General features: G+C 46.6%; 7 protein-coding genes and 3 long non-coding RNA genes across 14 annotated transcripts in view; 7 read left to right on the forward strand and 3 right to left on the reverse strand.

Moving 5' to 3' along the window:
- Nucleotides 1-39,334: 39,334 nt before the first annotated feature.
- Nucleotides 39,335-46,540, reverse strand: sing (MARVEL domain-containing protein sing). The gene is made up of 4 exons (XM_070529525.1): nt 46,135-46,540; nt 43,053-43,235; nt 40,463-40,603; nt 39,335-39,461 (listed from the first exon to the last, which is right to left on the reverse strand). Exons 1-4 carry the CDS (start codon nt 46,291-46,293, stop codon nt 39,390-39,392), a joined length of 555 nt encoding a protein of 184 aa, XP_070385626.1. The 5' UTR covers nt 46,294-46,540; the 3' UTR covers nt 39,335-39,389.
- Nucleotides 46,541-65,979: 19,439 nt separating this feature from the next.
- LOC139052438 (uncharacterized) lies at nt 65,980-114,484 on the forward strand. Of its 2 annotated transcripts, none has more exons than XR_011509902.1 (3): nt 65,980-66,091; nt 83,902-83,988; nt 114,351-114,484. It is a non-coding gene; the product is annotated as an uncharacterized lncRNA (long non-coding RNA). The 2 variants fall into 2 exon arrangements; XR_011509903.1 differs by having other exon boundaries at nt 83,902-83,992; nt 114,351-114,455.
- LOC139052436 (uncharacterized) lies at nt 73,178-90,793 on the reverse strand. The gene is made up of 4 exons (XM_070529529.1): nt 90,356-90,793; nt 86,899-87,099; nt 86,143-86,274; nt 73,178-79,760 (listed from the first exon to the last, which is right to left on the reverse strand). Exons 1-4 carry the CDS (start codon nt 90,479-90,481, stop codon nt 79,680-79,682), a joined length of 540 nt encoding a protein of 179 aa, XP_070385630.1. The 5' UTR covers nt 90,482-90,793; the 3' UTR covers nt 73,178-79,679.
- On the forward strand, nt 97,658-99,092 carry LOC139056093 (uncharacterized). The gene is made up of 2 exons (XR_011512149.1): nt 97,658-97,729; nt 97,794-99,092. It is a non-coding gene; the product is annotated as an uncharacterized lncRNA (long non-coding RNA).
- Nucleotides 101,494-103,034, forward strand: LOC139056094 (uncharacterized). Its single transcript, XR_011512151.1, has 2 exons — nt 101,494-102,293; nt 102,912-103,034. It is a non-coding gene; the product is annotated as an uncharacterized lncRNA (long non-coding RNA).
- A 9,500-nt stretch (nt 114,485-123,984) lies between the features above and the next one.
- On the forward strand, nt 123,985-177,313 carry LOC139052442 (protein singles bar-like). Of its 2 annotated transcripts, none has more exons than XM_070529545.1 (4): nt 123,985-124,352; nt 171,316-171,507; nt 173,273-173,398; nt 174,077-177,313. In XM_070529545.1, exons 1-4 carry the CDS (start codon nt 124,242-124,244, stop codon nt 174,149-174,151), a joined length of 504 nt encoding a protein of 167 aa, XP_070385646.1. In that variant the 5' UTR covers nt 123,985-124,241; the 3' UTR covers nt 174,152-177,313. The 2 variants fall into 2 exon arrangements, with proteins under 2 accessions (XP_070385646.1, XP_070385650.1); XM_070529549.1 differs by lacking the exon at nt 123,985-124,352 and adding an exon at nt 151,503-151,828.
- Nucleotides 139,758-144,638, forward strand: LOC135919352 (uncharacterized). The gene has a single exon (XM_065453115.2). The coding sequence runs from the start codon at nt 139,784-139,786 to the stop codon at nt 141,098-141,100; it is 1,317 nt and encodes a 438-aa protein (XP_065309187.2). The 5' UTR covers nt 139,758-139,783; the 3' UTR covers nt 141,101-144,638.
- An 8,749-nt stretch (nt 177,314-186,062) lies between the features above and the next one.
- Nucleotides 186,063-215,207, forward strand: LOC139060114 (uncharacterized). The gene is made up of 6 exons (XM_070538971.1): nt 186,063-186,208; nt 189,093-189,190; nt 190,255-190,865; nt 209,867-209,933; nt 211,183-211,223; nt 211,860-215,207. The coding sequence occupies exons 1-6, from the start codon at nt 186,063-186,065 to the stop codon at nt 212,286-212,288; spliced, it is 1,392 nt and encodes a 463-aa protein (XP_070395072.1). The 3' UTR covers nt 212,289-215,207.
- Nucleotides 215,208-221,372: 6,165 nt separating this feature from the next.
- BBS4 (Bardet-Biedl syndrome 4) lies at nt 221,373-276,331 on the reverse strand. 2 transcript variants are annotated; one of them, XM_070533964.1, is made up of 12 exons: nt 251,681-251,810; nt 248,583-248,726; nt 247,404-247,512; nt 244,414-244,486; nt 240,951-241,004; nt 240,696-240,823; nt 236,205-236,259; nt 230,848-231,069; nt 225,959-226,130; nt 224,365-224,434; nt 223,522-223,660; nt 221,373-221,882 (listed from the first exon to the last, which is right to left on the reverse strand). In XM_070533964.1, exons 2-12 carry the CDS (start codon nt 248,680-248,682, stop codon nt 221,757-221,759), a joined length of 1,248 nt encoding a protein of 415 aa, XP_070390065.1. In that variant the 5' UTR covers nt 248,683-248,726; nt 251,681-251,810; the 3' UTR covers nt 221,373-221,756. The 2 variants fall into 2 exon arrangements, with proteins under 2 accessions (XP_070390065.1, XP_070390066.1); XM_070533965.1 differs by lacking the exon at nt 251,681-251,810 and adding an exon at nt 276,229-276,331 and having other exon boundaries at nt 221,376-221,882.
- A 2,083-nt stretch (nt 276,332-278,414) lies between these two features.
- csul (protein arginine N-methyltransferase 5) overlaps nt 278,415-288,358 on the forward strand; it is a 116,507-nt gene continuing 106,563 nt past the window's right edge. For both annotated transcript variants that reach the window (XM_070529551.1, XM_070529554.1), the window contains exons 1-3: nt 278,415-278,564; nt 282,176-282,294; nt 285,476-285,561. In XM_070529551.1, the coding sequence (XP_070385652.1) occupies nt 278,476-278,564; nt 282,176-282,294; nt 285,476-285,561 (294 nt within the window). In that variant the 5' untranslated portion in view covers nt 278,415-278,475. The remainder of the gene's footprint in view (nt 278,565-282,175; nt 282,295-285,475; nt 285,562-288,358) is intronic.

The following is a 288,358-nucleotide window of genomic DNA, read 5'->3' on the forward strand; positions in this document are numbered from 1 at the left end:
CACTGTACTGGAAACAATTATGCAAAAAGTTTTCTTCGAGTAAAGCGCCCGCTCTTTCTTTAAGTCTTGGTGGAAGATAGTAGGGGAATACTGTACAACTCACTCAGTAACCGAAATGAGGCCAAACCGGATTCACTGAAAATAAGAATCGACAGGAGTAATGCGCAGCAGCGCTTATACTCGGACTCACAGAAAAAGAAAACAAGAGAGAGAGAGAGAGGCTGCAGTTTCGTCGGAAAGGCGAAGCGATATTAGTGATAGCCATGTATGCGACAATTACACGAAAAAAAGATTACACCATCGAGAGAACTCAGGCTGTGAAAGCGAACTGTCTCCTGCTATGAGGCCTTGTATAAACTCATATAAAACCGTCACTTCAGCGCTCAATTCTTCGAGGCCACACGAAGTTTCTTCAAGTGCAATATATATATATATATATATGAGGAACGCCGGTCGCCCCCCCCCCCCCCCCCCCCTAACCTGGATATGTGAATGAAAGCTCGCCGCCTATGTCAGGCCACACAGAAAATATGGTGGAAGACGTTACGTGCCCTCTAAGGAGCGTTCTGCCGCAAAAAGATTTCAAATCGGGTCATTAATAGGCGAGAAAGATATATTTCAGTGCCGCAAACCCGTGATTTCAGATGGCGAGCTCCACTGCCGAGCGAGACACTATCTCCCCTATCTCCACAAGCGAAATTCCTTCCCTGCGTTCTCCCATAGCTTCAAATTGCCCATTGAGCTAAAAAGCCGGCGTTTATAGAAGCGAAACGGCACCTAAATTCCCATTTGCTGCGACGCCAATTCACCAGGGGCGTAGCCAAGGGGGGGGCTTATGGGGCTTGAGCCCCCCCCCGAAATTTTTTCGTGCTGTCCTTGCACCGCCGACCAAAGCGGCCCCCGGCGCCGGAAATCACTATGGACTTTGTCTAGAATGTCTTTTTGATGCTCGAAAAGACATTTAACCGCGAAGATTGCGAACTCGGGCTGGATTTCATGGCAACGCCCATACACCGGCAGTCACATAACGCCAAGTAGTGCCATCCGAGTACAAAGTTTCAAGGGCGCTTTGATGGTGAGCGGGCTCGCCGCGGCATCTCACTGATGCCACGGAATCTATGGAGCGCATGGATATCAATTGCGAAACTTTATGGGTATAAATCTCATAAGCTCTTAATGTGAAACGTGCATTGACATTTCCAAAGTTGTGCTTTAAATTTTCATTTGCGGAACTTTGTGGGTTTGATGTTGTTATAAACATTTGACGCCAAAGGCCCATTGACTTTTCTGAAGTCTTATATCGGAACATACAACGAGACAAGCCAAATCAACACACTAGCAGACGAGTTGACAAAGCACGCAGCGAGGTCCAATGAGACGATGCGTTGGGGTGGTTAATTTGTGCCATCATGTCACATAAAAAAATTTCAACATTTTTTTAACCTACGCCAGAACATCCATGTCAAGACACTAAAGCCAGCCAAAGTAACTACGTTCTTATTTATTTTTTCTACTTTGACTTTTATTCGCCGAGGACACATTGAGCCTCTTCAATTTTTCTTTTTTTTTTTTGTTCTCGCTACCCTACCCGTGGGATGCCAGAGCGAGCCAGAGCGCATATGTTTTTCTCGTATGGCCCCGACCACCGCGCGGTGCATTTCGGTGGGCATTCGGTTTGCTTTGGCCGAGTGGATTTTCACCTGACAGAGTTTTGGAAGCTTTCTGGCTAGCAGACGAGAAAAAAAAAAGGTCGCTGGCCGCCATCACTGTGGGGACTCGAATGATTGCACCGCGTTCCTTGAGCGGAACCTTTCCGGAAAGTCTTGTTTCGCCGGTGTAGGATACTGAGCAGTATGCGTATGGTTCTCAGTGGGCCAAGCGTCTCATGTTTTCTTCGGTATTAATTCCGTAGCCCCATTAGGGGCCCGATGTAGGCATTTGATTCTGGCCAACATACTTTCCTATGCATTTTTTTTTCATCATTTCGGTGCCTCCGCCCCACAGAAAAAAAAATACATTGTTGCGGCGCAGCGACTTGTCGCATGGTGAAAGTTCGATTTTGATACTTCTTTTGCGAAAAGTAATGGGCGACGGGACGCTTCAGTTGCTGGATACGTTTACTATATTATTGCGAAAACAATTATATGGACACTCCAGGCGCATTCCTGCCGTCGCCGTCACCCTCATGTTTTGTATAAAGTCCAAGGGTGATGCTGTATGTGCGAGTGAAAGCGTAGGAGGGGAGGTGGAATGGGTGAGCCTACGATGGTGGCTCAGTCTTGTGTGCGCAAAGGTTAAAAGCGGGGAGGAAGCGCGCCGCCTTCCGTAGCGCGCAATACATCGGGGGGAGTGGATGGAATGGGGGCGGAGTCTAGGATTCTGTGAATCTATGATTGTGCAACATGTTTATTTGCCTTGTTTGACGCATTATATACAGTTACTTTTTCTTACATACATAGGCTCATTGGAGACTTATACGTATACTTAAATATCTTGTTGCGAGGTTTTGTGTACACATGCAGTGAACTTTGTTTCCAGTGACACTTTTTGGCCTTTATCAAGCCGTATTTTCGCATTTGTATATCCCATTGTATCTTTGCATTTCTAATGTACGAGGGCGAGTCAAATGAAAGTGAGCCTACCCTAACAGCGCAATAATGGTTCGGTTCATTATCTGCGAGGCATGCGCGTAGGAGAACGGCATGTCTCATTTACAAAAGTGACACGCAGGTGTGAAGATAAATGTTCTTTACTGCTCTCATACACTGGGTTGAATATGTTTGACGTAGTAGTTCTGCGGAAACCCGCAAGGTGGAGAGAAGTAATGAATAAAGGGAAAATCAGCCATCCACCCGTTCGTAGCAATTGCTACAAAGGAAACCCATACGGGTTCCTCGAAGTCCCGGACTAGGACGAATTTTTCTTCAACTATGAGGCTCCTCTTTCGAGGAACCCGTATGCGTTTCTTTTGTACAATTGCTACGCACTGGTGGATGTCTGATTTTCCCTTTATTCATGGGTTGAATATGGTTGCGTCACATAATGGACACTTCAAAAGTTGAACAGCTCGGTGTCGCGAAGTTTTTGACAGCTAAAGGTGTTTCCAAAACAGAAATTATTCGCCGTATGGCTGGCGTTTACGTTGAACACCGCATTTCATTGACCACTGTGAAGCATTGGAGCAAACGGTTTAAAGGACGTTGTAAAGACGTTCCAAGACCGGGCCAAAACCATCGTGCAATCACCCCCCACACAATTTCAAAGGTTCATGAGCTGATGAAACAAGAACGGAGGATAAGCATGGATGAACTGGCAGACGGTCTAAACATCAGTCACGGTTCGGTTCACGCCATAATTCATGAGCTTCTCGGTTATCGGCTCTTTGGTGCACAATGGATCCCCACGATTTTGATCCATCGCGAGAAGACGGAGAAGTTTCGCGCTGCCTTGACTCATCTGATCGGGTATCACAATGAGGATGACGACTTCTTGTTTGCAATTGTGATCGGGGACGAACCTTGGTGCCACTACTACGAGCCTGAAACACGACGGCAAAGCTTACAGAGGAAACATTCGAATTTACCACGCCCAAAGAACGCAAAGGCCATCATTTCCACTGGAAAGGTGTTGTTGACTTCTTTTTCGGTCGTCAGGGTCCATTACTGATAGAATATGCTAAATCTTGAGAGGCTATCAATTGTTTCCGATATTGTGTAACGCCAGAACGGCAGCGTGTCGCAATCAAGAACGAGCAACGTGGAAAATTGAAGAATGGGGTCATCTTGTTCCACGACAATGCCTGTCCCCACGTCGCTTATGTGGTTAATACAAATGTGGCAAAGTTCAAGTGGGAAACGCTGCAGCATCCGCCATACAGCTCAGACCTGTCACCTTGCGACTTCTACATTTTGGGGCAACCGAAAAAAAACAGCTCAAGGGAACCAGATACAGACTTTTTGAAGGAGCAACCCAAGGAGTTTTATAAGACGGGAATCACGCGACTCGTGAGTCAATGGTACAATTGTCTAAATTCTAATGAAGACTACTTTTAAATAAAGTACCCCGTTGTTGGCTCATATTCATTTGACTTACTCTCGTATATCTTGCAGAATTCCTGCTTTTTATACGTGCCCTCTGCTGCGACTATAATTTCGGTGCAATTACTCACGATACACGACCGGTGACAGCTGCTACTGCGTAATACATTAAAACAAATTACAGCGTAATTGAGATTTTTCACTGGCCATTGCATATATACAAGAATGTAAGCACGGTTCTTGAATGACAAAGTTTCATTAACATATTTGTCCTCAACTTGTTCAGTTCATTGCCTTTTAATTTTTCATATCAGCGGCATGCACTGCTTTCCTGGTTTCGAACTGATATAGTTCTAAAGTTCGTGTGATATTTTCTTTACTTAATAAATAGACAAAAATATGGAAGCATTGATATCAGTTATTTTGGGCAAAATTTTTGGCACATACGAGTATATTCTTTTATGAAAAAATACATATTTTATTGTTTTGACTGTGCGTAGGGTTCAAGAATTCGTTTGCAGCATCTTTGGCAATGACAATGAAGTTATTATTCATGGATTTGATCCCTTGAGAAATTGTTTAAGAAGAAGCTTTAGCTCGGGCCCAATCCGACGTGGCCTATTCAAATACTTGTAAAACGCAGAAACGCTTTTCTTAGACAACCCTGCTAATCGCTTTTATTGAAATTGGTTGCATTTGAGAGAGAAAGTTTAATCCTAGTTCTGTTGGAAACACAACTTCGATTTAGGGCCTGAATTTTGTTTAAAATATTTTGAAAAATTCGAAAGCTTGAAAAAATAGAAGCACGACATTTACGAACTAATAGCTATGCATGAAGAACAGACATTGTGGTTCTGTAAACGGCATCTATTATAACAGTCAAAGAGGACAAGTTTGCTATGCCAATTTGTATCTTACGTGAATTGGTTACGTTGTGTGCAAGGGTTCTGCACAAGCTGTATTTCAACAATACTACATTTTTTTGAGATTGATGTGGAACATATCAATTTTGTCCGCTGTAGATGTACTATTAGGTGCAATTCACAGAATTGTGATATCATTTTTCATTGTTGAGTCACGGAGTTTTAAGCTTTTTAATTTTCGATTTGGCCAATTTTTAATAAATAATTGACCACCTAAATGAAAAATTCGAAACCAGTAGTCACTAGAATTAAGCTTTTTCTTTTTAATGCAACAAACCTCCTCAAATTTGGTGAAGTGTTTGCAGGGAAAAACGAATTCCCCTTCTACATGTATTTCAATAGGAGCACCCGAGCTAAAGCTTCCTCCAACAAAATTTCTGGCTACGCCACTGGCCCCATATATATATATATATATATATATATATATATATATATATATATATATATATATATATATATATATATATATATATATATATATATATATATATATATATATATATATATGGGGCCAGTGGCGTAGCCCCCCCCGAACAAAATTTCTGGCTACGCCACTGCAATTCACGAGTGCGCTTCGACGGAACAGAGCGGGTGAAAGGGAACACGTGCTGCCTCGATAGCGCGCCAGGTGCTCTGTGAGGGGAGAGGGCATCGCCGCGACGCCACGTCACCAGCGTGCCTCGATGAAGCAGACGCGGCGACGCGACGCCGAGGAGCGAGGCGGGTTGTCGTTAGCGAGGCAGTCGCGTGACGCGCGCTGCGGGTGCCGGCGTCGCGCTCTCAGAAGCCGGCACGCATTCTTTCTCTCTCTCTCTCTTTCCCCCTCTCTGTCTCTCTCTTTCACCCGCCACTGGGCTTAGCTGCTGCGCGCGCTTGCCGGCCTTGGTGGCTGCAGCTGCTTCCTCTACCTCTCGTCGCGCAGGACGTCGATGGCATGCGGCGTCTTTGATTTCTCAGCAATATCGTCCAAATGATTCCGGTCTACAGCCAACATGCTAACGTAGAAACTATACAATAAAAATAACCCGCACCAATTTAAGCGCAAAATTCGAAGGACCACTCAGCGGCGTTCAGAGAGAGAGAGACACACACAGAGAAAGAGATAAATGTATTTACAGAAAGGCAGAGAGGTCGGCCTGAGCTATAACTTGCTCTGGCCTGCTACTTAACACGGGGGAAAATGGAGTGAAGAAGAGGGCTGAATAATGATGATGATATGAGGAGGAGGTGCGCATAAATACAAGTTCACAGCGTTGTGGCATCTCTAAAGCCCTACGTCCAGTCCAGTCCATGACTTGTAGAAAGGCTATAGCGGCACATGTTATCAGGGCTGCGCTATTTGCATTAGGCCAAGGATCTAAAAGAAACTCGTCTGATATAGCGGCCTCTTATTGACGTTTGCAATGGAAGGGACCAGCGGCGCTCAATTGGTTTTAATGCTATCGCATTTGCAACTCGCAAGTGCTTAGGTGTCCTCGGATTTTTTTTTTTATCTATGGAATGAAGAAATAGAAGCATGGCAAGTGTGAACTCGCACCTCTCACCAAATTCACGCCACAGGTAACAAATATTGATTTTAATTGATGAGATTTTACGTCACAGCGCCGGGCATCCTGCTACTCAACACGAAAGTTGCGGGCTCTCGTCCGCCGCGTACGTATTGCAACGGGGCCGACTGAAAACACGCCCGGGTACGAGGGTGTGAAGTCGGCCTATTTAAAGCGAGGTCATCAGGCAGCGGCACAAGCGCCAACGTTCATATTATGAAGGCGGGCCATGTAACGCTGCACATTTAAGAAACCCAGGCGGTCTTTATCAATACGGAACACTCCACTCCCTTAGGTGACGTGGTGTGGGTTTCTAATGTAAAGCCCGGATCAATTATTATTATTATAGCTAAAACACCGCTACAATTCCCGAACGCTGTGTTTGCCAAATGAGCCGTCACAATATTTCACGAAGCATAAGGCGCGCACAAAGTTTATTGTTTGGGCACGAGATTGCGAGAAATTGTTGTAAGATAGCACATATATATGGTATATACTGTTATAATCCTTGCGGTATATTCATCGAGCGCTGTTATCAAGATGGGCGCAAACAAAAGCAATGCCATAAAAATGTGGGCAGTTTGCACTATATAGTGGTGCAAGGCTGGGTCACAGCGGAGCTATAGTTCCGGCTTTTGCTAAGTATAGCTAGGTTTTGCTAAGTTTTGCGATGTTATGCAAGGCTTGGCTAGGCTCATACCAAGTGTTGCTAGGTTTTGCTAAGTCTTAGGAGGTTACGCAGGGCTCAACTATGCTCATACTATGTGTCGCCAAGATTTGCTAAGTTTCGCCAAGCTTTTTCGAAGTCATACATGGCCAAGCTGGTAAGCCACAAAAGCCCCAGCAAGTCACACGCATATAATTCACAGTACGTGCATCACAATTTATTATGTTCAGTGCTTCAGTACCAGTCGTCATCATCGTCAATCTAGTCCTCGTCCTCGACGTCCGACCGTCGTCGTGGTCGGTGGTGTCGGGGAAGGCTTCGCGAAGCGCTTGCTAGGCGGAGCTCTTCTGTTTGAAGTTCCGCACGGAGCTCGCCGTGAAGATTCACGTGGAACCAGAGCCGGTCACAGAGGCGGCAGCTGTGCCCGAACTCTATGCCGAGGAATTCGCGCTGGAAGCGGCCGTTCGCACCTGCCATGGATATTCGGGCTTGTAGTTGGAAGTTCTCGGTGACGCGCAGGCTCGGAACCGATTTCCATCGGCGCCGAGCATTCGGTCGGCAGCGTTCGTTGTCTCTGGCCCGAAACTCGGGATCCTCGGCTCGGCGACGGCGTTTGTCAGCGGCGGCCTCGGCACGAGCCGCGAGCGCCACTGGCCGCCATATCCTCGCCTCCCTTCGCATCAACATACCCGCTAATCAGTCAACCCTTATGGCCATACCTCGACACATTCATACACCCCTTGTAGTGAAACCCCTTCCTCGAAACGTCCATCCCCAATATCACATCTCTCGCCGCGTAGCTCGCGCAAATGCCCTCCACAAGTATTGCGGACAGGTCGAGAAAGCCATCTGGGTGGACGCCGCATGTACAACGCATGAAGCTGTAGCAGTTGCTTACAACCCAACCTTACCCCGACCCCTAACTCACCATCTTCCCTCGGGCTCTACACCTGAGGAAGCAGAGGAGACCGCCATCGCCTTAGCCCTTGCCCTTTCGGATGCTGAATACATCTTTAGCGATTCAAAGGCTGCTTTGTCCAACTTTGCCAGAGGCAGAATTCACAACCCTGCCTGGAACTTGTTGAACATCCCCACCCAGAATTTACCACGTAGGGTTGAGCTCCGGTGGGTGCCGGCTCACTCTGGGAACCCCGGAAACGAGGCTGCCGATAAATTGGCCCGAGGTTTAATTTGCCGGGCTCAGGACAGCCTCGATCCGGGTTTCTCGAGGGAGCGGGTACACAGCTTTGCGGAGCTCACGCAAATACCCCGTTTGGACAGTCGGTCTTACCCTCCTCCCCACTCCTCCCTGACGCACTCCCAACAGATCCTCTGGAGACGCCTCCAGACCCGCTCTCTCACATCCCCTCAGCTGCTATCCCACTACTGTGGCACCTCCCCTACATGCTCCCTATGCGGAGACCCTCACGCCACACTCTCCCACATCCTTTTTGGCTGCCCTGCCGATCCTCCCCCGCAGGGACAGCCAGCCATCTCAAGCTGGGAGGACTGGGAGGTCCTGCTCTCGTCTACGGACCCGACATCGCAGGTTACTGCGGTGGCTCGGGCTGCCGACGTCATGAGCAAAAGGAGCATGAACGTTTCGACGTAGTGCGGGACCGTGCGGTGGTCCAGGGACCCAGAAGAGTCCAAACTCACATGCTATGAATAAAGTTTTTCTGTCTGTCTGTCGGCACGATGGGCAGTATCGGCTCTCCTTCGTCAATCGCAGTCCCGCTGAGCCGCGCTGCGAGCTTCCTAGTATGTCACAAACGCGACAGCTGTGCCCAAACTCTATATGCCCAAAAATTCGCGCTGGAATCGGCCGTTCGCACCCCCCGTGTCTCGGCGGGCTTGACGCTGGGAGTTTTCGAGCAGTCGTAGGCCGGGATCGCTTTCGTGGCGATGTCAAGCGTTCAGGCGCCGACTCTCGCGTTCCCTGGACTAAAACTCGGTATTCTCGACTCGGCCTTGCCTCTTCTCAACAGCACCTTCGGAGGCGACGCATCGCGCTTCTCGCTTCGCAGTATGGCGCTCTTCCTGGTAAGCCGCTTCTTCGTCGGGCGTCCGGACTTTCTTCGCTCTTCTCACGGCAGCAGCACGTACGCAAGGAGCAGAGGAGGCGAGAGGTGTGTCGCCCCGCCGGCTGTTCCGAGCTTTTACTCGCCTGTACGCCGCCACTCCGCCCTACGCACGTGGGGCGTGAGGAGGTTACGTGGCTCGGTACTCTCGCAGGTTGTTGCTAGGCAACGCGAGGCGGCGCACAGCTGGGCTGATTTTTCTGGTAACGCTCCACGGCGGAACGGAAGATTAACCAGCTCCGCTGTTAAAAGTGGCATTGCAAGTTTTTGTAATGTCATCGAAAAATGACTGCAGCCTGAAGTACCCATCGGCAAAATTAGTCGGGCGAGCATGGGTGCACGTGACGCGCCTGGTCGAAGCGAAAGACAGCTTTTTCCAACGGGTTCGTGGGAGCGATCGTTCAGCTTCTACAGCAGGCTTGAATTAAGCACGACTCTCAAATCAGACAGTACTAGGCGTCGGTCTGCAAGCTCAATGGAGGCTTAAGCATACATTTATTTAAAGTGGCATTTACTGGAAGCTGTCATTCTTTTGCTTAAAACTCTGGCTTGTTAGCTCTGAAATCTTGCTCAAGGGTTAAATTAACGGGTTGTGGCTTCGTCAAATGCCACCATTTGGAAACAACCAGTCTAATACTGAGTATCTGCAGTTTAAGCAAGAAAGAAAGCTTTTTTAGTGCAATTACAGAGGGTGCCGTCCCATAACATTTCATCGCGTCATCAACGTTATTGAGATCGTTTTTATACACGCGGAGTTCGGCGTTATTTATGGCGACAAGCTCTCGCGTAGCGGGTCGGAGAGGAAGAGTCTTAATGAAGAAATGCAGGCACGACAGCTGTCGTCGCTATCCATCGCGACGACAGCGCTCGTTTCCACACACGACAACGCGTGTGGAAACCGACGAAACATCTGACCCGTAAGAGGCTGCGCCCGCTTTAGATATGATATAGCATGGCCGACAGCACTCTTTACGCTTGAGCTGAAATTCAGTAAGCCGCGAGCAGTTAACGTCAGCGTAGACAGACAAGTTGATATGCCTGGTGTTTCTGTATAAATCATTTAGAAGGCTATAAAATGGAGATGGTTGACGTGTACACCGACAGAACTCAAGCTTACGATGTCCGCTTTTGCACATGCAGTTCAACTCGTTGCTTGGTATTATGGGTATGCCAATGCTGAGGTCGAACTTTAGGTGTCGCAGGATACTGTAGGGAGTTCTAGCTGAACCACGTATTGTCTGTTCCGCCCAGACCGCCGTATCCTCACAATTTGCACACAGCCGCTCAGCGGAGACGCTAGTGCATGGGAGCACAATGCTCGCGCTGGCTGCGGGAACGTACGTATAACGGTGCAGCCCTCGCTTCGCAACACGACCAAATTAGCGGAGTGTGAATGTTCCGCAGTTTTCAAAGCCAAGCTCGCTGAGTGTCGCTCGTGTCTCTGGAACACGCACTTATCAAAAAGGCGAAGTAGTTAGGGACTGTACCTCAGCGCGCGATATACCTTTACTAGAGACAGCTAAAGCTGCCTATATAGTAAGGGTATATCCGTATATTGCTTCCATGTGCTGTATATAGATGACGAAGCGCGACTTTCGCTTTAAGCTGTCGCGTGCAAGGGCGTGTGTATATGGAAAAGTACGGAACATTATTAAGTTTAGCGTTTCAATCCCCCTTACGAAAAGATGATCGGTACCACCACTAGCTCCGGATGCAGGTCAAAGTGTGTTAAGATTTCGGCTTTTCTCAAATAAATGTTCCTTTCCGTCCATCAAGTTAGCATGGCCCTGTGGCGCATAAAAAAGTTAATGCTCTCACAGCTCTCACTTTCCTATGAAACTTTCCTGCGTCGAATTCTGAAATGCAAGAAAGCACATCCAGCTGACGTCCACGTTATCTTGCTTTGAAACATTCATACATTTGTAGTGTCGCTTTGCGGGCTGCCATGAGTGAGGAGAAGTAAGGTTGTTCACTGATATCATTACTGCGTATTTCAAAGTGAGGACGAGACTGATCACATGGTGTGCCAATTCGCGCCGTACTACGACGTGTGTGTGTTAGCAATGGTGGCAGGACAAGTGTAAGACACACGTTGTCCATCTGTAGGAGTCTCATACGGTTGCTGTTTTGGTTAAAACCTGTACGCAAAAAGTTTTAATATAGTGTTCTTTAGGATATATTGCCGCGACATTTAAAGCAAGATTGTCTTTTAGATCCATAAGCTGTCAGCTTCCCTTGTTGACAAAGAACATGACGTACCTCGTGATGCTGTAATCCTTCTAGTTCAGTACGGCATATGGAGAAGCTGCATTGTGCATTGGAACGGCGATGTCGGCGCGCGATCTCGGCAGGCTTGCTTCTGCATGTCGACAGTGGGTTCACAAAACCCTAAATAAAGCCTTCTGAAATATTCCCCTGAGTTGCCAGCTTCGAGAAGCTAACAGGTTACATTTTCCAATGTTGTTTTCTGCGTTGTGTTACCGGTTTTCAGTGCAATAAATAAAGAAAAATGCGTCGGTGGCTTAATTGGATGTGCATCTCGCTGATTTATCTTTTTTTTTTCCTTTTAGTGAAGAGACCGCAAACGGGGCGTGCTTTCTGGCATAGCCTTTCCTCCTCTAGCCCGCTGCTCATATCTACATTCTCCACGCTCTCACAGCCATCCCCCAGAGGAAAGTCGAAGGAAGAGCAAAGGTAGCTTCGCTTAAATGAAGAAAAAAACAATAAGAGGTGGGGGGAATCGGTGTTCTACACTTGTGGTGACAGCGTGCTCTTACCTGAGAAAACAGCTCCAGGTTTTGTACGTTGAGCCACCTGTAATCCGCGAAGTTTGCAAGGAGGTGTCCAAAATAGTGCTGGATATGAGATAAAACTTTAGACACTACACTTGATAGCACAGAACTGTGGCGGTTAAGAAGACCTCAAGATCACACCGGCGGTTCGTGTAGGTGAGACGCCGCAGCGTCATGCACAGCGCTTCACGACCTGGAACTCGAACTCGTTGGTCTTTCTCTACCTCTTCGGGAATCGGCGTGCTTGCTTAGTGGCTATGGTGTTGAGCTGCCAAGCACGAGGACAGGGATCGAATCCCGGCCACGGCGGCCGCATTCCGATGGGGACGAAATGCGAAAATACCCGTGAACTTACATCTAGGTGCAAGTTAAAGGACCCCAGTTGGTCTAAATTTCCGGAGCCGCTCACTACGGCCTGCCTCATAATCAAAAAGTAGTTTTGGCACGTAAAACCCCATAATTTTTTTTGGGGGGGGGGAGGGGGGGAATCAGTAGGCCTTCCAGAAGGTCATCCAGGTCTGATTTCTGGAACCTGAATGACCGGTAGAACACGGTGCTGTCCATGCATTCCAAATTGTGCTTCCGAAGATCCCGCCGTGGTTCCATTGGGAGCGAGTGCGTACCTTTTATTTCGTCCCAGTGTAGAGATCGCATCGCAACAGGAGTTCGTGGTGAAGTACACTGTACGTCATCGCTCATGCACCAAGACACAGACTTAATAGGCAGTTAAATAAAATGAAATACGAATAAGCGTGATTCTTTGCTTTGCGCCTGGCCAGGTCATGAAGGTGTATTCAAACAGAAGAGTAGAGATCAGGCTTATCTTGGCAAGGCTTGATGTCGGCTGCTCCGGCGCATGGCAAACGCAAAACAAATGTTTGCTTATCGCTTCGTTCAAATAATATTGCAAACTATAACTAAAGCAAGCAAATCACTTACTTTATAGAAAAACAAAACATGTCTTGGTATGGTATACTGAGAGTCAGACTCAGTATACCGAGAGTCAGTCAGCTTACCGGGGACCCGGTAACGCGCGCAGGGCGACTTACCGGAGAGGCTAAATTTCTCTAATGACATGGTTTCGTTCCCTGCGGGCGTGGCTGCACGACGTGGGAACAAGCACACGAAACGAAACTACATCTCTTTTGCTACGCTAAGAAGTAAAACAAAAACAGGCAGGTATTAGGTTTCTGTGTTCTATTGTTTCTCGAAAGTTTAATTCGTTTATTGATGGAACAGATTACACAAATAACAGATGTTGCCTTGAATAGCTCCGGAAGCCACTTGTGGCTATGAGTGACTCCACAGCATACACATCTACGTAGGCTCACTTGCGCCTATACGTCACCTCTCCAACTGGGTTTGCCCTTCTTCTCCAGCGAGAAGAAGGGCAAACGGCGTTTGGTTGGGAATTTCAGCTCTTTCCGCGGCGCGTAGCGATGTAATACTTAGCAGGCAGGATCGTTAGCGCGCATTGTATTCACTGCGCTTGTCAGTTCAAAATGGTCACACCTGGCGAAGCGCCCTTTAATATACCTGGATAAAGAGAGGCCAAGCGAGGAGGAAAGCTGCTGCCGATGGTTCGTGCCTCAAAACTTGCATCAAGAACTTCTAGAGCCTCGGTAATACGGGAAATGTGTTTCCCGGGCGATTGAATGGGGACTCTAATTTTTCATAAAAACACAAAATTTTGTTACGCTTTGATTGTTATCATAAAAAGCCAAGATAAAAGACACGCGTAGTGGACAAATCAGTCACGCATATTTTCTTCGCTTTTGCAATTGTTGTTAGCGTTTATCAGATATATTGGTCAGAGCTACACAAATAGAAGAAAAACAACGAAGGTTGCGTGAGATGAGACCCTAGCGGCTGCAATCAACCGTTCGCCTCTCAATCACCGTCCCATGGTAATGAAAACTCCGTTGCTGATTGCACCATTTCGATACGATTACAAGTTCCTGTCCTAAACGCAGAAAATTCACCGAAATTGTTCCACGGTGTGCCAGAACGCCTTCGACATGTGTGTTCCGGCAGTGGCCGGTGAACAGCGAGTGGATCCCACGTATTGTGGGAATCGATTTTACCGAAACTTGATATGCTGTTTGCTTTCACTGACGATCATTAGCGGTGATGGCGGCCAATGTGTAATTTCTTTAGCGTTTAGTCCAATACGAGAGTGGTGGTTTTATGTTAAAGGTTACCTTGCGTGCACCACTGCTGTTTGTCTGCCTAGTATACACAGAACACGTGTTTGCTTCAGACGTCGTTGTGCGTCATTTTCTATAATCTAAGAGGGTTGAGCATTATCATTGCCTCAAATGGCACATCGCATCGTCGAAGAAGTGTTAAACTTTAATTGAATTATGGGACTGAACGTGATTCAAGTTATTACTATAATTGTATGTGTACGTTTATACATACATTTGCGGTCTGCACATCATCATCATAATCATGATCAGCAGCAGCATCATCCCCGTTACACGGCGTGGCCACGCAACGTTTTCGAACACTTTCGGCACGTTTACGACCTCGTTCTGCCAACGTTTCTTTGCTGAGGATCCGTTTTAGTGCCATTTTTAAGCTTCCGTTGCATGCCGCCGCGATTGTCAACAAGACACTTTAAGCCAAGTAAGGGAAAGCGGCCTAATCGCAGACGCCGGCACCACCCTCTTCATCCGGTTATCTATTTTCAGTGCAGTGGCTCGGCCCATGGAATCCCTCTCCACTTGATCGTGCTCCTCGCCTCTTGTGAGCCAATTAGATAAGACAAGCTGCTCAGTGTACGCAATGTTATTCGTTTTTAAGTAAAGAAAAGTGACCTCCTATGAACGAGGGGAGCGTTTGATTGGTCTGTTGAGACAAGCCTGTGACTGACCGCCTGATGGTTGCGTCGGCGGTTACGCGAATTTGACGTCAGGAGATTGGAATAAAAACATATTGGAATAGTTTTACGTTATAGGGGCCCCGGTGGGCCTTTTTGGTGAAGCAACCACGTTGAGGAATGTTTGAGAAAAAAAAAAGTCGCACTTTTGACCGAAAGGCGAAGCATCGATTGCGATAGCAAATGAGTAGATAGCTATATGAAGCACGAAAACTCGCTGTCAATATGCTGGAGTGAGGAATCGCGGAAGGAGCAGCGATCGAACTGACCGAAAGAAACGTCGAAAGCCCAGGGCACGAGGTCGATACAAATAGGGCGACCAATTTCTTCGGAACCAAAGAGGTTCAGAAGAAACTGTCACCGACATCAGCAAGGGTGGTTATGGGAGGACAAGATCAGCCGACTCGATCCCGGGGTGAGGTTCCACCGATACGTCAGCAGCTTCCTGAATGGGCGCGAGGCGACAGTCAAGATCGACGGGAATCCGCCACGAACGGTCCGAATGGGTGGTACGGGAACGCCGCAGGGCTCCGTACTCTGCCCCATGCTTTTCAACCTCGTCATGACCGGCCTGCCGGAGCGTCTTGACGCGATAGAGGGCATCAATCATACGATATACGCAGATGACGTGACGGTGTGGACCACGGAGAACACGAGCGTCGGCGAAATGCAAGTTCGACTGCAGCGGGCCGTCCGGGAGGTGGAGCGGCACCTCGAAGGCACGGGACTCGTCTGCTCACCCGACAAGTCGGAGATGCTGCTCCACAGGCCGCGCAAGAAAGGACCCCTTCCGCAGGGCATGGTAGACGCCCGTCGTTTGGGAGTCCGCGTCACGACTAGGGAGGGGACCCGAATACCGACGGTGTCCAAGTTGCGAGTGCTCGGCCTGTGGTTGGAAGAGAACGGTGCCAACCGCGATCTGGTTGCCCGACTGCAGAAGAAAGTGGCCGCCGCCACACACCTCGTGCGGCGGGTCGCGAACAGGAGGAAAGGAATGAAGGAACACAACGTTACGAGGCTGGTACAGGCGTACGCGCTGAGCCACATAGCGTACGTCGCAGCGTACGCCGACTGGAACAGGAGCGAAACCGACAAGCTGAACGTGGCGATCTGCAGGGCCTTCAAGACCACCCTGGGAGTACCCCAGTACACGCCAACCCACAGGCTCCTCGAGTTGGGCGTACACAACACGCTCGAGGAGATCGCCGAGGCGCAGAGAATCGCGCAGTTGGAGAGGCTGTCGAGCCCCGTAACGGGAAGACGAATCCTAGACACGCTCGGGATTCGATATCACGAGGCGCGTGGACTGAAGGAATCACTGCTACCGGAAGTCAGGAACGCCACACAGACGGAAAACATGCCGAAGAATATGCACCCGGTGCATGACGTGCAAAGACGTATACGCAGGGCGGTAGCAATCCTCGAGAAGCACAGAAGACGAGAAGGCGTCCTCTTCGTCGATGCAGCCAGGTACCCGCGGCCAGTCCGTGACTCTGATGGCGACGAGGGACGTCGACCACCACCGCCGCTACAAGGGAATGTGCGAGACGAACCACAGTTACCAGCACCACCATCACTACTACTATACTAAACCATCACTCACTACTAAACGGCAGCAGCAACAGCGGCAACATCGACACGGCCGGCCGACGGCGGCGGCGCCCGCCTTCTCCATGGCAGTCGTAGTTACAAAGGGAACGATCCAAGTCACGGCATCAGCGAGGCTGCCGTTGGCCGAAGCAGCGGAAGAGATGGCCATAGCCCTCGCGGTACTCCACGGAGGTGCAGATGATAACCTGATCATCAACGACTCCAAATCAGCGATTCGGAACTACACCAAAGGTTGGGTGTCCGCAGATGTGGCGCGCATGCTCAACGCCCGGGCCGGGGACTTCGGATCCGGCCCGATTACAAACAAGTCCCTCAAGTGGTTCCCCGCGCACGTCGGGGAGCTTGACAATAACAAAAATAACAGCCGCGACAATGATGACAACAACAATGCTAAAACGGCCGAAGACGCACCGAACTCCACCCAAGCACAACGAGCGCGCCCACCTCGTCGCGAGGCAGCTTACCCGCTGCGACGCGGTCCCCGAGAAAGCAGCTGCTGCCGTTGTTGTGCGGGACCCCAGCGGAGGAGTGACGGCGACGGCGGCGGCCACCCCGCCTGGTGTGGCCGCTGTCGTTACCAACACAACACAAATCGCGGCGGACGGTGCTGGGGATCACGCGGACGCCGATTGCGATGGCAATGAGTTTCTGGCAACGTACAGAGAGGTGCTTGACGAAGAAAATATCCACAACCCCACGGACGCCTAGAAACGCCCCAGGCGTTCGACCTGAGACGGTTGCAGACGGGAACTATCACCAACCCCTACCACCTGCACCGCCTGTGGCCCGCGCTGCACTCCTCGCCCGGCTGCCCGTGGTGCGAGCACGAACGGGCCGATATGGCCCATGTGCTTTGGGAATGCCAACGCCATGAGGAAGAAGGACAAGGTGGAAGAGGAAAGACAACAGCAGGACCCTCTCAAGCGGGGCGCCTCAGTGAGAGATGGCAAGCCACCCTCCTGAGCGAGGCACCCGAAGACCAGGAGTGGGCCGTCCAGCGGTCCAGGGCCGTCGCCGAGGATCTCGAAAGATATTACTCGGGCGATGGACCCCTGGCAGCCTAGCCCCGGGCACCAACATCAATAAACGTTGGACAAATAAAGTTTATTCCTATCCTATCCTTAGATACATTCAATGAAAATGAAATTCCTAATCAGTTTTATATATGCGGGACGATTAAAGAAAAGGCGAGTTTATTTTATTTTATTATTATTAATAAATGCATGTTTTCAGCGCCCGTTGAAGCCGATATCACTTGCAATGTAATGCAGTTCTTGAAGTGTGCAGAAAGGCGCGCTCGTGAAGTTCACCCGTTAATCGCTTACGTACGGTCCTCATTGGCTGTGGAAGACGTGCCCTTTGTCCATAAGGTTTACCACAAGGAAAACGCTGCGTAATGTCCCAAGTGAATAGCAAACTTTCAGACATCTGAAGCAACGTCTGCGTCGATAGAAGACATTGATGCCTGGCAAAATGATGCATACATCTTTGTCATTCAAACGAGGAATTATATAACCTAAAGCAGCTATTTTGCTTGTCATACACAACAATATGATCACCGTTATAAAAAAGCCCTTCATGGTTTGATGTGTCTACGCAGCTGTTTCTTCGCTTTCCGCCTTCTCTCGCCACTAAAAGCTTGCAGGTGCATTGGAACGGGTCCAGTGCAATGCATGCAACGTCCACTGCATCGAACCGCTGATATTCGTTCAGCACTTTCTTCCGACGCTTTTTTTCACCGAGCTGGCACATGTTCCGAAAGAAACCCGCCAATGCCGAAATGACGAAATTCTCCGTACTATATATTCGCGCACATGTGTACGCGAAAAATTACGCACCTGCAACGCATTGAATACATTCCAGCGATGCCGCATGCGATGCCTTCAATCATTCGCAATGTCAAACCGGCGACATTGCTTTGCCGACTACGCATGCCCCAGCCACGTTGCCGCACTAACACAGTTTTCTTGTCCCATGTGTACATTCCTTTTCAAGAGAAGTCCAATGGTAGGCGCCATGTTCACTGCAGCACTGTGTAGGGCACATGCTGGTAAGACAGAAAAGAGTAGAGGTGCCTTGGCTACTTCACGTGCCTGTCAAAATAAATAATAATAATAAAAAAGAATGGCCGAACGCTAAACACGCCATACTGTCTACTTCTTTCTTTTCTCAATTATATACACGACTCTAATGACCTTACTTGGACCTTGAATTACTTGGACCTTGGACCTTACTTGGATTGAATTACTTGAAGCTTGAATTTTGCTTTTCACTTCGCACGAGCAGCTATAGGACATGATATAGCACGACGACACACTGGCATAGAAACATCGATTAGAGATAGACGTGCTACTACAATGGCTTCAGCTCCGGGAAAAGCTGCAGTTTATATATCATCGCATATTGCTCACACAGTGATTGATGTGGAGTCATGGTGTAGTGGTAATCAAGAAGTTGTCGGGGTCCTGACACGACCAGGGAAGACTTCTGTCATTCTAGTGTCATTCTACGCCAGACCACAGCGCACACGTTTGAACTTGGGGTGGATAGCGCATCTCCGGTCTACGTACGCGGGAATTCCTATTCTCGTGGGTGGAGACTTCAATGCCCCACATACAGAATGGGGGTACAATTTCAACTCCCGAAGAGGACACCAAGTTTAAAACATCATGAGCGATGCTACTTTTACACTGTTGAACCATCACGCTGTGGCTACCTGTGCTGTACCCGCAGTATGTAGAACAAACGCTCCAGACCTCACGCGGTGATTGGATACTGGAATGCCGCAGTGGCGGGTGGAACCAGATACATGGGGCAGTGGTCATATGCCAATAATGATTGGTTTGCACAGAACGTGCATAAAGAAAATTTGACGACGTGTAACAGTATTGGGATAAGTTTCGGGAATCATCGATTGATAAAGTACCCTCAGAGCCCTCAAAAATTCTTCCCGCTTTGAAAGAGCTGCTACGGAGAAACACCACTGTAACCACAGTTGAAGAGGAACAACCTCAACCGGACGTTGCCCTTTTGCAACTTTGGGCAAAGCGACGTCAGGCAGAAGTGTATGCGTCGAGGAATCCCGACGCACCAGGTAGCCGTGCACGTGCTAACCAAATAGCGGCGAAGGCGCGTCGGCACGAAAAGCAACTTTGTCGACGGCGATGGTATGAGTGGTGCAGGAATCTTGGATCGGGCATCGGAAACAGAGCACTTTGGCCTACGTTACGGTCAATGGAACGCGGTCATAAGCAACCTGACCCTGCAGCGAGCGTTAGGTTAGCAATGCAGAGTTCGCCACATCAATTTGCAGAACACACTGCTAGAGCGTTCTTCCCGAAATACGATCAAGCGTCACCTATAAACTGCCCCGAAATTGATGAGTCTGACAGAACTTCCATATCCGAAATATCCAGCCCTTTCGGCATGGCCGAACTAATAGCCGCGATTGAAACTTCGAAGCAATGAACAACACCTGGTCTCGATGGTATTCCTTAAGAGGTTTTCAAGAACATGGAAGGAGCAGCTCTCGACGCACTTCTTCAGGCTATTAATAAAGTATGGGAGACTGGAAACGTTCCACCTGATTGGAAGCATTCAATTGTTGCGATTCCGAAACCAGGAAAGTCTCCAAATAGCCTGCAGTCTTTACGCCCAATTTCAATAACCTCAACTGTCCGCAAGCTCGCTGAAAAGATGCTCGCCACACGTGTTTCCTGGTGGCTTGAAGGCCACGATAAATATCATCCTGCTCAAATTGGATTCCGTTCTTAGTTGGGAACTGAAGACGGACTTTCTATCTTATCAGACGATGTTTTACAGGTTTCACTACAGAGTCACGCTGTGCGCACGGGAGTAGCAACAGACATAACGAAAGCTTATGACACTATAGAGACCATGCAATCATTATAGCCAACCTTATCGACCTGGGATTTCCACCGCGGGTGATAAGAATCATCTACTCATTCCTTCAGAATCGCACATTGGCGATTAGAGTAGATGGAAGGCAAGAAAGATGCTTCACATCGAACAGAGGAGTCCCACAAGGTTCGGTTCTGGCTTCTCTTCTCTTCAACGTTGCTCTAATACCTCTAGCCTGGCAACAACATCGGATTCCAGACGTGAGGTTCTTAATCTATGCGGATGACGTCACTTTGTGGTCCGTGCATGAAGACATATCTAGACAAACTCAACAGCTTCAAGAAGCCCTTGATGTTCTGAACAACTACGCTCAAAAAGCAGGGTTGGATTCGGGCCGGCGTGGCCCTTACAGCGGCTGTTATCTCAAGGTGGAACTGGTCGCATTTACCACTGGGTGCTACGTGTACATACTGATCCGTTCCTGTGATGGAAGCAGATCCATACCACCTAATATGGAGATGTACTGGTTTAAAATCGGAACGCTCGCGTCTCCTACTGCAAGCCGGCCTCCGCTACAGTGTGACAACTAGCTATGACCGCTGGATACATGACAACAGATTCCACAAAACACTGCTTCAATTAATATACAACACAGGCCTCCCAGCACACATATTATACACATATACGCACCAAGAATTATGCCTTAAGGGCAAGTCTTTATCGCAATAAAAAAAAAGGAAACACGTGACATGTTCACTTTTTTTTTAAGTTTGCGGTTGTGTTGTGTCGCTATACATGATGTGATTTAGCAAGTAAAAGTATATAAACTAGCCCAGCAACATGTCCTCCATGGACTATAACTCGTGAACTGCCCGTTCTGTCGCATAAGGTATGCATTCCTCAATGTGCCAAGTACAGCGACTACTCCACAGAACTCCTAGAGCCTCGGTAATACAGGAAACATGTTTCCCGGGCGATTGAATGGGGACTGTAATTTTTCATAAAAACACAATATTTTGTTTTTCTTTGAGTGCTATCATGAAAATGCAAGATAAAAGACACACGTAGTGCACGAATCGCTTACGGATAGTTTCTTTTTTTTTACAATTGTTTTTTGCGTTTATCAGATATCTTAGTGAAAGCTACGCACATACTAAGTACAGCGACGGAGGTTGAGTGAGATGAGATCTTAGTAGCTGCGCACACTCGTTCGTCTGCCATTCACCGTCATGCTGCGGTCAAGAACTCGGGCGCTGGATGCGCCATTTTGATAGGATCGCGAATTCCTGCACCAAAGGTAGCAAATTGACCGAAATCGCACCACGATGTGCCAGAACGGCTTCGGCATTGTATTCCGGCAGTGGCCAGTGAACAGCGAGCGGATCCCACGCATTGTGGGAGTCGATTTTACCGAAACTTGCTATGCTGTTTGCTTTCACTGACGATCATTAGCGGTGATGGCGGCCAATGTGTAATTTCTTTAGCGTTTAATTTAATACGAGAGTGGTGGTTTGATGTTAAAGGTTACCTTGTGTGCACCACTGCTGTTTGTCTGCCTAGTCTACACAGAACACGTGTTTGCTTCAGATGTTGTTGTGCGTCATCTTTTATAATCTAAGAGGGTTGAGCATTATCATTGCCTCAAATGGCACATCGCATCGTGGAAGAAATGTTAAACATTAATTGAATTATGGGACTGTACGTGATTCAAGTTATTACTATAATTGTATGTGTACGTTGTATACATACATTCGCGATCTGCACATCATCATCATCATCATCACCCCTTCTAATGCCTTTTGGCGCTTGTGGGTACTGAATAAATAAATAAATAAATAAATAAATAAATAAATGCTTTATTGTACAGATTAAGGAGTTTGGAGCTCGCAGACTCAGGGGCCCCGGCCGCACGACCTCGCTGCACTCAAGCGTTTACGTTGCTTCGGTCCATAACGCTGGCAGCCGGTCAGTAGCCATGGTGTGCACGACCCTGCTCCAGAGCGCCGCAGGGTCTCCTAGTCCTCCCAGGTCTTCAAGTGCTCTAGGCCCCGCCGGGGAGGATCCGCCGGGCAGTGAGAAAGGAGATGGAGAGCAGAAGCGCGATGTTCGGGACAGAGAGTACAGGCTGAAGTGAGGAAAAGTGGGTGATAGTGAGAAAGAGTGAGAGGAGAGGGCAGAGTGTGTATTCGTAATTGGGGGCAACGGGTTGCTTGTCGATTGCTAGGGGATTTGTGCGGTGGAGGGTACAGCTGACACGCCACCTTGGAGGCATGCGTCAGCGCATTGAAAGTGTACGCGCGCTCTTTCGTGAATCCCGGATAGGAGGCGGCAAGAGCACCGTTAAAAGAACCTCGGGCTAAGAGGTTGGCGGCCTCGTTTCCAGGTCTGCACCATGTTTCGCGGCGTAGGGAAGACGCTCCTGTCCCACGCGACGCTTCTCTCGGGCCTGGATCTCCTCTACGCTTAGTATACGCTTTGGAGCCATTTTGCTGGCGCATGTTTACGTGCTCCTTCTGCATACGTGAGGAGCACGCTGTTGAGACGCCAGCTCCAAGCGCTCTCTTCAGGCTACGGACGATTGTAATATTTACGGTATCGCAGCCCAGCATGCGACCACCACAGCCCAGCACCGGTATTTTTGTCGCATAGGGAAGCAACCACAGCGCCCGTCATACGCACAAACCAAGGTCAATTAACATGTAATCCAGAAGTACATGTTGTTGGGCTTGTCGGTTTATAGTGCTGAATCGACCGTAAATATGATCGCTTGGCGCAAACAAGGAAGGACGGGAGGAAACAAGGGGAGTGCCAGCTTTCGACAGTTTATTCTATATTGTATACCACCTAATATAGCTTCAACATAGCTTCAAGAACAGCTTAAATGGCGCAACACCCTAATCACAGCTGGCTATCAAAAAACCTTCTCTCTGCATGTAAAAGTCAAAGTGATGTGTCGCTAATGCAAGCTGAACGTCGCTCTTCAGTATGAAACGCCTCTAACAATTCACGCGCTGTGGTGCGCCTGCTTTTTCCAAGAATCCGTATCCAGTCGTGGCTCACACGGATCTGAATTGCAGTGCTTAGGCCAAATGTGCTCCGTCTTTACCTTTCACTGACAGTTCATGTTTTCGCTCATGCTCATTTACGCGACGCTCAGTGTGGTTGACATATATCTTACTGCAAGACAACGAAAACTCATTGACGACTCCGGTAGCACATTTTTTCTACGGCTTCGCATATACTTTACGACAACCACGTTTCATGCTCCCATCAGAAAGAATGCGAGGACAGAGCTGGGCGAGCTTGCGTGGCGCAGAGAATACGACGGGCACCCCATGTCTGTCTGCAACCTTCTTTGAGTTGTGAGCTACATTTATTTATTTATTTATTTATTTATTTATTTATTTATACATACTGCAGCGCAATTTGCGCTATAGCAGGAGTGGGTTAAGAAAATGTACAGAAAATGCATGGGAATATACAGCGGTAAACACAAGTGAACACTATTAAAGAGCACAGATGAAAAGGAAAATACACAAAAATACAAGTGAACACTTTTACAAAAGAGCACTGGTGAAAGAATACACAAGTTATACAAATGTTATACAAATGCTGCCAGGCATACCCATGCCTGATTATGCCCATACCCATACTCATAATTATGCATCTGGGATGGCGGTTGCAAAAATTTGGGATGAACATGAGCGAATGGATCCAGGTAATGAATTCCAGTCTTCGATTGAGCGGGGAAAGAAGCTGAATTTGAACATGTTAGTACGTGCGTAGTAGGGTATTAAGTTTAGGTCATGATGTCTTCTTGTTGATGATCCCGGCGTGAAGTTAATGTAATTATCATTTGAGAGCCTAACTGAAGAATTGACAATGGAGTGCAAGAATTTTAATGAGTCGACACGGCGACGCGAAGAGAGCGTGTTTAGGTTCAAGGAAGAAAGTGCTAAAGAGGGCGAAAAGTCTCGATCGTAACGATGACATATAAATCGCACAGCTTTTTTCTGTATAGCCTCTAGTTTATTAATTTCTAACTGCTTATGCGGGCTCCAAACTACAGATGCATAATCAAGAACAGGGCGGATTAGAGATTTATACATTAGTACCTTTGTGTCTTTAGGAGATCGGGTTAGCGTTCGTCTTAAGTAACCTAATTTTTTTAGTGCTTTACTGCATATGTAGTCAATGTGTTTGGACCATGACATGTTATCCGTAAAAATGACACCAAGATACTTATACTCAGAAACCTTATCTACTGTACGGCCATTGGACGAGTAACTGAAAAGGGAGGGGGAAGATTTGTTGCAGAAAGACATCAGAACGGTTTTATTGAAATTAATGTTCATTTGCCAAGTGTTACACCAATCGCAAAACCTAGAAAACGACTCTTGAAGGCGATAATGATCATTAGAAGATTTAATCACTTCATATAAAACGCAGTCATCAGCATAGAGACGGATGTTAGAAGAGCAGTGAAGTGGCAAATCGTTTATGTATAATAAAAAAAGAAGTGGCCCAAGGACGGAGCCTTGGGGCACACCTGATGTCACATCAACAGTAGCGGAGTCAGTCGAACTGTAAGAGACGAACTGGGAGCGAAATGAGAGAAAGCTTAAAATCCAGTTAACCAAATGAGGGTTATTCAGTACAGCATTAAGTTTAGCAATAAGTTTAGAATGTAAAACGGTGTCAAATGCCTTCGAGAAATCTATAAAAATTGCATCGACCTGGTTGCCTACGTCAAGGTTAAATGAAATGTCATGCGTGAACTCAACTAGCTGCGTTAGCGTACTAAAACCGCGCCTAAACCCATGTTGCTTGTTAGACAATAAATTATTTGATTCCAGAAAGAGCGTGATGTGCTTATGAATGATGTGTTCCAACATTTTGCATGACTGTGACGTCAGTGAAATTGGTCTGTAATTCGACAAGCACTGCTTATCTCCAGATTTATAAAGAGGGAGCACTTTGGCTAACTTCCATGAAGAAGGTACAGTAGAGGATGATAAGGACTTTCTGAATATGATGGACAGATATTTTGATGACCACAACGAATAACGAACAAGGAACGCATTGTGTATCCCGTCCGGACCGGTGCATTTCTTAACATCCAGGTTTAATATAAGGTTGAGGACGCCTTCGCAGTTTATCTCAACGTCACTGATTGCTTCAGAAGAAACTATAGTGGTAAGTGTCGGGATGAAGTTGTTATCGCAAACAAACACGGATTGGAAATACTTGTTGAATGCATCGGATATCACCGCCGGGTCGTTGGTGACGTCATTATCTATTCTGAAAGAAGTGGATGAAGAATCGCGAGGTAAAATAGAAGACCAAAATTTTCGTGGGTTAGTTCTTAACAAATTGTGCAGGCGAACGCGAAAAAAGAAATCCTTTGCATTTCGCAACATAAGATTCAGTTCTTGCTTTGCCTTAACATATCTATCCAATGCCATGGGATCAGTGCCTCTTCTGGAACGCTTTAACCTTCGAACGCGACGGGACAAATGCAAGATATCGCGAGTCATCCAAGGAATGTTAGAATTTCTTTTCTTAGTCTTAATGGGCACAAAACGTTCGACACATGATTTGACGAGACGCTCAAAGTAATTAGCAAGGCAGTTGACGTCCTGGTTGTCTGCAAGTGCACTAAACGTATCGAAATGATGAGATAAGGCATCAGTAATGGAGTTGTCATCCGCACGAGTGAAATCAGGGAAACTAGTAAACGTGTAGGGGGATTTAGAAATTAGACAGGAGAGTGACACTAAGACGCCTTTATGGTCTGAAATACCATCAATTACGTCGCAAGAAAAGTCACGTTCGGCTAGGTTAGCGCTTAAAAAAACTAAGTCAAGGACGGAATTTAATCTGGTTGCACTAGGAACAACCTGGGTGAGACCAAAGGACAAGGAGATGTTGATTAGTTCTTTACAAATAGCTGTGTCGCGACCGACTGCAGACAATGACGGCCAGTGGATGCCAGGGGCGTTGAAGTCGCCCATACAGATAAAACTCGATGACGCAATGTTGATCTCGCTCATGAAGTTTGAAACAGCATGAAGAACATCAAGAGTAGAGCCGGGGGGACGATATATAACAGTAATCACAATACACCGATTATGAAGGTAAATTTTACACCACACGGATTCTGTTTCTGGAGGAGAAGGCAAGACTGAGAATCGTATATCCGACCGGATAAGCAGTGCCACGCCACCACCAGTACCGCTAACTCTGTCTAAGCGCACGGCAACAAAACCGGGTGGAGTGAACTCAGATTCATAGATACCATTGTGCAGCCAAGTCTCTGTGATGCCGATAACATGGGGGGAATGAATAGATATAAGGGACAATAAATCAGGAAATTTTTTAACAATACTACGAGCGTTTATATTCAAGACAACAAGGTTCTCAAAACGACCAGGATGAATTCAAGAAGTGGATGGCACAGAAGTCAAATGGACAGACTCAGAAGAAACACGTTGAGCGGGTGCCATTACTAATGAGTTTGAACTGTCATCCCAGTTATAACGAACCCTGTTAATGAAAGCATGATCGTATCTCAACTTCACAACCGAACCGCTGTCCCGAAAAGAGGCTGATGCATCCCAGATTTTTTTCCGAATTGACCGAACCCTAGAAGAAAAGTCTTCTTTAATCACGAAGTTTGAGCCCTTGAGTTTTGAAACGTTCCTAAGAACCTCGGTTTTGTCGCTGAAGTTAGAAGGTTTAAGAATGACGGGACGAATGTAACCAGTGCGTGCTCTACCGAGCCTGTGGCAGCGCTCAATACGAGGGCAGCTAGTATGCAGGTGCTGAGTAAACACAGATGAAACTGTAGTCATCAGGGTGGTAGCGTTTTCATCCATTACTTCAGAAATACCGTGTATTATCAGATTGTTTCTACGAGAATGGTTTTCAAGGCTATCATTTTTTAAGACCAAGTCCGTTACCTTAGTAGTCAAGGCATTTATTTCAGCACGTAAATCACGCAGTAAACTAGAGTCTTTGGACATAGGAGTGGATTCTAGTGCATGAACACGTGACTCTAAAACATCAAAGCGACGCGCGACTGACTGCTGAAATGACTTAATTTCCGCAACATCTCGTGCCAACTGAGTCTGCCCCTCCAATAATTTAGAGAACGTCCGGTTGGCTACCCTACACCAGGCGAATGGGAAAGGGGGAATACAAAGGTAAAAGGGAGAGAGAGGAGGGAAGAAAAGAAGGAAATTGCGGTGAGTTCGCTGACGTGTGTGGTCTCACAGAAATTTCATTAATAGTCACAGATGGTCGCACAAGCCCGTCGGCCTTAAGAAGCACAAAAGCGCCTTCACCGCTTAGTGGGCCGACGGGCGATGGGGGCGGTGTTCCAGCAGCACCTGCACAGAAAGCGGCCGATTGTCCAGTTTTTGGAAAGCTTTGGCAAGTTCTTGTCTCTCTGGGGTGTATCGTGGACAGTGGCACAACAGGTGGTCGATGTTTTCTTTGGTGCCACATACCTCGCATGCTGCACTGTCAGTCACTCCAATTAATGTAGAGTTTGCCTTTGTTAAGGCAACTCCTAACCAAAGGCGACAGAGAAGCGTAGCTTCACGTCGAGGAAGTCCGAATGGAGGTCGGAGTTGCAGGGAGGGGTTTAGTCGATGCAGTCGTCTAAGTCGTCTCGGTATGTGTGAGACTAGGTGCCAGGTGTCGAAGCTGCCTTGCGGGGTCTGTCCTCGAAAGCGGAACTGGAACGCTGTGCTCTTCTTGATGTGCTGTGCGAGCAGCGTTATCGGCGGAATCATTACCACTGATTCCACAATGGCCAGATACCCATTGAAAAACGACCTCATGACCTTTTTGTTGGACGTGATGGTAAAATATCGCGATTTCGTATGTCAATTGGTCATAGCATCCGTGTCGGAGAACTGACTGCGTGCACTGTAATGCTGGTTTTGAATCACAGAACACAGCCCATTGTCTAGGTCTTTCAGAATCAAGGAATTCCAGTGCTCGACGCAGTGCCGTTAGTTCTGCCGCCGTTGAGGTCGTGACATGCGATGTCTTGAAACGCAGTGTCATTCCTCGCGTTGGTATAACCACGGCACCACCAGAACTGCATGACGTAGTCGATTCATCGGTATAGATGTGCACGTGGTTGCTGTACATTTCATGCAAAAGAAGTAAGCTCAGCTGTTTTAGAGCAGGGGCCGGTAGATCTGTCTTCTTGTGTAGTCCTGGAATCATTATATGTACTTGTGGAGGGCTCAAACACCACGGAGGAAACGCTGGCTTGGCCGCAGGTGTGTACCCTGAAGTAAACGACGCACGATGTGCCCTGACAATACCGCTAAATGTCGAGCAGGGTCTTGCAGCAGTGAGGCTCGCCAAGTGGTGGGAAGGGGTCCTAGCATAATGCCTGAGATGCATACGCATTGTCTCAACGGTAATGTGCGTCGTGATTGGGTAATCCTGCGCAAGAGCAATGGTTTCAGCCGTTGATGCTCTGCGTGGTAAGTCAAGACATATCTTAAGGGCTTGGGCTTGAATACCCTGAATCGTACGCAGGTTAGTCTTGCAGGTGTTGGATATTGCAGGCAGGCTGTATCGCAGGAATACAACGAACAACGCCATGTACAGCTGTGACATAGCGTGTATAGATACCCCCCAACTTTTTCCTGCAAGGAACCTGAACAGGTGACAGATAGCAGTCAGCCGCTTTTTCACGTAATTCAAGTGCGGAGTCCAAGATAGGTTTTTGTCAATTACGACTCCCAAGAACCTATGACTTCTGCTGTAGGGTATAAGTTGCCCGTTGTTACGTTTCGCCTACGACGCGCGATATGGCCGGCGCGGATGGAACGGACGTCGGGGCTTCGTTCAAAGCGGCGGACATTTTGGCCCGTTCGGAGCGGCCGCGACGCATCCCCGCCGAGCGCGTCCCGGCATGTTCAGTGCCACGTGTCTTTGTGTGTGCGTGTGTGTGTGTGTGCCCACGCTTGTCAAAGCGCGGCAGCCGGGGAGAGGAGCTCCCCCAGTGTGAAGCGAGGAGGTCTGACCGGCGCCGGCCCGGCTGATGCGTCACCTCCTTGTCCCAACGTGTCTCTCAGTCCGTCCGTCGCCTCTGTCACGTGGTGTCGTCCCGTGACCTTCCTTCTTGCCCGCGACGCCAAGAGTATAAGAGCAGCTGCCCCCGGACGCCAGGAGAGAGGCTCCGATTTCTTCTGTTGAGTAACGTGCTCTCCCGTCTCTCTACTTCGGTCGACTTGACCGCCCGCTCTTTGCGATGCTAGAATAAACAAGTTGTTCTGTTAGCAGTCGCCTCATGTTTTGCTGGGACCTTCGGATGCTTCCAGTGTGCCCCAGGCCGCCAGGCCAACGCTACCCTTGGGGCTTGCGACCCATTTGCAACAACGGGCGCCAACGGTCCGGTTGCAACAACGGGTGTCAGCACTGAGGTTCCAATACCGTTAATAGATACGCCGTAAGCAGACATTCGCTTCCTCGTGAATGCCACCATTGCGCACTTCCCGCATGAAATTTCAAGTCCTTGTTCACGAAGGTAGCAAGATGTCATTGTGGCTGCCTTCTGAAGCCGAGAGCGAAGCTGAAGTCGTGTCACACCTGATGCCCAAATGCAGATGTCGTCCGCATAGATGGAAAGTCGTACGGTGCTTGGCAGGTTGTCAACTAATCGACAGAGGGTGAGATTGAAAAGAGTCGGGCTAAGCACTCCACCTTGAGGGACTCCTCGGGTACCGTAATGCTCAGATGTAGGGCCATTTTCTGTGTGCACGTAGAATGGTCTGCTCTGTAAGTAGCTGCACACCCACATATATATCTTACCACCAAGTCCGACGGCTTCTAACGTGCTAAGGATGGCTTCATGGGTGACATTATCATATGCCCCTTTAATGTCTAGAATCAGAGCAGCAGAAAGTCGCTCACAGGCCTTTTGGTGTTGCACAAATGTTATCAAGTCAACAACGTTGTCTGTTGACGAACGGCCACGTCTGAATCCGGCCATAGCATGTGGATAGATTTCATAGTACTCTAAATACCATTCCAGACGTGTTAAAATAATTATTTCCATTGTTTTTCCAACACAGCTGGCAAGTGCGATCGGACGGTATGAGTAAATGTACAAAGGCGACTTGCCAGCTTTGAGAAGTGGAATGAGGCGAGTTGACTTCCATTCCTGCGGAACCATACCCGTCTGCCAGGAGTCGTTGTACAGGAGCAAGAGTGCCTTCCGAGCTTGGTCTCCTATAGGTTACACAGGGCACGGTATGTAATGCCGTCAGGTCCTGGCGCTGAAGAACGCCTAAACAAATCCAGCGCAGCTTCTAGTTCTTGCATAGAAAAAGGGCATTCCATGCGGGCATCGCATGAGAACAGTGGGTGGTCGAGCGTTCCCGTACCCGTTCCATCGGAATTTGCTTCGCCAGCAATCTTTCTGCAGAAAGATTCAACGACGTCAATATCTCTACATTGTAGATGCAGTGCCAGAGATTTAAATGGGTGGCGCTGAGCAAAGATTGTGCGAAGGCCACGAACAGTCCTCCATATAAGCGAGAAAGGTTTTCGCGGATCCAGGGACTCGCAAAAGGATACACATTGTCGCGAAGCCAGCTTGTTCATGTGACGCTGTATTTTCTTTTGTGTTCGTCTAGCCAATCTCAAATCATAATTGGACTTCGTGCGTCTATATCTTCGCTCCGCACGACGGCGAATTTCTCGAATTTTCACTAGTTCGATGTCGGAATCGGTGCGGGAAGAACTCTTCGAAAGCAAATGCGTGGTTGTTTGTACGGCATCCCTTATCGCGCCCTGTAGGTTATAGGAGGTGCCGCCACGACAACAGTCTTCTATTATTATGTTGTATTTAGGCCAATCGGTGCACTGGACGGTTCTGGAGGGCTTCGGTCCTCAAGTAGGTCGGGATGTGGTCGCTACCCCGCGTTTCTAAATCCGAAAACCAGTGCACTCTTCTCGAAAGCGAACGTGAAACGAAGGTAAGGTCCAAGCAGCTACTATACGCTGATCCACGTAGATAAGTAGGGCTTCCATCATTTGACAGGCAAAATTCGAGTTCATAGGCAAAGGACACCAACGTTCTGCCCCTAGAGTTCACTTCGGAGCTTCCCCATAGGTAATGGTGGGCGTTAGTCACCAGTGAGCACCCACGGCTGTGGAGTCGATGTCCAAATTCCCCGTAAGCCCTCACTATCTAGACGGCTTGTTGGTGATAAATAGGCTCCAAGAATTGTGAACGTGAGCTTTTTCTTCACTATTAAGCAAACGTATTGATTTGCTTCGTCAGGAGGCACTGGGTGATGTACGTAAGTCAAGTCACGGCGTATAAACACAACGACGTTGTTGCACTCTCCGTGGGTAGAGGACATAAAGCACTCATCCCCGGACAGTCTGACGGGTGCTGACAGGTTTGGCTCGCAAATCACGATAATGGGGAATTGGTGCGTAAAGACAAACAGTCTAAAGTCGGACATGCGTGACTTAAGCCCTTTGGCATTCCACTGAAAGACAGGTGCATTCTTGACCTCCTCTTGAAACGATGGCAATTGTCGGGCCTTGGTTTTACCCTAGAGCCGCAAGCACCGGATTCAAGGTGTCCAGCACCTGCAGTGCGCTGTGTGCCGACGAGGTTTTTATGGTGCTCAGTAGAATGCGCATGGCGTCCATAAGTGACTTCAGCACCACTATGACTTGGCGATCCTCAGTCGTCGTCGCATCCGCGGTTCGTGAGGTCATTGAGGGCGGCGCATTTTAATGTGACTACGAGGCAGGTTGTGCTCGTGGAAGTGTAGGCCACTCTTCAGGAGGTGCGAGTCTTGCCCCTTTCTTCGTTTTCGCAGTGTCTGTCTTTGTGGAAATCCGCGTTGATACGGTAGCCGCTTTGCCGGAAGATGGTGTATATCTTTCAGTAGATGTAACTCTTCGTGATGCTCTTCGGTGGCGATGTCGTCGTCAACTGAGAGTAGCGGCAGCCTCTCTGTGCGTTGAATGGTCCCGTACCATACGTTTGAGTACTGCTCGCTCGTTCCTCACCCGCGGGCAATCATTGGATGAGGCCTCATGAGTACCATGGCAGTTAGGGCACTTTAACACAGTTGCGCGGCAGGCATCTGCTCAATGAGATTCAGCGCACCGTGGGCACATGAGGTTGTTCCTACAGACACCTTTTACGTGTCCCATCTTGCAGCGTTTGTAGTATTACAGGGGCTTCGGTATGCATGGGCGGACTGGATGGCGGACGTGGCCAACTTTGACGTGCGAGGGAAGGCTGTCTCCCTCAAACCACAGCTTCGGGCAACGTGTGTTGCCAAGTCTTGTGATGTGCGTCATAGGAGTGATTTCTGTAGTTGGCTTTATTAATATCGGTAAGTCGTCGGTTGGTATAGAAATATCGACATCATAAATGACGCCGACAGTGCCATTGCAGCCTGTAGGTATCATGGATCGCACTTGTACTTTGTCGATCTTCGTTACGTGCCGCAGGCTTTGCAGTGCACTACGGTGCAGAACATCTACTGCAAGGACATTCTTCCGTGCGTTTATTCTCACATCCATTACATCGTTTGGCGCGATTCCCTCAAGAAACGCTGAAAGGACTTGCCTGTTTAGGAGTCGCAGATTGAACACTGGGTCCACAGGCATGAAGAACATAGTGTACGGCCAGCGCTGCCGTGTCGTCTTCACGGTAGAGACACTTGGCGACGATGACCTCCGTAGCAGTCTTCTTTTTGTGGTTCAGCTCATGAGAAGTGTGAAATGTCGTCCGGCGAGTCGACGCTGTTCGAGTACAACTCGGTTGCCTCGCTGTCCCTGTCACTATACGCATTTCCACGTTTCCTGGACGCGACCCTACGTGATGGCTTGGCTCCAGGAAGGTGTTCGAGGGCTTCTTCATCCATTGCCGCAACAAGGGAGCGGAAGCTCCCAGGAAGAAGAAGTATTTTAATTATTGTAAAATGTAGAGAGGTCGGCCGGATAACAGAGCATCTGGCCTGCTACTCTACGTAAGGGAAGGGGAAGAGGGGAAGAAAAAGGGTCACAATGGGGATGATAATGGGAGGAACTAGGTGAAGGACACATTACACAACTGGTATCACAGGCGTGAGTCCAGGCCCGTGTCACCTAGGTTACGTGAAAGTGCACGCATTGTCTCTGTCGTCTGCCAACTCTGTGGCCATGCGCCTAGCAAGAGGTCCTCCGACAGTGGTCCATTGTGTAAATGTCTCAATGTATCTGCCATTGTCAGTCTTTCGCGCGCATACTCAGGGCACACCACGAGCACTTGTTCTATAGTCTCTACAGCGCCACACACTGAACAGTCCGGGGAGTCTGTCCGTCCAATAATGCGCAAAAATTTGCGCGTGAAGGCGACGCCTAATCGCAGTCTGTGGTTTGGAAAGAAACAAAGCGAGACAAAGGTACAAGCGTTCTATGATAGAAAAACTTCGTCGTCCTTCCTACCATTACCATTATCAAGGTGATGCGTTGTCTCTACGGGTTTGCGACAGGCAATGCATTCGATTTCAATCAGCTTATTTGAGGCCGCTGCTTTATGATGCGGATGGGAGCGCAGTCATGTGGTATTTTTCATACTTGGTGAGGTTTCTTCGACAGTCGGAAAAAATTGTGCGCATTTAGTACGTCGCTGAAAACACCGCAGTTAGATGTCATTTTGGTCTGCCTACATATGCCTCATTGTCACTTTGAAAATTAGGACTGTACTCGAGTTAGATAATTAATTGCAAATACCGCATTAAATCTCAGTAACGAAATAATTACTGGCGACTACTCCACTGTACTGGAAACAATATGCACTAGGTTTTCTTCGAGTAAACCACCTGCTCTTTCTTTAAGTCTTGGTTGATGATAGTTGGGGAATACTGTGCAATTCACTCAGTAACCGAAATGTGGCCAAACCGGTTTCACTGAAAATAAGAATCGACAGGAGTCATGCGCAGCAGCGCTTATACTCGGACTCACAGAAAAAGAAAACAAGAGAGAGAGAGAGAGGCTGCAGTTTCGTCATAAAGGCGAAGCAATATTAGTGATAGCCATGTATGCGACAATTACACGAAGGAAGATTACACCATTGAGAGGACTCGGCTGTGAAAGTGAACTGTCTCCTGCTATGAGGCCTTGTATATACTAATATAACGACGTCACTTCAGCGCTCAGTTCTTCGAGGCCAGACGAAGTTTCTTCCAGTGCAATATATATATATATATATATATATATATATATATATATATATATATATATATATATATATATATATATATATATATATATATAAACGAGAAGAAAGGGGGTTAACCGAGGGACCCGATAATTATTAGTCATATAATGAGAAGCCAACAAACACTGACACCAAGTACAACATAGGGGAAATTGCATGTGCTTAATAAATGAAATAAAGTAATGTTAAAAAATAATGGAAATTAAAGTGGATGAAAAAACAACTTGCCGCAGGTGGGAGCCGAACCCACAACCTTCGCATGTCGCGTGCGATGCTCTACCAATTGAGCTACCGCGGCGGCGTTTCCCAATCCACTTTCTTGGGTATTTATGTGTACTAGTAGAACCCTGGGAGTGTTAGCCAGCGCCCCCACTCACAGACCTTGATGCAACATTGATGCCTTCAGGTAGCATATGTGGGTTTATTGACCAGTTGCCTTCACCCGAAAAGATCACGTTCTCGTGACGCCTGCGGCAAAAAAAGACGTTCCACGTCCGCCGCCAAGGTCTGTGAGTGGGGGCGCTGGCTAACACTCCCAGGGTTCTACTAGTACACATAAATACCCAAGAAAGTGGATGGGGAAACGCCGCCGCGGTAGCTCAATTGGTAGAGCATCGCACGCGACATGCGAAGGTTGTGGGTTCGGTTCCCACCTGCGGCAAGTTGTTTTTTCATCCACTTTAATTTCCATTAATTTATCATTACTTTATTTCATTTATTAAGCACATGCAATTTCCCCTATGTTGTACTTGGTGTCAGTGTTTGTTGGCTTCTCATTATATGACTATATATATATATATATATATATATATATATATATATATATATATATATATATATACATATATATCCCGAACGCCGGTCGCCGCCCCCTCGCCGCCTATGTCAAGCCACACAGAAAATATGGTGGAAGACGTTACGTGCCCTCTAAGGAGTGTTCTGCCGCAAAAAGATTTCAAATCGGGTCATTAATAGGCGAGAAAGATATATTTCAGTGCCGCAAACCCTTGATTTCAGGAGGCGAGCTCCACTGCCGAGCGAGACACTATCTCCACTTGCCCCGCCCAGCCTCCGCAAGCGAAATTCCTTCCCTGCGTTCTCCCATAGCGGAGCTCGAGGATCGCGTGACGCACATCTCACATGCCCGACCATCTTTCTTTTTTTTCCCCTTCGTCTTCTGCTTCGCGGCGCACTTCTGCTGACGGTGTCGCGCGCGAGCTGTTGAGTTTAGCACAGCGCACGATTACGGGCGCGGTGCACGAGAGCGCCTGACTATAGCGGTTGCTACACGAACACTGAGGCAGACAGAAGCGGATCACAGAGCATGAATGCGCGCTGGAACACGGTAGAAACGTAGAATTTTCGTCTTATCCGCGCTTTCCACATTCGTCATCTGTTTTTAGCTCCCACGTCCTTTCGAGCGCGTTCGTGCGCGTCCGTTTTTGCATGCGTTCCATTTTAAACATTGTATCAATTCATAATATTACTTCTGTCTACTCATATAACGCTCAAGTATTGTGAGAAAGCTGGCAGCTAAAGTTGCCATAATTTCTAATATCTTCAAGAAACGAGCTTAAAGAACGTATGCAGGTGTGCGCTTTTGGTGAAGCAACCACGTTGAGGAATGTTTGAGAAAAAAAAAAAAGTCGCACTTTTGACCGAAAGGCGAAGCATCGATTGCGATAGCAGATTGATAGATAGCTATATGAAGCGCGAAAACTCGCTGTCAAAATACTGCAGGGAGGAATCGCGGCCGCACCAGCGATCGAATTGACCGAACGAAACGTCGAAAGCCCAGGGCACAAGGTCGATCCAAATAGGTACGCGAAGCTTCGCGCGAAAACAGGTTCAGAACAGATTGTCATCGACATCAGCAGGGGTGATTATGGGAGTAGCAATTGAAGCACGACAATGTATGGAGGGAACAAACATTGGGAAAGAAAAAAAAAGCGTTTCCTTAATTAAAGCGAGACACAGTTAGATACATTCAACGAAAATGAAATTCCTAATCAATTTTATATATGCGGGACGATTAAAGAAAAGACGGGTTTATTTTATTTTATTATTTTCAATAAATACATGTTTCAATCGCCCATTGACGCCGATATCACTTGCAATGCAATGCAGTTCTTGAAGTGTGCTGAAAGGCGCGCTCGTAAAGTTCACCTGTTACTCGCTTACGGTCCTCATTGGCAGTGGAAGACGTGCCCTATGTCCACAAGGTTTACCGCAATGTGAAATAAGTTGCCACAAGGCACGGCATTCGGGTTGTGTTCTCGGCGCCATGCAAGATGTCAAGTCTATGTGCTAGGATTGAAAATTGTAAACGTAGGAGTGCCTGCGGTACCAGCCATAAGTCCAGAACTTGCATAAAAATGTTGTTTATCGCATACCGTTGAAGAGCAGTCGCGTGTATATAGGCCAGACGGGGCGTTGCATTAATGTTCGCTCAGGCAGGCATGTTGATCTCAGGCAGGGTATACACAACGTAGCTACACAGAGGTCAGATTAGCTTTGATAGATCCTTCTGGGTACACTTGGTAGTGATGCTAGTAAGTCGTGGTCAAGTGATCCAGAACGAGCCACTTTGCTCCTCCAGATTGAATATACTTGTTTGAGTACAGTCTTAGTTCGGGGGCTTAAGCTGCAGATAATACCTTCAAACAGCCAGGGCGGGTGTTGTCTCGCGCAGGGCGATCCTAAGACGCGAAGCATGGTTATTAGCGAAGCATAAAAATTTGAACGTGGGCTGGAACGTGGTTGGAATTTGGCCAGGCAAGAAGGGCCTTTCTGGACGAACACTCACAACTGAGTCAAGAGAGCCTAGGACGCCTGAAGCTGGAGGTGCTATCCACAGCTTTATACCACACCTTTTCGCTCGAAGCTGGCTGAGTGAATAACACTTGCATTGTCAGAGAGGTGCCAAAGTGGTACTCAGACGAAGATCTGATAGACTACCTTAGACTACAAGGCGTCCATCACGCATGTAAATTTACCCGCCGCGAGCAAACTTCCGAGTCCGAGTAGGAGTCCTGGCGCACGGATACGGTGGTTCGCACGTTCGCTCCAGCCTGTAGGCTCTTTGTCTCGACTCTGCCAAAAATACGGGGTCCTCCACGTTTCTTCACAAGCACCACTTAATTCATTCTATTTGTCATCAGGCGCCTTCTGTTCGTTGGAACTCTAGTTCCCGATGTCGACACGTACAGGAAAACGCTGCGTAACGTCCCAAGTGAATAGCAAACTTTCAGAGATCTGAATCAACGTCTGCGTCGATAGAAGACATTGATGCCTGGCACAATGATGCATACATCTTTGTCATTCAAACGAGGAATTACATAACCTAAAGCAGCTATTTCCCTTGTCATGCACAACAATACGGTCACCGTTATAAAACAGCCCTTCATGGTCTGATGTGTCTATGCATCTGTTTCTTCGCTTTCCACCTTCTCTCGCCGCTAAAAGCTTGCAGGTGTATTGGAACGGGTCCGCTGCAGTGCGTGCAACGTCCACTGCATCCAACCGCTCATATTCGTTCAGCACTTTCTTCCGACGCTTCTTTCGCCGAGGTGGCACATGTTCCGAAAGAAACCCGCCAATGCCAAAATGACGAAATTCTCTGTACTGTACATTCGCGCACATGTGTACGCGAAATATTACGCACCGGCAACGCATTGAATGCTAGAATAGCAGCTTGGGCTTGTTGGTTTTCCATCCTGCTAGTAGCAGCGCAAAATGTAGACAAGAGACGAGACAAAAAGACACCACAAGCGCAGCGCTTGCGGTGTCTTCTTGTCTCGTCTCTTGTCTACATTTTGCACCATTACTAGCAGCATTGAATGCATTCCAGTGATGCCGCATGCGATGCCTTTAATCATTCGCAATGTCAAACCGGCGACATTGCTTTGCCGACTAAGCATGCCCCAGCCACGTTGCCGCACTAACACTGTTTTCTTGTCCTATGTGTACATTCCTTTTCAAGAGAAGTCCAATGGTCGGCGCCATGTTCGCCGCAGTACTGTGTAGGGCACATGCTGGTAAGACAGAAAAGAGTAGAGGTGCCATGGCTACTTCATGTGCCTGTCACAATAAATAATAATAATAATAAAGAAGAATGGCCGAAGGCTAAACTCGCCATACTGTCTACTTCACTTCTTTCTTTTCTCAATTATAAACACGACGCTAATGGTCTTATATGGACCGCTAACTTTGCTTTTCACTGCGTACGAGCAGCTATAGGACATAATGTAGCACAACGACACACTGGCATTGACGCACGTGACATGTTAACTTTTTTTTTAAGTTTGCGGTTGTGTCGTGTCACTATACATGATGCGATTTAGCAAGTAAGAGTATATAAACTAGCCCAGCAACATGTCTTCCATGGAGTATAGCGCGTAAAGTGCCCGTTATGTCGCATAAGTTATGCATTCATCAATGTGCCAAGTATAGCGACTACCCCACAGTTTTTGTTGAATGCGTGAGTGAGAAGTTTAACTCAATGCTGACAAAATACATGTGCCACTCGACGAACGATTTTCAGAGGCCTCTTGCTGAGATATCTCGGGTATTTAGAGATTGTAACGTCTTCTATATTTTTATACGTCTCGCTGCATTTAAGTCCTTTTTTTTCGCGCTTGGGTTCTTGCTTGATGAAGTGTACGGCTGTATAGATGGTCACCACAATTTAATTACAAAGAAACGAGCGTTCGTTGCCACGGATTCACTGCCTTAGATTTCGGCACGCCAGCACGGAGTCCAAGAAGTGAACTGCAGCTGCTGTTGCTCCCAGTACCTGAAAAATAAGAAGAAACATTCAAGGACATTGGAGGAAGTCCTTGGTCGTACGTTAGAAGAAAACACGCATAGCAGCTGTGCTTTCGCGCGTCAGAACAGACGGTCTCATTGAGTAAGTGGAGCCCACCATATTGATTCACCTTGATGCACAGACTTTACCTCTTTGCGAGCCCCTACTGGTAAGGATGAACGTAGGAGCATACAGTTCACTGATGGTTAAAACAGTCACCTTCAGGGCCCGAATCCAAAATGATTATGTTCGTAAGTGTGTGCCATTCGCCGCCCAACTTCAGCAATCATATGTCCTGTATGAAAAGTGGCTGTCAGCTTCTCTTGCGAACAGTTTCAGCGTAACTTGTTTGTGAGTGCCGGCTCTGCTTGCCGCGCGACTGGCCGCTCGAGGCACTTTGAATGTATCCGCGGGCTTCTTTCATGCTCGGAAAAACACTTTTATGTAGCGCGCATTGAGCAGCAGAAAGCTGTATCGCGAGTTTTTCAAGTTGCTCTGCAATTACCTCCTTGACACTTCTCATCTAATTAGAATATTTGATAAACGAATGAATGAATTAATATTAATTATCTAATTAGGCGGAATGAAAAAGTATAATCTGAGTATCTCCAAGCGACGACAAACATTACCTTTGTTCTTCCAGCTACGTGGCATTTGCATATTTTTAAACTCTGGCTAAAATTAGCTGGACACCCTTTATACAGACATCGATGGCCGTGAAAGAACGCAAGCGGCCGCCACACTTGTTACAAGCTTCACCTCGGACGGGAGCCAGAGCTGTGGACAGCCCGATCAAGCGTCCCATGCGTTGTGAAAGGCTTTGTTCGGTACCTTATAAAAGCTCTTCCTGGTGCTTCGACGCCCGTCCTGAGACGCATAAGAGACGCAGAACAGACCACACCGTAGCCTCAAGAACAGCGCGCAGCGAGCCGCTCTCGGAGGGCATGGTAAGGGCATGGGAAGCGGAAAGGAGAGCAGCGTTCACCTACCCCAGCCGCCATCATGGCAGGGTAGGCCTGGAAGAAGGGAATCAGCAAGTACATCGGCCACAGGAAGAAGTACGTCTGCACCAGCAGGAACGCCGACGATCCGCCCAGGAGCAGGAAAGAGACGCCGTTCTGTATCGTCTCCTGAAAACGTAGCCGTTTAGCAGTGTGCCGGTCATCGGCGTGCGCTCAGGACGACGCCTTTCGGGATTAGTACGCTGTGGATCACAACGCTCCATCAAACACCAAATAATCTAGACACCTGTAACAGTAATTTCTTTCCCTCACTATGCCATGCACAGATCCTGCGAAGCATTTGTGTGCTGCATAAACTGTACATATAGCGCCACCCCACTTGAACTAAGAGTTGCGGGGCTATGCGAACCTCGCAGTTCGCAGAGTAACGGTGCTCGAAACGACACCCAGAGAGTGCACTGCATCCTGTTACTTGCGCACAAGCACGTGCGCTCAGTGGTATGGCACTCCACACCCGAAACCGATGGCTTCATGGCAGCGACTCTGCTCAGGTGATATATCACAAGAGCCTTTCGACCGCGAAGGAAGTGCAGAACAAGCGCCTATATGATGGCAATAAAAGCATAATGTCATAGCTGAAATAGCATAACTTTCCGTGATTACATGCGAATTCGCAGAGTCATTGTGCTGTAATTTGAGCCATGTCCCCGAAGCAGGTGGCTATATTAAATAGTTTTAGAAATAACGAACCCAAAATCATGGGATGCTGTTGTTCGGGAGTACAAAACAAGCGGAGCGGAGTTCTGGTTCTGCGCATTCGAGTTGTCCCCTGGCGTTATATTTTTGGGCACATCGCTTAAGTACGCTATTTCTAAAACACGCTATTCTCGTTTTTTTTTCTTCTTTCTTTCCTTTTTTGTTAGTCACAAACACGTGAACCCAGCAGACAATGAAGCCAGGGAAAGCACGGGGAAGTTAACTGTTCAGTTAAATTGAAATATAAAAAATAAGTAGGGTGGTTGCTTGGGCTAGATGGTAATTCATTATAAAAGATAACGTACAGCGCGAATCAGAAAACTGGGTAGTACGTGCGTTAGTGCCCCCTCTATCACGGTGACCCCAGTGAAGTCACGCATCTAAACAGATAGAAATCGTAACGTTCGTTTTTTTTTTTTTCAAGTGACCATGTTCTTAGTACAGTGACTTGCTGTTAGAACACCCCTTGTGACTGCCTTTCATTTCCTGCGCATGCCCCCCCCCCCCCCCCCCTTTGTATACATACGCACGATGTGGCAATGCAATAAAATATTGTTGGAAGTCAGCGCTGTGTATGTCGTCTTTCGCAGTCCTTGTCCTTCGCGCTGTACGTTATTTTTTTATCATAAAAATAAGGATAAAGGAAAGGGGGCGAAAATACAGCTTGCCGTCGGTGGGAGACGAACCCACGCCTTCGGCATTACGCGTGCGATGCTGTACCAATTGAGGTACCGCAGCAGCTGTCCCCACATCCAATTGCTTAGGGGTTTGCGTATACCTGTACTTGATCTAACTGTGGGAGTGTTAGCCAGCGCCACTCATGGCGATGGGTGTGCAACATCCTTTCAACCGCAGGCGTCACGTATATAGCATACGCGCCTTTGCGAGCTCTCCCCCGCCACTCCCTTTCCAGGCTACTGCCCAATAAACCAGCACATGTTACCTCATGGCATCAAAGCTGTTAACGTCGAGACCCTCGCTATGAAATGAATGAGAACAATAAGCGGGAGCGAGGGGCTAGATTTTTTAGTTAGTTACTACAAACACGTGGAGCCGTACTGACTTCACGTGCTTGTAACTAAAATAAAAAAAAATACGAGCCTCTCGGACCCCCTCGTTCTTCTCGCCGCTCTCAGTGCCTCCAGTACGCGCGCGAACGAGAGGTCTGGCAGGCATCAACATCACTTCTTTTACAGAAAGAAACTAAAAAGAATGAGAAAGAAGAATAAATACGGAAAAAGTGAGGTTTTTTATTTGCTTTATCATAATAGTTTTACATAATATCATTTACTTTGTCATAATAAAGTTGGTATTAAAAAGTTGAGTCACTTTAGCATACGCTAAAGAGGATGAAGGCGGAAGTCTGCCCGCTCACGAAGCATTCATTATATTAATTGACATTTTCTTTCTAATGCGCTGTTACTTCCTATTACTTGTTTTCTTTCCACCAAAGGTGATGGCTACGGTTCCCTATGAATTTTGGCTGCATAAATGAATTTTGGTGCTATAACGCCGGACGGCGTACGCCGGCATCGTATTTTCCGTTCCATGAGCCCCCAAGGCTTTCACCTCAATAAGGTACTGTATGTTAATCCAGCCTCCCAACGCCTCATGCGCCCACACGTCATTCTAAGAATGTTGCCGACTTCGTAACTATATTCAACTTACTTTTTTCCCCAGAACAGTCCGTGACTGAAATCGTAAATGGTGGAATGTTCGAAACTTAAACAATCTCTAATAGCGTCGAGGAATCAGCCGTAACCGCCCGTTTATTGCATTGTTTTACTGATTGTATATAATGCGGTGTTGCAGCATGATAGGGCGGGCAATGTGCGTGCAAAGGATGTGCCACGTGTCGTACCAGAACGGTGCTCCTGGCTACGAGGAATGTGTTCCTGGAGACAAGGTACGCCAGCAGGAAGGTGGAGGAGCCCATGAGCGAGCAGGTGACCGCGGTAAGGTAGAATGGGTAGGCGGGCCCTAGCAGAAGCCAGACGGGCGTCCCGTACCACAGGATTAGGCACAGCGAGATGCTTGACAGCGCCTGCAGCACAGCACATCCCCAGGAGATCAGATGACCAAAGGCTCATGAGGAGGTGTTTTGGATTATGGCGCTGCTTCCTTGGAGGAACAGGAAGGGCGCGTGTCTGCACAGCTATAGCTGTCAAGTGTTTGTTGTTATTCGCGAGCGTGGGTCAAATAAAGGGGAGAAGGAAAAAACATTAAGAAAACATCAAAAACGGGAGACGAGGAAGGGTACACAGAAAAGTACATGTAATGCGACAGTGATAACTGAATATCAGCGCTTTGATCCTCTCATTTACACGCTATACTTGTCCACTGCCACAGGAGCTGAGTTCCTATGTTCACCTGTGCAGTGCGCCAACTATAAATTGAAATGCCACTGAATGTGAACGCCCGCAACACAGGCCCCAATGAGCCCGCGCGCAGCAAAAGGCAGTGTACATAAGGCAGCGATACACCCAACGCCCGTCACTCAGCTCGTTCAAATACGTTACTTTCTCACAATTATTATGTTCGGGAAAAAAATTATGAAGCTCCAACGCGCATTTGGGAATCTATGTGAAGCGAAGCTTTCGTGAAGCGGTTAATTGAATGCTATAAAACTGTTCATCTTCTGCAACGCGTCTTCCTGCATAATGATTGTACGTGCCTGCCCAGCAAATCAACAAGACGCCGGAAACCTCCAACACTCGATCCACGTGATCCACGCGACTGCGGATCGGGGATTGGCTAACGTTTCATCAGGCCCATCTCCGGGATCAGCCCAATTTACTTTTGCACCATCTCCAGGGCCGGCTCACTCTACTCGGCGAGAGACGCGACAAAGCCTGGAAAAGAAGGCGAATGTACTTATTGCAGCGAGGATATCTAGATACCACTTGTTGTTTCACTGCGTAATTCCGCAGAGAGCACAGCCCGCTACCAGAGCATATGTAGCGGTGGCAAAGATGTGGCTACATACAGGGCGTTTTCTTTTATTTTTTTATATAGACCATACAGAATTTTAAAAAATCGCCCGTGGCAACAGCACAATTCTAGTCATTGAGCTGGATTACTCAAAGAGGTGGACAACACTTGCGCGAGAAATCGAAACGCATAATCGATTAATTAACAAACATTCATCAAGTAACTTATAAATTAATTACTGTATGACACATATAGCAATTTATGAATTATGGCCGGTGAGTTCCCAAGGGGTATCCACTTGGAATAAATTTTCAGGATGGCACCAGTTTCAAGATATTTATTCCCGAAGTATACGGCGAAATATATGTGCGCTCCAGTTACTTTTGTGCTTCAGTGCATAAAATGGGCGGTTTGTAAAAGAATAAGTGGATCAACTGTGCACTCTAACGGCAACTTTCACGGCGTATATCTCGAAACCCGTGCAATCCCTAGAAGTCATTGCAAGTGGACTTGTCTTGCCAGCTCACCAGTTACAATTCGCAAATTGCAATTTCCATGTGCCATGAATATTTTAGAAATCTAGTTAGCGATTTTTGTTAATTAGTCGATTCTGCATTTAGATTTCTTCTGCGAGTAATCAGCTCGGCGACTATAGCTGCGAGCGCTATCTGCCACAGGCGGTTTTCTTTTTTTTAAAGTTCTGTATGGTCTAGAATAAAAAAAGAAAAGAATGCCTCTTATAAGCGGACTTGTTATACGAATGTTGTCCTGTGTATGGGATATTTGGCAAGACAGCAGCAGCCACGGTCAGAAAAGTCGGTGACGGTCCACCGCCTTGAAAGCTTCGATTTAGAAGTGGCAATTTCTTCCGACGGGCGAAGCACACAAAGCGACACGTGGGGGCGGTATGTTGGCGCGACTAGCTCAGCGCGCAAGACAAGCAGAAACAGCGTCCTGGCAAATACCAAGCGTCTTACAACGCTGGTGTAAATGTAGGCTCCGTAAAGGGAGCCTATACAGTTGGCGTGACGAGGAGCGTCGCCAGCGGTTATGCGCGCTCCTAGCTGACGCGCTTGTTTTAAATTAAAATTAAAGTATGGTGTTCCACCTGCCAAAACCACGATCTGATTATGAGGCACGCCGTAGTGGGGGTCTCGGAAATGTTGAGTACCTCGGGTTCTTTAAAGTGCACCTAAATCTAAGTACGCGGGTGTTTTCGCGTTTCACCCCCATCGAAATGCGGCCGCCGTGGCGGGGATTCGAACCCGTGACCTGGTGCTTAGCAGCCCAACACCACAGACATTAAGCAACCACGGCGGTGCGCTTGCTTTCGATTTCGAGCTGAAACGGAGTTGGAACTCTTCGCGCCAGCTTGCTACAAAAGGGTGCTTTTGATCCGTTTAAAAAATTGATTTGTTGTGAGCTGGCCATTAGCTGCAAAACTTCAAATGGCAGTGCAAGGCGGGTCAACGTTGATAATAATAAAAAAGTAATAAGCGAATCTTACATATTTAGGCTGCTAAATGATCCCACAGGAAGTTTTCTTTTGCCCGTCCTTGTGAATATTGTCCGGCAAAAAGAAACTATTACGGTGTCTCGAACCTACTATTATTATTAATTAGAGAGAGGCGTACGTCGCTGAAACACATACCTACTGAAAATATAAGCACGAACCAAAGACGAAGACCGAAGTAGAAACAAGTAGACAGGACTATATATACGCACACGCACGCGCATACATCAGGCTATACCACATGGGACCGAATAAAGCACCGCGTGCTTTAGTAGCGTGCATGCGTTGCCTGTCACTTCGCTTTTGAGGCTAAAAGAAAACGCTACCAGCATGCAGCTAGCAAGCTTCTCTCTTATCTGGCCTTCCACGCAGGCCACGCAAAACATGGCATTTTGTGAGTCCCCCAAGCAGTCCCTCACTGTCCCGCGGTGCACACGTGCGCGAGCACATTATAGGTCGCCCAGGGCAGCATACGGACGCTCCCGCACGTACACCTTACCGTTTCAAGGATCTTGTAGACGCCTGTTCTCGTGTTGAAAACCGCCAAGTTCAGGCACCCGCAAAACAGCTCGCCACTATCACTGACGCCAATGGCTGTCGGAGTGCGATAGCTCGTTGAAGTCGTAGTCCTCGTTACCACGGGCCGGCCTTTGTCCATGTCTTTCCCTCTTCTCCCGCTGTGTCGGTAATATTCTAGCGCGAAAGACTATCGTCTTCAAATTGTCCTGTTAGGTGACACACAGCGAAGCGTACTGCCAATCTGAGAGAGGAGTCGGCCGCAGCAGATGCGAGGCACACGAACAGCCTCATGAGACCGGCGCCCGAGCGTGGACACCGCTGCGGCGGGTGCGTTGCACCGGGGAAGCCTGAGGAGCGCGGCTCGGCGACAGAAAGGGCTGCGCGGCGTCACAGCCGGAAGCGCCGGAGAAGAGAACGCCAGCCACGCACCGGGTCCTTTTAGCCAAGTTTAGAAATGGGCCCTTCGCAGAAGGCTCTCAAAATAAGCATCCACAGGGAGCCTTCCAGAAGCTCCCGGAAGTCGGGCCCCGAGCACGCGCACCTCCTCCTCCTTTTCTTGCGACCCGGGGAGCCGAAGTGCTTGCGCCCTGCGCTCCGCCACTTAACTGTTGTCCATCATCGAAAGAATGGAGGTAAGCAAGCAGAGAGCGGCGGAGCCATGTGACCAACAGGTCGTTTTCGTGCTCAAAAGCACGGCGCGCTCTCGGTGGAAGAGCCCGGCGATGGACGACAGGGGAAGAGGGGAATATGTTTACCTCTTTTTGATAGATTGATCGATCGAGTGATTGAGTTCGATCAATTGGTCGAGTGAGTTTTACGCCCCGAACTAGCACCTAAGTAGTGAGATGCCTTAGAGAAGGCGTAATATTCGAACGCCTATGTAGGTTATTTAACTTGCCACATATTCTCAGTACGATAAGCGATTTTGCGTCCCACTGTCATTAAAATGGTAACCTCATGCTCTGCCAGCAGGTTACTTAATAGTACATCTTCTCATTCGTTCTTACACGCGGTAAAAAAAAAAGTATGTTAAAAGAGTGATTCCTGTTGCAGAAGCATTTAGTGCTTCATAATGAGGCGTTTAATAACCTTGGTCAGGTCGATCAGGTTCTCAAAAATCTCATATCAGAGGTGGCGTAGGCGTACACAGGGATGTTTCATCATTCAACACCAATCACGCACATTTCAGAGCTCTCACTGAATCTCTATCGTACTGATCTGATATACCCACCCTTCATGTCTCTGATGTCGCTGAGCTCGAGTGTTTATGCGTTAAAATAACTCGTTGGAATCACTTCTTTGTGCTATACGCGTACTATAGACCAGCAGACGCTGCACCTGAATATTTGTTAAAATTGCAAAAACATATGATACAGTTCCAGAAAAAAAAATTCTTATAGGTGATTTCAACTTACCACATGTTGACTGGGAGCTCGTTCAGGCAAGCCGCAGATCGAACAAAAATGCTAATTCCGTCTTTAACATCATGCTTACTCAAGACCTAGTTCAAGTGGTAAAGCAGCGTACTCGTGTACAAGGTTTGTCTCGTGCAATATTGGACCTAGTATTTTTAAACCGTGATTTTTAAGAATATACGGTTTTAATTGAAAAGGGCCTGTCTGATCATTATCTTGTAAGTGTAGAGAGAGAGAGATGCAAATGAAAGGAAGGCAGGGAGGTTAACCAGACTTAAAACGTCCGGTTTGCTACCCTGCACTAGGGGAAGGGAAAGGGGAAATAAAGACGGAAAGAAGAGCGTGACAAAAATGAAAGCATGAGAAAAAAAAATATGAGAAGGGACGAAATGGGGTCATTAGAGTCTTTCTAATAGGCCACTGTCACGTAGAAAAGTCAACAGAGCCTTGACCGACTTTTGCTGCGACGACAGTTCACGTCGGCATTCCAAAACTGACTGTTCTGAAAGTGGCCTGTCGTCAAGGCGCGCCAACGCGGTCGCTAGTGACAGCCGGTGCGCGCTGTATCGAGGACAGTGGCAAAGCACGTGTTCGATAGTCTCTTCGCCGCCGCAGTGTCTGCAAGCCGCGCTGTCATCCATACCGACTCGGAAGGCGAAGGATCTTGTATAGGCGACACCAAGCCACAGTCGGTAAAGTACAGCTGTTTCGAGTCGAGAGAGTCTAGGCGGGGGTCGAAGTCGAAGGGATGGGTCCAGTCGGTGTAGACGTGTATGCTTTAGGCTGGGTGTGTTCCATAAAGTTTTGATGGCTTCATTTGCAAGCACACGAATTTTCGTTGCAGCGTCTGTTCTTGAGAATGGAATGGAGTCTTGTAAGCCCTCCTCGTGTGCAGATCGTGCTGCTGCGTCGGCAAGTTCATTGCCCATTATGCCACAGTGGCTTGGAATCCACTGCAACGTGATGTCGTGTCCTTGCTCGACGAGGTGGTGAAGCAGCAGTCTGATTTCCATAACTAGTTGTTCGTGGGGTCCTCGGCGTAGGGCAGAAACCAAACAATGAAGAGCAGCCTTGGAGTCAGTGAACACGCTCCATTTCCTGGGTAGTTCTTCAGAAATTACACGAAGTGCACAACGAATAGCAGCAAGCTCCGCGGCAGTCGATGTAGTCTGGTGAGATAGTCGAATCTTAATTGTGGAAGGTTTTGCAGGAAAGATCACCGATCCTGCAGACCCATTCACCGTGGTGGAAGCGTCAGTATAAAGATGATGATGCTCGTTGTAAGTCTCATACAGCAAGAGCAGTGAAAGCTGCTTGAGTGCTGGAGACGAGAGTTGGGCCTTTGTTCGTATTCCTGGTACCATTAGTCGAACATTTGCTCTAGCCAAGCACCATGGTGGAAACGGAACTTTCGCTGGAGCTGTATAACCTGATGGAAGGTATGCACGATAAGGCAGGACTGTTTCGCAAAAGGAAGCACGTGGTCGATTATCTGGCAATGAGGCTAGATGATGGGCAGGGGCTCGAGCAAGGTGTCTTACGTGTGCTCTGAGCGCTTCCATGACTATATGGGTCTTGGCTGGGAAATCGTGTGCAATGGCAATTGTTTCAGCCGTTGACGAACACCGCGGCAATCCAAGACACACTCTAAGTGCCTGGGCCTGGACGCTCTCGAGTGTGCGGATATTACTTCTGCAGGTGTTGGTCAGCACAGGCAAGCTGTATCGCAAGTACCCAAGAAAGAGCGTCCTGTACAGCTGCATCATTGCATGTACTGAAGTACCCCAGACATTTCCTCCAAGAAACTTAAACACATTAGAGATATCTGTCAGGCGCTTCTTTAGGTAGGCCACATGAGGACTCCAGCAGAGGTCACGATCAATTATTACGCCTAAGAATCGGTGCGTCCTGACATAAGGTATGCTTTGGCCGTCGATAGAGACATCGTATGATCTCATTGGCTTTCGGCTAAACGCGACCAATGCGCATTTTTCTGGCGAGATCTTGAGGCCTTGTTCATTTAAGTATACCGATGTTGACGTGGCAGCTTTTTGAAGCCTGGCGCGTACTTGCGGCCGTGTCACACCAGATGCCCAGACGCAGATGTCATCGGCATACATTGATATTTTAACTGTGCTCGGAAGTCGTTCCACGAGACCAATGAGTACAAGGTTGAAAAGTGTGGGACTCAAGACACCGCCTTGTGGAACTCCAAGGTGCGTATAGTATTGCGAGGTTGGGCCAGCTTCAGTGTTAAGAAAGAGAGACCGCCTATGTAAATAACTGCGGGTCCAACGATATAATGGACCGCCTAGGCCCACCGATTCCAATGCTTCAAGTATGGCGTCATGAAGAACGTTGGCGTAGGCTCCCTTTATGTCTAAGAACATTGCGACAGATAACCTCTTACACGTCTTTTGGTGTTGAACATAGGTTACCAGATCGATAACGTTGTCGATAGAACATCGGTGACGTCGAAAACCAGCCATGGCGTCCGGGTAGATTTCGTAGTGTTCAAGGTACCACTCAAGTCTGGCGAGGATCATTCGCTCCATTACCTTCCCAACGCAACTTGCCAGCGCAATTGGTCGGTATGAAGTAATCTCTAAGGGAGACTTGCCAGGCTTCAGAAGCGGTACCAGGCGGCTGATCTTCCAATCTTGGGGAACGTTGCCCGCCTGCCACGACTCGTTATAGATATTAAGGAGTGTTCTTCGTGCCCGTTCACCAAGGTGACATAGCATGCGGTAAGATATGCCATCCGGACCAGGCGACGACGACCGATTACATAGGGCGAGCGCCGCGTCAAGCTCTTGCGTCGTGAAAAGCAGATCCATGCGTGAATCTCGTGAATCTGGAATACGGTTCAATGTAAGCGAACCTGTACGAGTTGGCTGGCCCGCAACCATAGCACAGAAGTCTTCCGCCACATCAATGTCTTGTCGGCGCTGGAATAGTGCTAGGGCCTTAAACGGGAAACGCTGTTCTGGAACAGAACGTAGACCACGCACAGTTCTCCATATTTGAGATAGCGGTTTGCGGGGATCTAGCGACGCACAAAATTTCGACCACCGCTGAGCCTCTAGTTTGTCCATGCGGCGTTGTATCTTCTTTTGCATTCGCCTGGCTGTTCTTAGATCCTGAATTGACTTAGTGCGTCGATATCTTCTTTCTGCACGACGGCGAATCGCACGAAGCCGCTCCAATTCCAGGTCGAATTCAGAATACCTTGGAGAACACGTGAGTGTGCGCGTGGCTGTCTGTGCCGTTTCCTTGATGGCTTGTTGAAGTCCACAAGAGAGGCCTTTGTGACAAGCGTCCTCAATGTGGGATTTAAAGACAGTCCAATCTATTCTTCGTATCGTGGTGGACGTATACGTGTTAGACATTCCCGTGATCTTGAGGTAAGTGGGGATGTGGTCACTTCCGTGCGTTTCAATGTCCAAAAACCACTTAACATGTGTGGCGAGGCGGTGGGAGACGAAAGTCAAATCGAGGCAGCTGCTGTATGTTAGTCCCCGCAGAAATGTTGGACTCGCGTCATTCAGCAGGTAGAGACCATTGTTGGAAGCTAAGGAAGCTAGTCGTCTTCCCGTCGCGTTAACCTTAGAGCTTCCCCAAATGGTATGGTGTGCATTGAAGTCCCCGGTGATAACCCATGGACCAGGTTGTGTTTTTAAGATGTCTTCTAGCCTTTTGGTGTCAAATCGGCTTGATGGAGACAGATACACCCTCAAGAGTGCAAAGGTGACATTCCTATTTTTAACAGTCATGCACACATACTGATTGTCGTCATGAGGTTGCACCGGTTGGACGACGTAAGTAAGTTCACGGCGAATAAACACGACGACCTTGCTGCTTTTGATGTCGCTTGATGAGAATGTTGTCTCGTAGCCGGATAGTCTTATTGGATGGGATAATCTTGGTTCACAGATGACAATGATTGGAAATCGGTTAGTGAGAACAAATTGACGAAAATCGGCGATGCGAGATCTTAGACCTCTCGCGTTCCACTGAAGGATCGACGCTTCTCTGACCTCCTTACGAAATGACTGGTGATTGTCAGTCATGGCTTCACTCAAGGCTTGCTAGGACGGGGCGCAGCGCGTCGAGCACTTGTAGCCCACTTCGAGCAGATGGAGTGTCAATGCTTGTCAGCATGGCCCTTATGACATTCACAATAGATCGCAGCACCGGAATCATTTGGCAGTCGACTGTTGAAGCCTCACCAACAGAAGCGGGCTTCGATGGGAGCGTCAAGCGTGGAGGCTCCTTAGAAGACTGATAGCTTGCAAGCGTCGGCCACTCTTCCACGGCGGCAGCGTTTCCCGTCTGAGGTCTCCTTGTGCTCTCGGGCATTCTATTTGAGGATGATGGCGTTGGCACAAGCGGCGCACGAACTCCACCCTGTCTTGAGCGTTTTCGTCGATGACGACGTCGACGCCGGATCTTTTCTGAGGCTTCTCTATGGGTTGAGTTATCCCTGACCATTTGCTTCAGAACTTCGAACTCTTTTTTGAGTCTTGGGCATTCTTTAGACGTCGCTTCATGGGTGCCTTTACAGTTGCCACACCTAAAGTTTGTTGCACGGCAGACATCTACAGTGTGTGACTCCGCGCACCGGGGGCACATTGGGGAGTTTGCGCAGGCGCCCTTAACATGCCCGATCTTGAAGCACTTGTGGCATTGAAGCGGCTTTGGGACAAACCGCCGTACGACATGTCGGAAGTGACCGACCTTTACGTGTGAAGGGATGGAATCCCCCTTGAACACAATCTTCACACAACGGCTGTTGCCGAGTCGGCATACGTGCGTGATGACCACTCCTTCGTATGCCGGTTTGATTAGAATTGGCAGGTCCGAGTTCGAAATAGCCAAGTCAACGTCGTAGATCACACCTGCAGTGCAGGCCCCATCCATAGGTATGATCGGTCGTACTTTTATGTTCCCCAATTCTGTGATCTGTCGTAGCGTCTCCAGCGTGGTTCCACGGGTTGTGTCGACAGCTAGAACATTCTTTCGTGTGTTCAGCCGGACTTCCTTGATTTCGTTTGGCGCCTTTCCCTCAAGAAAAACAGAGAGAGCTTGCCTGTTCAATACTCGAAGGTTGACGGAAGAATCCACTGGCATGAAGAGGATGGTGTGCGGCCAGCGTTCACTGTCTGCCTGCATGGTTGACGTACTCGCTGGTGACGACGCCTTGATAAGCCTCCTTTTAGCCCTTCGGCTCCTCACCGACACGAAGCTGTCATCGGATGAGTCGTCACCTGTGATTGAGTAGACCTCGGTGTCTTCACTGGTGCTGGACCAGGTGCCTCGTTTCCTTGAGGAGCTTGTCAATGTAGTGATCTGGCCAGACGGGCCGGCAATAGGCTCTGCATCCATGGCCACAGGAGTAAGAGTCTCTCTGGGGCGTTCACTGGTGGTTGACCAGGTGCCTTGACTCATAGAAGAGCTTGCAGTTGCAGACTTCTGGCCGCACGAGCCTGCGGAACGTTCCGCGTCCATCACCTCAAGCCAGGACGCGGAAAGCGCTCCAGAGACTGATGAAAATTTGACGAAAAACTGGCTAGCTGGCACAGGTGCGTTCTAGCACTGAGTAACTTCGTCGTCGTCCTATTCATCTAATCAACTGTGTGACTCCCAAACGCACAACCGTACGAAGCTTCAAGGATTACTCAAGATCTAACGATGCCTCTACTGTAGAATACATGGAAAGTTGTTACACTGACTTTATTCAAAATGAGGGAGATGTTGATGCGCTATGGAACCGATTTACTGAAATGTGCGGTCAATGCATACGCTTCCGTACCGACCAAATGTAAAAAGATTTATAAAAGCACACCTTAGATTACACGTAAGATTATCCATTTGAAACGCAAATTAAAACAATTGAAGAAGAGTAATCCACAATCCGTTGTTGTTCATGAACTCAAAATAAATTTGGTACGCGCTTTACACGAATCAAAGGATTTTTACTTCAAAACAACCCTACCAAACTTTAGAAAAAATGATTCTATTAAGTTTTGGAACTTCCTAAGCGACTACAAGAGGCAGGTATCACAAATCTTAGTTAATTAAAAAACAGTTACAGATGTAAAAGTTATTGCGGAGCACTTTAACTATCTTTTTCATAGCGTCTTTGTTAAGGCAAGTCTTACTACACCTCATCAAAGAGTGTTTCAACCCACTGAAGATTGACTTCATATCATACTCTGGTGTAGTTTCAATGATTTTGACCTTGAACACAAAATTATCTTGCGGTCCAGACAACATACTTAATGTATATCTTCACCGATATGCAGAAATTATCGCTCATTTTGTCATTGTGCTGTTTCGATGTTCACTGTTAACTGCAAAACTACCTACTCACTGTTACCGAAACTACCTGCAAACTACCTAGTGATTGGAAGAAGGCTCAGGTTGTTCCCATCTTTAAGAAAGGCAACCATTTACTCTTAGAAAATTACTGTCCTCTCTCATTAACATCACCAATTTCTAAAATGCTTGAACATGTAATAGCTAAACGCATTGTGGAATTTCTTGAACAAAACTCTATACTAACTTTCAGCATGGCTTTAGAAAGGGTTATTTCTACCGCAACTCAGCTAGTCACAGTGGTTCATTCATTTGCAGAAACTCTGGATAAGAATGGTCAAATTGACGTCATATTCTTTGATTTTAGCAAGGCATTTGACAAAGTTATTCATCACGATCTAATTACAAAACTTAACGACATAAATCTGCCAGATATATTCATTGCATGAATTGAAGACTACTTCAGAGATCGTGCCCAATTTGTTTCAATTGAGGGGAACAATTTGAGCTTTCTTCCTGTAGAACCAGGCGCGCCCTAGGGCAGTGTTCTGGGGCCATTGTTGTTTTTACTTCATATAAATGACATTGTTAACGTCGTACTACCAGGAACTCAAATCAGACTGTTCGCCGATGATTGTGTGCTTTTTCGTCAAGTTACTTGTACTAATGATCAACAGAATTTGAATTTGTCTTAATAACACATTAAACTGGTGTGATGAACACGATATGGCTCTAAACGAACAAGAAACTGTTTATCTTTGCTTAACTCGTACAAAAACACCTCTTGATTTTACGTATAACCTTGGCTCAACATCAATACAACAGGTAACCAATTACAGATATCTCGGCGTCACAATAACTAATGACTTGTCTTGGAACCTACACATAGACAACATATGGTCTGCCGCCTTCCGTAAGTTGTGTTTTCTAAAACATAAGTTTAGAAATTCTCCTTCTAACATTAAACTACTCAGTTACTTTACGTACATCAGACCTAAACTAGAATACTATTGTGTTGTATGGCACCCCTTCACTAAGCGAACATAAAAAAACTTGAAGCTGTACAAAGGAAGGCTGTTAGGTTTTTTCATTCTAAATTTAAAAATACATACTCGCAGTCTGGACTCATGGCTGCTAACATTGAAAAACTTGAAATACGACGAAAAAAGAACCGCCTGAACTTTCTTTACCTACTTCTTAATCATAAGTTAGCCCTTGACCGGCATGAATATTTATCTCCTCTGTCCACTAGACATACACATCATCCCGCCCATTCTTTAACACCGTATTTTGCTAAAACTAATGCTTTTCAGTTTCCATATTTTCCACGTACTGTATTAGAATGGAACCGTCTAACTGATCTTAGCCAATTTTCTGTGACCTAGAGCCTTAATACGTACTGTTAATTGGTGTTATGTTTCAATTTCGCGTAATATCTTCCCATGGTACGTACTGTTTATAGGCAATACCTACTGTTAATTGGTGCTATGTTTCCATTTTGCGTAATGTTTTCCTATGTAATTTTTTTATGTTTGTGCTTTTATGTTGCCTACTGTACCTGTCCTGCTTGGACCGATTCTTGGTATGCAGTATGAAATAAATAAAATAAATAAATGTAAAGCCCCACTTAGTCGGGTGTTTGAGGTAGTGACAATAACTAACTTAATTCATTAATAACTAATTAATGTTGGATCTGAGACTCCAGCTTCTTTCCGCAAGGGAAAGAAGAGAGAAAGGTTCTCAGGCTGCGGTATATACTATACAGGTTTTTTTTTTCTTTTGCTAATGTCAAAGCTTAAAAAATCCACGTGTATGCTACGAGAACACAACGAACGTATTATTGTTCACTGTCCTCTTTAGGAACTCAATTAATTTTTTACTTTGAGTTTGTATCATTAATTAACAATAACATTTTTCAAGTAATATTTTAAACGCGAAATCTTTAGTGGAGAATTTCCAGAACCTAATGAGAAATTTCCAAATTTATATATTTTTTTCATAAAGACAGCTGCTGTGGTTTTAATTTTTGCTATTTGCAAAAAAAAAGAAAAATAACGCGAGATTTCAAAAAGTACCACGTGACTCGGCGATTGCGCATAGCGACATTAATGCCCTCAAACAGCGAATTATCGACGCTGCATGCAGACCAAACGCATTATGAATCGGTCGCAAGAAAAATGAGAGACGGTGACCACACACACGTCGTGTCCAATGCATTGCCCTACGCCGCCAAAACCTCATCGACGCTTGCGCTTATCGCTCAAAAGCAAAAACACTGACGCTCACCAGAATTGGCGTGCGCTACTTATCGTATATGCCGTGGCTTCATTTGCTTCGTTCTTCCAGGAAACGTCTCGGCAAAAGAGAAAGCCAAGACCATTGTCTTCGATCCATCTCCGTTGCTTAAGGCCTATTCATACGTTCATGCGTGCAGCATCGGTCATTCTTTGGTAACATATTTGAGGGCACTAATGTGCCCAAATACGCTACGCTACGAGCAAGAGTCACGTGCCACTTTTTCAGAGCACTCGCGCTTTGTTTGCAGCCCGAATACAGAGCAACGCCACAGAATTGAACGATAAAATATACTTTGATACAATTTCTTTTCTATCTGCAGCGTCAGATCCGGTCATGTTATGCGACCAACACGGATTGTCATGCGTCTCAAGTCAGCCGGTGTGGTTACACGTTTGAGGCAATGTTTCGCGACTATCACAGCCACATCTACGCCCTTAAATATGCCTAAATATATTTCTTTCCTTTCTTGCACCGCTGCAAGTTGCTTCTTAGTGGATTCGTCAAGTGGCAGCCATCACAAAAGATAACGCTGTCATGCCAGCACACTGTGCACGAGACGCAACAACTTTTGTTTCATTTTGAGGACCTCCGCAATTTCACGCCACTTCCTCATCAAGCTGTAAAGCTTCATTTTATTTACATCACGCTAAGGCATGCACGACGAAAGTATGACGCACTATTTTGCTAGAAGAATGTATCGATTTATTTAATGTTTATGGCTGATTGTTTGGTTCACCGAATGTTTTCATTGCCTCAGAGTAACAGCCGGCATATGAGAAATGCAGGCTGTGGATTAAGTTATATCACCTGTCCTAGTTTACGTTTACCTAAATCAAAAGTACTGGGGTGTCTTTGTGTTCGCTTCCACTGAAATATAGCCACCGCGGCAGGGAGTTGAGCCCGCGACATCGTGTTCAGCAGGAGAACGCCATATCCAAGGAGACGCCATGAGAGCTAGTACCGCGGCTTTGTATCTCCTACATAAAGCACCTGTGTTCCCTCTGTAGCATTTGGGCTGGCTTATTAGTTCGTGGAACAAATCGAAAACTTAACTGAACCTAACGCTTGCGTGGTGCGGCATTCTAGGAAAGGCGCGCCGTGGGGCACCCCGTACACCGCCACCTATTCATTGCGTTTTTTTGCGCTCAAAACAAAATAATGCAACGTGTCTTTGTATATAAAGCACAATCGATGAGATTAGATAATGCTGCGAAAATTTTACTGAAATCGGAGATTATTGTTTTCTGTTTAATTCGGCCGCGAAGTGTCAAATTTCTTATGTGTCATTCTTTTTCAATCTTGGCGCCAAAATTAAGAATACTGGTACGTAATACCGACTAAAGACATGCTACTGCGCGTTTAGCATGTAGCAAAGTACGCACATAAAAAATTTTGAAAGAAACTCGCCTTAACAAGACATTAAAAAACTGCGAAAAGAGGCCAATTTCTTTAGCTTCTTGTTCAAAAGGGAAGTTTTACATTTTTTTTCGTTTGTGTTGTGGGCTTCCGCAAACAATTCGGTGAATTTATTTTCATTCAAATGTATGTGTAAAGTAAGTATAAAAAGTACGAAACCACAGAAATGTTTATTTATATTTTTTAGATTCTTTCAAAATCGGAACCTCCTGCAACTGCGTAAGCCGCATTTCTCACCTTCTCTTAATCAACATTTTTTTATGTTGAAATAAAGGCGCCCGCTGAAAAATGAAGCTCAGTTCCGATGTGTGCATGGATTTTTTTATAACAAGTGAATATTTCGTTTGAATAAAGAGAAATAGTCGGGATTCCCTTCTGACTGTCCTTATCTGAACGCAGTCCCCTACAACTTCTCCATTTAAGATATATTGTGTATAATACAATGCACTTTAAAAGTTGTTCTATTAATTATAGTTAATTAATGATCTAAACTCACCATAAGAAATACTTTGATTTGGTCAAGAGGACACTAAACAATACTAAGCAAGTTGCATTTTCGTAGCGCACAATTTAATTGGCACAAGTAAACTGAAACACCCTGTATGTATCTGATGGACGCGGAGTACTGCAATAAAACAAAATCACCCGTGGCAGAGTGTAACTGTGCTTCATAAATTAAAAAGGTGGACATTACTTGCATAACAAATACAATGTTCAATTATTAAATTATTTTTATAGTCAATTCTCGTTTACTCGACCGTCTCTTAATTCGAACGCACTGGAACGTCCCAGCGAGACACCATACTAGCAAACGTTGTTTAACTGCGCTAACAAACAGATCACAGAGAGAGCATGGGACAAGGACGGGCGCAGTCTGTTTTAGCGCAGTCCGTTTGTTAGCGCAGTTAAACAATGTTCGCTAATATGTACCAAATCGCCCAACAACAAGTTCTGCTAAAGAGACACCATACACTGCTTATAGAAGAAAAACTCCTTTAGTTTGAACTCGCGAAAGCATGCCACTTCGGTTAATTTGATCCCTACCCGCCCGCGGTTACTTAGTGGCTATGGTGTTGGGCTGCTAAGCATGAGGCCGCGGGATCGAATCCCGGCCACGGCGGCCGCATTTTGATGGGGGCGAAAGCACCCATGTACTCAGATTTAGGTGCACGTTAAAGAACCCCAGGTGGTCGAAATCAATCCGGAGTCCCCCTCTACGGCGCGTCTCATAATCAGATCGTGGTTTCGGCACGTAAAACCCAATAACTGTTTATTAAATTCGATCCTCACCGGCGCCTCTTCCTGCACACAGCGCTAAAAGCTTGAAAACATAAGAAATTCAACGGACTGTGCTGCTTCCTTATAGGTTTGTTCTACTTAAATTAATTTTTGTCTTTTAATTACCGACGCTCCTTTTGCCCGCAAAGCCATCCATTGCCGCTAGTTCGCGTGGTGTTCAGTTCATTGTCCTTAAAAACCCCCGGAGGGGGTACTACATAAGGGGGGGAGGTTATGTAAGTTCCACGTTATGTACGCATCACTAGCTGTATGCAAAGTTATCAATCACACGCTGTTGGGACAAAGACGGGCAAGCGATGTCAACAATGTCAGCAGGAAGGCCGTTCCAGTCTTCAGCTGTTCGAGGAATTAACGAGGCGGAAAAATGAGCGGTTTGGGCACGTTGGCGGGCGACTTGCTGCGGATGACTGGCGCGGTGATTGATACGTGGTGCGGGTACGATGTATGGCGCATTATGAATGGTGCTGAACTTGTGATAGAGCTCAAGACTGGCAATGCGTCGGCGATTAGATAGTTGTGTTAATCCGGATTCTGCTTTAAGTGCAGAAATACTGACATCGCATGAATATTGTGAGTGAATGAACCTAGTAGCGCGGTTCTGAACATATTCAAGTGAGCTGGTAAGACATTCTTGATGTGTGCTCCAGATGGCAGATGCATATTCCAGTTTTACTCGAACAAGGGATGTGTATGCAAGCAGCTTTACGTTTTTGTGGAGTCTGACGAAGATTACGCTTCTTAAAGCCTAGTGTCTTATTATCAGATGATATAACGTTAGAAATATGTTTATGCCAGGAGAGATCATTGCACACAGTGACACCTAGGTGACTATACGACTCGACTAGTTCGAGAGACATGCTTCCAATTTGGTAAAGAAATACCAGGGGATCATTGCTACGCCTGACTGACATAACTTTACATTTGTTTGCATTAAGTGTCATTGACCAACCGTTAAACCATGTTAGCATGTTGGCGAGGTCTTTCTGCAGGGCTGTTTGATTGGAGGTGCTATGTATAGTGCCATAAATGACACAATCATCGGCGAATATTCGGGTCTTAGAGGACACTTGTGAAGGTGTCACTAATATATATTAAATATAATAGAGGGCCAAAAACCGATCCTTGAGGGGCGCCTGATGTTACTGGCACAGAGCTAGATAAGTGATTATCTATAATGACAGATTGGGAGCGGTTACTAAGAAATTCTATAATACAATTCAAAACAGCAGGAAGTAAATTAAGTCTTGTAAGTTTCAATATTATACGGTGATAAGATACTTTATCAAATGCCTTAGAGAAATCCAGAAACTTTATGTCAGTTTGTATGTTAGTGTCAAGGTTAGTGTGAACATCGTGCAGGAAGATACCCAGCTGTGTCTCCCACGAGAAACCTTTGCCGAATCCGTGCTGAGCGGGATGAAAAGTTATTCGAGTCAAGAAAATCCATGATAAGAGAGTAGATGACATGTTCCTTGATTTTTCAAGGCACACTTCTTAGGGAGATGAGGCGGTAATTTAGCGGCGAGTTTCTGTTACCTGATTTGTGGACTAGAACGACCGTTACAATTTTAGTCATCCGAAATGAAACCTGAAGAAAGAGACTGAGCAAATATCAAAGACAGATATGCTGCGGCAATACGCTTTGTGCGGTTTTTTTATTTTTGAATTACCTCGTCCATGCTGGAAGATCATGTACACTTGACTTTGTCGATGACCGCACAAACACCGTCTAGGTTGAAAACGACGGCTGGCATTGAAGAGTTTATACTAAGCGATGGCGAAATGGGAGGTGCATCAGATTCGTTAGTAAACACAGTAGCAAAGGCGTAATTAAGCACGTCAGCGCAATCGAAATCATCAATAATTTTGTTCGATTCGTTAGTTATCGTAATAGGGCGCGTTTCACTGTTGTTTATGACTGTCCAAAATTGCCTCGGATTATTAATGGGTTTGGTAGATTATTGTGCAAAAAATAGTGTTTAGCGTGACTCAACGTAGCTCTGTTCAGCTTCGTAATATTTATCCCATGCACATGGGAGTGCTCTTTGCTTGGCGGCGCCACAAAGACGCAAATTTTTTTCTATGCGTTTTAGGGTTTTTGTGAACCATGGTTTTTGGTGAGAGGAACGAAAGGTGACTTTAGGAATAAACTTGTTTGTGAGGTCATTTAGTTTGTTTTTGAAGCGCGTCCAGTTGTTGTTAATGGAACGGTATTGGAAAGTTGATTCAAATACAGGAAAGAATTTATTCATGGCTTCAGTTATTGCTTCGTAATTTTCTTTGTCGTATAGACATATTGTTTTCTTAAAGGTATCCCGTGCCAACAAACTGAGTGAAAAAGTGGCATGGATGACTTTATGATGACTGATCTCGGGTAAATAGAAAATGGATGAAAGGCTGTCAGGGTGGTCGGTTAGTACGAGATCGAGGACGTTGGCAGTTTGCTGCGAAATCCTGGTTGGTTCAGTTACCAGCTGGGAAAGGTTAAAGGCAGCAATCGACAAAATTCTTGGTCTCTGTGTGTCCAGACACCGATAATAATTCTATGTTACACCAGTCTATCTTGGGGAAGTTAAAATCACCGAAGAGCAGGATTTGCGCACTTGGGCGGGCTGTTACCAGTTCGCTTATGACGTTATTAAGTGTATGGCAGAAATCAGAAATGGTACTGGGGGGTCTGTAACAGACGCCAAGTAGCACTTTTTGGAGAGGTATGGATTATGAACCATAACACCTCAAGATCGGACGTCACGTTAATTAGCGAGCATGGCAACTGCTCGCGAACTGCGACTAGTATACACCACCACCACGGGTTCCTGCGCAGTCCATCCGTTCGAGTCAGAAACCGGGCAGGTCTGTTAAAACTTCGCCATCAGTAACGTCGCTGTTCAGCCACGTTTCCTATGGAAAATCGTTCATATGCCGGCGCTGGCGTTCGCAAATGCTGTGCTCTGCCTGTCGGCGCCCACGCGGGAGTGGCTGGAGCGACGCCAGCGCGAGGTTGGTCGGATAGCTCTCAGCTGCCATGGTGCAGTGACCAACGAGGCTATACAGGTTGACCTGGGCTGGTCGAGCTTTGAGGCTCGGGAGGCGGTCAGCAAAACCGCATACCGTGGCCGCCTGCTCGACATGCCTCGAGAGCAGTGGGCGCGGCGTGTATTCGATTACTTGTCAGCGACATGCATGCGCACACCGTGGGTGAGGCGCCTACACCACATAGAAAGTAAATATGGCTTGTTTCGCTCCCATATCAGTGCAAACTCACCGGCGGATGGGTTAAAACAGGCGCGGCAACGAGTACAAGATGAAGAAACACGTTGGATGCGAAATATGGCAGCGAAGTCGACGTTGGCTGTGTACCGATGTCATAAGAACTCTGTTGGCATGGTTCACCTATATGACAATTCCCTCGGGAGTAGGTTGCTCTTTGAAGCAAGAGCTGGTGCGCTCCGTACACTTGTGCGCCTTCGAAGCATAAACAGTGATGTGAGTGATGTGCGGTGTCGGGCGTGTGGAAAGGCGGACGAAAACATTGAACATGTGGTGCTACGGTGTGAGGGCATCGGGCCATCTGCCGCGCAGCGTTTTTCTCTGGAAGCTGCTCTTGGTTTCGATCAGACTAGTGGAGAGGACGGTGCATGCGGTGTAGCCAGAGCCGTAGTCGCGGAGACAAAGAGGCGCCTTGAATGCCGGCGAGCGGCACTTGTGGATGGTCCCCAACGACTGCTTATCAATGTAGCGTGTTCTCCCCTTTTCTCTTCTCTTTCTTTTTGGTGTTTTTTTCCTTTTCCTACCTGTGCCTGCTTTGCTCGATAGGTAGGCAGTAGAGCTATAGAGGCTAGAAGGTTAACCTTTCTAGCCTCTATAGTAGAGCGTCCTTCTGGCTTGGGCGTGGTTGCCACGTCCACCCGATACAAAGGGTTGGCCACAACATGATCATCATCATGCTAGCTATGCATAGAAAAAAAGGGTAAAAGGAAAGGGTAAATGAAGAAAACGGCGTAAACGCCACACTTTTCCCCGCTGTACCTAGCCCGACCGCGTTCTTTGGACGGCAGCGACAATAGTGACCCCTCCGCGTTCCCCCCTGCGTGCGACAGCAGCCAATACGACGCAGTCTGAGCGCTTGATTGATAGCACTGACCAGGCTCACGTGGGTGCGTGGGGGACAGGCAAGTGGGGGCTCAAGAACGGAAGGTTAGGCCGAAAAAAAAAAATCAGGAATGCGCCATGCCAAAGACAGGCAAAGACGACAAGGTGTTGACGCGGACAAGCACAAACTTTCAACTAATTTTTCTTCCTGTCAGGGGCATTCATACAAGGAGCTTACTACACATACACGAACAAAACAAGTCTATTGGAATAGGAGCATGATGATTATGCCACCGCAACATGCCATGCATGCTAAACAAACAAACAAAAGTTTTACTAGTACATATGCGCTTCATCTCGATGCAATATAACACGGTTCCATGAGCTCTGTGGCACTGCAATTCTCGATTCTCCTCAGAATCCTGATCCTCCAAAGCCGCGGAGGGTATATATACAATGCGCAGGCAAATGCGCAATACCGTTGTTTCTCATGCCGAACTCTTGTTCCCATGCCCGTTATGCGGCTTCCCCTGCTTGCTACGTCGTGCATTGGCTTTTCTCTTTAGGGGGCGCATTTCTGTGAAGGCGATGTGCAAAAACGGCCGTGTGCCATGCATGGACAGACAGACAGACAGACAACGAACTTTATTGAGTCCTGAGGAGCTACTTTCAGGACCTCCTAACGGGAGGCCATTGTAGCCGCTGGCCGCGCCCACGTAAAGGACAGAACGCCGTGACGCTCCGCTCTTTCCTGGGCCCTCTGGATAGCCTGGGCTTGCTTTCGGAGTACCGTGCTTCTGATGGCCTCCTCCCACTCGGCTTCGCTGGAGAGGAAGTCGTTAGGCAACGCGGGACATCGCCAGAGCATGTGAGCCATTGAGCAAAAGGTTTCAGTGCAGTCAGGACAACTAGGGTCCACATCCGAGTAGATCCTACTGAGGAATCCCCGCGACGGGAAAGATCCCGTCTGCAGCATTCTAAGTGTAGCTGACTGACCTCTACTGAGCTTCGGGTGAGGCAGAGGATAAATTCTCCGACCAAGTTGGTAATGTTTAGTGATTTCATTAAATGTGAGGAGTGGATCGTTCTGCTGAGGCCCTTCCTGCCCCTCCGGAGCCGCCAGACCGTCGCGGCGCGTTAGTTCTCGCGCACGGTCGTGGGCAAGCTCGTTGAGGTTTGGGAATCCCTCGAGAACGTTCGTCCCCATGTGTGCGGGGAACCACGTGATATAATGAAAACCGGAGCAAGCCCTTTTCTCTAAAATGGAGGCCGCTTCTCGTGCGAGGTTACCCGACTCGAAAGCTCTGATTGCGTCTCTCGAGTCGGTGTAAATGTAGGTACGCTCTGGATCACACAAGGCCAGTGCAACCGCAATTTGCTCTGCTATACTCGCGGTGGCCGCTCTGACCGAGGCCGAGGACCGAAGAACCCCCCGCCCGTCTACAACCGACAGCGCGAACACTCTCCTGTTCCCGTACTGCGCCGCATCGACAAAGACCGCGGAATCTCTGTCTTCCCTAACTTTCTTCAATATGGCCCGTGCACGGGCTTTACGTCTACCCTCGTTATGCTGTGGATGTACGTTCCGCGGGAAGGGCCTCACCAGGTATGTCGCCCGCGTTTCTCGTGTCAATCTTATACGCCGGTCCTCCATTATCCTAGGAGCCATGCCAACCTCGTCGAGAATTCGCCTGCCAGCTTGGGTCGACGATAGCCTAACCACCTGGGCAGTGACCTGTGCCTCTATGATCTCGTCTATGCTATTGTGCAGACCGAGTTGATCTAGCCTGTCGGAGCTCGTGGCAATAGGCAAGCCTAGCACTTTCTTGATGCTCTTGCGCATGAGTGTATTTAATTAGGTCTTTTCCGTTTTTGTCCACACTAGAGCTGACGCCACATAGTTAATATGGCTCATGAGGAACGCGTTGTACATCCGAAGGAGGTTGTCTTCACCTAACCCCTTCTTTCGGTTGGACACCCTAGAAATTAGCCGCAACATATTCTCTGTTTTAGCTGTAACGTGGGTAATTGTTCTGGCATTACAGCCCCTCGCGTCTATGAGCAGGCCTAGGATCTTAACTGAGTCGACTCTGGGAATTTTCTGCCCATTATTCGCGTATAATGCCACGGGTAGCTGGTTGAGGGGTGTCAGACCCCGAACCCCTTGCCTTGCGGGTCTGTAAAGCAACAGCTCCGATTTACTCGTAGACAGCTTGAGACCCGTGTCCGCGAGGTAAGCCTCCGTCTCGTCCAAGGCCGCTTGTAGAGCTTGCTCCATTTCAGCGAGGGAGCCCCCTGGGCACCAGATCGTGATGTCATCTGCGTAAAGTGCGTGACCTATGCCCTGGAGGCCGCCCAGCCTATCTGATAGACCCTTCATGACGATATTGAAGAGCAGTGGCGAGATGACTGATCCCTGAGGGGTACCCCTAGCTCCCAATTCGTACACGCTCGACCGAATCTGCCCCACCTGAATAGTAGCAGTTCTATTCATGAGAAAGGACGCATGGAGTTGACATGGAAGAACCACACGTGGTTAGTACAAATCCCCCCCCCCCTACGACGCGCCGCATAATCACGTTGTGGTTTAGGCACGCAAATCTCCAATATTAAGCTTAACACATTTGCTTACTTCAAGCCCTGTGTTGTTCCAAGAAAGCCAGCTTAGTAACCCATGTTGGCAAATCAACACGAATGTCGGTCCAATATTTCCTGCCTTTTTAATGGCAGTGCTAATATTGTTTGTTGCACGTGCAAACAGGGCCAGCCTTGGACTCTATCACAGTGGCACAGCCAATATTTGATTCACGCTATTCATCTTGGACCATCATTGGGCAAGCAATAAGAATGGCACAGCCAATATTGTAACCACGCTGTTAACCTTAGGCCATCGTTGGGCAAGCAATCCGAATGGCACAGCCAATATTGGAACCACGCTGTTAACCTTAGGCCATCACTGGGCCAGGAACTGCCAATACGTATCCAATATTGGCCCGAGCTGACGTGCCGCCTGGGCAACATCAAATTCTACCGTTTTCCTTCAAGGCCTCACGAAGCGGAGCGTCGGGCGCGCTGGATAACTGCAGTTCGTCGCGCTGGGTAAGCGAAACTTTGCGCCATGCTAACTGCTTCGCCTGTCTTGAAGCTTGCTTATCTGCGTTGCTAAAATTCGGTCTTTTGCACCTACAGTCCCGACGGCAAACCGTGGGAACCAGCGCCGAACACCAGGATAATTCATGCTTTCTACAACACAAATTGTCTAGTACGTCTTTACATAGGCAGCTGTGCCAAACCAAGCAGCAAAGCAGCGAAATTTTTTGTTTTGTTTTTCGGCGCCTATCTGAGCACGGCGTTGTCGTCAATGCGGCCAAGAGTGAACTCGGCGTGCCTGAGTTATCATTTCTGGGCCACATAATTTCGAGCTCAGGAGTACGGCCACACCCACCTAAAGTGCAGGCCATACAAGATTTTCCACTGCCAACCACGAAGCGTCAACTACGTGGATTTCTCGGATTGCTAAACTTCTACCGCCGCTTTGTGCCTATATGCGCCCATACCATACAACCGGTTTACGGACCTGCTCAAGGTAACGCAAGGATCTTCGAATGACCTGCCTTGGTGCGAAATAGCGAAAAGGGCTTTCAACCAAAGCAAGCAGGCCTTGGCAAATGCGGCTCTCCTGGCATACCCACGGTCAGGAATTCCCCAGTGTTTAATGGTCAATGCCTCAGACATAGCCATCGGCACCGTGTTGCAACAGCTGGGCGACGGCACATGGCACCCAATTGCATTCTTCTCGAAGAAGCTGACACCGACTGAGCGCCGCTACAGCACCTTCGAGTGCTAACTGCTGGACGCCTACTCGAGTATACGCAACTTCCGGCATTTCTTGGAAGGCGTCGAGTTCTTCATTTTAACCGACCATAAGCCGCTGACCTATGCTCTCCGCCCTATGCATTCGGGCGGTGGCACGCACACGGCCCGTGAACTTCGGCAACTGGCATATATCTCCGAGTTCACGGCAGACATCCGCCACGTAAAAGGGAGCGACAACGTCGTTGCCGACGCCCTGTCGCGGAGCGCTACAAACGTCGGCAACGCTCCAGAAGGAGTTAACTTCGACGCGCTGGCGGCAACCCAAAGAGAAGCCGAAGAGCTAAAAATCCTAACAAAAACGGCCCTCAAGCTACCGTGGACGCAGATTCCGGGATCAGGCGACCAGATTTGCTGCGACACCTCCACGGGCAACCCACGCCCCTTCGTGCCTGCCAATCTACGTCGCCGCATTTTCCTTTCTGTTCACAAGCTATCGCATCCTGGAATCAAAGCTACGCAAAAGTTGCTCACAGCAAGGTTCATCTGGCCAGGTATCAACCGAGACGTGCGTTGCTGGGCAAGAGGATGCATACCGTGTCAGCGTGCCAAAATTCATCGACATACTGTGACCTCGTTGGCAACGTGCGCGCCTCCAGACGCGCGTTTCTACCACGTACACCTCGACATTGTCGGACCTCTGCCGCCTTGCCAAGAGAATGCCTATTTACTGACGTCCATTGACATATTCACGCGCTGGGCGGAGGCCATACCTATGGCGGATATCACAGCTGACACGGTTGCCCGCGCCTTCTTGCACCACTGGTTGCTCGTTTCGGTGCACCATCTATAATAACAACGGACCGTGGAAGGCAGTTCGAATCATCACTTTTCGCCAGCATTACTCGTTTCATTGGTGCTTCTCGCATCAGAACAACCTACCACACGATTAGCAACGGCATGGTGGGGCGTTTCCACAGCCAGCTCAAGTCTGCGCTCGCCGCAACAGAAGAGCGCAGCTGGATAGAGGCACTACCACTGATCCTCTTGGGAATCCGGACAGCTGTCAAGACAGACATCGGCTGCAGCGCAGCCGAACTGGTCTACGGAACGACATTGCGCCTTCCAGGAGAATTCTTCACGGGCAGCCCGTAAGACGGTTGTTACATGCAGCCACCGCAGCCTACGCACTTAGGCTACGAGACATAATGGAAAACCTTCGCACTACGCCACCGCGACGGGCAGCCCCACGCGCGGTGTACTACGTACCATCAGAATTCGCTTCGTGCACACACGTGTTTGTGCACCACGACGCAGTTCATCGGCCACTCCAACCACCGTATAACGGGCCATTCCGAGTGCTGCGTCGAGGTGAGAAGCAGTTCACTATCGACATGCGCGGTCGCCACGAAGTGGTATCACTCGATCGGCTGAAGCCAGCGCGCATTGAAGAAGCAGACACCGTTTCACATGCGCCGTCATCTCTGATACCACCCTCCAAGGCTCTACTCGTGCAACCACGCCAAGTCTCGAGGACACGCAGTGGACGAGTCTCCAGGGCGCCCCGTCGTATGGACTTGTGAACAATTTAAATCGTCCTATGAACGTTCGCTAACTCACTAGGAGGGGAAGTGATGTAGCGGCCTCACGGTCGCGCAGCAGCAGCCAGACACCCTTTCTCCTTTTGACTCAAAATATTATCGTGGAGTGTGCGGGAAAGGGAAGTGGTGCGAGGGTGTGCAACCGAGCCGTAGAGGCTGAACGAACACAAAAATAAAGTCGGTTGTTGCTTGTTCTTCAGGGACGCATCACTCGCTTCTTTCTGCCGATTTCCAGCCGCGCTCGCCTCCCGCACTACAACTCCATCGCGGCGACCGCGCGCAGTGGCGTTCACTGTACGTATTCGGTAAAGAGATAGCGCCTCTAAACGATTCTGTGCTTTCAGTTGGCCCAAGGTTATTATTTTAACAATAAAAATGTTCTCTTGTTTTGCGAGTACTTACAGAAATGTCCATAAGTGCTGCCGCGTGGTTTTTATTGAGCGCCTGAAGCCAAACCTACGAGGAGCGCGTCGCGTACTACGCAAGGGCGGCGCTTCCGACAGATGACGACTCCGTAAGTCCTCGCCCCCAATAGTTCTAACAAGGTGCCTACATAAGCTTTTTGAGAAAATTACTAACCGGCGCCTGATCCATTTTTTTTAAAGCAACAAGACACTAGATCATTTGCAGTAGCTTCAGGGAACATAGATCCACAACAGATAATCTTGTCCGCATTGAGAAAATATCCGTGATGCCTTTATGCACAAACAGTTTTTCTTATCGGTATTTTTAGACAGAGAAGGCATATGACACTGCTTGGCATTTCGGAATCCTTCGTGATCTAGCTGGAATGGGCGTCCGAGGCAACTTGCTAAATGTGATTCAAAATGATCTGTCCAAGCGCACATTTCGTGTTCGGATTGACAACGTCCTGTCCTGTCTATTTACTCGGGAGACTGGTGTGCCACAAGGTGGAGTGCTGAGCTATACTCTATTTGTTGTAAAAATGAACTCGCTCCATACTATCATACCACATACAACGTTTTATTCTGTATAAGTGGATGATTTCCAAAACAGGTTACAAGTCATGTAATCTTAGTATCTGCAAGTGACAAGTGCAGCTTGGCCTGAATAAATTGTCTAAGTGGGCAGACGAGAACGCTTTTAAACTAAGCCCTCAAAAAAGTACGTGCATTCTCTTCTCGGAAAAGAGAGGTGTAATACTAGAGCCCGTTGTTGACCCTAATGGAGAATGGCTATCTGTGAGCCATGAACATAAATTTCTAGACCTCATTTTAGATTCTAAACCAACTTTTATCCCACACTTTAAATATTTGAAAACGAAGTGCTTGAAGACAATGAATCTATTGAAGCTCTTGTCCCGCACATCTTGGGGAAGTGACAGAATATGCCTCTTGAGCTTGTACAAAAGTCTTATACGGTCACGCCTTGACTGCAGAGCCATTGTCTATAACTCTGCCACGCCTAGTGCTTTGAAGATGCTGGATTCCATCCACCACTTGGGTATCGTATTGCTACTGGTGCGTTGAGGACTAGCCCCGTAGAAAGCCTGTTCGTTGAATCCAACGAATGGTCTCTACATCTCCAAAGGACATATATTTTTTACGCCCTAATGAAGAAATCAGATTTCCATCATCCATGCCATTCAGTTATTCGTGACTTGTCCACAGCCAGGCTGTTCCGTAACTGCCCAGGCACTAGACCTCCTCTATCCCTCCGGTTGGAAGCACTGTCCAAAGAAACAGGCGCCTCACTTTTACAGAATGTCCTAATGGCTCCTATGGAGCTTCCACCACCTTGGGAGTGGCAGACTATCGAGTGTGACGTCTCTTTCACAGAAATATCAAAACAAGCACCTGAGGCACATACATTCACATTTTCTTGAACTGCAGGAGAAGTATTCTTGTGCTGAATTTTACACACATGCTTCTAAGTCTCCTTCTGGTGTTCTAGGACCATTGTTTTTAATATACGGTACATTGAATCCCCATACATGTATTTTTACAGCGGAAGCATATGCAATACTCTCTGCAGTCAAGCACATCAAGTAAACGAATCTCACTAGCGTTATTGTGTTCACAGACTCATTAAGTGTAGTCCGAGCCCTAATGAGTCTACGAAAACATAAAAAAAAACATCTTTAATGAACTATATGTATTGCTATGCTCAGCTTATAGGGCTAAAAAAGTCATCATCCTAGGCTGGGTACCTGGCCACAGTGACATAAAAGACAATAAAGCTGCTGACGACAAAGCTACCTCAGTACCTTTTAGCGACACCGACACAAACACACCCATCCCAGCCACTGATCTTAAGCTATACTTACGTCGCAAGCTGAAAATCCACTGGCAGAAACAGTGGAATACTCGGATATCCACTAAACTGCACTTGATCAAACCCAAATTAGGGCACTGGATATCAGAGAAAACATCACGATACAACGAAGTGCTCCTTTGCCGATTAAGAATAGGACACACTTGCGACACTCATTCTTACCTTTTGATGGGGGGGTATCCTCCGACTTGTAGTAAGTACAGCAAAAAATCTCACAGTCCTGCATGTTCTTATTCAATGTCCTGCAATAGAAGCAGAGAGGAAAAGGTATTTCCCTTCTGCATGTCGCGAAAATATACCTCTTCACCCGGCATTTTTTCTTAGCAATGAACCACTTTTTAAATTGAAATTAGTCTTAGTTTTAGCTGAAGCAGACACTTTGAAAATCATTTGACCAGGTAATTTTTAGCACACAACTAACAGCCATTGTATTCAAGGGCTCTCTTGAAGCTCTAGTGTCACTGTTATGTTTTGTTGCATTAAGTTTTCAACAAAATCCAATTGCTTTTACCCACATCAGTGCCATTATTTTAGTACCTATATGCTTTATGTCATTTACAGCAAGTTTCTTAAGCCCTTTTACAGCCATGTCACATCTACCATGAGGAATTCCTTGTCCATACCATCCGTAGTACATCATTAATATTACCATGTGTCATGGCGCTCTTTGGCCGTAAGTGGCCCTTGTGCCATAAAACACCACACATCACCAAAAGTGATATTTGGTAGCATCTGTTGATTACTTAGCAGGCCACATGTAAATAATTATCGGCAAGGGGTAAAAAAGCTGGAAAATTAATGCTTTTGGATGGATTTTGAACATATATGGATGCCGTTTCCAGGAAAAAAGCTTAGTTGAAAGTTGGGGCTTGCGCTGTATATTTCATGTGCCTTCGTGTCCTCATCCTCTCGTATCTCTTTGGTCACTTTACGAGCAAATGTTAACCAATTAGACTGCGTGCTTGCCCCAGAATGTGCAAAGATATTTAAACAATGATAAAGCAGTAGCACAGAGAGCAGAAACTCAGCTGATGTGTCTCCACAGGCATGGCTACTCCTACAAGTGGACTGACAAGCACCGAGATAATGTAGCAACTCTATTCTGGCTCTATTGCTTTCCACGCTTTGTCAGTATCCCTAGCAGTGCTCTGCCTACATAACCACCATGATCGGCTTAATGTGAGCGGTAGATAAGAAGGGTACAGAATCGAGCGAAAGGAATCGTTACATTAGATCGGCCTAAATGTATGGTTGAGGCTTTGTGTACTTCTAGAGAGCCGTAGACAAAATGCCGCCTAAAGTGCGGTTAATGTCTGTAGTGCCTACTAAAGTGTGGTAAAGATGCAGTCAATTGTACCAGAATATGTGCACTCCATAACAAAGACTTGCAACTGATTAACAACCATCCTTCTTTAACTCTTTCCTTCCTGCTAGAAATGTGCCGATTTTCGGTGCTTTTATGTTTTAACATTTTATATCAAGGTTTAGTAGGCCTGATCACTGGTGTTTTGAATTAATGTAAAGCAGTATTAATTTCTCAGACACTTTTTGAGAATTCTTATGTAAAACTTTTGAGAAGCACCTTAAGGAACATGAGTCATAATTTGCTGTTTTCAGTATTACTGAAGCATAAAAAATCTGATATATATGAGATATGCACCTGGTTCCTGTTCCCAACTTTTGTAAGAAAATGAAAAAAAAAATTTATTATGCAGATTTGTTGCCCATGCTATGTGGAAAAGCAGTAGGGAGCATTTGTTTTTACACATTGCAGCAGGAACCTGGTTCGTTTCATGCTGCATTTTCTCGGCTTGTGAACCAATGGTTGTCAGGTCAGAGAGCATGCAGAAGCCTCCTCATACTTTATTATTGCACCCGATCAGCTTTTCTGTGCAAGCAAGCTGGTCTAGTGCATGCACAATTGGCAATGGAGCCTGCACATGCTTTGTTAATTTCCTGTAGAGTACTGTTAAGTAATGTGGAGTGCTGCACAATATTGTACAGTAATGAATAAGGGCACTTGTGCAGGCAGTGTTCACAATGTAAGAGATTAGACTGCTAGTCAAGCTTCAGCCGTAGGTCGGTCTAAAATTGACTATGTGCCCTCATGCAAGTGAAAACCCTACACAACAGGTGAAATAATCCAAAATGCAGAAAGTAAAAGTACTGGTTACACAGTCAGATAATTTGAGTCCAAAAGCTGTAAGTGGCAAAGCAGGAAGGCATCCAACCAATTTGGCTCCCATGATAGATGGGTAGCACAGAGGTCTTTTGTACCTTTACCTGCAGCAACACATTGATGAATTAGCTTTGCTGCATAGCATGCAAGAGTGCTTGCCACAGATAGCGAGAACTTGCAGGCAACGCCTGTTACTGTGTGTCAGAAATTTGTCACTCCACCCCCTTTATTTGTAAAGATCAGCAACACTCATGAGTGGGACTGACACAAATAATCATGGAGTCCAAGACTTGTAAGTAACATACAAAGACATTATCTTTATTGGAACACTAAAAAGTGCAATAAAAACCCCAGCCCAAAAGAGCTCAGTATTCACAAGATAAAGAATGTTTTTGTTTTTTTCATGGTCAGTGTAGCTATCATACTAAAAACCTCAAATACACCTAATTTCAGTATTAAAAACACGAAGTTATTATGGAAGTTCACAAAGTAATTCATAGAATATATGAGCATAATTTTTTCTAGTTGTTTTTAAGCACAACGATACAATCCTCTTTCTAGTATAGTCTAGCTTAAAGGTCACACCTTTGTAAATTGCTGATGTTAAAAGTAGTATCGCATGGGCTTGGTCACGCAATCAGGGTCAGAACAACTTTTCAATATGTTTGTATTCCAAATCTGCCATTAGCCCTCTGTGATAGGTTACAATGGCTTGGGCCCAGCCCCTGTGGGCACGGCACCCACCCATGCGGGCTGGACCCGAGCCATTTTAACATATCACGGATGGCTAATGGCAGATTTGGAATACAAAGAGATCGGAATAGTTTTACATTACTCCTGCCCAGATGGATGGATGAGCTACACCATTTGCCTAACAGGAGGAAATAATAAATACAACTTCATTATTAAAAACGTTTCTCCTCAAATTTGTATACAAATGTATGATGTGGCTAAATCTTGCTCTGCCTCAGAGATCAAAAATGGAAGCAGGTGCAGCACCAAAGTACATATGCTTTGAAAGCAAGCTTGATTAATATATGGCATCACACACACATGCGCCACACACAAAAAAGAAAATGACCAAGAATCGCACAGCTGATGAATTATTTCCAAAAATCACAGGGCAAGTTACTGAAAAATGACTGCAAAAAGGAAAACAAAAGTGTAAAAAAGCAAAACACATGAGGTATGTCACATTTTCAAGCAAACATTACATGAATATTCATAAATTAGGCATGTACTCACATGAATAAGCAATATCTGTAAATCTGCCTCAGCAATTTAAACCAAGTGAGCAGAACATTGGACAAGCTGGTAATGATATAAAGTGAAGCCCACTTATAACAATGTCACTTGCGAAATTCCTATTACCTACAAAACTAGGTAACTATAACTATGTGTGTGCATCTTATGGTGCTGTTCTCTTGCAAAAAACATACTAGCCCTTTCACTTTCTTAACACAGTAACATTCTTCTCTATGCACCCGATTCTGCATGTCAATGCTTCTTGTATTTTGTTCACCTGCTTGTTATCACACCTTGCATGACACAAGGGCAGCCTTGCTTCTAGCTGCATTTTCACAAAATTTATAAAAACTTATTATAAAACTTGTAGGCATGTGGTTAGCAACTTAAGGTGTACTTGCCTTTCATCTTTAGTGATCCTTTTGGCACTATTTCACTTTCAATGTCTTGCAATGCTAGACTAGTTTAACTGAAGTATACACTAAAGTGCTTGACTTTTAAATATCCTAAGTTCTACAGTGCACTTCGAGCAGAACTGATATGGCAGATTATATGCCAAGTCCTTCACAAATCACTGCAAGAAGGAATTAACAAGAATACGCTTCATACAGGCAACCATGGCTGGTCCAAAAAGTACCATTTGTTTAGATTTTTATTAGTGCCACTGGATTTGATGGGCCTAGTGTGATCACGTACATGACACCTGCTTTCTTTTTCTTCTTCTTCTCATTATTATTATCAGTGAGAAAACATAAATAATAGTTAGAGACAGGCTGCCCTGCCTCAAAGGGAAGGGCATAGGAATGTACATCCCTGAAGCAAATTGTCAGAAACACGGCCATCAAATATGAACTCTTGTCAGCCGCCTTACAAAATGAAAACTGCAGTTTTGGGCTCCTCATTTGAAAACACTAAAGGGCACTGTTCATCTGCACTTTCAAAACACTTTTGCTACATTTCTTAAATCATTTTAGAAGGTACACTCACTGCAAATATTCTGCTGAATCAAAGAATCCAATGCGATATTCAGGCTCATCATAAGTGGGCTCAACTGTCTAATGTTGAGCAGCATGAACAAAGACTTATAAAGGGACAGGACAAGTGCTGACTTATACTAAATTGATTTGTAGCAAGTGTGTGTGTTTACATGGTGGCAACTATGACTCTAGGTCACCTTTGCATGATGTGCCTGTGCTTTCCTGACATCATGCTTATTGCAATCATGAGATAGCCAAAATCACTTCATATAATGAAAGGCGGGACCATGTGCATTAGTTAATTCTCAGTTTGAAATAGCACTCCTCGAAAGGGGCGCAGGACTAGTCAGAATAAAGGGACAATAAAAGCAACAATTAAAGGGTTACACTGATAGATTACTATTAAAAGCAACAATTAAAAGGTTACACTGATAGATTACTATTTTAAAATGACAAATGTGCCACTATCACCAATGACAGAGCTTCCTTGAATGACAGAAACATGCAAGCATCAGAAAGGAATAATGTCACCACTTCAGTAATGCAGAACTAATTGCTGCTGATGTATACTATCCTGACAACAATTTGAAAAGAGTAGCCAAGCACTGATGACAAAAAGAAAATTATAGAGTACTTTGAACATTAAAGACAATCTGGGTTTGGTCAATTTTACATACTTTTTTTTTATAGAAGGACACACCAGTGCTACTTCTTCACACAGTCCTGCAAGTGCTATTTGCAGAAGCGCAGCGAACTCTTTATGCTACCATGTCACTTATCAACAGATAACAGAAGCGCCTGGCACCAAAGGTTGGCAGACAACCTCACAAGGCTCGATTTGAATTAAAACTCCAATCAGATTTGACAACCTTACTCAACCTCATTATCTGGGCTGAGGTCAGGCCTTCAAGCTCTATCTCATTTTTATAGTAAACACGTAGTTCCTTGTGTTTACTATACATAAATTTATGTACATACATTCTGATGCCTCAGATACAGGAAGTTTAAAATTCTTATACGGACAAATAAATTCAATGTTTTATGAAAAAGTTTGTTCAGTAGGATATTTTGCCGGCAAAACATGATATGTCAAGGCATCTTATAGCTTAATTCTTTCAGATGCCGCTTGCCATATGTAGAGAAAAAACAATTTTTTTTTTTACCATTAGCCACCTAAGTAGGGCTCAGTGAAGCTATATAGGTCAGTGGCAAACAAGAAACTACCATTGTTTATGTTTTACAGTTATGTACACAATGGCGTACAAAGCTTCATGGCGGTTACAAAATTCAGCAATGTATCTCAGGCATGGAAACTGTAGAAGTAATTCTGATCTTTTGTCAGACAGAGTGGCACACCTGAATAAACCTCTACAGCACTCCAGTCTTGCTCACATTCACACGTTTTGTTCGAACACGATAGGCATTTGTCACTTCAAAAGTAACTTTCAAGATGAAGTTAGGCATGTACGCAAAGAAGTGTGTGGCATTGGGGTAGGCTTTCGTGCTGTGCACCCAGCGCAGCGTTGGTGGTTGTGGTAAGCGGGTGGTGAAGAGAAGGCACTATCTTTCAATTATAGTTTTATTCACAATTTTCAGCAGTACTAAAGATGCCTGTAAATTTTACACCTTGCACATTCTCTTCATCCACGTCTTCAATGCAAGTGGAACTTATTAAATCAACTCCAGTAACATTACTCCCCTTGTCGTCACTTGAGTCGACTTATGATAAGTTCCTGGACCCATTTTTTCCCCAGAGCTTGTCAAGATTTTTCTCACAATATGAGGACGCAGGCAGCACAACAAATGCTGCAGAAATGTACGAGCGGTTCATTCACTAGCCGAGTGTTGCCCTGCTCTGTGCTGAATGCTGCTTTGCGTAGAACGTTCAGAGTCGTTCAGAGTCATCCACCATGACACTTTGTACACGTTTGTGACCATACTCAAATTCTGGCATGGAGAGGACACCCGGTGCACATGGGTGTTGTAATTTCGTCTTAAGACACTCTCATGATTGTTGTATCAGCGGATATTTTAGGAGCCTGATACTGTAGCTATAGACAATGCTGATTTTGTAAAAATTTTTAAGAGCTTATCTGGTGGCGCCATACCGCATACTGCCATGCAGAATACTTTATGTTTGTTTAATCCACATTCATTAAATGACGCAGTAAAGTGTTTCACGACGAACAGTGGAGAATACAGCTGGAACCGTGAAATTGGCTGAATCTGCAACACACTCGGAGGAAAAGGCTGCGAGCTCACAATGTACACAACTGTGTACATAGCATCTTAAAGGGATATCTAACCAACACCTAAATGTAGACATGTTTCTAAAGATGTAACATCAGAGGAACGTCTACAAGTTTCCGCTGATGAATGAAGCATAAATATGCACCTCAGCAGCTACAGAAATATTTTACCTCAAAACTCAATATTGTTCAATCTCAAACCTCACTCAATCTCAAGCTCATGTACGAGGTTGATATAAAAATTGTCAACCTCACAAAATTTCTAGCTGCCACCAACTGCACTTCAACTTTTCCTTTACTTTGTGAGGTTGAGGTCATAATAACATTGAGGTCAACCTCATGAAGTCCGGACTTTCCGAGGTTGCCTATGTTTTCCTGCTACACACTGATTGGTGTGCCAACCCAGGAATAATGTAAGTTAACTTGAGTCATAAACATCCTCATCTTCAAATGTGAACTTCTGGGCAACTAAGTCACTATCTGGCACAAGTCAAATGCTAGCTAAAGATTTTCAGTGACATAGCCTATCCCTCTAGCTAGACATATTTACCCTAGCAGCAAATTTCAATGGTGAATTGAATAACATTTAGAGCATCAGTTGATGCTCTTTTTAGAGAAGCCTGTTTCCTTGGCAGATTGAGATTGCCAGCTGTGGGTTACAATGGCAGATTGAGAACAGCCATCATGCGGAGAGCACTCTGCGAAGCCGTCAAGACTGCTAAGCCATAATAGGTGGAGCAGACGAGTACTAGCTCTGGTAGTGACACAATGGTGCAACTAAGCTTTCCTCTGTATTAAAGGCAGTTACTGTGCCTTATTTTAGAGTGCGGCTCTTAGGCACCCATTCCTGTGGAGAGCGTCGGTGTCACTTGTAGCAGAGTAAATGAGCACATTAAAAGATGAGAGAGAATGTAGCACGCAGCGTGGGGATGAAAAAAGCGGCGAGAGTGAAGAGGCGTGAGGAGAAAAGCGAAGGAGGGTATGGTGAAAGGGTGAGGGGAAAGCAGAGTGCTGGCGGTGACCAGGCATGCGGCAAGTGTGGAAACAAAGCACTAGCGTGGGCTTCGGACCCAATGCACATATGCTTCTTCTCTTCTGGTTCTGTTGCCGCTAGAGAATGCATTCCGCGTGAGCCACGCATTCCCGCATTCCTCCCTTTACGATTTCTTTCTGAACAATGACCAACACAACCGGTGGAAATGCTTCATCTGCCGCTGCTGCTAAATGAGCTGCCCGAGCAGAGGCTCAGCACCACTGCCGAGTGCAGCCTGTCGTTCAGAATCAAATTCTTTGCCACAATATTTCACGAATTCAAAACACCTAAACAGCTGCGGTCAAAATTCGCACTAGAGTATTGTAATCGTCGGTGAAATGTTTCTCATTTCAATTATAGAACCCCTTACTACTACTAGTAGTAGTAGCACTTACTACTACTATACTACTACTATACTACTACTACTGCTACTATACTACCACCAGTACTAGCAATTGTATCCTAATCATGAATTTGGAGCCATTACTCTACGCTCAAGAGAGGAGCTAACCTGCCAAGTTGGGCACCTGCTTTAAACAGGCTACTGGAACTTGACATTAGTGTCCCTTTAAGCATTGCCTTCCTCCTATGATTTGGCTTTTGCAGTAGTGCCATGGCTTGGTGCTTTTTTTTCTCCTCCTGCCTTTTTCTTGCTTTCATCTCAATCGTGGGCTTAATAATATGCTTTTTCAGAGTGCTTATTTTCTTCCATGTAATAAATTTACATTTTAGCCAGCATTCATCCTGTCTGCTTCTTTTTCAAAGTGTTTGTTGATGCTGCTTACCATCATGAGATGAGGTGCCTTGCATCTTGAGAAGATTGCTCTCAAATGGCTACCATAAGTACGGCTGAATTGCACTTAGAGTAGAAACATCAACAATTCCTGAATGTAGAAGTAAAACAGTAAATAATATAACAACAAAAATTAAGACTAGTTACTTGTGCTTTTAGTAGTCTGCCTTTCATGTATCAAAGATAAGTAGTCATCTGACAATACACCTGAGAGGCTGCTTTCATACACACCAACAAAATCTTTCTGTGCTAAAAATGGCACTAAATGTGTGCCAAGCATGCTCAACATCACAAAAACTGATGCATAGCGTCATCCTGAAGGTGCACTTGCTTGCTGGCACCTAAAGGTCAGCAGAGTTAAAAACCAGGAGTCCATCCAGTTTGCACAGCTTCTTTCTGCCTTTGGCACATTGGCAAGTTGGAGTCGTGGTCAGTTCTCTCACACATGACCATCAAAAAGCCATGCCAACTCCAGACGTGTTACTGCTGTGGGATTCAGTAGTTAGTATCTGCTGGCCTTGCAAGTCCAGTAGGCGGCTAACACACTGCACAGGTACAGCAGAGAGTTCACTATGCCCAGAACCTGGAAGACAGCAGCATTAAACATAAGTATCACACTATTATATTTCAAAGTCTCTAAAATCCCTGCTGAGCATATTAATGCAGCTTCCTCGCACAGCCCTGCCACATGAAATGTGTAGCACAACTCATGACTCCAACGAGGATTAATGGTCAAGCTAGTATGTGTAGCATAACCACTGATGCAATACTGCACTTCACTTTTATCATGATGTCCTCCACTGTTTTATTGTGATAAGAGAAAATTTGAACATATCTTAAAGGAATCAATTGTAGTCATGTTTTCAGTTGTTCACTTTCATGCATGATACTGAATGCTCTCACTATGAGGACTGGATTAAATGTTTTGCACCTAAACATACAGGAATCACTTCAGAATGGTGAATAATTGTCCTCAACAAGAGTTAGTCTCTTTGATTCTTCCTGCCAGGTTTCAACTGTCTGTGAGGTACTTCCCAATGACAGGGCGAGTAAATGTTAATCATTATAACTGGTCATCACTATGTCTGGAGCTTCAGGAGTGATGACTATGTCACAGATCACATGACTTGCTAGCTGTTTGTGAAAGGTTTGTGTGAGGTACATGTAAAATTACCTTGAAAGGGCTATGTGACATTTACGGAGACAAAAAGAGAGAGAGAGAGAAAAATACACAGCAGGACTCCACCCTGCAATGCACAATGGTGAAGAGCTGGGTTGCTAGGGTGCACCATTTTGACCCAGAAGCCAAACAACAGCTGAAACAATGAAAATGTAACTTTCCAATTCCATGAAGTTGTAATTGCAAGCATCTGAAGGAAAAGCCATGGGATCTAGAACCTTCTTGGATGCTCCTGATGGTAAAATACCCCCAGAGAGGCCTGACAAACAATGCCAAGTAATACTCAAGCATTTTGATCTTGAATGTGGAATTATCCTCCAGGACAAATGCACTCTGCTACACAACATGCTGTCTCATGCAGTCAATCAAAGCATGTAACTTTGAAGTATTACTGCACCTGGCTTAACCACGTGATCCCTCACCATCAGGCTAGCATGTTTACAGCAATGAATAAAAGCAGCCTTAAAGGAATGCATTTTCCAGCGGTTGATGAATGAATGAACATGAATGAAAAATTTCTTTGGAGTAACTGGCAAAACTGCGGCAGAGGTGGGAAAAGTGAACAGAAGGACAAGGTTGAAAGAATTATGAAGTTTTACCCCCAGTCTTGTACAACTGCATATAGTGTAAGTGCAAAACCTTTCATCCGACTGCCGAACAACGTTAGACCACACACTACAAGGATGAAAGCATACTTTCATCCCAGCAGCTGTATTACTGCAGAGCGTTTTACCTATGAAATAACAATTATACATAAAGTGGGTATGCAAGCCAACAAGAACTTAATGCAGTGGGTCAGACCTACAAACCGACAAGCTTGTAATTGGAAATGTTTCATGCTATCTAAGATGATAAAGCTACCAGTAGCTTTTTGGCACATGTAGCAGTACTTTATCAACTCATCCCCAGCCAGCCACAGACTTCCTCAAGATTGCTTTAAAAGACTGAAATGTCCTGGTTTCAGTCCTACATTTATGCAAAGCAACACACATATGTTATTATTACCAAAATCTGGGAGCCCAATTTGATTATTATAACTGGTCACCACTATATCTGGAGAGAAGTCTTAAAGGGCCCCTGAAACGGTTCGGACAAATTTTGTAGATGCATAGGGTGCAACTTAAGTGGAACATTCACACCACAATTTAAGTGAAGCGTTACGTATTAATGGAGCTACAAGCGATTACAAGTTACCCTCCTCCCTAGCCATGCTTTTCCTCCTCAACTTGTTCGCCGAGCCAATGAGGCTAAGCTCTGCTTTCACTGGTTCTGTGTCACGATGCAACGTCACATCGTGCACTTCCGGTTGGTTTGGGGCCCACCCCCGCCCGCACGAAACCTCTCCGCTAGCCGCTTGGCCGTCGACTGCAAGCGAGAGCTATCGAAGCAGCATGTGTTGCGAGCATTCTGTTGCAGCGCCGAACGTGTCTGGTATTCTGTTAGCCACGCACTAGCGGAACGTTTTGACTGAACGGTGGAAGCATAAACTCAAGCTGATGAAGGAACTTTAGCGTAGACGTACGTGAGCTGCCTGATCGGTCTCCACGGTCCAGCAACCCGTCGGCGCAGAGCTTAACCACCCAAAGAAAGAGCTAATATTGCTCTAACCAAGTGTAAAACATTATAAACATTTACAAAAACAATGTGTTAACGATTACACTCCTGCAAAACATTTACACCAGCAGCCAAGAAGAATACATTTTGTTACTGCTACTGTGTCCGGTTGAGCTCTATGCCGCCAGGTGGCTGCACCGTGCAGACCATTCACATTTGCGCTTCTGTTCATCCCCTGAAATGACACGCAAGGGGACACGGCCAGGCCCTGTCCCCTTTGCGCTTGTGTTTACCCTAATACAGGACTCGCGAAACGCTATTGTGTTAGTAATCTTCCGGTGTAAAGTGACGGCCACAATCGCGCAAATCCTGGCGCCGATCGGATGGCGGCAGTCCGATGCACTGCAGCCAGTCCGTTCGTCTACTGGCTTGCAGAGGAACACGATGTCGCAGCTTGACACATTGCCAGTCGCTACGTTTGCAGTCCACAACGTAACAAAGTCGAATCATAGCACTCACGAAAAGACAGACCGACACTGACGGCGGAGCTCTCGTCAAAGACGGAGCACGTTGTAACACAAGCAAACGACACTTGCTGTGCGCCGGAAGTGCTTAAGTGTACTGAAAAATTGTTCTTGTGCATTCCCTTTATGTTACTTTCTTCTTATAAAAACGAATTAACTAACATTTAAACTATTACGAACATCATTTGTCTACCATAAAGTTGGAAAAATTATCGATCACGCGCCCTGGTCAGCCAATCGGATAGCTCGCCCCGCTGACGTCATATGGGTGATTTCAGTCATATGGGTAGGGGCGGCTTAAAATTCCGCTGCACAGTGTGCTGCGATCAGCAGCGATGAGCATTTTTAAAACCTTATAATAAATTACACGCTTTACGCAGAGCACTTAGATGTGCCATATAATGATCAGAAGAACCTGCTCTAACGACTCAGTACATTTGTAGAAAATAATCAAAATCATTTCAGGGCCCCTTTAAGCGCCTTAAGGAACATGTATGCACTTGGGTAATGGTCGCACTTTTCTTTACTATCTTGGTGGGGCGCAGTCACAAAATGTGTACACCCTTTAATATCACTCAGCCATCATTCACTGCTTTAAGAAGAAGAATGAAAAGTTAGCGTGACATGAATAAACTTTTTTAAACAACATAATTACACATTGTTGTCATTAATTGAATGTTTCTACCAGCATATCACTTCCTTTTTCAATGGCAATAACTTGATCTTTTAGTTCATGTGTAGTGGTCCATAGGTAAAGCTTCGTCACAGTTTGACAGTCACGACTGGCTGCCAAAACCACGAGTTTGCACACTTATGTTTGGCTGCTACCAAAGAAGCACATAGATCAAACTTCTCATGTTTTGTTGCTTCAAATTGTGTACATGCAATTACAGGGACATGAATCATAACATGAAACCTGCCAACAATCATCAATTAAATAGCGAGCCTTTCCTTTACAATATGATCTCAGCTTCAGAAACTGTTACACACAATGCAGTTCATGGCAGCATGAAACCGCAGAGTGCCTGCACAGATGGTATCACACTGAAAAGGCTGCTGTGATGAGCAGACCAGATGATTACACATGCACTGGGCTTGGAAAGCAGATGTCAATTAGTAAAGCTGACAGTTTTCTCCTGCCATATAATTAACAGCAACAATTAACAGTAATTAACAGCAGTCTTAACCATGACAGCTTAAGACACTCAAACTGAAACCACTCAACTGAAAAATTTGTTAAAATAAAATCAAGTGTATGTTTAGAAATTATACGTTGTTCTCTATGACTGGCCCCTCCAAACTTGTGTCTGTGCATCAAATCCAGTCTATGGTTGGCAGCAGCCATCATGCAGGTGCCCAGCCTGCTTCCAGCTGGCATGGTGTGACCCCAATGTATAATAAGTGCTTGTAAGGAGTAAAGCTGTCATAAGAAAGTGATGGCATGGTTGTGTTCTCAATTACTGCAGTGGACTCCTGTAGGCCAACGGGGAGCTTCATCATGAGGGCGGTTAACGGCAGATGCAACAAGGAAAAGCCGCATCCAGCTTGTAACAGTAAGTGAGTGAAATATAGAAATTATAAGCAGCATCAGGTAAGACATGCTAGGGAGCAGGCTACTTACACTCAGTTATAGTAATAAGTTGGAACGAATTATAACAGTTATACAAAGTTATAACGAGAATGAGTGGGCTGCTCAATATTGCATCGAACTCACTGCATTAGTGTTCTGCTTCATGTTTCTCCTTAAATATCTCGATGTTCCTAAGCACCATGAGGTATATTGCAACAAGGGGTTTAAGTCTTAATTACTGCTTAATGAAAGCTGTTATAGTCAGCAAAGCCCAACAAATACAAAAATGTATAGCCTTGTCTCACACACATCTGTGTTTACCTAATGTTAATTCCCACAACTGCTGTACATTTAACTTTATTAATAAGCAATTCTAGTCCACGAGACTGCAGTAAGCTTCTCTGCCATTCTTGTGATGAGCCACAGATGGCACTTCACAGGGAACAGCACTGTTGCACCACGTGTGCTCCCTTATTTACTACAGATTCTTTGAATGACAGCCCTGCAGTGTGTTGCATTGCCAACACGGTTTTCATAATTGCATCTTGCAGTATATCCCTATTCTGTCACTTGGATACCATCGCATGTGGGTATTGCTGGCAATGAAAAGTCTCACTGACTGGCTTCTCAGACAAATGAGTACAGCAATCATCCAGAAGTTTCCTGCCATCTTCACAATGCTCATCTGTCAAACCATCGCAATATTCTCGGACAGCATTGTGATTAACAATATTAAGCAACAAGGTCATTTCCTCCGCATCCCAATGGCCGTGGTTTATCTCACTGCCTTTAGTGTTCATTGTTATAATGCTACTCCTTCTTATGAAATTATCACATGAGAATATTACGAACAGCAATTTGAGAAGATCATGTTGAGAAAACTTGCAAAAATGTGAGTCCCGTCTTTCATGTTGCATGCGCAGACCTTGTAACACTACCACTTGTCAACCTCAAGAATGTGGTCCCTAGGCCAAAAAGGTTCGAGAGTCTTGCTCCACATATATTATATTCTGGGGTTTTACGTGCCAAAACCACAATTTGATTATAAGGCACACTGTAGTGGGGGAACTCCGGATCAATTTTGACCACCAGGGGATCTTTTAAGTGCCCCTAATGCAAGGGACATGGCCGTTCTTGCATTTCGCCCCCATCGTAATGCGGCCGCCATGGCCAGGATTTGATCCCGTGACCTTGTGCTTAGCAGCGCAACACCATAGCCACTAAGCCACCACGGTGGGTAGTCTTGCTCCATGATTAGCAACAAAAGTTGTATTATTTGAATATTATTATTATTAAATTATGATTTGAATTATTACTTTAACAGTTCCATACTGTCATCATCATTGCCATCACATAAAATCATTACTTCACAGATTTAAATATTCCTCAGACTCTAGTGAGTATTTGCTTCCCTAAACTAATTACTGCTAACTGCTGTCTGAAACTCACAAGTACACAAAGCATGTGAGGTCATAGCCACTTGTACATACTCGAAAATCTCTCAAATCTCCAAGCTGCAAGGTACTCCTGCAAATCTTAAGAAAGTCCTCTAGGTAAAGACATCAATTTCCTAGCTGATAACTGCCACTTCTTATCGTGTTTCTGCTACTGCCTTTTTCTGCCTAGAGTTTTCGAAGAGCTTAGTCTGCTCCCAGGGTTCACAAAGTGATTCCTCACAACCAATATTCCAGAGCCCTGTTCTGACCTTCTTTATCTATTGTGCATTATTCGGCGCAGCTCAGGGAATCGCCCTCGGCTCTGAGCAACACACGTCTGATGTAATGACTTTCACCACATTGGCACAGCCAGTTATTACTGCAAACAGATGAACGAATGGGCACACTAAGCCCAGTTTTTAGGTCATAACTAGCGCTCACAGTAAATGTGACTGTATTGATGATATTAGCTGATTTCCATCAAGTATGCCATGTATATTCTTTCGAAGAACACAGCTGTAAATTCATAATAAGCAACGCAACAGCATATACGAAAAAAAACCAAAAAAGTGTAATCTGCCGTGAATACATCATTCTCTGCTCAGATTAACTAGAGTTACTATTCATTCCATAACAACAACAGCTACCTCACATTATAGTATAAAGATATTTGGTAGTAAAAGTTTGATACTTTCACCTACCGAGACAGTCACTTTTCCTTGAAATATGTACTCCTTGTACCTAGAGCTTGGTTGGTGGTTCACTCCCGATGACAGCAAAACTAAGCTGCTCCCAATGCAGATAAGGAAGTGTGCCAGGTTTCCCATCACATCCTAAAAGAGGGACACTTGTCACTAAGCATGCAGCAGCAAGCTTTTTGAAGACAGCACAGCTAGCTAGTAGCAGTGAAGTTCAGAAATGCTTGTTTAAACCACTATTTCAACTCACTTGCCATTGTGTAGAAGGTTATTACTCTGGGCAGAACCATAAATAGCCAGCAGAGAATTATCATCACCAAAATCAAGCCCTCTTACAGGGAGGTTGTGGCATTTTGCTTAAGTGTATATAACCTGACACACCATAGGAGGTGACTGCTTGTGCATGTTATTAAATTTTTATTTTCAAGGTTGAGAAGTTAATAAAGATGACATATCTTATTATGAACCTTCTTGAATGCTGTTAATGCCATGTAACATGTCACTACAATGCCAAAGAGTTGTTCAAATAAAAGTTATTTTAATTTGCATTTCAAGGCAATGCAAATGAGACTCCTCTGTTGGCTGTGCACACAAACTGTTCACCAAAAATGCATCACTTTGTTAGATTTGTAAGGCACACACAGCCAAGGCTAAAAATAATAGCACCGACCTGAAAGCCAAATTTATGAAAGTAACCATCACACATATACAGCATGACGATCGAAGAAGACAAAAGTAAATTTAAAATAGAACACTTACCAAAAGGGATTTTGACAGAGCCAGTGCGGTGGCACCTGAGAGAACGCAGCAGAGGAACAAGAGACCATTCATCATGAGTGCACTGAAATTGCCCAAGATGAACAGTGTCTCATCTGTTGTGCCCAAGAAGCCCCAGGAGACACCCCTGTAAGATGGGTTGCAGTACTCCAGCATTAGCTGTATGCACAACACGTTCAGTGCCTGCAATAGAAAGAGGACCAAGGCAATCAATAATATTTTATTTAGAACCATCACTTGGGCATGAACAATGTTCTCCCTCTTTTATTTTCTTTATGAAGGCCAAGTGACACTCAGAGGCAGGACACACATTTTTGGCTCGATTCTTTTACAGCAAATATTTGCATGCTTTGGCAAAATGAACAAAGCTCTTCGAAATAATTTTTTCTCTCACATCATTTTACTTCAATGTAGAGGAGTGAGAGAGCACAAGGCCCAATGCTTATTTGCAGTGACTCTCTACTGCAGTTTTTTGTCAGAAAGTATAATTTGTGCAGACATGCAGTTTAAAGAAAGAACTTCTTTTCTTGCTTAAGCTCCTAAAAGAACGGAAAATAGAGAGCAGTGGAAAAGTAAACGTCATTGAGATATCTGAACTATTACTTGCTAACATCCAAAGAAAAGCAACCTATGAGTAACCCGGTTGTTCTTTCCAGAAAAGTGTTCATTACCTCTAATCTTTATTTGCCAACCAAACATACAAGTGGCGAAGGTAAGCAGAACACAGCAAGAATAACAGGAGAATGTAACAAGCATCATGTCAATTGTAGCACTTTTGTGCTGGGAGCAAGTTCAGGGTTCTGCTAGTTGTGGCTTTGAAAGTAAAACTATACGTACACAAAATGGAGCCTTGTGCATAAGTATTAGATTCAGTTCCGGTGAAAAGCATTGCTTACGTGTTGGCATGCTCCGACAAAACCAGTAAAATCAGGTCAACACAGTAGAAGCACAATGCACCGACCCATGCATCTTCTAAACAAGCAGGTAGCACCAAAAATGCTCTTTTACACTTCACACATGTGCAGTAGTAGTTTTTTCACAAGCTACCCACTGCAACAGGTGTGTTCCTGAGAAGAAATGCACATTAGAGGAGCCAATGACACAGGAGTTAAAATACTTGCACAAGTGTGCAGCTACATTTGCTGGACGATAACAACATGAGTCATAATAGACTATTTACTGTACACTTCTATTTAAACAATATAATTCTATACCGAACTATTGCACTCTTTACAATATCACAGTCAATAGTTAGAGCTTCTGCACTCTGTACTGTACTCATCTGCACAAGAGAGATAAATGGAGGGCTGCAAAGAGCAGTTGCAGGTTAGATTATCATGGGTCATGGCTTCGTACTATGTAAATCGCATTGTATATAAGGTGCCACTAAAGCTCCTTTATCTTTTGCCAACATCTATCATACTTACTTATCAAATTAGGACTGTGAAAGTACACACTTATTTGTGTTAATAATACATTTGCACTATTCATGCACACATAAACCCCCAAAAAGAGTAGAAGTGAAAATTACCACTTGTGGCTTTCTTGGTAACCGGTCACCTGTAATTATAACTGCAATTCTATTCATATGCTACAATAATTAGTGAGCTTAGAAGAGTGAGCATGGCAGACATTTTAGCGGTATTTGGAAATGCAAGTCCTGTTATGTTCATCTGCCAACTTAGTATACAAGACTTTGTTTGAATAGACGGCAAAATAGAAGAGAGAGCCATGAAGTTACTGGCACAGGGGATCTCACTTGCAGGAGACGAGAGGGAGACACACAGCACAAGCAACTGCAAACCAAAGCAAACTAGAAAATGGCAACTTGTAAGTAGCATACCCAGCGACAACCTAATAAATTCAGCACAAACTTTGACCATAAAACTACACTGCAGCTGCCCTATGTACCACCATGCTCCAAAGCAATAGTTCCCGAGGGAAGCCAATATTCAAAGAAGTCCGCCTCTGCTGTGATATCAAGGAAAAGAGTGAACTGACTAGCACATCAATACAAGTTCTCTTAGAGTTGGACATCAATGCATCTATCACAGCATTATTACATTGTCGCCAACTACAGTGGCTTGCATAGGACAAGCTTCAGCTCACTGCCCATGTTCCAATGAGTGGATTTGCTGAGCAGCCAGGATCCCTTTCTTTGTTAGGGTAAGGCTCAGACCTTGCTTAACTACCACTTCTTATAAGCTCTTGCATGCACTTCCTATTGTTTTTGGATCAGGTTTTCAATTCTGTGCAAAACCAACAGTATTCATGAGATTTATTTGGTCTTGGTAGAATGGTGTCACAAACATGAGATGTGGAAGAGGAATCCATTAGATGGGAAAATTCTGAATGACTACAGCCACTTGTACAAACCGTAACAGCATGCCTAAAACCTAAAGTGAGAAGTGGCCGTACACAAGATATTGCTAGCATACCACCAGCACCAAGTAAGTATTGTGCACAAATTAAATGCATAATTAAAGCATATTGACCAAGCATCTTAATTCAGTAGTATGTAACTGTAATATATATATATATATATATATATGAACGAGAAGAAATGGGGTTAACCTAGGGGCTCAATTTTTATTAGTCATGTCATAAGAAGCCAACAAACACTGACACCAAGGACAACATAGGGGAAATTACTTTTGTGCTTAATAAATGAAATAAAGAAACGATAAATTAATGGAAATTAATGTGGATGAAAGAACAACTTGTTGCAGGTGGGAACCGAACCAAAAGCGAAGGTTGTGGGTTCGGTTCCCACCTGCGGCAACTTTTTTCATCCGCTTTCATTTCCATTAATTTATCGTTTATTTCATTGATTAAGCACAAGTAATTTCCCCTATGTTGTCCTTGGTGTCAGTGTTTGTTGGCTTCTTATGATATATATATATATATATATATATATATATATATATATATATATATATATATATATATATATATATATATATATATATATATATAAAGCAATAACATCATGACGAGCTTCGTATCGCGTCTTTCGCAATAGGTATACTCCGTGCGCTTTGAAACAGCGGTATACTGGTGTCACAAGGGCACTTTTGAAAGTATGCCGAGTGACCGGAATATAAAATTTACGAAATGTGTTCGCCATGTCAATAAAGCAATAAAATATTCTCGTTTTGCACCTCAACGTGATTTAATTAAACTGGGATAGGCAGGCTCTCTCATCCAATCACGATGAGTTGAAAAAGGGTTCCTAGGATCAGGTCCACCAGGAACACAGTTCAAGATTGTTAACATACAAGTCTCCACTCGTAACGGCGGTTAAACGAGGAAAGAAACGGCAGCGCGGTTATATGCTCAAGGCGGAAACAAGCGTGAAAATACTTTCCTTACGTTCATAACGCATTATCGACTGGATATACTTGAAAGTAAGGTGAGCGATAAGAGCAATAATTATTACCATTTCTATAAGTTTAAGCACTCCAATCAGGCTGAAGCAGTAGCGGTAGTTCAGCCCCAACATGGACTGCAATGTTGCATTCCCGTTCGATGAGACGGGAAGTAGTGGCTTGTTGCTGCTGTCCATAACGGTCACTACGCTCTACACTTTCTAACTTGTAAACGCAAGCATGATTCATGCCTGCTCCACACGACAGCCCACGCCGAACAAACACAGCGAAGCGTTTCGCCGCGAACACGCTTCGTATGCACAAGTGGAAGACATCAAGATCAGTCGCAGTTTCGGCTGAAGGAGCGTCAAATTTCTATTTATATTAATCACGGAACGACACATTATCAAATGATTATGTTGCGCAATCGGCATGTGATGCAACGAGGCCGTATACGACATACGACCATAGATAGGACGCTCAACCAAGCAAAAATAAATCGAAGACGTTAAAATAAGACAACGGCAACAAAACGTTATATTGAGAGGCGACGTGCCTATAGCTAAAGCTTTTACGGCGACGTACTTATCAGGAAACCACAATGTTGTAAAATCCGTACGATATTTACATAGGTATCAGTTTAAAGTAACAAAACGTAAAGTAGTTTTTAAAAAATTCTTTCAGCTTCCTCAGATTACGCAAACACACGACGCGCAAACAAAACCAAGTCTCGAAGGCCATAATTTTGCGTACTGCAGGCGCCGTAAGCGACGTGTGACCGCCTTGTTTTGAACATAAATGGTAACAAATGTGTGACTAGCTGTGCTGACAGGCTCAAGATAATTCACCACAGACGCGGTTTTATTGCTATCGCCATAGACAGTGTCCAAAACCCGACGTCTATGACGTGTTTGGCTCCCAAATTCGCATCCGCCGCATTCATCCACCAAAGACATAGCCTTTAAGATTCGCATTTTAAATCCAGAGGGCTCAACCCTACGGTGATGTGTATGGCGGACGGACCTGTTCTTCCGGGGCTCTGGGCTCTATTCTGGACACGCATGGCGGCTGCACGGCCGCCATTAACCGCCATGTTTACTCTCTGATTGGCTGTCGAAAGATCACGTGTTTTGAAATTTGTGCCGGGAAGCGGAAGTATTGCAAAATGCAATTTTGCGTTTTCATCAAGATGACGAAACGTGACGTGGAGCTGCAAATGTTATGGACTAATACATTTTTTTGGTCCTTGGCAGATATATTGTGATGTTAGCGCTTCAAAAAGAATGTGAGCGGTAGCGTGCAGAAGCCAGTGCAATGCATCTGCAATTGCGCGAATATGTGGTGGCGATTCAAGATATGCGCCATGCCAGCTTGCTGATTGGCTAAAGGAATATCTCATGAGGAGCGTCACAGGAAGGGCTGTTTCGTAAACGTCATTTTGACGATGCGTGACGTTGCGCAGGGCCGCCATTGCTGAGATTTTCCGCCATAATTTTTGCTGTGACGAGCCGCGCGAATTATGCTAATGGGCAGCCATATGCAATGGCAGCCGAGAGGAATGCGTATCGCCACATTTTCCCCGTCGTTTGGCGCCGCGAAAATCTTTTGTTCATAACGCATGCTCATAGTATTTGCATCGCTCTCGGGTGGTGTTGGCATTTGTGTTTTGGGCCATCGTTTTTTAAAAGAACGCCTAAATACGAAATAATATTGGTTGAATATAGCAAACTTTCAGCAATGTTGTCCACTTTTCACTGCTGCATTTGTATTGTAATCGAGATTAATGCCTTTTCGCACAATCAAAAGTTATGACAACGGCCTTTTTCTAACTTACAAAAAGAAATGTACGCAAGGCGGCGCCTTGAAGTTTCCTCCCGCGGTGCGAGTAACCAGCGAAATGAACAAGAGATGGCAGCGCCGGCGCTTGCGTCGCTCTAGTGGATATCTCTGGCGCGCGCAACGCTATCGGTGATATTCGGCCGTTTCTAAGCCAGCCGAGTCGGGCTGAGTCACTTGCGTTTCACGAAATAGCGATAACGTGGCCTAGAACGTGCGCGCATCACCACTGGTAGTTCGCGTATGTTGTCTCAAGAAAGAAAACAAGCGCGTTGGCACGAACATGCGATGACTCATTCCATTTTCCAGGGACACGCATCCGAGCTACTGAAGCAGACGACGGCTTGTACGCAGCAGACGACGGAAGCGAGAAGCGTTTTCGACAGAATAATCATACGCTTTGAGATAGCTGCTTTATTTTTACTGCGGAGGAAAACTGTTTTGCTTTACCGATAACGCTACATTCAGTGCCTTCATTTCAGTTTCTTAGCCGAAACGTCAAGTTGGCGTCACGTTACGTAAGCAAAACCGGGCCACCAGCGCCATTTTGTTTGCGTCGCGCCTACGTCACGCTCCGAAGAAAATGGCGGAATGTCCAGAATAGCGCCCTCTGTCGCGTCGACGAAAACAAGTTTTGTGCATGCTTTCAGCTTCCTTTCCTTTTTAATTTGCTGAATTTTTAGCCTTTAAATAACAAATGGCTAGTTTTCTTCTTTTTCTTTTTCTCTCTATTTTTTTTTTCGTGTGCGCGGGTGTGTTTCGTGTATATTTGGTTTTGCAGAGCGTCCTTTCGCGCCACTTGTTTTACCACGTGCAACTGTGTGGAACGTTAAACCCTTTAAATAGTAGTCTGGAAGTCGCAAGGCTATTAGCTATTATAGTGTTTTTTTTTCTTGTAGTGATTTTATTGTTTTAATGCTATTCACAGCGTGTTTACAGGAGGTATTCAGAGACCTGGATTGGGAAGAAATGGGGATAAAAGTTAATGGAGAATACCTTAGTAACTTGCGATTCGCTGATGATATTGCCTTGCTTAGTAACTCAGGGGACCAACTGCAATGCATGCTCACTGACCTGGAGAGGCAAAGCAGAAGAGTGGGTCTAAAAATTAATCTGCAGAAAACTAAAGTAATGTTTAACAGTCTCGGAAGAGAACAGCAGTTTACAATAGGCAGCGAGGCACTGGAAGTCGTAAGGGAATACATCTACTTAGGGCAGGTAGTGACTGCGGATCCGGATCATGAGACAGAAATAATCAGAAGAATAAGAATGGGCTGGGGTGCGTTTGGCAGGCATTCTCAGATCATGAACAGCAGGTTGCCATTATCCCTCAAGAGAAAAGTGTATAATAGCTGTGTCTTACCAGTACTCACCTACGGGGCAGAAACCTGGAGGCTTACGAAAAGGGTTCTACTCAAATTGAGGACGACGCAATGAGCTATGGAAAGAAGAATGATAGGTGTAACGTTAAGGGATAAGAAAAGAGCAGATTGGGTCAGGGAACAAACGCGAGTTAATGACATCTTAGTTGAAATCAAGAAAAAGAAATGGGCATGGGCAGGACATGTAATGAGGAGGGAAGATAACCGATGGTCATTAAGGGTTACGGACTGGATTCCAAGGGAAGGGAAGCGTAGCAGGGGACGGCAGAAAGTTAGGTGGGCGGATGAGATTAAGAAATTTGCAGGGACGGCATGGCCACAATTAGTACATGACCGGAGTTGTTGGAGAAATATGGGAGAGGCCTTTGCCCTGCAGTGGGCGTAACCAGGCTGATGATGATGGTGATGATTTTATTGTATGTGCAGTGGTATCGGGAATATTGCTTTGGTAGGACAGTGAGAGTGTGGCCGCGTGGTTGAACACATGCGAACACGTGTCATACCTTAAGTCTGTGCGGCATTTATTGCTTCTAAAACATTGGTGATAATTATTTTGTGGGATTTTAAGGATTTAGCCCTTTGCTAGAAGGCGCGTGCTCTGAAAACTTCGGTGTTTGCATTAGAAAAAGCTAAGACGCGTGGCAAGAAAGACGGTAAAGCGTGCAGTGTGCGGGGGGGGGGGGGGTTCCCTAAAGGTAGACGAGGGGAAGGATGAGAATGGAGAGGAAATTGAGTCAATCGGCAGACATTGTGATGTCGATGCTAGGCTAAAGAATACTGAGAATTTCCAGCATGAAGTTGTGAAACAGGTCGAAGAGGTCAAAAATGAGCTAAATATGGAGCGTGATGCACGGAAGGTAGTGGAAAAAAGACTTCAAGCAGCTGAGGAAACGCTGAACAGGGCAGGGCCGCCATTATGAACGAGAATGGTCGTGACAATGGAACGTAGTCTCCCGACGTGACAAGAGGGGGAGTGTTAGCAAAGCACGTGAAATGCGTGCAACGTGGGAATGGGGTAGCTGGAAAGAGCGGCACATACTTTGAGGCCGCCACATAAAAAAAAAAGCAGCAACGTACTGCGTGCTGCAGGCGCCGTAAGCGACGTGTGACCGCCTTGTTTTTAACATACATGGTAACAAATGTGTGACTAGCTATACTGACAGGCTCAAGGTAATTCACCACAGACGCTGTTTTATTGCGATGGCAATAGACAGTGTCCAAAACCCAACGTATATGACGTCGGACTTGACAAGGGGTCAATGCCCCATGTCAAGTCCGAATTACGTGGGAAAGGATGTAAAGGGAAGCAGGGAGAGGCCTCGGTAGTAGAAGAGAGTTAAAGGGTGATTATCGCCGGCTACTCGCACCTGGCTAGGTGCTCGCAAGCAATTGTGGAAAGGGTGAAAAGTGATATAAGAGTGGCGGTATGGACAACTCCAGGGCGGACACTGGGTTCTGTCATGGAGCGAGCAAAAGCAAAGCTCGTGGAAAATGCCCACGGACGTAACCTTTTCGTAGTAGCAGGTGGGCTAAATGACTTCTTAAACAGAAAAGGAACAGGACTAGTCCTGCGCTTGGCAAAGGGGGTAGATGAACGTTAGCAGTGTGTTCAAAGGGGCTGGTTGGTTCATCATTGCAACAGAACAGAAACAGCGCGATACAGGACGAGCGAGTAAAGAGCGCACGACAGAGCGCTGACTAGCAACCAAATGCTTTATTTGCAGAAGCAGCATATAAAGACATAATTGAAGGTGACATGAGAGAAAAAGAAGGATAAGCATTAGCCATGGAGATAATCATGTTCTTCTGTTGATAGCGTGAGGGACGCAGAACAGACGCATGCGTCGCCACTAGTGAATATGCAAAAGGCCTCAAAGATTTCCCGTGCGCGCTCTTCAGTATATCTTTCAGTTACTTCGCACTTCTTAAAGATCGGGGTGCAACCACACTTGTTACAGCGGGCAGCCAGATGACTGTACGTGTTCCCTTTTAGTGAAGCGGCATGCTCGTACAGGCGTGCATTAATGATAGATACAATTTAACGTCAAATCGGTAACATTTCACATCAAATCACCACTCTCGTATTGGACTAAACGGTAAACAAGTTACCCATTCGCCATCATCACTGCTAATTATCGTCAATGAAAGTAAACAGCATATTAAGCTTCACTAAAATCCATTCTGACAATGCGTGGGATCCGCATATTTTCCGTAGAACGGATCCGCTCGCTGTTCACCGGCCACTGCTGGAGCACACATGCTGAAGCCGTTCTGGCGAATCGCGGCGCAATTTCGGTCAAAAGCAGTAGAAAAAAATGTTTGAAAGATAGACGAATACCAGACAGTTGGCGACAAGGTAAAATGAATTTAATTTATAAAGGTAAGGGGGAGAAAGATAGGATTCACTCGTATAGACCGTTGGCCATTACATCGGTAATATACAGGTTAGCAATACAGGCAATCAAATTAAAGTTGCAAGCATGGGCAGAGAATGATGGCACTTTGGGAGAACTTCACGATGGCTTCAGAATAGGCAGGCGTCTGGATGATAACTTATTTGTTCTTACTCAGTGTACTGAAATATCAAAAGTAGAAAGGACACCGTTATGTGGAGACACCGATTACAGGAGCGTATGATTTCTAGCGCTCGTCCCGTGTTCCTGCTTCGTCCTTGTGTCATTATTGCGCTATGTATCCCAGTTTGTGCGTATGACAACGTAGACTGCAACATTCTGTGGGATATTCTGGAAGGGGAAGGCTTAGGCGACGACTGTCTACAGCTTTTTAGAGAGGTTTACCGAGAAAATGCCGTTTGCGTTGAATGAGAAGGGATAAGGAGCGATGAGCAAGTTGATATAAACAAGGGACAGAGGAGGGGTGCCCTTTATCCCCACTGCTGTTTGTGATGGTGAGGACGGAGAGGGCGCTAGAAGGAAGTAGTATAGGGCTTAATCTCTCATACAAACAGGTGGGTACAGTAGTAAAGCCGCACCCAAGTAACCACGGATATCCGTGGGACGTCCACCATAAGTCCCAACGTCCATCCATCCGGATATCCAACACGGACGTCCGTGGGACGTACAGGAGAAGTCCATATCCTGTTTGGATGTCCGAAGGACATCCCACCGGGATGTCCATGGGACATCCCATTTTGAACGTCCGCTGGCTGTCCATAAATAGGCATGCCCAGGATATACACTAGTGAGTTATATATAAACTAGCATAAATATATTGCCGGAAATTTTAGTTTGTTCATATTATATTTGTTTATTTTTGTTCTCTATCGGACACAGTTCATTCTTTTTTCAAAGCAATATAAATATATTTCCAACTTGATATCAATTCTGCCCACTTTAACATCGCAGTATTAAAATACGATTTTTTTTTTCTATCGGTGGGTCATACAAACAATTTGTAGTTTGCTTTAAAAAAAATGCTTGTGGATGACTAGCAGAATATATAACCGCCCATTTGAAGCCACTTATTCGACCTAGAGCCAAGCACTCAAGTTATCCCTCATTATGAAAAGTTCCTGATCATAGAGTTTTGGTCCTGACCTCCGAACATGTAGGTTCAGGTTTATCATTCAAACAGGAAGTAAAACACGTTGTTGGGCTAGTTGGTGCATTGTATTAAGAAAAAAAACAGCAAAAAAAAAGACGGACACAGGAAACATACACAAGACAGGACTCTTCCAGCCTCTTTCCTGTCTTCTCGTATGTTTCCTGTGTGCGCCTGTTTTTGGCTGGTTTCTTAAAACAGGAAGTTGTCTGCAGTGTTCAATTGTGCATACAATAATATCATTATAGGTAACAAAAACAAATCTCAAAGGCTACGCTTTTGGTGGCTGCGTGCGTTGAAAGCGATTACGAAAGCTATAATGCGTCAGAGCCGCCATGCATTGACAGTAATCTCAAAGGCTATGTTTTTCTGGCGCCGACAGCTTTAGCAGAAACTAAAAACTCGAAAATCAGATACCAAATATTCCCAGAATAAGTAAATATTTCACTGTGTAATAATAGAATATTTTAAAAACCTATTTATGTTTGCGTAGACGCACGTGGAAGTGTTACAACCTTGGCAAAGCAGAACGCTGCAGTCATCCAATCCAATCCAAGCTCTAGCCATCGTCGCCACGCCATTTTTCATTCTGCTATCGTTTTAAGGGCAGCGGAGCAGCGTTTGTCACCTTCCGTGCCTGCCGAAGTCTCCTACTCAGCTACCAAGGTATGACAGCTACATCGATTTCTTTTTTAATTCGTTTGGGTATTGAAATGTGTTTTCTTCACAGGTGCCAGGATGCCTAGACTGCGGGAGAAGCCGCACGCGCGAAAAAGAGCGTCGCTGGAAACAAAGACGATATTCGAGGACTTCGGATCTCGCACCGGCAGCCAGCAGTCAACAGCTCGAGAATTCGCAACTCTAGAACTGTGCAGTGGCGCGCATACCCCGCACGCATGCATTAACATGTGCGTTCGGGCTGTCCCTGCAAACATTTGCACGCCTTGTGATGCTGGTCGCTGCACCGAGGCGACATCGGAAGTTCAGGACGGTGGTTGTGACACTACGCGCACTAAGGACAATGTGCCTTGCTTCCCTGATGGATATACTCTACGTGACGCTTCGGATGGTTCACTTCGCTGTGAGAACGGAACAGGATCCCTTAGGAGAGGTGTACGCACAAGTCAATGCGGGTTTTCTGGTAAGCAGGACCCCGGAGTCTACGTTTGCTTTAGCTACCGCGGACTCTTCATCGGCGCCCTTTGATTCTCCTGGCAAACAGCTTCTCCTGGCTAATGCGCTCATGATCAGAGCTGTAGCCGTCAGTAGCGGCAAGATCGCCTGCTGATCTCTACGAAAATAAAAAGCTCCTTTTAAAAAAGTGAAGAATATATTAGTTGTTTTTATCTACGAGTTTGTTTAATATCGTGAGAATATGGTCACTACGGCCACGGCGGGGACATTGTAAACGAGAGTACGCATTCAATGGCCAAGTGAGTTTTAATAATTGTAAGAACGCACTACGCCACGAGAAAGAGCTATTGTTTAAAGAAAGTGAAGAATATATTGATTGTTCTTCAGTAATAGTTCGTTTAGCCACGTCAGAATGTGGAGACATTGGGAACGAGAGTACGCATTTGACGGCAAGTTGACTTACGAGAACGCACTACGTCGCGAATAACATTTAAGCTGCAATACCATTAAGCATGTCCGTGTGGCACCCCGCGAATGACAAGTTTAAGGCATTAGCCAGTTAATGTCATTTTTTGTGCCCGTGTCGCAGAGTGCTAGTGAAGTGATGTAGTCAAGATTAATTCCTTCATGTCATTTCTGTTGCTTTCGCTGCTTAATAATGCTAATTGATGTGTTTTTGCTCTTTCTTTTTATTCCATGCTGCAAACTCAAATGTCAAAGCAGGGTGGGCAATAAGTATTTTTGTTCTGCTGTTCTCTACCTTGTTGTTGGGCTATTGAAATTGCAAGTTTTCTTCTTTATCCGTGTATTTATTTGTTCTTTTAACAGTACGCATATATCTGCTTATTGGTCTTTTTATGTATATGTATAAGGTGACAATAAACGTTTAATTGTATTTGGAAGTTGGTGTAAGTTCATTTCTCGTTTATTTAAAACAAGAATGCATTCAAGCATTAGACCAATGTAATATATATAATGGTCCGGTGCTTGAATGTGTCCCGGCCACTATTGTCGCTTCAAGGCATGTGTATATCTGGAATATCCCCGGGAAGACACACACACACACACACACACGCACACACACACACACACACATATATATATATATATATGAATAAATATATATATATGAATATATATATTTATATATACATATATATATATATATCCTGAACGTCCCCTGAATGTCCATGCTGGATGTCCGCGTCGGACGTACTACGGATGCCAAAGCAATTACCTTTGGATTTCCCAGGGACGTCCCTCGGACGTACGTCGGACATTCATGGATATCCCACGGACATCCCGAATATCCAGAAAGGACGTCCGTCGGACGTCGCCCGGATATCCGTGGTTACTTGGGCAGCTTCCAGGTTTATTTTATGCGGACGACATTGTGTTGCTAGCTAACAAGCAAAGCGATTTGCAACGTCTGGCTAATATCTGTGGACAGGAGGGCAACAATTTAGGTTTGAAATGTAGTGTCAGAAAATCAGGTGTTATCGTATTCAATGAAAACAGTGAACAGACAGTGGCAATACAGGGCCAGGATATACCTCGGGTAACAGAATATAAATACCTTGGTATATGGATAAACGAAGGCAATGTATATATGGAAACACCGGAAAAAACAATAACAGTTAAGGGGAAAAGAAATGCAGCCATAATGAAGCACAGAGCTATGGGGATACGATAAGTACGAGGTGCTCCGGGGTATGTGGAAAAGTGTAATGGTTCCAAGACTCACTTCTTGAAATGCGGCTGTTTGCTTAAAATCAGGGGTACCACATGCAGACTCGATGGCAACCAAAGGCCAGTGGGACGCCTCGCATTGGGCGCTCACGGGAATACTACAAATGAAGCTGTGCAGGGTGATATGGGCTGGACAAGTTTTGAAGTGAGGGAAGCTCACAGTAAAATTGATTATGAAGAACGACTGAGGACTATGGCAGAAAGTAAATGGGCTGGGAGAGTGTTGAGGTATTTCTACAGGAAAAACATTGATTCACAGTGGAGGAAAATAACTAGGACGCTTACCAGCAAGTATGCGGCCTGTATGGTGAGCAACACAGCAACGAAGAACGACCAATGGAAAGTCAGAGAGGCTGTTCGAGATAATCTAATTTATGATAACTCAAAGGGAGCTCATTACTTTTCGAAGCGAGATCAGGATGCCTTAGAACGCGCGCTTATAAAGCGAGATATAAGAAGTAAGAAGAAGCATGTGCTTCCTGCAGTAAAGCTAGGGGAACGATTGAGCATGTTTTATTAGAATGTGAAGATATTTGCCTAGCGGTCGATTTAGGTACCACTGGCCACCTTGAAGCCCTTGGGTTCAGCGAGAGCAAGGAGAAAGTAAACATGTCCGCAATAGAGATTAGTAAGAGGCGATTGGAAGATGGGTGGAAGTAGGGAAACGACATACAACGGAGGCGTATAAAAACAAAGTTCACAATAGGGGTTCAGAAACGTTGGTTATGGGAATTCATCTTATTGTTTTTTAAACATAGGTAGGGCATTATGCAATATAGTAACAAAGCTTGTGGGCGCAACCCACCATCCCGTTCCAAAGGGGAAGCTCATAGCATTCATCCACCCATCCAACCATGGATTTGGACACTCGAAGTTGCTCGGGGACATGGAGGAAGGAAAACGATCCCAGGTGAAAATATTCAACTGGAATCCAACTGGTTCCAACTGGTATTAACTGGGAACAACTGGTTCCAGTAGGAAACCAACCGGTCCCAGTTACAGGTCAACTGGTCCCAGTTAGAAACCAACTGGGATGAAACTGGTTCCAGTTGGGATCCAACTGGAACCATCTCCAGTTGTACTGGGAGCAAATGGTCCCAGTTGGTATGCAACTGGAACGCAACTGGAACCATTACCAGTTGTACTGGAAGCAAACGGTCCCAGTTGGGATCCAACTGGAACCTGAACCAGCTGTACTGGAAGCAACTGGTTCCATTTGGATTCCAACTGGAACTTTGACCAGTTGTATAGTAGCAACTGGTTAGTAGTTGGGATCTGTACTCGTACAACTGTTAACATAAAAAAGTTGAGTTAAGCGATATGCTGCAACGAGTGCGACATTAGAGATGGGTTTTATCCGACACAAGATTTATTTATATGGATAACTGAATCATGCAGGATCCTCTTGCGTAAATGTGGAGCACATTGCCTTGACACGTACGCGTGCTTTAGTTTCAACGCACTAAATTTGTGAATGTTGGCCCTAGTCTTTAGTTGTCTAATGAGGCATTTTGGTTCGTCTCATGACGTTACCGTTGCGTGCCTGACCGACATCGCGGTGTTATGGTAATGTTGCACCAACTTTGTGCAGCTGACGTCGTTGCCTAGCTAAGCGCTAGTGAGCTGTATGGCATTTGGTGGAAACAACTGGTGTTTGCAGCACGGCGATATTACTTCCCTACGACAAAAAAAGAGAGAAAAAGGAAAAGAAAATGCTGAGCAGCGCATAGAGCTACACAACGCACGCTTACTACGCGTCCATGGCTAGTCTAGTACAGTCTTCCACACGGTGAAAGAATATTATGATGCTTACACCGACAGTGCTCTACCATGACTAGCCACTGTACCATGACCACAACAACCGCCATTTTGAAAAAAAAAGAAACATTAGTTGCGTATCTTCTCATGATCGGCTGAAACCTCTATGGCTCAAACAATAATAATGATATAGCAATAAATTTAAATTATGTCAAATAAAAGTGAAATAAAATTCTTACCTCACATAGATAGCGTAATATTTATTAATAGCGAGAAACTTCATCACAAATACGAAACTGTGTAAACGTGCGGCGTAGTTCGGCAGCCATATTAACAGCAAGCTATTCGAGCGAGACATGGAGCGAGGCGTGCGCAGCTGAAAAGATTTTTCTAGAGGAACCTGTGGTGTCATTGCCTGTGTAACCTCATTTAAGTAGTATTAGTGTTGGACATTTTCACCTTTGGAAGACGGCATGATTACAGGCCAACGGATGACACCTGTTTTAACACCGACTACGCGGTTTTGTGGACCCATCGTGTTTGGATTGACGTGCGCACTTTTCCCTGCTCTTGATTCTGCCATTTGGAGGTAATTATATATTGAACTTATTTATGTTTCGAGTGCAAGTGGTTCTTTATCACAAAGGTGTCAATACTGCAGCACATTGTCGTTGACTCGAGTGTTCTACTACGTGACGTTTGTACACATCAATGCTTGCGAGCTTGGTGCTTGTTTTTGAGCCCCATTATCTGCGAGTCAGACGCGTCGGTTTTTTTTTTTCACGTAACTTGCCGAAGGTTCCGGCGTAAACGATGGTGCCCGCATTACTTCCAGAAAGTACTACACAGTTCGTGTCGCGCATACAATCTGATTACTCTAGGTTCAGCGATAACATATATACACAACAAAATAGTCAACGATAGCATTCGAGTAAGCTACAGCCATGCAGGTGCGTCTTGTGCAGAGCGATAAACTTAAGTGGCCAGTGGGTGAGTGCAGTTACCGAGAAAAGTTCACGTGTCAATACGAACCAGTGTCGTGCAAGACTTGTGCTTTGAATAGCACACAGAAGTATCTGTAGCTCTGCCTATAACGTGTAGCAGAAGTGCATACACTACTGATACGTATGTCTGTATGATGTATAAGTAGAATTGCTTGTACGAAGTGGTTGCCTTTTTACTGAATGCATATAAATATTTCTTTCAGATGGTGATGTGCAAGAGTTACGAAATGTGTAAACGTGTGCAAGGTCATCAAGGGAGCATTCAAGATGTTTCATCGCTAAACACAAGCTCAAGTGTCCCAATAAATGTCCAATTTCAACACCAAGCTGCTTCGGCTGCATAAAGTTCACTGAATCGTCTGGTTCTTTGCGACACGCGATGGCAACCACAAAAAGCATACAAGCTATGGCCAGCTTGAATCCCACTTGTGTGTAAACGTTTACCAGTGGTTCCTGCTGGCCATGGCTCACTACCTCTATTGCACAATCGATGCCAGTTGCAATAGGAACTGGAACCTGTTCCGATGTGGACCAACTGGGACCAGTTGCAAAGGGGCCAACTGGGACCAGTTGCAATGCGAATCAACTGGGACCAGTTGCAATGGGGACCAACTGGGACCAGTTGCAATGGGGACCAACTGGGACCAGTTGCAATGGGGATCAACTGGGACCAGTTGCAATGGGGATCAACTGGGACCAGTTGCAATGGGGACCAACTGGGAATTGTTCCATAAACCAGTTGAACTGGAACCAGTTGCATTCCCAGTTGGAAATTTTCACCTGGGATGGGAGGTAGCGTACCGCAACGCGATTGAAACCAAATCTGGTGGCCCAACACGTGATCACACGTCAAAGTGCGCGGTTTGTTTTAGCGTTCCCGCTCTGCAGCCATGGCAGGGCAGCTGAACAAGCGCCACCGAATAAAAGCTACTGGCATAGTTACTGGGAACCAAACGTCTCACTCTCCTATCACGCCCTACACCAACTTCGTCTGCCTCTTTGACACCGCACGCCAACTAATATCGCATGCAGTCAGAAATAAGCACCCTGACAATCGTGTCACTGCCGGCCATGTGCTGCCGGCATTCCACCCCGACCGCTACCAAAACTAAGACTGTTACGAGCCGATAGGCCCCTATTGCTCCGTCTCCGCATTGGCTGTGTCAGAACTACAGAGCGGATCTCTCGCCATTCAGGCACTGTCACTTCCGTCTGCCAGAATTGCACTGCTGGAGTTGACAAAACACTCATTCACATCCTCCTCGACTGCGCTGCTTACAGCTGAGCTCGTGAAACACTAATCGCCTCGTACCGACGCCTAGGGCTCCCCACAGCCCGTCCTGAGGATTTTCTTTTCCCTAGGGGTTTTTCATGTTTACTCAAAAGAGTCTTTGCTGCTATAATTGGGTTCCTTGAATCCTCTAACCTTTACACGCGGCTATAAACCCCGTTTCATGCTTTGTTTTCTTGTTTTTCGTGGCCTTACGCTCGACCTCCTCCTTCCTTACTTCTCTTCACTCTTTTTATTCCCCTTCCCCGTGCAGTACTGTTGAGGTGACCTCCTAAGCGAGAGACAGTTACGTACTGCACTTATATTTTCTTTTTCCCAATTTCAAGGTCACTTAGTAGTAGTAACGTCTCATCAAATCTCTATTCTTCTCCGTGATCTTGACGCAAAAGGTCGCGTGTTGGGCCACTACTGTGGCTTCACGGATCGTTTGCTTGCCAAGGCTGGCTGCGTGACGTAATGTTCCCTCCTATTTTTTCCTTCCTTCATGCTCGGAGATCTCGACGCGCGCTCACGGCGCCGTCGCCGCCATACCCCCGCTGAATGGGCTTGTAGAGAAGAAGCTCCGATTCAGGGGGTCGCCCTCCCAAACACCAATATGATCACTGACCCTGTTACGCCATCACCCTACACCTTCAAGATGGCAGTCCTATCCCACACGTCCCTAGTATCCAGGTCCCCGGTCCCGCCATCCCTACCAACGGCTCCAACGCCCTTGGCTCTCAACAAGATCTGTGCCCAATCTCAAAACACCCTACGCCTTCTTAAACGTATCTCTAACCGACGAGGGGGGCTCAAAGAAGAAAGCCTTCTCCGCCTCGTGCAGTCCTTTGTCATATGTCAAATTAAGCTACGTTGCTGCGTACCTCAACTGGTACCGGGCTGAGAAAAAAAAGCTCGACACCCTCATACGAGGGGTCTTTAAGCAAGCACATGACCTCCCGCATTATAAGAGCACTTAACCCTTCAACCAACTGGGAGTTCACAACACTCTTGCCGAACTCATTGAAGCCCAACAACGCTCTCAGCTTAAACGGCTCACCCTTACTGAAACGGGACGCTTTACAACAACAACAGGGCCCCAAACAATCGATCCCGACTGACATCCGTAGTTGGATCTGCACAGACCCTATCCCTAGAAACATGCACCCTGAATACAACAGGGCCCGGCGCCAAGCTCGTGCCGGAGCTATCATAAAAGCCCTTGCTCGCGTACCTGGCGTCACATTTGTTGATGCAGCCCAATATTCCCATGGCACACGATTTGTGGTCGTCGCCACATGCGATGGAGTCCTGCACCACGCCTCCAGCGTCACTACCCCCACTGCCGAGACGGCTGAAGAAGTGGTCATCGCCCTGGCCACTCTAGATCCCACCTGTCGCACCATCGTGTGTGACTCTCGCTCAGCCGTCACTAACTTCAGCAAAGGCCGTATTTCTCCCCAAGCTCTTCGCATCCTCTGCCAGGCACCACACTCTAAAGACAGCATGATCTCCCTGACATGGATCCCGGCCCATGCGGGCCCTGTCCACTCACACCTCCCCAGTCTCAACGAGGTCACCCACTCCATTGCGCGAGTCCTAGTCAACCGCGCCGGAGTCATTGGAGACGAGTTGGACACCAGGAACAATCTGACCACTTATAACGACCTCGTTAAGGCCTTTTACCTCAGTCACTAACGCTCCGCTTCACCCCAAGTTCAGCTGGGCGCAGGCTACCACCCTGCGTCTGCTACAAACAAACACGTGCCCTTCACCTGCCCGCCTCCATCTTATATTCCCAGACGTTTACACTAGCCGCAACTGCCGGTGCTGTGGCATTCACCCAGCTACGCTTCCGCATATGCTGTGGGAGTGCCCAGCACAGTACACGCACATTAACACCACGACCCTTTCGTCGAGGCAGCACGAGGCTCTGCGGAGCTCCGCCCTCGACGATCAAACCTGGGCGACCCAGCACGCCCGTGAGGCAGCGGCGAGGCAAGCCCTCGACGTCCCCTCATGGGAGGTTTAGGCGCGGCCATCATAAAGTGCTGGTTCTACAATAAAAGTTTATTCCCCCCTCCTCTCCCCACCTGAAGAGAAAGCGCATCGAGCCTCGACCCGGTATTTCTCCATGCTGCATTCTCACTCCAGCATGGAGGAGTGAAGTGTTCTGCGTTGTTCAAAAAAAAAAAAAGAATATGCGAATTCCGCGCACTGTGGGAGTCGATGTAAGGGAAGCTTTGTGTGCTGTTTGCTTTGACGGTGATGTTGGCGGCGAATGTGTAATTTCTTCAGCGTTTATGTCCAATACGAGAGGGGTGAGTTGATTTAAAGGGCCCCTGAAACGGTTCGGACAAATTTTGTAGGCGCGTAGGGTACAGCTTAAGCAGAATATTCGCACCACAATTTAAGTGAAGCGTTACGTATTAATGGAGCTGCAAGCGATTAGAAGTTACCCTCCTCCCTAGCTATGCTTTTCCTCCTCAACTCGCTCGCCGAGCGAGCGGCGCTAAGCTCCGCCTTCACTGGTTCAGCGTCACGATGCGACGTCACATCGCTCACTTCCGGTTGTTTAGGAGCACGCCCCCTCCCGCGCGAGACCTCTCCGCTAGCCGCTTGGCCGTCGACCGAGAGCTATCGAAGCAGCGTGCGTTGCGAGCATTCTGTCGTAGCGCCGAACGTGTCCGGTACTCCGCTAAAAACAGGCAAGCTGGTCATTTCGGCAAATGACTGCAGGCATAAACTCAAGCTGATGAAAGAACTTTAGCGAAGACGTACGTGAGCAGCCTGATCGGTCTGCACGGTCCAGACACTTGCTGGCGCAGCGCTTAACCAGTCAAACAAAGCGCTAATATTGCTCTAACCAAGTGTAAAGCATTTTAAACATTTATAAATCAACGTGTTGATGATTACACTCCTGCGAAAAATACACACCAGCAGCAAAGAATACACTTCGTTGCTGCTACTGTGTATGGTTGAGCTCTGTGCCACCAGGTGGCTGCACCGTGCAGACCGTTCACATTTGCCCTTCTGCTCATCTCGTGGCTCATCCCGGCACAGTCAAGCGGCCAGACCCTGTCCCCTTGCGCTTGCGTTTGCCCTAATACTGGACTCGCGGTTTGCAGGTCGCTAGGTTTGCAGTCCACAAGGCAACAAAGTCGAATCATAGTGCTCGCGAAAAGACTGAGACCGACTCTGACCGCGGAGCTCTCGTCAAAATGGAGTACGTTGTAACACAAGCAGACGACACTTGCTGTGTGCCGGAAGTGCTGAAGTGTACTAAAAAACTATTCTTGTGTATTCTCTTTAAGTTATTTTCTTTTTACAAAAACAAAGTAACTAACATTCCAACTATTACGAGCATCATTTGTTCACCATAAAGTTGGAAAAATTATCGACCACGCGCCCTGGTCAGCCAATCAGATAGCTCGCCCATGTGACGTAATATGGGTTATTTGCATCATATGGGTAGGGTGTCTAGATAGGGAAGGTGTGATGACCGCGGCGCCCTTCCCATAGAGAGGGGTGATCCCCTTGCGCGTGACTGCCGCTAGGGCAATACAGAGCGCTGCGGCCCGGGGCGCCGTGTGCATTTCCGCGGAGACTGCGCAGAGAAGGCAGCGAGTCCGGCTAGACAGCGCCTGGGCGCCGGATGTTCACGGTGTGTTTTGCTGCAGATTGTTGCGTGTGCTGCTTATTTATAACTGCTGTGGGCTGACGAAGATGCCTTCAACTTCAAAGAAAAATACTCAGAGGTGGTGCTTCGTGCCAGGGTGCGATTCCGGTTATAAATCTTGTTCGGAAAAAGTGTCCCTTTTCCGTGCGCCGACTTGCCAAGAACTGTTTTTGAAGTGGGCGCATGCCATTCCAAGGGCCGACAAACCGCTACGTGTTTCAATACATTCCCCAAAGGCCCTCCTGAAGTACTTAACCAAAAAGGTCGGCTTCAGATACCTGATGACGTCGCACCTGAGCCAAGACTGCCTTGAGCGCTCGTTTGGGATAGTACGGCAGGCAAGTGGTGCACATGATCACCCCACCCCGGCTCAGTTCATCCTTGTCATCAGGTACTTGTATATCTTTGGCTGTAAAAATAATTTTGCTGAACAGCTTCCTGTAATTTCAACATTTGCAGGTGCTTGAGCTTTTACAGTCTTGCAAAGAGCCCTAGAGGTGGAAGAGTGTCGCCAGGACTTCTGGACTCCCTTCTTTCTGCGGAAGAGGCACTCCTGGAAAATCAGAAACAAGATGATGTATTACCCATGGAGGCTGTTGAAGTGGCCGTGGACCATGTGGACTATGTTGAAAAACGAAGCGATGCTCGCTTGGTATACTACATTGCAGGCTAAGTGGCCAGGAAGCGTGTGCTCTCAACTAGCTGTGCAGCATGCAGGGATGCCTGCCTTGTGCCGAGGGACTGTGTCCCAAAAGAACTCCCAGCTGATGCCTCCAAAGAGCGGGACTTGGGTGGGCTTCTCTACCCGTCGGAGTCATTGTATCGTCTGATTCAAGCTCTTGAAAGCAGGCTAACACATGAATTTAGCAGAAAGCGTCTGCATTCTAGAGCTGCCTTCAGCATACTCAAGAAAGCGAGTACAAATGTGCCACAAATTGGTTGTGTGGAGCATTGCCTGGCACTTACAGAATCGGTGGTCAGGTTTTTCTGCCTTACCAGAATCCACTTTCATTTGAAGAGCCTCAACCAGGAAATGGATGAGAAAAAAGGCAAAAGAACGAAGCCTTGCCTGATGTGAAACAAGCAGCAGAATTGGAAGTACATTCTGCTGTATGCAATAAAGTTTGCTCGTCCAGAAACATGTTGCTTTTGTTTATCTGGTTTTTGAATTGCAGTGAGAATGAAATGACTCCAGGACGTTGCACTACAAGGTATGTAATGGTTTAATGCTGATTTGGCAGGTGTAAACGAACTTAAACGCTTTCGTACGTAATAACGCCCACAACTAAAAAAAAAAAAACGGGTGGCGAAAATGAACATTCCGGGGGATCCTAGCAGTTATCGCGTTGACCTCGGAGAAGAATACGATTGCATATAAATCGCGCAAACAGCATTCTACGATAGATAAGCTCCCCGCTGATTTGGTGGCTTTAATAAGTAATTTCTAAAATGCGTGCTCGCTTTCTGCCAGCAGAAAACTCGGTTGTGTTACCCCGTATTCGAAAACCGCATGATAACCGTAGCGCAATACCATCTTTGCGATGTCTAAGGGACTGCAGTATCAGCTAAAATTTCTAAAACTCAGTCAAATGCGTTTCCACTACAGCATTCCCTCTAAATACGCAGCGGACGGCCGCGCGTGCTGACGGCGCCCCTGACAGCAGCGCCGCCCCGCGGCATTCACGCGAACGGGGGTCAGGTTTTCCTGGCCGGTCATCACACCTCCCCTATCTAGACACCATAATATGGGTAGGGGCGGCTTAAAATTCCGCCGAGCAGTGCGCTGCGATCGGCAGCGATGGGTATTTTTAAAACCTTATAATAAATTACACGCTTTACGCAGAGCACTTAGATGCATCAATTAATGATCAGAAGAACCTACTCTAACGACTCAGTACGTTTGTAGAAAATCGCCAAAATCGTTTCAGGGTCCCTTTATGCGTTACCTTGTGTGTACCAGTGCAGTATTTCTGCGTAGTCCACAGAACACACAGAGAGACGTGTTTGCTTTAGGCGCTATTGTGCGTCACTGTTTGTAATCTCTGAGAGAGTTGAGCATTATCATTGCCTCACATGGCACATCGCATCGTGGCAGCAGCGGTCTGCACTACGTTTCGCTGCGTAGCGAAGACACTTCCTGTTCCCCGCGACGCTTCTTTCGGGCCTTGGTGTCCTCGACGCTGAGCGCACGTTTTGGAACCATTTTGCTGGCGCGTGTGTATATGCTCCTTCTGCATACGTGGCCAGCACGCTGTTGAGACGCCAGCTCCAAGCGCGCTCTTCAGGTTATGGGCGATCGTAATGCTTGCACCATCGCAGCCCAGCACGTGATCTCCACAGCTCAGCACCTGCATTGTTGTCGCATAGGGAAGCAAGCACAACACGTGCCATACAAGCACCTCCTCTATGGGCACACGCGCGAACTGTGAAACAGTGTTTCTGCTTTTTTCTACTTTGCGGCAGCTGCACATTGATGCCGATAACAGTTTGGAGGGCGCTAAGCTTCGCCTTTAAGAGTGGAACGCGATAGCATTCAACGATCCCTGACTGCTTCTCACACTTCCCGGCAACTGGAGCGTATGTGTTTACCGGGAAACGCTGGCCGCGAACGCTATGCTCGAAGCCGGGCTTTTTTAGGCTTTTTGGTGGAAACGCGACCTCTTGCGTGGGCCGCGATGCGACGGAGGCGCGCCCGAGCTGGAGGTGTTGCAAGAAACTGGTCGCGCCGCTCCATGGCCCCCGAGACACCCGCGCGCCGGCGGTTGCAACTGGCGGACGACGCGTCTGCTTGCGAATGGCAGAAACGCTGGAAAAAGGGTAAAAGTACGTCATCACTTGCGGAAATAAGCGCACGCAAGGCGGCGTGCTTAAAAACGCGCGCCGCGAAAGGCGCTTTCGCGGCAAGAATTCTCTGCCGCGCGAGGATGGGCCCCGAACCCATTTTTTCAGTACCTGTACCGATCCTCGCGCTTTTCGATTAAGCGCTTTTCGCGGCGCGTGCTTATTTCCGCGAGGGAGGACGTACCTTAACAGAATTATATCTTCTCGTATAGTCAAATTACAATCCAAGAGCTATCATGTCTGTAGGTTGTGTGTAAGTCATAGTTTACGATTTTTCCAAGTATTTTAGCTTGAGAAATTCAATTAGTTCAGTAAATTCATTGTGTCACATGGAGGGCCTGGGTATGGATGGTTCGAAAATATCACCGAAACGACGTCCGGCGCCGACACCGGATTTTCTGCTACACGATCTGCTTAACTCTGTCGCGTTAAAATTCAAATATGTTCCAGTACTTAGATATATGCGATCCGGGGACCTCCAGTATGACTCGCTTCATAGCGCACAGTGTTGCATTAGAACTTGAAAATCCGTTAAGCAATTAAAAACCGCTGGAAAAGTCGGCGGACAGTGCTGCGAAGCTCTTAATGGCAGGCCACTTCTTGCCCCCCGCAAGATGGCCGCCACCGGCTTCACCCGAGCGCATAGGCCGCCGGCTTCCACTCCAGAAGCACCTTTCCCTTCATAAAGAACCACTTCTCGCCGCTCGCGCTTACCCTCATTGTTCGCCCTCGCAGTTTGCTCGCCCGGTCCAGTGCGCGCGGCTTCACCCATATAGTTAAGCGAGATATTAAAAATATTTGTTGGGTGTTTGGGCATGGAGTTTTACCGTATTTTAGGCTTATTTATTGTGTGCTGTGCTAGGAGTGCTGACTTAACGCTATGAAGCTGTCGGAAGCAGATGATTTTTGTGCTTTGTCGGCAGAGTAACTGCAAGCGCGATTCTGATCAGTCACGCGAGAGCGAGTGAATGGTTATAAGATTCCGAACTGTTATATAGATCGCACCAGAGCTAGAATGCATGACCACTTCAATGACACTGGGCACGTACCCTGGGCACGTGCCCCAGGTGTGCGAGTTTAGAGAGGCCCTTTCCTCGAATTGGACCTAGAGGAGAACTTCCACGAACCCGCAACGCGCAGAAGAGACGGACAGGCGTCTACAATTCCAGGAGGCGTGACAACCTCTCTGCAGCAAGCTCGGTATAGCTCCTCTCTGCAGCAGCTCTTTCGGTGCCGGTCACGTGACGTCGACGGAAGCAAGATCCCGCCCACGATTGTAGAGAGCCTATTTAAGGGGCTCCGAAATGTACTTTTACTCACTTCATGCTCTTCTCATTTTCTTTCATCTACCTTTGAATAAACCCTACAAGTTTAGCACTAGAAATCGTCTCGCCCTTGCTTGGTCGCCATGGTCTACCGGATGCCTGCAGCCTGCCGACAACGCCACGCTACCCAATAAGTAACGTCGGTCGAGCTTCGATAGGCAGGCGCCGCTACTTCTCGGACGAGTCAGTAAGACGAGCAACTATTTACAAGTTATATTTACAACAACGGTTGCAGCGCTCACCGGTTAGATTCCCAGCGCGAGCCCAGTTCGTTCTTCCTCTTCTTTTCTGGAGTCATGGCGCCCACGCGCCTCGTTCGAACAAACATATACCACACGCGTGTAGCAATATTTTACTTGTCTGGACAGTGCGTAGCGCTCAAGAATTCGTTGGCAGCATCTTTGGCAATGGCAACGCAGTCATTAATAATGTTTAATGTATTTGATCCCTCGAAAAATTCTATAAGGAGGAGGCAGAGCTGAAAAGTGAGCCCCCCCCTCTCCCCCCCCCCCCCACCCCAACGATATTTCTGGCTACGCCACTGCTCTCTTCCTACCTCTAAACGTTATCCCTAACTTTTTTCGTTCCATAGCTCTTTGCACGGTCCTTAACTTCTTTTCGAGCTTTTTTTTAACCTACAAGTTTGTGCCCTGTATGTCAGCACCGGTAGAATGCAATGATTGTACACATTTCTTTTCGACGACAATGTAAGCTCCCAGTCGGGATTTAGTAATGCCTGCCGTATACGCACTCCAACCCATTTTTCTTCTACTGTAATTTTCCTTCTGATGATCACGGTCCCTTGTGAGTAACTGACCTAGATAAACTTACTCCTGCACAGACTCTAGGTGCTGACTGGCGATAATAAATTTGTGTTCCCTTGCCAGACCATTGAGCATTACTTTTGTTTTATGCATATTAGTTGTCAACCCTACTCTTGCACTTTCTGTGTTAAGGTGCTCAATCATTTGTTGTAATTCGTCCCCAGTGTTGCTGAACAGGACAATGTCATCTGCAAACCGAATGGCGCTGAGATATTCGCCGTTAATCCTCACTATAGTAACATTCCCAGTTTAATATAGCTTGAATACTTCTTCCAAGCACGCAGTGAATGCATTGGAAAGATTGTGTCTCCTTGCCTGACCCCTTTCTTGATAGGTAATTCTCTACTTTTCTTGTGGAGAAACAAGGCAGCTGTAGAATCTTTGTAGATATTTCCCAAGGTATTCACGTATGCCTCCTGTACTCCTTGATTACGCAATGACTCCGTGACTGCTGGTATCTGTGTGTCACGATACATTTTGACACATCACGATACACAGCATTGTGTCGATTTCAGTTTCAACGACGGGTAAAGTGCTTACCGAAACTTAGGATTTTCGTTAACTCGCTGCGACTTTTATGCGATAGTCAAAGCTTTTCTAAAAGCGAAACAAACGATCGGCAAAGTGATTGACCAACTTTTTTTCCATCTGTGGGCACCGAGAAGCGGGCGGCGTTTTTGCATGTACGAGACACCTCATGCGATTCACACGATATCCGCTGCCGGACAACATTATTTTTAGCGCACGACCTATTCAGAAGCGCTGCGCCGAGCGTTGGTGTTTCTTGGCATCCGGATTGCAATCACCCGTTGACTCACTACACCGTGTGTCATTTCGGAATGTGAGCAAGGATGTCGTTATCAGGTAATAAATCACCTGATAGCTGCTATTGTTGGAAAAAAATAATAACGTCGTTTGAACGCTACTCGAGCTTGGTGCGCCCGCGTTTACGAAAGCGAATCAGTTTTTTTTTTTCAGCGTGTACATAGTGGTCGCAGCGTACAGTCACGCTCTTGTGTACTGCGGCCTAACTGTTGTAGGGAGCGTCGAGGTCGGCAGACTGACGTGCTACGCCAGATACACTTCGGTACTGCAGTTGAAGAAAACGCCCTCCTCCACACACACACACACACACACACACACACACACACACACATATATATATATATATATATATATATATATATATATATATATATATATATATATATATATATATACGTGTGAATGTGTGTGTGTCACGGCGTGTGTATTTGCCGTGTTCGTCTGAACTTTGCTAATTCAATATACTTGCTTAAAATTAAGCAGATAAGATCGCCGCTCTCCCCTTCGTGCAATGCAAGGAAGGGCATGTCCCATTTTTTCTGCTATTTCAACCTTTTCACATTTCAAACGCCGGCTCTAATATCCGCGCTTAATGTACTTCAGGGATCGCGTCTTGAGCTATGCAACGCATACATTAGACCATGGAATAGTGCCGCCTTATGCGTACCTGATGCCTGATGCGCACTGGTGTCAACTCCTAATTATGTGTGTTGTGTGCGAATTTTGTATATGTTGTGTGTCTGTGAAATGAGTTATAGGGGGCTGGGCGCATAATTTCATTTCTCCCCATGCCCATCTGGTGTAGCACGCTAGGGGCACTGCCCGCCATACATGTCCAGTTTTTATTAAAGCCACTCTTTGTCTCTTTCTTACTTCAGATTTAGCTTCGAGAAGATGACGAGAACCCAAGAGGAACTTGCGCATCGTTCCGCAAGCGAGCTTCGCCTGGCCCTTTAGTATAACCGATATGGTCATTCTCTCGCGTGGAAAAAAGCCGCGAACGCGTGGTCTAGTTCCACCAGGGGCCGAGCTATAACGCGCGATGCACCTCGACGTTAAATTAACTCTGACTCGATCCGCTGGCATCCTATTTCACTAATAGAATCTATATTTTAGCCGTGTCGGTTGATGTCTGTTGGAAAGGCTGCCTGCGAAATTCTGCTCATGGCCTACTGACATGAGCGGATCCAGGGGGGATGTCCGGACCCCCCTCTCCCCTTAGAATTTGTTTACGCAGCGCCAGCGTACGGCACGTGACAAACTCACAAACTCTTCCCAGCTGCTACTGTTCTTTTGCTCTGGAGAGACAAGAAATGTTTAATGATCATTGATGAGAGCCCGCCAGCGCGGAAAAAGACTCATCGTCAGCTATCATCTCACTGGGATTTGATCCCGTGCCCTCGGGCTTAGCAGCGCAGCACCAAAGCCACTACACCACCATGGCGGATGTCTCGTTTGTGGTAATGCTATATTTCCTTCGCGATGTAGTACTCATCGTAGTAGTGCGATGTATACTAGAGTCAAGGAGGCGAAAACACTCTCCACCTTTACTATAGAGCGCTTACGGATGAACTGCCGAATTCCACCGGCTGGTAGAGGCGCTCTTTTCCAAGAATGCGATATATGAGTCGTGATCCCCCTTATAGAGGCGTTTGCAGAGATTCCGGAAAAAGCGGCATTCTTCTCTCCACTCATTAGGCACAGGACTTCTAGATTTTTTGTGCGCGCGATCGTTATGCTTTGGGGCATAACGTTCACATAAGAACAAGTGGGGATATCTAGAGCGTTTAGGTCTGTACTGGGGAATGTATTTGCTCATACTGCTCAAAACAAGCACCGTAAACTGATCTACTTGGTCATGGATATTGGTTTTGTTTGCAATCAGTGACCAATTGGTTGTGGGCAAGAAATAATATAAACCAACATAATCACCGCTATTGAAAGCAAAGCGAGAGGTTTCATTTATGCCACTGCAAGAGTTCTACCTCAGGGCTGACACAGAGGCAGTTATCATTAGTGATGGATGAAACTAATCGGGAGGCACATGGGAAATGTCAGAGCGATCGACATCTATAACTTGAGCATTCGAGATGCAAAGCTCTAAAACGTTGCCACATGAATTGGCGATCAAGTTATGCTGCTGAAGGGAACAGAAGTCTCGACAGTCCAACAACTGGCTACATTTCTTCTCTGTGTAGTGACTGAAATAAGAATTTCTAGGCGTATTCCAATCAATTCCAGGTGTATTAAAATCACCAGGAAGGATTACTCTGTGTTTGCTGTGAGAAGATATTACACTTTCACTGGAAGAGATGACCTCATCGAATTTACTATAATAATAATAATAATTATTATTATTATTTTGTTGTTGTTGTTGTTCCATGATAGCTTGCAGTGATATAACCAAAATGCTTAATTTTTCCCTGCCTCCAGTTTTATTTTGGCAGATGCGTCTTCTCTCGGCGCATATCGCCATGTTTACTTCACTGTCGTGACGAATTGGTGTTTTGCGATAATTCTCAGCCTTGCATCGGCAGGTAACTAAGTATAATATGTAATATGTAACCTAAACTATTCCAAACTGTTTCTATTCCATTTCTGCAATTAGCCTTCCACGCTTGGTAAAAATAGTTCAGGCCACCCCCACTTCGCCTGTCGGTCATGCGACGTCACGAAAACCGCGAAATCTAAGAAAAGCTATCGGTCCCGGGGTGCCAGACGACCTAGCTACGCCACTGTGGATATCCGAAATAATTTTGCCTCGCGAGGGAATGTTGGCGCTTTGGTACTTTCATTATCTGCTACTAAACGGAAGCGGAAATACAGTGTTGCAATAGGATCATGTGCAACTAACATTGCATTCGCTAGACAGAAGACGTCGTAAAACTGAGTTAAACTGCTTGACGGAAGGTAGCAGCCATTATTTTCACAAATGAGTAAATGAATAAAGCCTTTATTATAACAAATATAGAATGCAACGCAATGTGGTTGGCTCCTGAAATAATTTCAAAGTTTTCGCACCATTCTCATGTACCTAATCATGCGAGAACACCCTTGTGTTAAAATGCTATGTTTTTACTGTTACCGCGAAAAACAAAGAACAAAACGGGTGTGAAGCCACACGCCGATCCTGTCACCGCGTTGTCACTCTATAGTCCCTTACCTTGTTTAACTAAACTTTGTAACGATCTTGCGTTTGACAGAGAATCTAAAGTCTTCCCACTCCTCTCTACCCCCCCCCCTCCCCCCCCAAACACACACTTTTGAAGCGGGCGCTTTCGGCTGCACGCTGGAAAATACAACAAAACAACAGCTGATGCCAAATTTCTTTTCGAATGCATTAACAACGTAAGTAATGCTTTTCTTTATTACGTATACTGTCTAATTGTCTAATTGTCTAAGACGCCGACACCATCCTTCTCATCCGGTTATCATCTACTTTCACTGCGCTCGTCAGGCAATTAGGTAAGAAAAGCCTGTCAAGGTAGGCATGCTAGGCAGCGTATTTGGAAAATCCAGAAGGGACAACGCATGGCAACCGCAGCGCCACGCTATTGGCTGCCGCCTGCGGGGACGCGCCGTGGCGTCATGCCTAACAACGTACTCTCATCACCAGCGGTTTCGCGTAGCTTGTTGCGTGTCGTGGCCAACGCCGTGGCCAACGTTTTGTCGTGGCTGGCACGCAGACGCGGCTACGTGAAACTGGCGTAACTGTGTGCTGGCGCGGTCGCGAGCCGAGGGTGACGCGACTTTCCGTCCCATCCATCGAAGCGCCGTCTCCGCCCTGCCGATTGATAGGAATCGCGATCTACGCTGGTGCGACAATTTACGCTGCGAGGATCGCTGGGCGAAACCCATGCCGACAACCGATTGATAGGAATCGGGATCTACGCCGGTGCGACAGTTTACGCTGCGAGGATCGCTGGGCGAAAACCATGCTGACAAGATCGGAACCTGTGAGATGCAGTCGTATTCCACCACTACTACTAATGATACGCAGCGCGATGCCCTCAAGAGGAAACAAAACGCCCTTGCGATTACTGTGCTGCTCACGTCCGGTTAATGCAATTCGGCATACATCGACACGGCGTGCAAGCACTGAATAGTGTTTTAACGTATGTGCGCTGGCACAAAACGTTATAAACAGTCCCGAAAGAGCCTATATTGCATTGGATGTTAAAGTTCACCCTAGATATCAATAAATGTTGCAGGTATGTGCCAATTTCTTCACCTAATTGCAGAGAACTCTCTCGGGCCGTTATTGCATTTTTATGGCTTCCTCCATGTCCCAATATGCTGAAGTTGTTGCAGATGCGAAATGCCACTTTTATGATGTATTTGGTTCGCCTGTTAAATATAGTTTAAAAAGTTCTGTTCAAAAAGAAATTCCCATCTTTTTACAACTGGGATAAACAATGTTAGAGGTGGAAAGCTGTATAAGTGAAAACTAATACTTTAATTTACTAGCACTGCTTTAAGTGAATTTCTAAAGCACAGCAATTTTGCTTGCCTTTTTCTGTTTTATAAATTAAAATGTACATCTTTGAAAGGCAGCCTGACCCTCTTTAAATTCGAAATATTGGGCACAGACTGGGAACACTGCTTTCCAATACACGTGCTGAAACTGCCTTATCAGAACACCCTAGTACACAATGCAGATCCATTAAGAAGTGACAAGACAGTTTGACAATTTTAATCATTGAAAGACTTAGCGAAACCTTTTTTGGGTTGTTTTTCCTTGCTTTCAGACACTGCACATTGCCCTTTAAGGCATGTTTTCAGTGTTTCTTTTTTTATGGGGAAGGCGTGTTAACATCTTTTACACCATGTCAATTATGTTGTGCCGTAATGTGTTCTTGGATGGAGTCTTGCCCTTTCATTCAGTACAATATAATGTAGTTTATTGTGTCATAGGCCATTATACATTTGAGTATGAGTGTAGCATTTTGCTAAGTTTTGCCTCTGTCACCCAAGCTTGCAAGTTTGCTACCCACTGCTGGTGACGTGTGACACATGTGACTTTTGTTCAATAAAAGGAAGTCTATCACTTATCCTGTGCACGGGTTGTCTTCTTGAATTGCAATTTGTTGTCTATATTAGTTCTTTTGTTGCATCTCAGATTAGGAATGGCTATCATAGTTGACATCATTTAACCATATTGCACAAATGTAGATATGTACTTGCAATATGTGGCCACCATAAGTATAAATAGAAGTTAATAATTCAAGAATAGTGCCTTTGAATGGCGGGACAGCCATGAAATGTAGCTACAAGGTACCGGCGCTGTAAGTAGCACTGTTTGTGCAGAATATAGTTGAACTCAACTACTTTCAAACATCACTGTTTTTGTCTGCATTTGTATAGCTCCAATTCCTGTGAACAACACAAATCTGGTGGAAGAGTGGCTTGCACCTGCAGTTGGACCCAATGAATAGCCAAATCTCTGCACGTTTTCATGTTATTAGCATATTATTAGAGGCGGTCATTCTTGTAGTAGCCTGTTTGCCCAGTGTAGAAGCCACTACGGGTGTCAGGATGTTGTACACATCTTCGGCTTTGCAGGGGACACAGCATCTGGCACATAGTTTGTCACAGGCCATGTCTTTGGGGCAAGTTGGGTTTACTCACTTGCAAAGGGAGAACCAAGCTTGTTGGATAAGAATTAAATCGCCTGTACACTCAGTGACCTTCATTTTGTGTGACATATATGGTTATTGCTACCCTTGCTTTATGCACTTCTTGTCCGACAGCAGTCTTGCTTTTGAAACACTCGGGACAGCTTTCAGCAAGCTGGACAGGAATAGCACTGAAAAACCAGCAGATGTTAATTGTCGCACTTGTCATGTGAAACTTCATACAGTATGATGAGGGCGGAAATTAATGAGGGTGTTCCACAAGGCCTTGTAGCGCATGTCATGAGTTTGGAGCAACGTGATGTATAGCACTTTTCTGATCGCATACTATAGGTTCAGCAGGTGTGGCCATGGTTTAAGTGCAGTGCAAGGTCAAGAAAACAGATATCTATGAGCAGCACCCTGGTAAAGGAGACGCTGAGAAAACTAATGGGAAGCCTGTTGTACATTTAATTGACCAAGTTGCTGAATTATGGGGTTTTACGTGCCAAAACCACTTTCTGATTATGAGGCACGCCGTAGTGGAGGACTCCGGAAATTTCCACCACCTGGGGTTCTTTAACGTGCACCTAAATCTAAGTACACGGGTGTTTTCGCATTTCGCCCCCATCGAAATGCGGCCACCGTGGCTGGGATTCGATCCCGTGACCTCGTGCTCAGCAGCCCAACACCATGCCACTGAGCAACCACGGCGGGTGACCAAGTTGCTGGCTTCATCAGGCAAAGGGTGATAAAGAGAAGGAAGTCATCAACACATCAGAATGTTTTTGCATATAGACACTGCTAAGGTTCTCAGGCACGCCAACAAGTCTTAGTGCGTAGGCTATGCATGACCAACTACATATGCCTTCTGTTTGGACAAAGAACTGCTCATTGTAACTGGATGAAGATGGAGTGGACAGAAATAAATGGCAGCTCCATTAATCTGGTTTCACTGGCATCAACACTGATTTGTAAGTGCGCATCGCCATACTCCACAATGCCTTCTTGGGTGACATCAACAAGGACCAGCTTGAGGCAAAGGGTAATAGACATCTTTACAAGCTAAAAATGCATGCATGCATGGAGAGCACTTTGTGTACAAAAAGTAGGCACTTCCACAGGAACTGGAAAAGGAACATATTATTGACAGTGGGCAAAGACAAGCTTCTCTGCTACTATACACCCAGCATTGTTGCCATGTAACGACATCTGAAACAATCCCTCTCAAAGAGGAAATCATCTTTGTGTATCCATAAAGAGGGTAGCAGGCAAAGCCCCTTCAACAATGATGCCAGCTTCAAAAGGCCCACTTGCACATCCTGAATGCTTCCTTCTTAGACTTTGCTGGGTGCAAGCACTCTACTGTCCAAATGTTGTCATTGAGAGCACTGTTCGTTTGGTTGCAATACAGTTCTGAAGTGATTGCAACAAATTTCCCTTCCTAGTTGGTCTGGAGGCCTACGGTGCTCATGAAGCAACACCATGAGATAAGCAAGGTGACAGGATGCCTCCAAGCCCTTGTTTGTTTATCACACTGTTTTGTTAGTAACAACCATGAGATCTGAGACCAACAAGCTCACGTTCGGCACTCTAATGGTTATTGTGGAGGATCCATAATAAAAAGCACAAAACAGAAAACTCAACAGAAAGGATAAGGCAACATTTAACACTTAGTATTGCTGCAGCCCACCCCCTTTTAGTCTGGTCATGCTACATTTTTTTCTATAGATAGGCATGAACTTATCCTGTGCGCAGCTTACTGCAGAGAGCATAGGTGATGTTCCCAATCGGTGTCCGATGTTTATATAGACTATGTGCTGGCTCAAAGAGGCTCGAAACACTGCAATGGAAGCTTCTAGTAGAAAAGGTACCTCGAAGAAAAAAAAAACTGTGCTACAACCATCTTGGCAACATCTTGTCCTCTTAATAAAGATTGTGCTTCCGTATCAACTTCAGCCCTCCAGTTTAGAGTAAGTACCAGTGCACTTATGAACAACGGATCAGTTCTCAAAGAGCACGTGCAGTCCAGCCAGAAGCATAGGCATGAATCCGCATTGTGCTCCTGCATTGAAGGTGAATAATGCATTACAATATGGCGAATGTGCCTTAGTAAGCTTCCTGGCAATATGAATTTGTAATGTACAAAGAATTGTCAATAAAGCTTACCAAGAGCACAGATGCACTTGCAAATTATATCACAATTGAAAATAATGAGTAAACCTATGTGCCCTTTCCACTCTTATTATGCTTTACTGCACGATGCTACACCCCTGTATTGCGGTGTAGCAAGCTACGAAAGAAACGTTGCATAATTGAGCTTTTTAAGATTACCTTTTTCGCAATACTCCTATGTACTGCGGTGAAGCATACTAAAGGGGAAAGGGGCCACTGTCACTGGACATAAAAAGAGTTCTTTAATTATACACTCGCGCAACCGCCACCTCTCAGGTCGCCTGAGTGGACATACTGTGCTGGGTGATAGCGGTCCGCTCCCACTTTTAGTATCCTTCAGCGCGCAACTAAAATGTACTGCGGCGAAGAAGCAGTACATTTGTACTCCATGGGTGAATAAACAAATGGTTTTTACAACAGTACAGAAATAAACGCGCACCATGCATCAGTCTACTACATGGAAGAGGGTCGCAACAAAAGGTAGCTGATTCACACAGGCTGTGTAGCCCGCTTATCAGTCGTAAAGGCTATTATGGGAAATTCAAAATTTCAGACACACAGAAATATGTTTATATGTTTACGTTTATGTTTAAGACTGCCAGAACTTCCACAATAGGAAGTAATTTACAACACACAAATGCAAACAACACAGACATATGCCTTGTTTTCAACTCGGTCATCATGCAAATGACACATAGCACGGAAAAACGCGAACATGCTGTGTGTTAGCATCGTAAACTTCATACTAGGCAAGGAGCACACCACAATCCCGCGACAGCCGCTAATGAGACCAAAACGGGAGCACATATCTGTGAACGTGCAAATGGAGACCCCTAAGCCACTCTGCTCCTCCACCACCCCCCGCTGCACGGCTGCACCACTCGTTTCAAGCACAGCACACTTAATTGTGTACACAATCAGCGCTGAACAGTGCATGGGCGATCGACGCAGTCGCATTTACATGACTTGTAGCGAGCAGCACATCCCTCAATGTCCGTTAAGCAAAGTCGGACACGGCGACGCCACATCGCGGTTCGCAGAACTTCGCTGCCGAGGCGCTAGAAGCACGGGTCACAACGCAGATTCTGTACTGCCAGAGCTCACCGAGGCGAAAGTCGCACTGCCGCACCACCACTACTCGCGGCTTTCCGCCAAGTAACACAGAACCTACCACCAATACACAAGCAACGCAAGCACGATCACATAAGCAACGTCGAACAACGCACGGTCCGCGCGAGCCGGAGAACGAACATGCCGAGAACGAACACGCCACGGCGTCGCTCGGCGCCACCATCATGCCTTCTCAAAAACCGTAAACAATCCTGTCCCTAGGCACCTATTATCAGGTCACGTGAGGGATTTTTGTACGGAGAGCACCGGGAACGAGAGTTATCGCTTGGCGCCGTTGCTAGGAGTGACATCACGGCGTCCCGCAGGCTCGTAAGCCAATAGCGTGGTGCTGCGGTTGCCATGCGTTGTACCTTCTGGATATTCCAAATACGCTGCTAGGCAATGTCAAGGTAGCCAAAACAAAGAAAAGGGACCTATAAACTAGGTCAGCGTTTGACTGGGCTCTTCAAACAACGACGCGGTTCACCGCCCTATGCTTGCGTCTTACGTAAGTTTGACCTGAGGAGATTGGAATAAACAGGTTGGAATAGTTTTACGTTATAGGGCCCTTGGTCGACTAACGCTACCCATGCATTTAGTCAAGTGATCTTATTTTCTGTTCCTGCCATTCTTGCGAGCATACGAATCATGATTATATTTCGCACTTTACTCATTTATGAGATGCTGTGTAGGATGCATTTGTATAGAGCATCGCGTCCATTGGAAGATATCCCTGTTCTGTCTCGATGCAGTATCCTGTTTGGCGTCCTGTCCGATATCCGAAAGCTGTATTTCTCGAAAATTCGTACTTGATTCGAATGAAAAAACCTCTACAGAGGAATTTATCTTTGTTCGAACAGGTTAGAATAAAAAAGCCTCTGTTCATGCACCCTAAACGAGAAGCTTCGTGAATCCGGCTCCCAGATTTTACCGCAACTTGTCTGCGCTCTATTCGCAGGGCTTGGGTTCTCACATGGAGCGTGATCTGAACAACAAATCTTTCCCTTTGCTAAATTAATGCACGCCCCGCATCATTCCTTTTCTCGCACAACTTTGTTTAGTTACATGGCGGCTCAAATTGCTTATGCAAATGCCTTCTAACAAAACGCGGAACCTCCCGAGCATTTCCGTCTGTACTACGGATCTCCCTCGCGCCTTCATGCTGCGCAAAGCCGGCTGCAGCTGCGCCAGCGACGGCGCACGCATTACTACGGAAGAGTGCGGACGCCTGCGCGCGTCGCGCATTTCCCGCTGGCATGCACAGGTGTGTCGCAAGTGCCGCTAGTGTCGTCGTCGCTGCGCTGTGGTCGGTGACGTAACGCGGCGGACCGCGCCGGCTGCTCGCGTCGTGAGTCACACCGAGACGGGACGCACGATCGCGGAAGAACAAAGTGGGGCCATCTAGCAATTGCGGCGCGAGTCTGCGGCCTGGTTTGCCGATGCGGTTTCGCCCCTGCGTGGGCGGTATCTCGTTCTGCCCAGAGAGGGCCGCACAGGCGCGCGGAAACGCTCGCTGCGTTCAGAAACCACGGCGGAGATATGAAAAAAAAAGAAAAAAAAGAAAAGGAAAACCGGAGGAGGAGTGTCCCAGAGCGCTCGGAAACGCACGCGCGCGCAGGAAAAAAAGAAAAAGAAACTCGAAGAGAGCCTCCGGAGAGCACGCAGGGGAACCAGTCGCCGGCCGGCGCGCAGCTTTTTGAGAGCGACAGACCGTCTCTAGAGGCTAAAATCGCACTTGGGGGAATTTCGAACCGAGGCTGAATCCCAGGCAGCACCGATACGCTACTTCGCCTGAGGTCCGCGCAACGCTGCTTGCCCATCAGCTTTCCATTTGAAATCGAGGTCGCCCCGTTTTCACGTCATTCAGTCAAGATGTCGCACACCGTGACGGTGACGAGAGTGACGACCACAGGCAGCTCGCCGATGGTGATCAACACGGGATACGCCTGTAATATCCAAGGAGCCCTCAAGGTCCTCGAAACAGTGAGTGTTGGTCGCCGCTTAAGCATCTGATCGTTCAAATATCAAGGTGCCGAAACATTTCACTTTGTACGTGAACGCCGAAACCAAAGTGAAATACATTCGGACGAAACGTCGCTATGACTTGCCTAAGTAGTGAATTCAGAACATTTCTTTCGCTTTAACCGCGGCACCGTGTAGTTACCAAAATATGCGTGTAACAGCGAAAGCTGTAGGAACGGTGGTCGGTAAACGGGTAAACGGTAAGCGATATGAAATCCGAAACCAATTGCGCGGGAAGAACCGTGGTCACGTGTCGGGGCGTGGTTCTGAGTTCTGCGTGCTTGTCAAAGTGGGACTGCATGCCGACATTTATCGGTTAGGTCCGGTGCTACTGGACTCTGCGCATCAGCGACGCAGTGAGCCCACTGTGGCAAATTAGATCGCCGTGAGTTGTAGTATACGGGGCGCGGCATGGTGGCATAGAAAAGGTCAAGCGAAGCGTCAGACGCAACGGAGCGGCCGCTCGTCTGCTTCCATTTTTAGCAGACGAAAAGTGGAGCGCGCAGGCTTTCGGACAGATGCAATTGATTCGCGATGCTCCCGGGTCCTGAACTGGCAGCGCGCCCATAGGCTTGTCAGAAAGAAGTACTGGCTCCCCGATGGCAGTTTGAGCTCGTTGCACGAGGAGCTTCGCGGTTCAGCTAGAATTATAAGTCCAACACTTGCATTCCCATTGCACCTCGCACTTATTTTCTACAAATGTGCGGCGGCAAGCGCTGTCGTATGATCTTAATCCCGTTTAAGGATAGTAAAATCACGGCTTTGGCGGTGACAGCGCCGAAAGGACGGAGGGAGAAACACAGTCAAAGAGACACGCTTGCTGTTTGAACCGTGACTTATCGTCCTTTTAGCGCTCCCTTAATTGTAATCACCGAGGGGGTGTGGCAACGGGGCCATCTTTCGTAGTTGTTCACGTATAACTGCTTTTATCATCTCCAGCAGGCCGTTGGAGAAGGTAAGGGTTTATCTGTTTATATGCGGGAGCAGTGCTGTCCTTATACGTCCACTCATTTTGTGGCGCGCTCGCCGACTCGTGCTTTATGGCATTCCAGCATGATAGGCGCGTTGCCGGTGTTTTGATGAGGGTATGACGCATAGCGGGGGAAAAACAAAATCGCGGTTACTTTTACGTCACTGAGAGAGCTGCGTTAAGGAAACAGCTGTGTGCCGGCTCAAACAACTGTTTTCTTTACTTTCATGTATACATAACGGGCATGTGTTCGCGATTCCAAGCAGGCTGATAGCTCTAATGGCGGTTGATGGAAACGCAAGGTTGGACATCGAGTGCCATTACTTTATCTCAACTATATCAGCTACTATAGTGTACGCCTTCTAAATGGGCCTAATTAGCCAAATAAGGCAACTCGCCGCAATTGTTCTTTGGAAAGAGAGAACTAGCTGCCATCTCGTGCACTGGTGGTGGGCGTGCCATGTTTTGCAATAGTTTCGTAGGCGTTGGCTTATTTCCGTCGCGGTTTCTGCTTCAGAGTTACGTCATTTCCTTTTTTTAGCGAGACCGTATACCCATGATAGGGGTCGAGCCCCGACGGAGTAGATAAGATAGCGATGTTTCTCAACGCTGACTCTTCAAGTGGCTAGGGTGTCTGCGACTTAGGAACAATTTCTGTTCTTTTTTTCTTTTGTCCTTGAGGGAAATATACAGAAACGAGAAGCAGTCAGTACAGACTTGCAGACAGATGTGAAATCGTTCCATGAATATTCTGTGGACGATAAGCATAAGGCACAGCATGCAGCTAGGAGTGTCCCAGAATATGTGTAAAACGTGGGGGAGCGCTCTTTTGGCGATGTGGACCGGCGCACCCGACGGAAAGCAAAGTTTTAAAGAAAATAGGCCAGTCATTTAGATGTCTTACCAAGCCTTGTACTACATAGTTTCTCAATACTTATCATAGTTTCGCGGTTCGACATTTTCGGAAATTCAACAGTTTGGAAGCACGCAGTAGAAGCACGCAGTTTCCAAATTCAAAGCTATGCATCAAGAAAAAATATCGCGGTTCTGTAAACGGCATCCATTAGATCATTCAAAGCGGACAAATTTGATATGTCATTTTACATCTTACGTGAATTTGTTACTTTGGCTACAAGGGTTCTGAAAAAGCTGTATTTCCATATCACTGCATTTTTTTTATATTCGTGTGTAACATATCAATTTTGTCCGCTTTAGATGTACTGTTAGATGCAATTCACAGAATTGTATTATCGTTTTTCGTTGTTGAGTTGCAGAATCACCCGCCGGGGTCGCTCAGTGGCTATGGTGTTGGGCTGCTGAGCACGAGGTCGCGGGATCGAATCCCGGCCACGGCGGCCGCATTTCGATGGAGGCGAAATGCGAAAACATCCGTGTACTTAGATTTAGGTGCACGTTAAAGAATCCCAGGTGGTCGAAATTTCCGGAGTCCTCCACTACGGCGTGCCTCATAATCAGAAAGTGGTTTTGGCACAAAAAACACCATAATAAAAAAAAGAAAAGTTACAGAATTGTAAACATGAATTTAATTTTTCGAAAATTTTTGATTTTTGCCAATTTTTAATAAAACATTAACGACCTATCTCAAAAATTCGAAACCGACACTCTCTAGATTTTAAGTTTTTCTTTTAAATGCAACAAACCTCGTCAGATTTGGTGCAGTGGTTGCCGAGAAAAACGAATTCTCATTTTACATGTATTTATATAGGAGCACGCGAGCTAAAGCTTCCTTCCACGGCGGCCGCATTTCGATGGGGGCGAAATGCGAAAACACCCGTGTACTTAGATTTAGGTGCACGTTAAAGAACCCCAGGTGGTCAAAATTTCCGGAGTCCCCCACTACGGCGTGCCTCATAATCAGAAAGTGGTTTTGGCACGTAAAACCCCATATATTAAAAAAGCTTCCTTTCAAGTGCCTTCCGTAAGATTTCTATTGGTGAAGAAATAACGGAATATTTGGTCTGTCCGCCGTGGTAGCCCAGCGAATATGGCGTTGACTTGCTGAGCTCGAGGCTGCGCGTGCGATGGGACGAAATGCAAATTTCCAGGGGGGGGGGGCGAAATGCAAAAATGCTCTTGTAGTTAGATTTAGAAGCACGTGTAAGCACCTCAGGTGGTAAGAATTATTCCAAAATCCCCCACTAAGGCGTGCCTCCACAATCACCTTGTGGCTAACTTTGCCCGTATAACGCCAGAATCTAATTTAATTTAGCATTTGGTCTCTAAAAAACACTGAAATGGTGGCGCCAGACGATTATCTTATCAGCCTGTTTCAAGTTGATGAAGATACCGATCCATTTTATCAGCAATAATCAAAACCTAATGCGTCACGTGAAAAACCTTACATATATACAGGGTGCCCCAACTATCATGAACCAAGATTTAAACATATGCAAATGCCACGCAGCTGGACAGAACAAGGTAATTTTGTTTGCCGTCGTTTGGAGATATTCTGATATATTTGTTTTCATTCCGCCTAATTAGATAATTAGTCTTAATTAGTTAATACACTTCCTACATATTATGATTAGATGAAAAGTGTCAATGAGAAAATTGTAGAGTGACATTAAAAACTCCCGATACTGCTTTCTGTTGCTCAGTACGTGCTACATAAACGTGTTTTTCCGAGCGTGAAAGAAGCCGTCGAATACGCGTAAAAATTGCCGCGCGACTGGCCGCTCGAGGCACTTTGCGTGTATTCGCGGGCTTCTTTCAAGCTCAGAAAAACACTTTTATGTAGCACGTATTGAGCAACAGAAAGCTGTATCAGGAGTTTTTCATGTCGCTCTACAATTTTCTCATTGACAGTTTTCGTATAATTATAATACTTCAGAAGTTGATTAATTCATTAAGACTAATTATGTAATTAAGCGGAATGAAAAAAAATTATCTGCGTCTCTCCAAGCGACGGCAAAAAACATTACCTTGATTCTGTCCAGTTACGTGGAATTCGCATATTATTATATCTCGGTGCATGATAGTTGGGGCACCCTGTGTATTACTTTGGTTGAGCGAATACTTCAAGTAATCCTTAAAAACAACGCAGCATAGCGATAAAATATGATTACATTTTCGGCGACACATTATTCGTGCCGGTGTACATAATAAACTTTGCTATAATCACTTTTAAAAATTTTTATTAACCTACTTTAATTACTTTGACATTCAGTTTGCGGCGGTCAGCACTCAAGGCATGTCCAGTCGGTAGCAATCCTACTGCCTGCTTCGAGGTATTCGTTCCTAAAATCTGCCAGGAAAGACATTGGTGTTCTACGTAATTTTGTCAAAGAAAGCTTCCCGGAAGAATGCGTTTCTCCGCCTGTTTAGAGATGGATATCTCGCCTTTGTATCTTGTAATTATTTGCAGTTCTTAATTGAATTAAAGAAATGATAAATATTTGTAGTTCAATTAAGAACTACAAATATTTACCCCTATGCTGTCCTTCGTGTCATGGTTTGTTGGCTTATGATTTGACTAAAAACAAATCAGGCCCCTGAGTTTCCTTTCTTCTCGTTCGTTACACAGCAAAGGTCTCGAATCCGGCAGCTTTGATGCCTTCAGGTAGCGTGTGTGGGTTTATTGACCAGTTGCCTTCACCCTAAAAGATCACGTACTGCATGACGCCAACGGTAGATAGAATGTTTTACACGCGCTGCCAGGATCGTGAGTGGTGGCGAGAGAGAGAGCGAGAGAGAATAGTGGTGGCGCTGCCTATAACAATCCAAGTGGTTACTTCTAGCAGACAAACATGGGTATACCCCAGAAAGTGGATCGGAAAACAGCGCCGCGGTAGCCCAACCGGCAAAAGAATCGCAGGGGTTACGTGAAGACGGGGGTTCGTATGCCACCTGCGGCCAGCTGCTTTTTCATACACATTGGGTTGCATTTTTTTATCATTTCATTAATTTCTTAAAAAACTGCAAGTAATTTCCCCTATATATGCATGCTGTCCTTCGTGGTGTCATTGTTTGTTGGCTTATGATTTGAATATATATATATATATATATATATATATATATATATATATATATATATATATATATATATATATATATATTACCTGCAGCGTTGTGAGCCAGCACACTGCAAGTATAGACAACCGGATGAGCTCTGCAGGGTGTTGCCGGCGTTTGCGATTGGTCCGTTTCCCCTTAGGTTGCGCTGGTCGAAAATCGCGGCGGCGTGCAAAGGAAGGTTAAAATGCTTGACAACGGATCTTTAGCAAAGAATAGTTGGAAAAGTGATGTATATGTGCCGAGAGCGCTCGATAACGTTATACTGCCAGGTAAAAAGTTTATTATGCGCAACTAAATTGACGCTTTCCGGCAGCTCGGAGCAGCCAGTGACAGAGCGATCGGCGGGCAGCCGTCTTCTGTTCCTTTCGGAACGGCGCAGTCTCCGGTTATGACAAACAATTCAGTTTTGTTCGGCATAATAGTGCATATTGAACGCGTGCAGGCCCCTTTCACGCGGTGAGTTTTTTCGGTTTTGTGACGTTTGACGAATGGGTGAGTTTGACGAGTGGGAGTGGCCCGAAAATTGTTCCAGCAATCGCGGAGGGCTGATTACAGAATTGGAATAGAAAACTTTGGAATAGCTTTACGTTGTAGCACCCCAGCCTTCGACGTAGTCTTCCAAAAAAAGTTAGTCGTTGTTTTTCTGCATTCGATTAAGAGAAACCTACAGCTATGGCGGCGTCTGTGCTCTGCAATCACAATATTCTACATTCCTAACAATATGTTTATTCCAGAAAGCGTTCCGCGTAGCTTCGTACTAATAACCGAATTAAAATTTAAATTGTAGGGTTTTACGTGCCAAAACCACGTCTGATGATTAGGATCGAAGTACGTCGTAGTGGACGACTCCAGATTAATTTTGACCGCCCTTGGGTTTCTCAAATGTGCACCTAAATTTAAGTACATGTGCGCTTTTTTTTTTGCGTTTTGACCTCATCGAAATGCGGCCGCCGCGGTATATATCGAACCCGTGACCTCGAGCTGAGCAGTGCCATAGCCGCTATAGCTAACGCGGCGGGTAATAATAGAACCACGGTTTCCTCAAAAATGCGAAACAGTGACAACAATGGTGTCAACGATAGTGTCATCTGCAGTTAACTTTAGCAGCGGCGCGCAAACAACTCGCGCATAGCTATTGGGCTGAAGTCGGGCATTGCACTGTAGGTGGCCCGTCTGACGCAAGGGCACGGTGGTACCAGCCACGGCCTAAAGGCCGCAAGATAAAGGAGCTCGGGTGACCGGAGCCCGGCAGGGGCGGCATTTTGGATCATCGAAGCCCGTATCTTGGCTTGACAATAATAAACTTTGCTTGGCTAAACAGGAATACAATACTGGTCGAGTTCGTGATCTGTAGCACCAGAAAATACGCACGCAAGGAAGAATGTGGACGGCAAATGAGCGTTGTCCCTCAACTGCGCATACTTTTTTTTTACGTTATGAGTTCTCATGGCTTACGCATTGTCATCTTATCAACACTATATCTTGCATAACCGTATACAGTTGTTCAAATCGTTTATGCGATTCTTGGTCTATTGTTCATTCATAAATTGTGAGAAACGTGGAGTATTTGTACTTGTATTCTTTTCGGTATGTCGTTTAGCATGGTTTTGCCCTTCGTAACTCATTGTGCGGCTTTGGGACGTTAAACCTCCTACCCGGTTTTGCTATACCGCAAAGATGTGCGAACATCTAGGCTGTAAGTGTTTCTTCTCGTTCTCATTTTGTATGCGCTCAAGATTTGGAATAACTTCTTCAAATTTCTTCTTTCAATTATTTTTGACGATATGGCGTCGCAAAGTATGTCGCGATGGCATCCCCGAAGTCCTGTATAGTGCCATTCCGAAGGGCTGGAGTTGACGCGACAGCGCAATCAATCTCACTGCGGGGTCAAGCTCCTTGTATACCACATATATAGCGTGGCTCGTTGCGGGAAGGCGGCGATCCGTCGTCGAAGGAGGGAACATAGGCTGATATCGCGTCGCTCGCTCTTTCCTCGCGACGCGATCGATATACAGCATACAGGCAATACATGCGCGATGCCTGTCCGTTGGGAACAGCGATCGACTACGGCGTCTCGGAAGTAGCTTCTTGTGCAGCACTCCTGCCCGCGTTGTCTGCCATTATGCGTTTGTGGTTGCCTGTGCTGCTCAATGCAAATGCACTCTGTATAATGCTTTGGAGACTGCGAATATTGGCAGGTCCACATTTCACATTTCGTTACCTGGCTGTTTGCCGCTATTACGGCTACATTATTATTATTATTATTATTATTATTATTATTATTATTATTATTATTATTATTATTATTATTATTATGTCATATGGCCGCCCTTGTTTTTGTTGCATTTACCCTGCTTTCTACATGCTATTATTGTGGAGTATGATAGACTGATTGATCGGTTGATTTCTGTTGGCGGTGTTCGCGTCGCGCACCCGCTCCCCTAGTCTGGGTCACCATGCGTAGGCACCAGTAGTTTTACCCATCGACCTCTCCTGGCTCTGCAAGCGAATAAGGGGCGCCATAGAGGTGGCGGATGCTCGGCAGCGAGTGAGTGAGAGTTGCTCGGGGAAAGAAATAGTCGGGTAGCACCGTGCCGGCGGACACCGTGTAACTATAACCGTACGTAACTTCCTCGTGTCGGAATCATTTCGTTAGATGGTTGGTCGGCAGCGGCCGAGCGAGGCGACAGGTTCAGGTGGTCGTCGCAAGGCCTGCGGCACGTATACGTAGCACAGCTCAACTCTGACGAAAGCAGCGTTCCTTCCCTCCGTGCATGCAGAAAGTTCGAGGCTAAAGCGTGTGGGAACGGAAATCGCGGACGGCGGCTGGCGCGGATGCACAGCACAGCCGCCGCCCGCGCATCCCACGCGTGTCCCGTCCACGCTTGGCGGCGGCGCCGGCTCGCGCGTGGGCGCCGCCGAGGGTCCCGCGCGCGACTCGTTGGGCGCGGCTCCAGCGAAAGTCGGTCTCGGCGCGCATCGCAGTCCCCCGCTCTCGCTGTCGCTCGAACCCGCACTGTGGTCCCTGTCCGAACGTCGGAGGCGCTCAAGGGGCCGCGAAACGCTTTCCATCTGCGCCGTGCATTTGTCATGTGGTTCCGTCGTGTTTTCACTTCTCTCGTCGTTTGCAAGTCCTTTGCATAGTGCGGATCAATCTAGCTCGTGCAACATCCACTATGCACGGTCAGTCAGGCTTGACCACACAGATCTCTCTCTCTTCTCTCGATTGCTTTTCTCGGTAAATGGCTCGTTAGTATGCTTTACGCCGCCGCACTAAAAAACTCTGTTAGTGATGGTTTTTGCCGTCCGTGAAAAAAGAGCAGACGTTCTGGCGCAACAGAAGCGGGAAATGGAATATTGAGACGAACTAAATTAAAACAAAACATAACAAAAAAAACGATAAGGTTTAGCGCTCCGAAATGAACTTGCGGACTATGAGAAACGCCGTATAGTTGGGGTGAAACCAGATTAGTTTCTGGCGCCTCCGCTCCTATCTATCCTCCTATCTATCTATCCTCGCTCCTATTCCGCTCCTATCTAATTTCGGCCATCGCGACCGGGAATCGAACGCGCGACCTCGTGCTGGCAGCAGCAGAACTCCACGGCCACTGAGCCGCAGTGGCGGGTAATATTGCAATGAATTGAAACGGCCGGCACTGGAGGAGTGCCAGTATATATCGTGGCTTCCTTGGTTACTTTTGGGTTTTACAGAATTACTGTATATCTATTTTACGCGTTGTTGAACTTGTACACGTACCGGGCAGCCGCGTGTTTGATAAAGTGGAAGCTTGGACGAGTTCGTCATTCCATATCGACATGTCTACACAGCGCAAAAGACTGGGAAAAGAAGAAAGGACACAACACTGGCGCTGACTACAACTAAGCTTTATTTGCGAAACCGCCAGAACTAAATACGTTAAACATGTGCAAGAAGTAATGCACACTTTTGCATGATGTCACACGTATCATAAACCCCTATCGCATCACAGCGGGAAATGGGGTGACATTTTTCTTGCTTACCATGACCGACTTCTTGGTAGCTGCCTTGATAGCACAGTGGTTGTAAATGTTTTCCGGTTTGTGGATGGCTTTTTGTTACTTCTTGCTTGTGAAGGTCAAGATTTTGAGCCTGCTATTTCAGATGTACCTTGCCAATTCAACCAGTGTTTGTCGCCACTTATCCAGACGCATGAACTATACCGGCGGACGCCTCGTTAACGTTTTTAGATTTCCGACTTAGTACCTCTAGAGGTCACATGTGCTGGATGTATGAGCCCCGCGGGAACAGGCCACTTTTGTCTTTATCTGTCGGCCCATTCCAAGCTGGTTAAACGGGGCATTGTAAATGTTTGCTTCACAAATGCCCTAAATAAGGCTTGCTTCCATTCTTTAGCGCACAGTCTCATTACGCAGGCCTCGCATCTGACATGTGCTAGGTAACCCCAAGCTTCTGTTAGTTTCAGTAGCAGAAAAGATATTAAAGAAAATCAAGCTTGGAGACGAGGCACCAGCAGACTGCGCTGCCAGAGACAACAAGCGAGTCACGGGGCTACCGTATATTTGCACAAGATGTCGCGCAGCTTGAAGAAGATAGGCAATAAACTAGGGGCCCTATAACGTAAAACTATTCCAATATACTTTTATTCAATTATCCTGACGTCAAATTTGCGTAACCGCCGACGCAAGCATCGGGCGGTCACCTGCAGGGTCGTCTGAACAGACCAATCAAACGCTCTCCTCGTTGATAGGAGGTCACTTTTGGTTGCTTGAAAAACGAATAACATTGCCTACACTGAGCGGCTTATCTTATCTAATTGGCTGACAAGAGGTGAGGAGCACGCTCAAGTGGAGATGGATTCGATGGGGCCGAGCCACTGCACTAAAAATTGATAAACGGATGAAAGAGGTGGTGCCGGCGTCAGCGATTGGTCCGCTTTCCCTGATTTGGCTTGTGGTGGCTGGTCGAAAATCGCGGCGGCATGCAACGGAAGCTCAAGAATGACACTAAAACGGATCCTCAGCGAAGACGAGTTGGCAGAACAAAGGCGTAAACATGCCGAAAGTGCTCGAAAACGTTGCACGGCCACGCAGGAAGTTTTATTATACGCAAATAAACCCATGCTATTCAGCAGGTGCGAGTAGCCAGTGTCTGAGCGATCGGCGGCAGCCATCTTCTATTCCTTTCGGAACGGGGCAGCCTGCGGCTATTCAGAAGAAAATTCAGTTTTGTTCGGCCTATTAATGCATGTTTAACGCGTACATGTCACAATGACAGGGTTAGTTTTCGCGGTTTTGGGACGTCGCGTGACAGGCAGGTGAAGTGGGTGCAGCCCTAAAACTTTTGACCAATAGCCGAGGTCTAACGGCGAAAAGGCGTCGAATCTGAAATAACTACTTTTCTTTTGTTCAGTCCAATCATGCATAATCAGTGTGTACGCGTCATATCAGATGGGGAGGTATCGCGGTTTTCGTGACGTCGTGTGACAGAGAGGCGAAGTGGGGGGGGGGGGGTCAGAAAAGTTTTTGACCAATCGTGGAAGCCTGATTGCAGAAGTGGAATAGGAAAGTTTGGAATAGTTTTACGTTATAGCGCCCTATATGTTAAAGTTGTTGTTTCTGCTCCGGAAAAATTATCAATGCTCTGCAGGCGTGTGAATGCTCACGCCACGCGACGAAATATTTGCAACACTATACCCATGGGAGGCGTTTTGGAGCATGCACACTGGGTGGAATTTACTTGATTCCGCTGACTTAAGGACATAATTACGTTGGCCAAACGGGCAGCTAGATGTTTAAATGAGAAATTAAAAAAAGCATTTTCACAATGGTCAGACAGCCGTTCAAGGTGATCTTGTCATTACCTTCCCTTGGGTGCTTGAATTTGAAAAAAGAAAAGAAAAGAAGAACGTCGTAATCTCCTAATACCGAGGACAGCTTACCCGTGAAATCATACAGGCTAAAAAGATACAGCGGCTGGGTGACCTCTGCATCAGCATGTCGCCTATTGACCTCACCAAAAACGAAATCAAGTATTTGGCTGTGATGCGGTAGGGGATCATGAGATGTGTGACATCATGCAAAAGTTTTTGTTACATTTTGCACATATCTAACGTATTTAGTTCTGGCGGTTTCGCAAATAAAGTTTAGTTCAAGTCAGCGTCTGTGTTGTGCCTTTTCTTCTGTTCTAGTCTTTTGCGCTGTGCAGACATGTCGCGTATTGTTAATAGAACTTTGAAACGAAAAAAATAAATGATTAGGTGGGAAAGACAGAGGGAAGGAGCGTTGTCATATGCGCATTTTTCTCCACTCTTGCGACCCATTCACGTGGTTGACTAAACGGAGGAAAATATCCGTGGCAGGCATATTCGACTTGTTTTCTTGGTGATACGTTGCGTGACCTGTTCTGTGACGTACGTGTACGCGGTGGCTGGAAAAGTGACGCATAGTAATTCGACCGTACGTTACGAGCGCACTGTGAAACCCGCTTCGGTCTTCTCCTCTTGTGACTCACTAGTGCGAGCTGACCCTCATGCGTGTTTTCATACTTGACAACTGAATAAGCAGCTTCTTTTGTAATAAACAGGGGATAAGATATAAGCCGAAAAGGGCGTAAGGAGAGGTCCCCGCAACTCAGTGCAGCCAGAAGGGCGCGGTCCTTCGTTGGTCAGAAGAGCGCAAGTGCTACGACTTTCCAGGAAGCGAGCCAAGCATCCGCGTGCGCTCATTGAATTTATAGCCACAAGAAGTTAGATGGGAACGGGAAGCGCACTGAAAGTAAGTCAGAGTTTTCGATTGTCAGGACGACAAAAAGTAAACGCAAGCACCGAAATTTGGTCACGAAAATAAACGTAGAAAATTATATTTAAATTTTCACCCGAGTTTTCGCCAAAGAGAGATAAATGAGGACGCTGACCCCCGGTAACTCTGCAAGACTAGAACTAAGCGCTGCTGTGGTCTTCGGCTGCAAAGTGCATAATGAGAAAGTAAGCATAAACACAATACGTTTGGTGCGCTTTTGAGATTTGAGCGATGATCGTGAATGCGCGTTAATTGCCTTATAGACGGCTTGCAGTGACGTTATCCTAGCCGCCATGTTGGAGGACCAGCGCGGCGAGAAGCTGTGTCCGTAAGGCGACGTGACATGCAAGCTAAGTGTAACGGATACCTTCGCTGACTGCGCAGACATGTTGTGGAGCACAGTAACCATACACGGTACACACAATGGTTACGTCGGTTGACGCGACCTTTGGTGTTAGCAAAAATAACCAATACATGAAAATATGTGCGGTGTAGCTTCTATACGGGGGGGGGGGGGCGCTGTGATGCGAGAGAAGGTGAAAATCTGCGTGCTCACTCGAAATGTTACCGCGATGGCATTTACGGGGAACACACGCGCCGACAACCTGTAACGGCACGATTGTAGCTCACGGCCTCAATGAAGTGCCGGACACCAGCGAGCGCACGGCAGGTTGGTCTTTGCGATAGAAGCCGCACGCGGCCGCATCCTATCGGCCTTCCCACCGGCCGCGATGACGCTTCGCTCGTCGTCATCACTTCGTTCCGCGATGGAAGCGTCACGCGACGTGCGTGCCACTGTCCTTGAGAGCGGAGCGAAAGGTCAAGGGAGGCAGAAGCGCCGCGCAACACGCAACGGCAGCGGGCCCCTTCGAAGCGCGAAAACACACGCAACACAAAAGTAAACACGCACATCGTCCCGGAACGGGGCTGACAGCAGGTGTGGCCGCGCGCGCGAGATTGCGATGGCCGCGCCCTTCTTGGGCGAATCGCCGGCTTCGTCGCGCGGCGAGCGCGGACGGCTGCTGTTGCTCGCTGGGACGGGCCGACGCCCTGGAATCGCGCTTCCCTTTAGGGAAGAAGGGCATCGCGGTCGATAAGGCCGCTGCTGCGATTGTTGCCACGGGGTCTTCGCGGCGGATACGGCGGCGAGTTGCTGGGCGATGTCGCGCCGTGAAAGCGACGTCGGGACGCCTTTTCCTAATTTTAGCTCTGCCTTTCACTTCGTCGATGAAAGGCTTCAGTCTGAAAGGCCAACGCTCGCGGGTCGAGATTTAGGGCAACGAACAAGAACTTCTTACGCGAGGGTAACCTGTACGTTGCTTTTGAGCGCAAGCGGACGCACTCGCCCGCTCATTGCTGTGGGAACGGGTAGGGGTTTCATTTTTTGATGCGAAAACATCAAATAGCCCATTGAGCGAAAAGGCCGGCGTTTGTAGCAGGGAAACGGCACCTAAATTCCCATTGGCTGCGACGCAACGTCACGTGCGCGCCACGACAGAGCAGAGCAGGAGAAGGGGAACACCTTGTAGGGCGCTGGCGCGCCAGGTGTAGCGTGATGGGAGAGAGTATTGTTGTGACACCCTTGATCTCGCTTTCCGAAACCTGTATTATCCGCGCGTTCCTTGTCCGTGCATGCTCTCGCCTGTGTTCTAATTGCGCCTTGGTAATCGCTATGAAGAAATGAATGTTAAAAAAAAAGAAAGAAGAAATTTGAAAAGAAAAACAAAGGTGGTAGCGGGTTCCAAACCTACGACCCCACGCTCAGAAGCCGAGTGCCTTACCCACTGGGCTAAACCAGCGCCACCCAGATAGCAGGCCTGTGCACACTGCTGATGTCGTGCTGCTTGGACCGAAATTTGCACTGCCAAACCCGGCGTGACGAAAACGGTGACGTCAAAATCACCGCGGCTATAGCTTGCTCGGGGGCGTCCTCATTACATTTCATGGCAGCCGGGCAAGGTAGCGCGACGTCACGAATCGAAGTGCACTGGCTTTGTGCATCTAGGAGGCATCGGCCAAGCGTCTCAACGCGCTCGCTTGTCCGCGAGGAGTTCATTACTCGAAGGACCGCTCAGCGGCGTTCAGTTGGACATAAATGTCCAATTGTGAAGTTGTGAATGCGAAACTCGTAAGATGTGCTTAGGTGTCCTCGTATTTTCTTTTTTTCTAGCGGTATGAGTTTCCCATATGGCGGTCGGCGAAACCGCGATTTCTGGCGTTTCACGACTGCCGAATTCGTGGTTGCATTGTGAAAATTAAGGCCTGAAAACTAACTTTTGCGAAGGGAAAGTTTGCGGGAATATCAATAACCCATGGACGCTGATGAATACGCGACAACGCGTGCACATATTTTTTTTTTGTCTTCTCAGGTTCTTAACCATTTCTTTAACTGGTAATTTTTTTTTTATTTGGGGCCTAGCGCTAACGTTGATTTCGGGGGAATTATAATAATGTCTATATCGGTAAAAAGTTTATGGAAGACATAAACAACGTTGATATGATGTGAAAAAGAAAAAGAACGAACATTCAAAGCTCAGCCTGAACGTGCCTTTTTGTTAACGCACTCACTGCACTAGCTAGGAAGACGCTACTGTCGTAAGAAAAGAGAGAGAGAAAAAACTGACAATCCGTTTTCTGCTTTCGAGTCATTTGTGACATCTGGTGACGCCAAAGACTTTGACCAGGTTGACCATGCAGAACGGACGCAGACCGCTACACTCTAAGAAAAATCCCGGGGAAAACGGGAGTAACTGCGCCGTTAGTCCTAAAAAGGGCGCTTTCGTCCCTCAAAGGACTAACTGCATGAATGTGCGTGCCGTGTGCAAATTTTGGAGAGTAAGTGTTTAGTCCCTGCTCGGAAAGAGAGCAATGGGAGGACGAACGGCAACAGTTACTCCCCAGGCACTTCGCTGTTTTCGTCCGTGTCATGGAGCGATGCGGCGAGAACGGTATTGTCCATAAATTGTGAATGGTTCGAAGTTCGTGCATTGTCTATTGAACTACATGCAAAGCAGCACCTTGCCTCTGCGTGAGAAAATTACGTGAAACTTAATACTGGAATGATGTGAAGAGGCATGCCTTTCGTGCGCACCCCATAAGTGAGCGATACACATTAAACGCGCAAGTCATTGATAGACGGCTAGATTTTCTTGGTCAACAGTACCTAAGTTCCTTCCGTTCCAAGGAGGTTGCGAACTGAAGCGATGTGTAGCTCAAACGGCACACGCTAAGCGACAGAGAAATTGCCCTTCTCTGTCGTCTTCGGTTACCCGTTTGAGCTCGCTACACGTATATATGGCCTAGTGCCTCAGTTTAAATCACCTTAAGAATACTCGGGCTGATTTCTTTTCGCAGTCGCTTATGGTTGCAAGTACACTCAACGTTAGACTCTCACTGCATAGCTTGCACAAAATACGGAGTCACTTTTATATTGCCGCACTTGCGTTCCCATGCTTAACCTTGTCTAAATATGCCGTCTTGTCAATCAAGCGGCGTGGTGAAAGAAAGAAGAAAGAAAGAAAGAAAGAGAAAGAAGAAAGAAGAAAGAAGGAGAAAGAAGAAGACGGCGTTCCGAACGGTCGCTTTTCTCATGTTCTCCGCTTCAAAGGATTTATCGGCCCCTGGCCGAGGTGCTACTCAGGCTTCAGCCAGCAGCAATGACTACCGTGTTGTGTTACCCCGTCTTCCTACCGGTAAGCTGGTTGTGGACTCCGTTTTCCTGCATGCTGACTTAAGTGGTCGACCGTACCGAGCCCAAGACTTCAGAGACGCCCTTCGGACCGTTATTGACCTGAAGGAAATAAGTTCCATCGGACAATTTCAGATGTCGCACGTGTGGATGGTGACGTGCAAATCAGGGATGACAAAATCAAAGCTAGTCGCATGCGGGGAATTATCCGTAAAAGGTAGACGCTGTGTCGTCATTGATCCTGAGCCCACGGAAGTTAAAATGAAGCTTTTGTGGCTTCCTGAGCGTTTGGAAGACGACTACATTCGAGATGCGCTCCAGGCTTACGGGAAAGTCAAGTCTATTTCAGCAGAAAGCTGGAGAGTATCGGAGATGGAACAAATGCGTACGCTAAATCGGGACGTGGTGTTGACTCTTGCCGATGGAGTGAGCGTGGGGGACGTTCCACATCTACTACCTGTTTGTGGAGTGCAGAGTCTCGTATTAATTCCAGGCCGGCCCCCACTTTGTCTGCGCTGTAACAAGGTGGGGCACATTCGTCGAAACTGCAGAACCCCACGTTGTGAAACCTGCCGGCGCTTTGGTCACACAGCTGAAGAATGTGTCGTAACATACGCCGATAAGTTACGACACAGAACAAAGCCTCCGGATGAAAGCTTGCAAGAACACATAATGGACATTACGGAGGTTCTTGACGCGACGGGAGACGTTCCCTCTTCCGCGGAGACCCGCTGTGCCACTAAGGCCCCTCTGCCTGTTGAAGACAGTCACAATGCCATCGCCCGTGAATGCCAACTGCCCACTGCCAACTGCCAACAATGCCAACTGCCCGTGAATAAAGAAAGTAGCGAAGAGAAAGATGACCAACCGAAGCAACAACCCAAAGGAGCACCCGCTACCACGGAGCCAGCTGCTGCCCAGCAAGCGAATGAGGGAGCCGGAAATGACTCATCTGATGCACCCAAGCAACTCGACACGTGCACTGAGCCGGCAGAGGACAGCCGAAGTAACGCGGATACTTCAGTTCCGAAGCGCCGTGCGACCAACAGATCGGAATCAAGCACAGACAGCGAGACGACCAGTACCACAAGAAAAGCACGTCGCCGCAAAACATCGAAACACTCAGGAAAGTGCCGACGATCACGGTCCAGAAGGCCTGGTGGGGTTTCGGAGGGAGCCTCACCGTTGCCCTCTAGGACCGATCACATAGATCATTAGGTCCAAATACTTGGTAGTCACCATGGCCCTGTCCCAGCAACTTCAATTCGCAACCTTGAACGTACGAGGCCTTAGGTCTTTGCAGAAACAGGCGCAGCTTCGCCGGCTTTTGTCTAGGAAGCGCCTCGACTTCGTCGCCGTGCAGGAGACGAAGATTGAGAGTGACGACGAGACAGAAAGGGCTTTGCGACCTTTTCTGTCTGAGTATAATGTTTGCGTTTCACACGCTCTTGGTTTATCCGCGGGCTGTTTCCTATTTCTGAAAAAGAGCCTACTTTATTCAGCTTTTAGTTATCATGTCGACACTGAAGGTCGATATATATGTTGTGATTTTGTGTTGCAGGGTGTGCCATGGCGCATAGTCAACGTCTATGCATTTAATGACGCTGCAAAACGAGCTCTTTTATTTGATACTGTGTCTAGTCTATTGGACTGTGATCGCTGCATTGTTTTAATGGGAGATTTCAATTGTGTATGCGATCCGAACGATCGAAGCGGCCATAACACTCAGCGGGACAGGAGTGGTGAAGTTTTGTCTAACATAATAGAAAATGCAGGGCTCGTTGATATAGGAGTGTCGGGACAGGGAGCTCGCTCTTATACAAGAATTCAAGGTCATTCCTACGCCCGCCTTGATCGGATTTATGTTTATTCATCACTCCTCTCTCGAGGACTATCCTGCATTACTATCCCCGTTTCATTCTCTGATCATTGTATGGTTATTGCAAACATTGGTGAAAAATTTGTAACTAATTTCCGACCACAGTGGGCACTCTGGAAGCTTAACTCTGAGCTCCTAAATGATCAGGAATGTATTAATCGCGTGCGCATGGCTCTAACCAATTCTCTGTCTAGTGACTTGCCATTATTTGCTGCTTGGGAACTCTTTAAACAAGAGGTTCGTACAGTGGCTATAGAAATTGGATCGGTTAAATCATTCTATAGAAAGTATGAAGAAAAAACGCTTCTTAAGAGCCTATGTAGCCTTTATGAGATTGAATGCGAAATGCCAGGCACTTACATTGTTGACATAGAAAACATTAAATGTGAGTTACAAAAGTATGACGCACTGCGTTACAGAGGTGCGCGAATTCGATCTCGAAACATGCGCGCTCTGCAATCTGAGCAACCAACACGTCAAGCTTTACTTGACGAGCGACGTCACGGTATTTCCAGAGTAATTCCGGAAATATACTCCGAGGGTAGTCTTTTAACAAATACTAATGACATCATTTCTCAGTTCGAAATTTTCTACACTATGTTGTTTAGTGCCCCTCCGAATGATCACGATGCAAAAGTTTTAGAGAGTTTTGTATCTCTTGTAAAACCATTACAGGATGATGACTGTGCAGTCATCAGTGGTAGCCTTACGATTCAAGAAATTGAGCTAGCTATTGATCAGCTGCCTCTGTCGAAAACACCCGGCCCCGATGGACTTTCAAGTGAATTTTACAAAGCTTTCAAATCAATTATCAGCCCCATATTATTGGATATTTTTATTACAAGTTTAGAAGTTGGCGCCCTTCCGCAGTCTTTTTGCAAAACCCACACAGTTTTAATTCCCAAAAGTTCAGATAAAGAGAAACTGCGTTCTGTTGAAGGCTATCGACCAATCACATTGTCAAACGTGGATTACAAAATTTTTGCGAAAGTTCTATCTAATAGATTGCAATTTGCGATGTCAATTCTAATTGGTTCCCATCAGACGTGTGGAATCAGGGGCCGATCAATTCAAACCAACATACATATCGCCCGTACCCTTCTTCAATACTGTTATGGTTCCACTGAGCAGCTTGCAATGCTCCAGGTAGACCTTGCTAAAGCTTTTGATCGTGTGAGCCACTCCTATTTATTTTCTCTTTTGGAGCATGTCAATGTTGGCTCCATTGTGCTTAAAGGCGTTAGGCTTTGCTACACCTGTTGTACTACTCGTTTAATTATTAATGGCCAACTCTCCGAACCCATTTCTATTTGCTCATCAGTAAAACAAGGATGCCCGATGTCCCCACTACTATTCGCCCTTTACCTGGAACCGCTATGCTTAAGCGTAATTCAGTCGAGTAACATCCATGGCTTCAATATACTGGGTAATGAAGTTAAAGTCTTAGCTTACGCAGACGATCTAGCCTTCTTCTGCACGGATAAGTCCAGTGTTGAAAAAGTAGTATCGAAAATAGAAGAATTTGGCAGTGTATCAGGAGCGCGAATGAACTCCTCAAAAAGTTTAGGCTTATGGTTTGGCTCATGGTGCTATACACCAGAACAGTTTGCAGGCGTTAAGTGGACTGATGTCCCGCCAAAGTATCTTGGCGTGCCGCTAGACGCATATAAATTAAGCGCACACTATTGGAAAGAACGGGTTTCGGTACTGCAAAGTTACGCCCAGACATTCGTTCCACAACGACTTTCTATTTTTGGGAAAGCCGAAGCCTGCAATAAGTTCTTGGCAACAAAAATTTTCTATGTATTGCAAGTTATCCATTGTGCTAGGCTATACATCCAACGCTTTCACCGTATCTTTGCGACCTTCGTATGGTCTTCAACTTTTGAGCCCATGAGGCGAGACAACATTTTTAGGCCTGTTAGCGAAGGTGGGCTGGGCTTAGTACACCTTTATGTGCGGCAGATAGTGTCTCGTTTCTTCTTTTTTCGCGATACTTCCCATCCTGTAATTCGTTCATACATGCAAGTCACACTTGTTAATGCGTTACCTGATTTAGTTGTTTCTTCAAGTTTTTCTTCGCGCTTATGCTTGTGGGGGTTCATGCAAGAAGTTTACTTGGCGGTTCGTTTCCTGACAGTTCGGTTTTCCACTGAATACTTGTATTCTGTGTCGCGCAAAACGTTGTACAAAGACTTACTATCCATGCTATTCCCGCCTCCACTTTACCGATCAATATACATTAAATTGCCAGGCCACGATGTGCTAAAGCGAGTTCGCAAAATGTATTTATCCCCTTGCTGCAAAACATTCTTTTATAAAGTTCATAGTGAAACCATACCGGTTAAAGCATGGCTACAAAAAAAGGGTATCTTTGTCTCTTCTGTTAACTGTCGCCTTTGTGATGTACCAGAGACAATTGAACATTGTTTTATTAGCTGCACCGACGCCATCCTTTTTTGGGATGTCCTCCAACGGACTTTAAAGAAAGACTTTGAGATTAACGCTCATACTGTGCGATACCTGCTGCCAACCTCTGATAATAGTGCACCTTTCGATATGTTTTTTGTCATGGGAATGCACAGTTTGTGGAAAACGCGAATGATGGACCGCAACGCCGGAACGGTTGTACCTACAAGGGCAAATTTCATCCAAATGACGCTACACCTAAAGCAGGTGTATGATGGACTCGGTGTGCAGCCGGACTGGTACCCTATTTTGGTGAGGTGCTTATCCTTGCCACCCTTCTAAAGTGACACGAACGTTTCTACTCACAGTATGAACGCTGCCTCTTCTGTGTGACTTTCATTGTGCCCTCCATTCTCTGACTATGCAGAACTGGTGAACGTCTAGTTGAATGCAACTATAATAAATACCATGAAAGAAAGAAAAAAAAAAGCGGCGTGGTGAAGTGGTTAGAGTACCTGACTTGTGAGTGAGAGGACGTGAGTTCGAATCCTGCTTTCGGGCACATTTTTCTTTTCAGCTCATTAATTTTTTTTATTAGGGTATAAATGCCTAATTTAATTAATTCCACCTTTGCGGAGCATCGGAACGAATTACCGTTACTCCCTTGAGGACCATCGGGCAGGGGCAACTGTTAGTCCCCCAAGGAGTAAGCGCATGAGGAGTAACAGTTCATCCCGTGTCAGTTCGTCCCCAAAAGGACTAATGGTTGTGGCAAATCAGTTAGTCCCCAAAAGGACTAACCTCCCTACCCCTTTTAGTCCTTTTTTTCTTAGAGTGTAGCAATCTCGTCACGGCCGATGTGCCATCTCTGACTCTAGTCGGGCTCACTGTGACGAAGTCGCAATGGTTTCGAAGGGTCAGGCTTTCTTCCGCACCCCTCCCCCTTGGCCTTAATCGGTGAGTGTAGTGATTACTCTTCTTTATGACACCTAACCAGGCGAACGTTCGTAGGTTGCTTGACTATATTACATCCGTTCTATGCAAAGAAGGAAGCCCTTGTCCTGCAGATGCTCTGAAAAATATGAAAATCAACAATAAATAAATAAATAAATAAATAAATAAATAAATAAATAAATAAATAAATAAATAAATAAATAGGCGAGATAAGTACTCTGAGCTTCTGAGCAGGCTGAATATACTTCGACATGACGCAAGAACGTTTCCTTATTATAAATCGACGAGTGTTTAGAGCATGGGCATCGGATGGCCTTTTGGTACTACGACACCCTTTCCGCTTACAAAGGTTCCCATCTTATTTTAATTTATACGTTTTTGTCTTCGCTCAAAATAGTGAGCTTTGATTTGACTGAATCTGTGCCAAGTTCATTTATTGATTTTTCATGGCAAACTGCCCACCGTATGTTATTTGAAACTCTGTGATGAGTTCGATTTCAATCTGTGTCGAGTTTTTGTAAGGGCTGTACGACGTAAATCAGCCAAATGAAATTGCAGGAGCAGTAATTTGAGTACATTCTACACTAACGGCCTCCAACGGGTGAAATCGCAATACGAAGACACTTTGCGCGCAAAGTAGTGATAAATAATATTGTTACGGTTAATGTTGAACCAGCTTTATTTAAGGGACGGGGTTCATGGTGAAGTAAAGATGGCGTCCCGAGGCTGCGCCAGCTAACGTCTTCCTCCTCTTCTCCTCGCCCGGCACAAGCCGTAGCAATCCCCGGTTGCCAGACGAAGCCCGCTGGGCAAGTCCAAATCACTCGGAAACTGTAGGGTGAAACCGCTTAAGACGAGCAACACGTTCTAACTGGGTCCGGCTAGACCGACGACCAGCGGACGTCAAGGGTGCCACTACGTACGTCAAGTCACTCAAGCGATCTACAAGGACGAATGGGCCCGTGTACTGGGGTAAAAACTTTTGGCATAATCCACGTTTACCTTCAGGAGTCCACAACCACACAAAGTCTCCTTTAGTGTACGAGACAGACTGGTGTCGGCTGTCATACCGCTCTTTCGATCGGTGTTGCGATGCCACAGTACGAAGACGAGCGATACGCCGGGCTTCTTCGGCAAGACAAAGCGCCTTGGCAACAGAGTACTCGCTGTGAAAGTCAAACGGTAGTACAGTGTCAATGAAGTTTAGCGGTGGACGTGCGTAAAGGAGATAAAAAGGACTGTAATCGGTCGTCTCATGCTTTGCAGTATTATAAGCATGGGTGATGAAGGGGAGTACATCATCCCAGTCTCTGTGATCGGAAGATACGTATACATGGCCTGCATGTTAGTTAGAGTTCTGTTCGTACGTACTACAAGCCCATTTGTCTGAGGGTGATAAGACGTTGAATGACGGAACTGCGAACTGCAGAGACGAAACAGTTCTTCTACGGCGTCCGCAACGAACTGACGACCGCGATCGCTAATGATGACAAGGGAGGGACCATGTCGAAGAATAATGAATTGAAGCAAAAACGTTGCAACGGACGCAGCTGTTGGAGATGGTACGGCCGTCGTTTCCGCGTAACGGGTCAGATGGTCGACACATACGATCACCCATCGGTTGTCGTTAGAGGATCGGGGAAATGGGCCCAGAAGATCGATACCCACTTGTTCAAATGACAGGTGAGGCGGCGGCAGAGGGTGGAGAAGACCTGGCGGAGCGGTCGTAGGGCGCTTGTAGCGTTGACATTGTTCGCAAACTGGCGACGTAGTGCTTGACTGTGTCCCGCATTCTGGGTCAGTAAAAACGCTCCTGTGTCCGGTTCAAAGTTCTGATGAATCCTAGATGGCCAGAGGTCACATCGTCGTGCATGGCTCTCAGTATGTTCACTCGCAGACTCTGCGGCACCACCAGAAGGAAGCGTGCGCTTTTAGCCGAATAATTGGTCTTGTAAAGCAGGCCGTCACGGACACAATATCGACCGGTGGCTTCAGGACGCGATGCGGCTACCAATAGTGGTTCCAAACTAATATCATTTTCCTGCTCTACTTTGATGAAAGTCATCGAGTCTGGGAATGTAGAAGAAATGGGAGCAAAACAGTCATCAAAATTGTCTTCGTCGCACTCCGTCGCCGTCAGAGGAAGGCGGGAGAGACAGTCCGCATCTGCGTGGCGACGCCCAGACTTGTAGGAAATAATGAAGTGGTACTGCTGCACTCGAAGAGCCCAACGTGCCAGTCGTCCACTCGGATCATGGAGATTCACCAACCAGCACACCGCGTGGTAGTCAGTAACGATAGTGAACGGGCGTCCGTAGATATGAGGCCGAAATTTGTGGACAGCGAAAAGAGCTGCCAAGCATTCTTGCTTGGTCACAGTGTAATTGCGTTCCGCCTTAGTCAAAGAGCGACTAGCATAAGCCACAACGTGTTCAGCTCCTTGATGACGTTGCACTAGTACGGCACCGATGCCGATGCCACTGGCATCAGCGTGCACTTCCGTAGGTGAGGATGCATCGAAGTGACGCAATATGGGCCCTGAGGTTAGTAGAAATTTTAGCTGGCGGAACGCGTCGTCGCAAGCCGATGTCCAGTTGAAAGGGCCGGCTTTTTGGAGAAGGCATGCTAGGGGGTACACCACGTCGGCGAATCCTAGAACGAAGCGACGAAAATACGAGCACAGGCCCAAGAAACTCCTCAACTCCCGCACTGACTTCGGTGCTTCGAAGGAGCTGACTGCCTCAATCTTCCGTGGATCTGGCCTCACACCGTTTTTGTCGACCAGATGCCCAAGTACTAACGTCTCGGTTTCCCCGAAACGACATTTCTTGGAATTTAGGATTAAGCCGGCTTGTTTGACACAATCCAGAACAAGACTGAGACGGCTGTCTTTCACCTGTTCAACAATAACTGTCCTCTCTATGTTGAAGAAGCGCCGTAAGGCTTTTGTAGAATGGGGTGCGCAGATCCGGTGTCAATTCTGTGGCGAGCACGAGAACGCGGGAGTGAAGCCTGCTTGTCGCCTTGTGTGAAATGGAACACAGAAAGATGTGCCCACAAAACTCACTCAATGTGCTGCCAAAAATCACCACATCGTCAAGGTAGCACAAACAAATTTCCCATTTAAGTCCTCGGAGGATAGTATCCATGAATCGTTCGAATGTTGCTGGCGCGTTAGAAAGGCCGAACGGCATAACGTTAAATTCATAAAGACCGTCTGGTGTCACGAAGGCTGTTTTCTCCTTATCGTCTGGGTGCATGGGTATCTGCCAATACCCTGATCGCAAATCCAGTGATGAAAAGTAGGCAGCGGAATGTAGACAATCGATGACATCATCAATTCTAGGAAGCGGATACACATCCTTTTTGGTGAGCGCATTCAGTTTCCTGTAATCAACGCAAAACCGCCACGATCCATCCTTCTTCTTTACTAAGATTACTGGTGCTGCCCACGGACTAGAGGACTCTTGAACAACAGTTTTCCACAGCATGTCTTTCACCTGTTCAACAATAACTGTCCTCTCTATGTTGAAGAAGCGCCGTAAGGCTTTTGTAGAATGGGGTGCGCAGATCCGGTGTCAATTCTGTGGCGAGCACGAGAACGCGGGAGTGAAGCCTGCTTGTCGCCTTGTGTGAAATGGAACACAGAAAGATGTGCCCACAAAACTTGTGCGAGAGCGTGGCGCTCATGTGAGGGCAGCGCCTTGTTGATCATCCGTAGGATCTGCTCTTCAGAAATGCTTCGGTGGGGATTGCTAGTATGAGACTACTACTCCTCGCTTAGAACTGTAATGGAGCTGTAAGTAATCTCGTCAAATTCAGCGAGCGTGATATCACGCGGGAGAACAGCAGGGACGCAAGAACAACTGAAAGCCCACAAATTTGAGGCGCCATTCACTACTGTCACGAGAGAGCGTGGTACAAGTACGTCTTTCTTTGCGCAACTCGACATAAGTGGCTGGACTTGCGCGTCAAACGATGAAAGGTCGGCAGCAGCGAAACTGACAGGGATACGTGACAGCGACCAAGGCGGTAGCAGCAAATCGTTCGAAACAACACAATAGTTTTTCTCTGGTAAGGATGTGTCGGAAAGGGTGGCGAGAAGCGCGCTATTCAAAGTAATTTCGCCTGTGCCACAGTTAACGGATACACTACAACCCTGAAGAAAGTCAATCCCGAGAATCACATCATGAGTGCAGCGCGGTAGTACGAGAAATTCTGCTTTAAGATTTTCTCCTCCGAATAAAACACTTGCAACACAAGTACCAAGGGTAACTAGGCACTCTCCACTGACACCACGAAACGTCACACCATCATTCCACGGGAACATAATTTTCTGACCCAGCCTCTCTTTGAAAGTCACACTCATGACGGAAACGGTAGCACCAGTATCCACTAATGTTGTTGCAGGTATACTATCAATTAACACACGCACTTTGTTCTCCACCATCATAATAGGCAGAGGAGTATTTCGCAGAGACGCAGACTGTCCGGCGATCTTACCTCCATCGGCCGCGCCGGCTAGTTTCCCGACGGCGGTGGTGGCGTAGCACGTCGACGTGGTGACGGTGAACGGCGTTGGCGACTGGTTGGGGGCGTCAGGCTGCGGTCTGAAGCTGGCGAGCCACACATTCTACTATATTGACGGAAGGTATTCCGGGGTGGCGCGCCTGTGGTGTTTGCACTATCAGGGTCTGTCGGCCAACGGTCGTCATAACTGTCACGTTCAAAATTAGGCCAAGTTGGTGGTGGGCCATAACTTGTCTGTCGGCGCCGGCGACAAAAACGAGCAATGTGTCCTGAGGCGCCACAGCTGTAACACACAGGCTATGCGCGACCGACGTTGTAAGCCTCGGGGTCAACCCTGGGACGCTGCGAATAATAAACGCGATCTTCCGAATTCCGATTCGTGGTGGTAGCTCGATGAGTTCGGTGATCGTGCGTCATGTCATTGGGAAAGGTACGTCGGTGCTGTCGCAGCTGATCGACTCGACAGTCTGCAACGCCTGGCATGACAGACAATGCGGACACAGCAGATGCATGTTCTTGAGGTTGGTTGGAAGCGTAACCAAGCTGTTCAACATCCGCCCCTTTGGTGTGTCGTTCAAGTTCTTCGCGGACAATTTGCCTTATAGTTGCCGCAAGGTCAAATTGAAAATTGTAGTTGTCGTTTTCGTCAACGCTTGCCACCGTTGTGACATTCGCTAACCTGCCGAACTTTGGCGTGATACGGCGCAGCTTCAAGGCCTCAAATGTGCGGCAATGCTTGGTGAGGTCGGCTACCGAGGCGAGACTCTCCTTTCCGATTAAATAATTGTAAGCATCCTCGGCTATGCCTTTGAGAGGGTGCCCAACTTTGTCCTCTTCGGACATTCGAGGATTGACCGTTTTGCAAAACTTCAGGATCGCCTCTATGTACGTAGTACAGGTCTCACCTGGGACTTGAGCGCGCTGAAGCATGTATGTAAACCGTAATGTATGTAAACCGTAAGTATTGATCACCATTATAGTCAACATTGTTATCCCTCACTCCTCAGTTTTATCGTTACAAACCATGCCTTTCACCTGTTCTGTATGGGATTGAAAACACTTCATGTGGCTAAATCTCCTCTACATGGAAGAGACCAGTGGTTTCTAGACTGCGCAAATATGAGACGTCTGTGCTGTCCGCCTCTTGCATATCGTTCGTGCACGTGCAGAAACATTAGGTGACGTGTACGCTATCAAGGCGTAGGCCAGTAGCTTACAATGTCGGACGATCTGCGCGATTGACTTCGGGGATTTCTTCCTGACCCGCGGTGTCTCGCGCTCTCTATAGACGGCGGTTATTCGCCTACTGCAAGAAGCATTTCGGTGACGTGTGCGGATGCCATCATAGAGGCGGTCCGTTCCGTTCGCGCAATAATCCCTCCTTGCTGGCCCGTTGCTGAGCGCAGTCGCTTGGCGCCGCTCAAGCTGGGCCACTTTGCGCGGGCCCGAGTCGAAGCTGGCCGCTGCGTCGTCGTTGGCGGCGCCAGGTGCGCCGCAGATGTCCAGGCGCTGTCAGGCCTCCCATGCAAACAACGAAAGCGAAAGCTGCCGAGGCGCGCTCTTATTCTGTGAAGCAGAAACAATAAGCGTAGCTCATTCCGCCCTCGCTGTTGGCGGGGTGAGGAGGCGACATAGCGTCGAGTTTCGCAAGCTGCATGCACGCATGAAGTTTGACCTTCTTGCGCCGTATACGGCGGGATGGGGGCCCTCCCGCGGGTGGGAAAGCAAAAAGCGCATACTCATCCCTTGAATGGCTGCCCTGTTGCGAAATGCCCGCAGCCAGAGAGGGGAAGTGATGGCGGGAGGGGGGCAAGTATGCACCGCTCTCAAGTGCGCCACACGCGGGCACCGGGCGAGGCGTTGCCGCTTGGCCTCCTCGCGCCTCGCGCGCTCCATACCGGACCTGCTTGCGGAAGTGGGCGCAGTGTGTTTTGTTCGCCGTTCGTTTCGAACGTTCTCGTTGTCGGGACGCTCGTGCATCGTTGATCCCCATTCGCCGGAACGATTCCACCGCTCGGTTCGCGTAGATCGAAGAAGAAAGAACTGTCCCCACTCGTTTAAACTGAGTCAAGCCGTCATCCGCCGACATGTCGCACACGCGCACCGTGACCAGGATCAGCGTCAAGAATGAAGACTGCTGCAGCATTCCCGGACTGCTGCGCGTCTCCGAGACCGTGAGCGTCCGCTCTCTCTTTTCTGTTCCGTTTACGGTGGCCTCACAGCCGCGGGACCCGCATGCGCGCTGGGTCCAGTGGTCGCGGCTGTGACCGCGAGTCGCGCGAGGGATTTCTGACCGCACGAAAGAAATCGCTCACCGGCTCGCGTTCTGCGCCATACCTCTGCCAGTGTTTTTTTTTCTTCTTCTTCGCTTCAGTCCTTTGTTCTTATAGTTCAACAAGGGTAGCAGAGGCCGTCGAACGAGCGTGCAGCTCCTAATGTATCGATGCTTTCTAGGAACCAATGAAGCTCTTTCCTAGCGAGACTTATGTTACTGCATTTCTTTGAGGCTTGATCGCCTTCGAGCGAATGTTCTTTGTTCTGTCGCGAGCTGTCACTTTCGCCCGCCTCCTCCACCTCTCCAAAATGGGCGAGAGGGAGGCTGCTGTTTGTTATAAAGTTTCGATTTCTGTATTGACTGCTGTCCTACATGATGTAGAGGTTAAAAAAATTTCTGGCTATTTAACTCAATTACCAAATTTATTTGTGTGCTTCTTTGTAGATAAACTTCTGTCTAGCAAACTTTTCGGAACGTACGCGATGAACCCATTGATGGTGCAAACGCAATGAACCTGAAGGCTCAAACGAACCAAACAGTCGCATTCAATCGGGGGAAAACTTCAGCTGTTCGCGCACATACAACCATCTTCAATAGTATAAGAGGCCGCTCCTCGAGTGACACGATCTGTCGTCAGGCCCTGTCGTCGGAGTCTTCTATGTATAGCGAGTCTGGCACTCCAAAGTTTAAGAGGTTGACGAGTCTCGTCACTCTGCGAGCCTGGCGCTCCAAAGTTTAGGAGGTTGACGAGTCCCATCACCCTTGAGTCTCGGGCCAGTGCTTCGCACCAATGAACGATCTGCCTGGCGCAGCCCCGGCATGCAGCCAAACGAAAGATCTGGTCACAGGTAAAATAGCTTCAAAACTTTTGGCAAAGGCTGCATTTTTGTCTTCACATCTTCTCCGCTTTATGAGAGGCATTAGCCAGAGGGAGGGAGGGAGGGAGTTTGACTAGCGCGGTCGGCTACGCTCTGCACTGGATGAGGGTGAAAGGGAAATAGAAAGTCAAGCAGGAGGAGACAGGGCTTAATCCAAGAAGCAGAGCAAGTGGAATCGGTGTACATGGGGCCACCGTAATGGCCGCTTCCTGTGCTGCTCGGGAAGAGTTCACCAGAAATCACCTTTGTTTGCAACATTAACTTGGAGGCCCCGAAGCGTAACTATGCCGCAGACATTTTGAGAGTGCCGATACTAGATGTCAATACAATCAACAGCAGCAGATGAGTACTGGTACACGATATACGAGCAGCCAAGGTAATATATATGGAGACAATGAAGTGATCGTGCTAAGGGTTAGACAAATGCCGTTGCAAGTACGGCAGGTGAATGAATCAGTAAAAACGCGGTTTACAGTTTTAGTTACCCTGTGCATGCATGCAATTGCAATACGTACAGGGCCATCATACTTAACATGCTTCTGACTCGGCAACAGAAGCTAGAACTTATAGCGCATATGGTACTTGCGTGCTTACAACAACGAGGAAAAATAAAGACATATATAGGAGAATACAAGTCAAGAAATCAGTGTTTCACCTGAACGTATGCTATACATATTGTTGCGGGAAGAAAGCAGGCCCACGAGTGTAAAATAACTTATATTTACAAATGATGGAAATGGCGTTCAGGCAACCGCCAGACTTCGTCTTTCTCTAGTCCAATTCAACGTCTTCCTTCACTTCACCGTAACATCACCCGCCCGGTGGGGGAGCTCCGTCCCGGTGCAAGTTAAACAGCCTCACTTATTGGGGGGACATAGGGCTTGAGCCTGGTGACGTGAACAACATCACTGGTTAAGTTGGGAGGCACGGAAGGCTGACCGAGTGGGGCGATCTCGTAGGTCACGTCGGACAGTTGGCGTAAGATCTGGTACGGACCAGAAAAACGGGACAGTAATTTTTCCGACAAGCCGACACGACGTGAAGGCGTCCAGAGAAGGACAAGGGAACCAGGTGAAAAATGGTGGTCTCGGTGCCGAAGGTCGTAGCGTCGCTTTTGAGAAGCTTGCGAGACTGTGAGGCGATGACGGGCGACATCTCGGGCCTGGGCGGCTAAGTCAATAGCATCGCGAGCGTAAGCAGTGCTGGGTGACTGTACTGCGGAAGGTAGCAACGTGTCAAAAGGCAAGGTGGGGTCGCGGCCGTACAAAAGGAAAAATGGTGAAAATCCGGCAGTGTCGTGACGGGACGAGTTGTATGCGAAAGTGACGTATGGTAAAGCGACGTCCCAGTCGCGGTGATCGTTGGAAACGTACATGGCGAGCATTTCAGTGAGTGTGCGGTTGAGTCGCTCGGTGAGGCCGTTCGTTTGAGGGTGGTACGCGGTAGCAATCCGATGTTCTGTAGAGCAGGAGCGGAGCAGATCATCAACGACCTTCGATAGAAAGTAGCGGCCGCGATCCGTCAGCAACTGGCGCGGGGCGCCGTGGTGCAGGATGACGTCTTTTAGTAAGAAGTCGGCGACATCTGTAGCGCAGCTGGTTGGCAGGGCTCGTGCGATGGCATATCTAGTGGCATAATCGGTTGCTACAGCAATCCATTTGTTTCCTTTGATGGAAATTGGAAACGGACCAAGGAGGTCGAGGCCCACACGGAAGAAGGGTTCTGTAGGTATATCAATGGGTTGAAGCAAACCAGCGGGAGGCATAGCAGGCGTCTTCCGGCGCTGACACAGGTCGCAAGAAGCGACATAACGGCGCACAGAGCGATAAATGCCAGGCCAGAAGAAGCGGCGCCGCAGGTGGTCGTAAGTACGAGTGACGCCCAGATGTCCAGCAGTAGGAGCGTCATGAAGTTGCTGGAGCACGGTGAGTCGAAGGTGCTTGGGGACGACTAGGAGGAGCTCCGGGCCGTCAGGACGAACGCTACGACGGTATAAAGTTCCATCGCGCAAGGTGAACATCCGAAGGGACGGGTCATTGGGCGAGGAGCTTAGGCGTTCCATAAGTGTTCGAAGAACAGGATCCTTGCGCTGCTCGTCGCCAATGTGGAGGAAGCCGGAGAGGGACAGAATACTGATGTCCGAGTCTGCATCGGTATCGTCCGGTTGATCCACGGGATTGCGGGACAGGCAGTCAGCGTCTTTATGCAGGCGTCCTGACTTATATATAATAGAAAATGTATATTCTTGTAGGCGCAATGCCCAACGTGCAAGTCGTCCAGTTGGGTCCTTCAAAGAGGAGAGCCAGCAGAGGGCGTGATGGTCGGTGACAACGCAGAAGCTCCGACCGAAAAGGTACGGGCGAAATTTCGCGACCGCCCATACGAGCGCGAGACATTCTCTCTCAGTAATGGAGTAATTTCGCTCGGGCGTGGAAAGGCGGCGGCTAGCGTAAGCGATGACACGGTCTTGGCCCTGTTGACGCTGAGCGAGGACAGCGCCGATGCCATGACCACTCGCGTCAGTTCGTACTTCAGTGGGCGCAGAAGGGTCAAAGTGGGAGAGAATCGGGGAAGTGGTAAGCCGCTCAATCAGGGTAGAGAAGGCTTTCTCCTGTAGCGGTCCCCAAGAGAAAGAGGCGTCTTTCTTAAGAAGGTCAGTGAGAGGGTGAGCGATGTCCGCAAAATTTTTCACAAATCGCCGAAAATAAGAGCATAAGCCCAGAAAACTACGGACATCGTTCGTTGAACAAGGTACAGGAAAATTTCGCACGGCGTGAACTTTCTGTGGATCAGGTTGGATTCCGGCGGCGTTGACGAGATGACCAAGCATGTTAATTTCACGGCGACCGAAATGGCACTTGGAGGAGTTTAGCTGAAGGCCAGCCCTGCGAAACACGGAGAGTATGGTTGTGAGGCGCCGCAGGTGGCTCTCAAAGTTCGGCGAAAACACAATCACATCGTCGAGGTAACACAGGCATGTAGACCACTTCAAGCCGCGCAAGAGAGAGTCCATCATGCGCTCGAATGTAGCTGGCGCATTGCATAATCCAAAGGGCATGACTTTAAATTGGTACAGACCGTCCGGTGTGACAAAGGCGGTTTTCTCGCGGTCCATCTCATCGACGCTAATCTGCCAATAGCCGGAGCGGAGGTCAATTGATGAAAAGTATTGGGATCCGTGAAGGCAGTCAAGAGCGTCATCAATGCGAGGCAAGGGATAAACATCCTTCTTTGTTATCCGGTTGAGGTGACGGTAGTCAACGCAGAAGCGCCACGAGTTATCTTTTTTCTTTACTAAGACAACCGGTGATGCCCACGGGCTACTGGAGGGTTCAATGATGTTCTTGTCCATCATCCTGTCTACTTCTTTCTGTATGATGGCCCTTTCTGTTGCCGAGACACGATATGGCCGCCTATGAATGGGGCTGGCGTCACCGGTGTTGATGCGATGCGTGACAACAGATGTCTGGCCAAGTGGACGGTCGTCCAAATCAAAGATGTCCCGATAAGATGACAGGAGATGACGAAGAGCTGTTGTTTGCTCGGAAGGAAGGTCGGGGGCGATCATCTTAGAAACATCGTCCGCAGGCGTCGAGTACGAAGGAGTGGATGACAAAGGTCCGTTCGTACTGAGGAAGGATTCAGAGGTCAAAAAAGAAATCTGAAATTCTTCCAAAGGAGTGATATGCGCTATGGCGATACCGTGTGGCAAAACATGTGACGAGAACCCAAAATTGAGGATGGGCACGCGAGCGCAGTTTTCGCGGATCCGAATTAAGGTGCTCGGTAGGGCAATATTACGCGACAAAACCACGTCAGTAAGCGGCGACAGGACGTACTCGCCATCAGGTACGGGAGGACAGGGCGTCAGCAGGACATTTGTAGCAGCCTGTGGAGACAGCCTTGCAAATTCAGCAGCACATAAGCGGTGTGGAGCACAAGTGGTTGCGTCGGCAGGAAGCGGCAGGTCCAACTGTACAACACCTGCGGAGCAGTCAATTTGGGCAGAGTGTTTCGAAAGGAAGTCGAGGCCGAGAATTAGGTCGTGTGGGCAGTGTTCAAGGACGATAAATAGAACAACGGTATAATGGCCCCCAATGGTCACACGTGCTGTGCACATTCCAAGGACAGGTGACGTACTCCCATCGGCGACTCGCACGGTGCACGGTACGGCGGGGGTCAGAACCTTTTTGAGCCGGCGGCGGAGAGCAGCGCTCATAACTGAAAGCTGCGCTCCTGTATCAACGAGAGATCTAACAGGAACGCCATCGACTTCAATGTCCAGCAGATTTCCACATGTAGGCAGGGTCAATAGAGGATTTGTGGGCCGGGTCGGAGTTGCAGCTTCACCTCCGGGAGCCGCACCGCCTAGTTTCCCGAAGCGAAGCGACCGGTTGCAGAAGGGGACGAAGAGCGGTGAACGAGAGGCGAACGGGACCTACGACCTTGCGGAGACGGGGATCGGCTGGATCTTGGTGGAGCACTGTCGGCGTTAATGTTCCTAGTCGGCGTATAGGGCGAGAAAGTGCGATTGTCGGGTACTTGGCTGTAGTGACTCGGAGACGACCACCGAGGAGGCGACGACCAGTGGTTGCGGCAATGACGGGCGATGTGTCCAATACCGGAACAATTAAAACAGATGGGTTTATCATCCGCTGTGCGCCATTCAGCTGGGTTGCGACGGAGTGGTGGAAAGCTTTGCGTCCGGGAGCGAGCGGTCGGAGAAATTTGGTAGGTGTTGGTATGGCGGACTGAGCAGAGAGATGGAATGCCCAAACTTGCTATTTCCTCCCGAACGACCGCTTGTATAAGGGAGATAGCGGGTACGCTTTCCCGACAGTCTGAACGAACGGGAGCCGGGGCCATGGCCTCAAGCTCACGGCGAACGATGCGCGTTATTTCTTCCGGTCCTGCGGGCTGAACGAACCGCGGCGGGTCTTCGCAAGAAGATGTCGCGGCGGTATTGGGCAACCGGTCGAAAGTTTGAGTGACGCGGCGGCCCTTCGCTTGTTCGAAGCGCCGGCACTCCTTAATAATTGCATCCACAGTGGCACAATCCTTACACATCAAGAGATTGAAGGCATCGTCTGCAATACCTTTCAATATATGGCCAATCCTGTCTGCCTCGGTCATGTTGTCATCAGCCTTGCGACAGAGGGCCAGCACATCCTGTATGTACACCACATAGGATTCTGTGGACGTCTGAGCGCGGCACGCAAGTTCTTTTTTAGCTGCCAGCTGACGACCGACAGGTCTGCCGAACAGGTCTCGCATTTTTTCTTTGCAAACATCCCAGCTCGTTAGGTCAGCTTCATGTGTGTCATACCATTGCTTCGCAGTTCCCTTCAGATAAAATATTACGTTTGCAAGCATCATTGTAGGATCCCACCTGTTGTTGTCACACACTCGCTCGTACATCGTAAGCCAGTCCTCGACGTCGACGTTGTCCGTGCCACAAAATGTTCCCGGGTCCCGTGGGTGAGTGAGGATGACCGTGGGCACGGGCTGCCGAGGCGTTGTCGCTTGTGTCGGTTGATTTGCCATTGTGGCAGCAGGTAGATGACGTCCGCTGCGAAGTTCCGTGGTGGTACCCCGCACCTTCCACCAAAATGTTGCGGGAAGAAAGCAGGCCCACGAGTGTAAAATAACTTATATTTACAAATGATGGAAATGGCGTTCAGGCAACCGCCAGACTTCGTCTTTCTCTAGTCCAATTCAACGTCTTCCTTCACTTCACCGTAACAATATATTTGAATTGGTAAGCGGGAAGTTGAAAATTAACATGTGGATCTAGTTGATTGATATTTTAATTAGGCCAGTGAGTATAACGCACATACATTTTTTAGTAAATCCTGGATTGGTTTGCCTGCAGTAGTGACACGCCTAGCACCCTGTTCCAGATGAGAACGATGCAAAATGAAATTATTAGCACAGTGAACGCCAAAGATACACAAAACACGCACCAAAAGACACGACAAACTATCTCATTGAAACAAGTGCATCTAAGTAAGTTTAAAAGTGCGTTCGTTGCTCGCGATGCGCAGGCAGCGTTAGCCCACGGGCCAAGTGAGTACGTGGCGTAAGTCAAGGGATGACACTCTTTGTCGAATATTCAGCGCGGACATTAGGGATGTTCTTCCTAATGTAAATAGCTTGCAAGCGCAGATTAAGTGGCCTATGTCTACCCGTCGTTTCACGCAGGCCACAATGGCGATGGATCTTTTATTTTAAAGCGGAAGTATTTAGTATTTGCAACATTTAGCCGAATGCGGTGTAAATATGCCCGATCGCGCCTGTGAAGGCCACACGGCACACGAAAGTGGTGCATTGGATCGTAATTGCGAATGGATCCGTGCTGCTGCTCTGAGTGGGTCCAGATACCACGATGTGTGCGCCGCAAGTACTGCACTTTAGTCCTTACGGAAAAGAGGTACGGACCTTTGGGGTTCGCGCAAAGTGTAATTGGTTAATACGGTAATTGTAGCACAATTAAAACTATATCCTCCGATACGTCAAGCAAGGGCGTGTACTTATAGGTACAAGGGGTCCTGTTCTGATAAGGTAAAGTACAATAATAGAGGCTGTACTGGAAATTCCGAAGGGTACGTGTCTCCGTAAAAACGTCCGAATCTTGTCAACGCTGCCTTTTGCAGTTCTCGTTTCTTGTAGTTGCTAGCAGACGTTCATCATAGTAGCGCACAATGCGTTAAATAAATAAGTAAATGAATAAATAAATAGTTCACGAGCAATGGCACTGGCTAACACTCCCATGGTTAGTTCTAGTAGATACAAATAAATACCCCAGGAAATGGATGGGAAAACGGCGCTGCGGTAGCTCTATTGGTAAGATCATCGCACACGTAATGCGAAGACATGGGTTCGTATGCCACCTGCGGCCAGTTGTTTTTCCATCCACTTTCATTTCCATTTATTTGTCATTTCTTACTGCAATTAATTTCCCCTATGCTCTCCTTGGCGTCATTGTTTGTTGGCTTCTTATGATATGACTAATAAAAATCAGGCCCCTCGGTTTCCTTTCTTCCCGTTCATCTATATATCAAATATAAAATTCGGTAATGCGATATTCCACTCACTGTGCTATCGTTTTACGCAGTACGTACGATAGCAGTCTCAAGGTCAAAAGTGAAAACGCCGCTGCAATCGCCACGCTGGAGCACCAGGCCAACTCCAATGTTAAGCGTTGCCTCACAAACGACTACTCATGCCCCCCCCCCTACCCTACCCCTCCCCTCCCCCCAGTGTTGTAAACAACCTTTCTTGCAGTGTCCCTCGTGGTTCTGTATATCACTGCACGTTCTGATAGGGATAGTGAGCCAGAAAAGAAAAAGGTGCCGACTCAGTGTTCGGGCGCTCATTGGACCGCAGTGAAAAATCGTTTCCCCGTAGAGCCTAAAAAAAAAAAATACCGCCGAAATGTTGTGCACCCTACTCCTCGTCAGCTGCTGTAGTCACGCGCAAGTAGGCCTGCGCACTTTTGACAAAGGCTGTGCGTCAGGTTCAACAGAGTTGCCCTTTCCTCTGTTTCTACATTTGCAACCGTTGCCTACATTTGTCTTTATCGCGATTTAATGCAATCTTATTTTTGGCGACATAGCTCTGAAATAATATTTTGTTGAAACCACTGCTGGCAGCTTGTGAAATCCTACTTTTTAAGCTAATGGCTGGTTGCAGGTGTTTTGTAGACGCCTTTCGAGCGGTTAAGAGAAACCCTCATTCCAAAGGAGCTTGGAAACTTAAAGAGTGTTGCTGTTCCGGTATTAATGCTATACGGGCACTTTGCGTTCGCATTCTTTGCTTTCTATGACCCTACGCTTGTGTCTGTCGTTCCCCAGTCTTCGTTCCAAGTGGTGCGCAAATAACATTGATCATGAATTGTAACGAACTAGCCCAAACCAGTACCCTGCTGTATACTACTGCAGATATATTGTATAACAACCAATGTGAACGACATAGGTTTTGTACATATTTCTTTACATTTTTCTCATTGCCCTAGGTTTGCGCGGTCTCTGCTCTCATCCGTGTCCTTAGCGCCGTTTTTAGCGCGGAACTTAACCAACTAGCCGAAGCTAACACTTTATTGGTTTTTGAATATATCAAGTGCCTAGTCCGAGGTAACACAACAACTGGGCAGACATACACGTATGTAGTGTAAATATTGAGCATGTCCAGTGAACTGGGAGTTTCGAGGCTGTCTATACCTTTTACTTTTCTAAGTTGTTTCTTTCCTGCGTAGCAAGCGCTAGAATAGCAAACGTAGTAAAAGTTAGAAAATGTCTTCGACTGGATTTTTGGTGCTGCGAAAATAGCCGACTTCTGACCATTTTCTTCGTCGAGGTGGCAGCGTCCCGGCATAAAATTAGGTTAACTCTGACCCGGCGTCTCGCCATTGCAAAAATACTTCTCATCGAACGCTGTTTCGTCTTCAGAGGCAATTCTGCAAGCCGCGGTACAATTTATGGCTCGTTCAAGCGCTTTAAACAAAAACAAATTCTGGCTGCGTGTCTGTGTGCTGTGGGCACCCGCGAACCGAGCACGGGTGCCCGCGACCTAGGTCAGTAGCCGCGCTTAACGCCGCTGCGTTCTTCTCGGTTCGCGCAATGCCCGGCACGGAGACTGCTGCTAAGCCGCAGGGTGTGGCGGCAGCGCCTGGGCCCTCCACCAAAACGGAGCTGCGCCACGCATCCGGCCGCGTCTTGTTCCGCTTTCAGAATAAACAGGCCCTGGTGGCCTCGCGCTGCCGTCGTACTTTCCTGACTGAAAAAAAAGGAAGAAGTACAACAACATCAGTGTTGGCGCTGCCGCTTCCACTGTCCGTGCCTCTGTGCCGGCTCCGCTGGCTTATTCATCTTCCACGCAGTGACTGGGCTGCATCCTCGATCGCCGCTCTCCGCGCGCATAAACAAACCGGCGTGCTATATTCATCAGTGAGTTAGCACTAAGTGCACGGTGTTTTAACCGAGCTTTAACTATACGTCGCTTCGCATAAACTTGAGAAAATGCTGTAGTCGCAGCCGAAGATGGCGGTATCTATGCATGATCCGAAATTGACGAAAAATAAAAAATAAGAAAGAAAGAAAGAAAGAAAGAAAGAAAGAAAGAAAGAAAGAAAGAAAGAAAGAAAGAAAGAAAGAAAGGAGGCTGTTGAAACAACAATACCTTGATTTGGGCGAGTTGTGATCAGAGTGTTGAGCACTGTACGGTTGACAGGGACTACGTCAGGAGTATCATTCCTGCTTTTATCTTTGCCGTCCAAAACCGCGTTTATGTCTTCACCCGTGTAAGTAATTAAGTAAGTAAAGTAAGTAAGTGAGTAAAGTAAGGTAAGTAAAGTAAGTAAGATAATGTAAATGAATATACGGCAAAATCTGTCCTCTTTTAGCGTATATGCTTTTTTTTATTTCTCTCAGGCTCGCTCTTTCCCCCCTTCATTAGCAATTTCGGTCAGGCCAGCGCACGCCCACGAGGCACGGATGTTTGCATGCTGGAGCCCTCGGGCTGCGGTCAGCCGCTGTGCCCGAATGCCTCGTTGCTTCTATGTCACCCGGAAACAGCCCAGAGGGTCCCGTAGAATGACTTGTCAACGGTAATCAATTACTTTAGGGAGACGCAAAACGGTTCCATTTTCCGCGACCACGTAAGTGACTGGCGCCAGCCGTCGTAAAAGTGGGGAGGGGAATGTGTAATTGACCTTGTTGCCCGTGCGTGGCCAGCTTGGTGCCGTTCCTTCTAGCGAGACGGGCCAGCCTACCTCGGGTGGGCCCCGAGGCGGGCACAACACGGTCACATCGCCGGGCTGCGCCGAATGTGTCGCGTTCTGAAGCGCCTGCACCTGCGGCCATTTAGTTGTACTCCTCCACTTACGCAGCAGCCGATCGCTCGAAATCTATGTTTGCCACCCTTTGCGTTTGCATGAGCACTTTCCAGGTCATGCTGTTGTCTCGTGCGGCCTGACCAGCTGCATAGAACACAACGGCAAGGCAACCCACGCGAATGCCCCTATGCGCGTATACTTCCTCATCAAAAGTTGTCATACTACTGCGCGCGTGACCGGGGCTGGCTCTGGACCTCGCAGTGGGGCTCTTACTGGACCTCCAGCACTCCGAAGATCTGGAGTAATAGAAGTGGTGGTACCGGAAGTGTATGGCAGGCAGAAGGGTGCCGATGTCGGCACATTTGGGCCTTTTGCGGGTTTAACACGCTGATGGAGGAAGACGCGAGCCGGGTTTGTCCTCTACCCCTCCAATTTAATACCTTTGACGAGAGTTAACTGCAATATGGACTTGTTGGAATGACTTCGTAAGCTATTCTGGTAGCGCATACACACACGCGTACACCGTGTATGCGTATTCGTGTTTCCTAGTGTCCGCCGTTCCGACTTGCGCTATCAGAAGACCTAATACAGTCTATTCACCGCGCTTCTATAGGCAGCGAAAAGTGGAAATCTCTTTTATTTATTTTTTATTCAGGCATATATGCAGCCGGTTTGGCTAATGAATGTTAGCGTGGGCATACTTACACCTTGCGTATTTGCATGCGACCAGCAGGCACGCGTATGATATCTGTGTCGTCATCTTTGGTGTCCTTACAGTCAAGAAGACTGCATGCCATATTCTCCGGCTTCGCTGTTTCATGTCTTGTCAGCTCCCCTCGGTGTTTATTTGACGTGTTTCAATGATGGACATTTATATTTATTTATTTATTTATTTATTTATTTAATTATTTCACAATAACTCTAAAGGCCCTCTAGGGAGGGTACATATTACCAAGAATCTGCTGCAAACTCTCCGGCCAACTGGAAGCAAAAAAATAATGGTTAAATATAATGTTTCCTATCCGCGATTACGTTACTTGCAGCATTCACTGCCTTTAGCGCTTGGTGAAAGAGAAAAAGAAGAAGAAAAAGAAAGTAAAAAAAATCATCGACGATTGCGATATTCCCTAATGCGAAACTTGAGCGCAGCTTATACGTGTTTTCATTTCGCGATATATTGGCTGGCGTGGACAATCTGTCTCGTGCGGCATTTTGCAAACAGGGCTAAGTGTGGTACGACTGCATCGCTAATCGGGAGATCGCGAGAGGCAGCGCGTGGGTGACGCGTGGGCGCGATTCACAGCAGTTGCCGCAGACACACCTGCCAGACGACGCGCGCTACTCTGGTGCCATATCGTATCCATCGTATCCACAGATCCCGTCTTGCGCGGGACTACGTCTTCCTTCTCACGCTTTCGCACTATTCTCCTCCTCCGCTTTCCTCTTCGCCCTCTCTTCGCTATCGCCGTCTTTCATCCACCGCTGCTCTCCGCATTCGCTCTTTCATCCTTCGCTGTGCTCGTTCGCTCAGTCACGCCGACGCTCACCTCAGGAACGGGCGCCTAGAGCTGTGCTTGAAAGGAACTGGGTGAATTTGTGAATTTCCTGGTGGCAGCGTCTGCGCCTAGGTCTTGAACCACATCCCTAATCTTGCGGTGCAGCCCTTGGATCGTGTTACCTCCGAAAAAAGACGATGCTATCGGTGCCTTTTGTTTCCCGCTCAGTCTATCATTGAGAGGAAGCTTTAGCTCGGGTGCTCCTATCTAAATACATGTAAAAGGAGAATTCGTTTTTCTCGGCAACCACTGCACCAACTTTGGCGAAGTTTGTTGCATATAAAAGAAAATCTTAAAATCTAGTGACTGCTGGTGTTGAATTTATGATTTAGGTGGTCAATTTTTTATTAAAAATTGACAAAAATCGAAAATTTTCAGAAAACGACACTATCAAGGTTACAACTCTGTAACTCAGTAAGAAAACATTATATCACAATTCTGTGAATTGCATATGATAGTACATTTAAAGCGGACAAAATTGATATGTTACACATGAATCTAAAAAAATTCAATCATATGGAAACACATATTTTGCAGAACCCTTGTACACAATGAAACAAATTCACGTAAGATATACATTGACATATCGAATTTGGCCGCATTGAATGATCTAATGGATGCCGTTTACAGAACCGCGATATAGGCTCTTGATGAATATCTATTAATTTATAAACGTCGTACGTCTATTTTTTTTCGAACTTGCGAATTCTTTAACATTGTTAAACAAAATTCAGGCCCTAAATCGAAATTTCGCTTCCAACAGTCACTAGAGTTTAACTTTCTCTCTCAAATGCAACACATTTCATTAAAATTGGTCTAGGGGTTATCACAGAAAAGTTTTTCATGTATTTGAATAGGCCGCATCGGAGTTGGGCCCCAGCAAAGCTTCCTCTTAAGATTATAATGTTACGATTCGCAAACCCATAGGTGGTGAAACGTCACTGTCACCAATAAAGTAAATTAAATGCTCTGCTTCTTTGTGTAATGTCTTATGATGGAGACAGACAGACAGACAGACAGACAGACAGACAGACAGACAGACAGACAGACAGACAGACAGACAGACAGACAGACAGACAGACAGACAGACAGACTCACTCACTCACTCACTCACTCACTCACTCACTCACTCACTCACTCACTCACTCACTCACTCACTCACTCACTCACTCACTCACTCACTCACTCACTCACTCACTCACTCACTCACTCACTTACTCACTCACTTACTCACTTACTTACTTACTTACTTACTTACTTACTTACTTACTTACGTACTTACGGGGTATATTTATATACCTACTGCCAGAGAAAGCCGTATGAATTCCCTTTGCAGAACAATGCACTGCTTCAACCGTAGATAGCATCGCTCGAAGTTTGGGCACCTTCGGTCTTGCTCTGCCAATTCCGCCAAGTGTCCCTTCCCCGTAAGAGCGATGCAAAGGGCCGACTGGAAGGGGCGACCAGAGCACCTATACCGTGCGGATGCTTTATTGCCCGCGCGGCCGTGTTTGCCAACGCAGCGCCCGTAAAGCGCCATTCATGGGCATGTCGGCCGGTTCCGCGTTTCTGGTGCGGCGAGCGTGAGCCGGTCATCGGAGTGTTTCTTTTCTGCCCGTCGTCCATTCTCTCGCGTTGGAAATGTGTGTTGGTGCGCCGTCCTCTGACCAGGTCAAGGATCACTACTGCGTAGAGTGTCCGCGCTGCCTGTCCCGTGCGAGCGCGCATTAGGCAGGACGTGTTTCCCGAGGAAACTCGTGTAGGGCCCCGCAGAACGCGACTGCCACCGTCGCCCGCAAGGGAATCCGGAACGTGCACGCTTTTGGCATGCCAGGCCTGCATCCGCTCCTTTGGCAGTCAACTGCTGGTTTTCCTTACGCACAACCTTTGAACTGCACTGGCTCCTTTGCAGCTCGAATTCCTTGGTCGGTGGGACATCGCAGTCCTTTTCACGCTCGCGTCTCACAAACGCGTAATAGTTAAAGCAAAACAGATTTAGGAGGGTAATAAAGTGTTTAATAAGCCGTTCATTTTAACAGTTTTAAGTATATTGTGCCGTAGAGTAGATAAGGGAATGTTTGCAGTATGGCTCGCTGTATCGACCGAGATTCTAGCCTTTGCAGTTTCACATCGTTTACGGCAACATGTGTTATACCGACTATCGAACTGTTTCAGCCGCTGGGACTGTTCGCGTCTGCAATCGTCTCTATAACTGAAAATTATGTAGGTGCTTTTCTTCCGAATAAAACTAGCTTTATTAATATAAACGGAAATTTATCGATATAATTAGAAATTCAACACAGGCACTGACGACAGCTTGTATAGTGTGGGTAAAAAAACTCCCACTTCAACTGCGACATCGAGCCCAGCAACTTCCGTTGCCGTAACCTATCGCCTACAATCAGGACGGCTGGTTTTCTGCTGCTGCCGTCTGGAAATATATCAATATTTCATGATGCTAAGCTTTCGGTCGTGGATGAAGGTACGCACACGTGTACACATGCACCGGCATGGGACCGGAATAACGCGTGTACTCACTTCCTGCTATCTCGAACGCCCATATAATCTGCCCCTATTTTTCGTACTTACGTAACGTCGCGCCCGTGCCCGTCTCCGGCTGTCACAACCGCCAGCGCTTGCTAGCAGGTTAATCGCGACGCGAGACCCGTGTCGCCTCTTACGCCATGCATGACGGCCCGGGCCGCTGGTTACGTTTCTGTGTGCGCGTGCTGAGGGCGCGTCGTTGGGCGCAACCGCAACTCCTGTTGCTACGGCAACTTTTAATCGAAAGCGTGGTGCCAACGGGATAGTCACGTCTATTGTTAGCGCTCCGGTGTCGCGGGTGGTGTGGGGGTGGCGGCGCGACGCCGCGCAGCGGACAACCTTGAATGCTGCGTCCCCGCGTGCTGCGCCGAAGTGCGCTGCGGGCCCCGCTGGTTACGCAAGTGGCCGCTGTGCGCGCCACGTGCGCACGGAGATTGGTGGGACCCGCTGTCGGCGTTACGCACAGCAGTGGTGTCGAGTGCGCCCAAAAACAGGCAGCGAGCGATCGCACCTCACACACGAATTGCGCACGCATTGGCTGCAGGTGTACAATCAGTGCAATTTACCGGTGCTAACATATGGGGTAGAGACTTGGAGACTGACAAAGGAGCTTGATAACAGCGATGGAATGAAGAATTCTAGACATGACCTTGAGAGACAGAAAGAGAGCGGTTTGGATCAGAGAGCAAACGGGTATAGCCGATATTCTAATTGACGGTAAGATTTTAAAAAATGGCGCTGGGCAGGTCATGTAATGCGCCGGTTAGATAACCGCTGGATCATTAGGGTTACAGAATGGGTACGAAGAGAAGGGAAGCACAGTCGAAGACGGCAGAAGACTAGGTGGTGTGACGAAATTAGGAAATTCGCGGTTGCCAGTTAAAATCGGTTGGCGCAGGACAGGGGTAAATGAGGATCGCAGGGAGAGGCTTCGTCCTGCAATGGACATAAAATAATAATAATAATAATAATAATAATAATAATAATAATAATAATAATAATAATAATAATAATAATAATAATAATAATATGATGATGATGACGACGACGACGACGACGACGACGACGACGACGACGACTGCCCTCGGCATAAGCTGAAACACGACAAAGTCACTATATGGTCGCCAGTGTGCGAGGAGGTAACATGGTTCCGACACTGAGCTCAGCGGCCGCAGCGCGCTCCGAAAATACTTAAAAAGAAATGTCTTCGGGCAAATCACGCGTAAGCAGCGAACAGATAGCGTGGGATCCACTTTTGCTGCTTTCGTAAGCCCGCTCATTTCGTAGCGTTCTGCGCCGGACTTGATGCAGCGCTTAAAACAAATTGACATGCACTTAGACACTTATGCGGGTGCCATGTCGAGTGCTTACTGAAGGTGTCAGCCTCGCGTCACGCCTGCATTGTGCTTACACGTAGTTCGTACCGGCGTAAAATTTCTTCAGAGTCCCCCCGTTTATATTGGCTTGTTGCGCCATTCACTCTTGCCGACAGCGCGAATATTCCATCGATCCCCTATAGCTGGTTGCGTCATTATAATGACGAACAAGAAGGCAGGGAGGCAAGAAAGCAAGGCGTGAGAGAGAGCACCCACTGTGCGCAGGCACGCACGGTTGTACAAATCATGGCACCTTACGCTAGAATTTTCCGTAAGAGAAAATTATGGTCAATTCGGATGCTGGTATTGGTCCTCCGCCAATCGCGATGGCGGACGACCAATTGCAAAGAGTACTTACGAACTAAAAGATTTGTGAATGCGGCCCGTGTCAATACAACCGGGATGGCCACCGCAGCATAGGCGTAAAAAATGTACATGCAAAACTTTTGTGAGGACACGTCAGTTTGCTTAATATCCAGGTCAAATGATGGAAAGTTTTGAAATTAATTGACTAAGAAACTTCCTGTATTAGTCGCCAAGTCTAAACATATAGTGCGTTACTAGCAAGCTTTTCACTTTCTGGAGCAGCAGCACAATGCTCGCTAATACATAAGGCATGCAGCAGTCAAGATTTCATGAATATATCAAGGAACAAAGAGCCTCCCTTTAGGCGCGAATCAAGCGGGGAGCCGCAGTGCGTTATATACGAGGCTAGGCAGGCTTCGACGTAAACAACGCGGTATTTTGAAGCTTATTACTATGTCTTTAGGTACTTGTATAAAATAAACACTTTCACGCTTCGGAAACCTATCAGGAAGGAGATCAGTTGGCGCGCCATTATAATTTGTTTGCTCTTTTGCGAGCGTGATAGTTTCTGTCCGCTCGCGTTTGCGGCCAGGGATCATAAAACAAATGCGTACGCGCAAATAAAAAAAGAAACAAAGTCCCCTGGCTTCCATCAAACATCAATACCTCCGCAGCTGCAGTTATAGTAACAATAACTGAGTGCATTGCCTTTAGATATTTGCTGCATGGTTTATCGTTAATCGGGCACTTTCGTGGCTCATATATGTGCACTCGCTGCGCGCAGGCGAGAGTCGGGTCGTCCACTCACGCTTACTAAGCGTTACTAAAAACTACCAAACGCTGCTCACATGTGAGCCCCGCGCACAATCGTTGTTTCTAGCAGTTGTATGGCCTATAGAAAAAAAAAAGGAGAAATATCCCAAGGCGAAAAGCAAGACGCAGAAAACGCAGCTGCAGCGGAAGAGACAGAAAGAACATACAGTAACAAATACCGATTTTGTTAGGCTTTAAGTTTCTAACATACATTGTGGGTAAAAAAAAAAAAACTGAACAAATAGTTGTCTTTCTGACTATAGGTATCCACCAACTCCTTTTAAGAACGTTACCGGCGCTGACGCTCTCGCGAGCTGGCGGCAACCGTGCTGCGTCAGCGGCTGCATATATATGGTGAAGCACCACTTGAGGAGACACCGTTTCAGCCAATTCGGACGACGCCCATTTCCCAAGTGCCATTGTTATTCCTTAAAATCAATAGGGAAGTCATCGAACTTCTGCTATAAGCACAAATTTCATTTGTGCGAGCTTGTTTCCCGGCATGCCCTAATTGATAGTGCCGGTGGTATAATGGCCTATATTCCACTTTTTTCTCCAAATTTCTTCTTTCATAAGTGCCGGGACGACCCGCACCATCCGTCACGTAGTGTTTGTTGTGACTGCCAATTTTCCTTTCAAATGTATTGCCGACATTCGGCACTTTCTAACCGCAGCTGCAGCCAAATTGAGCTTGGGATTCTCTTATTAGACTGCTTCCAATTTCGCCGTGCTTGTAGAGTTTCTTTTTTTTTTATGAGCCAATCAAAGAGGGCACAGTCACCCTCTCCGCTAATCAAAGTAGGCAATGTGGGAATTTTACAGCGGCGAATTGCCTAAGAGAGTGCCCTAGGCCCTTATTTTTTACGTTATATCTTTTACTAAGGTTTCAGTTGGTGCTTTATACATTTTTATTATTGCTAGAGCTTATATTGTACTGGAAGACATGACCCTGACATCGTCGGCAGCAATAAGTGTAGAGTAATTTTATTTTAGACAAAATTTAGCGGACCTTAAGATAGTGTTTGCTGAAGTGGACGACCCCTGGGACAGGCCTTTGTCCTGAAATAGGCATAAAATATCCAGATAATGTTGTTAAAAGACATTTACTTGGCATTGCTCAGAAGGTGTGCAATCCTTTCGCGGCCTGAAAAAAAAAAAGACGTTATCGTCTGCTGCTTGTATGTATTGAGCATCGGGCAAGTGGTTATCTCACGCAATGAACTCGTCCTCCGTAGAACAGCGGACCCATGGGCAACGCTTGATAACTCGAAATAGGCGGATTCCGTGAACCTCAGGCAGACTATCGCGTTCTGGCTGCACTGTGGCAAGGGATTGATTTAGAAGTCGGGACCGGTATTTTGTAAAGTTCCATTTATTTTCACATCTTCTTTTCTTATCGGGCGGCTCGCAGAGTGGCCGATCCAATAACGGCGCCGTCTGAGCCACATCTGAGCTAATTAAGAACGGCGAAAGAGCATGAAAAATTAAATGTATACATTTAATTTTTCATGCTCTTTCGCCGTTCTTAATTAGCTCAGATGTGGCTCAGACGGCGCCGTTATTGGATCGGCCAGAGGGCGACGAGGGCACTGTTGCAGTTTTTAAAGGCAATAGAATTGGACAAGCGGCTGTAGCCTGAACAGATGTTTATAGTGCTTCAAGTGCTACTGTGCTGTGTGGTGACGGTATGCGGTGACAGTGACCGACTGTGATTATATGTCAGTGCTCCTTTCTTTCTTTCTTTCTTTCTTTCTTTCTTTCTTTCTTTCTTTCTTTCTTTCTTTCTTTCTTTCTTTCTTTCTTTCTTTCTTTCTTTCTTTCTTTCTTATCACTTTACCTCCCCCTCCCCTCTCTACCCAGCGTAGGGTAACAAACAGGATCTTCCGCTCTGGTTAACCTCCCTGCCTTCCCTTTTCCTCTCTCTCTCTCTCTTAGTGTGTATCGGCGCTTAAGTCGTGAGCTCTCGCATCGCAAGGGGAAAAGGCGCTTCTGAATCTGCTCCTGGGGTTCGGTTCGTGGCGCTCAATAATCAGGATCAATAACCAACAAGGAGCAATAATGTCAAACGTGTGCCGCTGCAGGTGTTCGGGACCATCTGCCTGGGCCTGATGCTGCACTACACGAAACACAGCCGTGTGGACTTGTACGGCATGCCGGGCCACGAGCTCTACTTCCTCCTGACGGCGTTCGGCTGCCTGCTCTGCACCTTCCTGCTGCTGGTCTCCTCCTGCTGGTCATTCACCTCGTCGTCACTCCTGTCGCGCACCTCCTTTGTGAGTGTCGCCGCATCGGCGCGCTGCTGTCCGGTCCACCGTGTTGGCGGTGCTAAAATTTTTATACCGCGAATGAACCGAGAAACACCTGGCGCAGTGACTCAGAAGATAACATTTACTGCTGAAGTGAAGATGGGGAAAACCAAGGAAACGTTCTTTCGTGCTAGGGGTGGACGAACATCGACACTTTTTTCGAGTACGAATGGAATACGAATGTCGAATCGAATACCGAATAGCCAAACGCAGACACTTATGTTTAGATCAGGAATATTTATTTCGGTATAATTAGGTACGGCGCCTCTACTGTTAGTACAACGAAGACAAGATCACTTTTTAAATCCGAGATCACAAATCGTCATTAAGAGACTGCATGAATAGCCTTTCAGCAACGTTAGAGTTTTATCGCAAATAGGCTTTCATAGGCTGAATGGTTCCTGTGTGACTTGGTTTCTAAGAACGCCAAATAAATGTTTGCTGAAAAACGAAAAGAAGAAAGTTGTGAGGGGGGGGGGGGGGGGAAAGCTGCTGAAGGACTCGTGTGCCGCAGACACGTGTAGAAGGGACCGTTCCGAAGGAAACATCACTGGTTGTAGCGTAAAACATAACTCCTGCATGACTGGACTGCCAAAAATACTAAATGGCAGACTAAAAGCAAAAATAATGGTTTGTCATGTGGACTTCCACCGCAAAATGGAAAACGAAGCTTGCACTACCATATTGTTTCTGGCTAGCTTCGAAAACATTTGTCGTTCTTACGCTTCTGATAATTCCCGATACTCTGTTTAGCCGACGGAGAACAGTAACCAGACTTCCACAGTCTGTTGCAAAATATTTGGTTAGTTTCGACTATTCGAAAAATACCGAACAGTTCCTTTTCGAATATGAATATGACTAGTTAGTGTGTAATACTCGATACGTATTCGCAATTTGGAATATTCGCCCACCCCTACTTAGTGCCTTTCCGCGATCTTCTCGGTTTCCCCTTTGAGACGCTCCCCTTCGCACTTATCGCGCTCAGAACGTAGACAGTCTCGAGGAAGTTCCATTATTTCGAACCAAACATCCTCAGGGATGACTGCCATGGTGTTCCTGCTTTGCAGTTAGCAGACGTGTCGGGGATCCTTTCTCTTAAAGATCGTCCACCCAGCCAGACAGGCTTTTCTGTCGGGTGGCTCCGTTCGCCATCATGCTGACGCCCGTGGAGAGCGCAGGACCATGAGCCAGTCCGTCCACGCACGAACGCGCACAAAACACGCGCGAATCCCGTCGCACGCATCGCATGAAATGTCCCTGTATGTGCTCCCCGCAGGAGAGAAGAGAGGTGCGCGTTTGCTTTCGCGCGCAGCTCGCGCCCCGATTTGCCAAAACGTGGTCAGTTCTTCTGAAAGCAGTTCTCCTCGCAGGAAAGCCGACTAGCGAGCCAAAGCAATTATAGCGATAGAGCTTAGCACTAATTACGTTCGCACACCTTCATAGTACACGCATAAAAGGCGTGTTAATGCAATTGTCGCTGTAATTGGTTGGCTGATTGAGTGACGTTATAACAGAAGTTCCAACATGATAAACAAGCACATGCGCTATGAGCGCGCAGAAAGTTTTCTCTCTATTACAACTATACTTCTGTAGTAAAAAAGCCCAATTGATTGATTGATTGATTGATTGATTAATTGATTGATTGATTGATTGATTGATTGATTGATTGATTGATTGATTGATTGATTGATTGATTGATTGATTGATTGATTGATTCTGTGTGCCTTCGCAGGAGATCCTGTTCCACCTGGTGGCGTGCGCGCTGTACCTGGCGGCAGGCATCACGCTGTTGACCAAGACGCTCGACTATCACACCAGCTTCCGCGGCGAGCAGTACGACGCCCGCATAGCGGCAGCCGTAAGTGCGCCGTCGCCCTGTCGCCTCACAGTGCGCGCGCGATGACGACTCGCAGTGAACGCCCGGGAGTCGTTACTACAGCAAACTTCGTATGCAGAGCTGTGAATGATCATTGCTAACGCCCACACGCATTTTTTCTCCGGGCCTGAGGCTTTCAAACGAAACTGTGGCTGGTTTTTTTTTCTTCTCTATTTCACGAATGGGCTAATAGAAATAAGAGGGGGGGGGGGGGGAGTTGCAGAAGGAGGCATCATGGCCGATGCCTCCCTATGCCTACGCCCAGTGAAACTCGCATATGTATTGCAGCAAGTTACAACGTGGCGACGTATGGCTTGTGAACTGTTCGACATGTACGGCTTGATCTCTGCTCACATTTGCGGAAGGACCGTGAGCTTTAACGGTTATGTATTTGCACTGCGCGAATTCTCTTGGCGCGTCTAAGGGTTCTCCTCGGATCTGCCAGCTCACCTCCTGATATGGGAATAACAAGGGATGGAAAGAAAATCCTACGAATCTTTCTTTATGCGCATCGTTCATTAAATGTCCCTTGGAACCGCGTTTCCTTGCCGTCCTGCCCTTCGAGAAGCTCTTTTGATTGCGTGTAGCCGGCACCATCACTTTGTTCATGCGCCTTGTTGCTCTGGGCGACTCTGACGTCGTGTCTCCTCTGCCTCGCAGGTTTTCGGCATCATGAACGGGGCCCTGTACCTGATCGGCGCCGTCCTGTCCTTCCGGATCTTCCGACAGGGCTGACCATGCACGGCGGGTCTGGGCGTGGCCCGACTGCCACGAGCTTCTCTTGGCTTTGACGTTGAACGCACTAGCCGCTCTCTGTTCACTCATACTCATCTCGGCATCACTGTTGCTATGTGTACCCGAGCGTGGCGGAGTCATTCTCCTCACCGCGTATGTTTCATGTATCGTTTGTGCTTAGAGGCCAGTTTGCGTTGCACGTGTTTCGGCTGCACCGCGTAGAGCGTATAGCGTCCGTGCAGCACTCGGTGTCGCTTCTTCTTATCGTGTTCGATGATGAACGGAAAAGCTCCCTTGGCTTGCTTCGGCTCTCTGAGTCGCTCGCACACGCACACACACAGACCATGCTGTGTTTCGGTGTTCACTGCCAGCTTTAAGTAATGGATATTGGTGCAGACGAGAACCGAGAAGTCATTACGAACGCATTTTTTAAAAGTCTGCAACCCGGCTATGTTCGGTTTTGCCACAGGCCGAGACGGCGGAGCAGTCTTCTCTCCTTGGTGCTTAAAAAGTGCCAAAGTTGTACGCTCTGTACTAACTGCCCCATCAGGTAGACTTTTTTACAGTTTCACACACAAGTGTCAATTACGTTATTATACGCATATTTGTAAGAGCACAAAGGGATGTACAGCTGGTGCACGCTGTCGGAAGGAAAACCCAAGTAATGTAACGTCTGTAACAGGGCAACATGCAATAAGGGAATAGACGCCCACATTCAGCGAACGCAAGGAGGAGGAGGAGGAATAAACTTTTATTGTAGAACCAGCACTTTATGATGGCCGGGCCTAAGCCTCCCACGAAGGGACGTCGAGGGCTTGCCTCGCCGCCGCCTCGCGGGCGTGCTGGGTCGCCCAGGTTTGGTCGTCGAGGGCGGAGCTCCGCAGAGCCTCATGCAACCTCGACGAGAGAGTCGTGGTGTTAGTTTGTGTGTACTGTGCTGGGCACTCCCATAGCATATGCGGAAGCGTAGCGAACGCAAGAAAGATTAAAATTTACTTGTCACGCAGAAATCTATCGGTACGATCTCCGCTGATAGAACCTCTCCTATTTTCTGTGGCAGTCCTTTTGTTTACTTATATAGTATCGGTTTTATTTACATGCACTATTAAAAAATTCCTCAATGCGCTTACGATCTCTTTATTGCTGTTTACTTTAAGTGCCAGTAAGGGCAAGTGGCAGCCACGAAGGCGAAAAAAGAAATCCTGCGTTTGTGCAGTTTATGATCAGAAAAAAAGGAAAAGAAAGCTGTCCACAAACTCTTGCGGTAGAGTTTTCGCCCATGTTGTCCTTCAAATTCTGATCACACTGTTTTTCAGTTACGCTCACTGCACTTCGCACGTAAATGAAGAACAAAGCGCTCATTTCTGACCTGTTGCGTGCCCGCCTGACACATAGCCTTCAAAATGCGCACATCGGAGACAATGGCAATTACCCACCAGGAGATAACGAACGCGATTCCGGACATTCTCGTATCTCTGGCATCCGGCGACAGCGATTCATGTGGCAACTCGGGTGTGAACGTAGCTCCTGATGCTGCGCAAAGTGCGAATGAGATCTGCATTTGTTAATTATTGTTGTTGTTGTTATTGTTTTCATCAAATGATTTTGTTTTGAAAGCCGGCGCGGCACGCGCCCAAAACTGTTCTCTTGCGCTGCTCACGGACACAAAATGAACCACATTTCGTGCCTTCTGCCAAGTGAGATTCTGAAAAAAGAGCTTTACGGAGCACTCGTTTGGCAACTGAACTGCCTTCTCCATTCATCTCGACCGCTTAAAACTTTCTGCGCTTGTTGTCTGCTACTTTCTGTAGACAAATCATGGCGCTCCAGTACTTGCCGTTGGTCAAAATCCGTCCACACGTGAAACACTGCCTAATTGGAGGGGACGTTCAATGTTCTGGTTGTAACTTTTATAGGACATGTTTATCCTGCTTGTGTTTTCTGTGCAGGGCCTGTTGTTGGTTATGTTATAGGACGCGCTGTGTTATTAGGATGACCCGGCACAGATTCGAGCTGTTCTTACAGAATTATATAAAATGATTTAAGGCATTCACATTAGGCATTCTTGTGGTGTTCACAACGCGTTGGAATTCCCCGTGCAATTTCCCGCGTTTATAATGCGTCTGCCTTTTTTCCCAAGTGTCCCGCGAAAGCTTTCGGGTGATGGTTTGTCGAACTGTTCAGTTTTCGCTACTTTGATAAAAAAAATTATGTCGCTATATAAGATGCGGCGTTTGAATTTATTCTTAGAAATTAGAACGGCATGAATACTGCCATTTGGGCAAATTTCAGCGCATAGTTCTCTGTCAGCCTCAGAGTGAATTTATGACGGGTCTTTCTGCATCGTATAGATAAGGAAAAAAATGTAATTGTGAGGATTTGGCCATGTCTTGAATAAAATGCGCAACAGCGCACAGGAAACCATCTATAGCAGCTAGAAAGTTATTTATGCAGTGGACGTAAAATTTAGCAAGAGAGAGAGAGAGAGAGGGAGCGAGACCCCATGCTCGACACTGGTATGGCCATTCCGAAAATGAAGGCAATATCAAAACAAAGTGAAATAAGACAGATTTTTTTCGGAACGAGAATTGTTACCCACGATCCAAAGTCGTTTTTTGGTCGTGCATGACAACGGGCAGAAACCATTTAACGTCTTCGACGTCCTAACCTAAATCTTAAGAGACAGTAATAAATGTAGTTCATGGCGACCGCACTCTGCGTTGAAAACAAGCAGAACGACACTCTTTGGAGAACCGAACTTGGACAATCTGAATGCGCCTGTCCATTGAAGCAATCTGCAGAAACGGGTTCAGTACTTCGGCGGTAGTTTCTTTCAGCTGTGATTACAACCGACGAACGCAGTCCCAATTTTCTGCGCAATAAACTTTTTAATGTGCCCTAGTTTTAACAGTCACTGTGTTGTAAGTTTTGCCCCATCCGCTTTTACATTTCTCCTTCCCATCGCCACCATCGTCGCGGCAGAAAAAAAAAGCGCGCTGGCCATATATGTATACTTCTTTTCTTTTTCTATGTAGCTAACAGTAACCGACGTATACTAGCACCCGCATACTGCTGGGTGCAATCACTGTACAAGCTTTCGTCGACTTCTCATGTATCGCCGATGTGCCTAATAAACTTGGACGTGTTGTCTGCCTGCCCGCATCTTCCCTCCTCATCCTCATGCTTTGTTTGCCGTGGAACGCGGCTCTGCGTTGTTATTCTTTCCTGTTGCCGCAAATAGGCTAGGTGGCCTAAGAAGACCAGGGGTCAGTGGAGAGAGCGTCGGCCAGCTGTCCGGGACGCAAGCGGTCGACCATCACGCGCCGCCTTTGACTAGCTGACAGTTTCTCGGCGTGCTATATCACGCGCCGCGTCAGTCTTTCGTTCGGCAACCCCCACCACCAGCTGCCGCGCCTGCTTGCTTTTCCTTTGTGAACTCGAGCGATGTCAGTCACCGGTGGAGCGCATTGTCGAACGGCGCGGAAAGACGCCTCGTAAGCCGCAGGGCTTGATTTTTTTTTTTGCGACCTGGCGGACTGAGCTGGCAACGTTCTTTCGGCTGTGTACACTTTTGCCGCGTAAGCGCAGCTTTTTTGGCGTAGAGGCAGACGCGCCTCTGAGTCTCCTCTGCAATGTCTACCCAGTGCTCTCGCCACACAACGCTAAGGCTACCGCCACGACTAACGGGAAATCGGACAGTTATGGGAGATTTGCAGAGGTTCCAACGACCAGGTGCGCTTCGTCTTTGGAGTATACGCAGAAACAAACGGCGAAGCTGCAGCATAATGGTGCTTCTTTGTATACGCGCTCGGCGAACACTCGTCGCCGTTTCTTGAACTAGCACCGTGGCTTTGGTGGGGGAGCGCCCTATAGAGCCTTTACCAGGTATTTCATGGCGCTTGTTGGTGGCCAAAAGCTCGCTTACACTATACTTACAGTGTTCAACGCGCTCCACCATAGCTTGGTGGAACCACAGCTTGCTGCGTGCTCACGCGCTCCGCGCCTAAGCTTTGTGTTTACTCCTTTTGCGCTGTGAACAGCAGTTGTTATGTGCAAGTGCTCTGTTTTCTCTCTCTCTCTGTGTATCTCCTTCTTATCTTTCTACGTATACCCCCCCCCCCCCTCCTTCATTCAGTGTACGGTACGTAGCATATGCTGGGTTTTTCTTCTGGTTAACCTCCCTGCCACTTTCCTTTCGCTCATTTCTCTCACTTCCGGCAGTCGTAATCGCCTCGAAACGCTCCGTAACTCTCGGGGAGGGCAGTTCGTGTCTAATGACAGCGTGCAAGACAGCTCATTCGAAGTCGGGGTGTTCTAGGGGACCTTTTTGCAACGGAAATATTGGTGACGGGTCACTCCCGCACATTGAAGAAGAAAGCACGCAGCGAGAGGACGATTGGCAAGGCCCCAGCGCTGTTTTTGCTCATCCACCATCTTGGCTGCGGCATTTCGCACACTCTGTACTCTGCGCGTGTTCCGTAAACATATTCGGCCTATTTCTTATTCCCGTCACACTTTGGAGGAGACTCGTAGTAGCAATGTCATATACAACGGAGCACCATACCGCATACATATGTATATAGATGCCTTATTTACGCCGGAATTGGCTTAATAAGGGAAGTATTAGGAGGCTAACAAAAAGCGGCATTTTTTCACTCTTTTTTCTGCAATAACTGTTGATTTAGTATACTTCTCCAGGAAACGAATATTACAAAATTTTGAGTAGTAAATTCTCGTGTCATATATGAATCCAATAAGAAAGACATTTCGGTACGTGTTTGAAATTTCGAATATTCCCACAGGCCTACTTTTATTCGAGAGCCCGTTGCCTAACTGGATGCGTTAGATGTTTTCCTTTGGTGGTTTGAATCCCTGAAAGATGTGGGTTCGACATCTCAAAAGAAATGGAAAAAGAGATAAAAGAAATTGCCTAGTAGGCGAGGCAAGATAGAACAAACTCCATTCTGCATGAATGTGCGCCATGTGTGTGAATTCAGTACATATATACTATACATACAGGGTGATCATTTTTAAGTATTATGGAATTTAAAAAAAAAACTGTCGCAGATTTACACGTGTAGCGATTTCCACGTTTTCGGTCCGCTGAGGAAATTCGTGGCAGGACAGCGATTCACGTGCAACGATGAAGCCAAGACAGCAGTCCGACGGTGGTTCGACAGTCAGCCGGACGAATTCTACGACAGGGGCATCTCAAATTCATTGCTGCGATGGCACAAATGTCTGAACCGGTGTGGGGACTATCTGGGAAAATAGTGTAAGACACGTAGAATAATACGCATATTTCTGGCTATACCTTATATTGGATAATAAAAAATAGGGTCACATACTTTCTGATTCGCTCTCGTACTTCGTCAAGCGCACCATTAATTTAATAAAGCGAATAGCCTTATTGAAGAGTCCGGCTATTCGCTTAAGTTGACCGTCATGGTTGATGGTTTCTGTAGGAGTTTTTGTTAACGGGAGTTGTTGTTTGCTCGGGTATTTCTTTTATTTTAATTTGTAATACGAAAGTAGGGCTACCGACAATGACATGGAATTAACGAGCGCTCACTGTGGCCGCTGGGCCAAGCATTTGTCCTGGAATCAAGAGAAGTGGTTTTGCTGCATAACTTGGATGCTTCGGTGCGGAACACGGTGGACCCACACCGCGGGGAGCATATACAGGGACCCTATAGTCGACGAACATTGTTTAATTGCGCGAACAAACGGACCACAGAGACAACATGGGACAAGGACGGGCTCAGCTTGCAAGTATAATGTTTATTCCACAACGACCACATATAAGTACACCCCCGACATACACCACGGCGCGTGCGCGAAAAAAAAATAAAAGAAAAGGAAAACCTTGTATAAGCAAACGCGACCTACCTACGCTCGTCAATAAACCTCATCTCACTGTTGTGTAAGTAAACTGAGGTGTCACTGACACATTCTTGTCCCTTCTTTCTAATATGGTACGCCTCGGCTAGCTCTCTGACTTTACTTGCTTTATCTTCCTTCATGATCGGCTTGCACGTGCACACCAAGCAGTGGACAGGCAGGTGCCCATTCGTTTTATTTCTAATTGACAATTCATGCTCACGCAAGCGCACATTCACGCACCTTCCTGTTTGGCCTATGTAAACTTTGCCGCATGGATAGAGTTATCTGATAAACTACTCCAACACTGCAATCTACGTGGGAAATGGAGCGCTTTGTTCCGCACTCCATTTCCATGTCCTTGTCCCATAGTGTCTCTGTGGTCCGTTTGTTCGCGAAGTTAAACAATGTTCGTTAATATGTACCAACTCGCCCAACAACAAGTTCTTCTAGACCCTATAGTCAGTCACACACCCCACGCGGCCTCAGGACCCTGCTAACAGCTATTGTAGCGATCGATCTTAGTACTACTTACTTTCGCATACCTTCATATAGTACACGCATACAACATAATTGTATAATAACATGATAGTTGCAGATAACATAGTTCCAGTCCTTGAGCTGGATTATTCAGAGGGGCGGACATTATTTGCTCGAGAAATCAAAACCCACATACAAGGAATTAACAAAATCTATTAATTATGTTTTGAATTTATTACCATACAGAACATATTGCAATTTTTCGAATTGTAGCCGGTGAGTTTGCCAGGCATCTATCTCCGCTTGAATTTGCCGAATGACGCCAGTTCAAAGACATGCGCCGCCAAACTTGCCGTAAGAATGCGCTGTTGTTCCACTTTCTTTTTTAACAAAATGCTCTTTTATGCACTGAAGCACAAAAGTAACTGGAATGCCCACGTATTTCGTTCCGCATTTCCGGAAATAATATCTCGAAACAGGCGTCATCCTGAAAATTAATCTCAGGTGCTGTACAGTTCGTAAATTGCAATGTGTACCGTAAAGTAATTATTTAAGAAATTTGTTAGTGCATTTTTGTTAATTAGCGGAATATGTGTTTTGATATCGTGTTAGTAATGTACGCCTGTTCGAATAATTCAGCTCAAGGACAAGAATTATGCGGTCTGCCACAGGCGATTTCTTAAAAATTCCATAAAATTTTAAAATGATCACCCTTATCATGCTTGCTAAATAATGTTGTTTAATTAATGATGAAACGCTGAATAACTTAACCACCGAAGGGCCGGCTACTCCAATCGCCAAAAATAACGTTTAGCGACTGAGAAATGTAGAAGAAAACAAAACAAAATTATGGGGTTTTACGTGCCAAAACCACTTTGCACGCCGTAGTGGAGGACTCCGGAAATTTAGACCACCTGGGGTTCTTTAACGTGCACCTAAATCTATGTACTATTGGCGGCGAGGAGTTACGGAGTCGCCATTTATCGGAAGCGCCTGGCTGGCGTAGTATGAGGGATCACGTGGCGCGCTCCTCATAGGTTTTGCTGTCAGCGCTCATTGAAAACCCCACGCGGGAGCTCTCCCGGACATTTCTGTAGGTACTTTCGAAACGAGAGAATGTTTTTTTTTTATTGATATGATATAAGGAGATGTTGGCGCGGAATTTAAGGCGCCGGCTACTCCTTATCTCTTGGGTGGTTCCGTCATACATCATTCAGGGTTCACGGTTACATATCAAATAATCTTTTCACACAAGTACCAGGACTTATAACGCAACGTTTCCACAGGAAGGCTATGACGCAAGGAACACATGGTACATACAATATACATGGCAAATGTCTCCACACTTATGTAGTCGAAAGTCTCAAAAGTACAAACTATACTGTCGCCTAATAACACATTTTCTAGTCAGCGGGTGAGCGGGTACATACAATATACATGGCAAATGTCTCCACACTTATGTAGTCGAAAGTCTCAAAAGTACAAACGATACTGTCGCCTAATACCACATTGTCTAGTCAGCGGGTGGTATATACATCGTGTAAATATATTAGAACATACAGTCACAACAGAACAGTCAACATAATTCCCAAACAGATGCATATATAGAGTGACATTGAAATGAACAGAACAATTAAAGCACTAATAACGTCCAACGAGGCCGCCGTCTTTAAGAAAAGTCTTTAGTGCTTTTAAAGCGCTCTTCTGCAAGGCCGTTGTTGGCCAAGGGCCCAAAAGTTTCCTTAAACTGAAAGGTCTGCGGTCTAATTTACTTAGCGCTGATTTAAGTCGGCATCTTGGTGTGTCGTGATGTGGGCAATCTAGAAGGAGGTGATATATATCTTCTTCTACAAATCCACAATCACATTCGGGGGTTTCCCTAAATAACAATCTTGGACAAACTGAAAGCATAGAATCGTTTACAGACGCTATCTCTTTACCGAATACGTACAGTGAATTAACACCACTGTGCGCGGTCGCCGCGATGGAGTCTCCCGAACCGGCTTCTTGCATGAAAGCTAGGTAAACGCTGAGAGCAAACTATGTAAAATACGTTCTTATAGTGTTTGTATAACTTAATGGAGCGTAATAGAATGAAGCCTCAATGCAGCGATGGCACAGATTCGCAGCGACCGACTGTGCGTCTGCATGCATGTCCGCGCACTGTTTCGCTTTCGCCGCTTGCGTGTTTTCGCACCATGCCATGAGCTTTAGGCCGCAGAATATGAGCATTTGACATTATACAAGCAACCATTGTTGCGTGGGCGCTATCAGAGCTGTTCAAAAATAATTTCATTGTAGAGACTTCGACGCCTACGGGTACTGTGATGTGCCGCCGCGACGATTCAATATATATATTTTTTTAATTCTTGGACGTTTCAATATTATTTCTCGAGTTGTGTCGCACTATATGTTTATCGGTGTTCTCAGCGTGCAATTTTCACATTGCATTAGTGCATTATTTCATAACACAAACATGACCATATATTATGCCATGCTTTTTTTTTTAATGTGCTTAATTCTTACCGCTCCCTTTCCACTCCAGTGAACTTGCCAGTATCTACAGCATCGACAAGTTCATAGACCAAACCATCATGACATTATCGGGCCGCGGACTCGGGCGAGCGTCTCAGTGCACGTTTTCCGAAGATTGCAGACCCGGCGCCGTAGCAGAAATCTTCCTCGCGTCTGTGCTTGCTGCATACCCGAGTTGTAGCCGATGACTGTTTGCCGGTTTTATGTTTCGCGAGCCAAGCTTCACGCAGCTTCTTGTCCTGCGGCTACGTGTGAATAAGGCTGACACCGGGCTCCGTTGCGTACGTCCCGCAATGCGGCACTGAGCCGTAGCCTACCATGTTGCGCGCCTTCAAAGGCAGCCACTACCTATTCTAGTGCTTTCAAGCGTTGTAAAAGAGACACTCGAAGCGGGAAAATCTCGCCCCTAAATGAGGACTGCAGCGTACGAGGGAACTTAAACTCTCATTTCCAGCTCGCTTCGGCGCTCCCGAAGCAGCCGACGCGGCCGCTCCGTCCACGTGATCCCTCATAGCACGTCACGCCGACGATGGCGCCAGCTTTTCCAGTGGTGGAGCTCGAGGCCAATTGCGACGCCTGTTTCTCGAACCTCGACCGGCGTTACTATTGGGTAGCGTGTCGTATATGGGGTCTTTCGCTGGTGCGGACACTCGATGAGACGTTGAAGAAACGGCATAGAGAGAGAGAGATTGTTATGGGGAGGAATAATGCAGTTATTTATACACACGTCGCTTTTACGCTGTCAGAATCATACAACCGGAGGAAACTCCTACCAACAAATACGATGGAACGGACAAATCGTCTTTCTCGGCAACCACTCCTATGTTTTTAATGCAGTTTGCTGCATTTAAAAGGAAATGTTGAAATTCAGCAACAATTAGAAGTATATTTTAAATTTATGGCAGATATTTTTTCAACAAATATTCTGGATAATTGCAAAATTAAAAAAAAAAGCACCGTACGTTAATGTTTACAACTCTGTAACTCAGCAATAAAGAATGATGTTAAAATTCTGTAAACTGCACCTAACAATACACCTAAAGGGCATAAAATTTGGGAGTAAGACTTGCAAAACGCTCGTGAACGTTGCAAGAATCGCGCGTGAGGTGCAAACTCATAATTCACGATTGTCTGCTTGAAATTATATTACACTTGCAGTTTACATAACTGCGATATCCGTGTTCAGTTCAGAGTTAGGAATCTGCAAACGTAGCGCTTCTATTCTTCTTTTTTTTAGCTTACTGATTTCTAGCAATCTTTGCAAAATACATACCGTCCTAAATTATACTTCCCAGATATGCTGAAATTCAACTTTCTCTCTCGTATGCAACTGATTTCATTCATATCGGTGCAGTAGTTGTCTCGCAAAGCATTTCTGCGCTTTACGTGTATTTGAATAGGGAAATAGGATTTGGCGCTTAGCTAAAGCTTCCTCTTAGGTAAGACGAACCGTAAATGTTTTATCTTGCGCGGTCGTTCTGCACGCCTACGGCCCACTGAAGCCTCAAAATCAACTGAGGCTTCATCAAGAGAGAGAGAGAGAGATTATTTGAAAGAAGGCAGAGTGGTCGCCCTAAGCTAGTGCTTTCTAGCCTGCTACTCTGCACAGGGAGAGGGGGATCGAGTACGTAAATGTGTGAGGGATGCACAACGGTGAAAGGGATGCACAACGGTGAAAGCAAGTTCGACATTCCGTTAATAAACATTCAGAAATGTCATCCATGAAGCCACTGCCGGGTTCCATATCTTGTCTGTTGTCACTAGTTCAAATGAACCTTCAGATAAAGGCGCTAAGACGAAACTGGTGTGTGTGATTCTCCTGTGTAAGTAGCACAGGCGCCAAGCAAAAGCATGACAACATGCAAAGAGCTGCGATAAGCGGCTCTAGTACAGCGAACACTTGGAGGGCACTTTTAGCGGCCGGATTCTGGAGACCGTAGGGAATCACGCGCATTGACTCTGTCAGGTGCTTCAGCGTTTTCTGAACGCTTTCCTTCTCGTTATGTCCATCTCCTTGCTTGACCGTTGCGTTCACCGGTTTCGTTGGCCCTATTATTCTTGGCTTCATAGCACAGAGGACCACTACCACTAGGGCCCTCTGTCATGGCTGTCGGTATAGAGGATAGCAAAGGCCATTCGGTGTCTGTATCAGCGGGTGGAGACGAATGTTCACCGCGTGCTCTCACCGGCCTTGAATTCACTGTAGGTGTGGTTATTGTCCTCGATGCACACACAGCCAGAGGTGGTCGTGGCGCCTTCGCCCCGCAATGCATTTCTTCTGCAATGGCTTTGTGGCGCTTCTTTCGCGACCGTTGTTCACTTTGGCGAACAGGTTGAGCAGCCTCTCTGCGGGAAGATTGATCTCTTGCTATTTTTTCGGAGAATACGAGCTTGTTGCATCTGTGGGCATTCCTGAATTCGACGTCGCTTCGTGAGAGCCAGTACGGTTGGGACATTTAAATGAAGACGCATCACAGTCGCCGGTCTTATGCTGTCCGCAGCAGCGTGGGCAGGTGACTTCACTTCTACAAACAGCGCTCACGTGGCCCATCTTTTGACATTTTCGGCACTGAAGAGGCCTCGGAACCAATGGTCTTACACGGTGCATCACGTAGCCCATTTTGACAGACGCTGGTATTGTCGAAGAAGCAAATATAAACTTGATGCACCGGGAGTTCCTCTAGCGGCAAATGTCAAAAATGCGCACCGATGACCTCAAAAGACTCTTGAGGTCTGCATACTTGATTTCAATGTCCACGTCGGAAATCACACCAGTCGTTGTCTCCTTCCCGTAAGTAGTAAAAAAGCGGAGGGGGTTAGCGCTTAACTTCGGAATGGTCTTTAACTTCTACAATATTGCTGATTTTTTCGCATCTATCCTCAGGATGTTCTTTCGTGCGTTGATCCTGATTTTGGTGATTTTTGCAAAGAGGCCACACTTTCAATATATACGGTTAGAAACTGCCTGCTGAGGGAGTTCGTGCTGTGTGACGTCGAGAATGGCATATGAGAAACCATGAAGGATTCCTGCTCACTCTGGTTCGATGGAGCCATCTCACTCGACATGCGGCGCATCTTCTTCATACAGCGGCCCGTGTCTACGATGTACTCGCTGTCAGAGTTCATGACTTCCGGCGTTGAGCTTGCCGAGGAATCGAGCGGGTCAGAGCTTCCAAACGCACGTCGTCCAAAAATGAGCGATGAAGCAGACGACTGACCTTGCTCAGGTGGTTGGCTTACCGGTGCTCTAGATCTCTCGCTGTTATGCAGTTTTTTACACTTTCGCCATTTTCGTGAGACTTATTTCATCAAGAGTGAGAAAGAAGACGCTCCCAAATCGACTCAAGAAAGCTTTGACCGCCATGAGACTGCAGTGCACTATCTTCGCATACGAGGTGCTGGGAAATGTAGAACATGTGCTGTTTTTTTTTTCTTTTTTTGAACATCAGAATGGGAGCTTCGGTTTAGCTTCTATCTGAACTTTACACAGCCGCAAGGAAGAAAAAAAAAACATTTGCGGCTTTTATGCAGTGTCGTACGGTGAGCATGGACAAGTGACAGTCAGTAAACAGGGTATCTTTATTAGAGTGGCTTGTTGGGCTAGTTAGTACATGGTTATGCTAGGAGGATGCCAGCAAACTTGGAAAAAGGGGAAAAAAAGATCGATAGGCAGACATAGACAAAACGACAGAAAGGTGGCTGGGTTAACAACTGAAGTTTATTCATGACGTCGTTTTTCATAAATAAACTTCAGTTGGTAACCTCCTTCTTCTTTGGTCTCGGGGGCTCGCATTCTTGAGACGATTGAAACGCCCATTCACTTTCACAAAGGCACGAAAGCGCCAGAACGCTTCCATACACCTTGGTGATCGGCCCTGATCACGTGAAGAAACCTAACAGTTTTAAGCTCTATTTCTGATTTCTAAGTCGCAATCAGGCGTCTGGTGTAGCAGTGTTTTACGACGACGCACCATGGATCCATCACGAAAAAGCTCCGAATCAACGACAAAATTTCGACGGACCGAGTTAGGTAGCACCGCCAGAGGAAGCCTCAGGGGGAGAGCCTCCGAAACGAGCACGAGATGTTTCGGCAATCAGTGACTATCGCCAACGACATGTTACTTGCACGTCTCTTCGTATTATATTTTCATTGTTCCTGCAGCGTTCGCCAACATCAGTTTGTGCGGTCACCTAGTTTGGTTCAGAAATCGCATAGACCTAATTTTGATTCATGTTGTCTTGTCATAGCAAGCATAGCTTGCTATCAAAAGTTTATTTGGCCACAATCGAATATAATATTCTCGGAATAGAAAATTTCGATACGAAAGGGAAGTATTCGACTAGTAAGCATTCAATATTTCGAATATTCACACGCCCAAACGTCTTGTACAACCTCATACTTTTCTTCGACGTCAATCAGCCCATATTTGTCAGCATTAAGACTGCTTTCGATATGCGCGAAGTTCGTTCCCGACTACTTTCCAACTTGCAGTCGCACTACTTTACAAGATAAAGTGTTCGCTCTACCTGCATTGTCTTCAATACACCCAACTTTTCACATCCTCCTAGTGAAAGCTGTGACAGCTATGGTATCCATCAGCGTTCAATACACTATAGGGACGAGCACCGCATACTGCGTCGTCGGGGGTCTTTAGGATCAGGAAGTGCGCACGGCTGTCCTGCTGATGCAGCCGATCGACCACCAGTCTTAGGAATTACAGGGTACAAGTTCGATGCCTGAGGTCACGCTGAATGTTTTCTTGGTAACCTCTTCTGCAACACTCACAAATAAATTTTGCAGTATACTGGCTACCACGTCTGAAACGAATACAGCCACAGGAGTGATCTTCTCCTTACAAAGCCTCGTACGGTGGAGAAGCCAGCTCTGACGAACCCGACTTGTGCAACGTTTGAAACTGCGGACCTTTAATAAAGGTTACGTTGACATAGCCAACTTTTATCGTGTATCCCAGCTAACGTTAGCCAAGCTCTTAAAAAAAAAAACACGGTGTCAACTGACGATCGAACACCGCAGATCTTAATTATAATTGTATCTTGCGTCGTTCAACCACCTCGGTTCAAGAGCAAGAGAAATACAACCGGTCCAGCGCTGACGTATTTTGCTCTAAAGCTTGTCAACACTAGCTAGAGGTCTCACCGTCATACTTACACTGATGGCTCTGTTACGCCTTGTCACAAAAAACCTTTACACCTCGCTCGCCGATCCCGGCTGCCAGGCGCAAGCCGACGGAGCACAGGGGGTCCACTTTACGCTTCGCCCCGGCCTACAAGCGAGAGGTCTTTGTACAACATTTATTTATTCAGGGTTGGTCAGCCCGAGCAAGACGCCCGTGTATCGGCGCGTCGGCAATCACGAAGCAACTCGTTTAAGGGGGATAACAAGCATTTAATCATACACAAAACTGATCACGGACAATAAGGTAACAAAGAACTCAAAGTAGGAATGAACAGAATTGGCGAGAAGTACACACAATTGGGAACACGGCCAGAACACACAATCAGGCAGAGTTACAACAACAGTAAACAAAGGAGTTTAGAGGCACAGGAGTCATTGAGAGTTAACAGAAAAGAAGAAGAGGACAAGCCGGCGGACAGACCATATCGTAGCGCAGCGAAGAACGGGGACGGCTCGTGTGGCAGTCGTTGCGGCGATGGCTCGAAGGCGGCGGGCCCGGTGCGATGAAACGCGCGCCTCGCCGTCAGGAATTCGGCCCCGCACGCCGCAAAGACTCACACAACCTTCTTCACTGCCTGCTTCCAACCGACTGTCCCCCTTCCCACCGAACTGCTAACGAGCTGGCGGCGGGAAGGCGCTGGTGAAAAGAAGTGCTGTGCCCAGCGGTTATTTACAGGCGTTTTTTTCTCTCGGCGCCACCGAAGACAGCATGCGCACAGTCGATTTATGGCCCGGCCGTCTCCGCGATCCCGACCAGCGGAAGCAACCGAACAGTGGAAACAGGGCGCACAACTTTCTTCACCGTGCGCTCTGCCTGCTCCACTCTTGTAATCTTACACCGCGGCCAAGCCCCGACTCCGTCGAAGGGGACAACGAAGCCGCCGCCGAAGAACAGCCGCTTGCGCCGCTCACAAAGCCGACCGTCTCCAGATGCCCCTCGACCCTGGGCAGTCCTCTCCGCCCTCTCTCGCGGCCTCTTCCCGTAGACTCGGAACGGGAGGCGCGAAAAACACACTCTAAAGAAATATATATATAACATGGTTGGCGCCGGTCTGTGACATGCCTACATCATCTCCCATTGGCATGTGGATTCCGTCTGTGTTACCATCTCCGCCACTCTCAGTCACCGCACTTCAGCTCCAGCCACTCAACTAGTTGCACTGTGGGCAGCTTTTAATTACATCATAGATCACACAGCTGAGTCTTGGGCCATCTTCACCGACTCAAGAGCGGCCTTGCAGTCCCTGAAGTCGCCACGCACGCAGGAACAACTCGCTATAGACGTCAGACACCTATGCAATAAAGCCTGTGAACTGCATCACAGTCTTTGAGCTGCCGTGGCATTGTCACGTTGAGCAGCACGGAAAATTACTTACAGCAAAAGATCAAGGACCTGGACCATCGAATTATAGGGTAAGCTTGAAGATTAATATGCATAAACATAAAGGAATGTTGAATAGCCTCGTGAATGAAGCAATAGAGAACGATTTGTAGTTGGCGTATACAGAAGCAGTAAATGGGTGCAGATACCTTTTTATACGAAGTATTCACAGCGAACCAGGATCATGAGAAAGAAGTCTGTAGAAAAACAAAATTTAGGAACGTTTGGAAGGCATTGAAAAGAAAGGTATGTATATAATTACTGCATTCTGCCGGTACTAATCTATGGGGACGAAACTATGAGGCTAACAAAGAAACCTGGAAGGAAGCCAAGGACCGCGATAAGCGCGGTGAAATGGAAATGGGATCAGTGCAACGTTAAGAGATGAAAAAGGCATGAATGCGGGTGGTTTATATTTTGTAGTTGAGATTAGGTTTTGTTTGGCAGTCCATCTGTCATAATATATGGTACGCGGGAGTGCGAAGCCTGAACATATGAAGACAGTGCGCCGTGCGGTGGCGAAGAGGACCATCATCATCATCGACACCGATTTGGGAGCGCCGGCAGTGGCGCCTCAAAAAGCGTGGCGCGGGAGTGTGGCCCGTGGCCCGTGGCGTGAGCAGTGCGCGAGGTTCGGCGGTCGACGGAAAACAGCTTCCTCGCTGGGCGTCTGGCCCATAGGAGCTATCGCCGACCGCGCCAATACGCCACACCTAAAGCAACACTGTCGCCCGCTGGGAGGTTACCTCGCCCCGCTCTTCCGCTGGGCACTGGTCCAGGAGGGCTGGCGGTCCGGAACCGGGGCGCTCGAGCGTTCGGGTGAGCGGCCACAAGGCTACCCCGCCAGCTGTGGACGCGACCCGGTGACTGCGGCCGGCTACCTGAGCCCCGCGAGGCGGTCCGACCCGGCCGTCCAACCCGGCTGTCCGACCCAGCCGACCGTCCCGGCCGTCCAACCCGACTGTCCGACCCAGCCGACCGTCCCGGCCGTCCTACACGGCTGTCCGACCCGCCGGCCGACACTGTTGTCCGACCCCGCTAGTCACGGCTGTCCGACCCGCCGGGCGACACTGTTGTCCGACCCTGCTGGTCACGGCTGTCCGACCCGCCGGCCGACACTGTTGTCCGACCCTGCTGGTCACGGCTGTCCGACCCGCCGGCCGACACTGTTGTCCGACCCCGCTGGCCGGCATCGGTTCAACGAGGTCTCGGACACGGCGACACACGCTTCCGCCGGAACTGTAGGCCAATCGTAATCCACCGATACATACAGTGCATGTCGCCTATGAGGCATTTTGGGACATTGTCACGTGTGTGTGCCGTTATCTGTGTCGTGTACGTCAATACCAGTCTGATGTGTGTTTTTGCTTTCGCGTGCTGCTTCTCCCTTTTTCTGGAGTGATCCGGCCCAATAACATCACACCATCCAATGCGTAGAACCTACAACCGTGCTTATGTTAAAGTGGAAGAAGCGATTGTTAAACTATTACGTTACTTTCCTTAAATCGTGCTCGAACGCTGTCGCTGCACTATAGGTTCGGGTGAGGACTTGGCGGGTGCGTTTGCCAGGTGCCTGAGCAAACGAAAAGAAAGGCGCGCTGCTGGGTCCGGGGTGACAAATGTTACGAGAAAACGCTCCGCAACCGGTAGATGACGTCAAATACATTCCACGATAAAAAGACACACAGCGCGCGAACACATAATACGAATTGAACGTAATACGAGGCGCATGCCTCGGCATACATCTGTTGGTGATGCCGACGCTGAGAAATAACGGCATTTACCAGAGCCCGGCGGACTTCTCCCGGAAGCGAGGAGAGTCAATCACGCGCCACTATACGCTCTTCAGTGCGGTCTCTATACACGTCGCAGCGTTCATCGGTTCTTCCGAAGTCCGCGCTCACGTGTACAGAGAGCCGCGCGGCGCCGCCAGCGACTGCTTTCATGATTTTTTTTCTTTCAACCGTGATTGCATCTATTCGCAATCCGGTCATTCACGATCGCGCGGTTCCGAAACGTGGCCGGGCCCACGAGTGGCCTGGTTGTCGGAATCCGCGTGCATACGCGCGTACACGGCCAGCTGGCATCGCCCCGCGGGCACCGGTAGCGTACGATTTCCTGGCCGCGCGGTCGACCACCACCAGGAAGCGGGCAATCACGCCAGCAGCACTCGAGACTTGATGAGCGTCCCCGAGTCGCGACCTTTACGCGCCATCGGCGGTCTTTATTTATCGCCGCCGGCGGCCTGGCGAGGTCTGCGTCCCACATAAAACCCGCTCTCCGACGCGCTTTGGCGGCAAATAGAGGAACCCGTCGGGACGTTGCTTATGTATGCGCTGTTCGGCCGTGTCCTGACGCTCCAAATGCGTGCACGCACCGCCCTCGCGACCTGAGCGAGTCTCGCGCGCGCGCGCCCGGTGTAAACGAAAGTGATAATAACATCGCGAGTACATAGCTACCGGTGTCTGCCTCTTTACGCTCGACATCTCTCCGACGCTGCACGCGAAGCTGCGGGCCACCCAATAGGCCCGAGAAAGTGGTGAAATGGGACCCGTGGCATTCCTGAAATATATCACTATAGCCAATATTTCAGTTGAAAACACTACCTGCATCAAACAGGCCTGCATTCATCTATTCGTTGCCCTATATTGTTAATTTTTTAGCACAGAAGTCTTGCGGTAAATCCTCCTAATATGAAGAGAGAGAGAGAGAAAGAGAGAAAAGAAAACGGTGCGGCAGCCAACTACACATGACGTCACCGCGCTATGAGCAATGAATGCCCGTGAGCATATCCGATCGCTGTTACGGCGAACACCACTACGGAGTAAATTGTCGTTTACACGTGGGGACGTTCTTGCATCAAATAAATATCAAGCCATCAGCTTTGGGTAAAGAGTACACACGCAGATAACCATAACTGATCCTCCTGCTATTATCAATTTACAGCGAAAAGTTATGTGATAGGAAATGGAACCGTTCATGTTATTTCGCTGGGTCAGTCGTTCGGTCGCTCGCCTTGGATGAGGCATGGCACAACGTAATAAAAAAAAAAAACCCGAAATGTCTTTGTGCTATTTTCACCTTGACTTGGTCAGTGACTGCAATTTCTTCATCATCATGTTACGAAATTTCCGGAGTCCTCCACTACAGCGTGCCTCATAATCAGAAAGTGGTTTTGGCACGTAAAACCCCATTATTTAATTTTAATCATGTTACCTGACCAGATGAACTTTCGTCGAACCCTTGACTACATTTCCTACAGAACTAACTACGGGCAAGACCTCGTAATCAAAATTCGCCGGTTTGCCGCGTTTACGTCCAGAATAGCCGCCTTCAAGTGCCATATGCCCTTCGACCATTCGTGCAAGTGGAATGCCTTGTCCCAAAAAGTCTGCGCTTGAAGACACCGGTTGCATCAGCGTGGGGCCACAAGATAATTCGAGACGCCGAGAGGAAATCATTGGCAGCAAGGGTTCATGAATGCCGACAGAAAATCAATGATTTGGAAACGAAACGTTATTCGCGAGGCGCCAGCTAGACCACGCCATTCTTCAGGACTTCCCGGACGTACAGCTTCATGCAAATTTCATGGCGACGATAAGAGACCGCCAGTGCAGGAAGTCGCAAGAAAGTAAGCTCGACGCTCTTAGGCCGAAGGAACCCACCTAAACCAAGGAAGTCATCCTCAACTTATCCTCCTACAAGCCAACTGAATCTGAAGCTGCCGTTCTGCGCAAGGGCTTGAACTTCAACACTGGCGCCTCACCCAACCCGGCAAGAGTAATCTGCGCCGTGGAACGCTCCGTCATCCAACTTCCTTCCGAAGCAAGAGAAGAAGCTCGCACCCGCGCCATTGGTGTTCTGTCAAAGTGGCGGATGCGCAAACCTCAAGCCCGATTTTCCCCTGCTGAGAAACAATTAAGCCATCGAGGGCCTCAGGAACACTGCTTCTATTGCCATCCTTCTGGCAGATAAGGGAAACGCCATCGTGTTGCTCAACAGAAGTGACTACAATGACAAAATGAAGGATTTGCTCTCAGACGAGGATACCTACGTCGCGATTCAAAAATACCCGACGGTAAACCTGCAAACAAAACTGCAAAAGCTCTTTTCCAAGGTTTTTAAATTTGTACCACCGCAGCAAAAGTATCCCTACCATCTCCTCTTGCCAACTAACGGGTCCGCACCTGCAATATACGGATTCCCGAAAGTTCACTAGCCGTGTGTTTCACTATGGCCTATTGTCGACTTCACAAGGTCACCGCTGTACCGGTTGTCAGGTTACCTACACCAAGTGCTGGGCCCGCTCGCCGGCAAGACAGCGACGCACATTTCGAATTCTTCAGCCTTCGTGGAGAAAGTGCGCGACATTTCCCTGTATGAAAACGACATTATGGTGTCATTTGACGTAAAGTCGCTTTTCACTTCAGTGCCTGTTGACCTGGCCGTAGCTACGTGCAGAGATGTCTTGCTGGCGGACGACACGCCCGCTGAGCCCACCCCTTTGGAAGTACAGGACATTTGCGAGCTTTTAGACTTTTGTTTGAGCAAAACCTACTTCACTTACGACAAACAGTTTTACAGGCAGATCAACGGAACTGCCATGGGTGCTTCCAGTTCCATTACTACCGTCAACTTGGTCATGGAGGTCATTGAACAGAACGCCCTCGCTGACTTCGCTCCCGCGCCAAAGGTTTTTCATCCGCTACGTAGACGACTGTTTCTGCATTATGCGAAGGCAGGATGCTTCACGCCTCCTACGTCTTCTCAACTCAGCAGACGCAGCCATACAATTTACTACAGAATACGAGTGTGACAATAGCCGAGTACGTCAAGGAGGGGGATCCTTGACGTACTCGTGCGGCGAAGTGGAACGAGACTCATTTGCCGTGCATAGGAAGGCGACTCATACCTGCCGGTACTTAAACTTCAATTCATATCACCCGGCTTGCCACAAGCAATCCGTTGTCTCATGTCTCGTGACGCGGGCCACACGCATCTGCTTAAGTGACCACGAAATGCAGAACGAACTTAAGACAATTCGTCACGAATTATCCAGGAGCAGGTACCCTAAGAAGTTTGTTAACAAAATGGAAGCTTGTGTCCTCTATCCAAAACCGTCTCCAGGCAAGTCGTTCACGAAACGCGCTGGTGTCCCATATGTGCCTGGCGCCAGCGAAGCTCTTAGCCGCGTATTCTCAAGATACGATCTTAGAACAGCATACATGCCATCCAACAAGCTGATAAATCAGCTTGTTAAAGTAAAGGATCGGCTTGAAAGCAAGAATTACCCCGGTGTCATCTACAAGGTACCATGCGCAGAATGCAGCTGCAGTTACATCGGCGAAACCGGCAAATTCACGAGAAATTAAAAGAGCACCAAAGGGACGCCTCCAACAAGAAAAAAAGCCTCGAACGCCCTTGCCGAACACGCCGATAATCACAGTCACGGCATCGATTGGGAAAACACTGCTATAATAGCTAAGGGAAAAAATCTGATGACGCGACTCTTGTTAGAATCTTTATTTATTCAAACTACAGACAACAGTATCAACAGGACTGATGGAAATCTGCCTGCCAACTACACGCGTTGTCTACGTCACATTTTGGCATAAAGACGACTTGCGGCTCTTGCCCGCTTTTAGTGTGATCAAGGAACCCGCACGGGTCCCGAAACGTCTCTGTGTTATTTTCACCTTGACTTGGTCAGGGACCGATATTTCATCTTAAAGGAACAAAAAAACTACAAGGCTTACTGTCTTTGAAAGAGAGAGATATATGTTACACGCGGTAATAGCCTATATGGGAACCTACATTTCCTGTGATAAATGCATTTACGTTTACAAACCTTTAACAATGCGTTTATACCATCTACAATTATTGACACCATATTGCAGTTTGTAGAGAATCCTTATTATTGTTAATTTATTAGTATTACTATTTATTATTTACAGGCCTTACCTCTAATGAGTGTTCCAAGTTTACTATTCATCGCATGCATCCATGCGAGCGTTTTAGGTTTATTATTCAGCACATAAAAGAAAAAGGGGGGGGGGGGGGCTACTGCCAAGCTGCGTGCTCCTTTGAATTGTCTTATATCCGCGAGTCTGCAGAACTTCCTGAGGTGGCAATGGAGGGTTCCTCTCAAGATCAAGGGTGAGCCTCATAATGTATCGAGGACCCGTGAACTTATGGGTGCTGTTCGCAGCAATTGATCTGCTACTCGTCGCGGTGGCTTAGCAGGTACAGCGCTCTGCTGCTGAGGTCGCGGGTTCGAATCCTGCCCGCATTCTGATGGGATCGGAATACAACCACGCTCGTGTGCCGTGCTTTGGGTGCACGTAAAATAGCCTCATGGGGGCTCGAAGTTCATCCGGAGGACCCCCTCAACTACACGGCGACTCTCGCAACCCGCGAGTTTCTTTGGGACGTTAATCCCCGTAGTGTAATTCAATTAGTCAACTGACTCAAATATTCGCTGGAGTGAAGGCTTTATTAAATTATAAATAATTCGACGGACGCTATTGGCTTTCCTTGTTGGCGCTCCGCTTATCCCGAACTACGCCACAGAGCTAGCCGGCTTTGTGTACCGCCCAGGTTCATTATAAGCGGGCTTTCAGCAGCATGCCGCGAGGGGTCACGTGCTTCGTCGAGCCGCATGAGCAGTCGCCGCTCGCGTGCCGGGCGCCATTAGTTGGGGCGTCACCGTGTGGGCTGCATTTTCGCCCGACGGTTGCCGCGGTATACGTTCCGTTTAGAGGCATTCAAACAAAAGGTTCATTTAGCGCGCTCGCGTCGGCGAACTTTGGCGGGACTTGCGCTGGGAGACCGCGGCGCTCTTGACGTAACGAGCGTCGCCGTATATGCGCGCTACACGCACACACTGCGCGCGAATGGTTGATGGTGCCCCGGCGCGGAAACCATTTCGGCGAACAGCCTTCCTTCCCTCGGAAGCGTGAATCTGTGCGTACGGGAAATATCGCGGATAGCAAGCGCGGGTTCGCCAGAGTAAGCTAAAAAAAAGGAAGAAAGAAAGAAAAGAAAAACATGGGAGTACCGTTAGAGTCCAAAATGGTGTCGTGACTTGATGCTCCGGAGTTTTCGGTGCGCTGCACTGAAGGAATGAGTCGGGTATATGTACTGTCGATCCCGGCGGTGCCAGTGCTCATTTCGGATCAGGGATCGTGCCAAACACGTTCTGTGCAGCGTACGTGTTTGGACCTGCCGCGTCAGCTCAGTGGCTATGGCGTCGCGCTGCTGAGCTTGAGGTCGCGGGTTCGATCCCGGCAGCGGTGGTCGCATTTCGATGGAGCAATATGAAAAAAAAAAATAACGTTCTCGCCGACTAAACTGCTGGTTCTCAACAAAATTCTCTCTCTCGTGTTCTTAGATTTAGGTGCACGTGAAATAACCCCAGGTGGTCAAAATTAATCCGGAGTGCCCCACTACGGCGTGCCTGACAATCAGATCGTGCTTTTGGCACGCAAAACCCCAGAATATACATTATCTTATGTTTGGTGTACGTGTTTGAAGAAACGAAGGCGCCAGGTTCTCTAAACTCGTCCATGACGAGAAAAAAGATGTGAAAAAAGAAAGAAAGACAAATGTAAGAGCATAACTTCGGCTAAAAATCTTCGGGTCACTGTATTCTGTGCGTGACACATTCTATCGGCTCTGCAGAGCACTGTTGAGACCAATGTGGACATTTCGCTTTGTGCTCTTGGAAGCAGCAGGAGCGCTACATGAGCTTCGCTGCAGATCTCACCGACAACGTTCATCCTTCGCGCAGTTGTGGGGCACATCCAGCGGCTACATTTGCACATGCCTCGACAAAGTCAAATACCTCCTCTGTCGAAAGGCTGACACCGGACTGAGGCGACCCGTTTCTCTGTTATCCGATAGCTTCTTAAATAAACGCCTCTGTCATCTAGGTGCCTATTCGTTTATCTTTAAAATGCCAGGGGACACATATTAAGCGCATCCTACATGCGAGCACCCTGCATGCGTTGAATGGCGGGTGCGTAGTGCTATCATATTTGCCGTTTGCACCACCGCTTTTATGGTCACCAGCAATTTCCCACCGGATGCAGTCCACACATCTTCAAAAAACATCCGCATCATTTCATACTTTCAACTCAAGAATAATGAAGCGTTCGCATGCGAGTGCAGCAAATTTTAGACGAAAGAAACTGGGGGGCGTGATCATCAGAAGCAAAATTCTAGGCCGGAAAAACGATGAAATGGTTTAGAAAAGAAACTTTGCCTGATTGAGGTCGACTCGGAAAGTCAATATTCCGAAATCATCCGAGCTAACTGTGGAGTCGATCACCGCCTATCTGCAACTCGATTCCGGCACCGTGGCAGGAATGTAATTTATTCGTTGGGCTGTGGATATAACTTCTTTTAACACGGAAGTGCTTTACGCTGGGCTCCATCGAAGTATCTGTCCCATGTCGGTACCTCACGCAATCATCATCACGCAAATCCGTGAGATGGCGATACTTTACCGTTTTGTGCCTACCTAATGGTTAGGGAAATAAGTATAGAAAGGTTTGCTTTATTAAGGTAATTTGCTCTTGATGGCGCATGTTTGTTGCAATGAAGATATTTAGGCATCATTTGTTTTCGTTTCCCCTGATTATTCTCGTAGAAAAGACGCCTATGAAGGCAGTAAAGATGCTAAAGTGTCCTTTGGTGTCGGCCCAGCTCAGTCGGCTTCTACGGGCGACGGCATTCGTGGCAGTGTTCGCTTTTTCGAAGGTGATTCGGTGAACCGCTGGGCGGCGCCGCGGCTGCTCACGCCGTGTTCTCGCGTCTGATGCCCTTTGAATGGGCGCTCGCACGCGATACCTGTTCGAGATGTCCGTAGCGAAAGTCCGCTATAACTGCATTTCGTAGTAAATTTTACGGACACATATATTCCAGGGGTTCCCGTCTTAGAAATTCTGCTTAGCAGAGATGACTCCGGCTAACGCTTGGATTCGTTTCAGCTAATTTTAACGTTTCCTAAAGTGAGTAATTAAGAGGCAATTGATGAATCTTTTTTTTATTAGTGACAGTAACGTTGAGATTTCTCACGTGGGTAATTTACACCTCTTCCAGAGATCTATCTGCAAAGGCGGAAAGGCGCTAGGTGTCGCAAGTGATTTTTAAGAAAGCGTGTTCGAATTTAAAACACATACACAGACTCGCGAACGAACACAGCCGGATCGTTTTATCCATATTGCTCATTTCCTTTCCTTCCAGGCAGACTTGCATCGAGTTATTGCGTGCATTTTGTATCTCTTTATTTTTTTATTCTTTGTATAAACTTTTATAGCCTTTAGCTCTTTCCCCAGCACAGGGTAGCCAGCCGGTTCTTCCACTGGCTAACCTCACTGTCTTTCCTTTTCTTTTTTCTCTCTTCTTCTTCCAGTCAGACGCTCGTGGCGAGGAAATGTAATTTGAAGAGTTAGACTTCGTCACTTCGTCACTGTAGGTAGGCGTCGCCTACTCTGCTTAATTCAGAGTTGTGCAAAAAGTAGTAATTGACAACACACACAAACACACAAACACACAAACACACACACACACACACACACACACACACACACACACACACACACACACACATTCAACCAGCAACCTCCTACCGAACTTGTTTCAAAGCTTACTAATGCCAATCAGTGAGCACTTTCTTTTTTCTGTGCATTTTTATTTGTATTCCAACTAACAAGAGGCAAGAAGCTTATGAACTTATTGTGCGGTGTATGATGTGGGACTACCATTCATTTTACGATTTTTGTTTAAGGTAACCGCAGCGCTAAGTGTTCTTCATTCAGCCACAACGACTATACTAGACGTATTAACCGAGTTCTTCTGAACATATCACGACATTAAGTGAACCAAAAGAGGAATCGCTTAAACTATCTATTGCGTATAAGAGTTGCAGAAACATGCCTTTCTTGTTTGCCTAGCCCGAAATAAATACTGTTTTTGATCTTAATGAAACTGAAAGTTTTTTTCTCTATTTCTCGGCAAGAGAAAAACAATCGAGATAGAGCATAGGGTGAGAACGTCATTTACTAGACAGCGCCGTAAGCTTAACGTGAACAGAAATGACAAGCGCTTATCCTGTCTATATATGTCCTCCCCTCTCCGTGATCGTGTTTTCGGCGATAAATTCATTATCGTTCGACCGGCACCAATACCCAACAGAAGGTATTACCAAAAACGACAAGTTTCAGTCTTCCTGTACAGCGCGTTATTTCCACGTTGGTCGAATGAGGCAGCGGAACAGAATAGGTGAACTTCCGCCTTGCAAGGACTTTCACGTCTCTTTCGCAGACAGCCATGTGAGAAGTGTGACAGTGTGACTAAATCCCGCTCGGCTACGTGCTCGCATCCAAAGGTTTCCAATCGTTGTAGGCATACAGCTAATGTCAAGGGTATAGTCACCCAGGTTTTTAAGGTGTATGCATGCGCTCGAGTACTCCTGCATATGCATCATCGCTCTGCACGGTAGCAGTGCCGTGAAGAATGAGACAGCACAAGCGAGGTCACGGAGGGGCAGAGTTGAATTTTAGAATGCGTGATGGGAGCCACGCTGTCTTTTGCCGAACCGGTTGTAAGGCAACCGAAGCAGCAGTGGGCTCGCCCATCTCCCCTGTCAGAAAGCAATAATGACCGGGCCAGCTTTTGAAACGTAGTTGCGTTTGTCGATCCCCGTTGGCTATTTCTAGAGCCTCGATGAAACCACAAAGAACGAGACGCCAGCTCAGCCAGCGCCGATAAACGCGTGCGAACCCCGTCTCTGGCACGCACGCACGCACGCACGCACGGAGGGCGGACGAACGCGCAGCCGAGAATACGACGACGGCGGAGGAAAGGGGGCGTGAGGCAGGGGGCCGAGGCTGCGCGTGTCAGGGCTGTCTCCTTTGAACGAGTCGAGAACGTGCGATTCGCAAGAAAAACAAACCGACCAGCAGGAAAAGGGACCAAAACCGAGCGAGGAAACAAGCCAGGCAGCCGTCGAAGCTCTCTGTGCACCGTGTGCCCCGAGCCTGCGCTCGCATGCACTCCATTGCACGCGTTGACCAGCGGAACCGCGAAAACGACTGGAGCACAAGACCGACCGCGGGGTAGCGAGCGATCGTCCAGGCAAGGGTTGCCGCACCTCCTCGCTGCCGCCACTGACGGAAGGACGTCAGGAAGAGATGCGGGGGAGGTCAGGGAAGTCGCGTCCCAGCCAAGAGAGAGTGCACCGAACATCGCGATGCCCGCTGGTCGACCCGGCCGCCGAGGAGGAGCCCCGCAAATAGGCTCCGGCTGCCCCGTGACCCCTCGGCCGGGCACCGCTCGGCGTGCAGCACCGGCTGAATGGACGCCACTTTTCCTTTCGTCCGCACGGAGAGCATTTTGACGAATTGTTCTCGACGCAGTTCGCCAATGGGCATCTCCGGTGGAAAGGAAACACTGCGGCCCGCGCTGGGCCACCCTCGAGAGAAAATAAAGATAAAACAAAGCTTAGCTCGGCGGATGCTTATAAGAGATAGTTCGCCTCCTGGAATCCTGCTTTTTCGCGACCGTTCGCCTCACTCGCGGGAACTTGGGACGATCCGTGAAGCATCGCGCAACAGTTTCACGACACGCGTTGCGGAGCTGTATAGTGCGCCGTCTCCGACGCCGATTCGGATTTCCCACTCACTTCTGTGTAGTGACCAAGTGTGAAGGTAAGCTGTGGTGGTCGGTGCCAGCGCGGTTGGACCAATATTTTCGCGATAACCCGTTTTGGAGAGAGTGACACATTTCTTTTCTTCACATTTTCCTTAATTGTGCTGTTGTTGTAAAATGTTTTGAGCAACTGCGCGTGTGTATGACTGGCCTTTGTTCTCAGGCCTCTGTATTCAATATAGCATTATTTCCTTTAAATTCCCAGAGACTGTTAAGAACGATGTTCTTCACTTTCCCGAGATTCGGAGCGCTGCTAAAGGAGCCCTGCAATAGAGCCTATAGTAGCAGATCGTGTCACCCACGCAACGGCTTCAAAGCTTTTGGTAAAGAGTGTACATAAGCAACACTGTTTTGCTATCGGCTTGTTGCTTTCCCTCATTTTTTGAAACTGTCACTCTAGCAGTGTCACTTTCTTGCTTCTCTTATGGGAAAGACGTACTTTCGGACCCCTGCACTATGCAACCATTGATGCTTTTGTCTTCCGGAACAGAGGGAAGAAGAAACGACGAGAAACGAGACCTTTCTCGTGCGTTTCTTTCTTCGCATGCACTATGTGCTATACAGGGTTGTTAGCGGTGCAGGATATTTTTTTATACCGATTATAGGCGTGATGTGATGAACAACCGCACGTGTTCGCATTGCTAGTACCTTCCTCCCTCTCCTTTCTTTTCTTATCATCCCTTAACCTCCTTCCCCTCTAGTAAGGTAGCAAACCGGACGTGCATCTGGTTGATCTCCCTGCCTTTTCTTCCTCCTCCTCGTCCTTATATCACTCATTAATCTTGTGAATCGACGTCTTATCCTAAACATACAGGTTCCGCACGAGAAATATAACACCGAGTGATGATTTTAATCTTTTTATTTTTCAGGCCATCGTTTGCATTGAGGGTTAATAATATTTTACGTGACAGCAGCGGGAAAAGTTCGGCAGAATCCTTGGTTATCGTTGAAGGGGCAGCTAATGCGTTAGCACTGGCTGCCTCTTGACGTTAGTGAGCAGTTTCTTTTGCTAGGTCTTGCTTATGTTCACGAGCAAGCATCAAGCAATCTCGGCGCTCATGAACGGCCCCGATCTCGCTGTGCTTGCCCATAGACGGCAGCTCTTTTCGTTGCACTCGACATCGATTACGCGCCAAATGTGTCCGTCCGAAGTTCTTGACACATCAGTAGCGCCGGCCGCACGGTTCGTGATGATGTTCCTGACACACCACCGCAACAGAACAAGCGTCCTCATCAAACTATAGGAGACCGGAGTTGTCCGCATGCAATAGTCCAAGGTGGTTCTTCCGCGTATAACGTGTACGTTTCTCTTTTGCTCTTCTCCTTACTTTTCTATTTTACCGGCACATTCTGAATCTTTAGTCAGATATGTGCATGAATAAGGAGAAATGGGAAGGCCTAATAAGGGACACTTGAGCCCAGGATGCAGCTCGAGCAACGACACGACTGCGAATAGTGCCGCAGGCTTGCACGGATAGCCATATTCTGGATAAGCGATGGCATGCTGAAATACTATTAAGCGAATACGGGCAGGACAACTAGAAGCGAATCGACAAAGCTTTTCGTTCGTGAGAACAGCTACTCATGTGCCCATCGCGTTCGTTAACGATACGTTTGATGTGATCACTGGTCGCCACTTGTTCTTACGAACAGCTCTTGCGTACGAACTGTTTTGTGAATAAGTGCCCTGCTTTTCGCCTTCCAAGCGCAGCGCCACGCGCAAGCCATCGGGTAGAATTGGCACTTGCTCTGCAGTGCTTTGCTCCCATTCAGCTTCAGTCGACATCGCTTTGGTGGCTCGTCCCACCATTTACATAACACACGATGTCATTGTTCAGTCGCTGCTTCATGAACGCTCATTTGTCGGCGGCTCTGCTGTATTTTTGCCTGTGCCATTGCTTTGCCGGCGGATGAACCTCTACATTACGCGCTTCCGTGCGTGTCGGCTTCGTCTACTTGCTCGCTCAATATGCAGTCTAAGGACCGTTATGGAAGCAGTTCGCTTTGAATATGTAAATGTATCAACACTCATGCGCTTTCACCCTGGACAGAAATCGAGCAGACACGAGGACTACGAATGGCTACTATAAATGTTAAAGCATTTTGCATTGAAATATACGAATACAGTTGAGAACGCGCAACATACAAACCTAGTGCAGTGTGCAGTGGCACCGCCAACGTTAGTTGCGCGGTCAGAAACAATGTCGCAGTATCACTTGAAAGGCGGAGCATCCATTGCGATAGCAAATCATTCGACAGCTATGCGTAGTAAGGATATTAGTTTTATAGGCCTTATAAACTCGTAAACATACGCTTACCAACTAAATTAACAAGCATTGTGTCACATGCGCACATGCAAACATAAGCACATTTCACTCGATGAGAGCAGACACTCGCTGTGAAAACGCTGGCACGTAGAAGAGCGGCAGCAGAAGCGAACTAATTGCCCTTCGTGCTGCCTCTCGCTTCAACGTGAACTTCAACGGGAACACGAAGCCATCAACCCTCGGCGAGCATAGACTCTACCCACCCCAGATCGCTTTCAAGATAAAAGACCGTTTTAGCTGGCTGTCCGCACCCACCCACGCACGCAGCGCGGGAGGGTGTGCGCACGTAGCGCAACGCGCGCGCACGAAACGGCAACAGTTGGCCGGACGCAAAAGTTGAGAAGGAGGTTGCTGACTTGCACGCGCAGGAGCTGGTAGTGTGCTACTCAGCGCCGCCTTATGCCGCCTTCTGAAATTGTGTAGCAATATTAGCCGCCACCAAGTCAAACCACGAGCCGTAGTCATATCTTCCGCAAGAGCCATATCGAAAAACGCTCTCTCGTAGGCACGTGAGAACACGCGAGAACCTCCCGCAAAGCACGCAGAGCCCGCAGCTTTTGAAAAGCTGCGGGCGCACTCAAAAGACCGTGCGTGCTCCTGCGTACTGCGCACGCGCACTGTCGCCTCCGTAGCTTTCCTGCGGACGCAGAGCTGCTGCGGACGCCCAACTAAAACTCTATAAAGCCTGCGGAAGACGGTGTGCTTCCTCCCCGCCTTCCTCCTGGTGCCCGCGAGAACGAGCCGCCATGCTTCTCGGCTCATCGCACACACATTCTCTCGCATCCTCAGTATACGGCGCGCGGCCGCGATGCATAGCACTAGGAATTTATACGGAACATCACGGCGTCGACAACGCCGATGGCGAAAGTGCGCTTGGAGTGTCCATAGAATTGCTATCGTAATAAAAAGAAAACAAGACATTGATATGCGCTCGAGCGTTGAACATACGGGAGCTGTCGGCGACGTCAGTGGTGTGCCGGGCAGTTTCACCGACCTACTGCGGCGGCGGGGCTCTACCTTCTCCGCCATCAATAAATCTGTAGACGTCCCGCTATCATCATACAGTAAGAAACAGTAATGAATTTGTAGTGAGACTGCGGGGGCCATGAACAATGGGCCCATTTACTTCATATTTCTACGCAACTAGTTCTTTTCGCTGTTTATAACTGTATCTTGAACGATGTGCTGTGGACCGGTGAATCACGTGATAAAATTAAATGCATGGACGACACGAGTCCTTGTACCACGAAGTCGCAGACTCGCGCTACTGGGGCCGGGCTCACAAATCTTTTCATTCGCAAGTGATATTTGCCATTAGCCTTCCGCCTTCGCTAATGATGTGTCCCAGATCACGCGGTTAGCTGGCATCCGCTCTTGCGAACAGTTCTAGCGCACGAACATTTTGCGAATACGGAGCAAGGCCTGTTGTGAGCTCTCAACTTCTGCCACTTTAGAGTGTTGCACGTGGTATCCCATATTACACAATTTAAACGTGATCAAGCTTTCTGGATATGAATTGTTTATGTCGTCAACTGTTGATGAAAACAGTAACGTTTTGGCGTTTATTCGCCATGACCTCACTTACATTCATCAGCCTGTGCCACCTAGCTTCGATAATCAATATATATGCCTAACAATACGGAAAAAGAATTTTACCTTTACTTTTGCGGTCGCCTACCTATCTCCATCAAGTCTATTTGGTCACAAAAGACTACGAGACATTCTATCATCAACTCCCGATCCCTAGGTTATTGAGGTTTCAACGCCCATCATACACTCTGGGGAAGTTCGAAGATCAACGCGAGAGGCAGAGCGCTGGTATCTTTCGCCTCCAGTAATGAACTTTGGCTGCTGAATGATGGAAGTCCTAAGTTTCTACGTGGCTCCACATACAGCAGCTGTCTTGGCTTGGCTTTTGTCTCACGAAGGCTTGTCAGACGTGCTGAGTGGTTTACGGACATGGAGACGCATAGAAGCGACCATATCCCCATGTACGTCAAGACAGAGGATTGACCCCTTCCAAAATACGAGATACGATCCAAAGAGTGGACTGGTCTAAATTTCAGTCTGTAATGGAAGAACACTGCGACGCCAATCCATCTTTCGACTTGGAAGAGGCAATCAAGAGCGCAGTGCAAGACACTATGCGTACTCTCACATGCTCTTCGAAACTGACAGAATTTGATATGGAACTAGAACGACTTCGAGAAATCCGGTGACGTGCTGAACGAAGATACCGAAGTACGACGACAATGGACGATTTACGGACCGCCAGACGCACGCAAAAGAAGATCCAGCGCCGGTTGGACAAGCTCGAATCGCAACGTTGGACTGCCTTCTGTGAGTCGCTAGATCCACGCAAGCCTTTATCGCAACTATGGAGAACGGTGCGCGGTCTCCGGACACTCCCCGTACAGCGGTTCCCATTCAAGGCTCTTGCCGTCTCTCAAAAGAGATCGGATATTGACGGGGCAGAGGATTTCCGCCTCAGATTTTATCCGGCCAACTCACAGCTCCCAATATTCCAACGCCTTCGTGTAGTTGTCCCCCACCACGAGATCACCGCATGGATCTACCATTCTCAACGCACGAACTTAAGGAAGTATTAGGTTTCTGTGGCCGTACATCAACGCCAGGACCTGATGGAATTTTCTACCGAGCTCTGTTTCACCTGGGTGAGCGAGCGAGAGGTGCTCTCCTTGAGCTGTACAATGAATCTTGTAGAGATGGTGCGCTACCAAAAAGCGGGAAGATAAGTCGCCTTGTTCCACTGCTGAAGCCTGGCAAGTCGCCGTCGGAACTCTCATCATATCGCCCGATCGCTTTGGCAAGCTGTGTGGGCAAAGTAATGGAGACGATGGTCCCAGGACGCCTGGAGTGGTACGTGGAGTACCACAACACCTACCCGGATGCCATGGCGGGCTTTAGACGAGGTAGATCATCGATCGATAACGTCGTCGACCTGGTCACCTACATTCAGCATGTGAAATGCCATAAGCGTCTCTGCGCTTCTTTGTTCATCGACGTCAAAGGGGCACATGACAACGTTACGCATGAAGCCATCCTCTCTACTCACGCAGACGTAGGTGTGGGTGGTCGGATGTTTCAATGGATACGGAGCTATCTATCCATGCGATCCTTCTTTGTAAGCCCCGAGGAAGGCCATACTTCTCTACATTATAGCTACCGCGGCGTCCCCCAGGGCGGTGTACTTAGCCCCGTGTTATTTAATCTAACACTAATTGCTCTCCTTGAGCACGTGCCAGCCACAGTCAGGGTATCAATGTACGCGGATGACATCTGCATATGGACGTCGGCAGTAACACGCCTACAGTTGCGAGCGAGAATTCAGAGAGCCGCCACCCAAACTTCTATCTACCTGCGTAATCGAGGCCTGGAAATTTCCTCCGAGAAATGCACACTAGTGCCATTTACGCGCAAACCCATGACAAACTACAACGTAATTATAAATGGCCAAATAATACTTGTTCGATCGTACAAGTTTCGAGGTGTCATAATCGACAGGGACTTGTCATGGAGCCCTCACGTACCAAACGTGAAAAAACAGTTGATATGCATCTGTCACCTGTTCGAGTTTCTCACTGGCAAGACATGAGGAATGTCGACAAGTTCCATGTTACAACTGTACCGGGTGTTTTTTCTAGGCTTTCTGCGATAGAGTTTGCCAGCAATAACCACCGCAGAAAAAAAAAACGAATCTACGCACAATACAGTGTTCAGACTCAAGCGCTCCGGATCTGTCTAGGCCTGTCTCGGAGTGCATCAACAATGGCTACGATAGCAATCGCTAGAGACCACCTTGTCAAGACCCACATTGAAATTGAAGTGCTTAGGACCCACATAAGGCACCTAACCAGGACTCCTCGTCACCACTTAGTCTCCGTACCAGCGGACAGACCTCGCACATCTTTCAGCCAAACGATAACCGCACATGATGAATCATTGCGAGCTTGTTTTACTCTGGCTGCGAGACCTTCAATTCCTCCATGGTGCCTCGCTCAGCGAAAAATCAACCTCACAATACCTGGCATCACGAAAAAAGCAGATCTATCATCACCAGCCCTTAAACAGCTCACGCTACTATTTTTGTACGAGAAGTACTGCGACTCTATGCATGTCTACACTGATGGGTCTGTCCTGCCAAACAGCTCCGCGGCAGCAGTCGTGATACCAGCGAAAGTCAGAACAACCAAATTTGAGACGACTCACGCGACAACGTCGACGGCAACAGAGCTCTCAGCGCTCTCTGCTGCCCTTCATTACATTGGTAATGAACCGCCACACAAGTGGACGATCTTCTGCGAGTCAAAGGCGGCCCTGCAGTCTCTACTGTCACCTTTACGACGCGGACTGCACGAGCAGCTAATATTTCGCATTACAGAGACGTTACACCGTATAAGTGATGCAGGACATAAAATAACTTTCCAATGGCTTCCAAGTCACTGCGGGATTATCGGCAATGAACGGGCCGATCAAGCTGCCCGTTCAGCCTATATACAGGTTAGCACCACGTACCAATTCCACTTTCTAGAACTGACGCTGCACGGAAGCTCCACCTGCTTGCTCGGCAGTGCACCACGTCGAAATGGAATGACCCCCTTTCAAGAAATTCTCGACTGTACACCCTTGATCCCAGGTTAAGTCTTCGAGCGCCATCACAGCTTCGTCGTGGAGACGCATTGCTTTTGCATCGACTGTGATTGGGCGTTGCCTTTACCAAAGCCTATGCATTCCGCATAGGGATGACCGACACCGCAACCTGTGACCACTGCGGCCATGAAGAATCGATTGACCATATTTTGTGCGCCTGCCCGCAGTATATAGTTCACAGAGGGAATGCCTTCGCCACAAACTTGACCAACTGGACGACCAACCGCTATCGGAAAACAAATTCTACAACATCGAAAGGACCTAACGTCACAGAAGAAGGTCGTGCAAGCGCTATGGCGCTTTTTGCGATCTACTGGCCTTTGTGAACGTGTGTGTGTGTGTGTGTGTGTGTGTGTGTGTGTGTGTGTGTGTGTGTGTGTGTGTGTGTGTGTGTGTGTGTGTCTCCGTGTGTGCGGGTGTCATTTTTTCTAACGTTTTCCTTTCTGTACTCTTTCTTAACCCCTATCCCCCGTGTAGGGTAGCAAACCGGAGACTGATATTTTGTTAACCGACCTGCCTTTTCTCTTCATCTCTCTCTCTCTTTCTTTAAACGTGCATAGATCACGGCCCGATAGTGCACGCCGGAGCGTAGTGGAACAGAAGAAGGGACGGATGGATAGACGGACAGAGCAAATACAGTTTCGTGATATGACTGCTGTAGCCAGTACAACTTTGTCCTCTAGCATTTCCATATACTTCGCCTCAGCAACTGGCCTACATTGCCGTGGTAGCGGGGCATACCAAAGTGCCTTCAAAGTAATCAAATAATTTAGGTTCCGTATTTTATGACTCCCATTGTACATAATGGTGCGGTCTGACACGTAACACGAGGTCTTTGTGCATACACGGTGGTTGAATATGAAAGGGAATGCATTATCGATATTCAAGCGATAAACGACATTTAAACTTTACCTGCTGACGCATGTAACGCAATTCTAGCCTTGAGGAAACTGACCTGTGGTACTTGCTCGATTTCAACTTCGCAACCAAGGACATTTGGCGGTCCTGGTAGTAAATCAAGTGTTTCCCTTCATATTGGACCCGCCTATGTCCCAAGTAAGATGCTCCGGTGACCTGGGCTAGAGTTATTTGCGACAGACGGTGTACATTCTTTTCTGAGTGGTTGGCGCAACCGACATTTTTGACTAGAATGCAACAACATATAGAGACGGAGTATCTTTGTGATCAAGAGCAGTGTCACTCACCTTCAATCTTGACGTGCTCCCCTCGGTCAGTATTCTCAGAGGAGTACGCTGTAGAAAGCGATGGCTAACTTCGAAGACCAACATGTTATTTGCGAATGCAGCCGGCCGATCACAAAAAATGAATTCGACCTTCCCACGAAACAATTAGCTAACTTTCTAGCTTTCATTTGTGAACCAAGAAAAAAAAAAAGAAAGGAAGGGAAGAAATAATAATACATTAAACATCGTTGAATAGCGCCTCCGCTCTTTTATTTCAAAGTGTTTTCTCTGATGAGATCAGTGGTTTGCTTGTGATAGACACAAGTTTTCTTTTCATTTTTGTTTCAGCTGGTCAAGTATTATCCCCCAGAAAGTTCACGTGGCTTCGTTATAATGAAGATCTACATAGTCCTCGGTTAGTGTTCTTTTTTTTTTGTCTTTGCAGCAATACATGTTGAGCCATGCTGTGTTGAAAAGGACAGCAGTAATCATCCGTCAGTACGCGCTATAGCGGACTGTCAACGTTGATCACTGATTTCCTTCATACACACGGCTTCGCCTTTATTGCTGTCAATTCGTGCCAGAAAAAGCTTATAGCTTTTGGCGAAACCCGACAACCAGATAAATGGCTGTATGAAAATGTTAGCACAATGAAATAAATAATAAAATGAAGAAGAAATATGGTGGTAACTAAAAGCTGCATATGCCTTAGATAATAAGCCAATGGGCGTCTTGGGCGCCTTGTCATCAGAAAAATGTTCATAAAGTACTGCAAAAGAATCAGCACAGTTTCTTGAGGATTCAATCATATCTAAATATTACTACATCTGATTACATTACATTTAATATCAGTTAAGCCTTCCAATTATAGATGTGCGTATACTTCTATCTGGAAACCTACATAATCTTGTTTCTATATTTCCGTATAGCTCTTGTTTTCGTGTTCGCGAGTGTTCTGTTTGGAGTGGGACATTCCTAACGGAGCTGATTTGCACGTGCGCTGTGACATTTCTATTTTTTAAGCATAGCTGATGTAACTATTTTCTTTCCCTCTTGTTTGTAGCATTTGAAATGTTTCGTGCGTATTTATCGTGTTGGGTTATAAGGGTATCTAAAGCCACCTACAGCCGCCAAAGCTCATGAACACAACTAATGGTAATAATAATTTTAAAAATATCACTGCTACTGCTTATTTGTTGCTTTGTAATATGTACCAACCTGTTAAAACTACTAAAACGCGAGGTGGGACGTTTGAAACAAGATAACATTTTCTTATTTATGAATGAGTTCTATACAAGACATTTTCATAAAGAAGCATATACGCTTCGTTTCTCCATCTCCCACCAGCATCCACTCTCTTCTTTTTCTGCACGAAAGCAAATCGCCTCAGACAAAACAAACGACGCGCTGTCAACGTTGACGAGATAGCCTACACGCCGCTGCAGCCTAATGTAATTAAGCGATTGTATCGCTGCATATATACGGTTTTGTGAGATTAGCTGGAACTTCAACGAGATCTAAATAATAACTGTTTCGTCGTTATGCATACGCAAGCTCGTTCAGTACTCGCGCCATTTTGTTAGATGACACTGATACATGTACATTAACCAAACTGACCTAATATCGTGTTTTTGTTTTGTTCTTTCTTTTATTTTTTACAAAAGCGTTCATGGCGGTAGCCCAGGCTTCAAAAGTCCAGACGAGGGTAAGTTCGCCGTATAAACCCTCCTATACCTCTTAAGAGTTTGCGATATTAGAAGACACTTGAACATGCATGAAATGCGGGATGTGGACAACGTGAAGTAACTGTGGCATTCCGACAGGTTTTGAATTATTGGGCGTTACTGAGTTTTTCGATCCACGGTAAGTGTCCTTGCATCGCGCAAGCTTTTTGTAAAACTTAACGAGTATAGAACCGTATTTCTTAGAAACTAAGAGATAAGATGCGAATGCGTTTTTTTTTTTTCGAGTCTAGTAGCCGCGGGCTCGTGCGCTGGGCTATTTTCCCGTTCAGTCACTGTGCGCTATTCACGACCAATTTGTAAACGTACACATCAAACACGCTCTGGCAATTCTGTTATTTATTTATTTATTTATTTATTTATTTATTTATTTATTATTTTTAATGCACAAATTTGTTAAATTGGAGTCGCTGGGTGAAACAGCCACAACGCTGACGGCTCAGTTTTCAAGCGTTCGCAGAGCGCAGTTCTTCTACGGCAAGCTGTATATATCACATGGACGAACATAGATAAGCTCCAGCCATCTCATATTCTAAATACGAAGTGACATGGCGTCGGATGCAGCGTGAACTGAGTGTCTCGCACCCTTTTTCGAGCAGACCCGCCGTGCGGCGTACGAGCTCCCCGATGGCGTAGAGTTCGTGGTGGGCGGCGTGCAGACGACCTTCCAGTGCGAGAGGAGCGGCTACTTCGCCGACGTCAGCAACAACTGTCAGCTGTTCCACATCTGCAACGAGATCTACAAGGAGGACGGCTCAGTCGAAATGCAGCAGTACAGCTTCTTCTGCGGCAACCAGACCGTGTTCAACCAGCTGAGCCTGACGTGCGCCCATCCCGAGGAGTCGGTGCCGTGCCAGAACGCGCCTGACTTCTTTTACATAAACGACAACATCGGTCGCATCGACACGCCGGCCCACACCGAGGACGACCTGCAGCGTGCCGCTCCGCTTGTGCCGGGCTTTCAGCAGCAGCAACCGTTCGCGGCCGCCTCCAACAGGCACGAAACCAAAGTGTCACCTCAGAAGTGAACTCGCTTTCGGAGTTGTAGCCCCGTTGTCCATTTGCTACCGTTATCGCACGTGTTTTTTTCTATGCTCATGTAAAGCTTCTGTACATGTGCACGCGCCCACTTTCCATCACATGCTGAAACCGAACGCTGCGTGATTCAACGATATTTTGCGAATCGCGATTGAGATCCTTGAGGGAATCGGTCGTGGCACAGCAAAGCGTTCAGAATTTGGAACGCTCGTATTTCTTAGTTGTTTCTTACTGTGTTTCTCAGCCTTTTCAAGGCACTTTTATAAATTTCAATTTGTTGCTTGGCAAGAAAAGGACCAGGAGAGCTGTAGGCCCGTCGGGCTTATATGATACAGTAATAGGATCGTGTTTATACGATACAGACCCGCTGACCACTCACCAATTGCGCTCAAAAGTTCGGTAAAAATCGTTTTCACTGAGCATTGAAAGTGTCTGTGTGAGAAGGGCGCAACCTGGGCTCGGGACGTGAATGAACCCTCCGTGGCATCGTTGTATACGCAAACCTACTGATGCTGTAGCACTCTTTCGCTCCTGTGTACCATGCATATAATACCACCTCCTTGCTCGTTCGTTAGCACAGCGACAACGGTCTTTGCTTCCTGGTGACACCATGCATGTCGCTTGCTTTCTGCGCTTTACCAGCCCACTAACGCGAACGAACTTAGGTGCGGTACGAAGAGACAACATGGTGTCGCCACGGGCAACCACCACTACATGTCTTCTTGTTTGCATGGGAATGGTTTCTGGCAGTTTGTTTCGCAGTGTGCATGGTCGGCGCGCCTTATTTGTACAACTACAAAAAGGTGAAGTCGAACAAAAGAACTTGTTGCTGGGAAAGCTAGTGCTGTTTGCTACACATGCTTTTTAACCGGCGCGAAAAACAGACGCCACACAGGTAACACGCTTATGTGTGTCGCGTTATCCGTGTGCTGTGTTTTTTCCGCGCCGTTAAAAAGAATGTATAAGTGGCATCGAAGCCGTACTCTCTGTTACCGGCGCTCGAAGTTGCTATGCAAGCCTTTGGCCACTGACTAGGCGGCTCTGCTATGTTCTTGCATATGCTCTTGCGTTACATACTGTTAAAAAGGTATTTGGGATTCGCAGCGTGCAAAGTGGTAGCTAGTACCTGGGGGATAGGCGTTCAGGCTTGGCTATAAATGATGTAGCGCTAACCGGCTTGGCTGTAGGGCAGCACGTCAGCTTTCCCAAACGAGCGGTGCAACTGCCTTAAATGGTCAACTACAAAGATTTGGTCGCATATGATTGGTCATTGCATGAACCATTCCACAGTCGTTATCTAATCCTGCCTGGTGATGGGTTATGCGCATGTGTAATTGAGTAAGCTTAAAGAGCGGACGAGCAAATCCCACCAAAAAAGTTGTCAAGCAAAAGTTGGGGATCGCTTTGCCACTGTCGTGTTTACTGTCAACTACGTTTAAAATTCTGTTAATTGGATCTCTTGTTCAACTTGGGGCAGCTGCAAGTTACCTTCACCGACCTTGGGATCATTCTTCACTCACTAACAGCATCTTTAAATGAATCCTTAGTAATGCCACTCGGGCGACATATAAGTTCCCAGAAGGCGTGAACTTTGTTGTTTGTGTTAGAAGCTATTTAGGATGACTGTTCTCCTCACATACTTACTAAAATATAAGTGGACTAAGGATGACTTAACTCACTGAACTTCAGCGCTTGTTTCATTTTGCTTAATCTCGGTCACCTGTAGCTGTTATTTTATTGCCACATCACATTTATTTCATTGCCCATCATCTAATCTCATCGCTGAAGTGCACATGACGAAAGAGTACGCCAAAGACGCAACCGCATTAACGATGTCGAGAGACCAAACCAAAGCTTTGAAAAGCTAGCTTACTTTTCGTGTGTGTGCTCAGGGATGTCATTCCCTGGGTGGCCTTTTCACTTTCCTACCCGTCTCACGAACATAGCTACCGCGATCACTGGTGTAAACATTAAGGATCACAATGGTGGAGAGAAAATTGTTAACCACACTGTAACCACGTAGCGACTTTTCTTTAGGACGTCACAGCAAGCTCCGGGGAAGTGCTTTCGGCAAGTCAGGGCTAAATGAAAGCGCGACTGTCATTATCAACTGCCACAATGGCTTTGGGAGCAGTACAATGTTTGGTTGTGATGGTGGACCACTGGCTCTGTCAAGCACATTACCTATGCCATCAATAGCGTAGGAACACACAGTGAAGGCATGTGAGCGACTCGTAACAGCTGCGCATGTCACGCGTGGTACTATCGGCTAATCCAGTGAGCAAAACGTAGTTAATAAGCGCAACACCAAGTCGCAAACGGCATAACATGGTTTGTCGCGTCATGGAAACCCAGGCACTAGACGCAGTTGTCGCTTAGATGACAACAAACGTAGACGAGATGTGATAAAAACGTTCCACTCCAACACGGGCATTCTACAATCGCGAGCTATAAAGATAAGGCCAGCCGCAGCGTCAGTTCGCGAAAGCGGAATCAATACTCACCAACCGCAGTGATTTGCAGATTAGGCGACTTAGTCGGGGCGGTCATTCCCAATAACAACAGTGCCCCGGAACCCTTTAGGTGTACTGCGATATCAGCGCGTTGCATCTCGTATTACTTGGATTGAGAGTCGCAGAAGACGGTCCAGTGTTGAGGCAGCTCTTAACAAGTGAACTCAAGTGCAGCTCGTAATGTGCATCCGCAGACGAGTGACTTAAGATGCTCTTTATTTGATCTAAGTCGACGTCGCCGAGGTGACGACTGCAGTTGAGCTGCACCGAACCATCTGCGTAAACACGCTGCCGCGCTCTGTGCGCTAGTTTGCTTGATTGAAAGCTCACACCGGCACTCCAGCGGCTTTCTTCTTGATACCTGGAACAGTCAGCTGTATCTTAAGCCGGTGCAGACACCACAAAGCTACCAACTGTCGTGCAGTAGGCGTGGATTGTGAGGGTAAGTAGGCTTGATGTTCAGAAAGTATTTTAGCGAATGTTGTACGTGGCATAATTGCTGGCAGGTATGCAGTAGGATGAGAGGGAAGCCAAAGAGATAGAGAGAGCTCTGCTTTGTAAGCAGAGGTCGGCTGGCGTAAAAGTGATCTGCTACATGATATACTATGCAAAGGAGAAGGAATGGGAGAGAAAGGCCCTGGAAGGAGGGCAGAGAAAAAAAAAACACGACTTGTTACCTAGATTGTATTGCAGATTTTTCAAATGATATACATTTGTCCTAATGACGCAGGTTTGAAAGCCAACCAAATGATTCAAAATAAGTGAACAAGAAGATGAGGTCTTGCCGCGCTTTAATGAACTGTGCCAGGGTAATAACTTGCGCTTTACAATTAAACAACCTTGATAGAGCGTTGCCATCTTTATCTTGTATAGACCCATTTCTCTACTGTACGCACTGCAGTTTAGTAGAATGTGTTCAACCGATTTCACATAGCCGTAATTTGGCAAAGGTATTGTGTGTGACGTTACGTTTTAGTCATTGGTAAAGTGTCTCTAAATCCATGGGTAGACGTTTTGAGAGCTTTGGGTTAATGCAGAAAAGAAATTCATAGTGGCCAAGTGGCGAAGACAAGAAATCCTCCAGCTCCTTAAGAGCATACCGCTTTGTTAAAGCAGATTCAGTTTTCGTGAAAAACAATTTTCTTAATCTTTTGCGATTGTAATCATGTTTAGCTGCCTCAACCGCTTTTTCTTTCACGTACTACGGGACGCCTGCCATGACCATGAGTGTCACTGGCTAACACTCCTAGGGCTAGGTCAAGTACACACACACAAATACCCAAGAAAGAGGATGGGAGGAGCCTCAGCACAATTAGCAGAGCACCGCACGCGTAATGCGAAATAAGTGGGTTCGGCTCCCACCGGCGACAAGTTGTCCACTTTCATTTCTCGTTTGCTTATTATTTCTACATTTCATTTAAAAACCGCAGTTAATTTCCCCTATGCTTTCGTAGGCTTCAGTGTCTCTTGACTTCATGTGATTGTGACTGACACAAAATTGAAACCCTCGGTTATGGCCTTCTCGTTCATTTAATCTAAGCCACTGAAAGGTTATGAGGTTGTCAGTATTATATGCCAAGTGGTGCAAACTATTTAAGGTCACTAATATGCAGGTTGGTAAATTTTGTGCGCAGTCTATTGCAAGTTGTCTTCAAGGCTAAAAAGATTGTGCAGTGCTTTGGAAGATGTCGTAAGAGTTACCTGGTTGCCTCTCCGATTGCCTACACGCTGTCGATGATGTTGCTATTTCAAGGAGACAGGAGAAAATGTTTCCCGTGGAAGGCACAAACTACAGGAAGATCTTTGAGGCATTGATGAGTCATCAGCAAATATATATATGTCGTGTTTGAGTATTTCGTGCAAACGTGGGCAACCAGCGCTGAAACTTCGTGTACCAGTGCATGCACAAAGAGCCTAGCGGCCGGAGCCAGCAGCTTTCACTATGACGTGCTGCAATTTCGCGCCAGCAAGTTCAGCGCTATCTTGAGGTGTACGCGTGTCCAGCTTCTGACCTTACATTGGAGCCCCATAACGTTGTATGTAGAAAGCTGCTTGGGGCATAAGTTTACTTGCCTGCCGATACTGGAGATGTATATGCTGTCGTATACGCGGATAGGCGACACTGTCCCCTCCATAAAAGGCACTGTGGTGACATTAATTGTGGTGCTCAATTTGGTTTGTATTGCAAACAAAATGTACCCCATGACCTGACCGAATTCTGACGTTTTTTTCTTTTTTTGTGTGTGTGTGTGTGTTCTTGCGATGCGACATAGAAAATGCTCCTACGCTTGAAACACATGCCTGAGACGGATACGGGTCGTTTCTTTAACTCAAAGCGGACCAAGAGGAAAACGCTTAGCTATATCTACGCTTCCTAAACAAGACGAACATTGCGGAAGTCCGAGGCGGATGCGCAAGAACTTATTCCACGCCACTTCAAGGTTTTCTTTTTCTTGTCGTTGTTAGGGGACAGCCGTTGTAGTAATGGAACAGTTTTTAACAGTATACCGTTCTCGTAGGCGTTGTAGGAGATGTACCATGGAGTCGCTGCCCCATCACTGTCAAACAAGGTACCTCATCAGCTGAGTAGCGTTTTACCTATGGAGTCCGTGAACGGTTCCGGTCAAATGACGCCAAGGAATCTATAAGCCCGGTTGTAAGGAATAGCTCGACCACTAATTATCAATGGACGAACGCCGATTGTATCATATACCAAATATGTGCTCGCAGTGCATCAACAGCATTGTAGCTCAATACATTAATCTCGCACCATGTCCACAGTTGCTATTAAAGACGCACTTCGTGGGAGGCCAAGAGACGTTCTGAGAGTGTCGAAACCTCTGTATATACATTGCAATTCTCTGGGTACCATTCCAAGCGCGTAATTACCATCTTCTCTATAACTTTGCCTGCGCGCAGCTGACCCGTGACGTATAGGACGATAAGATGACAGGCCCGACGGATAGATTCCAGGCTTGAGGAGTGGTCCAGGAAACTGAACTCCCATTTGGTGAGGACCAAGCCAACCATCAAGCCATGATTCCATTCAGGAGTAGAGAATTACAGGAGGAGGTAGCGGTCCAAAAATCTTAGCGGAACCCGTACGCGTAGGAACATTTGCGAGCCGACCTCATCCTCATAAGTACACACTCGAATTAATACCAGTCTTTGTCCCTTCAAACCTTCGACGCAAGGACCTCGAACCTGTGAGGCAGCATGTTATTGTGTTCAATTTGAATAAGTTTGATTATGACCGAAGTTGCAGGTGAAGAGCCACAGTCGCTGTGCGCTTTCTGTGTGAAATGGCATTTTCATTTATTTTGCGCTATGTAGTACTGCCGAGACGTAGAAAAATTACCCCAAAACAGTCAGAACACAGTTGTTGCGTTAGTGCGTTTGACGCGCCCAGTCTCAAAAGTGCCACACAGCGCAACACAAATTAAATGTAATCAACTAGCCGCTTTCTAAACACTTTATATGGCGCGATTTAGGACAGCTTGTTCAATCTTGAGCCAGAGACATGTAAATCAACTCGTCCCGTGCCGGTACCCTATCCTAAAGTCACATAATCATGTATATTCCTCAAGTTATTGCAAGCTCCACTTAGTGTATTAACCCCGAGTGAACATGTCTAGTGTTAGAAGAATGGCATAATATTCCTCTGATACAACAGGAATATGTACAAGAAATATCGTTCACCTGCGTAATTTGTGCGCATGTATATCCTTCCATGTATGCATGCATAGCTTAGTGTGGCGTCATATTCGTGTGTTCTGTCTGTATGCTGACTCATACGTTGACTCATTAAACATCTCTATGCATTGTGCCGTCTACTGTGATTTCCAGAGAATATCATTTGAAGCAAATAAACGTGATATTATGTGAACGCAGTCACGCTTAATAAGTGTTTGACTTCCTGCAGCTATACTGCGCTTGTTTCAAAGCGTACTCTGACGTCAGAGAGAGAGAGAGAATTTGGTCGTCTCTTCATTGAAACTGAGTCGCTGAACTATACGTCAGCTTTATATCCTGGAACGAGAAACAACCATGAGCCAACAGGCACACTGAACGGCGCGCTAAGAGACATAATAGGCGAAAGTTGATATGCTATAGGGCTTTTCGAAGTTGAAAGGGATGTGCGTGCGTGCGTGCGTGTGTGGGCGTTTGTTCACTATTGAGGGCAAGAGAGGGATGAAAAAGAAGAAAAGCAGTGAGATTAACTAGACCTACTCATGCCCAGTTAGCTACCGCGAAGGGGTAGCCCACTGTATCTGTAGTCGGTCTCTCAAGTCTTGCTTCTGCAGGGGTGGCGCGGAAAGCAGCGTTTGTTGATGGCGAATGTAGGCAAGCCCCGAAAACATTAGCTTCGATAAAACCGGCCATGCCGAAGAAGCGTGAGGTGTACAGATCCTGGCCAAAGTTGCTGAAGTTAGAGAGTTATAGATTACGGGACGCAAGAGGCTTGCGTTTCGCTTGCGTACGCGAACCGCTGGGGTCCCAGTAATAGAGAGTTTTAGTTTAGGGGACGCAAGCGGCTTGCGTACGCAAGAACTAGGGGCCACGGTACTGCGCATGCGCAGACCTCCACGTCTGGGTCTGCGCAGGCGCATTACCGTCTCCATTAGTTCTTGCGCACGCAAGCCGCTTGCGTCCCCTAAACTAAAACTCTCCATTGGCAAATAGCCAGGTACTTTTCTGGGACAGATGACCAAACGAATTTTATGAGATATTGGTACATGATGTCTTCCATCTGAATAATAACGCCGCCAGTAGTTAGAAGACATGCCCAGTAGGTGAGCTTTCGCGTAAGCACTCTAACATATTATACGGGGTGATCATTTTTTAAGTTTTTCGGAATATTTAAAACTTGCCGGTGGCAGATAACATAATTCTAATCCTTGAGCTGGATCATTCCGGCAGGCGGACATTACTTGCACGAGAACTTGAAACACATATTCAACTAATTTTTAAAAATCACTGCTTAACATCTTAATTAATTACTTTACGGCAAATATGGAAATATAGGAATTGTAGCCGGTGAGTTCGCAATGAATTTCCAGAATGACAAAAGTTTGAAGAGATGCGCCATCTAACTCGCCGTAAAAATTCACGGATGTTACACTTCCTTTTTTAACAAAACGCTCTTTTATGTATTGAAGCACAAAAGTAACTGGAACGCCCGTGTATTTGGTCCAACACTTTAGGAAATAATATCTAAAAATTGTTGTCATCCTCGAGCTTCATTTCAACTGGATACGTCTTGCAAACACACCGGCTACAATTCGTATATTGCAATATGTGCCGTGAAGTAATTAATTTAGTGAATTTTCGTTAACTAGTTTAATATGCGTTTCGATTTCTCATGCTAATAATGTCCGCCTCTTCGAATAATCCAGCTCAAGGACAATAATTATGCTACCTGTCACCGGCGATTTTTAAAAATTCAGGAAAGCTTAAAAATGATCACCCCGTATGTTACCCGCACAGTTACAGTAGTTGGTTGTTTAATATAGCTTTTCGGGGCACTTTGTGGCGTACACAGTTTTTGAGTGGCACGAGCATCGAGTGGCTCTTATGTGTCTCGCGCGCCATTTCCTGTTCACCTCCTCATACGAGGGGGTGAAATGCAAAATAACACACACACACACACACACACACACACACACACACACACACAACACACACACACACACACACACACACACACACACACGCACACACACACACGCACACACACACACACACGCACACACACACACACGCACACACACACACACACACACACACACACACACACACACGCGCGCGCGCGCACGCACGCACACACACACGCACACACGCACGCACGCAAATAAAAAGAATAGTATAGTACAAAATGCATGGATTTCGTTATAGATATGACACCAGCGCATAAGCTTAGTTACAAGTTGAGTTACTGAAGTGTCTGTAATAATTAGAATTAATTAGAAATCACTGAGACGACCGGTGACGAAATTCATAATAAATTTGAAAAACATAGACAAAAAAGTAGTGCAGCACAAAATTCATAGGTTTCATTATATATATGATTCAGAGCATAAGTTTAGTTACAAGTTGTCACTGAAGTGTCTGGAATAATTAGAATTAATTAGAAATCACTGACTACCGCACAGCAAAGCACAGAATCGTAGAATTTAGAAACCCGCCACGTGAGCACGACTTTGGAGAAATTCCTGGAAACCCGGAAGTAACGTGCGGAAGTAATGACGTCACTAATGACGTCACACAGAAGAAGGTGGCATGATATTTAACCGGCTAATCAATTAAAATACTTGCCTCCGAGTTCGATTCGTGCGTTGCGTTCGCCTGAAGTTAGCCCAAAGAACACCGACGCCGAGGTGCGAGTGCAACCTAAGTCAAAGATTAGGGTCGCCTACCATTTCTTTGTGCAACGTTATATATCGCCAACTTACTTTTTGGTATGAATGACTGTGTAATTTGCATTTTAATATCACAACGAAATATCGGTTTCCTTGATATTTATTATTCGCTTTGTTCTTTGTTCTTTTTTCGTTTTCCCCATTATTTTACGAGGAATGACAATTAGCTGTTGCGCTGCCTAGAGCTTTGGTAATTTTTGAGCATGCTTTCTTGGTGTGCGGCAGAGGCTTAAGTACAAAATAACTGGGACGCTGACCGGCCTAGGTTAGCGTAATAATGAAGGCCTAGGCAACGTTACGTACAAGGCATCAGCAAAATGGTTAAGTTCACCAGTGCTTCTGCTCATTTCGCTGGTTCGACGCCTACTGCCGGATGTTTAATCCGAAGTTGTACACGTAGTGTTTGAGTAAGAAATAAACTGCGTACATACGGCGGCATCATACAAAAAAATTCCCCCATTCCGTGCATGAGTGTCGTCCACGCTTGTACTGCATGCCACATGCTCGGGGCCTGAGACGAGTGCATTTATTCGCTTCTCTCTTGCGAGGACTCGTCGTTCCTGTCCGGCGAGTCCGGCACTTCGTCGTAGCTCTTGCTGTCCGCGCTCGTCGACTGCAGAGAACTAGACAGGTTGTTGGCCATCTGCGTCACCTGAAAGCGTCAAAACAACGGGTCGCTCAGGTACCCTAATCGTTAAAGTGGTATGGGAATTTAACTGAAACAGCCTGTCAAGTGTGAAGTCAAGTTTATTTGCTTTCATCTATAAAAGCAGCCGCATAAAAGCTGCTACACGTGCAGCATCTTGGAGGGGCGGCTAACACGCAATATTTGACAGCGATCGACATCACAATCACGTCACTGTAGCCACTGCATTAAATTCCACTTGGACAGTCACAAAGTGGAAAGGCATTGAAAACGACATACATTCCGGTGAGCACAGAGCAAAAACGCGGATATACGTTACATAAATAGGTGGTGGGTGATAGGTCTGATAGGTCTCACAGGTCTAAAATTTAAGTACTGATACACAGTGCAGACACGACGAGGAACTAAACCTATTGGAACAACCTGGATTGAAATGAATATATGCGCTACTCCAAGCGATCGAGAACTGCCACTGCGAAACGTGCGCACGCTTACAAGTATAATTCACGAGGGCCATTAAAGGAAATTATTTCGGGATCTTTTGCAAGATTCTCTGAGAAATTATTCAGAAGTGTGGGTAGGCTAAACTAGAGCATATGGTGCCTAAAACTAGAGCTCTTGTGTTGTTATCTGTGTTGTCGGTTCCTTTTTCTCTTTCCTTATTTTTTGGGGGGGAGGGGGGGATTTCAATTTATTCCGTATCATAAACACAACACGTCCAACAACGCGTCTTGCTAAACTAGAACCTTTGTTGCGTTAACTTGTGCTGCATGTGCAAACATGCCATACAAGTTGTACATTTTTTTTAAAGACAAATAAGAAGCAGATGTACTTGCACCACGGTGTAAGAAGTAGCTACTTCTTACACCGTGACTTACACGTATACTTCTCTTCTTATGCGCAGTGAAATCAAGTGCATTTCTTCATTGCCCTCTACTCACGCTTCAAGCACTCTTATGTTCCATCTTTTACCTGTATGCTCTAAATGTTGCACGCCTCCCATACAAAATATACTTTTCCTCATGAGACGTTTATCAAACCGCCTCAAGACAGTTTAGAACGACGGAAAGCTGAAATAGTTGGTAAGGATTCATTATGGAAAAAAAAAAAGGGGTGAGGCGTGGAGAGAGGACACAAGAGTAGAGAAGTGGACAACACGAACGCCGGGTGTTGGATGTTGGATTATTTTGGTGGAACGCCGGCGCTTGTGTTGTCCACTTCTCTGCTTTTGTGTCCTGTCTGCACGGCTCACCCTTTTTTTGCTCAAGTCACTCTCCCCCGACTTTCTAGTTTTTTTTTTTCATGCCAATAAAAAAACATTTCTCGTCCACAATTCATCCGCGCTGTACGTAAATAACTCGACGCAGCACAAACACCAAGCAGTAAAAGCTGCCGCAGTTCGAAAGGTAACTTCTGATACGATTCTTACAGCGCCGTGTTGTCGTGTTGCTCTTGCGCTGCTACAACACGCACGATGAATCCTAAAAAACTCGCCCGCCTTGCTATCTTGCTCTTATGGAGTGTGTCGATTCTTCCGAACAGCGCGGCTCGCGATATATGCGCGCGCGGCTACTTTATTAGGAAGCAGGCGGGCTCGTGACCGTCAACTATGTACAGCATGATGAACGCAAGCCACCGCACTCACCGCCGCGTCAATTTCTATTCCCGAAGTCTGCTGCTGCTTGAGGCACCGCTCCTCGAACTGTCCGAGCAGCCTGGCCGCAGCCTTGTGATCTCCCAAGTCATGCATCAGGACGGCGTAATTCAGGCATACCAGAGGCTCCCTGCGCGGCAAGGAATGGACGCTGTGGGACGAGCTCGAACCAGACTGCAGGGGACGATGTGCAGACGGATCGACGAAACTTTAATTTCTCGTGCCGCAGCGATGGCCCGCGTAATGTCTTGGAGCGTTGCTTGGTACGACACAAGCTATAAACAAAAATTTCCGCAGCTGTTATACCTGAAAGAATGAGCGGAAAATGATGGCGTCTTACAAAGATATGATCGACACAGCATCGGTATGCCATTTCAGATTACGTGCGTCCTTTCTTTCTTTCTTTCTTTCTTTCTTTCTTTCTTTCTTTCTTTCTTTCTTTCTTTCTTTCTTTCTTTCTTTCTTTCTTTCTTTCTTTCTTTCTTTCTTTCTTTCATAAAGAAGTATTTCAAACCATAATTTCTACTTTTAAATTTCACGGACATGATAAATTCGACGCTCCGTCACATAAAATTTGGTGCGTGTTGCCATGCATAACTTCGTTTGTTATTTGAATCCTTACAAACGCAGGGGGTGTACCCGGATGCAGGCGGTCTCTCCTTATTGGTTAAGGTTTATGATACTTAGTTGTGTTTAATTAAGAGTGCATTGAGTGCTCTTTGACGGAAATGGACAACAAACTGTCATAAAAGAAACCTGCAGCAAAGTTAGCGTTGGGCAGAAGTGCATGCGTGTTGGCGCAGACAGGCTCAGTGCCAGTCGCATGTGACGTACTCGTCCAAGGCCATGGCTCTCTCGTACGCCCGCTTTGCGTTGTCCGGGTCCTGGAGGTTTCGTAACGCAACTGCGAGAACAATTAATACACCGGTTGAAACCAAGGATGCTGTTGAAAAAAAAAAAAACTGAACAAGAACTTAACCAGCACTTGCAACAGCGTATAGGCCTTGTTTAATATCAGTAAAACACGCGTACACTCTTTCTGGGCAATTTTCGCCTCCTGTAATGCAAGGGACAATTTCCTGCGACAGCGCCTACAACTTGTCGTGTGCCAGTCACCCGATCCAACAGGAGAAAAAAAAATTGGCTCACTGCGCACGAAAGGAGGAAAATGGAGAGCCCGATATTTATTAGTCATATCATAAGAAGCCAACAAAGTCACCAAGGATAGCACAGGTGAAATCACATGTACTTATTAATGGAAAAAAAGAAATGATAAATTAGTGGAAATGAAAGTAGATGAAAAAAAAAAGCTGGCCGCAGGTGGGGCACAAACCCACACCTTCACATCACGCGTGTGGTGCTCTTACCAATTGAGATACCGCGGCAGAGTTTTCCCATTCACTTTCTGGAGTATTTATGTTAGGCAGGTCGATTGCCTTGTGTCGGCAGGATATCCTGGGCACGCTCTAATTTCTGTGGCAGGGTGTTTGCTAAGGAAGCGCAATGACGCCAGCCGAAACGGGGGAACATGTACAAGACGGCAAAGAGAAGTGGCTGTGCTGCCTTAATATTGTGTGCCGTCTTGAAGCGTTGTTCTTTCTTTGATAACGAACAAATAAACTAGCCCGTCAATTAATCATGGCAGGCCTATAATGCTGTCGCATTAGAAAAAAAACTTCCAATTTACTTTAATTACGACAGATGCATTTATCTGCCCAGGTGGAGATGATTTGCAAGAAAACTATACATTTATGATTTAAACTAATTACCTCAATTAACTGATTAGCCACAAACATTGCAGCACATGCTTATATTGGAAAGTTGAAGGGAAGTGCCATAAATGTGCAGTTCGGCGTTTCTACATTTCACGATGGCTGTGTAGACGAAAATAACCGGCGTTAAGTTATTCGTTCAGTTTACCTGATTACACACGCGGCACCGCGAAGCTCGACTCGCCGTCCGAGCCCTGTGTGATGTGGAAGGGTGGCGTAATACGAAGCAGTCATCGCAATTCCCTCGTTCCACGCGGTTCAATGCCGATTGGCGCTTTGCGTAGCTCCCAATTGAAACCATAGTCACTTCAGCAGCAGAGAGGCGCGATGAACTGCTTTTTCGCGCCGTACGGCGAAATTTCATTTTGCGCCGCCCCACTATGCCACACGGGGTTCCACCCGAGCCGCACATTGCGGTTGCACGTGTGTAATGACGTGAATCTAGCAAATAATTTGCGGGCAGGTATTTTGATCTCATGGCCATCCTGAAATGAAGAAAACACGGAACTGGACTTTTATGACCAGTCCCTTTAACTTTTCAAAATAAACATATGCGCCTTAAAGTTTGTAACTGAAAAGCTCATTACCTACCACGGTAGCTCAGCATATCAATCCTCTGCCACGTTAGGAGCCGATCATCCAGGGTGTTTGCTTACTGGCGAGTAGCATGAAGAGTTGTCCGTTGCGCGGATTGAAGTGGACTGCGGCGTTGAAGAAATGGTAGGCGGAGGCGTACTGCTCCATGGTCAGGTGCACCAGACCAAGGTTGTGCAGGATCTGCCAATCCATGGGGTTCAGGTAGTTGGCCCTCTTCAAGCAGCTGATGGCCTGCGCCGGGCGTCGCGACCTTGTATAGTAGCCCTCCGGCTCATTTCATGGTAAGTACTATTGCATTTCAGTTAGTATAGACGACTATAATAAATTATAATGCGCACCGTATAACCACATGATTATATAGCACTGAAATACCACAGCAATTAGTTTTATTAAAGCTTGCTGTAGTAACTGCCGCCTCTAACATTCCTTGACGAATAAGTGTATCGGATGCAATACTAGGCGCTTAGGTTATTTTATTCCAGGCGGCGGCAACCAATTGCTTCTCCAAATGTATGCATTAATTGTGCGATGCCCAGGAGTATGGTTCTCCCAACTGGGAGGCGTTGTTTCAACCAATGAAGAGGCAAAGATCTCAATCTCTGTGATTATCTTTTTTTCATTAACAAACATACGCATTTTGACCACTTATATAGCTTATAGTTTATTGACCAGTGGATCCCTGGACACTGCCGGATGCACGTGAATAACTTCACAGATGCAACAGAAAAAAAAAAAGACCTAGGGCGCTATACCGTAAAGCTATTCCAAACTTTTCTATTCCAATTCTGCAGTCAGGCCTCCACGACTGGTCAAAAATTTTTTACCAGTCCCCTCCCCCCCTCCCCCCCCCCCCGTCCCTGCGCCTGTCTGTCACGCGACGTCACAAAATCGTGAAAACTCAACGCGTCAAAGTGACGTGTACGCGTTGAAGGCACATTATTATGCCGAACAAAACTGAAATCTTTTCTGAATAGCCGGAGACTGCTCCGTTCTGAAAGGAATAGAAGATGGCTGTCCGTCGATCACGGCGGCATTGGCTGCTCAGAGCTACCGGGGAGCATGGATTTATTTGCGTACGATGAAAAGTTTTGCGCGGCAGTATAACGTTATCGAGACCTTTTGGCACGTATACGACATCACTCTGCCGACTCTTCTTTGCTGAGTATCCATTTTAGCGGCATTTTTAAACTTCCGTTGCACGCCGACGCGATTTTTGATGAGCCACGCAAGCTAAGTAAGGAAAAGCGGACCAATCGCAAACGCAGGCACAACCCTCCTCATCCTGCATGTCCACTTTTACTGTGCTGGCTCGGCCACATCGCAACTCTGTCCACTTGAGGGTGCTTCTCGCCTCTTCTGAGCCATTTAGATAAGAAAAACTGCTCAATGTAGGCAATGCCATTCGCTTTGAAAGCAAAAGAAAGTGGCATCCTACAAACGGGAAGCGCGTTTGATTGGGCTTTTCAAACGAGACTGCGGGTTACCGCCCGAGGCTTGCATCGGTGGTTACGTAAATTTGATGTCAGGAGATTGAAAAAAAAAAAAAAACAGATTGGTATAGTTTTACGCTATAGGGCCCCTAAACTACGGCATATTTGTCATGGTGCTATTCGCAAGCTCCTCTCTATTCGAGGTTATATAAGCTTGCAAGACATTGGCGCACATTAAAGAACCCCAGGTGGTCCAAATGATGCAGGAGTCCCCCACTATGGCGTGCCTCATAATAAGATCGTGGTTTTGGCACATAAAACCACATAATTTAATTTTTTTTCAAGTAATTGGGCACAACGAAAAAGAATGCCGCAGTAGTTTTTACAGCTCGATCCCAATATGAAAATTCGAATGTCATTTGGTATCCAATGCAGCCATGCGAGCCTCTCCAGAAGTTAATACAAGGTCTCACTTTTATGCGACGACATACTTACGCACCGTGTCGGACGTGCGGACTCCTCAAACTGTGATTAGTGAAAACTGCCCGAGAAAGTTGAGCACACGCTTCTTTGTCTCCAATACGGCATACGAAGGACAATCATTGGCATCTTCATAAGCGCTAAATTGCAGCAGATCACTGATTTAAGACGTCTTACTGGTCCCTATGCATTCAGTATCGTCGCGCAAGAACGTGTATTATACAAATGCTTACGCGAAAGAATAAGAGCCGACGCGTGCGACAATACCACGCATAATTTTTGCAAGCCCATCCCCATCGTCTTCTCTCATATCCCTCTTCCTCTCTTTTGTTTCTCGCTGAGCAGGAGTGAAAGGTTAGGGGACGTTTACCTGCTTTTCTTCGGAGAAATGTTCAGGTGCCAAATAAAATATTCACTAACTTTTTAATCATTCACGTTAGGACACTGCGATATTTAAATGGAGCAGTAGTAAAGTTTTTTTTTGTATTAATATGAAATGAAAGGAGAGGCTGCCACCATTATTGGCATTGGCTACTCATTCCTGCAGGGCAAGAAAAACAAAAGCTGAGAAAAGTTATATGCACTGGCGAAAGTCAAATACTGCCAACATTTGCAAAGTTATACCCACAGAAGAAAGTAGAAAGGACACTGAAAGATATGCACAGTTCCGTAAACGAGTGAAAGTGCATAAAAGAGTCTGAAAATACGCAGATAAGGTTCAATTCATATCTACAAAAGACACATAAAAATAAATAAAAACAAATAAAAACGCTCTACGTGAGCTACACACATGTAACATACTGTACAACCTCTGGTATTCAAAGAAAATGTAATAGTGGGGTAAACCACTATACGTTTAGTAAGAACCTAATATACATATATATATATATATATATATATATATATATATATATATATATATATATATATATATATATATATATATATATATATATATATATATATATATATATATATATATATATATATATATATATAAGTGCATTTGTTCTGTAGTTATATTGGGGGCTATGGTCCAAGTGTGTTTTTGAGAGTGAAAGGTCTGCGATTTAAGAACATTAAATGGGCCTGCAGTCTTCGCAGCGCGGCATCGTGTCGAGGGCACTCGAGAAGAAGGTGTCGTACGTGTTCGTCAGCATGGCCACAATGTCACTGCGGACTAGCAACGCATTGAATCCTGTGTAAAAAGTGACGTTTCAATGCTGTGCCAAGCCGCTGTCGGTGCAATAAAGTTACAAAGTTTATATCGTCGTTCAACTTTGTCGGAATGGACAATGTGATGTTAGGACATATAAAATATAACTGAGCACTTTGATTTCTGATCAAACCATATGTTTGCACTAAGTCGGCAGGATCTGCGTGCCACCAGCAGGCGCGTTTCACTATGGGTAAGAGGGAAATTGATTGTATTTTCATTTTTGCGCAGCCTGTTTTGCAGCAGCGTCCGCGGTAGTGTTTCCAGGAATAATTGCAGTGTGCCGGAATTCACTGAGACGCTATAATGTGATTTGTTGCACTGGATTTTTTTGTGTTCCTTGATGATTTCATATACCAAATGTGTATTCAATGCATTTTGGTCTGTGCTTTTTATTGACATGAGGGTGGCTTAGGAATAGCTAAAAATAACCCATTTCTGTGCAATCTCCATGTTTTATTGATAAAATTACTTAGACTAGCACCACTTTCAAAAGACCCAGCCTTAAAGAGAGCTGCGAAATACATTGGGGTTGCAGCTATGTTTTCCAAAAGCGGGCCTCAAGTAGTTTAGGATTGTTTGTACTGTAACACCAATGCATTATTCAGCAGATTTTGGAGGCAGACATATCGAAACGAGCCGCTATAGTCTTGGAATTTCTGCTAAGACATCACCTTCCCTGCTTCTAGGCTTCAATTTCACAATTTGAACACGTGCTCTAAAGTAAATAATTAAAAAAAGTTGATTATTGAATATTTTTAACTATCCACCAGGACATTGCGATTTGTCGCTCAATTAAGTCATGACCACCTCGTTAGGTAATCCACTTGAACAGGTCAAGTGAAGTCTCAGGACCTGTTCGAATGAAAAAGGTCATGAGATTTTTACGGAAATGAAAACCAAAACTAGAAAAATAAAGACATGACATAGTACAGAGCTAAAAATAAAAACATGGATAGTATACTGCTGATAGCATCACGACAACAGCAAACATTTTCTCATTGTTCTTTATTTCGCTTAAATGACATGAAATAAAGTGCATTCAAATGATACAACATATCTGTACTACAAAAAAAAATATGTTTTATAATTTAGAATAAGAATTAAGGGGGAATGTTCGAATGAAAAGCCATAAAATAGATCGCTGAACACCTGACACCTCGTTGTGAGGAACTGTTAAAGAAAGCGAATGAATGCGAGGAAAAGGCAGAAACAAAGCCCTCAGTTAAACTATACTTGAATGGAAAGCTCTCTCCCTAGCATTCATATTTAAGGGGTCGGGGAAAGAAGAAAGAGTAAAAGACAGAATATCACACCCCTTTTGTTTCCTAATGTTTTCTTGATATCACGTGCTCTCTTATACGAAGCTTGCTTCGTATTCTGCGAGCAGTGAGGTAATGCAGCCTTTTCTGCAGCCCCCATCGTACATCCGTCGGTTAGCAAGACATATTTTAGGTGTGAAGGCGCATATATTCAGTCCGCACACAGACTTACATCGCCAGATGGGAAGTCACGTAGTTTGTTATGCCTTAGGTCTCATCAGCCGTTCTAAGAACGACACGAACGTGTGGCATTCCTGTGATGACTAAGGATGCCAGAAAACAAAACCTTCAAGAGCAAATATGTTCGAAATATTTACCTTTACTCCTCGTTTTCCCTGTCCATAACGCTTGCTCAAATACGTGTTCTTTCCAATGATTTTTTCGTCAATATGTGCAGGTAAGCAAATACAATCAAAGGACGTTTTACGTAAAGTTGCAAGCAGCTGCGGATCTGCAACCGCGGAAGAACATCCGTAAAAGGTTGCGACGGGCCATCTTACCGCGACGTACTTCTTTTTGCCAAAGAAACACATGCCGACGTTGTTCCATAGAGCAGGGCTTTCGTCCGGTGCCGAGGCGATGGCGCGGTACTTGGTCAGCGCCACGTCGTAGTCGCCATACGTCTGCATGATGCTGCCGGCCGCCAGGACGGCCGGTCCGTAGCTTGGGTTGCTGGCAAGCGCCGCGCCCAGACGCTCGAACGCCTTCGGATACATGTTGCACTGCGCAAACCATCACCGCACCACTGGTCGTCGGCGGTTGGAGGTATGTACCATGCATATGAAGTTCTCCATATTGCTACGGATAGACGGATACGTCGTTGTGAAGAAGCTGGACAAGATTTGATGTACGACCACAAAAGCAGGGATATCAACGTCAGGAGCATTCGACTAGAGTAGTACGGAAAGGGGGGGGGGGGGGTTAAATAACGTAAAAGCAACGCTGGTGGTGAGCGTGAGCGAAATTTTTGTGTAGACATACCATGCGCAAAACAAAATATCAGTTGTCCTTGCAGGAGCATAATTTTCTTTCTCGGCATTACAGTCTTGTTTGTATAGTGAAGAAAATAAATGCATTCGACGTCTTTTTGTTGGAATTTGTATCATTATTTAGATGGGCTACAGTTGGTCAATCGAGTCATTAGTCCCCATCAAACATCGCAAAGAGACACAGAAAGACACGAAGCACACACGTGTGCGTACAGTCGCTTCTTCTGTCTATACTTCCTCTGTCTAATCATGCTCTACTGCGGTGGTCGTCCATACCGAGGCTCTGCTTTCGGCATTTGTTCGTCTTTCTTCCGAGTCCGTGACAATATTACCAGTCACGAATAGGCTGGCAATTGGGAAATTCGCATCGGCCAATAAAAAAAAAAATGAATTGGGGCCATATTCTGGTTTCTTCACATGGCGACTTGTATTTGGTCCAGCCACGATATTTATTTATTCCCTTCACCCATTACTCGTATTAGGCCAAAGAGCTATCCAATAAATAAACAATTTATTCAATCAATCAATTTTTTTAGATTATTTCAAACTTGAGCAATGCTACAGAAAACAAATAATTCTGCGCGTATTTTGGCTGCTCCAACTCCGGACACACGCGGCCACGCACCATAGATTGCGCCCTAGCTGCTCGCATGCGAGGCACCTGGAACAAATTAGTGCCGTGAAAAGTGCGTATAAATTGCACGACGATATTCATGCATCTGTTAGGAATGCCTCGCGAATGACTTGTACGAAGGGAAGAGGCAAGACACACCAGACGGGGGCCGTCCCTCCCCCCCCCCTCCTCCTGTCTTTCGCGCTGCTTATTTAACATTTCTAATATCGAGTCATATAGTCCCCAAGCTTCCAACCTGACGGAATATTTACCCCAGCGTAAAAAAAAAAGCGATAGAATGTCAATTGTGCGCCGACTTGGCTCCTGGCTGCTCGACAAATGCACTATACACTCTAAGAACAGTTTACACCCTTTGGCTTGCCCCTTCTGCCACACAAAAATAATCGTCATCTGCCTTGATGCGTTTCCTTTCTTTTTCGCTGCGAGCCCGGAACTTTCCAGTAACGAACGGCACGCGCGTTATCAGCATAGAACAGTTTACACCCTTTGGAGTGCCTCTTCTGATAACGCGCGTGCCGTTCGTCACTGGAAAGTTCCGGGCTTGCAGCGATAAAGAAAGGAAACGCATCAAGGCAGATGACGATTATTTTTGTGTGGCAGAAGGGGCAAGCCAAAGGGTGTAAACTGTTCTCAGAGTGTAGCTCAATCGCAATACGATTCACTGCATACGTTCTACGGCTGCCGGTGAGCGTACCTGCAGTGGCTCCTGACACAGCACGCTTGTGCATGACTCGCCAAGGGAGAACTCTGTTCTGCCAGCGGGTTTCCACTTCCTTTTTATTGCGATAACAATTATATGGACACTCCAGACGCTTTAATGCCGTCGCCGTCGGCGGGACGTCCTGTATTAAGACCAAGGGCGATAAAATCGCCGCGCGCTGTATACTGTACGGATGAGTGAAAGCGTGCGAGGGTGAGCCGGAGATCGCGGCGCAATCTCGCACCCGCAAGAGAGGGAAGCGAGGAGGAAGCGCGCCGTCTTCCGTCATGCGAAGCTCTGAGGGGAGAGTAGGGAGGGGGGGTGAGTTCTAATCCGCGCTGCTGCATCTTAAAAGCCACCTTCAGCGAGGTCACAGTCCGCCGCGCGCTGTTTCCTCGGCTTAGTTCGCGTTCATGCGAGACGCCGCACGAAGGTCAATTCGCTCGCTGTTGCTGCCGCTCTTCCTCGCTCCAGCGTTTTGACAGCGAGTTTATGCTATAACGGGTCCGAAATAAGTTATCGGCCGAGAGCAAGGGCTTCAAGTGCACTTATTGAAAGTAATGAACAAGAGCGGGCGGATAAAGATGTTATGAGACTAATCAGATAAAGTATATATCAACCTATTGGATCACAAAGAAGGGTAACTTTCGATGATGACATGAGTGGATTACGAATACAACATCCCATGTCTGTGAGTCCGGCCTCTTAAAAGAAAGGCACGTGCAAAAGACAGAGGCCGAGGCACCAAAGGCACATCTGGAAAGTTCAATTTTTTTCCCGCTAGCACAAGTGCTGCCATGTGCTGCTTTCAGAACGTCAAAGCGCACTTCCCCTTTATCCTCCTGATCGATATGTGGCATTCTCGCCCAGTGAAGCCCTGGCGAAGGATAGAACGGGCACAAGACAGAACTAGATGAAGCAAAATCGGGAAAGATGCTCACTGTGGTTAAGCCATATCCTACAACGACGCACGAAGGAAAGAAAGAAAGAAAGGAAGAAGGAAGGAAAGAAGAACGGTCAGGGTTTCCGCTCCCCGAGTTACTTTTGTTACGCAGCCGTTTCCATTACATTCTTCTATTACTTTTCATAGTATATGCACTGCGCGCCTTTGTTTCTTTCTCTCCGCGGATTTCTGGCGCCACATGTAACCGTACTGCGAAGAGCGCGAGAAACGAGGACAATGGAGCGAATGACACGAGCAGTATACGGGTCATAATAGCCAACTAACCCAAGCAAACACGTTACTGGAAAATTGATCACTGATGAATCATTTCAGTACACAGACCTTGTGGCGTACACCTCAACGTGACGTGTGCCGACCTCCCAACGCTGTTTCATTTCTGCAGCCGCTGCATTTTAGATTATCAGGTACACCAACGTTCTATAGGTGTGCTGCCAGCAAATATACCCGTTAGCATAAAAAGTAGCAGTTTCGCCCGAAAGGCAAAGCATAGATTGCAATAGAAAATTAGTAGACAGTTGTACGAAGTAAGGATAGTCGTTTTCGGCCGTATAAACTCGTAAACATACGCCTACTAACTAAATTAAGAAGCATGGTGTCAGCGCGCAAAGGCAAACATGACCACACCACAGATGACCGCGAGCATTCGCAGTCAAAATGATGGCGTGAGGAAGCGCGGCAGCAGCGGTGAGCAAAGTGACCTTCGCGCTGTCTATCGCTTCAATGCAGATTGAGAGGCGAGAACACAGGACGCCCGCTCAGTTTGTGTTGAAGCGATAGACAGCACGAAGGTCACTTCGTCGTATGAGGCATCGGCACACCTAGGGCCCTATAACGTAAAACTATTCCAATCTCCTGACGTCAAATTTACGTAACCACCAACGCAAAGCCCAATGAAACGCGCTTCTAGTTTATGGGATGTCAATTTATTCTGCTTTCGAAGCGAATAGCGTTGCTTATCACTACTATTACTATTATTACTACTCAGAGCTGCCGGGGAGCATGGATTTATTTGCATATGAAGAAAAATTTTACGTGGCAGTATAACGTTATCGAGACCTTTCGGCCCGTATACGACATCACTCTGCCGACTCTTCTTTGCTGAGGATCATTTTTAGCGGCATTTTTAAACTTCCGTTGCACGCCGGCGCGATTTTCGACCAGCCACGCAAGCTAAGTAAGGAGAAGTGGACCAATCGCAGACGCCGGCACAACCCTCCTCATCCGGTTATTCACTTTTACTGTGCTTGCTCGGCCCCATTGCTCCTCTCTCCACTTGAGAGTGCTCCTGGCCTCTTCGGAGCCAATTAGATAAGAAAAACTGCTCAATGTGGGCAATTCTATTCGCTTTGAGAGCGAAAGAAAGTGGCATCCTGCAAACGGGAAGCGCGCTTGATAGGGCTTTTCAACCAGCGCTGGCGTGTTACCGCCCGATGACGGCGTCGGTGGTTACGTAAATTTGACGTCAAGGGATTGCAATAAAAACATATCGGAATAGTTTTACGTTGTAGGGCCAAGAAAAAGTTTAAGTTTTGTTCGGCATATTAATGAGTCTTTATCGCGTACACACGTCACTTTGACGCCTGAGTTTTTGCGGTTTTGTGACGTCGCGTGACGGACAGGTAAAGTGGGCGCAGCCCGAAAAGGTTTGACCAATAGCACTTGGTCAAACGACGCCTTTTTCGCTAATAGCGAAAAAGGCGTCGAATGAAAAACAATTTTTATTTCGTTCGGTCTAATCATGCATAATCAGTTTGCACGTATCATATCAGATGGGGTGTTTTTGCAGTTTTCGTGCACCTTACAGGCAGGCGCAGTGGGTGGTATGGTATGGTATGGTAAAACTTTAATGAAGCCCTGCAGATTGTGAGTCTTCACGAAGCGGGCCGCTCCCACGTGGGAGCCGATGGCTCAAAAAATTTTTGACCAATCGTGTAAGGCTGATTGCAGAATTGGAACGGAAAAACTTGGAATAACTTTACGTTACAACGGCGCTACCCTCGGCAGATCGCTTTCAAGATGGGGCGCGGAATAAGCAGTAGCTTACCGAGTACAACGCCGCCCCTCCTCCTTCCCCTCCCCATGCGCGCGACGGAATGCAGCTTGTATTTAATTTTTTTTTTCCTTTTCGATAAAGTACATGCGTGATCTAGAAATAGGGAGATATTGCAACTGACATGTTTGCGTGTTCAGTACAGACTCAGTGCCCTGGATCACAGCTGAAGGATTTCACTCGTTTGTGACTTTTTCACGCTCATACTCAGATGGCTTCGTTTACGTCTCTATTACGATGGCTTCCAATCAGTCAATTCGCTGAGAAGGCGCACCCATCCACTGCAAGGCCAATGTCGTCAACGAGATGACATTGACATGACATGACACATATTACGACGCATCCGTCGTAATATGTGTCTTATGTGTCTCACATGAGACACATATAACGACGGATGCGTACGTTGAAGCAGCAGTGCGCTGTGATGTTATTTTTGATAAAATATTTCACAGCATAGCCAGCTTGATTCCGTCACACTATGTATGAGCAAACATCTTATACATATCCGTATGTAGCTTACCTGCATGTACAAAAGTCCGAGTTTCGTGTTGAGCTCAGCACTTTCTGGATTGTTCCTAGACACAAAAAAGACAAGTGTATATCAGCCACAGCTTCTAATAGACAGGCAGTACAATTAGTCCTGTGCTAAACAACGACATTCGAGAGGCTGCATGTAGCTATATTTTGTAAACTTGAGTGAACTGCCATCCCGATGCTTACAAAAAATAATTTTAAAAATTAAAAAATAACAGAGAGAAGATGAAGAAGAAACTAAAACATAACAGCTGTCTAGCTAAAAATATCTTGTAATTTAGAGTAACTGACGAACAAAAATAGAACTGGGAAAAAATACACAATAAAGGGTGGGTCAGAAAGTATTTGCTTCTATTTTTTGTTAGCCAAAGTAAGGTACATACAGGCAATTACAAAGATACGTACTATTCTACGCATCTTACACTATTCTTCCACATAGTTCCCCCACCGGTTCAGAAATTTGTCCCATCGCAGCACTAAATTTGAGATGCCCCTGGTGTCAGTCAGCGATCGCGGCCTCCACGAACGCTTATTGTCATGCAAGTCTTCAGGGCCTTTTGCAAACTCACAAAACCACCACTTCACACTTCTCAAAGCTAGACACCTTTCCTAATACGTGGGCTACATTTCCCTGTGGATTTCTATGGTCATTCGTTCCTTGCACAACAGAAAACGAATCACACTTAGGTGCTCGTATGCCGTGAACGTGTGAAACACGACCGGCCATCTTCAACAACTGACAACAGCGTCGTGCCGCGGAGCTACCTGCAGATAAGGTCGCGCCGGTCGAAGGAAGGTCCGCCGCTGAGAATGGATGTGTTGACTTCGCACTTACAGCCATAATTTGGCTAAAAGAAAGGGAGAAAAGACTTTCTGATTCGCCCTTGTACATGAAGTCCAGAAATGATGCATTCGAGGTAGGTGACATATTAGCACAGTTGATGCAAAGTTTTTCGTTGGAATACACCACCGTCAGCAGCAGAAAACTAAAGGTGTCTTTTCCTCACATTCAATAGATAAATTGTTAGGCGTTTGTCAATAGTGTTTGAGTTTGAACTGCACCGGTTGTGTTCCACGTGTCTGTATATATATGTACAGCTACATCTGACTGGGTTGAAGACACCCTGGTTTGGGCATAAAATCCTGCACAATCTTTGTTAGTGTAAGTGCAGCAACTAAAATAATGAGCTTTGCCAAGTCCTGTGTTTCGTTTGCCTCCCGTGGAACTGGCACTATAACGCTTCGGAGGGTGAGGTCTATAGTTCGACTCAATCACCAGAGCTACCGAGTAGTGTGGATGCGACAGAGGGACGAACAACTGGACGACAATTGGACGAACAACTTGATTTGGGCGAATATGTTATATCCCTTTCATAGGCCATGGAAAGGTTATTGATTCAGCAGAGATACCAGCAGTCATAGAGGCATTGCGTAATTAAGGAGCACAGGAGGCATACGTGAATATATTAAGAAAAAATATACAGCTTCCACAGCTACCTTGGTTCTCCAGAAGAAAAGTAGAAAATTACCTATCAAGAAAGGGGTCAGGCAAGGAGACAAAATATCTCCAATGTTATTCCCTGCATGCTTAGAAGAAGTATTCAAGGTAATAGGCTGGGAAGGCTTAGGAGTGAGGATCAACGGGGAATTCCTCAGCAACTTTCGGTCTGTAGATGACATTGTCCTGTTTAACAGCACTGGGGACGAGTCACAACAAATGATTGCGGACCTTAACCGAGAAAGTGTAAGAGTGTGGTTAAAGATTAATGCGTAGAAGACAAAGATAATGTTCAATAGCCTGGCAAGGGAACACGGATTCAGTCAGCCTCTACAGTCTGTACAGGAGTGCGTTTATTTAGGTATATTACTCACAGGGGACCTTTATCATGAGAAATTTATCATGAGAAATATCATGAGCAAGTGTGAAGTGACCATCAGTCACCTTCTGTGCCACTGTTCTCGCTTCGATAATCAACGTGAGACTCTCCAGTGTGCCTTAAATAGACTGGATGACAGGCCATTTACGGAAGCGAAGATCTTGGGAGACTGGCCTCACAGTTCCTTGGCCCAGAAAGCCGTTCGAGCGCTTTTTCGCTACCTGAGGGCAACAGACTTGAGTGCCCGGCTATAGACATCCTACACTTAAGTTCTCTCTCTTCCTCTTTCACTCCCCATTCCCCTCCCCACGTGTAGGGTAGCAAACTGGACTCAGTCTGGTTAACCTCCCTGCCTTTCCGTCTTCCCTTCTCTCTCTCTCTCTCTCTCTCTTATCATGAGAATAAAATTTACGAAAGAATAAAAACGGGTTGGCGTGCATACCGCAGGTATTATCAAATCCGGATTGAGAGCTTACCACTGTAGTTGAAAAAAAAAAAGTATGCAATCGTTGCATTCTGCCGGTGCTAACATAGGGGGCAGAAACTTGGAGGTTGACAAAGAAGCTCGAGAGCAAGTTAAGGACCGCGCAAAGAGCGATGGAACGAAATATGTTAGGCGTAACGTTAAGGGACAGGAAGAGAGCAGTGTGGATCAGAGGGCAAACGGGGATAGTAGATATTCTAATTGACATTAAGAGAAAGAAATGTAGCTGGGCAGGGCATGTAGCGCGTAGGATGGATAACCGGTGGGCCATTAGAGTTACAGAATGGGTGCCAAGGGAAGGGAAGCTCAGTCGAGGACGGCAGAAAACTCGGTGGGGTGATGAAATTGGGAAATGTGCAGGCGCAAGTTGGAATCTCCTAGCGCAAGACAGGGGTAATTGGAGATCGCAGGAAGAGGCCTTCGTAAGGTAGACTTAAAAATAGGGTGCTGCTGCTGCTGATGAAGATGATTATAATGGTGATGATGACGACGACAATGATGATGATGATGATGATGATGATGATGATGATGATGATGATGATGATGATGATGATGATCCACCTTGAGTGTAACTTGAAGCACCGCGAATAAGACGAGGATAGGAACCGAAAACAAACTCAAGAGGACGATATCGTCCTGTCATCTCGTCCTGTTGTGCTTGTTTTGTTTTTTCTTTTCGGTTCCTGTCCGAGTCTTCTTCGTGCTGCTTCAAGCTATACTCTCGATAATTGGACGTCTTGGAGCTAGCTGCAGGCAATCATGAAGTAGTTTTTGTTGGTTCAGGTAAGCAGGATTTCCATAGTGTTATTCTGCTCTGGCACATCCGTGAAACTGTTTGTACTAGTTCGTATGCTAGAGTTCTTTTTTTTTCTAGAAATAGGCCCTAGCACACTCCTTTTTCCCTCCCTACCAAAAATGAGAGAAAACGAAGGCCTGATTTCATAAGTAGAGAATGGACGACGAAATTTATTGGAATTGTTTTTTGCGCCCTCCTCTGGCAGGTTAAGGAACTAGACGCACCGAGCAGACCGCATATGAAGGCGATGAAAATAAATATGGGCGCCTCATGGCGTGCGCACGAGAACGACACGGTCGGAAAAACAGATACAAAAGAGAGTAGGAGCTATTTTTCTATGGCAGACCGTCCCTGCAGATTCATGCTCACATTAATATATACCCCTCGTCCCGCCCGGCATTAAATATACAGGTATATTAAAGAAGTATACGCGTCTCTGATCCTCAGAAGACGTGCGTGGCTTTACTCCCACACATGTCGTCCAAAAAACGAATGCCTCTGCTTTGTCCCTATTGTCTAAAACACTGAGACAGGTGTTTCCCCTGCTTTTTACACTGCCATGAATTATCCATTCCCAAACACCGCTTTCTACCTTTGCGCTGGCGAGGTCACCAAAAAGCGACTCTACGAAGAATCACAGAGGGGGTGCAGCATGCTGCGCTCTTCTCTGCTTCTTGGTTCAGTCGCTTTTCGGCAATCTCGCTGTATATGTCTGTCTTCCTTCGCCAAAGAAAATGAATAGGTTTGACAGGGGCGAAGTTTTGGTTTCGACGGCTAACTGCTAACACAGAGTTTGTACAGCCCTATTTCGGCATTGCGCAAAAGCCGCCCAAAAAGTGGTTTGCCAGTGAAATAAACAAATAAATAAGTAAACTCGGTAATATTGCGTAACAAATGCATTGGGGGGTAGAGCTATACAGCTTCACTGTAGAACGCCCAAGAATCTGGATTGAGCCACGTCTGATAACGGACTTGTCGTGGTGTAAGTGCCAGTAAGAAGTGAAATTTAATAGCCATACGAAAGGACCCGAAGACCTCATACTGTTTCACTTCATGGTGCGAATAATAATAATATTTGGGGTTTTACGTGCCAAAACCACTTTCTGATTATGAGGCACGCCGTAGTGGAGGACTGCGGAAATTTAGACCACCTGGGGTTCTTTAACGTGCACCTAAATCTAAGCACACGGGTGTTTTCGCCCCCATCGAAATGCGGCCGCCGTGGCCGGGATTCGATCCCGCGACCTCGTGCTCAGCAGCCCAACACCATCCACTGAGCAACCACGGCGGGTACTTCGTGGTGCGAGTCTGTGTGCTTACTCGACAGCCTTTCGGAAGACGTTGACTGCGGACTTCATGTCGTCGTTGGCAATGTGCAGTTCCCCCAGGGCGATGAAGGTCTCGTCACGAGGGCTCTGCTGTATGGCCTCTGCGAAGCGTTGTCTCGCCTTGATGTTGCAGAAGGACGAAACAAAACCAGCGAAAGCAGCTTCACTTTGGCACACCCTCAAAGTGCAGTTTCTCGGCACTCAATACAACGCTGCGTTTATGGAGAAAATATTGAATCGTAGTTACCTGTTCGTAGTCCTTGAGCTTTGCATAGCACAGTCCGAGGTAATGCAATACGTCCTGAATTATTTGAAAAAGAAAACGTAAATTAGATTTCTTTTTCTTCCACAGCAAAATACTGCATCTCTTAATAAACGATACAAGGAAATGGGAAAAGCGATAACCCCGAAAACAAGTTATTCCAATGATAAATTGTCCCTCATAATGCCGACACTACCTATAAGATATGTGAAAGCTGAGATAGATCCATAGCGTACACTGATAGAGTTGCGAAAATTGCATATGTTAGTTCTTTAAATTACATTGGCTCACTGTCCACCCTTATATTTGTTCTTGTGCATTGTCTGTTTATGAGTCTAAGATATCCTCTGTATTTTAATAAATTTTCTGTATGTTGTATGTTACTGTAGTGGCCGTTGCTGACTGTTTTGCGCAAAGGTAGCTGCGAAATGCGAAAGTTGTGGGTTCGGTTCCGACCTGCGGCAAGTTGCTTTTTCATCCACTTTAATTTCCATTGATTTATCCTTTCTTCATTTCATTTATTAAGCACAAGTAATTTCCCCTATGTTGTCCTTGGTATCAGTGTTTGTTGGCTTCTTGTGATATGACTAAGATATCCTCTGTATTTTTAATAGAATTGCTGTATGTTGTATGTTACTGTAGTGGCCGTTGCTGACTGTTTTGTGCGAAGGTAGCTGCCTCTACGAAGAGCAGCTTTTACCAACAGCTTCCTTCATCAGTTTGATGATGAAATAAATATTTTTTCTGTAAATCGAGTTCTACTGATATCCAACTTTCAATAACGTGGTTGACAAAGGTCATGAGACGGAGAAAACATGTTAAAATATAACAATATTGACTGTTCGAGAAATGTAAGCCCTCGTACGCCCTACGGACACGGACTCATATAATTAGATATACCGGGTGTTTCAGCGAACACTTTTAAATTTTTTATGGTTGCCTGTGGCAGATAGCACAATTATAGTTAATGAGCTGGTCTACTCGAAGAGGCGGGTATTATTTGCACAAAAAATAGAAATGCATAATAGACTTATTAACCCAAAATCGCTAATTATGTTTTTAGCTAATTACCTTATGGCCCAGATTGCAATGTACAAATTCTAGTTGTGGAGTTCGCAAGGTGGATACGCTTGGAGCGAATTCTCAGGATGACACCAATTTCGAGATATTAATTCCCGAACTTTGTGGAGATACGCATTGGCGTTCCAGTTACTTTCTTAACAAAAGGTCGTTTTATGCATTGAAGCACAAAGGTAACTGGAACGCCAATGCATCCTCTCGAAGCTGGTGTCATCCTAAAAATTCGTTCCAGGTAGATCCGCCTTCCAAACTCCACCGCTATTATTTTTAAATTGCAATATGGGCCACAAACTAATAGTTAAAGCTTAATTCGCGATAATTAGTCGATTACGCATTTACATTTGTTGTGCAGGTAATGCCCGCCTCTTTGAGTAGACCGACTCATGAACTAGAATTGTGTTATCTGCCACAGGATACCTTTAAGATTTTTTGAAAGTGTTCGCTGAAGCACCCTGTATATAATAGTGGTAGCCATATAGCTATATATATATATATATATATATATATATATATATATATATATATATATATATATATATATATATATATATATATATATATATATATATATATATATATATGTCATATAATGAGAAGCCAACAAACACTGACACCAAGTACAACATAGGGGAAATTGCATGTGCTTAATAAATGAAATAAAGTAATGATAAATTAATGGCAATTAAAGTGGATGAAAAAACAACTTGCCGCAGGTGGGAACCGAACCCACAACCTTCGCATGTCGCGTGCGATGCTCTACCAATTGAGCTACCGCGGCGGCGTTTCCACATCCACTTTCTTGGGTATTTATGTGTACTAGTAGAACCCTGGGAGTGTTACATATCTAACGGATCTTATTAATATCTAATAATATCTAAATAAAATAATGTTAATATCTAAAAGAGACCTTATCTGTCTTTAAACGACACGGGAGGGGTCTAACCTTCACCCACGAATTACCTGAACAAGATAGATTGCAGTTTTTAGATATTAACATCACTTTAACACCAGATCACACGTGTTGGATGTACTCACCACGAGCCCGGAAAGACCTGTTGCCTTTTGAGTCCGCTCATTCTAAGACGGTAAAACGCGCCATTGTTATGCTGTGCCTGAAGGAAGCCCTGCAGGAATCATGTGTTCACCTGGTAAAGGACAGCCTCAACAATCAGATTGGCAGGTTACAGAAGGCTGGTTTTCCCGTTTCGGTCGTGGCTGCTGTGGCAGAGAAGCTTCTGCAAAGCTTGAAACCTAGAACACCTCAAGAAGGTGGCGGTCAACCGAAGACCAGACCGGCGGTTCTCCCCGATATTCATAGGGTCTCCCACAACCTAAAGAATGTAGCCAATCGCTACGGTGTGCAGGTGGTATTTTCTGCCCCGCGCAAGTTGGCCTCTTTGTGCCCCCGGATTTTGTCTCCGGCGACGAATGCGTGCGAGACTGCACGGAACGTCACGCCACCCAGTTTGTCAGGTGTTCGGTCGGGGCTGTGTATGAAATTCCCCTGACATGTGGAAAAGTTTACATTGGCCAGACGGGCCGTTGTATAAATAAACGACTAAGGGAACATAAGCTGTCTATGGTTAAGGAAAAAGGGTCAAATTTGCCCTTACAGTGCGGCGCATGCCCTTTGGCTACGCCTGATAAAGCATGCCAGCCTTTGCTGGCTAGAACCAAAATCTTAAGGCGCAGTCGTAACCAGGTAGCACGTGAACTAGCAGAGGCTTTTTACATTGATAAGTCAGGTGATGATTGCGTAAGCGATTCTAGTATCAATTTGTATAAGAAAGAGAAAACGTTATTGGCATGTGCGCTTAGGCAATGGTTAGGCAATAAGAATCTAGGTATATATATTTGTGTTCTTTCTGAATAAAATCAGTCGCGAGTTTGCGCCCGTCCATGTCCTTAGTCGTCCGTGTCTTTTTTAGCGCAATTCCCTTCTTTAAGCTTTTTATGAATTCGGGCCTTGTTTCTTTGTTTCATGATGGCTATTGTCACGATCACACAAAGTGTGGTGAACCGTCACCGATTATTCATTTTTGTGCGGCACAGAAAATTTGTGTTCTGTGATATAGCAGTATAAAGTTCTATTGCATTAAAATGATGAATTCCTTATTATCAAACCCTTGCTTAAAACCACTGCAACCCTGTACCATTAGGCCAATAATATAATGACCCGTCTGTCTGTCGCTTGTTTTTTGGGGAAGCTTTACAGGGAAACGTTTATTGTGTCTATGGGAACTTCCTCTAGGCGTGCGGCCTTTCACGAGTACTATTTCAGTCAATTTAATAAATCTCATTCGCGCACAGAAGACAATGAATAGCGGCAAATCACGTCAAGCATATCAAAAGCGGCAACAATATTCACCCAGCATTTTCCTTTCAGTTTAAGGCATTCCTCATAGATGTCGGCTGCTGCTTTGTGTCTTCCCAGCAGAAATCTGCAAGCGTAATACAAGAACGAAGGTGTTAGAATCAAGTTCGTTTAAATGCATACTAGACTTTGCGAAATACAATGCGAAATGATATATTCGTTGTGCAATCATACCATGGGCTGTCAAAACTTCACTTGGCGGACGGACTTAACGCTAACTCATGTTACGGCTTTGTACCACTGCACCACGATTACGGCTTTGTGGTCCCGTAGCGCTCGTCACCCGTTTCGTGACAGAGCGTTGGTAGCGAAGACTCCGAGCCAGGCGTCGATGAGAATAACAAAAGGGACTTTATACATTATATACAGGTTATCATACAGGACATGAACGGGTCGGCACTGGGGCCGAGTGCTCACAACAAACGCGACGGTTCTCGCACGGCGACGTCCGGCGAAAACGCGTGACACATCTCACCCCAGTCGGGAGCGACACTGTCTCCCGGTGGGTCGGCGGATCCCGTTTTTCAGGCGGCGTGTCGCGTCTTTTATAATCCCCGAGGAACCATTGTCACTCAAACGGACCAATACAAAGTCAGCACACGACGGTCGTCCGAGGGGTCCAACCAGCGACCGCGCTGGCCACCCGGTTCAAAGTTCGCGCGCGTGGTGACCTCCATGCAAGAGGAGGTGCGGCGCCGGGCTGTCTGGTACTCGCGGACACGTCCAAACCTGCTGCTCGCCGAGGCTTCTCCCGCAGGATCCCGCTGCCTGACGGCTCAGCATCTTGACTTGTGAAGGGAGAATTAGGGCGCTCGCAGGATAGATTCTGCATCTTACAGATTCGGAATCCGGGCTTGTGGTGATGGCACAACACTCATCAGCTTCTCAAAGACAGGCGGCTTCTCAAAGACAGACAGACAGAAAGACAGACACATACTACTCAACTTCTTATGAAGTGCCGTTGACGTCCGAAGCATCAGAAGTCGCAATATTATAGGTTGAAATTGTGCCTCCTGGAAGTTTCACAAATATTGATGCAATACAGAGCAATCTATGCGAAATAAATTCAACTTGCATGCAGAATTGAACAGGTCGAGTGTGGAAGAGACATCACAGAGAAGAAGCCGGAAAACAACGGAGAGGTACTACCAAGTGGCTTTAATGCTGCTTAATCAGCTCCAATATACAGCCCTTGTCAGAAAAGTTCCTGGACTGCTTTCGTATAAAATAATTTATTCAACTTACAAACTGATTCTAGGCCTCGTCAAAGCAGTCCCATCGACCCTCGGTTATACGTACGCACAGTCGCCACCGTTTTTGGAGTTCATCAAAGCATAGTAGAATTTGCTGTTGGGCTAGTTGGTAGCTCGTCATATTGAAGTAATTAGACGCAATTTTGCACTCCCGCATTCCCGCACACACCCACAAACGCACACACATGCAAGCATAGATGTGGAGGGTGTTCTTGAGTGTATGCGTGTGAGGATGTGTGCGGGAATTCGGGGGAGTGCAAAATTGCGCCTAATTACTTTAATATTCATGAAAGCAAGCAGAGAAGACTGAATTCTGTATTCTCTTCAGCACATTAGCCACAGCAGCTTAGATTGCTGCCGTATCGTCATGATGTTTCTCTTTCAACGGCAATTTTACGCGGGGAAACAAAAATCTGAGGACACCTAAGCACTTCTTATGAGTTGTGAATGCGAAAGCATTTATGTCCAATTGAACGCCGCTGAGCGGTTGTTCGAGTTATTAACTCCTCGCGGTCAAGCGAGCACGTTGAGACGCTTAGCCAACGCCTCCTAGATAGGATAAGACGTCATGCTACCTTTCCAAACTGCCATAAAATTTAATGCGGATGCTCCCGAGTAAGCCGCGCTGATTCTGATGCCACCGTCTTCGTCACACCGGGCTTGGCAATGGAAGTTTCGGTCCAAGTAGCAAAATGTCATAAAGCAGAGTGCACAGGCTTGCTATCTAGAATGCGCTGGTTCAGTCCAGTGGGTAAGATGGGTAAAACACTCGGCTTCAGAGCGATGGGGGGTGGTCTTCTAAAGCTCACGCTTTAGCGGCAACGTGTCCGCCTCGCCTTGGAACTCGACTGCAAAAACGCCACATTGACTACGTTCATTACGTTTTTTATAAAGAATCTGTATTGTCTATAAAAAAACTGTATTTTGCTACCGATCGAGGGGCAATAAAACCCGTTTGTAGTTACAGGCTCCGATGTTATCCGTCTTCGTCGTGGTATCTCGTTCGTGCCCAGGGTGTTAAATTCTGAAGATCCCCAACTAGCTCAATGCCGCGTCATTCTGAAATCTGCATGCCATTTACCTTTACAAAGTGATATATCGGGTGAAGCCCAGTAGCGTAAGTGTGCAGTGGTTTGAGTAAAGCAAGCTCTATCATTGCTGCAGGGACGCAAGAATGCTTTTGTCATACAGAAGAGAGCAGATGATGACAGTATAAGGTCCCTGTTATATGACAACGGTGGCGTCTTTAGGCAGACGGCAGACTACTGAAATTGCGCGAAAGGTAGCTGACTACCCTCAAGCGCTTATATATAGTTGGCGTCCCTGTTCGAGGTGCGCAGCTCTGGCTTGACATCACGGGACTATTTTCTGTGAGGCTAGACGAAGTATAGAACCAAGCAGTGAACCCTGGAGGCTGCAGGAGATAATCCGTAATGTACCTATGAATATTCCAGCCGAGTTTCGAAGGAAATCCACAAGCAGCACTGTGGCTGTTGTAGCATTTTAATTTTAGTCTTACAAAAACAAAAACAACAACGACAGCAACAATGACTATGGCGACAACGACAACAAATAAATTTTGAACAACTGATCGTGCACAGAACGCTAAGTATAGCGAATGAAGCAAAATATTTGAGCGCGAACAGCTAAAAGAGATTGGCCAATTGCTGTCTCCAACGTTTCCCGTCATAAGCGATATAAGTGGAAAAAGGAATAAAAATGTATTCTTACAGAGATCTGGCTACTTGTTTCAGAATTGAAGCGTCCCCGTTGAGAAGGGCACATGACTGGAACACTTCTAGCGATTCGCTGATGTTTCCTTCGTGGCGCAGTATCAGGGCTGCACGGCAAACAGCGCGGCGTCACTGCATTTTCCCAGGAAAGCTGGCATTCACGATAACAATGCGATAACGATGACACGGCAACGGCGTAACGGGAAGGATGGACACCGCAAACTCACTCGCCGTAAAATAACGTGATAGCGACTCGCAATATTACTGCCTCAGCGCGCTCCGCCATAATTTCGCAGCGTAAATTATCTGAACGGAGGATGCACGGTTCGTTCACTGCATCTATGCTCATTCTGGGTGTACCGCAAAATCCAGAACTTCAACAAATATCAGGAAAGCAACAACATTTAAACTGCCGAAGGCATCATGTCGTGGCTCTGGTCCATGCAACATTCACCAGCCAGGCATGTTTAATGTTTTTCCTCATTTGTTTTATGGAGTCGGGAGGAGGGAGAGCTTTAAAAAAAAAGACTACGACACCGCCATGATGAGCTGATGCACATGTGACATGTGTCATCACTTACAGACTTCTACTCTGGACCGTTCATTGAAAAGCTTGTACTTTACTAGTTATTATGCCTCGTATAAGGGTGGCGGTTTGGGTGAGTTGGTATTCCATGATATTTCTTGAACTAATGCAACTCAGAATGAGTAAATGAAACAAGGCACATAAGAAAAGGACGCCGATGCAACGAGCGCTCCCCTGTAGCCTGTTTTTTCTTGTGTGTCCTGCTTTGCGTCTTGTTTCCTTCACTCATTCTGAGTTGCGCCAAATTAAGAAAACCCTTGTATAAGTTCACTTAGTTCTAACTACAGTTCCAGATGAAACCGAAACGATTATTTCATGAAGATGAAAATCTTTGCTCAACGTGGAATAAACTAAATTTACAACAATGTATTCATCAGGAGGCGTGTAGAGTTTGAAAGGGAGCGAGAGAGGCTGATTTTAATTAGCAGAAAGAAGTCTGCCGGCAGAGAACGTGTCTGGTATTGCTACAATAGTGTTTTATGTGTGCATTATATGCGAATATTGCACGTGTCATGTGTGAGGATCATAACGTGCACAGTCACGCGCATCAAGACGGTCCCGTTGTGCGCGACAACGCGAGAATAAGCGCACCTTGTATGTAGAGGGCGTATTCGCAGTACCCCTTTGTCTCGGCAAGCATCTCCTTGATGAGCGCTTTGCAGATGTCGAACTCCCGTCGAACGAAGTGCATGTGGATGAGCCAGTTCTTGCGGTCGATGGACGGGTGCTCCGGAGCTGGGAACGATAAATATGACATTGAAAGTCACTCGGCTGCGACGAGAAACAATGCCCTATTGCGAAGGAATTATTTTTGTATACCCGCTACGCTTGCTAATTCCAATGCGGGCGCAGTATGATTCTCCCGTTTATTATTTCTGGAAGGTGGTACAGTATGTATACGCTGTGTAGGTCACCTCACAAACACAAAGGGGGGAAGGAGGAGAAAGCGTACGCACATGTATCACCCTCTAATATTTCTTTTTGTTCAAGTCGTTTACTTCTGTTGAGAAGTAGGCGACACACGTAGTAAGTATTTCTTATCTGATCCAATTAAGCGGATCGTTGGCGCCAACTGTATCATTTTACCTATTTAGTGCAGGTTCAACTGCAAAGACGGTAAACATTTCGCTCGCATTGTGCATTCTTTAATAACAAAGTCATTGTACATGTGAAAACAAAGGGCGAGCTACGTTCTCAATTAGCCGGGTATGATAATGAGTTGTGATATATATCCGCTTATCACTTAATTTTGAGCACGCAACTCTTAACAATGAATAAGTTTCCTAGATAGCATATGTCATCACGCGTTCTAGGAAATATATTACGTTTTCTTTTTTTCTTCTTACTTTCTTACTTTATTTGGAAAAGAGTAGCAGTTGAACAACTGATGCCTGCATTTGTCATTTCCAGAAATATAATCACGTCCAAGTGCGGTTTTCCTTGCGCACCGTATGTAAACTGACTTGAATAGCGCAGCTTCTTCCGTGGGCGAGTTGGTAATGCGTACTATAATTGAAAGCGCGAAAAGGCAAAGACAGCAGACACTCCATCTCTCTTTTCTTTTTATTTTCGTCAGATTTATTAGACTCGACAACAAAAATGAACAGAGCTCTCATTCTTTACCGTGTCCATGGATAATCGGTTAGCGTAGCCCTTTAAGCAAACTTGACGAAAACCTTGGAGCAAGTATATTCTTAAATATTCTACTTAAATTGAGGACGACGCAACGAGCTATGGAAAGAAGAATGATGGGTGTAACGTTAAGGGATAGGAAAATAGCAGATTGGGTGAGGGAACAAACGCGAGTTAATGACATCTTAGTTGAAATCAAGAAAAAGAAATGGGCATGGGCAGGACATGTAATGAGGAGGGAAGATAACCGATGGTCATTAAGGGTTACGGACTGGATTCCAAGGGAAGGGAAGCGTAGCAGGGGGCGGCAGAAAGTTAGGTGGGCGGATGAGATTAAGAAGTTTGCAGGGACAACATTGCCACAATTAGTACATGACCGGGGTAGTTGGAGAAATATGGGAGAGGCCTTTGCCCTGCAGTGGGCGTAACCAGGCTGATGATGATGATCCTTACGAGTGGGCTAGCGTATAGACACGTTGCATTGCCTATAGACATTAATCATCAAAGAAATCTCTAGACATCATTTCGTAGTACATTTCGTGTCATAGCAGGTTTCTTTTTTTCTTTTTTTTCTTTTTTCTTTGTTTTTTTTTTTGTGTTGAGTCACATTGGAAAAGTACGTAGCTTCTTTCAAGGAGAGCCGTGTGAATGGGAATTTTGCGGAGCTCCAATGCAGCTGCTGGCCTGGGTGAGTGGGGAGGTATTCTGTAAGTGTCCTTCTAGTGGACATGCCCATTTCGTCTGCTGCTCAAGTTCTGATTGGCTGGGCTGGGTTACGCGTCAGAAGGAGACCTGCGCCCCCAGTCATACAGCACTTCAGCATCAGACGAAATGGACATGTCCACTATAGGGGACACTTACAGAATACCCCCACCCTGGGGTTCTATGCAGGATTCCCCAAGTTTCTCGTTTGCCCGAGTTTGCTCGACGGCAGTCAGTGAACAAAGATAGCACGGAACGCGCGAAAGCTGCAGACAACAAAATGACGAGGTAAAACCGAGATGATGAGATAAATTACCGTTTTAAGCGTTTTCTATGTTTACTAGCAGCCAACAATCAGTAAGAAAGATTATGTTGCGTGCAAAATGTAATTAAAGGTGCACACGTTCGGCTCAGTTAAAAGACAAAGTCACAAGTTCGGTTTAGTATAGATCTTTTCCCAATTTGGTGTGAACCAATGTGGGGAATGCAAAATCACTTTTAATAGGCCGTCATAAATACTTCACCAGACTTCTTCACCAGATAGACGGGGCTCTCTCGACGCCACCTTTAGACCCAGATAGCACATCTTGAGAAATACTGGACTGTAGGTATAATTCCATCTTATATGCTAAGCAATACTTAATGAATGCACTTGATAAAATCATTTTTTTATTTAGGAGGATTTGCCGCAAGGCACATGTACAATAAAAGAAAGTAAAAAAAAAGCTCCCAACTCTGCATCGTGCAGAAACTGTAGTAGTGTATCTGCAAACCTATCGTCTATCACCCAACGGCTGCAATTTTCGGGTAGGTCTGGCTTCAGTCCAGCCTTTCTGAAATGCTTAAGTCTGCTCGCCCGCGATCCAGGGCATATTCAAAGCAGGGGTCGAGCATATGACGTTCTCACAAAAGCTGGGCACTTGGGTCACGCTCCTTGGTCGTCTTTAGTCGATCCCCGAGCACAGATAATGGGTGGTGTAAGGGCGTTGAACGTCTTTGTACCCACTTCTAATGTATACATCTTTTTTTTCAGCGGTTCAGCAAAAATTTAATTTGGGGTCAATTGCATAAAGTTTATATTTTACAGAGCCCCATCAGGAGAACGATTGGTAGCAAAGCGGTCCACGGCGTCGGAAGAGGGCGTTTGCTAGAAGTCTGCAGCGCTACTTTCGCCCGGCAGCCATTGCGTCTCTACAGCCAGAGAGCTGGCCTGGTTGACAGCAGCTTGGGCAAACTGACGCTGATTTAGAAACGGTCGAGGGCAAGGAACCGCACGCCGGCGCGTGTGTGCCGTCGCCTTTCGCCACTTCGTGTCGCTCTTGTCTTTGCCAACACCGCAAAGTTGGAGCGCTCACCTTTCTTGACCCGAGAGCGAACTGAATTGACCTCCTGCTCACTGTCCCTTCCTGCCGTTGACCTGGCACCATCGCTTTTCGTGCTGGCTGTGCCGCTGGCCCCTGCAAGGGGCTGCCTCTCCGAGCTGGCCATCGCGCCCGACGCTGCCACAGTTGACGGGAAGCGTTCGACTTCAGTCGCCTAGCAACGAGCCAACCGCGCGCCGAACCAGCCGGAGAGTAGCGTCAAGAAATCAATGACTGGGCTTCAGTTGCTCTGTCTTGTTTGCTACGAAAGGTATATCGCACGTGGCCGGTATTTCTAACGCAGAACTGCTAAGCTATATTGAACTGTTCTGCCCTGAAAAACCTAATCGAACTTCTATATTTAGAGGTTCGTTGTACATCGTTTTGGAGAAAGCAAGATAAGGCGCTCTTCATATCTGCTTCGTTTTCACGCTGATTCGGCATACCAATACGCCCTTTCATTGTCCTGAGTTCGAAGTTTGACCTAAGTACGGCACAGAAAGCCACGAACGTGTTGTTGAAATATCTCCAGTCGACAGGCCACTGCGAGCGTTTATAGAGTCGATGCACTTTCGTGCACTTTCAAATGTGCGCGAAACTGCGCTCTCCATCTCTCTCTTAGTCCTTATATCCCCTTTCCCCAGAGCAGGATTGCAAACCGGACGTGCGTGCTTGCGGGTCAACATGAAAGTAGCAATATTTTCAGCAGCCCAGAAGCAAAAATAAGATATATGTACAAATCTAGAAGCACAAAGACAATCTATGTGCAACTCATTCAAGAAAGTATAATTATGATCGTCCTCGGAGTGAACAGACAATACTGGAACACCATCCCCACCGATCATCGGCTCAGGAGGCAGTGAAGGCACTTTTTGCTTTCTGAGAACGTCTGAGAACGCCTGGCTTGTGCCAGCGCCTTTGACCATGTAGTGCTGTCCGTGCACGTCCCGCCCTCCCTTCCTCTCTCTCTCTCTCCCTTCTTTCTATTCCCTTTCTTCCTTCCCCGAGGGTAGGGTATGCAACCGAACTCTTGACTGGTTACCATCCAAGCCTTCTTTTTGATCTCTCTTTCTCTATCGAGGGAACAATGGTGATGACGGCAGGGTAGCGAGGTCCAAAATGTGAAAAGTAGCCAAAAAGTAGCCAACTACTTTGGCTGGAGACAGAAATGTAGCCAAAAAGTAGCCACATTTTGAAAAAAAAAAACATTGCGTTTGTCTTTATTGTGTTAGTGTAAAGAGATCACAGCCGACGCTCAAAGCTGCTTTTAGTAAATATAGGAACATACTAAAAACATTATGGAACGTGTATAAACGACTAAAGCTAACAGCGCTTTGATTGACATGTTATATAACTAGAATATGAAACACACACTGGGAAATTATCACACAATTGGAATCACAGCTGCAGTTCAGGTGCAAATGTTTATTTTGGCAATCATTTCTGGAGGGGTATGAAGGGGGGGCTGGTCAAGTTCCTCAGTGGCAATCCGAACTTTATCCTTATAATCTATAGACTAGATCATCACACAGTCTGTTTCTAACCACTGCTTGCGGAATAACCGCCCAAAGCGAGCGTGCTTCCCCATGAAGCGTTTGATGTGCTACCAGTTTGCTTCTGCGATCTGCGGCGCATTAATGTGTAGTAGGCCTGACGCGGAACGCGAAGGCGAAGATGGCGCACGCTGTGACGTCGCTATTGCGAAATCCATAGCATGAAAAGAAAGCACCCGCGTTCGATTGATGACGATGATGGACCAGCTTGAAAAGACTTGAAGTGCCGTGGTCGTAAATTTGGACCACCTGTGGTTCCTTAACGTGCACCTAAACCTAAGTACACGGGTGTTTTCGCATTTCGCCCCCACCGATATGCGTCCGCCGTGGCCGGGCCTCGATCTGTAGCCTAAATATTTGCTAACGTTGTTGCATAATATTCACTACACATATTTTTATCCAATTTACACAATAGCCAAGCTATTTCAAAAGTAGCCCACGAAGTAGCCAAGTAGCCAACGCAAATTTCTCCCCGCAAACAGCCTCAGGAATGAATCAATTTGGCCGTGACACGTACCCATTCTGGAGAACTGGCCGATTATGGGCACACAAACAATTGGGCATACCGAATGGCCAAATCAAAGAAAATCAAATAAAAAAAAGAATCCACTGAAAATAATCAGCTATTACCTTAAAAGATCGGTATGCTTTATAAGTACGTATGAGCCAACATTATATGTTCAGGTTTTCGGTAGTAATGATTTTTTTTTTTGCAGGACAGAAGTGCCCTTACTGGCAATACTTTATCGGCCGGCAGCAGGGTTTATATAAGCCCGTTTGCTGACACAAGCATTCAGCGCAAATATAACCTTCGCATATACCATGCGTGTCACTTAAGTTGTGCCAAAATTCAAAGATATGCAAGTGCCACGTATCTGGACAGAACCAAGGTATGTTGCTTGTCGTCGCTTGGAGCAAGGCAGACTATTTTTTGTGTGTGGCCTAATTACATAATTAGTTATTATAATTAATCTAATTCTCAACTAGCATAACCACAGCACAAGTGTCAATAAGAAAATTGTATACCATCCTGAAAAATTTCTGATCCAGCTTTCTGTTGCTCAATACATGCCACACAAAAAGTTTTTTTCCAAGTCTGAAAGAAAGCTAGGTAGCTGTAAATTGCAACGTGCGTTGACCAAATTGTTTATATTCAATGGGGCAAAAATAAGCTACCAATGTTTTCAGCTTATCTTTCTTTTTCAAGTCTAAAGTGAAGATCGATGCACCTCCAGAAAAGTTCATTATGGAAGAATGCAGAACCATAATCAAGTTCCGGTTTCTCCAGGGTGAACGTGTGAAGCAGATTAAGGAAGAAATGACACAAACTTTGTGCGATATAGTAGCCCTTCCTATGCGGCCGTTAAACGTTGGGTTGTTAATTTCAAAACTTGTTATTTTGGTGTTGAAATTGATGAGCTTGGTAAAACGCCTGTTCCTGTATCTGTGCCTGGAAATCTGAAAGGCGTCCATGACGTGATCATGAACGCCCCATAGCGCTCAGTGCTTCATTATGGCTGAATTTCTCTTCCCTTTTACTTTTATTGTTTACTGCGTGAGGAGCCGCGGCGCCACCCAGCGATTCACCGGATCACCTTCAAAAAAGCGCTTTGGATTTTCATGCCAACTGACGATGACGGAACAGGGTAAGGCCGCATTGCTCTTTCCCTTTTGCAGTTATTGTTTTTTCCTGTTTTCAGATATCTATAGCCTTCGTTTATCCATATACCAAGGTATTTATATTTTTTATCCCGAGGTATTTTATGGTCCTGAATTTACACTATCTGCTCACTGTTTTCATTGAACACCGTAACACCTGATTTTTTAACGCTGAATTTCAGACCTAATTTCTCGCCTTCCTGTCCACAAATATTAGCCACACGCTGCGTATCGCTTTGTTTGTTAGCTAGCAGCACAATGTCGTCCGCATAAAACAAACCTGGAAGCTGCTGCTCTACTGCTGCACCAGCCTGTTTGTTTGAGAGATTAAACCCGATATTACTTCCTTCTAGCGCCCTTTCCATCCTCACCATGTACATCATAAACAGCAGTGGGGATAATAAAGGGCACCCCTGCCTCAGTGCCTTCTTGATATCAACTTTCTTCTCGCTCCTCATCCCTTCCCATTCAACGCAAACGGTATTTTCTAGGGAAATCTTCCTCAAAAACTGTATACAATCGTCGCCTAAGCCTTTCCCTTCCAGAATATCCCACAAAATGGTGCAGTCTGCGTTGTCATACGCTCCTGTAATGCCTAAAAAGGCCGCATATAATGGTCTCCTCTCTAATTTTGGTATTTCAATACGCTGAGTAAGATCAAATAAGTTATCATCCAGACGTACACCTATTCTGAAGTCATTCTGAAGTTCTCCCAAAATGCCATTATCCTCTGCCCATGCTTGCGGCTTAAATTTAATTGCCTGCATTGCTAACCTATATATTAGCGATGTAATGGTCAACGGTCTATACGAGTGAATTCTACCTTTCTTCCACTATAATAGGCGAGGGAAAACGTATAAAATTACGCGCTAATAATTTTATGTTTGTGGTTACCGATTTGGGTAACAGGAAAAGTTAATCACGCGCTAATAATTTTATGTTTGTGGTTACCGCCTCATTTGGGTAACAGGAAAAGTTTGAAGTGCGAATTATTTGCAGCCTCGGGGAGGAACAGTGGCTGGCGGTTATGAGGGCTTCACTGCAGACTTAAGAGGAAGCTTTAGCTCGGGCCCAACTCTGACGCGGCCTATTCAAATACATGTAAAACACAAAAACGTTTTTATGAGATAACCTCTGGACCGATTTTAATGAAATTTGTTGCATTTGAAAGAGAAAGTTAAATTCTAGTGACTTTTGGAAGCAGAATTTCGATGTAGGGCTTGAATTTTCTTAAAAAGATTTTCTCAGAAAAACGTTTTGCGTTTTTGCGTTTTAAAAGAGGAAGCTAAAGCTTCCTCTTTTAAGTTGTATCTGAATAGTAGCGTTTTTTAATTTAGCTCTGAAAGAATTATAGAGAAATGTCTATATGCGGAACAATCACAAATTCTTTTGGATCCCTCGTTTACTGCTAGCGTACCAGGTGAAGTGCAAAAACCGCATCGTATTGTTATTTGGGAAGTTGCGTAATGATATAGGTGGCCGTCAGACCCGCACAACAGCGTAGAACGCAGCACGCTGCGGTTCTAGACGTACTGCCCCACCGCGGAAGGTTCGAAAAACACCTACGTAAGCACAGCAGAGAAGTGGATACGTCGGGCGGCTCGACTGATAACTGTAGAAGTGTCATTCAAAATACACAGAATTGTTCTCCACTTCCAGCAGCGTTCTCTCTACTTCATTTTTAAATAAAAAGGTGTTGATCCATAAACATTTTCCCAAACAATGGTTAAATTTGTTAAATTTGTTAATTTTTGCTTTTCCTTCCTGTTTGGCTGTTGCCTTGGCTTAATTTCTCAACTCCTTGCGACTCTTGTTTCCAGTTGCCAATTTCGCACAAAAAGTGCTGTACAATTAGGGAAAAACCAGACTAGGTAACGGGTGACAGTCATATTGTTTATGGGTTTAATGGTTATTGCAAGGTTTGATGATGGAGGCTGTTTCGCATTATTTTAATTTGCACTTTATTTAACCCATATCGCGGGTATATGGTTCCGACGATCTGCCAGCCTCGCGGCGAGCCGCCACTCGAGGTAATAATAGAGCGTTTTAGTTTAGGGGACGCAAGCGGCTTGCAAGAACTAGGGGCCATGGTAGCGTTCATGCGCACACCACTACGTCTGACGTCTGCGCTTGCGCAGTACCGTCGCCCCTAGTTCTTTCGTACGCAAGCCGCTTGCGTCCCCTAAACTAAAACGCTCTAATGAAGCAAAAGGAAAAGTTAGACTCAACAGGCGTTCTCCGGCTGCAACTCGTTCCTCAAGCATACAGACCAGCTGACGACGAACCAAATCCCTTTCCTGGTCCCTGGATCAGTCTAAACAAAGAAGGTTGAACTAACGAAGCAACAGCCATGCACGTGACCATTGAATAGATGGTGGCAACTGAACGCACCTCGAGTTAATCGCGCAGGCACTGAATCGATGAGAAAACTGGCCTTCACACCCCAGGAGACGCCGATAAATAGAGTCATTCAAAAGGAGTGAAAAAGGCAGCAAAATGTTGACCACCGAATAGCTGTCAAGTCTCAACATTGATTTGGCGGCGCTTTAGGAATGTGGCGTGGGCGGGGAGGGGGGGGGGGGTACGCCGCTTAACTTCGAGGGGGGGGCTGCTCCCCCCTCCTGGGTACGTGCCTGATTCACGATAACGAGGTTATGTTGCTCAAAAAGATCTAGCATTGACTTCCCGTTGTTCTCAGTATAGCCATCTAGATCCTGTATATGGGCATTCATGTCACCTAATAGGATCATTTCTACATCATTCCCGAAACCCATAATATCAGCACTTATACATTCCACTACCTCTTGATTCTTCTCTGTGTAATTATTTCCGGTCCACAAATACGTTACGCCCAGCCAAGTTTTCTTTCCAGTCATTGTACCTGATAACCAAAGATGCTCTAGACATTTTGAATTTACTCTTTTCCATTTGGCTCTCTGATGAATGAGCATTCCGATTCCCCTTCCATTTCTTTCCGACTTTATTCTGTTGCATCTTTCCCAAATATAATTTTCAATCACTGGAGGCTCTTCCGACTCTCTACGGTGTATTTCTGCAACCGCATACAACCCTATTTGTTCTATAACTCCTCCTCAATCTCTACCCACTTTTCCTTTCTTCTGCCGCCCTGCATGTTTATGTAGCATATTGCATGGTGAGCTCTCTTTCTTGTTTTCCTTCTTTTTCTGTTATTGACGGCGATGCTATTCTGAGGTTCCCCTAGGGGACCTTCTTCATTACTACCTACTCTGGCCTCCTGAGCACCCGTGAGCCCCCTAAAAAAGCAACAGCGCGACCAGCAAGTCGCCAGCCCACTTCTCGTGCAAGCCTGTAATTGAAATGGATCCCGTCTCGTTCAAAACCACCACACCTTCTCACTTCCCTGTTTAATTCGACAACCTCGAAACTTTTTTCTCGGCTAATTTTTCATATCGCCTCAGCAGCCACTACGGCTCTTTGTACGTGACTCTCGTACAGGTACCTCCGGCACCGTGCACACCACGATCTGCACCTGAGTAGACAGCTCGCGCAAGTCGTCTACCCTCTTCGCCAAGCGCTGGGCTAGTCCTGCCCCTTTCCTATTTAGGACGTCATTTAGCCCACAGTTACTATGACAAGGTTGCGCACGTAGGCATTTCACGCGAGCTTTGCTTTTGCTCGTTCCATGGCAGAACCCTGTGTCCGCCCTGGAAATGTCCCTACCGTCACTCTTTTATCGCCTTTCACCCTTTCCACAATTGTTTCTGAGCAGCCAGGTTTGAGTCACCGGCGATAATCACCCTTTCACTCTCTCCTACTTCCGAGGCCTCTGCCTGCATCCCTTTTTCATCCTTTTCCGCGTGATTCGGATTTGACAAGGGGCATTGACCCCTGCGCTCCTGCTTTTCTTGTGTGGCGGCCACAAGGTATACGCCGCTCTTTCCAGCTAACCCATTCCCACGTTGCACGCATTCCACGTGCTTTGCTAACACTCCGTCTCCTGTCCCATCGGGAGACTGCGTTCCATTGTCACGACCATTCTCATTCCCACTGGCGATTCTGTTCAGCTTTTCCTCGGCTGCTTGATCTTTTTTCCACTACCTTCCGCGCATCACGCTCCATATTCAGCTCATTTTTGACCTCTTTGACCTGTTTGACAAGCCCATCCTATAAAGCCTCCATTTTCTTAAGCCTAGCATCCACATCACAATTTTTGCCGATTGACTCGATTCCCTCTCCATTCCCACCCGTTCCCTCGTCTGCGAGGGACTCCGCGCACACTGCACGCTTTCCCGGCTTTCTTGCCATGTATTGCACGGCTTTTTCTAATGCAAATACCGAAGCTTTCAGAGCACGTGCCTTCTAGCAAAAGCGGATACACACAGAATCTAAATCCTTCAAATGCCACGAAGTAATTCTCACCAATGTTTTAAAAGCAATCAATGCCGCACACACAGAACACGTGTCATACCCTTCGAACACGGTATGGCACGTGTTCACACGTGTTCAACCACGCGGCTACGCTTTCACTTTCCTACCAAAGCAATATTCCCGATACCAAAGCGCACATAGTAAAACCACCAATAGCTATTAGTCTTGCCACTTCCAGGCTACTATTTAAAGGTTATAAATACAACGTCCCACCCAGTTGCACGTGTTGAAGCACGTGGAGCAAAAGGACGCTCTGACTATCCTGAAAAACCTAACATACACGAAACGCACCCGCGCAACGAAAAAAAAGAGAACGAAAGCAAGAAAACTATCCAATTATTATTTAAGGGCTAAAAAAGAAAATAAAACCGGCAAATCGAAGACAGAAGCAAGCTCAAAGTATGCACAAAAAACTTATGATTTTGTCGCCGCCACGGAGCCCTGGAAAAACAAGTTTATCCGCCACACACCATCTGCAAGTAGCGCAATTCAGAACCGCATCGCTCCTCTGTGCGCTCCGCGGCTCCCGACCGTCACACTGCTCCCATAGCAGCGTCTCGTTTTTTTTTCTTTTTTTTTAATTATGGTATTTTACGTGCCAAAACCACTTGCTCATTATGAGGCACGCCATAGTGAAGGACTCCGGAAATTTCGACCACCTGGGGTTCTTTAACATGCACCTAAATCTAAGTACACGGGTATTTTCGCCCCCATCAAAATGCGGCCGCGGTGGCCAGGATTCGATCCCGCGACCTCCTGCTCAGTAGCCCAAAACCATAGCCACTGAGCAACCACGGCGGGTCGTCTCGCTTGTAGTGGTCTGATGTGGTCCCGATTGTGGATGTGGTGTGCATTCAGCCGTGTGCGTGTGGGGTGTGCAGTCTTTATTTAGAGTGTACTAGAAATTCTAGAATACGGTTGAGTGAGACCACGAGTGAGACGATCGCCTGGGGCGGCGTATGCTTTGCAGTGCACTTTCGATTCTGTACTTTCAGTTTGCCCAAGATCATCATCATCATCATCATCATCATCATCATCATCATCATCATCAGCCTGGTTACGCCCACTGCAGGGCAAAGGCCTCTCCCATATTTCTCCAACAACCCCGGTCATGCACTAATTGTGGCCATGCCGTCCCTAGAGCTGGCAGAACTTTCGAGCTGGCTGAGCTGGCAGAACTTTCGAAGTTAATCAACAAGCGTAAGACAGCTGACATAAGGGAGTATAATATGGATAGAATTGAAGATTATTATATCGACAGTCAAAAATTTCCCTCGTTTTGAGGGCACCTACATAAATGTCCAGGAGTGCTGCCGCGTGGTGTTTTTATTGAGCGCCGTAAGCGAAACCTATGAGGAACGCGCCGCGTGATCCCTCATACAAGGGAGGCGCTTCCGATATATGGCGACTCCGTAACTCCTCGCCCCCAATAGCGCATGGTCCAAGTATACAGCATCAAGGTTTATAAATCTATGAACGCTGTGCGGCGTGACTATGAGAGGTCGTATTGCGGCGTTAGCCCGTTTTCTCTTTCTTTTTCGAGAAAGAGGATGATAACCGACTTTTTTTTCGGTTGTGTTCGTTCCGTTATGTACAACGTTTCGTCCTCAAAAATAGCCATCGCATTCTTATTATGCGATCCCTCTCGTATATTATGGCTTTTCAGGGCAAAAAGGCAATGCCGACGCACATAGCTTATATGTGTATCATGCTAGTTCACCAACCGCAGTGATCGCTGTGTTGAGCAGCGCCATCGACCTCATGCAGGAAGGCTAGCGTAGACATATAGTGAGTTCAAGCCTACTAGACTTGAAATGTGTGAGAACGATGCCGGTGTATCACAATTCGCTTGCCGCTTAGATGTTTCGTGGTTGCCTTAGGTTGGCCGTACACGAGCATGCGCTCTTATGTTTTAGTCCCTACGCCAAGCGATCAGATAGTGACCAGATTTACATTTCATGCTGGTAATACAGAGACACCGGTGCTCTTCGTCGAATTAAAACCGATATACGCAAAATAGTTCACAACACATACACACACCGCGGCTGATAATGCGCGCGACATGTTTGCGCCCCCAAGAGATATTTCCGCATACTGTAATTACCGATGCACCGAATGAATTCCCTGACGATCTTATATGAACGTACATTGCGTAAATTTCACAAAGTACGATCTAAAATATCTCGAAATCGTTCCGCAGCACGCGACAGCAATACTTTCAAGCAGCGCCGCACCGGATCGTACAAGCCAGGAAGGAGGAAAGGCTCGCCGCGCGCCCTTTGCTCCTCGCCCGATGAAAACGTATATAATTGCATATGACATGTATTTATGCCTTAGGAATTGGTGTCTTTCTTTTCTTTATTTCATTTCTTTAATGACGCTTGGTGATTGCGCGTGCATTGCGGCCGCAGTGGTGGCTTTCATTCCACTATGTTAATTAACCCAAGCAAGAAAATGAGCTCGGCAGAAGATCTAGCCGACGCCCATGGACAGTTAAAAAGTAGACGGCCCGATCTCGGTCGTCTGGGCCGGGCCGAGCTTGGTTTTTGCACGTGGCCAGCACGTCTGCCGACCACCAGCAGGCGACCGGCAGATCGCCAACACCGGGCCGGCGTCATGACCGCCGGTGAATGACCGTGTTCGGCCGACACACGGGCCGGCAACTTCCCCACGATGGCAACAGCACGGCTTGCCCGCGGCCAGCTTTCTTTTGCCGGTATTCATTTTTAGGTTTTCTTCTTGTTCTCTTTTGAGACACGTATGTACCGGGTGCTTTTTCTTACGTCATCTTTTAGGCCTTTTGTCGCAGATACCAGCGTTGTTCCGCTTCTTCCACAGAGTTACCTCAAGTGGTGGACATTCCATTCTGGATAAGTCGCAAGTGCAGAAACACTTAATTGAAAAAAAAATAGCGCTAACTATATTTTTAATTATTCGCTTTAGGGCACATGCTGCAATGGTGTAATTAGAGACCGTCAACGTGCAGGATCCATTCAATCGGAACCAATTTTGTAACTAGCGCCAATTTCGAAATATACGAAGTCAGAGTCAGCAAGATGAGTTGGTGCCCTGATTACTTCCCTGACGCATTGCATATATTCGCAGTGCCGCAAGAAAATAGCCATGACACCAAGGCATTTTTGCCGTATATTACTATGACGTATATCTTGAAGCTCGTTGGTTCCAACTGAATAGGCCCTGCATGTTAACGGACTCATTTTCACCATTGCAACATGTGCACTAAAGTTATTCATTAAAGAGGTAATTGGCACGATTTTGTCCAATTGGCAACTTATGCACTACAACTCATTTAGATAGTAATGTGCACATGTAGAATGTAACCCAGATGAAGAAACGGAATGTTGGTATCTGCAACAGAAATTAAAAAAAAAGACGTTGAGATAAGAAAAGACACCCTGTATAATTCGCTATTTAATTAATGCACACTTTTATGTCCTAAAGTGCGCTACGGTAGGCGAGCGCTTTGTAGACGAATTATCACTGCAGTTCATTTTTTGTCGAATTTTATTGAACTATTAAGATGCAAACACAACAGAAATTGGAATACTTTGTTGTGAAATGCTGTGATAGGAGGGTAATGGTTGCGCCTAACATAAAATGTGAATTAATCAACGACAGTCTTGTATGGGTACTTGAAAATGTCCTTCCTTGAATTGCATAAGTCCCTTCACCAGAGAACAGTGCAGCCAGGTCACAATTAACTGATTCTGCTATGGTCCCGCTGTGCTGTCTGAAATATAGACACGTATAGTTTCAGCAATGGGAGACGTATAACTATTGTTTGGGTGCTGAATATTGGACCAGACGCTTTGTGGACTCTCAATAACTCTAAGCATTGTACTTATGAGCAGGTTCTCACAAATCCAATATTTTTCATGGCAAGCACTAAATACGCATCGCACATGAGAACGCAGTCTCACGTTATTTAATCTCAACATAAGCGTCGCAAAAACCTTACACCAGCGGGGCGAAATTTGCCGTTCTTCAAATTATCTTACGCGGGTCACCACGACCGCAACGTATACTTACATCGTGCGCACGGCATGTATATAGTATGGCGTAGCCAGAAATTTCATTCGAGGGGCGGGGCTCACATTGCAGCTCGGCCTCCTCCTTATAGAAATTGTCGAGGAATCAAATACATTAAACATTAATAATAACTGCGTTGTCATTGCCAAAGATGCTGCAAACGAATTTTTGAACGCTACTCAGTGTCAAGACAAATGAAATCTGTAATTTTCATAAAACAATATACTCGTATGTCTCAAAAATTGTGCCCGAAATAACTGATATCAATGCTTCCATGTTTTCGGTGTATTTAAAAAGTAAAGAAAATATCACACGAACTTTAGAACTATATCAATTCGAAACCAGCAAAGCAGTGCATGCCGCTGATATGAAAAATGTAAAGGCCACGATATGAATAAGTTGAGAATAAATATTTTAATGAAACTTTGTTAGCCTCCCTGCCTTTCTCTCATTTGCATCTCTCTGTCATTTAAGAGCCTTGTTCACATTTTGTACATATGCAACAACCAGGGAAAAATCACAATGACGCCGTCCTTTATTAGAATGAATTGCGTAGGAGCAGCTGTCACCGGTCGTGCATATTGAGTAATTGCTCCGAAATTGCGAAAAGTCGCAACAGAGAGCAACATATAAAAAGCAGGAGTTCTGCAAAATATAAGAGGGCGAGTCAAATTAAAGTGAGCCAATGCGAATATATGACACACGGGGTACTTTATTTAAAAATAGTCTCAGCATTTAAATATTTGTCTCACTAACGAGTCGCGTGATTCCCGTCTCATAAAACTCCTTGGGTTGCTGCTTCAGAAAGTCTAATTCAATTATGGGGTTTTGCGTGCCAAAACCACTTTTTGATTATGAGGCACGCCGTAGTGGACTCCGGCAATTTCGACCACCTGGGGATCTTTAACGTGCACCTAAATCTAAGTACATGGGTGTTTTCACATTTCGCCTCCATCGAAATGCGGTCGCCATGGCCGGGATTCGATCCCGCGACCTCGTGCTCAGCAGCCTAACACCATAGCCACTGAGCAACGACGGCGGGTTTCAAGAAGTCTGTAACTGACTCTTTCACATCATCGTCCGACACGAATCTGGTTCCCTTGAGCTGTTTTTACCAATGCTCCAAAATGTGGAAGTCGCAAAGCGACAGGTCTGGGCTGTATGGCGTATGTTACAGTGTTTCCCAATTGAACTTTGCCAGTTTTGTATAAACCATATCGGCGACGTGGGGACGGGCATTGTCGTGGAGCAAGATGACCTCATTCCTCAATTTTCCACGTCGTTTGTTCTTGATTGCGACACGCAGCCGATCTGACGTTTCACAATATCAGAAACGATTAATAGTTTCTCCAGGTTTAGCAAATTCGGTCAATAATGGCCCCTGACGATCGAAAAAGAAAGTCAACAGCACCTTTCCGGCAGAAATGACTGCCTTTGCATTTCTTGGGGGTGTTGATGTTGAATTTAAATGTTTCCGCTGTAAGCTTTGCCATCGTGCTTCAGGCTCGTAGTAGTGGCACCATGATTCGTCCCCAGTCACAATTGCAGACAAAAAGCCGTCACCCTCATCATGATACCGGAGATGACTCAAGGCAGCGCCGAACCTCTCCGTCTTCTGGCGGTAGTTCAAGATCTTGGGCATCCATTGCGCACACAAGAGCCGATAACCGAGATGTTCATGGATTATGGTGTGAGCCGAACCGTGACTGATGTTCACACGCCCTGCCAATTCATCGATGCTTATCCGCCGTTCTTGTCTAATCAGCCTTTGCAATTGTGTTGGGGGTGATTGCACGCTGGCTTTGGCCCTGTCTTGAATCGTCTTTGCAACTTTCACGTCCTTCTTTGAACCATTTGCTCCAACGCTTCACAGTGACCAATGAAATGGAATGTTCAACGTACACGGCAGCCATACGGCGACTAATTTCTTTTTGGGAAACATCTTAATCTGTCAAAAACCTCACGACGCCACGCTGTTCAACTTTTGGAGTGTCCATTATGTCACGCAACCATGTTCAGCCCAGTGTATGAAAGCATTAAAAAACCTTGATCCTCACACCTGCATGTCCCTTTTGTAAATAAGAGATGCCTCTGTGCCACGCACATGCCTCGCAGGTAATGAACCGAACCGTTATTGCGCAGGGTGGATTGGCTCACTTTCATTTGCTCGCCTTCGTACATTAGAAATGCGAAGATACAATGGAATATACGAATGCGAAGATACAGCTTGATAAAGGGCAAGAAAGTGTCACTGGAAACAAAGTTCACGGCACATATACACAATACCTTGCAATAAGATATTTAAATATACGTATACGTCTCCGATAAATCTACGTATCTAAGAAAAAGTCGCTATATATGATGCGTCAAACAAGGCAAATAAACATGTTGCGCAACCACAGATTAACAGATCACAGCCCCCCTCCCTCCACTCCATCCGATGTATCGCGTGCGACGGAAGGCGGCGCGCTTCCTCCCCGCTTTTCTTCCTTGCGCTCACAAGACTGAGCCACCATCGCCGGCTCACTAAACGGCCCACCCATGCCACTCTCACCCACCCCCTTTCACTCGCGCATACAGCATGCGGCGCGCGGTCACGATGTTACCGCCCTTGAATTTTATACGGAACACAAGGGCGACGGCAGGAATGCGCCTGGAGTGTCCATATAATTGCTATTACAATAATATTGTCAGAGTCGGTAATGTTGGAAGAAGAGGACGATGATGGTGGCCTTGAAGATGACGAAGAAGAGTTTAGTATCATCGCTGCTCTACGCTTGTTGGCTCAGCCATTAAAAGCCATCTGTAAATAGACGCACGTGAATTTCTTCCCATAACATCATTAGTGGAGGTGCGGGGTAATCACTTGCGCAAGACGGAGCTCCGCAGCGGACGTAACCTGGCCGCCATGTCATCCGAAGGAGAGAGTTCAATCACGGCCCCGTCGTCGCCAACGACGGTCATCCTGTCCCAGCCTCGGGATCCTGGCATGTTTTCCGGAATCGACAACGTTGACGCGATGACTGGCTGCAGAATTACGAACGGGTCAGCGCACACAACAGGTGGGATAACACGCTTATGCTGGCCAATATAATATTCTACCTCAAGAAAACAGCACGGGTCTGGTTCGAAACACACGAAGAAGAGATTACGAGTTGGGACCAGTGCGAACAGAAGCTTAGAGATTATTTCGGCAAGTCCGTCGACCGCCATCGTGCTGCGAAGAAGGACCTTGGGAACCGTGTACAGACGTCCACTGAATCTTACGCGGCGTATATCCAGGACGTCTTCGCTCTTTGCCGCAATGTGGATAACAATATGGCAGAGGCAGACAAGGTCAGCCCCGTTTTAAAAGGCATCGCGGACGACGCGTTTAACCTGCTTGTTTAAAAGAACATGGCAATGGTCAATTAGATCATTAACGAATGTCACCGCTTTGAAGACGCGAAGAGTCGCCGCATAGTTCAACAGTTTACGCGTCTACCTAATACCGCAGCTTCATCGACGTGCAAAGACGTTTGTCCACCGCGTGAGCCCACTTCCTGCGAGAACGCCGTACGTATATCGTTCGGCGAGAAATCGAAGCAGCGTTTCCTGCCACGCCAGTGACGCAGTGCTTTGACGATTCCCGGCCACTTGTGTCTCTCATTCAGTCGGTCACTCGCCAAGAACTTGCCAATGTGGGTCATTCGTCCATTTGCTCCGCCAGCCGTCCTGACTTTGCTTCGTTTGCTGCCTCTGCCCCTTTTCACCGGAGCCAATACGGTCCACATCCGAGCTATCGCAACCCGGCCGAATGGCGCACACATGACAATAGACCCATCTGCTTTTACTGTGGACGTGTGGGCCACATCTCTCGCCGCTGCCGAAGTTCCTGGCCAGCCCACTCTCGGCCAAGCTTTCCCGCCTACCGCCACTCCCCACTGAATCCTCGCCCGCCATCACTCTCCACCGAGGTTGAAGACGCACCTGACAACGCTCGAGCCACCGCGACCACCCGCTCGCCATCACCACATAGTCGCCGCTCCCGTTCGCCACAGCTGCGTCGCTCTCCATCCCCAGCTTCCGACGGCAAACTAACTGGGGCAGCTCCTGGAGGTGACGCTGCTCCAGAACCCCGGCCTGAAAATCCTCTGCTGACCCTGCCTGCTAATCGGAACCTTCTGGACGTGAACGTGGATGGTTTGCCCGTTACAGCACTCATCGACACAGGAGCCCAAATTTCCATCATGAGTGCGGAGCTTCGAACGCGCTTAAAGAAAGTACTTACTCCTGCTCCGACTCGACTGCTCCAGGTCGCCGACGGTGGAACTCCGGCTGCGCTTGGAATGTGTACTGCTCGTGTCAGTGTCGCCGGTCGCCACACGTCCGTTTTGTTTAGTGTGCTCGAAAGTTGCCCTCACAATGTGATCCTCGGACTCGACTTTTTGGTCGCCCATTCTGCTCTGATTGACTGTTCCGCCGGTGTTGTACAATTTGACCTACCCCTGCCTGTTCCCGTTGACCTTCCTGCGCAAGCTACAACTCAGCTTTGCTCCGCGGATTTTATACGCCTGCCATCTCTTGCAGCAACCTGAATCCCTGTCTTAGCCTGCCCACCTGTACCTGACGGAGACCATGCCCTTATTCCTGCGACTTCAGTCCTGCTTTCTTACAATGTCTCCTTCCCGCACACCATCGTTTCTGTTGCGGACAATCAGACATGTCTTCCCATCCTAAATTTCGGACAGTGCTCACAAGTACTTCCTCGAGGCATGACTCTTGCCACGTTGTCACCGACACACGAGTGCCACATTTCCGCTCTATCTGTTGCGCGGTCATCGACCAATGCTCATTCTGCGCCTTCTGCATCAGCCCCGACCGACGACTTTACAAAGATGATTGCACCGCACCTCTCAAGCCAACAAGCCGCAGAGCTCCGTGGGCTCCTCGAGTCCTACTCCGACACTTTCGAACTGAACAATCGCACTTTGTGTCAAACTACGGTCGTGAAGCATCGTATAAATACTGGCGATGCAGCACCTGTTCGCCGACGCCCATACCGGGTGTCGCCCTCTGAGCGACAAGTTATCCAGAGCGAGGTTGACAAGATGCTTGCAAAAGGGATTGTTGAACACTCTTCCAGCCCGTGGGCGTCCCCTGTTGTTCTCGTCAAAAAGAAGGATAACAGCTGGCGATTGTGCGTTGACTATCGTCATCTAAACACGATCACCAAGAAAGATGTATATCGACTTCCCCGCATTGACGATGCTCTGGATTGTCACCGCGGTGCCACTCATTTTTCATCTATAGACCTTCGCTCTGGATATTGGCAAACTGCCGTGGATGAAATGGACCGTGAAAAGACCGCATTCATCACACCAGACGGCCTATATCAGTTCTGGGTAATGCCTTTTGGCTTGTGCAGTGCCCCGGCGACCTTTGAACGGATGATGGACATGCTCTTGCGTGGTTTGAAATTGTCCATCTGTTTGTGCTACTTGGATGACGTCATCGTATTCTCTTCAACTTTTGCGACTCATCTTGAAAGACTTTCATCTGTTCTTTCTGTTTTTCGCACCGCTGACTTGCAGCTCAACTCGTCCAAGTGCCACTTCGGTCACCGCCAAATAACCATGCTCGGACACCTCGTCGATTCGTCAGCCATTCGCCCCGACCCCGCTAAAGTTCATGCTGTGCAGAATTTCCCCATACCAACTTGTGCCAAAGATGTTTGCAGCTTTATTGGCCTTTGCTCTTACTTCCGCAGGTTTGTGGAAAATTTCGCCCATGTGGCCCGTCCTCTGACTCACCTCCTGAAGAAAAACGTTCTTTTCTTTTGGGGCTCTGAACAAGCGTCTGCTTTCTCGCAGATCATCTCGCTGCTCACCACACCTCCTGTTCTCGCCCATTTTTGACGCCTACGTTCCGACAGAAATCCGCATGGACGCCAGTGGCTACGGCATCGGCGCAGTTTTAGCTCAACGCCAATATGGGCACGACCGCGTCATCGCTTACGCCAGCCGCCTCCTCTCTCCCGCAGAGCGCAATTACTCGATTACTGAGCGTGTGTGTCTCGCCCTCATTTGGGCGGTGGGCAAGTTCCGACCCTACATCTATGGTCGACCATTTGCAGTTACAACCGACCACCACGCCCTTTGTTGGCTTTCCTCCCTCTAGGATGCCACCGGACGCCTCGGTCGCTGGGCCCTAAGGCTGCAGGAATACACATACACTGTGGTCTACAAGTCGGGTCGTCTACATCAGGACGCCGACTGCCTTTCTCGTCATCCCGTCGATGTACCGAACGGTTTAGTGGATGTCGCACTGATCTGCGTTCTTTCGCTCTCTGCCTTGCAAGACATTGGCGCTGAACAACGACGCGATGAGTCGTTACGCCCCATTATCGAACGCCTACTATCTGATCCGTCTAACCCATATCTTCACATGTTCGTACTACAAAATGACATCCTGTATCGCCGCAACATGCACCCCGACGGGCCCGAGCTCCTAACCGTTATTCCGTCTCATCTACGACAGACTGTACTGCAGCAACTGCATGACGTTCCCACAGCTGGACACCTTGGCGTCACGCGGACATTTATATGACCGAATTCGGTGACGGTTTTTCTGGCCCCGTCTCAACGGCTCCGTCCGGCGTTATGTTGCCGCGTGTGAGTCGTGCCAATGCCGAAAAAGACCAGCTGTGCCTCCTGCCGGACTGCTGCAGCCTTTGGATATACCGGCCGACCCTTTTTTTCGCGTTGATCTTCTCGGACCATTCCCTATATCAAATGACGGAAATAGGATTGCCATCGCTGCGGACTATACAACTCGCTATGCCATTACTAGAGCCCTACCGACCAGTTGCGCCATAGACGTCGCTGATTTCTTGCTTCACGACGTTATCTTGCCCCACGGTGCACCGCGTCAACTTCTCACCGATCGCGGCAGATACTTTCTTGCCATAGTCATAGACGACCTACTTCGATCATGTGCTACTAAACAAAACTTACTACCGCTTACCATTCTCAAACTAACGGTCTTACCGAACGCCTGAACCGCACATTAACTGACATGTTAGCAATGTACGTTTCCTCCGATCATCGCGACTGGGACATTGCTCTACCATTTGTCACGTTCGCCTACAATTCTTCGCGCCACGACACAGCTGGCTATTCACCCTTCTATCTCCTCTTTGGCCGTGAGCCGACTTTGCCTTTCGAGACTCTCCTTTCGACCACGCTCGACTCGCCGACAGAGTACACGCGCGCGGTATGTCATAGCCACAGCGACCCAAGCACGCCAGATTGCCCGCATTCGTCTTTCTGCTTGACAGACACTCCAGAAGTGCCGTTACGACCAGCGCCATCACGACGTGCACTACGAACCAGACGCTTTTGTGCTAGTTTGGTATCCAACTCGGCGTGTTGGTCTTTCGGAGAAATTCCTCTCGCGGTACTATGGCCCTTACCGCATCCTTCGCCAGGTGACCCCTGTCACATATGAAGTGTCTCCGTTGGACGCCACGGTGCCTTCACCTCTCTCTGACATCATCCACGTCAGCCGTCTCAAATGTTACCTTTTTCAGACCGATGAGCCGCACCAATAAGGTGCTTTTTCCAACGGGGGTGATGTCGCAGTCGGTAATGTGGGAAGAGGACGATGATGGTGGCCTTGGAGACGACGAAGAAGAGTTTAGCATCATCGCTGCTCTACGCTTGTTGGCTCAGCCAAGACGCACGCTTCTTCCTTCTCGTAACAATATAATAAGAATATCCAGCAAGTGAAACGTTCCGTGGCCCATTACTTTCCGCAAAAGAAGAAGTAACAAAATCGGACTTTCACCCTGCGACAATTCGATGCTCCGCAACAATGTCTTTTAGAGCGCAGCTCTTTGGCGTCCGTTCCTGGGTTTCGCGTCGTCGTCGGCGTTGTCGTCGGCCTCGTAACCAGCTCCGCCCCCCTTTCATCCCCCCAGCGCTAGCAGCGACCGACTGATACCGCTGGATGCCGCTGACGCCGCTAGAGAGTCAAGATAACGTGACTGCATAGAACACCGTCGCCGCCATGCAGAAAGAGGAGGAAAGGGTCCCCCCCCCCCTGTTCTTGTGTGGCGGATAGGGTGCTCTTCAGTTTCCGACGCGCCGGTTATTTCACGTAGGCCCCGGCACGTCGACGAATACGTGACCACCTTCCCACGGCTAGACCTGGTTCTTAGCGCTGCGGAAGCGCGGGTATCATATTGTTTGTGTCGGCATCGGCGGCGTTGTCCCTGAAACCAACTCCGCAGCTGGGGTTGACTCACTATCGGCGTCAGCGGCATCAGTCAGTCGCTGCTATCTCTTCCCTCCTCCCTTTATCGTGTTGTCCGCTTGCTGCGCGCGCTTCTGCCCCCATCGTTTGCCGCTGGGTGTACACGCCGCCCCCCGTCTTTGAGAATCTCGTCTTTGAGAATCAAGCATTGGTGTACCAAGTCGAACATATATCAGTCTATTTCTCCGACCACAAAGCTTCCTTCATGACTGTCAAGAACTGTTAGTGGAGTCTTTGTTAAAGGAATACGTGTGAAAAATAAAAAAAAATTATGTGATAGCGCATACATGTGTTGCTCGATTTCTTTGCCTCAATCTATCGAAAAGGTGAAACAGCTTATTTGCTGCGCTCAAATTTCGCATTAGGAAGTAACGTAATCGTCGGTAATTTTTTTTTGTGCTGCGGGGGCCACCGAAATGAAATAAAGGAAAGGAAGGCATGTTGGCTACAATCGAATGCCTACTTTGGGCACCTAGTGGGGCTACCGAAGGAATATCGCAGAAAACGTGAGACGCTTGCTCCACAGAGAACCATACTCATACTGCTCGGTATCCTACACCGGCGAGACAAGGCTTTCCGGAGAGGTTGCACTTAAGCGAACGCGTTGCAATACGTCGAGTCCTGTTACGGCTGGCGTCTAGCACCCCGTGCAGAAAGGACTTTCACTCACCATGCCTCGCCGAAATGAAGCATGACTTCTCCTGCTACGGTTGGCGTCTAGCACCTCGAGCAGAAAGGACTTTCACCCACCATGCGTCGTCGAAATGAAGCGTGACTTCTCATGTTACGGTTGGCGTGTAGCACCTCGTGCAGAAAGGACTTTCACCCACCATGCCTCGTCGAAATGAAGCGTGACTTCCTCATTCGCCATGGTCATCTCGGGTGTCTGCCAGTCTGGCGGAAGCCCCGCAGTGTTTACAGGCATCTTTTGTGTGTGTGTGTGTGTGTGTGTGTGTGTGTGTGTGTGTGTGTGTGTGTGTGTGTGTGTGTGTGTGTGCACGCGTGCGTGCGACTTTGGAGGGACCCTTTCCTCGAACTGTCAAGCTCTACAGGGGAACTTCCGCGAACCAGCAACGCCCAAAAAAGAAGGACAAGCGTCTGCAATTCCCGGCTTGGTATAACGGAAGGCGGGACGCCCTCCTCCTTGCAGCAGACTCAGTATAATCAGAGGCTCGGTATAACCAGAGGAGGAGGCGCCCTCTTTTCGCGAATCAGACTCTGTGCCGGTCACGTGACGTCGACGGAAGCAAGATCCCTCCCACGATTGTAGAGGGCCTATTTAAGGGGCTCCGAAATGTACTTTATTAGAACACTTCATTCTCTTCTCATCATCTTTCATCAACCTTTGAATAAACCGTGCAAGTTTCGCCCTAGAAATCGTCTCGTCCTTGCCCGGTCGCCACGGTCTACCGGATGCCTGAAGCCCGCCGACAACGCCACGCTACCCAATAGTAAGGTCGGTCGAGCTTCGATAGGCAGGCGTCGCTACAACTCGCCAGCAGTACGATACGCTACCCTGGAGTACGCAACAGTCCCCACAGTGATGGCGGCGAGCGACCATTGTTTCTTTTTCTCGTCTGCTAGCCAGGAATCCAAAACTCTGGCAGGCCAAAATCTATAGGCCAGAGACAAACGAACGCGCACCGAAGTGAACCGTGCGTTGGTCGGGGCAACACGAGCAAAGCGCATGTGCTCTGGCTGGCTCTGGCAGCCCACGGGTAGCGAGTAAAAGAAAACTGATGAGGCTCAATGTGTGCTCGCGATTAAAATTCAAAGTAAAAAAAAATAAAGAAGAACGTAGTTGCCTTTGCTGGCATCAGTGTCTTGGCATGGTTCCTTTGGTACAGGTGAAAAAAAAATGACGGCACAAATGAACCACCACAACGCTTCGTCTCATCGGACCTCGCTCATAGAATAAAGAACCAACTGCCTCGCTGCCTGCTTTGTCAACTTGTCTGATAGTGTGTTGATTTGGCTTGTCTCGTTGTATGGTCCGATGTACGACTTTAGAAAAGTCAATGCACCTTTGGCGTCAAATGTTTACAACAGCATTAAACCCACAAAATTCCAGAATTGAAAATCTAAAGCACGACTTCGGAAATGTCAGTGCACCTTTCGAATCAAAAGTCTGCGATAACTTTATGCCCATAAAGTTCCATAATTGAAATCCAAGCGCTTCCTAGATACCATGGCCTCCGCGAGATGCCGCGACCAAGCCTGCTCGTCATCAAAACGCCTTTGAGACCTCCTTGCGTTACGATATGACTCCTGGTGCATGGGCGTTGCCGCGAAATTCAGCGCGAGTTTGCAATGTTCGTGCTAAAATGTTTTTTTTTTTTGAGCGTGAAAAGGACATTCTAGACAAAACAAAATCGAGCATGATTTCCGGCGCCGGGGGTTGTTTTGGTCGGCGGCGCATGACAGCACGAAAAAATTTAGGGGGGGGGGGAGGGGGATGAAGCCTTATAAGCCCCACCCCCCTGGCTACGCCCCTGGCTACGGATACTGCATGCACACATCCGTGCTTCATGCATATCGCGATGCATCCACAGTCTCTTAATTCGCTTGCACGACAAGCTTTGGCATGCGAACTCTTGCGCATTAAGTGCAGCTACAAAGACATCAAGGCATCGAATTTATTATTATAAATTGATTACTATTGATATTACCATGCCGATTTCAACAGATCGAAAAGCGTAGACGGGCTCTCGAAACTAAGAAACGCAGCCTTAGGTGCTTTCTTTCCAAATTAACGCTACAAAATATAGGCTCTAATAGCGTAAATAATACGTGCGACTTATGTGTAAATGTGGAGGTCCATAGGAGGTGAAAATCCGCAGGATGGAAATGTCCGTTTCTCGCGAACAAGAAGCGCAGCGCCATAGAAACCGTGTGAAGCTGCGCCGATTAAAGCCCCTTGATAATTTGAAAGCAGCGACACTCTCCTCCTCGCGGCGCTTTCCTCCTCGATTCTCCTCGCCCGCCAGCTGCGCACGGCACGTTTTTTCTCCTGGGCTCCCGCGGACGGTCCGCAGCATTCTATGGGGGCGTGTTATTTTGGGCCAGTTGCGCGCCCCAGTGGTGTTGGAAATTTTGAGAAATGTTTATAACAGCATCGATAATGCGGAAGGCAACGTTTATGAGGAGGCTGGTATTTTCTTCAAACCGTATGAACGGCGCATATTGATGTAATAGGAGCTTACAGGCGAATTCTATACTCCGAACAATTTTTCTGCCATATGATGAGAAGCTTCACATTCTGCGTCTGATGTAGTATTGCATGTGGCACATCCCTTTGTGTGTGGCTTATTAAGCAAAAGCCTTATATCTCTCTTTCAAGGTCGCTTTGTGAGCTACAGAAGATATCACGTGGCCGAAGGAAGGCCGGAAGCGAACCAAAGCTTGTGCAGCCGTGTATAAAAGATGATTACTGATTAGCAAAGTAATTATTGATTAGTTATTGGATTAAGATTAATTAAGGGGGATTAAGGTGTATTAAAGTCGATGAAGGTGGATTAGCGCGAATGAAGGTGGATTAAGGTGCATTAGGAGGGATTATGGTGGATTAAGGTGATTAAAGTGAATGAAGAAGGATTAAGGAGTATTGAGGTCATTACGGAGGATTAGGGTGCATGACGGTCGATGGAGATGGATTAGGGTGGATTAAGGATGATTATGGTCGGCTAGGGTGGATTAAGGAGGATTAAGGTCAATGAAGGAGTATGAAGGTGAATTAAGATGGATTAAGGTACATTAAAGACGATTAAGGTAGATGAATGATTAGAATGGATCAAGGTTTATTACAGTAGCCCTTACAACCATATATAATGCTCCTAATTAAAACTTAATCCACTATAATCGGCCTTAATACTCCTTCATCAAGCCTAATTTACCTTAATCCAGCCTAATGGTCCTTCATCCACCTTAATCCTCCCTAATCCACCTTAATTCAATCACTAATGATTCATTAGTTAACTTGGCTAATTAATTCTTTTATACAGGGGTTCACATACTTTGGGTCGCCTCTGGCCTTCCTTGGGTCACGTGATATTTTCTGTTCCCAATGCCACCTTGAAACAGATCTAAAGGCTTTCGCCTTAAAACTTAAAACAAAAACACAATGTGGACTAGCTAGCGCTCACCACCTGCAATACCACGGGTATACTTGCCACTAATTTTTTCAGAGCTTGCATTCATTGTATCTGACTGACGCTCAGATCAACGTAAGCTAGAAATAATAGCGCCTCTACAAGCCGCTATTTCAGTTTTCAGTATAACAGGCAGCGGATCCTATAGCAATCGCGAAAAGTGCGATCACGAGGCTGTACCTTCGCACATAATTGTTCTCAGCGGAAAGCAGAATCTATAGTGCTGCGTTTCCGACTGAATAACAACAGTTGGCGACGTGCGAGGTGACGGAGTCGCTGCAGAATATTAAGCATACTGAGGACAACCGCATTTTTATGCATCATACAAACTGCCGCAATAAAAACGCTGGTGAGCAGACCGGAAGAATGAAAAGAGAATGCAGCATTAGGGGATACTTTGCTACGAGCAATAAGAAAGACGCCTCACCTCGCAAACAGCACTGCTCTTTGTCGAAACAAAGTTATTTCGGCCAATGTTATGCAGCCACTGCTTCCAGCGCAAGCCGTTACGCTTTCCTTGTGGTATCATAAAAACGGCATAACCATCTTCAGGCTTCTTGCTGCAGTTATATGCGCAACAGCACGGCATAGCGCTAGAACATAGAGCAAGAAACACAGCTTACAACGTCCGCTACGCCGAGCTAAAGCGCCGAGCCAGCCGAGCTGAGGAGAAAAATGGCGCGAACGAAAAAGAAAAACACAAGCAAAACGCAAGATCAGCGCGTTTCCAGGGACAACGACAGGGAGACCAATTGTCGTGCAGAAAAGCGGGGGCAAAACTGGGGTGGTGTTCTGCAAGAGTCCACCTAGTGGACTGTCCATTTAGGCCGCTGCTAATTGGATGCAGCTGTAGGAGCGAGGAGGAAACGAGCGGCCCTAGCCAATCAGGAACGGCCGAAATGGACAGCCCATTAGGTGGACTCCCAGGTTGCCGCGGAGGGGACGCGCAAGGGGCGAGCAGGAGGCGAGGAGGTCGCGCGGCGACGCCAGAGTTCAAAGAGTGGCGGTACTTTCAAATTATCAAGGGACTTTATCGCCTACCAAGCAGCCACTGAACGCTCCAATTCCCGCCAAAAGCTCCTCCGAACAGCCACCATCTACGCGCCCGCCTCATGCCGTTCCTTCCCCGTGAATGCTGCGTGACCCGACTGCTACAGACGGTTGAGGTGACAGCATGCGGCAGTCTTTATTCTTTCGCTCCCCGATTGCCTACCGATTGTGCGCTCCAGGCGCACAAAAAGTCGGCGGCGGCAGGCGTCGACATATTTTTCAGGCGCCGACTTGGCGGCGGCGGCATCCTACATTATCGGCCAGCAGCTTCGCACCAGCGTGAAGCTGACGTCTCTGGCCAGCCAAAACTTTCGCGCTCGGCATTACGCAGCCCTACGCATCCGTGCCAGAATCCATGGTGGAGCCAGAGCCGACGGGGATAGGTCGGCGTTTTTTTAAGGTCTAAGCTTCATGCCGACATGATCGGCTCCCAGTGATCCGCCGAGCACCGCCCAATGGTTGGCCCTCAGTCAATTTTTGGGGGGGTTAGTATCATGAGGTCAAGAGGCAGTCCGGCCACCTTCGTTATCTGCAGCCAAAAATCTAACACTAGACGGACCTAACGATCTTTCTTGATGGTCATCTGAAGCACATCCCGAAAATATACTCCTTCCCAACAATGCAGGAACACATGACCTTTAGTTTCTGGTTTGATCTCATGCTCCCATTTTCTCTACGCCTCGCTCAATGCACGGGCGTTTCCCCGAGCTATAGTTCACCTAATAAGACGCCATATGACGGGTGCACAATAAGGATGGAAATGTTAAACATTGTCCTTTTCGCGCTTTGCCCTCGAGCTGCCGACCTTCGCGAACAGAAAGAAACGCGGATGTATTGTTCGTAGCACCGCGTCTTTCGAACAAGTGGCCACCTGAACGTTTGAAACACTTCCGCTTGGTGCAGTAGCAAGCTTCTGTAATTTTTGAAAGTCCCGTATAACCTCGGTCAGTATTTCGGCTCTAATGGTTAGGGCTGCAGCAAAATTTTGCGCATGGTAGTTGGGGGAGGAGATGTAAACGGTGAAAGTTACAACCAAATACTTCGCTGTAACATGACATTTTCAGGATTGTCTGCAATTTTCTCATTTACACTTTTGCTCTGAATATTTGAGAAGTTCATAAAATAATTACGCAATTAGGCAAAATTCAACCAAAAGTCCAACTTGCTCGAAGTTAGGCAAACAACATTACCTCAGTGCTGTCCAGCTAGGTGCCCCTTGCATATTAAAAAAAAATTTCGCACGTGTTACGTGGGACATATGGCATACATGTGCACAAATATGGGTGTGTGATAGATTGTGTTATTTTTCAAAATTTGCGCTCAACTGATGACCTTTGCAATGGTTTGTATGTCTTCAGTGAAGTTTCGTTATTTTGAATCTGATGCATTGTCGGACAGTTCACTAAGGGCTTCGGCATCGTGTATAAGTAACGCACAAGAATTAAACGTTTCAATCGTAAAACACGCCGGCTACGCGACAGTTCAGAAGCTCGGTGCCTGACGCTATGCACGCGCCTCTTTTCTCCTTCCGTAGACGGGCGCTACAGTCAAACTCGGCGCGCGCGCGCGCGCGCACATATATGTTCTACACCATGTTCCACACGCATCCCCGGCTAGTTTAAACATGGCGGCGCGAGGCAATGTGTCCTGTGGAATAGACCTACACTTTGTAGCGGACTTGCCAGAAGCGATAATTTCTGCCGGAAATGCCGGGTTAGTACTTGATAATCTCAATGTAATGTGCTTTGTGATTGGTTCTGAACGAGATCGCTTTTGTATAAGTATTGTCATATGTTGAGAAGCTGCCAAAAAATGTTATGTTTCGCCGACCTTTCGCCCCACGTGTGTAATCCGTTCTCGGATCGGGCTTGCCCTTGCTCTGCTCACATTGCACATCCAGACAGAAAGATTGCTTGCCCAACTTCTAGAGTCTCTCGACGTAATTTTGGCATTATTTTTTTAGTTGTGTAGCACTTGGTGGCGCCTATACTACCCTCGCCGAACGTTTTCGGGCTTCTCTGGGCTTCAAGAGAGCCGCTGCTGGGCTGTGTGGTCGTACCAATACCTCCTTGATAGGGCTCGTTCGGTGCACCTTGCTTTCCATAGCTGAGTTTTTGATCGTTGAGGGCATAGTACGAGATCCATTTCACCAACCGGACTCGTATCTGTTAACGCACACTAGACTGTCAATTTATTTTGCTTAGTCTTCGCTTATGACAGTTGTTGTTTGACGCTGTTTTTCGCCGTGTTTACTGTGGGATAGCACACTGTGACAATGTATTTCTATTTAAACATCTGCAGTCTACATTCGCTGATGAATGAGCGGCACTGAGCAGCTTCGAAAAGTGCGTGTTGCAAATGTTTTCGCTACTTTCTGTATATGAAGTCTGGGTTGATTATTAACGCCTTGTGCCATTGCACACACAATAATTTATCGCTTTCATAGCCCTTAGTCAGTTTTTTTCATTCATTGTGTAGTCGGGCACACTCACGCCAATTATGTATTGAAAACTTGTTTGTATGCTGGAAGTAATCGTAATACTACTGTGTGTGGGCGAGTAATCATAATAGAGCTGTTTAGAATAATGTCACCATCACTACTAGAAGTTGGAGACAGAGATTTATCTATATAGAAAAAAAAAACTTTGTCATTCGATGTTATGTCACCCAGTATGTTCAATTATGAACAGATCAAGGTTTATTAACTCATGTGTTACCTTTTCAACATGCTGTACTTGTAGACAGCTGCCATAATACGAAATTATGTAGGATAGTACATTCCATGCACTTTCCTATGATTATGCCTGAAGGACAAGGTACTTGGAAAGCATTTTCCAAGCCTGACAGTGTTCCAGGATAAATGCTGATGCTTTTTTTCCAGCTTTTTAATGACGGCTATTATTTTTCACAGATCTGTCTCCATTTGCAGGATCTCTCAATTTGTTTTTAAGTTTTCATCCTGTCATCAACTTTTTGCTTTGACGCTGTCTCATGCTTGGCTCTGCAGTGGTCTTGTACATTTTTCTAGCTCACAGTGTGTTCCATTTTTCTTGTAAAGTAGTGGGAATATTATGCAAGCTTTGTGAGCAGTGTTAGAATTCATGGCAGGGTTAAGGTGCTGTGCATATTGATGTGAAGATGCTGTCCAGTATTTACTCACGGCTGTGGCTGTTGATGACATTCTGCTGCTGAGCACAAGGTTGTGGGTTTGATTTACCGATGTGGTGGCCGCATTTCAATACGAGTGGAAAGGAAAAAACACTAGGTACCCTGCTTTTGGTGTATGTTAAAGAATCCCGAGTGGTCAAAATTAATCCGGAGCTTCCCATTATGGTAACTGTTAGAGCCTGTGAGTTGCTATAGTAACATAGTAACATGGAATGAAAGCTGCATGCACAACTGATGTCGCAGGGCATGTTTGATTTGTTTAAGCTTATTTTTAAGACGAAGCTTTCTATGCCTACCTACCCGAGCTTGGTGTGGCTGCTACTGCTGGCTTTTGCTGGGTCGGTCGCTGTCTTGAATATATTAGTGTGTGTGTGTGTGTGTGTGTGTGTGTGTGTGTGTGTGTGTGTGTGTGTACATACATACATACATACATACATACATACATACGCACACACACACAGGCCACAGGCATAATGTTAAGAGACAGAAGGAGAGCAGTTTGGATCGGAGAACAAACAGGCATAGCCGATATTCTAATTGACATTAGGAGAAAAAAATGGATCTGGGCAGGTCATGTAATGCATAGGTTAGATAACCGGTGGACCATTAGGGTTACAGAATAAGTGCCAAGAGAAGGCAAGCACAGTCGAGGACGGCAGAAGACTAGGTGGGGTGATGAAATTAGGAAATTCATGGACGCTAGTTGGAATCGGTTGGCGCAGGACAGGGGCCATTGGAGATCGCAGGGAGAGGCCTTTGTCCTGCAGTGGACATAAAATAGGCTGCTGCTACTGCTGATGATGATATGTGCGCAGAATGCAAGCTCCAGCAAGTGATCTTATATTAGCTGTGTATGCTAGTCGACAAAGTAATGCCAGAGAGTGCATCTCTATTCTGCCTAATAAAGAGCTAAATTCCCACATAGCACATGAACAGGCTCATAGGTATCTCTAAAGCGCACATACCTCTTAATGGAATAGAGCTTTATATTCAATGGCTTTGATTTTTTTTTTATTTAGCCATTGACTGTGTGCTCATTGTCCAGTATGAGTATGCACCGCTTTGACACAAGAGGTACATAATCCTTAAATACAGTTAGATATGTGCCTTCCTTCTGTGTGTATACACCTATCATCACCACTCTTCCCTCAACAAGCGTCATACATTGCCTTCGTCCTGACATTGCTCCGTAGACATTTCACTGTGCATCCACCCCATTGGTGTTTGCATTTCAGCATAGCTTGTGAATAGTGTAGTGGATAAATGTTAAAATTGCATGAAATTGTAACCTTTGTGGTGCATTAGGCATAAACATTGCATGAGATTACGCATTGCATAGAATGAATATAAACAATTGGATGCATCGCCATTAGTTCTATATACTCGTGAACAACTTTCTGTGGCAATGAAGGAAAAGCTATGGAGGCAAAGTGCACTCGAAGAACAGCACTTAATGTAATTCCTAAGTCTTATTAGAATTATCTTAAGCTAGGGAACAGGAAACAAACATTGTATGTCTTAACCACTAATTGTGGAGTATGACCCATATTTTTGCTTGTTTCTTTCGCATGTGTCAAAATGTAAAACCATCACATGTGTAAGCTATGCTGATTCAGTATCTACTCCAAGAAACTGAAAGTGGTGTTAAACTGTGCCAGACTACTTGATGCATTAACACTTGTGCAGAAGCTCTGCCCCTGTAGCTTCTGCTTCATTGCCGCAGAAAGATTCATGAGCATAGCAATTAACTGTTTCACAGATCTGCATAATATCTTTTTTAAACAAGAACTTTAAAGTCCTTGTACAAGAACTTGTGTGTTAATAGAAAATTGAGAAGAAAAGAGATAAAACTTATGTATATTTTTATAAACATAATATATACATGTGTTGTGTATAAGTGTTTGATTTTGTCAACATGTGAAGTGCTTTTTGCTGAAATCAAGTGTAAGGTGAAAAAATACTTATCACTACCTCGGACAATACTGTTATGAGTAGATTTTGTTTAGCAAAGTTGCCTAAGTAAAAGTTTTGATAGAAAAATAATGTTTTTTTGTGGAGCTATATTCAGGTTACTGATCTTTTTCATTTTTCCGAGTTGTGGTGTATTTTGATAATAGATCACACTACTTGTGTTTTCTTTGCTTTTTGGCCATTAGGTACAAATTTGTGACAGTGGACATCAGCCATCCTCGATCACGGCAAGAATGTCTCCTGCCCAATCCCAAGTCAACCCCTATGCCCTTTTCACGTTCAGACCTTGTATTACCATCACAAGGTTAGTGTTATAATCTTTATTTTCCTGTTGGATTAAGTAAGGGCATACCAAGGTGCATGGGCAGAAAGTTTTCATTTTTCTGGAGGGGCTGGGGCCCGACCAGCTTTCCCAACCCATATATATATATATATATATATATATATATATATATATATATATATATATATATATATATATATATATATATATATATATATATATATATTTCTTGCAGTTGAAGAAACTTCGTGTGACCTGGAAGAGTTGTTCATTGAAGTGACGGCCTTATATGGAAATTTACAAGACTTCATAGTAGGAGACAGTTCAATTTTACATCCTGAGTTCTCTCCCACCACCAAGAAGCTGGTGTCTCTCAGTGGTGTAATCTTCCTTTGTGTAATTGTCATATACTTCGCTATCACTTATACTGCTTCGCCTTTCCTGCTGCCTCTCTCTGTCTTTTTTTCTTCTTTTTCTGCGAGTCCAAGTATAAGCACTCCTGCAAATGGCTGCTGTTGATTCTGATTTCGAGTGAATCCCACTTGGCCTCATTTTGGTTACTGAGGGAATTATACAGGGTGCCCCAACTATCATGCATCAAGACAAAAAAAAAGAGCAGGCGCGTTACTCGAAGAAAATTTGATGCATATTGTTTCCAGTACAATGGAGTAGCTGCCAGTAATTCTTTTGTTACTGAGATTTAATTCGGCAATTGCAACGAATTGTCTAATTCGAGAAGTACTGTCCTAATTGTCAAAGTGTCAATGAGGCATTTGTAGGCACCCCCAAATGACATCTAACTGCTGTGTTTTCAGCGACATACGAATGGCATGCAATTTTTTCTGACTGGTTAGCAAACCTCATGAAATATGAAAAATATCACGTGACTACACTCCCACCCACATCATAAAGCAGCACCCTCAAATAAGCTGATTGAATGCAACTGCATTCTATGTCGCGAACCTGAAGAGAGCGCATCACCTTGATAATGGTACAGAAGGAGCACAAACAGCAGGTTTCATGGCTTTGCAGCTATTCCTCCCTCTCTACGTCACACTTATTATCCGTCTCTCAAGGCTGACTGTTCACATTGATAACAGAAGATAATGCGACCGAAGCACCGCTCTGATCAGACACGAAACGCGAAAAGCAATGTAATAGGCATAGCATGTTTCAAAATCCTGGCTTTGCTCGCACCGCATTGGGTAAGTGCATGCGCAGCTGTATTTCGTGCCAGAAACTTGCTTCGGACCAAAGCCAAATTAGTGATGGTTTAGTTTTCATGGGAGTGTATACGTGCTGCAAAAACAGGTTCATGTCATAAAATAAAAGTGAAATAAACAGACCGGGAAGCGATCCACATGCTCAGAAAAGGAAAAACCGATGCGTTCAAGAAAGTATATAACCACTTCTAAATGAGCCGAATTGGCAATTGGGACACCTGCACACACACAAAAAAATATACATTGTGTGTCCTTATTATCTATGAATTCGTAAGCGCCGTTGAACACCAGCTGATGTCTAAAGAATGTCAACAGGTCTCCTTCTACAACTACGCAGTACCGAGTCCGTTTTGTCACGTCTTTAGTGACTTCCTCGATGACCGACGCTCGAATTCTACGGCAGAGAGAAAGAGAGAGAGAGTCCAATTTAGGAAGCATTTTCTTAGGCATTGGTTATCAAACAAAGGTCTGAAATGTGACCTAGAGTGGTGTTGCCACTGCCAGTGTTGTTTGGCTGTCCTTTAGTGGCAGCTTTCTGCAGTGAATGGTGGCTTGTTGAACAACGGGACCGTTTTTGGTGAATTGAAGTGCAAGCAGCTTGTGGAAAACACGCTAACTCTGCTCCCTTTGGCAGCATTTACAGGGTACCGATGTAGTTGAGAGCACAGCTTCATATATAGACATTTACTGTCATTCTCCCCGACTAGGCGCTTAGCTTCATGTTTGTCAACCCCTCTGTTACCTGTCTAGCGCACTTATTCCAGGGTACACAGAAGATGAAAGTGCATGCAGTCGTAGCTTCCTTAGACACCGCCCATAGTGAATTAGAGATTGCTACATCCCTCATTTTGGGTGGGGAAAAAAGAAACACAAAGCTTCTAATGGCTGTTATCTGTGACAAAGGGGAAAAAGTGTGCCAGTGGTCAGGCGCCACTTCAGTAGTTGAGTTTCTCCAGCAGGTGCAGGCAACTGTGGGTGGTAGGAGCAAGAAAGAAAGGGTGAGGGATGACCATGAGTTGAAGCCATGAAAAGACAATGATGGCCACTGTGAAGCAGTTTTAGGTGGCCGAGTATAAACAGGATATCTGTGCATCCAATCCTAAGTGATAGATTTACTTCTTTCATCGTAGCCTGTGCAACCCAAGAGTGGATGGCTGTAAACTTTTGCAGCCATGTCATCTCCAACGTGGCTTCTTTGTTCACAATATTTAAACCTGCAATTTTAAACACTGCTATTTATGCAAGCTGTCGCTTAGAGGTAGACAACAGACTGCCACACAATGCTAAAAACTTTCAAAGGCTGCTGTTGTGGTTACACTGGCCAGTAACGTTAACAAGCACCATCTGGTCCAAGTATACAACAGTTTTGGAAGCCAAATTCAGTCAATTATTGAGGCTGATGATGATTGTGTTCAACTGATTTTTAAAGCAACAGAAGCAAAATGCCCTTTAGTAGTATTGATATGAATGGAACTCTACGGCATGCAGCATGGGTGATTGCCACATTCCCTTCTGCTGTGCTTGGAGTTTTTGGCCATTCTTTTAAAAGAAGGAACAGGAAAAAAAGTTGTTTAAGAATTTATGAAACTTTAAAAGCCTCTTTGTTCTCAAAAAGAAAAGTGTTGACACACATACTACTATACACTGTTCAACCTATTTGCTACATTCATAATCAAAAGTTCAATACTGATTTAAGGTAATTGGTTGATAGATAATTTAATAATAATAGCCAGCCCTCCTCCTTTTGCTTCACTGCATACCATGTGTAACATTAAGGTGTTGGTCCAAATTACCTGGGCACCTTATAAAATGTCATGCAACTGATTTTCTACATGTAGATGTCACTTTCTCTTTTGCATGTATGTCTCTTGTTTAATAGGAAATGTTGAACTACAAAATAAAGTATGGCCTACTGTCAGCACAGTGGCAGCATTGTATTCTTGATATCACATTAACATCATATTACCTATGTATTTCAGATTGGAGCTCTTTGGTGACCCTCAGGGTTTCTAAATGGATTGATGTGGATTCACCTGTTGAATCCTTCAGGAAAACATGCGAGAAGGTAAGCACATTATTTGCTGTTATGCATTTCTTTACAGACATGTGGTCCCTGTTTTTGTGAAGGCATGAATTCCTATGTGAAAAGTGAAATGGCCATTTACCGATGTGTGCTGTTATATTCCTTAAACCACCTGTGAATTTTAAAATATTTTTCTACAAAAGTACCTTTTGCCTTGATTCCTAACATTGTCCACCAGAGGGTTTCAAACTTCTTGGCCTTAGATACCCTCCCCAGTCTTCCCAAAAACATGCTATATTTTGTAGAAGTGAGAGCAAAAGCTCACAAGTTATTGGATCATTCAAATAGGGTAATCGGTATGTGACTCTATGCCACTTAGTCGTGATCTGCATGATGTCGTACTTCCAGATCAGAACTACATTAAGTGCACCTTTTGTGATATTGATGTCCTTGTGTATAAAAAGTGAATAGTATAATTCTACATGCCCGCATAATCATCTTGTTGTCCACCATGTTGTGCATGACCATGTTTGTGGTTTCGCCAGAAATTGGACATCATATACGTTAACATGGTGACTACATGAGTTCGACAAGGATAACCATTGTAGCACCACTGCTGCTCAGGGGAGGTTAGGAAGTTGCAAAGTGAGTTTTGTTGATGGTATACACTGGAGAAGCCCAAATAATTTGGCAAAACAAAACGCACAGTACAGCACACTACGGTTTTGTAGTGTCTCTAATTAAGAAAAAAATTCTTACTAGGATCTCGCGGCACACATGCATATTCAAGCTCAGACCTTACAAGTGTTTTATATATCGGGTGATCTATTTTAGTAAACTCACTGCGACAGGATATCGAGTGAATACCTATGTTCACCCCATGCCAGATGCCAATGCCTAGTTGTTTGCATGTACAGTCATGCAAACGGTGGCCTGTTCTAATGATCGGGTTTGTCCATCCCGGTGCCCTGCTCCGAAACCTTTTGTGGTACTGTGCTTTGGTGGGTGTTTTAAAAGCCAATGCAAATGAAACCAGTACTTTTGTGTTGCTACACATTCCTCTCCCAAAATAATTACACTGGACAGGAGATGCCACACTGTCATGAAATTACAATAAGAAAATTTTTCAGGCAAACTGTAAGTCAGGGCTCCACTATACGTGTGGTAATATGCCTTATAGAAAAGTTTGTCTGTTAATCTTTCAAAAGTCGAAAGGTCAACAAGTAAGCTTTTTGGAGGAAAGATCTATACACTAAGTGAAGTGTGGCCTTGCTGCTATGTGCCAGTGCATGCAGTACATAAATTATGTCAAGGAACAAGGATGAACTTTAATTAGCTCTCATATACCCAGATTCAGAAATGTAACTTAAGTTCAAGCCCATGCTTGACTAATTTAAATGACACCTGGCATTAACGGGCCCAAAGAGGCTCACTGCGTTTAGTTCGGCGCGTTCACGACAGGCATCACTTAGATCAAGTCAAGCATGGGCTTCAACTTAAGTTGAATTTCTGAATATGGGGGTTAGTGATCCTTGCCTGGGCAGCAAAAATAAAACCTGCAGACATAGCCACCTGTGGCTCTAGTCTGCACTCTCCTTTCTGGACACAGCGTACAAGCTGTTACAGCAATACTATCTGCACTAGAGCTTAGCCAAGTCTGCATGCAGTAGGTGTTTAATCAGTTGCTGTGAAATCATGTATGTAAGAATCCATCCAGGTTGTTATCTGTGCTTGTGAACATGTACTTTCCTGACATGCTTAGGGTGCCTTGATGCCCAGCGCCGCTTTCAGGGTGGGGACACCCACGCTTTTCAGTGCCATCTTGGTTCTTTCCAATACGGAAGCGCTGGGTGTGTGGTGGCTCTAGATTAGCCATTGGGCAGAAAGAAAGGGCAGGCAGACGTGCTAAGGGCAACACCGGTGCGATTTAAATGCAGATTTTCTGCTTTACCATCTGATAAGCAGTTTCCTTGCATAAATTGCTCGTTTCAAAAGAGGTTGTTCGACACTTTTCGCAAGTATCACAACCTGAAGGTGGCATAATTTATTTGCAAGGTTACCCCCTTTTTTATTTACTCATTTCACTCGTAAACGTCCCACGAATATTACTGGAATTCCACACTTGGCTGAAATTTTCAGTGTGAAGCTCTTTTAACAGTAATCTTGTTTATTATGGTTTTCCTGTAATATTTATGAAAGTAAAAGAAAAATTAGGAGACTTCGCGTGAGTAGACCTGCAGCAGTTCAGGTGCCTACTAAGGAATAAAAAGTGCACTGAAAACAGTTTTCAACAAACACACTTTATAAGCTCTCAGCGAGGTTATCTAGCTAAAATGTGGTTGCCCTACTGCAGGCACGTATCTGCTACAGCCTTGCTAGCATAACACTCAGCTGGCTTTTCAGGAGTGTTAAGCCATTGCAGATAGATGTGGAGACGTGTGGATACAAATAACACTAACATCTTCCATCTCATCAATGGTCGTGGTCAGTGTTGGCTGACGTGGATGCTTTCTATGGTGGGGCCGAGCTGCAAAAATTAAAAATAGTAATAACTCTAACGTTCCTGAAGGGATTCACTTAAACGCCTATGTAGAGAGATGGGTGGTGTCCCCCATTTTAATCTCCTCTGCCCTAGCATCTTCTTCTTCCTCCTCTTCTTATCCCTCTTCATCGTCTTCTATGACTCTTATGGAGCAGACCGCTTCACTCCTCCGGACTTCATTGTTTACATCTCCTGGTGTAATATTTGAACACATTGCTAATGGAGGCGTACTCCGTTTGCCCAGAGTCTCCCAAGTACCAGTTGGTCTTCAGGATACCACGCTGCAAGGCAGTCTTG

This window comes from Dermacentor albipictus, chromosome 1 (assembly GCF_038994185.2).
Source record: "Dermacentor albipictus isolate Rhodes 1998 colony chromosome 1, USDA_Dalb.pri_finalv2, whole genome shotgun sequence".
Taxonomy (NCBI): Eukaryota; Metazoa; Arthropoda; class Arachnida; order Ixodida; family Ixodidae; genus Dermacentor; species Dermacentor albipictus.

What these genes read in the sequence shown, in the direction of transcription:
- BBS4 (XM_070533964.1), bottom strand. Translation starts at nt 248,682, where the DNA reads ATGCACTTCGTTCGACGGGAGTTCGACATCTGCAAAGCGCTCATCAAG. An exon ending in AACTGAAAGGAAAATGCTGG is followed by an intron (nt 241,005 to 244,413) that starts GTGAATATTGTT and finishes CAAATAATTCAG; the next exon opens with GACGTATTGCATTACCTCGG. An exon ending in GAATAGAAATTGACGCGGCG is followed by an intron (nt 221,883 to 223,521) that starts GTGAGTGCGGTG and finishes TGACGCTTTCAG; the next exon opens with GTGACGCAGATGGCCAACAA.
- LOC139052442 (XM_070529545.1), top strand. Translation starts at nt 124,242, where the DNA reads ATGTCGCACACCGTGACGGTGACGAGAGTGACGACCACAGGCAGCTCG. An exon ending in CCCTCAAGGTCCTCGAAACA is followed by an intron (nt 124,353 to 171,315) that starts GTGAGTGTTGGT and finishes GTGCCGCTGCAG; the next exon opens with GTGTTCGGGACCATCTGCCT. An exon ending in ACGCCCGCATAGCGGCAGCC is followed by an intron (nt 173,399 to 174,076) that starts GTAAGTGCGCCG and finishes TCTGCCTCGCAG; the next exon opens with GTTTTCGGCATCATGAACGG.
- LOC135919352 (XM_065453115.2), top strand. Translation starts at nt 139,784, where the DNA reads ATGTTCTCCGCTTCAAAGGATTTATCGGCCCCTGGCCGAGGTGCTACT.
- LOC139052436 (XM_070529529.1), bottom strand. Translation starts at nt 90,481, where the DNA reads ATGGACAGCAGCAACAAGCCACTACTTCCCGTCTCATCGAACGGGAAT. An exon ending in TGCTTAAACTTATAGAAATG is followed by an intron (nt 87,100 to 90,355) that starts GTAATAATTATT and finishes TTTCTATTGCAG; the next exon opens with GCACTGAACGTGTTGTGCAT. An exon ending in AAGGAAAAGTGACTGTCTCG is followed by an intron (nt 79,761 to 86,142) that starts GTAGGTGAAAGT and finishes GCTGTCTTCCAG; the next exon opens with GTTCTGGGCATAGTGAACTC.
- sing (XM_070529525.1), bottom strand. Translation starts at nt 46,293, where the DNA reads ATGGACAAAGGCCGGCCCGTGGTAACGAGGACTACGACTTCAACGAGC. An exon ending in TCTACAAGATCCTTGAAACG is followed by an intron (nt 43,236 to 46,134) that starts GTAAGGTGTACG and finishes GCTGTGCTGCAG; the next exon opens with GCGCTGTCAAGCATCTCGCT. An exon ending in TAGCCAGGAGCACCGTTCTG is followed by an intron (nt 40,604 to 43,052) that starts GTACGACACGTG and finishes CTACGTTTTCAG; the next exon opens with GAGACGATACAGAACGGCGT.
- LOC139060114 (XM_070538971.1), top strand. Translation starts at nt 186,063, where the DNA reads ATGAAGGATTCCTGCTCACTCTGGTTCGATGGAGCCATCTCACTCGAC. An exon ending in CTTGCCGAGGAATCGAGCGG is followed by an intron (nt 186,209 to 189,092) that starts GTCAGAGCTTCC and finishes ACCGCGGCCAAG; the next exon opens with CCCCGACTCCGTCGAAGGGG. An exon ending in GAAGATCTACATAGTCCTCG is followed by an intron (nt 209,934 to 211,182) that starts GTTAGTGTTCTT and finishes TTTTTACAAAAG; the next exon opens with CGTTCATGGCGGTAGCCCAG.